Below are 248681 nucleotides of genomic sequence, written 5' to 3'. Positions count from 1 at the left end.
TGGTGGCTGTCCTTGCTGTAGTGCATCTACTACCATATTGTGAGGAATTTGTAGTGAGACTTGCGACCGTTGTGTTTAGCGCTTAGTGACGCACATATCCATCGCAAAGACCGAAGTGGGACAATTTTATTAGGGGTTGGATTTCAATTAGGCACAGTCTGCCAGTTTCTTTTTATTTTACGTTTATTTTTTTAATAACTCAGCGTCATCTCATCTGGCATAGCAGTGTGCTTTCATACTTGGCTAGAAAATAGCCATAGGAGAATCCAAACGGCTTACTTAGGCCTACAATAGCGTTATATATTTTATTTCTGGTTGATCTGCTGGTGGCTGTCCTTGCTGTAGTGCATCTACTACCATATTGTGAGGAATTTGTAGTGAGACTTGCGACCGTTGTGTTTAGCGCTTAGTGACGCACATATCCATCGCAAAGAGCGAAGTGGGACAATTTATTAGGGGTTGGATTTCAATTAGGCACAGTCTGCCATTTACTTTTTATTTTACGTTTATTTTTTCTTAACTCAGCGTCATCTCATCTGGCATAGCAGTGTGCTTTCATACTTGGCTAGAAAATAGCCATAGCAATAGGATAGCATTGTTTGGTTTTAAAAACTAAAAAACACAAAAAAAAAAAAACACAAAAAAACACAAAAAAAGGTAAAAAAAAAATTAAAGTTATAACTTTCATTTTCAAAATGTTTAACCCGAGGGCTAGGGGTAGAGGACGAGGGCGGGGACGTGGGCGTCCAACTACTGCAGGGGTCAGAGGCCGTGGTCCTGGGCAGGGTGAGACACCACCTGCTGATGAGGGAGCAGGGGAACGCCGCAGAGCTACACTCCCTAGGTTCATGTCTGAAGTTACTGGGACTCGTGGTAGAGCACTGTTGAGGCCAGAACAGTGCGAACAGGTGATGTCGTGGATTGCCGACAATGCTTCGAGCAATTTGTCCACCAGTCAGTCTTCCACGCAGTCCACCCATGTCACCGAAATCGGCACTCCTCCAGCTCCTGCACCTCAGCCTCCTCCCCCCCAGTCTGCCCCCTCCCAGGAAAATTTGGCATTTGAACCGGCATACTCTGAGGAACTGTTTTCTGGACCCTTCCCACAGTCACAAACCACTTGTCCGGTTGCTGCTGAGCAATTTTCCGATGCCCAGGTTTTCCACCAGTCGCAGTCTGTGGGTGATGATGACCTTCTTGACGTAGTGGAAGAAGTGTGTAAAGAGGTGTCTGACGATGAGGAGACACGGTTGTCAGACAGTGGTGAAGTTGTTGTCAGGGCAGGAAGTCCGAGGGGGGAGCAGACTGAGGGATCGGAGGATGATGAGGTGACAGACCCGAGCTGGGTTGAGAGGCCGGGTGAACACAGTGCTTCTGAGACGGAGGAGAGTCCTCGACCAGAACAGGTTGGAAGAGGCAGTGGTGGGGCCAGACGGAGAGGCACGGCCAGAGCAGGTGCATCAGCGCCAAATGTGTCACGTAGTGAAGCTCCCGTGGCGAGGGCTCCCGCGGCGAGGGCTAGATTTTCAGAAGTCTGGAGGTTCTTTAAGGAAACACCGGATGACCGACGGACTGTGGTGTGCAACCTTTGCCAAACCAGGATCAGCAGGGGTTCCACCACTACTAGCTTAACTACCACCAGTATGCGCAGGCATATGAATGCTAAACACCCCACTCAGTGGCAGCAAGCCCGTTCACCTCCGGCCGTGCACACCACTGCTCCTTCCCCTGTGTCAGCTGATAGTCAGCCCCCTGCCCAGGACCCTGGCACAAAAACCCCATCGTCGCCTCCACGATCCTCCACAGCATCCACCAGCGTTCAGCTCTCCATACCCCAGACGCTGGAGCGGAAAAGGAAATATAGTGCAACCCACCCGCACGCCCAAGCCCTTAATGTCCACATCTCCAGATTGCTTAGCCTGGAGATGCTGCCCTATAGGCTAGTAGAGACCAAGGCCTTTCGCAACCTCATGGCGGCGGCCGCCCCTCGGTATTCGGTCCCCAGCCGTCACTACTTTTCCCGATGTGCCGTCCCAGCCCTGCACCAGCACGTGTCAGACAACATCATCCGTGCCCTGACCAACGCTGTTTCTGACAAGGTCCACCTGACCACGGACACGTGGACGAGTGCTGCCGGGCAGGGCCACTATATATCGCTGACGGCACATTGGGTTAATTTGGTGGAGGCTGGGACCGAGTCTGACCCTGCGGATGGTCATATACTGCCGACGCCGAGGATTGCGGGGCCTACCTCGGTCCAGGTCTTTCAGGCCTACTATGCCTCCTCCTCCTCCCACCCTTCCTCCACCTCCTCCTCCGAACTACCATCCGTGGGCATGGCGCCATCAGTCGCTAGCTCTAGGAACAGCAGCAGTGCTGTCGCTAAGCGACAGCAGGCGGTGCTCAAACTGCTGAGCCTAGGCGATAAAAGGCACACCGCCCAAGAACTATTACAGGGCATCACGGCGCAGACTGATCTGTGGCTGGCACCGCTGAACCTGAAGCCAGGCATGGTTGTGTGTGACAACGGCCGTAACCTGGTGGCGGCTCTGCAACTCGGCAGACTGACACATGTGCCATGCCTGGCCCATGTGTTAAATCTGATAGTTCAGCGTTTCCTCAAGACATACCCCAATCTGTCTGATTTGCTCACGAAGGTGCGCCGCATCTGTGCGCATTTCAGGAAGTCCAGCACAGATGCTGCCACTCTCAGGGCAGCGCAGCGCCGCCTCCAACTGCCCGCTCACCGACTGCTGTGCGACGTGCCCACGAGGTGGAATTCAACATTAACCATGTTATCCAGAGTTTACCAGCAGCGCAGAGCGATTGTAGACTGCCAGATGTCAACTTCCACCAGAACTGGTAGTCAGGTCAGTCAGCTTCCTCAAGTCTACAATGAGGAGTGGATGTGGATGTCTGATATCTGTCAGGTGCTGAGTAACTTCGAGGAGTCAACACAGATGGTCAGTGGCGATGCCGCCATCATCAGCCTCACCATCCCGCTGCTTGGCCTGTTGAAAAACTCTCTGATCAGCATGAAGTCGGAAGCTTTGCGCTCGTCACAAGGGACAGGGGAAGAAGATTCCCTTGTTGATAGCCAAAGCACCCTCAGGTCTGTTTCTCAGCGCATATCGGAGGAGGATGAGGAGGAAGAGGAGGAGAATGTTGGCGAGACACAAGAGGGGACCATTGTTCAGTCCTTCACTGTTCAGCGTGTATGGGCAGAAGAAGAGGAGTTGAAGGAGGAGGAAATGGACAGTCAGGCCAGTGAGGGGAGTGAATTCTTGCGCGTTGGTACTCTGGCGCATATGGCAGATTTCATGCTAGGCTGCCTATCCCGTGACCCTCGCGTTCAAAGAATTTATTCCAGCACCGATTACTGGGTATTCACTCTCCTGGACCCACGGTACAAGCAAAATCTTTCCACTCTCATCCCTGGAGAGGATAGGAGTGTGAGAATGCATGAATACCAGCAGGCCCTGGTGCACAAGCTGAAACAGTATTTCCCTTCTGACAGTGCTAGCGGCAGAGTGCGTAGTTCTGCGGGACAAGTAGCGAGGGAGAGTAGGCGAGCAGGCAGCTTGTCCAGCAAGGGTACGCTTTACAAGGCTTTTGCCAGCTTTATGTCACCCCAGCAAGACACTGTCACCTGTCCCCAGTCTCGGCAGAGTAGGGCTGATCTTTACAGAAAGATGGTGAGGGAGTACGTAGCTGACCATACCATTGTCCTAAATGATCACACAGCTCCCTACAACTACTGGGTTTCAAAGCTGGACATGTGGCACGAACTGGCGCTGTACGCCTTGGAGGTTCTTGCCGGCCCTGCTGCTAGCGTGTTGTCCGAGCGGGTTTTCAGTGCAGCTGGTGGCATCATCACCGATAAGCGTACACGCCTGTTGACAGCGCTGACGCTTATTAAGATGAATAAAGCCTGGATTTCTCATAATTTCCAATCTCCACCAGGTGAAGGAAGCTCAACCTGAATAATTTATGCACTCCTCCTCCTCATTTTCCTCCTTCTCCTCCTCTTTGTACACTAAAGCAGAGGAAACTGGCTATTTTTTGACAGGGTCCACTGGCTCTAGCTATAGTACTTTATGCATTTAATTTTTCTGGAGGGCCACCTACCCGGTCCTCTGTTTTAAACAATTTTTGGGAGTGCCACATACAGGCACTCAATCTATTCAATTTTTCTGGAGGGCCACCTACCTCCTCCTCTGGTTTGAAAACTTTTTTGGACTGCCACATACAGGTACTCAATCTATTTCATTTTTCTGGAGGGCCACCTACCTGCTCCTCTGGTTTGAAAACTTTTTTGGACTGCCACATACAGGCACTCAATCTATTCATTTTTTCTGGAGGGCCACCTACCTGCTCCTCTGGTTTGAAAACTTTTTTGGACTGCCACATACAGGCACTCAATCTATTTCATTTTTCTGGAGGGCCACCTACCTGCTCCTCTGGTTTGAAAACTTTTTTGGACTGCCACATACAGGCACTCAATCTATTTCATTTTTCTGGAGGGCCACCTACCTGCTCCTCTGGTTTGAAAACTTTTTTGGACTGCCACATACAGGCACTATCCAAATTAAATTGTCTTCATAGCAGCCTCCACACGTTGTCTCCATTGCTACCTCCAAAAGTCGTCCATATAGCTGCCTCCATACATCGTCCCCTTATCAAACGAGGTGTGTCAGGCAGAAATTTGGGTTGTTTTCATGGATTCCACATCAAAGTTGTTAACTTTGCCGCCACCCTGCTGTCTTATCCACAAAATATACTGGCAAACTTTAATGATTAACCGATATTATTTCAGCGCTTTTTGCGCATCTGTTGATTACACTGCTGTGTAATCCACAAAATATACTGCGAAACTTTTACCATTTACGGATATTATTTCAGCGCTTCTTGCGCATCTGTTTACATTCCCCTCACCCGCCATATCCCAAACTTATAAGAACGCTACTTCACTTAACTTGGTGGCGGCTGGGACCGAGTCTGACCCTGGGGCCGGTCATATACTGCCGACGCCGAGGATTGCGGGGCCTACCTCGGTCCAGGTCTCAAAGGCCTACTATACCTCCTCCTCCACCTCCTCCTCCTCCGAATTACCATCCGTGGGCATGGCGCCATCAGTCGGTAGCTCTAGGCACAGCAGCAGTGCCGTCGCTAAGCGACAGCAGGCGGTGCTCAAACTGCTGAGCCTAGGCGATAAAAGGCACACCGCCCAAGAGCTATTACAGGGCATTCCACATCAAACTTGTTAACTTTGTCGCCACCCTGCTGTGTAATCCACAAAATATACTGGCAAACTTTTATCATTTACCAATATTATTTCAGCGCTTCTTGCGCATCTGTTTACATTCCCCTCACCCGCCATATCCCAAACTTATAAGAACGCTACTACACTTGATCTTATACAAAAGGTTCTTAGAAGTGCTGTTTGGGGAGTAGCCTAGAGACAGGGGCTTGGATTGGCGAAAGCTCGCCTGGAAGCGGAGCGCCAGCTCCATCCCAAGATCCAACTAACATAGTTTTAACTGCAGCACCTTTAATCTACTACTAGTTCACTGCCTCCATAATAATAATAATAATAATAATCTTTATTTATATAGCGCCATCATATTCCGTAGCGCTTTACAAATCATAGGAAACAAATACAAATGTAATGTAACAGAGCACAACATTGGTATGGAACAACAGGAGTGAGGTCCCTGCTCGCCAGAGCTTACGGTTTATGAAGATGATGGGGTAACACGAGGTAAAAGAATATTTAATGGTCAAGCCATTCTTCTTAAGGAATAGAACAAAATATAATAAATGGAATTGCTGTCGCTTGAACCACTCAGCCGTCACCAGGTCCAGGGTGAATGGGACTGCATAGAAGTCTGGTGCCTGTTGGTTGCTGGATAACAGATGGGAGGATGACACAGGACGGGTTAGTAGAAGAGTTAAAACTTCATGCAATTAATGAGTGTTATAGGCTTGCCTAAAGAAATGGGTTTTAAGAGCACGTTTGAAACTTTGGAGGTTAGGTAATAGTCTGATAGTCCGGGGCAGAGCATTCCATAGAATTGGTGCAGCTCTAGAGAAGTCTTGGAGACGCGAGTGGGAGGTCCGCACTAGGGTAGAGGTTAATCTAAGATCACTGGCGGATCTAAGAGCACGGGTTGGGCGATAGACTGAGATAAGAGAGGAGAGGTAGGGGGGTGCAGCATTATACAAAGCTTTATGGATGAGGGTTATTATTTTAAACTGTATTCGAAAGGAGACTGGCATGAACTGTAGGCATACATGGTCCCCTTATCAAACGAGCTGTGTCAGGCAGAATTTTGGGTTGTTTTCATGGCTTCCACAACAGACTTGTTAACTTTGTCGCCACCCTGCTGTGTAATCCACAAAATATACTGGCAAACTTTTATCATTTACCAATATTATTTCAGCGCTTCTTGCGCATCTGTTTACATTCCCCTCACCCGCCATATCCTAAACTTATAAGAAAGCTACTACACTTGATCTTATACAAAAGGTTCTTAGAAGTGCTGTTTGGGGAGTAGCCTAGAGACAGGGGCTTGGATTGGCGAAAGCTCGCCTGGCAGAGGAGCGCCAGCTCCATGCCAAGATCCAACTAACATAGTTTTAACTGCAGCACCTTTAATCTACTACTAGTTCACTGCCTCCATACATGGTCCCCTTATCAAACGAGCTGTGTCAGGCAGAATTTTGGGTTGTTTTCATGGCTTCCATGTTAACTTTGTCGCCACCCTGCTGTGTAATCCACAAAATATACTGGCAAACTTTTATCATGTACCGATATTATTTGAGCGCTTCTTGCTCACCTCCTTTGGTTCCTCTCTGCCACCCATTGGTTTTAAGCCTGAGTCCATTTGGGGTATGTTGCCAAGACAATCTCTAGCCTGCCGCTGCTGCCTCTGCCTCTGCATGCCGTCCCCTATAGTGTCAGGGTCAATTATTGGATGTTTTAGATGCTATCTAGCTTCATTCTGTCACTCAGTCATGGCTATGCTGTTGCCCATAATTTTGGCATAATGGTGCGATTAAGCAGCCTCAGAGGCATCCATGCATGCTGCCCCTGCTGTTTCCTGTCCATTTCCGTGGTGTTTCCATCCTTTTCTGAGGTTCCCAGGTGTTTGGCCAAGCTTCCCTGTGCAGAGCCTTGGTCCCCTTGAAAAATGCTCGAGTCTCCCATTGACTTCAATGGGGCTCGTTATTCGAGACGAGCACTCGAGCATCGGGAAAAGTTTGTCTCGAATAACGAGTACCTGAGCATTTTAGTGCTCGCTCATCTCTAATCTGGACCCTTTTTTCTGCAGTCTCTGTGTTGAGCAGCTCCTGCGGCTGGCTATTCCACAAATTTAAAGTTTTCTTCTCTTGGTAAAGTAAAAATGATAAAACATTTTTCCCCAGGTGGAGAGCATGACCCATTTTCTTCTGAGGTAATATTACTTCTTTTACACTAAAGGGCCATCTATAATTCTTTTAATCTTTCCTCTTAATTGAAATACTTTTTGTGGCTTTCCTGTCCACCCTTTCCCTTACCCTTTAGGGGCATATATTTTATTAAGAGGTACAAAGAAATGTACTGCATTTTCCAGATGTGGTTGAACTAATGTTTTGTATATGGTCAAGGTCCTGAACAGAAGCAGAGAAAATACCTTACTATGAGGAGGAGAAGTCCCAGGAAGTCGAGTGACTGGATAGTTCTATTGATGATGGGGAGACAGTATCAGTTTAATCTCTACACATCAGATACAGGAGCAGACTGTCGAATTGGAATGGGAATTGGCTAAGGAAAAAAATGCAGTGGAATAATTTGTGGCAGACAGTTCTGTTAACATAGAGGACCATTCTCCATTGTCCAAATCAAAAACTGGACATTTGTAACAAAAGTTCATTAGCAAATTCAGTCTATTTAGGCATTGACCAGCAGAAAAGGGAGACAGGGGCTTATCTAGACAAGTTACTGAAAACTGGGGTAGTAATACTTCCATGTACTTCCGTGCAACGGAAATTTGGGGACGTGTCGTCAGGCTGTCCGACTGAGCGCAGGATTGAACTTTCAAATTGTGTCGCAAGACAGAGCACTTACATGCACCAGGAAGATGCCGGACCTGAGCCAGAAGCGACACATGCAGGTTATCGGGCGCACGATCTTAGCGGCACAGTGCATTATCGTTGGACAGAGCACTTTCGGTTAACTCTGCGGACCAGGTAAGTAAATGTGCCCCGATGTGTCATTTGGAGCACACAGTGAAAGCTGTAAAAACTGAACTCACAAGAACATGGCGGAAATGCTTTTTTTTACTCCAATTTGGAATTTTTTTATCGCTTCTCTGTACACGGTATTGAATAGTAAATACCGTTATTAAGAAGTAAAATTTGCTACTCAGAAAGTAAGTCCCCACACAGCTCAGTAAAATGAAAAGTTATAGATTTTTTAAGGTGGGAAGCGAAACATGAACAACAAAAAAAGTGTCCTTAAGGGTTAAAGCTGAGACAGGAAGTTATCAGGAAAAGTCTGGGTTTCCCTTAGTTACAGACAGCAGCCGGGGGATCAGGTTCCAGGTCATTATAGATACTTGAGAATTTGTGATGTACACTGACTCCTTGCTGCTGCCCAGGGAATTGGCTCACAACTGTGGCTGTATAAGCTATTGCCATGTGGGTGAGCCCATAGAACAGTGATGGCAAACCTTTTAGCGGCCGAGTGCCCAAAATGCAACCCCTTATTTATTGCGAGGTGCCAACCAAAAATGAAAGCAGTAACTTATTGCTCCATGTTCTTCAACAACTTTCAATCATGTTGGCCTCCTGAGGACAAAAGCACAGTAGAAAGATGGAAAAATTGCATCATTTTAGCTTCTTTCCAGGGTCCCTCTGTACACAGAGAATCGTGGGGCCAGCAGGAGGTCCTCGGAAGATAATTCAGCCCTGTCTACTCATTCTCCCTCTTCCTACAGTCCCTAGTAACGAAGTCAGTATCTTTTAAGTTGCTTGGAACTGCAGAAAGATTCTTTGAGTCTGGTGTGCTGGGGCGATGGCCCGGGTGCCCACAGAAAGGGCTCTGAGTGCTGCCTCTGATACCCGTGCCATAGGTTGGCCACCACTGCCATAGAATGATATGCAGACTTGTACTTGCTATGGAAACAATGGGGCAGATTTATCAAGCAGTCTGAAAGTCAGAATATTTCCAATTGCCCATGGCAACCAATCACAGCTCCCCTTTAAAATATTCATGAGCACTGGTGAAATGAAAGCTGAGCTGTGATTGGTTGCCATGGGCAACTGGAAATATTCGGACTTTCAGACTGCTTGATAAATCTGCCCCAATGGCTTGCACGCATCCAAACTGCAATCGTTAATGCTAACCCTAAATTATGGTTCTAGCTGCCATTGTGCAGATAGGGTTGTCTGAACCCTCCCCCCCCTCCCCAACTCTCCACCGGTGATGCAGCGCCAACAGCGTGCAGCTGCTACAGCACCAGCTGCAGATGATAGCAGATGCACAGCTGTCTTCGTGACATCACCGATAAGTCTGTATATAGAAATATATACGATCAAAACAGTTACACCTGTAGTTTCTGAGGTATACACTAGAGGTCAGTACTATCCATATTACAGTTTACAAATCAACTCCTGATTAGAGAATAGCAGACCTGTTGTTTTAGTTCAGATTTGGCGCTCGGGCTCGAACACCGAACCCAAACTGAAACTACAAGTCTGCTCATCTCAACTCCTCATGCAATACATAAATTGCCAAGTATAATTTTAAAATGGCACTGCCTTAAATATTTTTCTACTTTTTTCAGAAAGGTGGTGTGTCAGATTGGGGTATTATGGGTCCACAAGAAGCGTTGATCTCGAGGGACCCTCTCCATCTGTTAAATCCCTATGCAGAATGTGGCATTGTAATGTCATAATCATTATTAGGATTTCAAAGCTGGGTACAAAGTGTCATAACGTCATCACACCAGCAGGTGTGATGATATAATATGAGGGGATCTACTGGGGGGCCACAATATGAGGGGGAGCTGAAGGGAGGGTACAGTATGAGACGGTTACAATATGAGGGGGAGAGTTGGCCACAATGTGACATGGAGCTGTGGAGGACATAATGTGAAGGGGAGATGGGAATGGCTGAGTAAGGGCCTTGGTCAAAGACCGGGCTTGGGTGGAGGAAATTGCCATGGCAGGCCCTCTTTGGCCTACACAAAAGTTGGGAGGTATGATTGCAATATAGTATGAGGTGTTATGAGGTCTTACCTGCCCGAGTCTGGGAAACCCAACGAAAATGCAGCTGCGGGACCCTTAGTAAATAAGCCCCACTGTGTCCCTCATTTTGAAACATTTGGTACTTTCTGCAGGGTCATGGACCACTTACACATATTATAATGGATTTAAACATCTTTCATCAAGGTCATTTTATATAGATTTTACATAGGAGGATGGGACTACCTATATACTGGGGACGTGTGTTGGGTCTACTCCTCTATGTACTGGGGACGTGTGCTGGGCCTGCCTATTTATATACTGGGGATGTTTTGGGGGTACCTATCTATATTTTGAGGATGTGTGCTGGGGCTACCTAGCTATATATTGAAGACTTGTGCTGGGGCTACCTATCTATATACTGAGGGTGTGTGCTGGGGCTACCTCTCTATAAACTGAAAACGTGTGCTGGGGCTACCTATTTATATACTGAAGATGTGTGCTGGGGCTTCCTATCTATATACTGAAGATGTGTGCTGGGGCTTCCTATCTATATACTGAAAACATGTGCTGGGACTACCTATCTATATACTGAGGATTTGTGCTGGGGCTACCTATCTATATACTGAGGGTGTGTGCTGGAGCTACCTATCTATATACTGAAGATGTGTGCTGGGGCTTCCTATCTATATACTGAAAACATGTGCTGGGGCTACCTATCTATATACTGAAGACATGTGCTGGGACTACCTATATATACTGAAGACATGTGCTGGAACTACCTATATATACACTGAGGGTGTGTGCTGGGGCTACCTATCTATATACTGAAGACGTGTGCTTGGGCTACCTATCTATATACTGAAGATGTTTGCTGGGGCTACCTATCTATATACTGAAGATTTGTGCTGGGGCTACCTATCTATATACTGAAGACGTGTGCTTGGGCTACCTATCTATATACTGAAGATGTTTGCTGGGGCTACCTATCTATATACTAAAGATGTATGCTGGGGCTACCTATCTATATACTGAGGATTTGTGCTGGGGCTACCTATCTATATACTGAGGATTTGTGCTGGGGATATCTATCTATATACTGAGGGTGTGTGCTGGGGCTTCCTATCTATATACTGAAGACGTGTGCTGGAGCTACCTATCTATATACTGAAGACGTGTGCTGGGGCTACCTATCTATATACTGAAGACATGTGCTGGGACTACCTATATATATACTGAAGACGTGTGCTGGGGCTACCTATCTATATACTGAGGGTGTGTGCTGGGGCTTCCTATCTATATACTGAAGACGTGTGCTGGGGCTTCCTATCTATATACTGAAAACGTGTGCTGGGACTACCTATCTATATACTGAAGACATGTGCTGGGACTACCTATATATACTGAAGACATGTGCTGGGACTACCTATATATATACTGAAGACATGTGCTGGGACTACCTATCTATATACTGAAGACATGTGCTGGGACTACCTATATATATACTGAAGACATGTGCTGGGACTACCTATATATACTGAAGACATGTGCTGGGACTACCTATATATATACTGAAGACATGTGCTGGGACTAACTATATACTGAAGACGTGTGCTGGAGCTACCTATCTATATACTGAGGGTGTGTGCTGGGGCTACCTATCTATATACTGAAGATGTTTGCTGGGGCTTCCTATCTTTATACTGAAGACGTGTGCTGGGACTACCTATATATACTGAATACATGTGCTGGGACTACCTATATATATACTGAAGACGTGTGCTGGGGCTACCTATCTATATACTGAGGGTGTTTGCTGGGACTACCTATATATATACTGAAGACATGTGCTGGGGCTACCTATCTATATACTGAGGGTGTGTGCTGGGGCTACCTATCTATATACTGAGGATTTGTGCTGGGGATATCTATCTATATACTGAAGACGTGTGCTGGGGATATCTATCTATATACTGAAGACGTGTGCTGGGGCTACCTATCTATATACTGAAGACATGTGCTGGGACTACCTATATATATACTGAAGACATATGCTCGGACTACCTATATATGTAATGGGGGTGTGTGCTTGGGCTACCTATCTATATACTGGGGATGTGTTTTGGGGCTACCTATCTATATACTGAAGACGTGTACTGGGGCTACCTATCTATATACTGAAGACGTGTACTGGGGCTACCTATCTATGTAATGGGGGCGTGTGCTGGGGCTACCTATCTATATACTGAGGGTGTGTGCTGGAGCTACCTATCTATATACTGAAGACGTGTGCTGGGGCTTCCTATCTATATACTGAAGACATGTGCTGGGACTACCTATCTATATACCGAAGACGTGTGCTGGGGCTACCTATCTATATACTGAAGACATGTGCTGGGACTACCTATATATACTGAAGACATGTGCTGGGGCTACCTATATATATACTGAAGACGTGTGCTGGGGCTACCTATCTATATACTGAGGGTGTGTGCTGGGGCTACCTATCTATATACTGAAGACGTGTGCTGGGGCTACCTATCTATATACTGAGGGTGTGTGCTGGGGCTACCTATCTATATACTGAAGACATGTGCTGGGGCTACCTATCTATATACTGAGGATTTGTGCTGGGGCTACCTATCTATATACTGAGGATTTGTGCTGGGGCTACCTATCTATATACTGAGGATTTGTGCTGGGGCTACCTATCTATATACTGAAGACATGTGCTGGGGCTACCTATCTATATACTGAAGACATGTGCTGGGGCTACCTATCTATATACTGAGGATGTGTGCTGGGGCTTCCTATCTATATACTGAAGACGTGTGCTGGGGCTACCTATCTATATACTGAAGACATGTGCTGGGGCTACCTATCTATATACTGAAGACATGTGCTGGGGCTACCTATCTATATACTGAGGATGTGTGCTGGGGCTTCCTATCTATATACTGAAGACGTGTGCTGGGGCTACCTATCTATATACTGAAGACGTGTGCTGGGGCTACCTATCTATATACTGAAGACATGTGCTGGGACTACCTATCTATATACTGAGGATGTGTGCTGGGGCTTCCTATCTATATACTGAAGACGTGTGCTGGGGCTACCTATCTATATACTGAAGACGTGTGCTGGGGCTACCTATCTATATACTGAAGACATGTGCTGGGACTACCTATCTATATACCGAAGACGTGTGCTGGGGCTACCTATATATACTGAAGACATGTGCTGGGGCTACCTATCTATATACTGAAGACGTGTGCTGGGGCTACCTATCTATATACTGAGGGTGTGTGCTGGGGCTACCTATCTATATACTGAAGACGTGTGCTGGGGCTACCTATCTATATACTGAGGGTGTGTGCTGGGGCTACCTATCTATATACTGAAGACATGTGCTGGGGCTACCTATCTATATACTGAGGATTTGTGCTGGGGCTACCTATCTATATACTGAGGATTTGTGCTGGGGCTACCTATCTATATACTGAGGATTTGTGCTGGGGCTACCTATCTATATACTGAAGACATGTGCTGGGGCTACCTATCTATATACTGAAGACATGTGCTGGGGCTACCTATCTATATACTGAGGATGTGTGCTGGGGCTTCCTATCTTTATACTGAAGCTGTGTGCTGGGGCTACCTATCTTTATACTGAGGATGTGTGCTGGGGCTTCCTATCTATATACTGAAGACATGTGCTGGGGCTACCTATCTATATACTGAGGATTTGTGCTGGGGCTACCTATCTATATACTGAGGATTTGTGCTGGGGCTACCTATCTATATACTGAGGATTTGTGCTGGGGCTACCTATCTATATACTGAAGACATGTGCTGGGGCTACCTATCTATATACTGAAGACATGTGCTGGGGCTACCTATCTATATACTGAGGATGTGTGCTGGGGCTTCCTATCTATATACTGAAGACGTGTGCTGGGGCTACCTATCTATATACTGAAGACATGTGCTGGGGCTACCTATCTATATACTGAGGATGTGTGCTGGGGCTTCCTATCTATATACTGAAGACGTGTGCTGGGGCTACCTATCTATATACTGAAGACGTGTGCTGGGGCTACCTATCTATATACTGAAGACATGTGCTGGGACTACCTATCTATATACCGAAGACGTGTGCTGGGGCTACCTATCTATATACTGAAGACATGTGCTGGGACTACCTATATATACTGAAGACATGTGCTGGGGCTACCTATATATATACTGAAGACGTGTGCTGGGGCTACCTATCTATATACTGAGGGTGTGTGCTGGGGCTACCTATCTATATACTGAAGACGTGTGCTGGGGCTACCTATCTATATACTGAGGGTGTGTGCTGGGGCTTCCTATCTATATACTGAAGACATGTGCTGGGGCTACCTATCTATATACTGAGGATGTGTGCTGGGGCTACCTATCTATATACTGAAGACATGTGCTGGGGCTACCTATCTATATACTGAAGACATGTGCTGGGGCTACCTATCTATATACTGAGGATGTGTGCTGGGGCTTCCTATCTATATACTGAAGACGTGTGCTGGGGCTACCTATCTATATACTGAAGACGTGTGCTGGGGCTACCTATCTATATACTGAAGACATGTGCTGGGACTACCTATCTATATACCGAAGACGTGTGCTGGGGCTACCTATCTATATACTGAAGACATGTGCTGGGACTACCTATAATACTGAAGACATGTGCTGGGGCTACCTATATATATACTGAAGACGTGTGCTGGGGCTACCTATCTATATACTGAGGGTGTGTGCTGGGGCTACCTATCTATATACTGAAGACGTGTGCTGGGGCTACCTATCTATATACTGAGGGTGTGTGCTGGGGCTACCTATCTATATACTGAAGACATGTGCTGGGGCTACCTATCTATATACTGAGGATTTGTGCTGGGGCTACCTATCTATATACTGAGGATTTGTGCTGGGGCTACCTATCTATATACTGAGGATTTGTGCTGGGGCTACCTATCTATATACTGAGGATTTGTGCTGGGGCTACCTATCTATATACTGAAGACATGTGCTGGGGCTACCTATCTATATACTGAGGATGTGTGCTGGGGCTTCCTATCTTTATACTGAAGCTGTGTGCTGGGGCTACCTATCTTTATACTGAGGATGTGTGCTGGGGCTACCTATCTATATACTGAAGCTGTGTGCTGGGGCTACCTATCTTTATACTGAGGGTGTGTGTTGGGGCTTCCTATCTATATACTGAAGTTATGTGCTGGGGCTTCCTATCTATATACTGAAGACGTGTGCTGGGACTACCTATATATACTGAAGACATGTGCTGGGACTACCTATATATACTGAAGACATGTGCTGGGACTACCTATATATACTGAAGACATATGCTTGGACTACCTATATATGTAATGGGGGTGTGTGCTGGGGCTACCTATCTATATACTGGGGATGTGTTTTGGGGCTACCTATCTATATACTGAAGACGTGTACTGGGGCTACCTATCTATATACTGAAGACATGTGCTGGGGCTACCTATCTATATACTGAAGACGTGTACTGGGGCTACCTATCTATATACTGAAGACGTGTACTGGGACTACCTATATATATACTGAAGACGTGTGCTGGGGCTACCTATCTATATACTGAGGATGTGTGCTGGGACTACCTATCTATATACTGAGGGTGTGTGTTGGGGCTTCCTATCTATATACTGAAGACGTGTACTGGGACTACCTATATATATACTGAAGACGTGTACTGGGACTACCTATATATATACTGAAGACGTGTACTGGGACTACCTATATATATACTGAAGATGTGTGCTGGGGCTACCTATCTATATACTGAGGATGTGTGCTGGGACTACCTATCTATATACTGAGGATGTGTGCTGGGACTACCTATCTATATACTGAGGTTATGTGCTGGGGCTACCTATCTATATACTGAAGATGTGTGCTGGGACTACCTATCTATATACTGAGGATGTGTGCTGGGACTAACTATCTATATACTGAGGATGTGTGCTGGGACTACCTATCTATATACTGAGGTTATGTGCAGGGGCTACCTATCTATATACTGAAGACGTGTACTGGGGCTACCTATCTATATACTGAAGACATGTACTGGGGCTACCTATCTATATACTGAGGATGTGTGCTGGGACTACCTATCTATATACTGAGGATGTGTATTGGGGGGGGGGGTTGGGGCTTTAGTGTGTGATCAATGATATGTATACAGATGCATCATCTATATTATATATATAATAGAGAGGGGCACAGTATATATATCTAATAAGAGGAGGATGTTATTTAATAGAGTGGGCACAGCATACAGGTATATTTATTACAGGGGACACAGTATCAACCCCTTAATGACCTGGCCCTTTTTTTGTTTTTTCATTTCCATTTTTCACTCCCCACCTTCAAAAATCTACAGGCGGTCCCCTACTTAAGAACACCTGACTTACATACGACCCCTAGTTACAAACGGACCTCTGGATGTTGCTAATTTACTGTACTTTAGTCCTAGACTACAATAATCAGCTATAACAGTTATCACAGGTGTCTGTAATGAAGCTTTATTGTTAATCCTGGATCTTATGACAACCCAACATTTTTAAAATCCAATTGTCATAGAGACCAAAAAAAATTTGGCTGGGGGTTACAATATTAAATTATACAGTTCTGACTTACATACAAATTCAACTTAAGAACAAACTTACAGACCCTATCTTGTATGAATCCCGAGGACTGCCTGTATAACTTTTTTATTTTTACACGTAAAGAGCTCTATGATGCCTTGTTTTGTGCATAATAAATTGCACTTCATTGTGATGGTATGTAATATTCAATGTTGTGTAATGGGAAGTGGGAAAAAAAAATTCCAAATGCAGTGAAAATGGGCTTGGATTTTACAGATTTTATTGTGCCGCCAAAATTACAAGTCTACTTTATTCTTGGGGTTGTTGTGATCACGGGGATAACAAATTTGTTTAGGTTTTATAATGTTTTCATAGATTTACAAAAATTAAAACCTCCTGTACAAATTTTTTTTTTATTTTGCTATCTTCTGGCGCAAATACATTTTTTATACTTTGGTGTACGGTTCTGTGGGTGATGTCATTTTTTGCGACTTTTGATGACATTTTCAATGCTACCATTTTTCGAACTGTACAACAGTTTGATCACTTTTTATTGATTTTTTTAATATTTTGATAGATCAAGCATTTTTTAATGTTTTTTTATTATAATTTTTTTTACTCTTTTTTATTTTTACTATTTTTCAGACCGCCTAGGGTACTTTAACCCTAGGTTGTCTGATTGATCCTACACATACTGCCATACTACAGTATGGCAGTATATTGGGATTTTCTTCATTTATTACAATGTGCAATTAGCACATTGTAATGAATGGGTTAAAATGAGACAGCCTAGGGTCTTTGGAAGACCTGAGGCTGTCATAGCAACAGATCACCCCTCCCCGATGATGTCACAGGGAGTGACGATCTTTGGCAACATGGCATTACATCCTACCCACCTGCTTCCCATCTCTTGAATGCGCTGCCATCTGCTACTGAAAAGCGAGCGGGGGAGGTAGTGGAGTGTTTAGAAGTGTGACCAAATAGGCTCTATTAATGCCCCAGCCAGAGCTCTTCAGTGACATTAGTATAAGGATAAAAGTCATTCACATGTACATGGACATGTACCACCAGGATTAAGAATTGGAAATCAGGTACACTGACATACTGGTGTGTGCCCCTCTGGCCCTCTTATGTCATTATGCCCTGCTTCTTATGCCCCTAAAAATAGTTTTAAAAAATCATATAAAAAAAAACTAAAAATTCAAACCACCCCCTAGAACTCATGTAAATATAAATAAACAGTAAAAGTGCTAAACATGTCGCTGCACCCCAAAATGTCCGATCTATCAAAAAAAATAATGCTTATTACCGGCGTTTAACCCCCTAATGGAAAATTGAAGTTGAAAAGTTGAAAATACCACTTTTTTGCCAATTTGAAAAATATACAAATTTAATAAAAAATGATCAAAAGGTAGTACAATCCTCAAAATGGTAGTATTGAAAACGTCATCAAAAATTGCAAAAAATGACACCACCCACAGCTTTGTACACCAAAATATGAAAAAGTTATTAGCACCAGAAGATGGCAAAATTAAGAATTTTTTTATACAGGAGGTTTTGATTTTTGTAAAATCCAAGCCCACAGCGCAATTGTGCTTTTTTCACCATTTTCACTGCGTTTGGAATTTTTTCCCGCTTCCCAATACATTATAGTATGGAATCCAGTCACACTGATAATGAATTTGAATTTTTTATTTTGCACACAGTTAAATTCAAGTGACGTTTCGGTCAATCACTGACCTTCTCCAGACACAGTATGCAAGTTTAGTAAAGGTTTAGAAGCTGCTATGCAGGCTGGGCGCTTAAGGGAAGAGCGGGAGTCCGCTTGTGTGGTAGAAGCGCTTCTACCACACAAGCGGACTCCCTCTCTTCCCTTAAGCGCCCAGCCTGCATAGCAGCTTCTAAACCTTTACTAAACTTGCATACTGTGTCTGAAGAAGGTCAGTGATTGACCGAAACGTCACTTGAATTTAACTGTGTGCAAAATAAAAAATTCAAATTCATTATCAGTGTGACTGGATTCCGTACTATAATGTTTGAATGGGATTGGGACCCTATCCAGAGCACCTGAACAACAAAACCTAAGGTGTGTGATACAACTCCTATACGAAAATCTGGCTTCCCAATACATGGCATGGAATATTAGATACTGTCACTATGAGGTGCAATTTGTTACATAGAAAACACGCCCTAATACAGCTCTTTACATGGAAAAAGAAAAAATATTTTTAAGGTGGGGCGTAAAAAATGGAAACGCAAAAACAAAAAAGGGCCTCGGCGGTAAGGGGTTAGTCAAAGTTCCAGAATCCTCTGACATTACATTGGAATTTAGCACTGAACCACCTGTCGTGGCTGATAAAAAAGAAATAGTGACCACAGACTTGTTTAGATAAAATCTATCTTTAATATATACAATGGATGGACCAAGAATATGACTTCATGCTGTACTTATGTGGTGGGTAGTATCGGAGCAAGTGTCTCAGTAACCTTTGCTTTAGATACAGTTCAGCCTCTCTTGAAGACTCTCTTCGCTTCGGTTCCCTCATAGAGGTATGTCTGAAAGAGAATTAAGAACGTGTGTCACTGGTAGACATCATAGAAGTGTATACAATCAGAAATCCAAGGTAAGGCATATGTCATGAAGCCAAAATGTCCAGAGAAGGTGAAGGGATTCATTCATCAGTCAAACACACACTAAATGATGCAGAAGCTAAAAATCCTCCTCATTTTACAGTGAGAAGGAACACAGAACCCTTGTTCACATCATTGTGGAGGTCCTACAGGCAGGTGATCAGCTATGGGTTTTTATTAGTTACTAATCCTACAATATATTGGTTAGTACTCTTATACATTTTATAGGATTAGTGGTGCACTCAGAATCGTTTGAATGTGTCTACATAAACATCATAATTAGGATTATTATTAATATAGCAATCATGTTCTATGAAAGTCTCACCCAACAACAGTCCCTATTGATTGAGGAATACTTAGAAGGTAAGACATACATCAGCTTGGCTTTTGGGAACAATAGGTGGACAAGTCTTTGGCCTGGTGTCAGTCAAACCCCCAAGCATTGTCATTAAGCCGGTGACACACGGCCTTACTGTGTTCTGCAAATCAGGGAGTGTATCAAAAGTCCAAACTCACCTGTACAAGTTCATCTCCAACTATCACTCTGTGTGTCTTCAGTTCTTTTCCATTGTCTTTCCTGACAAATGTTCCTACCAGTTTGTCTCCTTCTAATGCCCAGGAGCCCTAAAGGGTAAGAGAAGAAAGTAGAAATCAGTGATGCAGTCCCCAGTAATGGCGTAATCACATGTATCACATAATGAAATGATGCAGCACGTATGATAATATTACAGATCTGCATACTTATAATCTACATTATGTATGCTAACCGCTATCTAGATACATAGGAATGCAAAGTCAATCTCACCTCTGTAGGATATGCCGTTACTTTCATCAGATATGAGGGACTCAAAAGAAGATGCAGCAGTGCTCAACCTCTTAGTCTCGGTATATTTGGGAACCCTAAAGGTCAGTCCTCCAGCATTCATAAAGTCATAGCATAACTTTATGAAATTCATCATTTTATAAGATTGGGTTACCCTTTATTCATGTATAGTTATTATATGTTTTTCTATGTGTCTATACCCAGTTTTAAAAAGACCTTTAAGGAAACCTACCATCAGGAATCTACCTATTAAGGTAGATCTGTTTGTAGGTTACAATTAATATCCTAAACCTAAACTATCCTTCCCTATAACAATTTCTAACCTAATCTACAGTTTATCTATCTAATATGCTAATCGGGTAATGGAGGCTACTGGGGTATGGAGGCTACACGCCCCGGTAGCCTCTGCTATCCCTGTACCTGCACAAGTTGAATCTGGCACGTTGCCGGAGCTCTGCACATGTACAGTAGCTCTGGCTTCAGTGCCGGGCATGTGCATGTGTGAGCCTGGCACTCAAGCCCCAGCTACTGTGCGTGTGCAGAGCTCTGGCAGCCGGAGGCAGGTAAGGAGAGACAGCAGAGACTATCAGGCCCGAAGTAGCCTTTGCTCACAGAATACTCCACATCCCAGTAGGCTCTCTGGAAAATGTGCATATTAGATATATTAAATTATTATAGGGTTAGGTAAGGATAGTTTAGGGTTTAGAATATTAGTGGGAACCTACAATCAGATCTACCTTAAATGGTAGATTCCTGATGGTAGGTTTCCTTTAAAGAGAGGCTGTCACCTGTGCTGCAAAAACTAGGACAAGTGTCCTTTGAGTGGCTCCCTATTCTTTATGGCTGAGCTTGAATGACAGAAGATATTTAATCTAAAGTGCTGCAACATTTAAGGGTAAAATATAGCTGTATAGTCACAATGCAACCTATTATGCCCCCTTTACCGTACCACAGGTTGGCAGGTACTCTTTAATACATAACCTACGGGTAGAATTTCTTTTACAATATATGTTAGAATTATACTGTGAAATTTGGATTGTGACAGTGGAAATACACTTACAGAGAGTTCTGTTCCGTCAGCAAGAGAATACTCAAAGGTAACTCCAAGGGTGAAATTAATCTCAATGGTCCTAAATGTGCTGGATTCTTTCACGTTAAACTTGTCTCCATCTTGTGTGATTGTGATCTTCAGGTTGTCATGTGCAGCTAGTTTTCTTTTCATTACATTAACACCTGCAAGAGAACATGGAAGATGTTAGGACAAAACAGGAGACAGATATTCTTTCCTTCAGGACTTGCAAGCATTAACAAATGTACGTAATACTGCTTTTATTACTTACCCATAACTTCCATAAACTTCTCATAGTTTTCACTCCTATCAACTTTCCAGGTTCCGTTGAAGGTCATGGTGATGAGTGATAGTTACACTAGGATACACTGAGCTTATAACCTGAGATGCAGATCTGTGTTGCCTCCGTCCAATTTATATCTTCCAGTTATCTACAAATAGATCACCATGTGATGTGGCTGGCTAAAGTCTTATTCGAGGTCAGATGTTGGCTTATCCTCCACCTTCAAAAGGACTCACCTTATTAATGGAAGACTTTGCCCCTATTCTCTGTATCGATCGCTGTAGTGCATACTAAGTACTTCACAATAAGCCAAAGAGCCAGTGTAAAGTTTACGACTTCTAAAAGCAATTACTGCAGATATGTAGCTTTCTCACATTTCTCTAGTTTTCTGGTTACACTGTGTGTTTTGAAACGACACTGTAGGTGAAAAAAATTGTTCCACACTGTCTCCAAAGCTTTGATTAGATTTGCTAAAATACAGTGGGAAAGGAAAGTATTCAGACCCTTTAAAATTTTTCACTTTCTTTCATTAAAGTCAATTGGTAAGACAAAAAAACACAGAAATCCAGGAAGGTGTAGTGTGAGGTCCTGAGCACTCTGGAAGAGGTTTTCATCCAGGATATCTCTGTACTTGGCTGCATTCATCTCTCCTTCAATTGCAACCAGTCATCGTATCAATGTAGCTGAAAAACACCCCCATAGCATGATGATGACACCTAAATATTTAACTGTTGGGATTATATTTGGCAGGTGGGAGCAGTGCCTGGTTTTCTCCACACATACCGCTTAGAATTAAAACCAAAAAGTTCAATCTTCGTTTCATCACAGAATCTTATTTCTCATAGTCTGGGAGTCCTGTGTTTTGCAAACTGTATGTGGCTTTCATATGTCTTGCACTGAGAGACTTCCGTTGGCACACTCTGCCATAAAGCCCCCGTCTGGTGGAGGGCTGCATTGATAGTTGACTCAGCCACAGTGATCTTGGGGTTCTTCTTTACCTATCTCACCAACGCTCTTCTTCCATGATTGCTTAGTTTGGCTGGATGGCCAGGTCGAGCAAGAGCTGTGGTTATCCTAAATTTCTTCCATTTAAGGATTTTGGAGGCCACTGTGTTCTTATGAACCTTAAGTGTTGTATAAATTCTTTTGTAACTTTGGCCAGATCTGTGCCTTGCCACAATTCTGTCTCTGAGCTCATTGGGCAGTTTCTTAGACCTCATCATTCTCATGTGCTCTGACATGCACTGTGAGCTGTGAGGTCTTGTATAGACAGGTGTGTGCCTTTCCTAATCAAGTTCAATCAGGTGTGTGTGGTCCTCCGCTCTGTAGAAGATGTCTACAGGTCTGGGTAAATCTAGATAGCTAGGTCTCTGAACTACAGATCCCAGTATGGTAATCAGTTCTACCTGGTCCACTGCAGCAAGATTTCCAGACATATAATTTAGTAATGACCCCAGACTGAAACTTAAACAGTACCACAAGCCTGGCCACTTACATGCATACTTGCTTCAGAGGTCAGTATTGGGGACACTTCTTTTTAATATTTTTATTAATAACCTTGTAGTCAAGTTTCAATATTTGCAGATGTGTAAAGTAAAGTAATAAATACTGAGGTTGATAGTTTAGCATTACAGAGGGATTTTTGGAAGCTTGAGGAGTGGGCAGAGAAATGGTTGATGAGGTTTAATGTAGATAAATGTAAAGTTATACACTTGGGCCATGGAAACAAAAAGCATAATTATATGTTCTAAATAGTCAATTACTTAGTAAAACTGGAGCTGAAAAGGACTTGGTGGTATTGGTGCATGGTCAACTTAATTTTAGTGACCAGAGCCAGGCGGCTGCTGCAAAAGCAAATAAAATCATGGAATAGAGAGGAATAGATTCTCATGATAAAGACATAGTTTTGCCCTTACACAAATCCCTGGTCAGACCACACATGGAGTGTACAGTTTTGGGCACCAGTGTATAAAAAGGACATAGTAGAACTGGAACGGGTGCAGAAGAGAGCAACGAAGATTACTAGGGAATGGGGTAACTAGAATACAATGACAGATTACAAAATTTGGGATTATTCAGTTTAAAGGTTGTTAAAGGTTAGACTTGATGGACTTGGCGTCTTTTTCTGGCCTTATATACTATACTATACTACTATATAAGGCGCCTTATGTAATATATATACTGGTCTGGCATAATGTCATTAGGATTTCTGAAAGTCATGCTTGATTTTAAGGGAGCTGGCTTGCAAGGTAGCTAAGAGGCAATGTTTTCCTTATCCCATTTTGGGATATACATATCTATTGTATGCTGAAGATCACAATTAGAAAAAAATGTATGATCACTGTATTTTTTTCAGAAATAATGTAATCTGCATGGATTTTTTTGAAAGGGGTACAATATGCTGCTAGAGCAGTGTTTTATAAAATTACCAATGTGTATCAACATAAAACCTTTATTTTGAAAAAAAAATGATGATCATAATTAGAGAACTGCAATAACTGTAGCGCAGAGAAAGATTATAAGGCCACAACAGTTACCAATCAGTAGGGAGTGCACATGCCTTTGCTTTGAATGACTTAGGCACATATTCTGCCACAGGACATCACTAGTCTCTCACACTGCTCTGCGGGTATTTCGGTTCACTCTTCATTCAGTCTCTTCCACAGTTATGTGACTGTTGTGGTTTTTTTGGCCATAACTTTGTCACCAAGGAAGTTCCAAAGGTTTTCTATTGGGTTTAGATCAGGACTGTGGGCTGGCCATTTTATTCTTTCAATGTTTCAAAGAACTGTTTTACTTGATTTGCTGTTAAACAGGGGGCATTGCCCTGCATTAAAATTGCTGGCATGAAGAACAGAGGGAAGTAACCTCATGTTGGTATATCAGAACCTTTGTCAACAACTCCTGCTGCAGGCAAATTTCCCCAAACCATGACACTGACTCCACCACCTTTCACCGGTGGGTTCAGTCTTTCCTTGGTTTGTCTATGAATATAATGTTTTCCATCAGACCCAAATAAATTAAACTTGCTTTCATCACTAAAATGCACTATGGACCACTTCTCCTCTGTCCGCACATCATCCTCTTCAGCAGAGGTCTAGCCATTGAATTCTTTCTGCTGAGAGTTTTGGTCACTGCAGAGGTTTGGTCAAATGCTCTTAAGCGTTGAGACACTGTATAATGAGACAGATCCTTACCCTTTTCCGTGCTGACCTAGTGAACAATTCCAGCTGAAGTGTTGAAACACTTACCCCTGAAGATTCTCTGCATTATCCTGTCATCCCATGCATGGTCTTTCAAGGACGAGCAGTCTGCTTGGGGGACTTGAATGAGTTTGTGATGCTGAAAAGATGCAATATTCTAGAAATCACAGACTTGGAATAGCCAGCTTTGCTTGCTATGGTTGATAGGGTCACCCCTTTGGCCTTCCGCGGAACAACCTGCTGCCAGAGGGTTTCTGTCACTTTGGAAATGCACACCTTTTTTGCAAAGTTAGTGAAAACTGTAAAGTTAGACTGCCAGAGAAATATGGTTTGTGAAATAACTAAGGATATTAGCACCAGGTGCCAGATTAAAGGAGTTTTCCAACAAACGGGGCCGTGGAAAAGGGCCTAACTTCAGTTTGTGGGAAAACCCCTTTAACAGCAATAACCTGCAGGTATCTGAAAGTGTTCTCTAAATTTGATCAGTGTTCTTTTACCACTATATTACTCATGTTAGGTTATATTCACATAGGACTACACAATGACCTTGACATTTAGGAAATTGTGTGTTACCTAATTGTGATCTTCAGTGTATATGGCACATGTAGTCTGAGCTCAGTTGTCAGGGTGGTATAAACATCTTGTGGTTTTAGTGTAGACCAATGACATAGTTCACTTTAAGAAAACAGAGATTATAAGATTAGTGCTACAAGATAAGACAGTGCTAATAAAATAGTTGTATCATATGGAGCCAATTGTATTATCTATCCATTTGTTTCCAGCGTACCCATTGAACATTGATCTTTACGATAATTCATTTTCTTTATCAGAGTGAGACGGTCTCTAGTCGAAGGCAATAATGACACAACCTCTGGTTTTATCAGGTATTATAAATGTGGTGCAGCAAGATACTCTTCTACAAGGACAGTGAACTTTGAAATTTGATAAAACTGTCTAGAGTTCATGATTTGCAGGGAGGATCAAACTCCGGTTAGGTAACAGAGGTACAATCAACCCAAATGAAATCATCTTCACTGGAATATTCTTTTCAACCCTCGTTTATGTGTATATAAAATGAACTGCATTGTGATATAAATATAATTGTGTATACATGGAATAGTGCAGTCTTATTAGTTATTTTTAATGCATCCAAAAGAATTAGCTTTTTAGGTTTGCTGCTATCAAGAGGTTTTTCAACTAGTAGTTCTAATTGTCACTCAGGGTATGCAAATCTAAAAGCCCTCAAAGACAAGAGCTGTTTCTCTGGCTACTAAAATGGGCATCATAATAAAAGACTTAAAAATGAACTTAAAAACCTAAAAATTGTTGGCTAATCTTACCCCTACAGATAAGTACTACAGTGCCTACAAGTAGTATTCAACCCCCTGCAGAATAAGCAGGTTTGATAAGAAGCAAATAAGTTAGAGCCTTCAAACAAGAGCAGGATTTATTAACAGATGCATAAATCTTACAAACCAAAAAGTTATGTTACTTAGTTATATTGTAATAAATTTTAAACATAAAAGTGTGGGTCAATTATTATTCAAGCCCAAGGTTTAATATTTTGTGGAATGACCCTTGTTTGCAATTACAGCTAATAATCGTCTTTTATAAGACCTGATCCGGCCGGCACAGGTCTCTGGAATTATCTTGGCCCACTCATCCATGCAGATCTTCTCCAAGTTATCTAGGTTCTATGGGTGTCTCATGTGGACTTTAATCTTGAGCTCCTTCCACAAGTTTTCAATTGGGTTAAGGTCAGGAGACTGACTAGGCCACTGCAACACCTTGATTTTTTTCCCTCTTGAACCAGGCCTTGGTTTTCTTGGCTGTGTGCTTTGGGTCGTTGTCTGTTGGAAGATGAAATGACGACGCATCTTAAGATCCTTGATGGAGGAGTGGAGGTTCTTGGCCAAAATCTCCAAGTAGGCCCTGCTATCCATCTTCCCATGGATGCGGACCAGATGGCCAGGCCCCTTGGCTGAGAAGCAGCCCCACAGCATGAGGCTGCCACCACCATGCTTGACTGTAGGGATGGTATTCTTGGGGTCGTATGCAGCGCCATCCAGTCTCAAAACGTCATGTGTGTGGTTGGCACCAAAGATCTCGATCTTGGTCTCATCAGACCAGAGAATCTTGAACCAGTCTGTCTCAGAGTCCTCCAAGTGATCATGAGCAAACTGTAAACGAGCCTTGACATGACGCTTTGAAAGTAAAGGTACCTTACGTGCTCGTCTGGAACGGAGACCATTGCGGTGGAGTACGTTACTTATGGTATTGACTGAAACCAATGTCCCCACTGCCATGAGATCTTCCCGGAGCTCCTTCCTTGTTGTCCTTGCGTTAGCCTTGACTCTTCAGACAAGCCTGGCCTCGGCACAGGAGGAAACTTTCAAAGGCTGTCCAGGCCGTGGAAGGCTAACAGTAGTTCCATAAGCCTTCCACTTCTGGATGATGTTCCCAACAGTGGAGACAGGTAGGCCCAACTCCTTGGAAAGGGTTTTGTACCCCTTGCCAGCCTTATGACCCTCCACGATCTTGTCTCTAATGGCCTTGGAATGCTCCTTTGTCTTTCCCATGTTGACCATGTATGAGTGCTGTGCACAAGTTTGGGGAGGGTCTTAAATAGTCAGAAAAGGCTGGAAAAACAGAGAATTAATCCAAATATGTGAAGCTCATTGTTCTTTGTGCCTGAACTACTTCTTATACTTTTATGTTAAAAATGTATTAAAAATTAACTTTTTGGTTTGTAAGATTTATGCATCTGTTAATAAATCCTGCTCTTGTTAGAAGTTATTTGCTTCTTATCAAACCTGCTAAATCTGCAGGGGGTTGAATACTACTTGTAGGCACTGTATATTACATACATTAATTGCTTTAAACATGTTTACAATTTCACAAGAGCAGTCAGGACAGCTCGGGGTTGGTTTCACACAAAGCTTTTTTGGGGGTGGAAAAAAAATAGTTTTTAGGCAATGAGTGGATTTATAAGGAATTGGAAATACAAGATAAGGACTGATACTTTCCCTTCCTGCAGGATCCAAAATGAATTAGATGTTTAAAGGGAACCTACCACCACGAATCTACCTATAAAGGTGGATCCATAGGACATGAGGATAGCCCTTTTAAGGGCTAATCCTCACGTCCCCGCACTTTTTGATAACTTTTATTAGCTTTATATGCAAATCTTGTTATGCAGCTACTGGGGCTTGGGGTAGCCACAGCTGAGGCTACACGGTGCGGCTACTCCACGCCCCAGTAGCCTCATATCAAAATTTGCATATAAAGCTAATAAAAGTTATCAAAAAGTGCGGGGACGTGAAGATTAGCCCTTAAAAGGGCTATCCTCATGTCCTATGGATCCACCTACATCCCGATCTACCTTTATAGATTTGTGGTGGTAGGTTCCCTTTAAACACCAGTAGGGCTAAAACAGACAATCACAGAGATGGGGATGGACCTACAATAGTGCCTGGGAGGAGCTCCTTGCATCATAGTGATGCAAGGAGTCCCTTCTTTTCCACAAACAATAGCACCAAACTGTAATCATGGCCAGGTGTGGGTGGCTTTTAGAACAGATTTACAGTTTCAGAGTGGCATAAAAGAATTAGGTGCAAATATATACATAGAATGAAAGTAATGACAAAATTATGTGTGTACAACAACGTTGTTTATGAAGCCATCATAGGTCCTAGGTTTATATTTAAATCTACAACACTCTTTTGTGTAAACAAATTTTCCGCTACAAACTTGCTGCGAGTGCCTACAGAATTTACTGTGCACTGAATATCTGCTGCTCTGAAATCATGTTGGTAAATCTGGCCTTGGGCTGCACTGACACGATGCACGGACAAGTTTGCATTGGTAAAGACGCATCAGCAAAACTTTTTGTAAGTAACAACAGCCGTTTTGCCTTTTACCATTAATAATAATGATGAACAATACTTAACCCCTTGATTCAGCCTGAAAAGGCTCTAGTGACCAGGCATTTTTAGCAAATTTTCGTTAGTGTCGGTTTAAGGGCCATTACTATTTTTTTTTGCATGCTACCTTAAGAATCTTTTGCAGTGATTTTTGGGACACATAGAGTTAGTTCAATTGTATTAAAAGTTTAAACATTTTTGTTTCATTTTTATTTGGGGTTAAAAGTGAAATATATAGTACATTTTTTTATTTTTATAAATTAACTCAAAATTAACATTATTAATGAATTCCCTATTTTGTTTTGTTCGTTTTGCTCTATAATATGTATAGTCTCAGACAAATGGGGTCTATAGCAGTGTTTTTTTGTAGTGTAGTGGGGGAAAATGTGAATGTTTTTAAGAATATTTGTTAATATTTTTTTGTGTGTGTTTTTACTTTATATGTCCCCCATAAAAGACCCTTTTTTTTTTACTTTATTCTTTTTCATTTACAAGTTTTCCAGTTACAGGGGAAATGACCGGCTGTTAGTGGTGGTGCTGATAAGAGCTGTACTGGGTCTAATTAGACGCAGCAGCTCTTTCTAACTCTTTAGACCCCCCCCCCCCCAGTCATGTGACCGCCGAGTCTATGGAGCCAGCTCTGCTCCTCTGTACATTGCACTACTTCAGCGTGATGCTGTGAGGAGCGGAGAAGTGAGAAGTGGTAACAAACCACATCTCCCTTCTCCCTAGGGTCTTTGACACCTGGTTGCAGTATAAAACTCTGGACCTGAAAACTTAAAACGTCAGCGGGCAGTCCAGTTAGGATTCGAGTTAGGATACCACACTACTTACAAATACCAGCATTTTGGTCAAAACACGTATACATGTCGTGATGCATTTTGCTCAAGGATTTTCAATATGTAATTCAAACACAATGGGATAAATTTACTAAAGGTCCTGTGGCCGCACTTTTGTCAGATATTCAGCTGATTTCCATTTTGCGCCGCATTTAGAAGAGGATTTTGTTGCACGCGATGGGATTTTGTCGCATCCGCGCCAGCTTTCATGCGACACAAATTGGGGGAGCATGCTGTCGGACGATCCAACTGATTTGGACTAAGCGTGTGATATAACTTTGATATTGTGTCGCAAGCCATGCACTCACATGCATCGGTAAGAAGATGGTGAATTCCGGTGGACCTGAGCGGGGAATCGACACTTGCAGGATATTGGGCGCACGATCTACGCGAATCACAGCAAAGTTCATCTTTGTCGGACATTTTGGATCGGGGATCGCGCAGGGACTGGGTAAGTAAATGTGCCCAAATATGTAAACACAGCCTCATAGTCATGGGCACTGTTTTTTCCGCAGACCTTAAGACCCTGAGAAAAAACATTTTGTTCGTAATCCTTTTTCCTCACCTCCATCGTAGTTTCTCCCATGTAAGTCTATGAGGCTTCAAAAAAACTGATTGGAAGCGGATGTCTCCTGTGTGCACTAGGTTTTTCTAATTATTAATACTTGGAAACTAAAAGGCCAGCATCCCTCTTTTATGCAAGTGCAGATGACACAGCGAAGAGACACTGAACAAAATGCAGATATAACAGATGCCTGTTATCATCACTGAGGGAATTAAAAAAAACACAAAATCAAGGCATAAAATATTCATTTCTTTATTTACAGTCAGAAATAGTACAAATAAAATATACAGGACTCGCTATAAGTAGTCTGCTCTAATAACATTACAAAGTGTTTGCGTGAGTGAACAGATCTAGTCTCTACAATTCACCCTTCAACAAAATAAAAGTGACAAAAATAAGTGATTGTGCAAATGACTTCAGGAGTAACATATAGTACAAACTGACACAACAGAAGTGACCATCATTAGAACAAAGTATTAAATAAAACATCAACGGAAACTATGTACATGTGAAAAAACGGTGCACAAGTAGATCTGTAACCAATATCAACCTATAAGATTTTCATGTGCAATAGTTTATAAAATCCTCCAAGTGTGTTCTCAGAAGTGTGCATTTACGTTCATAGGTAAACTTATAGGAAGGGAATGTTTTATTATGTTTGACACAAAACAAGTAACATCAAACAGAATTCTCAGTCGTGATTGACAGAAAGCAAAAAAATGACATAAATAATGACACAGGGAAAACTGGCTTCTCCCAGGGCATGTAAATAATGTGTAGTGAACTGCTGACATGGGCTTGTATCACTGCGCAGTGGGGCACACCCCACTCAATCACCCTCCACGTCCACCAGGCAGGGGAAATAGTCTCAATTCCTGGCTGTTTGTCTTGATAAGTCTCCCCCCATTGTGTTTGTTTGGACTTACAGCAACTTCCATATCCACATTCCTCACTGACCCCATGGTCTGTCGCTGTAAATTTCCCCACTGTGGGACTAATAAAGGATTATCTTATTATGTGCCCTGTACAATAAACATTATCTACATTTTTTCAGAGAAACCATACTCTACAGTAATTTATAACAAAGACTTCCAATACGTAGCTTTTCAGCTGTTACCGACAATGCTGGGCAGCCACTAATGTAGAAGAATGATTTGTTTTCAGGTCTAGGTATTATTCAAATATTTATAGTTTTCTGATATTGATTAAATAATGGATCAATTAACACAAATAAATCAACACATTTAAAGAAATTCACCATATTGTGCAATTCTAGGAATATTGTGCAAATTTTGCATGATATTCTTCAAACTATATGTCCACTTTAAATAAACTCTTTATATGGCAGTACATGCTTATTAAGTAGAAAAGTCCTGGCTACATAGGATCAATAACAATAATCTCACAGAGCGAGTAGAATTTTAACCCTTCACTGCTGGAAAATTTTATTTAGACAAGAAAAAAATTCATGCATCAGGTTTCATACTGCAGCTTAAATTTGGAACCAAGGAAGCCTTCAGAGGCCCTGTGACACTTAAAATAGGAGTTCATGATGGGCAAAGTGACACTTATTCCTGTGTCTTTATAATGCAAGACAGTAGTTGGAATGGTGTATAGTTCACACACTGTTATTTATAACTTAAAGGACATCTACCGCCAGGATGAAGGATTGTAAACAAAGCACACTGACATACTGGTACGTGCCCCTTCTGGCATGATCTGCTCTTCTTTTAGCTTCTAATGTCCTGGTTTTTACAAAAAAAAGTTTTTAAAATTATTCAAATGAGCCAGAGGGGCTCCAGGCTCCATTGACATCTATTGCGCTTGGAGCCTTTTTTTTCTTAAAAACAACGGCATAGGAAGCTCTAAGAAGAGCAGATCCTGCCAGAGGGGGCACGCACCAGTCAGTATGTCAGTGTGCTTGGTTTACAATCCTTCATCCTGGAGCAAGAAGCTCCAGCTTTAGACATTTCAGGCTTGTCTGTGTCTCTATAAAGAAATACATTTCTGTGACCAGTGAGGTCAATCCCTCACAAGACACATACTTTATCTCATCGTAAACAAATCATTTAAAGTATAAGCAATGCAAAGTAAGGGTTTTGAAAACATTTTCAGATTTGCTGATGGATAAATAAGGACTTATTATATTATTACACTTATTACATTACTGTATATTCATACTTTATGTGCAAAGGTTGCTGCATCTTTTGGCAACTGGCACAAAATGTAGTCACAACATGTTAATGGTACATATTCAATGCTTAGGATAATGCAGCAGTAACACAAGCTTCTTTTGTTTCACCACTCAATTTGTAGCAGGTCCACCAAATGGAATGTTGCCAGTACTCCAATTTATAGTGAAATGTGGATCTTTATTTTCTAGAACTTGGTGAATCAAGGTCCACGTTTCTCTACAATCTTCATTTTTGTCTGTTTTCCTCATGATTATTAGTAACTTAAGATCCTGCTGCTGGTCTGTGAAATAACTACTGACTGATGGGACTAAAATGCAGATTTTTTTGGTCAGCGAGAGTTTCAAACAGATGCAAACAATTGCCATGAACAGAAATGCCATAGAATCCAGAAATGACTAGATAGCACTGTTAGATTTGTTTACATATGAAGCTTTGTCTGTCAAAACAAATTATAGATAAAATCACCTGTACAAGTTAACCCCTTTACAGCCCTTGACCACTGCAGTTAATAAAATAACATAACCACCAGAGGCATTGGGTTTAACAGCTTTGGGATATTAGTTGTGGGGCCAAAATGACCCTACAGCACCATGCATTATATAACTTTGTCAGATAAACAATTTAATAAGTATTAATGTATCAGGATAGTTAGAAACATTATTGAAACACTTCGGTTTGCATGAAATAAAGTTCTCAAATTATAACCCCCTAGTGATGTTTACACAATAAAGCTAATTTTTAACCCCTTTACTTTACAATTTTACTTGGTTTTATTGCCATTTCAGGGATGGTCATTGTAAAATTTCAGAGTGTGGGTGGGGACTCTCTAAGCAAACATTCATGATCTCTCTAGTGCTGTGAGATGCTGTGTGCTGACAATGTGCTTAGATTATCAGGGTACAGGGTTTATCTACACTATTATTTATCTTCTGAACATTCTACTAGTATCTGACACATAGAAAAAGAGAAATGTGACAGATCAGAGATGATGACATCCATGAGATGGATATAACATACAATGACACACTTCAGCTCTGCTACATCTCAGCTATAACACACACCGTCTGCTCAGCCACAACTCCCCTGGATAAAGACCTTATCTGTAGCTTGTAGAGTACAGTCTACTGCTGCCTGGAAGTGTCTGTGTGTGAGCTGGTCTTTCAATGGAGGAAGAAGGGGCTGGATGCAGAGAGCACTGCAGTGTGCAGACAGAAGAAGATATTCTTGGGAAGAATCTGCCCTGCCAACCATAGTCAGAAGATTTACAGTTGTATCCCGGGGCAACCAAAATTGTATACACCAGCACTGATAGAGAGAGGTTAGAATTATATCTGTGAAATGCTGTATCGTTGTTAATAACAGTGATTAGAATGTGTTATTTTGCTATCCTGAGTTTATTGAAGAATCTTGTCTTTGTGGGAATACTCCTTTAAGCCTAACAGTAAAGTTACTGACAAAAAATAGTGTTAGCACAGCTGGAGAGAGTCTTTAATAACGATTCCAAATATAACTGTATCATGCTGCTGGTTTCTTCCTAGCCTGAGATATATCTGGTATAAAATTTGTTTCAGATTCAGCTTATTCTGATGTGGGTGGGAACTTCCTGGTTGTGACATAGGCTTACCCCCACTGAAGCCAGAAGAGGACAGCATGTTTGCAATTGGCCGATCTTTAGCATGTGATGAGTCACATGCTTGTGACATTACTGAAGGACTTTCAATGATGCTGGACAGCTTGCATGTACTTAGCTGGCCTGAAGCAAGTCACTACAGGCCCTACAGACCATCCAACAAGCCTCTTGTCCTCCCTAGCTGTACTATACGGTTTTTATAGCAACCAGAAAGCATGGCAAATGGAGATTAGCCTGGGGGACAAGGTAAAACCTCTGCTAGCTGCTAAACAGCTGCAGATAGCTAATTATAGTAAATTAGAGAACTGCTTATTTTGCTTAGTGCAGAGTTAGGCAAAAGTTTTTATACTTTAGAGTTGTACTTTAAATCACCCGTTAGAAAAGTGAGTATGATGAGGGAATTTTGCTATTGACAGGAGCAGCTGACAAACACCAGACAATATTGCACTGTGACAAAACTACATGGTATTTACAGTCACAACTTCTGAGGATGGGATTACACATTAAATTATAATTGCAGTATTGTCATAATCCTACAACCCTCCAGCGTGCCAGGTCTACTAAGAGATGTCAATCTCTTAGTTGATCCAGACGGTATCTTCACAAGGTCAGACCTGGCGGACATTTCAGCACATGGACAAAAACAGTTGCCCTTGATGCCCCCATCTTTTTTGAGACTACAGCTTAGAAGTGCTGAGTATGGAGTAGTCTGCTTCTAGAATACTGTGCAGAGAACTTCAGAGATACAGCAGCACCTTACCCATAAACCCTCTAGACATAACACGCACCCAAACACTAAACATGCATGTTTGGCTTTAAGGGAGCAGCTATTATCCAACTAACTTTAGACAGTCAGCTTTCACATTTACATACTTTTCTGTGCCACTTTTATCAATTTCATTCAGTGGGTTCCTGATGTGTAGAAAAGTACAGTCTACTTTGCTGTTGTATTATTAACTACTGAAACCTGATCTCATAAAGTGAAAAGGATCCGTTGAAATCTGAAGGTAGAAGCATCAAAGCTACATGAACCATGTCTGCTCACCTCCGCACTCAGATTGAACTTATAACTGCATCTCAAGTCTCCTGTGCTGGCACTGTCTCTTTTGATACTGTTATCGTGTGGTTTTATAACAGGAGTATTGCACCATATTGATTACATTTATTGCTTTCTGACATCATTTCTTACAGATTTTGTAGTAGAAGAGGATTCGAAGAACAGAATTTATAAGCACAGTTACAACACAGCACATGCATGCCAAGTACATAATATGGACCTGTGGTTTTTTTCAACCGTATAAACTATGTAAGACTACAATCATACCTACATTTTTGACATTTGTTGTAAAAATATATAGGTATGAAGAATTCCAGACATATCCCAATGTCTGCTCATAAAATGGGATATGTCTGTCAGTATAAGTACATGGATACGTGCAGCATGTACATTAATAGCTTCTGTGGTATGTACACTGAACATGTGCAAAAAAAGGAGATCTGAATGTGCCATGATTCTTAAAACAAAGGAAATGTGTAGCAGTTTTTGGGGTAGTATGGTCAAGGTTCATATTCTTGATGTTATGCCATGTTCACACCACAGCAGGACATATTTTGCTGCTAGTGAGGGTTGATAGACAGAATATGTGCCTGTGAAATAACCCTTATAACTCAGGAGCAGGCTGCATCAGTCAACCCCGAGTGGTATGAGGGTATGATCACACAGTGTGGGCATGATGCATTTATGATGCACCTAAGAATCAATTACCACAATATTTTTTTTTTTAAGTTAGGAGTAGCTTAGTTTTGCAGGTTACAAAACATCTACTAACAATAAACATAAATCAATGGTCTACTGTAGTGCTTGGTCAACAACTGAATTTTGCCCACATGAAGACTACACACTGTAGTCATGCTCTTAGTAGAGCTCTTCTGCTTTAGGGCTCATATACATGGGTGTCTGCGGGGACATACATGCGGCCGCAAATTTGCGGCAGCATGTGCATCCCCATAGAAGGCAATGGCGGCCCAGCAGCGGTACGGTGCCACACATTTGTGGCACCAATCCGGGCCGCACACCGCAAAAAGATAGAGCATGCTCTATCTTTCTGTGAGTCTGCAGACTTGCACCGCTGTTTTCTCTCCAGCACACAGCGGTATGCCCGCACGGCATGTGTGTTCACATGTTCAGTTTTTCTGGTTGGTGAGAACATATCATTGAGAGGTGCTACTGCTCCACTCCAGGTTTGGACATTAAAAACTGCATATGAAAAACTGAATGTGTGAACGTACCCTTAGAGTCTCACTACTTAGTGCATACTAAACACACAAAGTGGACCTGGATAAAGCTGGGTTCACACTGAATTTGTTAATGTGCCAGTGCTTATAGCAATTTTTGCTTTGTGAACTGTTCTACAAAAGCTGCATGTACTTTACTGTTGGTATGCGAATAATTTGCCAAAGCATCTGAGATTTTAAGGCAAATTGGCCACAATGAATGGTACAAGAGTGTGTGGTTTTTGCGGAAAAGTTTTTGTGGAATCTGTAAAAAAAACTTCTACAGTACTTCATGCATGGACACCCTAAGACGGTGATGGCGAACCTTTTAGAGACTGAGTTCCCAAACTACAATCAAACCCACTTGTTTAAATGCAAAGTGCCAACATGGCAATTGAAGCCGTAACATGTTGCTATCTGTTTTGTCATGGCTTTTAATTGTATCGGAGTCCTGAGAACACCAATACAGTTGAAAGAAAGAGGAGAGATTCAGATGATCACTTTAGCTTCCTCCCAGGGTCCCATGCATAGGGAGAATTGTGGGGCCCAGAGCAGATGCACCAATAATAATAACGCAGCCTTGTCTGTACTTCCTTGCTAATCCTGTAGTCCCAGGCAGCTAAGGATGCGTAGCTTTAAAATAGCACTGATCACAGCACATCCTGTGTGGCCAAGGACTGCAGGAGGAGGTTTTGGGTTCTGTATGGGAATTCTGTGCTTGCATGATAGCCTAGGTGCCCACAGAGGGTACTCCGAGTGACACCTCTGCCACCCATGCCAAAGGTTTGCCACTACTGTCCTAAGAAATCTCTTCTCCTATTTTCTATAATTACCTTAGAAAAGGAATGAATCCCAGTAAAGGAAAAAGGTGTCAAATGTTGTTTGTGTTGGTGAAAACCTTGCCTTGCTGGAAATCAGAAAAGTTTTCAATGTCTTAGCAGTTATAGCAGCAAAGATCACATGTCCCTTTGGAAACCTACTGAAAACTTTGTTAATTTACCTGTTGGTGGCAACGAATTAACTGTGCTGTGGCTTCTACGTATCTCAAACGTTTTGCTGGTAATCAGATTAAACAACAGGTACATAACAATCATTGTCAGCCAACAATGGTTTCACACAGCCATTTTCTTGGTTAGTTTAAGCCGATCATGTGTAATGAAGATAACAGTTTTTCTACGGAAACCTATGCAGGACATTTCAAGGTAAGTATAGTTGTAGGTAACTCACATCGGCCTGTTTATGGTGGTTTTTTGTTGTATTGAAACTTTCTGTAGAAGGGACAGCATTTCTAATAAAATTATTACTTTTATTCAGCTTGCACTCAGAAGTGGATGTTTTTTCATCTGACCAGCACATACTGAGCATTTTTTGCTTGTGAACATTTACAGCCTCTGAAAGCATCTGCCATATATACAAAGTGCATCCTGGTGCATCTCTGTAACTGTTCTACAATGTCACACTATCCTGTTATTAACAAGACTACAGTCTCGGCGCTGCTGTTTAGTGGTCCATGGACTGATTACGTCAGTGTGCATCTGCCCTCATGGGCACATACAGATTGGTTTTCTCTTCATGGCTTTAGTGATTTTTCACTGATGCTTTACTGACCCTTTTTTTTCAATGTGATTTTTCACACTTCAGTTTTTTTCACTATGGTGAACACAAGAATGATTCTACCTTTTTCTCCCACTGATCACTGGAAAAAAACTGAAGTTGGAAAAAGCACTAGAGAAAATCACATCAGCCAGGAAAATCTGTATGTCCATAAGCCAACATGGCCTCGGTTAAAGTCACTGACGTGAAAAAAACTTGTGAAACCGTACTAACTCTGCACCTTCCATCAATTGGTTTAGTTTTAATGCTGGTTTTGTCATAACTAGCATACAGCTTTTATGTGCTTTACTTTAATCAAGTTTCATCTTTTGCATGTCTGTGTCTATATTTATTATTCTTATGTGTATTATGCCACCTTGAGGTTGACTGCAGTAACTACATGGTACACAACTGGTGACAAATATTTAATATACAGGCAGTCCCCGGGTTACATACAAGATAGGGTCTGTAGGTTTGTTCTTAAGATGAATTTGTATGTAAGCCGGATCTGTATATTTTATCATTGTAATCCCAGCCAGAACTTTTTTGGTCTCTGTGGCAATTGGATTTTAAAAATGTTGGGTTGTCATAAGAATCAATATTAACAGTAAAGCTTCATTACAGACACCTGTGATAACTGTTACAGCTGATCATTGTAGCCTAGGACTAAAGTACAATAAATTACTAATATCCAGAGGTCCGTTTGTAACTAGGGGTCGTACGTAAGTCGAGTGTTCTTAAGTAGGGGACCGCCTGTACTGCCAATTCCTTATGTGTCATGTACACAATTATGTTATCTTTTTGCATCTCCTGATCTCACCTAAGATTATAAACCAAACGGACTTAAACGTTCCATAAAGTAATTTTTTCTCTGCAGAACTTCAGGCAAACAGACAAGTGACCAGAAACACCTTGCAGATAACACTACAAACCAATGAGATTCTACAACTGATTGAATAGATGGGGGGTCCTGATAGATGGGGGGTCCCAGAAGTGGAACATACGACTAAAGGTGTAACTTGAAGCTCTTGGGCTCTAAGGTAAGATTTTACTGAACCTCCGACTATTAAAATTAATAATAATAATGTAACATTTGTAGTATTGGTCTCGCCATATGGGTAAGAGACACCTGACATCTGAGTATGTCCTTTATTATCACTGGTTATGCTATAAATGTTAACGGGGTTGTCCGGAGTAAAGTAGAGTAACTGCAAAAGATAATTAACTTTCACAATATGATCCCTGTGCAGTACATGAGGATCTTGTACTAAAATTACAGTTTTCTATTTTACAATAAATGTGTCTACCTAGAGAAATCCCTAAAAAGACAAAACCTACATGTGCGTTCTGAAACTTTTTACAATTAAAACATAAAAATATGTCAATGACACCAACATAAAACATTTTGTATAATTAATACATTCAGGTATAAAAATAAAAACAGGGAATTTCCCTTTACAAAAATGTATGGATGCAGGATGATGAATGTCTTACCTTACTTTTTGGGAGTTTTGGGTTATACCCAATTCTATATTTTGTTGTAGGTTATAAAATATATTTCTAGAAGTTAAAGGGGTTGTCCACTTTCAGCAAATAATTGATATTGTTTGTGTACAGAAATAATTTCTTGCTTGCTGTGCTTCTATAGAAAACTTCCAGTGAATAGCCCATGATCATGTGATGGACATTCAGGTGCAGGAACCATTATATCACAGGGAGTAATCAGAGCCGTTTGATAATAAAAGCTCATGCACCTGCATGTCCATCACATGACCATGGACAGGTTTCTATCCAATGGAAGTTTTCTATAGAAGCACAACAAGCAGAGATCTATAAAACAATGAGGAATTGATACAGAAAATATATAGGAAAATTTCCTTACACAAACAATACAAATTATTTGCTGGAAGTGGACAACCCCTTCAAAGACAAACCATTGGCGCCATTTAAACTGGTGGATTTCTATCTGGAACAAGTATTAGAAATATAATAATTAATCGCTGCTCATTTAAAGGGCCTATTATACCACTCATTGTTAAATGTCAGCATCAGCAGCACTTCTTATGTCACAACTTATGTCTGACAATTTCATTAGTTTTGTGTCAAATCAATTTAATTCTCTGGAATTATTAGCTGTGTGTTGATTTATTGTCCAGTAGTCACTTATGCCCATGGACGATGTATTCCACTGTATAAACATACAGTAGGTTATGTCTGTGCCATATGTTGTAAGAACATGTCGGAATCCAACAAACAAATCCTTACAATGTATGGAACAAAATGTGATGTGAACCCCGTCTTATGAAACAAGCAGATTCATTTTCTCATCTTCTCATTTGGGTGGCATCTGCTATTGTGGAGTATGATATGACAAATAACACCCACAAATGACTTTGTAAAATTATAACAATTACAATAAAGTTTGAGTTGAGACTTATAACACAGTGAGGGGCTGTTAAGTGGTATATAAAATTAGCGTCACTATTATTGCAACTAAAAGTATATTCTTTCAGGTCTATAACAAAATAAATATAAACATAAAACAGATACTATTCAAAAAGAAGGCTCCCAGAAATGAAAAGCATCTTTATGACTAAATGGTATGAATTCACTTCCTACCACTGTAACATTACAAGCAACAAACCACATAATGATGCAAAGATAACACAGCCAGTTTTCAGGTGACTGGTATGTAGTTAACCTCTACATGTCTGCACTCTCCTAGAACAGTGAAGTGTACCAGTAACTTCTGTTATAGTGGTGATAACCTATCAGCTATTTGCAGATGTTTCCAACCAACATTGGTTTGTAAAGCTGAGCTTATGTTTACGTAAACAGTTTTTTCGAGCTAAGAAAAGTACCTAGGTGCATCATAATGCTTACAAAGTGATTTCCCCATAACCCAGGCATAGTTTTCTCATAGTCCTGACATAGCCAGGGATCTATATAGGAAGATCTATATGTATAGTGATGTCTGGTACATCATGGAGGGGGGAGAAAACATGTGTTCATAGTACGTTCATGTCACAAAAGCCAAAGATTAGCACCAGCAACCTGGCCATAATACTGCATGTGAGAGTAACTTAAAGAGGCAGCTTCGCTACAGAAAGTATAGGAGTGATACAACTTGCATCTTAAACCCAAGATAACAGTAGTCACTGTCAGGAATATATACAAGTAAGATTACTGCCATTATCATGTATGTAATAGTTATAAATCATATCCAGAGTGCTCAACACATCCTTGCAAGCAGTGACACCAAAACCCATTCAGACAGTTGTGATGTATCATTTGATATTACAAAACTTAGGTTTGGGCCCACGCCGGTTTCTGACCAATCAGAGCAAATTTACAAATGTGGAATTGGGTCTTCGTAGTAGCTTTACAGTCACAGATAGGACAGAACCAACCGTTACCTTCCTAAGTTTTGTAATTCTTTAAAGGAAATCGGTCACCTCTGAGTTAGGGGAGTGATTTTATCTTAGGGATTAGTGGGAAAGATTAAAAGTCTTTTTTTTAGGAATGCTGCAATGTTTGCCTATTAAAAATACTATTTAGAAACATGGTAACTGCCGGATAAGGTACTGTTTGGGGCTTTCAGGGTGTAGCAGTGGTAACAGGTTCCCTTTAAAATAAACCTTTTTTTTCATAATAATAAAGTGCTAGTTCAGATATTTTTTATCTGTGCCTACCACATAATCATTGGGATAGATTTTATCAATGTGAATTTTCTGTACACACGAGTTTATCTTGAAATTAGATAAACCGTGTGTGTAAATGGAGCCTAAGCGTTAATTAAATGAGGTGTATAACTATAACAAAACATGCCTCATATATTAGAAAAAGATGTGAAGTCTTCTCTGTGGATGTATCACTATATTGAAGCTGCAGTCTTTCTCTTTATTTGGTATTTCAGCTCCTATCTGAATCCTAGAGTTATAATGAGCAATAGTGTTACACTATAAAGCAGTTAAGTAAAAAAGGAAGTTCTTTGAAAGTTTAGAATTATTGTGTGAGTTGGATAATGACTCTGTTCTTAGACAATATCTACATCAAATCACATCATTATCTTGTGCTACATGGTTTATAGTATTAGCCCAAGTTGATTCAGTATTCAGTATGTGTAACGATAATGCAGTAAAATGTTATATGTGTTCTGTGCTACATTAAACAGGCGCCCTTCTTAATTTAAAATGGCACCTACATATTAAGGCACTGGTCAATATAAAAAGGAATCAAACCCAAGAGCCTCCAATGGGTAAGTGCTGCGCACATGAGAAAATATATTGCTTCTCTACAAAATATTCCATTTACATGTTCTTATTTCCTTAAACGAAAATGTGAAATTAATAAATATAACAGTGGCAAAATATATTTTGGTTTCCAAACAGTGTAATACTATTCTGTACCACAAGACTCTACGACGTTGTTGTTATTCAATGTCACAGTTCGTTTTTGGCTGGTTGCCGCCTCCATTGAGCAGATTCTTCTCTTGCTGCTCTGCTAATAATTGCCACATCTGTCTGTTCCTCAAGCAGCCATCCAGTAGTGGGTAGCATGATTCAGACACCTCTGCTAAGGCCTAAGCAGAAATGTTAGTATATCAATAATGATGACCAAAAGCAAATATGAAGATTGTTAAAATAGCATTGTCAAAAACTTACTGCTGAAAGCCTCCTCTGTGGTTTCAGGGGTCAGTACCCCTACTTACTTCAGTTACCTTGTCTATGTAGTAAGCTCAGTACTGGTACTGTACATATGTTGTATGCAAAGTTATTGAACCATAGCTATGTCATAAGCTTGGTTCTGGTACCAAATCTGTGTATTTAGCGTGGTTCTGCTACTACACCTACATAGTAAACTTGGTTCTGGTATCATATCTATGCAGTAAGCTTGGTTCTAGTACTGTGTCCATGTAGTTAGCTTGGTTCAAGTCCTGCTTCTATGTAGTTAGCTTGATTCAGCTACTTTTTCTAAACAATAAGCTTGGTTCTGGTACACTACAAATCTAAAGAAATGATATGCGTCTTAAGTTTAAGAGAGAAATATGATTTGCATTAACCCACCTCATAGAGCTCCAAGCAAATTGCATCAATAAATCCAACCTGCATGCTGGGTATTTTATCCTTCTTGTCTCTGTTCATCAGATCCTATAAAATACAGAATAAAACATTAAAAATATGTTTCTGATTAAACATACTGTCCCATCTGTTACCTGATGCTGAGTAGCATGGGTTCGGCTTCTGGAGCTTCAATTAATCAGTTGTTATTACTAAAGGAGTGCATCACATTAAGGTGCCAACTAGAGATGAGCGAACATGCTCGTCCGAGCTTGATGCTCGGTCGAGCATTAGGGTACTCGAAACTGCTCGTTACTCGGACGAATACTTCGCCCGCTCGAGAAAATGGCAGCTCCCGCCGTTTTGCTTTTTGGCGGCCAGAAACAGAGCCAATCACAAGCCAGGAGACTCTGCACTCCACCCAGCATGACGTGGTACCCTTACACGTCGATAGCAGTGGTTGGCTGGCCAGATCAGGTGACCCTGGGATAGACTAGCCGCTGGCCGCGCTGCTCGGATCATTCTGTCTCTGGATGCCGCTAGGGAGAGAGCTGCTGCTGGTCAGGGAAAGCGTTAGGGTGTTCTATTAGCTTACTGTTAGGCAGGAGTGATTCTCAAAGAACCCAACAGCCCTTCTTAGGGCTACAATAACGTTCTACTTTTTTTATTTTAATTTGCATCTTTTACCATTTTGTGAGGAATTAGCAGGGGGACTTGCTACCGTTGTGTTTAGCTCTTAGTGGCACACATATCCATAGCAAAGACCGAAGTGGGAAAATTCAGTAGGGGTTGGATTTCTATTAGGCAATAACTCAGTGTCATCTCATCTGGCATAGTAGTGTGCTTCCTTTGATACTTGGCTAGAAAATAGCCATAGGAGAATACAAACAGCTTCTTGAAGCCTACAGTAGCGTTCTATATATTTGATTTCTGGTTGATCTGCTGGTGGCTGTAGTTTCTGCAGTGCATGTACTTGCCAATTCTGAGCAATTTGTAGTGAGACTTGCGACCGCTGTGTTCTGCGCTTAGTGGCGCACATATCCATAGCAAAGGCCGAAGTGGCAAAATTCAGTAGGGGTTGGATTTCTATTAGGCAATAACTCAGTGTCATCTCATCTGGCATAGTAGTGTGCTTCCTTTGATACTTGGCTAGAAAATAGCCATAGGAGAATACAAACAGCTTCTTGAAGCCTACAGTAGCGTTCTATATATTTGATTTCTGGTTGATCTGCTGGTGGCTGTAGTTTCTGCAGTGCATGTACTTGCCAATTCTGAGCAATTTGTAGTGAGACTTGCGACCGCTGTGTTCTGCGCTTAGTGGCGCACATATCCATAGCAAAGGCCGAAGTGGCAAAATTCAGTAGGGGTTGGATTTCTATTAGGCAATAACTCAGTGTCATCTCATCTGGCATAGTAGTGTGCTTCCTTTGATACTTGGCTAGAAAATAGCCAGAGGAGAATACAAACAGCTTCTTGAAGCCTACAGTAGCGTTCTATATATTTGATTTCTGGTTGATCTGCTGGTGGCTGTAGTTTCTGCAGTGCATGTACTTGCCAATTCTGAGCAATTTGTAGTGAGACTTGCGACCGCTGTGTTCTGCGCTTAGTGGCGCACATATCCATAGCAAAGGCCGAAGTGGGAAAATTCAGTAGGGGTTGGATTTCTATTAGGCAATAACTCAGTGTCATCTCATCTGGCATAGTAGTGTGCTTCCTTTGATACTTGGCTAGAAAATAGCCATAGGAGAATACAAACAGCTTCTTGAAGCCTACAGTAGCGTTCTATATATTTGATTTCTGGTTGATCTGCTGGTGGCTGTAGTTTCTGCAGTGCATGTACTTGCCAATTCTGAGCAATTTGTAGTGAGACTTGCGACCGCTGTGTTCTGCGCTTAGTGGCGCACATATCCATAGCAAAGGCCGAAGTGGCAAAATTCAGTAGGGGTTGGATTTCTATTAGGCAATAACTCAGTGTCATCTCATCTGGCATAGTAGTGTGCTTCCTTTGATACTTGGCTAGAAAATAGCCATAGCAATAGGATAGGATTGTTTGGTTTTAAAAACTCAAAAAAAAACAAAAAACACAAAAAAAAAAAAAAAACACAAAAAAACACCAAAAAAAACAAAAAGAAGTAAAAAAAAAAAAAAAGTTATAACTCTCATTTTAAAAATGTTTAACCCGAGGGCTAGGGGTAGAGGACGAGGGCGGGGACGTGGGCGTCCAACTACTGCAGGGGTCAGAGGCCGTGGTCCTGGGCGGGGTGAGACACCACCTGCTGATGAGGGAGCAGGGGAACGCCGCAGAGCTACACTCCCTAGGTTCATGTCTGAAGTTACTGGGACTCGTGGTAGAGCATTGTTGAGGCCAGAACAGTGCGAACAGGTGATGTCGTGGATTGCTGACAATGCTTCGAGCAATTTGTCCACCACCAGTCAGTCTTCCACGCAGTCCACCCATGTCACCGAAATCCCCACTCCTCCAGCTCCTGCACCTCAGCCTCCTCCCCCCCAGTCTGCCCCCTCCCAGGAAAATTTGGCATTTGAACCGGCATACTCTGAGGAACTGTTTTCTGGACCCTTCCCACAGTCACAAACCACTTGTCCGGTTGCTGCTGAGCAATTTTCCGATGCCCAGGTTTTCCACCAGTCACAGTCTGTGGGTGATGATGACCTTCTTGACGTAGTGGAAGTGTGTAAAGAGGTGTCCGACGATGAGGAGACACGGTTGTCAGACAGTGGGGAAGTTGTTGTCAGGGCAGGAAGTCCGAGGGGGGAGCAGACTGAGGGATCGGAGGATGATGAGGTGACAGACCCAAGCTGGGTTGAGAGGCCGGGTGAACACAGTGCTTCTGAGACGGAGGAGAGTCCTCGACCTGAACAGGTTGGAAGAGGCAGTGGTGGGGCCAGACGGAGAGGCAGGGCCAGAGCTGGTGCATCAGCGCCACTGTCAACTAGTGAAGCTCCCGTGGTGAGGGCTCTTGCGGCGAGGGCTAGATCTTCAGAAGTGTGGAGGTTCTTTAAGGAAACACCGGATGACCGACGGACTGTGGTGTGCAACATTTGCCAAACCAGGCTCAGCAGGGGTTCCACCACTACTAGCTTAACTACCACCAGTATGCGCAGGCATATGAATGCTAAGCACCCCACTCAGTGGCAACAAGCCCGTTCACCTCCGGCCGTGCACACCACTGCTCCTTCCCCTGTGTCAGCTGCTAGTCAGCCCCCTGCCCAGGACCCTGGCACAAAAACCCCATCGTCGCCTCCACGATCCTCCACAGCATCCACCAGCGTTCAGCTCTCCATACCCCAGACGCTGGAGCGGAAACGCAAATATAGTGCAACCCACCCGCACGCCCAAGCCCTTAATGTGCACATCTCCAGATTGCTTAGCCTGGAGATGCTGCCCTATAGGCTAGTAGAGACCGAGGCCTTTCGCAACCTCATGGCGGCGGCCGCCCCTCGGTATTCGGTCCCCAGCCGCCACTACTTTTCCCGATGTGCCGTCCCAGCCCTGCACCAGCACGTGTCAGACAACATCATCCGTGCCCTGACCAACGCCGTTTCTGACAAGGTCCACCTGACCACGGACACGTGGACGAGTGCTGCCGGGCAGGGCCACTATATATCGCTGACGGCACATTGGGTTAACTTGGTGGAGGCTGGGACCGAGTCTGACCCTGGGGCTGCTCATATACTGCCGACGCCGAGGATTGCGGGGCCTACCTCGGTCCAGGTGTTTCAGGCCTACTATGCCTCCTCCTCCTCCCACCCCTCCTCCACCTCCTCCTCCGAACTACCATCCGTGGGCACGGCGCCATCAGTCGGTAGCTCTAGGCACAGCAGCAGTGCCGTCGCTAAGCGACAGCAGGCGGTGCTCAAACTGCTGAGCCTAGGCGACAAAAGGCACACCGCCCAAGAGCTATTACAGGGCATCACGGCGCAGACTGATCTGTGGCTGGCACCGCTGAACCTCAAGCCGGGAATGGTTGTGTGTGACAACGGCCGTAACCTGGTGGCGGCTCTGCAACTCGGCAGACTGACACATGTGCCATGCCTGGCCCATGTGTTAAATCTGATAGTGCAGCGTTTCCTCAAGACATACCCCAATCTGTCTGATTTGCTCACGAAGGTGCGCCGCATCTGTGCGCATTTCAGGAAGTCCAGCCCAGATGCTGCCACTCTCAGGGCAGCGCAGCGCCGCCTCCAACTGCCCGCTCACCGACTGTTGTGCGACGTGCCCACGAGGTGGAATTCAACACTGACCATGTTATCCAGAGTTTACCAGCAGCGCAGAGCGATTGTAGACTGCCAGATGTCAACTTCCACCAGAACTGGTAGTCAGGTCAGTCAGCTTCCTCAAGTCTACAATGAGGAGTGGACGTGGATGTCTGATATCTGTCAGGTGCTGAGTAACTTTGAGGAGTCAACACAGATGGTCAGTGGCGATGCCGCCATCATCAGCCTCACCATCCCGCTGCTTGGCCTGTTGAAAAACTCTCTGGTCAGCATGAAGTCGGAAGCTTTGCGCTCGTCACAAGAGACGGGGGAAGAATATTCCCTTGTTGATAGCCAAAGCACCCTGAGGTCTGTTTCTCAGCGCATATCGGAGGAGGTGGAGGTGGAGGAGGATGAGGAGGAAGAGGAGGAGAATGTTGGCGAGACACAAGAGGGGACCATTGTTGAGTCCTTCACTGTTCAGCGTGTATGGGCAGAAGAAGAGGAGTTGGAGGAGTTGGAGGAGGAGGAAATGGACAGTCAGGCCAGTGAGGGGAGTGAATTCTTACGCGTTGGTACTCTGGCGCATATGGCAGATTTCATGCTAGGCTGCCTATCCCGTGACCCTCGCGTTCAAAGAATTTATTCCAGCACCGATTACTGGGTGTTCACTCTCCTGGACCCACGGTACAAGCAAAATCTTCCCACTCTCATCCCTGGAGAGGAAAGGAGTGTGAGAATGCATGAATACCAGCAGGCCCTGGTGCACAAGCTGAAACAGTATTTCCCTTCTGACAGCGCTAGCGGCAGAGTGCGTAGTTCTGCGGGACAAGTAGCGAGGGAGAGTAGGCGAGCAGGCAGCTTGTCCAGCACTGGCAAGGGTACGCTTTACAAGGCTTTTGCCAGCTTTATGTCACCCCAGCAAGACACTGTCACCTGTCCCCAGTCTCGGCAGAGTAGGGCTGATCTTTACAGAAAGATGGTGAGGGAGTACGTAGCTGACCATACCATCGTCCTAAATGATCACACAGCTCCCTACAACTACTGGGTTTCAAAGCTGGACATGTGGCACGAACTGGCGCTGTACGCCTTGGAGGTTCTTGCCTGCCCTGCCGCTAGCGTCTTGTCCGAGCGGGTTTTCAGTGCAGCTGGTGGCATCATCACCGATAAGCGTACACGCCTGTCGACTGACAGCGCTGACAGGCTGACGCTTATTAAAATGAATAAAGGCTGGATTTCTCAGAATTTCCAATCTCCACCAGGTGAAGGAAGCTCAACCTGAATAATTGATCCACTCCTCCTCCTCCTCCTCATTTTCCTCCTTCTCCTCCTCTTTGTACAGTAAAGCAGAGGAAAATGGCTATTTTTTGACAGGGCCCACTGGCTCTTGCTATAGTACTTCATGCATTTAATTTTTCTGGAGGGCCACCTACCCGGTCCTCTGTTTGAAACAATTTTTGTGAGTGCCACATACAGGCACTCAATCTATTCCATTTTTCTGGAGGGCCACCTACCCGGTCCTCTGTTTTAAAAAATTTTTGGGACTGCCACATACAGGCACTCAATCTATTCCATTTTACTGCAGGGCCACCTACCTGCTCCTCTGGTTTGAACAATTTTTGGGACTGCCACATACAGGCACTCAATCTATTCCATTTTACTGGAGGGCCACCTACCTGCTCCTCTGGTTTGAAACATTTTTGGGACTGCCACATACAGGCACTCAATCTATTCCATTTTACTGCAGGGCCACCTACCTGCTCCTCTGGTTTGAACAATTTTTGGGACTGCCACATACAGGCACTCAATCTATTCCATTTTACTGCAGGGCCACCTACCTGCTCCTCTGGTTTGAACAATTTTTGGGACTGCCACATACAGGCACTCAATCTATTCCATTTAACTGGAGGGCCACCTACCTGCTCCTCTGGTTTGAAACATTTTTGGGACTGCCACATACAGGCACTCAATCTATCCCATTTTACTGGAGGGCCACCTACCTGCTCCTCTGGTTTGAAAAATGTTTGGGACTGCCACATACAGGCACTATCCAAATTAAATTGTCTCCATAGCAGCCTCCACACGTTGTCTCCATTGCTACCTCCAAAAGTCGTCCATATAGCTGCCTCCATACATCGTCCCTTTATCAAACGAGGTGTGTCAGGCAGAAATTTGGGTTGTTTTCATGGATTCCACATCAAAGTTGTTAACTTTGTCGCCACCCTGCTGTGTTATCCACAAAATATACTGGCAAACTTTTACCATTTAGGGATATTATTTCAGCGCTTCTTGCGCATCTGTTTACATTCCCCTCACCCGGCATATCCTAAACTTATAAGAACGCTACTACACTTGATCTTATACAAAAGGTTCTTAGAAGTGCTGTTTGGGGAGTAGCCTAGAGACAGGGGCTTGGATTGGCGAAAGCTCGCCTGGCAGCGGAACGCCAGCTCCATGCGCATCATGCGCTTCTTGCGCATCTGTTTACATTCCCCTCACCCGCCATATCCCAAACTTATAAGAACGCTACTACACTTAACTTGGTGCAGGCTGGGACCGAGTCTGACCCTGGGGCTGGTCATATACTGCCGACACAGAGAATTGCGGGGCCTACCTCGGTCCAGGTCTCAAAGGCCTACTATACCTCCTCCCACCCCTCCTCCACCTCCTCCTCCTCCGAATTACCATCCGTGGGCATGGCGCCATCAGTCGGTAGCTCTAGGCACAGCAGCAGTGCCGTCGCTAAGCGACAGCAGGCGGTGCTGAAACTGCTGAGCCTAGGCGATAAAAGGCACACCGCCCAAGAGCTATTACAGGGCATTCCACATCAAAGTTGTTAACTTTGTCGCCACCCTGCTGTGTAATCCCCAAAATATACTTGCAAACTTTTACCATTTAGGGATATTATTTCAGCGCTTCTTGCGCATCTGTTTATATTCCCCTCACCCGCCATATCCTAAACTTATAAGAACGCTACTACACTTGATCTTATACAAAAGGTTCTTAGAAGTGCTGTTTGGGGAGTAGCCTATAGACAGGGGCTTGGATTGGCGAAAGCTCGCCTGGCAGCGGAGCGCCAGCTCCATGCCAAGATCCAACTAACATAGTTTTAACTGCAGCACCTTTAATCTACTACTAGTTCACTGCCTCCATACATGGTCCCCTTATCAAACGAGCTGTGTCAGGCAGAATTTTGGGTTGTTTTCATGGCTTCCATGTTAACTTTGTCGCCACCCTGCTGTGTAATCCACAAAATATACTGGCAAACTTTTATCATGTACCGATATTATTTGAGCGCTTCTTGCTCACCTCCTTTGGTTCCTCTCTGCCACCCATTGGTTTGAAGCCTGAGTCCATTTAGGGTATGTCGCCATGACACTCTCTAGCCTGCTGCCGCTGCCTCTGCATGCCGTCCCCTATAGTGTCAGGGTCAATTATTGGATGTTTTAGATGCTATCTAGCTTCATTCTGTCACTCTGTCATGGCCATGCTGTTGCCCATAATTTTGGCATAATGGTGCGATTATGCAGCCTCAGAGGCATCCATGCATGCTGCCCCTGCTGTTTCCTGTCCATTTCCGTGGTGTTTCCATCCTTTTCTGAGGTTCCCAGGTGTTTGGCCAAGCTTCCCTGTGCAGAGCCTTGGTCCCCTTGAAAAATGCTCGAGTCTCCCATTGACTTCAATGGGGTTCGTTATTCGAGACGAGCACTCGAGCATCGGGAAAAGTTCGTCTCGAATAACGAGTACCCGAGCATTTTAGTGTTCGCTCATCTCTAGTGCCAACTAAATTCAATCAAAGTTTACTATATGTAATGATCACATGGTTCTGCCATCTCTCAAATGCAAAAGCAACGATTCTCTGTGGCTCATAGATGGTCTAGTAAGAAACCTTTAACTAAATGACATCATATGGTATATGGGAACTGAAGCAACTTTTTACAACAGGCAGGTGACACACAAAGGGCAAATATTATAATGAGGACTCCACATAATCTGCAAAATAAACTTGTCAATGTGACCCGAATAATGGTAGAATTCATGCGATCATCTTCAACTTACAATTGGTTCAATTTTTAGTTCCTGTCTCTCTTTATCTCCTTGGTCGTAAAATTCTGTAGCGACAAGTTCCGCTATCTGAAAGAAAGGTATTTAGTTAAATAGAGTTCAAAAAGATTCCAATCTAAAAAAATAACAGATAAAAAGGTACACCTGTTAAAGGGAAATCTGTCACTAATGAGAGGTTACAGAAGCTCACTACAGCTGCACTGTAAATATGCCTTTTTGTTTTCTCTAAGCATTTGCTTTAGAATAAAATTGTGTGTTGTAACTTACCTTGCACCATGACAGAATCCTCTGTGTAGTCCTAGGGGTTGGGCTTTGGTTTGGATGCATTTCAAAAAACAACATGTCACTTGTCTGTACTGCAGACTCCTCAACTCTCAGCCCCCACTTTTGTGCTCCTGTACAGCTCCTCCCTCCTGCTTCTTCACACAGCTCCCAGTCTGGTGAGCTGACATTCGTTACAGCCAATTGGTAAGATCAAGTTTTTTTGATCATTAATGTACACTCTGCACCCCATCATGACAGAAAAAAAAACAGAAATGTAGATGTTTTTGCTAATGTATTAACCCCTTGTGACTGAAGGTCATTGATGCCTGAATATCCAGGTCAATCTTGCAGTTCTGTTCTGTGCTTGTTTAAATGATCATATGTTTGCAAAAGCTTTACAAATCGAAACTATTTTTACTTTGTTTGATATGTGAGACTTTAACTTGATAACATAGTTTTATTAATTACATATTTTTTTAATTGTAAAATTAGCTGATACATGACTATAACATTTTTTTTTATTAACCAGGTTTAGCTATAAATGCAGAGGGTGAATGTACTCCTGCAATTCTTCAAACTATAAGCTAAGTCTTTCCTGCTGCTCCTTATGCTTGCCTGCCTTCAGCTGAAGGCTCCTAGAAACAGGCTCCTGAACCCTGGCATCTAGAAACACAAATCTAATACCATATGGATTATGTATGTATAGTTCACATAACCGGAGATATCCACTCCTAGAGTTACAGTATGAAATCTTGGAAATAGAAAGCTGAATATAAAAATAAAAAATTTTTACTACAAATTTCAGAGTGTGTATCACTGGTTCTGTAAAGCATCCATACATAATCTATATATGTATATCACATATGTGTGTATATAATCAGGTGATTATATACAATTTGGCAAATGTTGGGGAGACCATGTTGGATTTTAAAGCAAGGTTCACCCAACATCAGTATACCATCAGAAAATTTTTTTACCTGTCTCTAGACATTTTGCAGAGATGGAACACACTAAGAGTCAAGTTTGTACTGATAGAGCACATACTGGCCCTTAGACAAGGGGGGAATTGAGAAAAATTATTCACTGATATGTAATCATTATGCATATGTGTCTATATATGAGAATATATAGGATATATATAAGTATATATCTCCTTATTAGGTTGTTGTCTTTTGTAATCATGAATTGCTCAAGAAATATATCACATAGTGTTTATGAAATGCTATTTATTATGTAAATTCTTATTTCCACAGGCTATATGCAAGTTTTGCACTTTAGTATATGCTCACTTTTACTCAAATTTTGTATGCCATATTTCCTATATAAACCCGGTTGGGTTCACTTGTGAAGCTGTTTGATAAAGATGATTAACACCGAAATGTTGCCACAGTTTCAATAAAGTTTACCTCATTTGAGTAAAAAAGACTTGTGTTTCTAGGTGCCAGGGTTCAGGAGATATAGCTGTTTGAACTTGGCCACTGTCACGACATTTATAAACATTCTTTCTGCATGTGCAAATAGGATGTAAATATCAGATGGTCATAAGTATTCAGACTCTTTGCTCAGTATTGAGAAGAAGCAACTTTTCAGATTGTACAGCCATGAGTCTTCCTGGGAATGATGCAAGTTTTTCTCACCTTGATTTGGGGATCCTCTGCACTTCTTCCTTGCAGATCCTCTCCAGTTCCCTCAGGTAGGATGGTGAACATTGGTAGACAGCCATTTCTAAGACTATCCAGAGATGCTCAATTGGGTTTAGGGCAGGTGTCTGGTTGGGCCAATCAAGAATGGTTAAAGCGTAGATCTGAAGTCACTGCTTTGTTATTTTAGCTCTGTGTTTAGGTCATTGTCTTGGTGGAATCTTCAGCCCAGAGCACTTTAGAAGAGGTTTTCATCCAGGATATCTCTGTATTTCGCCGCAATAATCTTTCCTTCAATTGCAACCAGTTGTCCTGTCCTTGCAACTAAAACAACAACCCCGAAGCATGATGCTGCCACTACCATATTTCACTGTTGGATTGTATTTGGCAGGTGATTAGCAGTGCCTAGTTTTCTCCACACGTACCTCTTAGAATTAACACCAAAAAGTACTTCATGTGTTTCTCTGCAAACTGTATGTATAGGTCTTCATATGTCTTCCCCTCTGGAGGAGGGGTTTCCGTCAGCACAATCTGCCATAAAGCTCCAACAGGTGGAGTGCTGCAGTGATAGTTGACTTGGTGGAACTTTCTCCTATCTCCGTACTGCATCTCTGGTGCATAGCCACAGGGCTCTTCTTTACTTATCTTACCAATGCTCTTCTCCCACAATAGTTTAGTTTGGCTGGAAGACCAGGTCAAGCAAGAGTTGTGGTTGTCCTAAACTTGTTCAATTTAAGGAATATGGTGGCCACTGTGCTCTTGGTAAACTTGAGTGCTGCAGAAATTCTTCTGTTACCTTGGCCACAATTCTGTCTCTGAACTCCTTGGGCAATTCCTTAGACATCATAATTTTCATGTGCTCTGACATGCACTGTGAGCTGTGAGGTCTTATATAGACAGGTGCGTGTTTTTCCTAAGACCAATCAGTTTAAATAAACACAGCTGGACTCCAATGAAGGAGTAGTACAATCTCAAGGAGGATCAGAAGGAAATGGATAGCATGTGAGTTAAATATAAGTGTCACAGCAAAGGGTCTGAATACTTATAGAAATGAGATATTTTAGTTTTTCTTGTTTAATAAATTAGCAAAAATATATACAAGATGGGGTGCATAGTGTACATTAATGAGCAAATAATAGAAATGTTTTGACCAATTTACCTATTGGCTGCAATGAAAAAATTATAGGGGTTTGAATACTTTCTGTACCCACTGTGCCTTTGTTTCCCTAATTTAAAATGCAGCCTCTTTCTTTTTTTCTGTTTTATATTTCCCCTGCTGTTTCATTCTCTTTTCTTGCTCTCACTCCCATGATGCTATAGTGCAGCATCAGATGGTCAGCCAAAGACAGTGTACACAATACAGCCAGATAAGGAATTACCCTTTGTTCTGCATTTTTCTTTACATAGAGTGAGGCTTAGCTTTCACCTTTTTCATTATACCAGTGATACAGGAACTGCCCATCTTTACTTGGGATAGATATTTCTACACCCTTCCCTTGAGACTCTATTGCAGTTGTCCATTATTTAGTAACTAATTAGTTACTACTAAGCAACTATCCCAATGTCAAGGTAAGTGCTACACAACCCTTTTAAAGGACTTCCCAATCGGGTCAAATGTATGGAAAGTACCAGAATTAATAAGATTAAGAAACTCCAAGGAAGATAAAGACCTTAATGCTTATAGCATAGAATAAGATATTAAGAGTGAACTCTCTAGTGTCACATGACAATAATTAAACCATTATCCTGTTACATGGAAAATTCCCCGTTGTCACATTAATCTCATTCAGTAACGAGTGTTTAATACTTTATCTCTCAGAAAACCAGATACACCAGCTCTAATGGGAATCAAATAATAAACTGTAAATAAATGATACAACCAGAAGCTGCCAAAAATGATGTTTATACTGTCCAGATAATAAGTCAGGGACCTAGGTACACAGTCTTTACAAGAGCACTGAGTAACCTAATGGGGGAGATTTACTCAGCAAGATAAACCAGATTTCTGCAATAATTTGCACTAAAAATAGTCTAAGATGTTTTGTCCTAAACTTAACAAGAGTTTTAGACACTTTTTAACTTGTAGTTAGAAAGGCTAAGGACAAGAGTTTCAAATTTCTATGCTAGGAAATACACCACAAGTTAGACTTGAGAGCCTAATTATGTGACAGATTTATCATCAGCATAAGATACTGTAATAAATCGGCCCCTATTTAATTCTAAAACAGCATTAGTACATATTTCCCTCATTCATCCTGAAAATAAAACCTGCTGGGAGCAGATCTACTTAAAATATCTAAATGTAAATCTAAACTTGGCAGATTTTTTTATCCAGCGTCAGCAACTATGATACATTTGGCGAGGTCTCTAGAACTTCCAAAGCTATTCAGAAGTAGAAAATGGAGTTGAGGAAAGTGGATCCTCAGTTCCAAAATTCCCCTGAATTATTTGAAGTGGAAGTACGCTTCGTGGCTGCAGCAACCAAATTAAATCTTATCTGCTATGTCTTGTACAGATCATAGCTCCACTGGGTCTTTTATATTGTGGTTCATATTTTTTAATTGTGACGGTAAAAGCTTTATATACCCTTTTAACCATTTGTACATCTACTTTACATCTACATCTTTGCTTAGTGTTTTTCAAAAAAATGTTTAGCACCCAAAAACGAGAGGGCCCTATAGCTAGCTAGGGCATATAAATATTTACTAGCAAAAACTGTTACAAACAGTTTGAAAAATGCCCATATTTTGGCTATACTAAAACATAACTTTTATTTGTAGTATTATATACTACAATTATATACTAGAAATAAAAGTTATGTTTTAGTATTGCAGAAGTAAGGGCATTCTCCGAACTGTTTGTAACAGTTTTTGCTAGTAAATATTTATATGCCCTAGCGAGCTATAGGGTCCGCTCATTTTTGTGTGATAAACATTTTTCTGAAAAACACTAAGCTAAGATACAGTATTTAATACTACAAATAAAAGTTATGTTTTAATATAGTTAAAATCTGGCCATTTTACAAACTGTTTAAGAAAAATGCACACAAATTTTGTTACAGTGTTGCATCTTAAATTCCACCTCTAATTACCCTTTCAGGAGCAGGTAATTTTTTATTTTTTGCATTTCTACATTTTTATTTTTCTGTGTACGGAGATGTATGACGACTTTTCTGCAGATAGTAATTCCTAGTGGCAGTAGTTTATATTCCATGTTGTGTACTGGGAAGCTGGAAAAAAAATTCAAATGTAATAAAATGTGGGCAAAGAAAACAAATTTACGCCATTTTCTTGTGGCTTGTTTTTATGGATCTCAATGTGCACCCCAATCGACTGCTCCCCTTAATTCTTTGGGTCAGTACGAGCACAAAGATACATTAGTTTTTAATATATTGTTCTGATAATAATTTTTTCATACTTATGTGTACAGACCTGAGTAAGGTGTCATTTTTTGCGAGATGAGCTGACGTTTTAATTGCTACTGTTTTGAGGGCATTATTACTGTCACTTTCTATTCAAAGTTTAAAGTGTTGTGAAATGGCAAAAAGTAGCTATTTGGATATTTGGATAATTAATTTTATTTTTTGATAGATTGGGGAATTTAATATTGGGGAAATAACATAAAAATAAACAAAAAAATCATTAACTTAGCAGTGCTAAGAAACTTTTAGGCTTATATTAAATTATTGTAATTTTTTACGTACTTTTAGACCCCCTGGGGTACTTGAATCCTGGGGGGTCTGACCAATCCTAATATATACAGCAACAGTGTGCCACTGTAACAGCAACAGATCGCTGCCCATCGGTGCACATGGTAGTTTTTCTATTTCATAGCTATTAGCAGCGTTCTCCAGCCAGCTAATTGCTATGCAATAAAAGAACCACACTGTTCACCACCATCTCAGCCAGTTTGAAGTGCTGATTTTTCTTGTATATATTAGAGGACCTGAAGCCCATCCGTTACTGGCATGCACCCATTTTTTTAATTTGTTTTTTTAGGCCAGCTGCCTAAAAAAGTTTCCAAAAGGAGAAAGATAGACTGATAAACAGATATTCAGTTACGTCCAGAAATACTGTATTTGGTCAGCGACACAATCTTCATGATATGAGCTCTGCATGTCACCACAATGGATTTGAAATGACAATGCAACACCTAGAGTTTCGAAAGGCAATAAGACACAATACAGACCAGTCTATTCACACTAGCAACCCTTCGACCTCAGTCTTCACCTGAAATCTGGAACATGCATGAGTCTGGGAGTAATAAACATACCATATAGTTTAAGGCAGTAAATATGAAAAGGATTCTGTCTTTTATTCCGTACACTCACAAAATATGTATAACAATGCAAATATCTTAAAATATCTAAAAGAGAACCTGTCACCAGGAATGTCATTTTTAGCTGATGACAGGTTCCAATAGCCTTTGCTATGCTGATTTTAAAACTTTGTCAACATTCGGGGAGGGGGGGGGGGCAGCTGCAGCCTTTGCCTGTATCTCCACACTTCCTTTTCTCCATATCATACCCCTCCCTCTCCTGCTGGCTCAATGCACATGACAGTATGTGGGGAGGGGTGAGGGACCTACACGAGTGTGGAGGAGATAAGAGTGACACTGCACACATACGCTGGCAGGGAGCCAGGTTATGTGAAAAAAACTATTATAAACTACTGAAATGACATGAAAAGACATTTTTAAAAACAGCATAACATAGACTATTGGAACCTATCACCAGCTAAAAATCACGTTCCTGGTGGCAGCTTCCTTTTAAAGTCCAAATGTGCAACATTCTAAATAGAGATGAGCGAACATACTCGTCCGAGCTTGATGCTCGATCGAGCATTAGCGTACTCGTAACTGCTCGTTGCTCGGACGAGTATTTCGCCCGCTCGAGAAAATGGCAGCTCCCGCCGTTTTGCTTTTTGGCGGCCAGAAACAGAGCCAATCACAAGCCAGGAGACTCTGCACTCCACCCAGCATGACGTGGTACCCTTACACGTAGATAGCAGTGGTTGGCTGGCCAGATCAGGTGACCCTGGGATAGACTAGCCGCTGCCCGCGCTGCTCGGATCATTCTCTGTCTGGATGCCGCTAGGGAGAGAGCTGCTGCTGCTCAGGGAAAGCGTTAGGGTGTTCTATTAGCTTACTGTTAGGCAGGAGTGATTCTAAAAGAACCCAACAGCCCTTCTTAGGGCTACAATAACGTTATAATTTTTTTTTTTTTTTATTTGCAGCTAGTACCATATTGTGAGGAATTAGCAGGGGGACTTGCTACCGTTGTGTTTAGCTCTTAGTGACACACATATCCACCTCAAACACCAAAGTGGGAAAATTTATTAGGGGTTTGAGTAGAATTAGGCACAGTCTGCCAGTTTCTTTTTATTTTACGTTTATTTTTTTCATAACTCAGCGTCATCTCATCTGGCATAGTAGTGTGCTGTAATACTTGGCTAGAAAATAGCCATAGGAGAATACAAACGTCTTAATTACGCCTACAGTAGCGTTATATATATTTGATTTCTGGTTGATCTGCTGGTGGCTGTACTTGCTGCAGTGCATCTACTATCAAATTGGGAGCAATTTGGAGTCAGACTTGCGACCACTGTGTTTTAGTGACGCACATATCCATCGCAAAGACCGAAGTGGGAAAATTTATTAGGGCCCGGGGTTGTATTTCAATTAGGCACAGTCTGCCAGTTTCTTTTTATTTTACGTTTATTTTTTTCATAACTCAGCGTCATCTCATCTGGCATAGTAGTGTGCTGTAATACTTGGCTAGAAAATAGCCATAGCAATAGGATAGCATCGTTTGGTTTTAAAAACTAAAAAACACAAAAAAAAAACAAAAAAAAAACAAAAAAGGTAAAAAAAAAATACAAGTTATAACTCTCATTTTCAAAATGTTTAACCCGAGGGCTAGGGGTAGAGGACGAGGGCGGGGACGTGGGCATCCAACTACTGCAGGGGTCAGAGGCCGTGGTCCTGGGCGGGGTGAGACACCACCTGCTTATGAGGGAGCAGGGGAACGCCGCAGAGCTACACTCCCTAGGTTCATGTCTGAAGTTACTGGGAATCGTGGTAGAGCACTGTTGAGGCCAGAACAGTGCGAACAGGTGATGTCGTGGATTGCCGACAATGCTTCGAGCAATTTGTCCACCAGTCAGTCTTCCACGCAGTCCACCCATGTCACCGAAATCGGCACTCCTCCAGCTCCTGCACCTCAGCCTCCTCCCCCCCAGTCTGCCCCCTCCCAGCAAAATTTGCCATTTGAACCGGCATACTCTGAGGAACTGTTTTCTGGACCCTTCCCACAGTCACAAACCACTTGTCCGGTTGCTGATGAGCAATTTTCCGATGCCCAGGTTTTCCACCAGTCGCAGTCTGTGGGTGATGATGACCTTGTTGACGTAGTGGAAGAAGTGTGTAAAGAGGTGTCCGACGATGAGGAGACACGGTTGTCAGACAGTGGGGAAGTTGTTGTCAGGGCAGGAAGTCCGAGGGGGGAGCAGACTGAGGGATCGGAGGATGATGAGGTGACAGACCCAAGCTGGGTTGAGAGGCCGGGTGAACACAGTGCTTCTGAGACGGAGGAGAGTCCTCGACCAGAACAGGTTGGAAGAGGCAGTGGTGGGGCCAGACGGAGAGGCAGGGCCAGAGCTGGTGCATCAGCGCCAAATGTGTCAACTAGTGAAGCTCCCGTGGCGAGGGCTCCTGCGGCGAGGGATTTTCAGAAGTCTGGAGGTTCTTTAAGGAAACACCGGATGACCGACGGACTGTGGTGTGCCACATTTGCCAAACCAGGATCAGCAGGGGTTCCACCACTACTAGCTTAACTACCACCAGTATGCGCAGGCATATGAATGCTAAACACCCCACTCAGTGGCAACAAGCGCGTTCACCTCTGGCCGTGCACACCACTGCTCCTTCCCCTGTGTCAGCTGATAGTCAGCCCCCTGCCCAGGACCCTGCCACAAAAACCCCATCGTCACCTCCACGATCCTCCACAGCATCCACCAGCGTTCAGCTCTCCATACCCCAGACGCTGGAGCGGAAACGCAAATATAGTGCAACCCACCCGCACGCCCAAGCCCTTAATGTGCACATCTCCAGATTGCTAAGCCTGGAGATGCTGCCCTATAGGCTAGTAGAGACCGAGGCCTTTCGCAGCCTCATGGCGGCGGCCGCCCCTCGGTATTCGGTCCCCAGCCGCCACTACTTTTCCCGATGTGCCGTCCCAGCCCTGCACCAGCACGTGTCAGACAACATAATCCGTGCCCTGACCAACGCCGTTTCTGACAAGGTCCACCTGACCACGGACACGTGGACGAGTGCTGCCGGGCAGGGCCACTATATATCTCTGACGGCACATTGGGTTAACTTGGTGGAGGCTGGGACCGAGTGTGATCCTGCGGCTGGTCATATACTGCCGACGCCGAGGATTGCGGGGCCTACCTCGGTCCAGGTGTTTGAGGCCTACTATGCCTCCTCCTCCTCCCACCCCTCCTCCACCTCCTCCTCCGAACGACCATCCGTGGGCATGGCGCCATCAGTCGGTAGCTCTAGGCACAGCAGCAGTGCCGTCGCTAAGCGACAGCAGGCGGTGCTCAAACTGCTGAGCCTAGGCGATAAAAGGCACACCGCCCAAGAACTATTACAGGGCATCACGGCGCAGACTGATCTGTGGCTGGCACCGCTGAACCTGAAGCCAGGCATGGTTGTGTGTGACAACGGCCGTAACCTGGTGGCGGCTCTGCAACTCGGCAGACTGACACATGTGCCATGCCTGGCCCATGTGTTAAATCTGATAGTTCAGCGTTTCCTCAAGACATACCCCAATCTGTCTGATTTGCTCACGAAGGTGCGCCGCATCTGTGCGCATTTCAGGAAGTCCAGCACAGATGCTGCCACTCTCAGGGCAGCGCAGCGCCGCCTCCAACTGCCCGCTCACCGACTGTTGTGCGACGTGCCCACGAGGTGGAATTCAACACTGACCATGTTATCCAGAGTTTACCAGCAGCGCCGAGCGATTGTAGACTGCCAGATGTCAACTTCCACCAGAACTGGTAGTCAGGTCAGTCAGCTTCCTCAAGTCTACAATGAGGAGTGGACGTGGATGTCTGATATCTGTCAGGTGCTGAGTAACTTTGAGGAGTCAACACAGATGGTCAGTGGCGATGCCGCCATCATCAGCCTCACCATCCCGCTGCTTGGCTTGTTGAAAAACTCTCTGGTCAGCATGAAGTCGGAAGCTTTGCGCTCCTCACAAGAGACAGGGGAAGAAGATTCCCTTGTTGATAGCCAAAGCACCCTTAGGTCTGTTTCTCAGCGCATATCGGAGGAGGTGGAGGTGGAGGAGGATGAGGAGGAAGAGGAGGAGAATGTTGGCGAGACACAAGAGGGGACCATTGTTGAGTCCTACACTGTTGAGCGTGTATGGGCAGAAGAAGAGGAGTTGGAGGAGTTGGAGGAGGAGGAAATGGACAGTCAGGCCAGTGAGGGGAGTGAATTCTTACGCGTTGGTACTCTGGCGCATATGGCAGATTTCATGCTAGGCTGCCTATCCCGTGACCCTCGCGTTCAAAGAATTTATTCCAGCACCGATTACTGGGTGTTCACTCTCCTGGACCCACGGTACAAGCAAAATCTTTCCACTCTCATCCCTGGAGAGGAAAGGAGTGTGAGAATGCATGAATACCAGCAGGCCCTGGTGCACAAGCTGAAACAGTATTTCCCTTCTGACAGCGCTAGCGGCAGAGTGCGTAGTTCTGCGGGACAAGTAGCGAGGGAGAGTAGGCGAGCAGGCAGCTTGTCCAGCACTGGCAAGGGTACGCTTTACAAGGCTTTTGCCAGCTTTATGTCACCCCAGCAAGACACTGTCACCTGTCCCCAGTCTCGGCAGAGTAGGGCTGATCTTTACAGAAAGATGGTGAGGGAGTACGTAGCTGACCATACCATCGTCCTAAATGATCACACAGCTCCCTACAACTACTGGGTTTCAAAGCTGGACATGTGGCACGAACTGGCGCTCTACGCCTTGGAGGTTCTTGCCTGCCCTGCCGCTAGCGTCTTGTCAGAGCGGGTTTTCAGTGCAGCTGGTGGCATCATCACCGATAAGCGTACACGCCTGTCGACTGACAGCGCTGACAGGCTGACGCTTATCAAGATGAATAAAGCATGGATTTCTCCTAATTTCAAATCTCCAGCAGGTGAAGGAAGCTCAACCTGAATAATTTATCCACTCCTCCTCCTCCTCATTTTCCTCCTTCTCCTCCTCTTTCTACAGTAAAGCAGAGGAAACTGGCTGTTTTTTGACAGGGCCCACTGGCTCTAGGTATAGTACTTTATGCATTTAATTTTTCTGGAGGGCCACCGACACGGTCCTCTGTTTTAAACAATTTTTGGGAGTGCCACATACAGGCACTCAATCTATTCAATTTTTCTGGAGGGCCACCTTTCCGGTCCTCTGTTTTAAACAATTTTTTGGGACTGCCACATACAGGCACTCAATCTATTCCATTTTTCTGGAGGGCCACCTACCTGCTCCTCTGGTTTAAAAACTTTTTTGGACTGCCACATACAGGCACTCAATCTATTCCATTTTTCTGGAGGGCCACCTACCTGCTCCTCTGGTTTAAAAACTTTTTTGGACTGCCACATACAGGCACTCAATCTATTCCATTTTTCTGGAGGGCCACCTACCTGCTCCTCTGGTTTGAAAACTTTTTTGGACTGCCACATACAGGCACTCAATCTATTCCATTTTTCTGGAGGGCCACCTACCTGCTCCTCTGGTTTGAAAAATTTTTTGGACTGCCACATACAGGCACTCAATCTATTCCATTTTTCTGGAGGGCCACCTACCTGCTCCTCTGGTTTGAAACATTTTTTGGACTGCCACATACAGGCACTATCCAAATTGAATTGTCTCCATAGCAGCCTCCACACGTTGTCTCCATTGCTACCTCCAAAAGTCGTCCATATAGCTGCCTCCATACATCGTCCCTTTATCAAACGAGGTTTGTCAGGCCGAAATTTGGGTTGTTTTCATGGATTCCACATCAAAGTTGTTAACTTTGTCGCCACCCTGCTGTGTTATCCACAAAATACACTGGCAAACTTTTACCATTTACGGATATTATTTCAGCGCTTCTTGCGCATCTGTTTACATTCCCCTCACCCGCCATATCCTAAACTTATAAGAACGCTACTACACTTGATCTTATACAAAAGGTTCTTAGAAGTGCTGTTTGGGGAGTAGCCTAGAGACAGGGGCTTGGATTGGCGAAAGCTCGCCTAGCAGCGGAGCGCCAGCTCCATGCGCATCATGCGCTTCTTGCGCATCTGTTTACATTCCCCTCACCCGCCATATCCCAAACTTATAAGAACGCTACTACACTTAACTTGGTGCAGGCTGGGACCGAGTCTGACCCTGGGGCTGGTCATATACTGCCGACGCAGAGGATTGCGGGGCCTACCTCGGTCCAGGTCTCAAAGGCCTACTATACCTCCAAATCCTCCCACCCCTCCTCCACCTCCTCCTCCTCCGAATTACCATCCGTGGGCATGGCGCCATCAGTCGGTAGCTCTAGGCACAGCAGCAGTGCCGTTGCTTAGCGACAGCAGGCGTTGCTCAAACTGCTGAGCCTAGGTGATAAAAGGCACACCGCCCAAGAGCTATTGCAGGGCATTCCACATCAAACTTGTTAACTTTGTCGCCACCCTGCTGTGTAAGCCACAAAATATACTGGCAAACTTTTTTCATTTACGGATATTATTTCAGCGCTTCTTGCGCAGATGTTTACATTCCCCTCACCCGCCATATCCCAAACTTATAAGAACGCTACTACACTTGATCTTATCCGAAAGGTTCTTAGAAGTGCTGTTTGGGGAGTAGCCTAGAGACAGGGGCTTGGATTGGCGAAAGCTCGCCTGGCAGCGGAGCGCCAGCTCCATGCCAAGAACCAACTAACATAGTTTTAACTGCAGCACCTTTAATCTACTACTAGTTCACTGCCTCCATACATCGTCCCCTTATCAAACGAGCTGTGTCAGGCAGAATTTTGGATTGTTTTCATGGCTTCCATGTTAACTTTGTCGCCACCCTGCTGTGTAATCCACAAAATATACTGGCAAACTTTTATCATGTACCAATATTATTTGAGCGCTTCTTGCTCACCTCCTTTGGTTCCTCTCTGCTACCCATTGGTTTGAAGCCTGAGTCCATTTAGGGTATGTCGCCATGCCACTCTCTAGCCTTCCGCTGCTGCCGCTGCCTCTGCATGCCGTCCCCTATAGTGTCAGGGTCAATTATTGGATGTTTTAGATGCTATCTAGCTTCATTCTGTCACTCTGTCATGGCCATGCTGTTGGCCATAATTTTGGCATAATGGTGCATTTAAGCAGCCTCAGAGGCATCCATGCATGCTGCCCCTGCTGTTTCCTGTCCATTTCCGTGGTGTTTCCATCCTTTTCTGAGGTTCCCAGGTGTTTGGCCAAGCTTCCCTGTGCAGAGCCTTGGTCCCCTTGAAAAATGCTCGAGTCTCCCATTGACTTCAATGGGGCTCGTTACTCGAAACGAGCACTCGAGCATCGGGAAAAGTTTGTCTCGAATAACGAGTACCCGAGCATTTTAGTGCTCGCTCATCTCTAATTCTAAACCATCAACTGCCTGACCGTGGGTTTCACTCATCCCGAAGAGAATGATAGTTGAACAAAAGTCATATAAAACCACTGCATATAAACTGTATATAATTTCAACATATAACATTGCAATTCAAAATATCTATAATTATATTGCATCCTAAAAAAAAGGAATTAGTTTAGATAACAATATATAAATAGAAACATCATAAATAGATGTTATTCATTGTACTTATTTTTGCATATCTTGTGGTACAGGCAGTCTCCACCTTAAAAAAAATGTACCATCAAAATTAAGCATGATAAGACACGGTAAGGGACACTTACTAATAGATCCAGATATTGGGACGTGGTAATATTCTTATATTTATTATCCATGGCCTCCTTTCTTCTACAATTAACTTTTATAATTATACTAATGACCCTGAGGTGCTCTGGTGGGTGTTTACAGAGCCCCTTAGTGCTGCAAATTGACAGGTTGTTACAATGAGCAGAACATGTCTCACCCTTCCGCTGCTCTCTCTCCTCCCTCTCCCTGTGTAATCTAGCAGCAGCAGGAAGTGCAGGAGGAGAGGAGACCTGCTCTACTTATTTTAACAGCCTGTGAAAATACAGCACTGAGGGATCCTGGGAACATCCACCAGAGGACCTCATTGGCTTAATTCCAAAAGTTCATTTTAGAAGGAAGGAGACAATAAATAACAAATATAAAAAGATTACCACAGTCACTGTGTCTGGATTTATTAGTAAGTGTCACTGGTTATCATGCTTCATGGTAGATTTACTTTAAGCAGAGAAGAAGTTAAATGATCCAGCTTGCTTGCTTCAACTAAAGTCCGTCTTTATTTAATCATCATCATGGACATTACACTTATGAGATTTCGGTAACACATTTCTGGTGCACGCAGGCGCCCTTGCTCATGGCCTAATACTCATCAAACATTATGCAACCTGACCTCAGGTGAAGTTCTCTGGATGCTTTACCTCAGTCCCAGGCTGCAGCGATCAGCTGTAAGGTGTCTGTAATGAAACTTTATTGATAATCCTTGTTCCAATGACCACAATCAAATTGTCACAGGGACAACACAAACATACAAATTCAACTTCCTGTATATGGAATAATAATAATAATAAGACATAATATTTTGCTAGCTATTGGTCTGTTTATTAATGCACTTATACACTTCCAGATTTTGGGTGAAGATTGAAGTTGGAAGGTCGATTAAAACATATATTGCATCTTATTCCCTTTGAAAAGAAATAATGAAAAGTTGAATAAAATACTTGTTTGCATCGATTTAACATTACATGGTTGTCATATACAGTTTATAGCAGATTTTAATGCTTGTCTACATTTTTTGAGATATGCTCCTTAAGTGAAACTAACCATTTTACAATACTGTAATTTTTAATGTTTCCATGCAGTTCCTTACTGTTTATAATAAAAGATAATGATTCTTTCTTGTGACCTTATAAACCTGAGCCATATAATTCACATAATTACAACCATCATTGTAACTTTCCTCCTCCATTATTATCTTTTTTCCCAAGAATTTTGTCTTATTGGCTAGAGGCCCAGCACTCCATCTGCTGCCATGTCATCATTACAAAAACGTATTTCAGTGTTTAAACAAGCAGTAAACATATCCTTTACTACAGTTAGAAGTGTCTTTATTTTCATTCATTTTATTCTTGTTTTTTTTTATTAGTAATCACCCTACACTTTGCTACACCCTTCTTGCTCCCATATAAACCCCAATAGCTTCACTCTATTACCATCCGCTCTTCTCACAACCGCATCCAGGACTTCTTCTGTGCATCCCCCATACTCGCTCCCAAAATGTGCACTGCTCTGCTCCCTCACCTCCTGTCTCCTCTTACCCTCCCATATAGATTGTGAGCCCTCACAGGCAGGTTCCTCTCTCCACTTGTTTCAGATCTCTGTAATATATGTGAACCTCTTATTGATTGTAAATAATGGTGCTCTGTAAATAAATAATAGGTACTTAATCTTCCAGCAGACTTAATGAATCAACAAAAGAATAGAAATGAGGGACTGGAAACCCTAAAACTCTGCACCTCCTGTGTCTCAAAGATTATAGGGGTAGATTTATCAGAAGTGTCTGAGGTAAAACGATTCTTGTTGCCCATAGCAACTAATCAGAGCTCAGCTTTCATTTTACAAACAGCTGTGGGAAAATGAACTGGGACTCTGGCTGTAAAAGACAACCGGAGACCCTAGGGAGAAGGTAAAGAGGTTTATTACTGCTTCTGCCTTCTACTTTCCTCACTGTGCAGCTCTGACATAGCAGTGAATATTCAGTGAATAAAGCAGCCAGCACCACCACCCGCTCTATAGACCCATCGGGGATGTGATCGTCCCAGTTCCAGTGAAAAACATGTCCTCCAGGTGTCTTTTAAGACTTTATTGGGGACATATTAAAATAGTAAAAAACACACACACACCACACAATGAAAAACATCAGCATTTTCATCCCATTTGCCCAGGACTATACATGTTATATACAACAAACTAGGGAATTCATTTTGAGTTAATCTCTAAATTTTCAATACATAACAAAAAAGGGCCTTTTTTCCTTATTTCCTTTAACATTTGTTTTAGAGTCACTAAAAAATACTGCAAAGATAGGTAAATGGATGAGATTTATCATAAAAGAGGAAATTCTAGAAAAGATATTTCATACACTACTTTTACTGGTGTAAAAGGTATTGACCGGTTCCCTTTTAGCAGTCTGGTGGCAGCAAGTGGATATTATACAGTTAGGGGGGCATTACACTGTGGAGGCCACAAGAATTTCACAGGGGATGTCTTTCACTAATGGCGGATTAAACTGTGTGGAACCACTTGACAGACACTACTCTCCATGGCTTACCATGAGGTATTGTAATACGTCGGGCACAAAATTTTGACTGCACTTTACACAAAATAGTTAACAATTACTGGATATGGCAGAAGGAAAGTGAAAAGAGAGTGGTACAATTAAAATTTGTAATACAGAAATAAAAATCTATTTTAATTTTTGATGTACAAAGTTAATTATGAATTTAACATTTTACAAAAGATAAACTATCCTAGAAATACTTCAGTTTCTAGTAGTAGAGCTATAACTACTAAAACGAACCATTCTAACAGAATTATGCTCATGCTAAGCAAGCACCAAAGAAACATTTTAAAGATACAAACCCTCTGTTGAACTGGCCAGGGCTTTGTTATGGCAGAGAGATCACATGCAGTCATCAACATAGCTCTGCAGAAAAGACATGAATATTCAGCTTAAATATAATGAAAGGTTAATATCTGATTCATGTAGTGTAATAAAATGTCAGACATGTGTCTGAGCTGGTCTTGTAAAGCAGAAAGGAGGAGCAGGAGGCAGAGAGCACTGCATCGTGCAGACAAGAGATGCTATTCATGAGAAGAATCCAACCATAGTGAGAAGATTTACAGTTGGATCCAGGGGCAACCAAAATTGTAAACAACAGAACGGATAGAGACATGCCCCTCCATCATACACACTCCATCATACACACATTAGTGGTTGGAGGGGATAACCTCGTCATTTTAAACATTTGTGTGCATGAGAGCTAAACCTGCTATCTTGAAAAGGTTTTTTCATGACAAATAGGGATAGTTAAAACTTAACAAAAGTTTACAGATTCTTTCATTTTTAGTTTTATTTGAGGTCAAATTTACCAAAAATTAATTTAAGTAAATTTAAAAAGTAAAATGAACTCAAAATGAATATTAGAAATTAATTCCCTATTATGTCTCAGTCGTTTTGATATACAATATGTTTATCAAGGGGTATTGTCAATGTTTTTTATAGTGTAGAGATTTTTTTAACTTTATTGGTAAATATTAAATGGGTTGGCCACTTTACCTCATGTCTTTTTGTAATGTGTGTGTAAGTGTGGGGGGCAGGATATTAGGTAATTTACAAATATACATCTAAATGTAAAGTGTAGCCTCCTGTCTTTTACCTCATCAGTCAGACATTCCTGACCATCAAATGGCTCCAGATGTAGGGTCATGTGATCTCTGACTGGCGGTTGTTCATGGACAGTTAGAGATCACATGACCCTCCATTTGCAGCCATTTTGTGGCCAGGATTGTTTGGCTGATGAGGTAAAAGACATTTCAAATAAGCAGAGCATAACTTTTAATAGTTAATAAAATTTTTAATATTGGTAAATTACCTAATATCCTGCCCTTCTCCCCACTTACACATACATTACAAAAAACATGAGGTAAAGTGGCCTTCTCCTTTAAAGGCAAACCTGTTACCAGGACCTCTTTTTCAGCCTTCCCCGTGTCCCCATAGGCAATTGTTAGCACATGCCCAAACTGCAAGAAAAACATGGAACAGCTGACAATTGCAGCCAGTTTGCTTAAAGTATAATTATCAAATAGTAAGACTGTGGTGTTCTCTACATACAGGTGCCTATTTTGTACTGTATATATGCAGGGAAAAGTATACAGAGATCCCTGGTGAAACAGCGCCATCACTGTAATCACAATAACATTACGGCACTACTGTTCTGCAAGAGAATCCACAGTATAAACTTTCCATGTAGCAAGCAGGCAAATCGTACGTATTTCAAAGTTAAAGGGAACCTACCACCACGAATCTACCTATAAAGGTAGATCGGGTGGTAGGTGGATGTATGGGACGTGAGGATAGCCCTTTTTAGAGCTAATCCTCACGTCCCCGCTAGCGTAGCATAAACTTTATTGCCCTAATATGTAAATTTTATTAAGCGGCTACTGGGGCGTGGAGTAGCCGGACACGAGGCTACACGGCGCGGCTACTCCACACCCCAGTAGCCGCTTTCCCCCGCCTACCCTGTGATATTTGGCGCGCAGCTCCTGGCAGCTGCGCGCCCTCGTCCGAGAAGCCAGAGTTCTGCGCATGCGCAGTAACTCCGGCCTCGTTCCCGAGATCGCGCATCCTCGGGCCTGCGCTCTGGTATAGGTATGCAGAGCGCAGGCCCAAGGATGCGCGATCTCGGGAACGAGGCCGGAGTTACTGCGCATGCTTCTCGGACGAGGGCGCGCAGCTGCCAGGAGCTGCGCGCCGAAGATCACAGGGTAGGCGGGGGAAAGCGGCTACTGGGGCGTGGAGTAGCCGCGCCGTGTAGCCTCGTGTCCGGCTACTCCACGCCCCAGTAGCCGCTTAATAAAATTTACATATTAGGGCAATAAAGTTTATGCTACGCTAGCGGGGACGTGAGGATTAGCTCTAAAAAGGGCTATCCTCACGTCCCATACATCCACCTACCACCCGATCTACCTTTATAGGTAGATTCGTGGTGGTAGGTGCCCTTTAAAGTGCTTGGCCACTATTTAACATAATTTGCACAAGTGTATTTACTGCCTTACTGCCTATATTCACCAATTGATTAATCATCCCTGATGATTCCCTTAGTGCTGTGTGCAGTCTACCTGTGCACTCTGTAGGATATTTGTTTACATGTCTCTCCACCCCTCCCCTTTCCCTGTGTCTGTCAGTGAGATGGACTGAGAGAAACACATTGAAGGCTGCTATTAGGACAGACTGAAGGAGAGAGAAGCAGGAAAGTATATATGTAGATTGCAGCAAAGGGAGAACAGGGGAAGGCTGGAGCTCTCACAGGGTGAAAAGACAGAGGTACACATACATGCAGAGACATGTCTAATGGATCAAATGTATTGAAAAGTGGTCAATCCCTTTAAGGTAATCCGCTGCATGTATGGAAAATGTATAGCTGCCTGAAAGGTGTGGTCCTAAAACTTCAAAGTACCCTACTCAATAAAGAGTGATAGATCCATGCTACAATGTTTACTCTTGAGCCAGATACTTACAAAAGCAGCTCTTTTTGTGCTGAATTGTCCCACCTGAAATTTCTCTTTTTAACCAGTTCAAAGAAATCTCCCTTTCTCCTGCGGACACAGTAAAGAGTATTATTTTCACACAGTTAACAAATAATTTAAGTGAAACTGTTATTGTTTAAGTAAGGCAAGCACCTTTGTGAATACCCGTATGAAACTTGAAGCTTGAGGCTGTAAGACAGATTGTTTCTGATGTACAAAAGTACTAGGCGCTGCCAAGGAAAAGAACTTAGCTATTCCTTTTTTGGTCAGTTCGCCTGTGCAATGGCTGAAAATGAATAAATCAAATATGGGCCGCAATACCAAGACAATCCTTTGATGATCATTTGGACTTACTTTATATAAAGAGCCAAATCTGTAGCAAGGATAGCCTGCTTTATCATCTTCAGGGCAGACTTATAGTCCTGAACGGAGAGGCCACTCAGTATCTGATTACCCTGAGAAAATAAAGAAGTCAGCATTTTATTCATTGAATCTTGGATCCTCAAAACAGACTGATAACTCCATAAAAACTATGGTCCAGATATATGAAAACTTGTGCAATCTGCCTTAATGTAATTTGCCACATTCGCAATTTGCCATTCGCAGTTTGTGCCACATTAATCAATAATTTTGCATGCTCTTAGTTAATCTGGTCTGTTTTCAGGATGTGCACACAATTCCACAATTGTGTTGGATTCTAGACATAAATGTGTCTCAAACTACAAATAGACACTACCATGCCCCTTTAGGTGCACAGTTTTCTAAAGTGTCATAACAAATGCATGTGCAAGACATTTTTTTTCAATTAAGACAAAAAACTGGCACAAACACAAAAATATATTTGGGCCAATAAGTTTAACAATGTTTTGTTGTTATTGGTTAGATGCAGATATTTTTTATTTTATTTACTTCTGACATTTTTCCCTTGCATCTAATAAAATAAGGATTCCCTGACTCAGAAAGTGAGCTTTATATGTGACATATATTACAAGACTCCCCTACAGTATAAAACTAATAATACTGGAGACCCCAGAGCAGACAAATAAATAAATCCTCTTCTTTCATGGCTCCACTTCTCCTCCCTGCATCACACTACAACTTCTTCTCTCCTCCATGTGCCGCTCTGCTCTGTGCCCACTGCCAGTTGTATGCGGCGGCATCAGGAGCAGATCTGTGCTAGGAGCAATAGAAGACCTGGGAGCAGTATAGTACAGCTGACCTTACCACTCCTTACCACTCCTGACTCCAGTCCTTACCACTCCTGGCTCCTCTCCTACAGGCACTCTGCTCAGGGTCCTGACCACAATGTATACACACAGTGTCAGGAGTCAGGACACAGAGCAGAGGGCCAGGAGAGGACCCAGGAGCAGTGAGGACACTGCTGATCCGCCTTTTAATTGAGCTGAATGTGTGCTGCACTTTATGTACACACACTCAGGAGTGAAGCGTCTCTGCTACAGATTAGAGGGATAAGGCACTGTGAAGAAATGTCAGTATTTATCACAGCTTTACTAGAGTGACCAGGAAAACAGGACTGTGAAATCAGAGTCATGGAGTCCGAGACAATTTTGGTGGATGTGAAGTTGGAGCCAAAATTCTGGAAATTGAGGAGTTGGATGTTTGGCTTTCCAATTCCACAGCCCTGCTGATGGCCCCCCACACCCCACCTCAGACTGGACTATGGCGGACGGCGCCCCCCCTTCCACCACCCCAGACTAGACTATTGCCGACGGCACTTACCTACATGAGTGAAGTTGCACCCCCCCCCCACCTTGTTCAAATCAAACAAAATTGGTGTCAAACGTTTGTGTTACGTTTGTGCTGGTTTGTGCAGCAAAAATTTCGTTTGTGCCGCTATCGTTTTTAAGATTTTAATGAAAGTTTCCTGAGGTCATAAGAGGTCAACCAGCCCCCCCCCCCACATTGCCCAAACCAAACAAAGCTGGTGCCAATCAATTCTGCTACGTTTGTGCTGGTTTGTGCTGCTCAAATTTTTGTTTGTGCTGCTTTTGTTTTGAATATGTGAACAAAAAATGAAAGGTCAAAAGTTCAAGCAGCCCCCCCAAATTAACCGAATCGAACAAAACTGGTGTCAAACGTTAGTGCTACATTTGTGCAGCAAAAATTTTCGTTTGTGCTGCTATCATTTTTAATATATTCATACTTTTTTCCAGGGGTCATCAGAGTTCATTTCTTACAAAGTACAATGTGTTTGCTAGCTCACCCTGGTGATCAAACTAGGGAAGTGTCACTAGGTTTTTTTTTACCAGTTCATCCTAAACACCTTTACCCTATGTAAACACCTGAACATACCTTAAAAATGATAGCGGCACAAATGAAAATTTTTGCTGCACAAACCAGCACAAACGTAGCACTAACGTTTGACACCAGTTTTGTTTGATTCAGTTAATGTGGGGGGGCTAGTTGAACTATTGACCTTTAATTTTTTGTTCATTTATTCAAAACAAAAGCAGCACAAACAAAAAATTGAGCAGCACAAACCAGCACAAACAGAATTGTTCGGCACCAGTTTGGTTTGGTCAATGTGGGGGGGGGGGGGGTGGATGACCTCTGATGACTTCTGTAAACTTTCATGAATATCTTAAAAACAATAGCGGCACAAACGAAAATTTCTGCTGCACAAACGTAGCACAAACGTTTGACACCAATTTTGTTTGATTTGGACAAGGTGGGGGGAGGGCCAACTTCACTCAGGTCACTTACCTTCCACAGCCAAGACCAAACTATGGCTGACGCTGCTGATGTCCTCATCCCAGACTATGGCTGACGCTGCTAATCCCCCTCTCCCGAGAATATGGATGATGCCACTAATGTCCCCCACCCAAAATATGGCTGACGCCCCCAGTCTCCCCCAGTCCAGACTATGGCTGACGCTGCCAATCTCCTCCACCACAGACTACTAAACTAAACGCTGTGCTGCGGTCACATGACTTTACATCGAGCCGTGAACTGCAGCCGTGAACGGACAGATTCCGTCTCGACAGGAGGAAACAGTAAGTAAAATTGCCTTTATCCACATCTATGATGTATATACATTATCGCAACCTCTGTCATGAGGACATAAATACAATTGAAAGAAGGAGGAAAAATTTGGATTATCATTGTAGCTTCCCTCCAGGTTCCCCTTGAACAGGAAGAGCTCCAATGATAATCCAGCCCTGTCCACACCTCCTTTGTCCTCCTGGTCCTCACAAGCACTGTTCCATGCGTCTCCGGGATCCTGTCCATGGTTGTATGTGGCTATTGAGGACGGGCAGCTGTACTCAAGTGATAAAAAACTAAAGGCCTATTTGCATCGTAGTCCAGGTGAGGTTTGGCACCTATACGCCTAGTGCACCACTTACCTAACAATATCACACGAGGTTTGCGCTTGTTTGTTCCTTTCTTCTGTGACTATTCTGTCTTTCGGGGTGCTCCCACCTTGCTTGGAGCCCCCGTTCCCAGGTTTATATTTGGATTATCATTGTAGTTTCCCTCCAGGTTCCCCTTGAACAGGAAGAGCTCCAATGATAATTCAGCCCTGTCCACACCTCCTTTGTCCTCCTGCAGCCCCAGGAAGTTTGTCTTTAAAATAGAACTGAATGCAGTAGATCCTGGGCTACACAGGACTGTAGAAGAATGCCTTGGGTCACTCAACCTGTCTGTGGTGGGGTGAGTGACAACAATGGCATCCATCCCATAGGTTAGCCCCCACTATTCTATAGGATGGGTGAGACAGAGCAGAATAATGGAAACAACTAAATACTGATGTGAACTTTTCAGGCAAAGGTATATACAAGAAATCACTCTTTATTTAACTGCATAGTCCAAAATCTACATAATTTGAGACACTAACCTGGCTGTTTAGAATCATGAGACACTGGTCAAAGTGGTGATTCTCCATTATGGAATGACCATACAGTTGGGCTAGTGGATGCTCACTCCTGGAAAAAAAAATTACTGCATGTATACTAAAATGTAAGTATTAATCTTATCAACCAGCAAAACATTAGAATAACTATATATAAAATAAAAATATTAAATATATGTCATACAGTAAATTTACAAGCTTTAGGATAGTCATAGCTCAACTCTCCTCTACAATTGGGGGGTTGTATGTCCTTTCCAGAATATCAATAGCAGGATGTACAGAAGGTGGCTGCTGCAAAGCATTCCACAGGATGACTGTTAGTCATGAATAGTGTGTCTTTTTTATCTTTAGCTATTCTTCCTCTAAGATTTATCATAGCGAGTTTGCCTTATTGATAAGTCTTAAATATGAGGTCCTAGGGGTTGCAATGATTTTGCGACTTTTCTACTAGTCCGGGATGTGACTGGAATTTTTGTACAATTGGTTGCAAGTGTCTTGGTACAATCCCATAGTAAATTAAATTTTAGCCAAAAAAATTGCAAAAACCCCACTGCACCAAAAGAGGCACAGCAATACAAAAAAACCACCAAGTGAAATACACAATATTGAGGCAGATGTATCAACTTTTTGGATGCTTTTTTGGGCACAGTGGTGAATTTGCTCCTTATTTTGCTCCTAATACAACTTGTGTGCAAAATTTCTTCAGTGCCCACCAGATGTAGGAAATTGATTAGAGCTAATTGCACCTTATTTTTTAAATAAAAGCTGCAAATTCACTAAATGAGCTCAACAAATGGCAGATGTATCAAACACTAAGATACATTTTACTAGCAGAAAAGCAGGAAAAAAAGGCAGATGCACAATTCCAGACTAATGATACAAGTGGCTGAACAAGTTCCAACATTCCAAAATTCTATGATGTAAAATTTCATAATTCTATTGGTTTTAACCAAAGCTAGTGGGAAGTGAAGTGTTAACTACTTAAGGTGTGGTTGTAATTGTGCTCAACAGAGGATAAATAAGTCAATGTTCTTACTGCACTCCCACAAGCCAACAACCAGAATTTCACTGCCATTTTTACACTTTTGACACTAAAATAAAACCGCTGTTATAAAAGGGTCACATATTGTCTTTCTGATTAGTAATGGTGGAATAACACTGGAGGCAGAGAGGAGAGACAACAGTAAAGCTTCGTCCAGATGTCACTTTCAGCTTCCACTGGTCATGATTAAGGCTCTGCTGGTATTACTAGCTACTTTGCGGCTGATGGGTTTTAATCCCCAATTAAGAAGAATTTTATCTCCATACCCAACTGGTTAGTGGATCCTGCAGGGCGATTTTCTACTTTCAAGTTCCAGCTTCCGCTGTTACAACCCAGCCCATATTTAGACAAATTCAATTATTAAATAGAAATATTTGATCTTTCTGTAACTACAGTGTAATGTTTAACAATAATAAAACTTTCCAATCACATGTAGTTAGGATTTTATTTAAAAAAATAAATTACATTTTTGCCAAATTCCTCACAGCTTTACTTTCCATCTGCCAATAACACATGTTATATAAAAAATTACAAAGGTTTGCCTGTAATACACTGTACAGTATCATGTACGTAACAGGTGTCTGGGGAAGCCCACAAGCTCAATTCCAAACCACAATAGCTATAACTTGACTCAAAGGCAATTTTATGGTTTGTAATTATTTTGCTTCATAGATTTTAATGTACACATTGTGGGGCAAAGTTATCAAAAGTGTGTTAAAGGGAACCTGTCACCATGAGACCCATTTTTAGCACTCCCTCAGTCCCCACAGAGCATAGTACATACACTGCCAAAGTGTTTTTTGTATAAAAAATTGGTTTTACAGAAAAAAAAGATGTTATATTGTACCATTAGCATCTGCTGTGTGACTAGGCAGTTGCCAAAAGGGAGGGTCTGGAAAGGAGGAGTCCCCCCCACCCTTGGGGAACAGCTCCTCCATGTGACCTTTTCAAATGTATGAAAACACCAATCACTGGGCTTACCGACGCCCCCTGCTCCTCTACAGCCAATCCAGAGTGTGGGGAGTTATTCATATATTTGAAAAGGTCACATGTTTCCCAAGGGTGGGGGGGAACTGCTCCTTTCCAGACCCTCCCTTTTGGCAACTGCCTAGTCACACAACCCATGCTAATGATAGGTACAATATAACATATCTTTTTTTCTGTAAAACCAATTTTTTATACAAAAACTCTATGGCAGTGTATGTACTATGCTCTGTGGGGACTGGGGGAGTGCTAAAAATGGATCTCCTGGTGACAGGTTCCCTTTAAAGTAAGGCTACATGCACACAAATGACTAGTACAGGCAGTCCCCGAGTTACATACAAGATAGGGTCTGTAGGTTTGTTCTTAAGTTGAATTTGTATGTAAGTCGGAACTGTATATTTTATCATTGTAAACCCAGCCAGAACCTTTTTTAATCTCTGTGACAATTGGATTTTAAAAATGTTGGGATGTAATAAGAATCAGGATTAACAATAAAGCTTCATTACAGACACCTGTGATAACTGTTACAGCTGATCATTGTAGCCTAGGACTAAAGTACAATAAATTACCAATATCCAGAGGTCCGTTTGTAACAAGGGGTCATATGTAAGTCGAGTGTTCTTAAGTAGGGGACCGCCTGTAATTGTCTATATATCTTTTAATACTCTTGTATAAAATTGTACAATCTGCTCTACTTTGACACCCAGAGACAATCTATATGATAGGGTAATGTAAAAAGAAGAGATTTAACTTGATAGTTATAACACCAAACTGATGCATTTTTTTAGTCAGCCCTGAGACGTAACTCCAATTTCCCCTGTAGTGGAGTCAGATTGCGCCAATTTTCGCAACTCATTTAAAATCGCCCACCCAGTACATATTAGGGGTGAGAAAATAAATACATCTTAAAAGTTTGTTTAATGTACTTTTGGTATTGCTTAATGGTTGTAATTTGATATTTTGCAATAGAGCAGTAATTAAAAAAAAAAAAAAAAATCGCCCTGCCAGAATGTTCATGGACAGATAGAGGTCACATGACCTTTCATCTGCAGCCATTTTATGGCCAGGAATGTCTGACTGATCAGGTAAAAGCCAGGGGAATTCCATTTACATATCTAGAAAGTGGTGCACAACATTTAATAGATGTATATTGGTAAATTGCCCCTGACACTTACACACCAAAAAGTGGCTAACCCCTTTAACAAAGCAAAATGGATAAAAACGTGTCTGATCCAGTCTTGTGACTGCAGTAGCTGAATTCCCAAAGGTAAATTGGCTTTAAAACAAACATAATAATGAACAATCTTATTATTTCTTACCTCTGTATGAAAGAGTTGTTAACCCCTCTGTGATCCAAATCATGGCTTAATGTAGCAATCATCAAGGATAAAATCTCTATATCACTGAGCTTATTCTATAGAAAGAAATACATATTAAATGGTGTATAAAGGCAATACTTTCCATTATAGCTACTGTTAAGATAGTTTAATGGAAACACACTGACAGCTACAATTATGGGACTCTAGAGAAAACAATAGAAAAACATCTCCTTTCAGTTACTAGTCTGCTCAGCTTCTGTTGTGGTTTAGGTTGTAAACTGAAATAATAATAAAAACATTTCATTTTCCAGGTTTGAAAATAAAGTATCCATTGATGATACATGTTAGGTAGGTGTTAAGATCTGCCATTCCTCATGCAAGGACGTCCGCAACACCATGGGAATCACACAAACAGTGCGCATGTTAAACTGTTTGCAGATCTACCACAGAACTATATGAAGCACCTGGGTGTATACTCAAATACAACTACTCAGAATTCCATCAACTAGTAGAAGAAGAAAATCTGTTAAAGCCAAGACCACATGGTGCCAATATGCTACAGATTTTCTGCATCTACAAACTGCTGAAAGATTTTCTGGGTCTTCCTGTGGCTTATTGCAAGAATTTCAGAAGGAATATATTTTCATCACATCATTATATTATTATATAGATACTATTATTGTTATGATGAGCTGTTTAAATGAAGGTGAATATTGAAGCATAAGCCTAAGAGATGGTCTACAGATAAGTGGCTCTTAACGCAAAGCTTTGATCATTGACCCAGACTGTTGAACAGAACTGAATGGAAGGTCACACAAATGTAAAATGTTTCCCATACCTGAATTTTGCCAGTTTTTAGGGCTGCAAACATGCATTGTGCTGTGTTGAAGGCATGTCTCCAGTTGTGATAGGCTACATTCTTCCTATAGTTTTTCTTTACACTTAAAATCCATCTGCATAAGGTCTGTAATTAAAGTCATTGTTATGAGTCTATGATTACAGCATTATAAAGAAACATAAGGGAAAATGTGATGCCTGAAACTCAAAGGGGAATTCCTTAGTCAGGTACTTATAAAATATCTACCACATATGTCATAAAATATGTGATAGAAGCGGGTTCCTCCTCTGGAAGAAGGGGTCTTCTGACCCCCTTCCCTCAGCCGGGTTGAACTGAGAGTGTAAAACTTTCCATTCTTCCTGGCTGGGGGAAGGTGGTCAGCCGGTTCAATTTCTGAGATAGGTAGAGGCTGGGGTTTTGTCATAAATACCTGAATTAGGAATACCTCTTTAAGTGACAACAAGGTTTACAATGTAATAATTCATTAGGGAATCTCTTAAAGGAAGTCTTCCAGCTAACAGTGACCACACAAAAAGCAACATTTCACTCTATAACATATACAGATGTCCTGTATATTACCTGTGTAGAGGAAATTCCTCTTTTTAACGTTCAGGGTTGTGGTCTTGAATAACGTTGAAGTTGTTTTTTCTTTCAATTATTTTGACAGGAATAGTAAATTAGCACTGCTAGGTGGATCAGAAAGAAGAAAGTGGGTGTACCAGCAGGCATGGCCTTGCCCTTGGCAGCTGCTTTGCAGAGAGATAAATCAAATTTACTCTCAAATGGGATAAAATGTATTTGTCAATTTTATTAGATGGTGTACTCAAAGCAATTTGTTGGGAAATCTTGGTAACAGTGGAGCACCTTTAAAAGGAACCTTTCACCAGCGTCCACTCCAAAAACCACACACAATAACTTTTAGAGTACTTTATACTGTATATGATCCAGTGTTGGTTCTATTAATGCTTCTGAAAATAGATGTCATGTGTTACTAAAGATCCAGTCATGGAGACAGGGAACTCCAGCATGCAGGCAAGCTACCAAGCCTCCTAACTGTCAGTGACACTGCTACCCTGCTCACCTCATGGATGAGGGAGTAGAGAGAGGCGCTGGCTGTGTTTTGTGTGACCTGTTGAAGAGAATTCCGCAAGGAGGGGTTGAATAAGGGTGCTGATTTCTCTTCAGCATCACACATAGCCAGTGTCACCCTCAACACCCTTATTCACACTGAAATACATGGGAGTCTCACACAGACAACTTCTCTTTCAACTTCCTCACTCCTGAGGGCGGCCAGGTTACCAGTGTCAGCATCAGTTAGGAAGTTTTATTTAGAAGATTGGTGGCTCTAATCCCATGGATAGAGCCATCAGTGAAACATATATAAGGACATTTAAAAGGACTTCTTAAAGTTACACACTGTATGAGGTTTCTGGGGGGTATTTGTTGATATGGATCATAGAAGAGCAATAATACAATTTTGTCCAGAATGTGGTAAAGGACAATACATACTCTATTTAAATATATAAAAAATTTAGAACACAGATAGCTTGTAATAAATCAATGCACCAGCTTTGGGTTTCTTAGCCTTGGCAAAGTCAAATGAAATACATTGTATGCACATGATACCACATACTGTCACAATACACATTTATCAAGTGTCTGACAGTCAGAATATTTCTAGTTGCCCATGGCAACCAATCACATCTCCCCTTTAACTGGTAACTGGTAATATGAAAGCTGAGCTATGATTGGTTGCCATGGGCAACTAGAAATACTCTGACTTTCTGACACTTGATAAATCAAGCTTCAGAGCCCATGAAGCTGGAGACCAGTAAATTGGCTCCAGATGTCCTGATGCTGGAATTCTCTTTGGTATCCCATTAAATACTGGGAGGATGGCATAAGACATTGGAACAAAATATTATTTAGTATGAACATTACCAAGTAAAGTGTCCAAAACAAACAGGCAGCTGCAATTAAGTATCAAATAGGTCTGGTGAGGATAGTTTTCATTAATGCCATACCTCATACTTCATTTGGAAGGTCTGCACAAGGTTGAGGTCTGTAAACATTCGACTTGTAGCTAGTGTGGTTTCCATGTCAGTAAGCTCAAAGTCGCTGAAGTAGAAGTCTGTCAATTTAAGCGATTGTGCAGATGGCACAACAGATCCCTAGGAAAGACAAGAAACATCAATTAGCTAGAGGTACATCACAAATCTCATAGGCGAGTACTATATTAGGGGTCATAGGTCCCCACTACACTACAATTAAACAATTACCATGATTTTATCCTTATTTTGCACCATGTATCATCGCTACTTTAATTTATTCTTATAGAATGAAAACTGCTAACTAATACCGGTATTAATAATTTCCACCCTAGACTACTATGTCAAAGGCAAAAATAAACAAGTTGGCCAGCAACATTAGTGTAACGGTGATGGTCATGGGCATCCACCATGCTTCTGTTGCCTCTTGGGTCCTAGCGGGTGTGCATGGGCTCCCTTCCACACTGAGACTCGACAGAAGGTAACGGCCTTATGATCTCTCCTTGTACAGGCAATCCCCAGGTTATGTACAAGATTCTTTTGTTTCTTTATGCTTGTTCTTAAAGGACACCAGTCATCAGGTCTTTGTCAATATTTCTGTCACCACTGCCTGTTAAAAGCAGCTCACAAGGATTCCATCCCAGCCTTTATCTAGTTGATCAATACATTAATCATCACAAAATCATCTATTCTTATTTATGCAAATGATGGAGTCTGGGCATATGGAGAGAGAAAGTGATGTTACCCCTTCCCTCTCCTTAGGTCTGTGGGTAATGTATCGTAAAGCAATGCTAGTGTTTGTGCTTTATTTGCTGCCTGTGAGAGACACAGACATCAGATATACCGTACTGCTGAATTTGAAAAGGTTCATTGGACTCATCTCATTTGAATACAGCTTTAGGACCTGATTGTTTTTGTTTACAGGCATGTAGAGGGTTAATTTGACTGATAGATACCCTTTATAAGGAATTTGTATGCAAGTCACAGCAGGTATATTTTGAAGGGGTAAATGCAGACAAAAAAAAAATTTTGTCCCTGTTACAGTTGGATTTTCAAAATTTTGGGCTGCCATAGGAACAAAGATTGACCATAAAGCTTCATTACAGACACCATACAGTTGATCATTGCAGTCTGGGGCTAAAGTTCAGCAAATTATCAGCATCCAGAGAGCTTCACCAGAGGTCACAGTGGGCAGAAAGGTCCGTCTGTAACTAGCAGCCGTCTGTAACTTGGGTGTCCTTTAGTTGGGGACTGCCTGTATAGAGTTAAAAGGATTAAAACCCAGGGGGTTCTGGGTTAAGGCCCTTGGTGGGTGTTCCAAAGCCAAACTAGTTGGATAGCACAGTGAGTCCACAAACCGGTGATCATTACAATTAGATGTTAGTAGCCAGATCCCATATCTATTGTAAACATCTACTGTCTATGGAGGCATCCTGACAGTGAACAAAAGGCTGTATTTCACATGGCAGACCATCTCCTTTCTCTAATAATAAGAAAGCTGAAAGAATGAACGGTTGGATTTGTTCCATTATTATTAGCAATGGACTTCTACACGATATCATGCAGTGAAGTCTGCTTTTAATCTTAACTTTCATATACAGATGAGTTTACTTTCCAATTTCTAACCCCTCCTGGTGCCCCATGTCGCTTTTTCATTTTCATTTTTTCCTAAGCTAAATAATTAAAGGAAAGGGAAAGTATTTGGAGTTTGTTTGGAATAAGATCTATTCTTGGTACTTTGACAGGGGTCTCAGCTAACTTGTAGCTCAGACAGACAGCACATATTTCCTTACGGCTGTCAAAGACTTGCTAGGAGTTAGCTGTGTAAATTCTTGTGCAATTCCAATTCAGGAACTGTCTACCAGAAACCACCATATAAAGTGTGTAATATGATTTTTTTCTTTAAATGTAGATCTATATGATGCAATATTACATTGACAGACATAATACAAGATTTACGTTTGCTTTATTTTTTTTTTTTAACATTTTTTAACATGAGAAAAAAAGAGATCAAAAATGTCAAAAATTGTTAGTTCTAATAAATCAATATAACCCTACTGTATGGTACTCACAACAACTGTTAAAGAGGATATGTTACCAATCATAACTCGAGCATCATGAATATACTGTCACTTGGGGTTAGGAACTGGAATCAAGTATTTGCACACACTCATCCTACAAACATGTGCAATGGACCTGTTGTTTGGGGCATGTGTGTAGTAGAAAATACTGCATGAACAGCAAACTCAGGCAGGAATAGGACCTGCTTATTTATGATTCGGACAGTCAGCTCATATAAAGGGCAATGGAAATCACTGGACTCGAACATAGCGGTTTACGCCTGCTCATACCTATTTATGATACTAAACTAGACATGTCAGGAGAAGTTACAGTTCCTATTTAATCTCTGCAGAAAGAGAAGTTATACAGTATGCTAAAAATGTGTGTTTTGACTGCTCCTTGTAGAGCAACATTTAGGGCAAGGGTTTTAGACAGTTTCAATACATTTAAAAATGAAAACAAAGTAGAGTGGAGATTTGAAGAAATATTTGTTCTGCTGTTTGCAATTATCATAAAACCATCATCATTACAACATATATAACCATTCAATGCTCAGACGAATGTTAAAAGCCTCACCCACTCGCACTGCACTTCTGAAATTGCCCATATTTCCTTACGTTTTTCCCATCAGCATGCAAGCACTGTACTTTGACATGAAAATACAAAAAATATTACTTTTCAGTGAGAGAAATAAAATTGTTTTTACCGCTGTTACCTGCAGCTCCATGGTTTCCTCTTCGGCAGCAGATGCATGATATGAGAGAATCTGCAATACAAATCAGTCAAGTAAAATTTCGGATGAAAGGAAGAGGCTATCACTGCATCTGAAAAGACCAATCACTTCTGAGAATCACTACCCTTGAATTTCTTAATGTACTGTCTTTATAAGGAAAAGGTCTGCTCATGCTCATTCTAACCTGACCACCTTAAAATGGAAAACATCTTAAGAAGTAAATGGGCCAATTGAAAGCTCTTGCAAACAGGATCCTCATTCCTAGTGTACCATCTTACCATATTATTGCAGGAAATTGTCTTATTTTTATATCTGTATATGTACCCATGATCTGTATAGCGCTGCATAATATGTTAGCGCTATACAAGAAAAGATGTATTATTATTATTGTTACTTGACACCCACGTTCAATAGAATGTATTGAGTAGCTTGAGTAATCCTTTTAAAACAACTCTGATCAAAGGAGATTTAACAGTGCAACATGTTGGAGTTTCTAACTCGTTAACCCTTTGTTTGCATTTATAGGTTTTTAATTTTGAAATACAGAAGGCGACCAGTCATCGCCAAAGCTAAGCCTGTAAACAGAGAATACAGGGCTTTATGGTAGGTACACACATGGACCCCACCATTGATCCAGTGCCTTTTTAAAGACTGTATTAGAAGGAATAGAAGTAGAGAGCGAGGGGGTGCCAGAAAAAAGAAGGCAGAGAGATAAATATATTTACAATACAATTTAACCGATTAAGGACCAGGTCCTTCATTGTTTTTTCACTCCCCCACCTTCAAAAATCTATAACATTTTTATTTTTACACGTAAAGGTCTGTGAGGGCTTGTTTTCTTCATAACAAATTGCACTTCATATTGATGATATTGAATATTCCATGCCATGTACCGGGAAGTGGGAAAAAAAATTTCAAATGCAGAGAAAATGGTGGAAAAATGCATTTGCGCTGTTTTCTTGAGGATTTTACGGCTTTCACTGTTTGCCCTAAATGACATGTCTGATTTATTCTTTGGGTCGATACGATTGTTGGGGTACCAAATTTGTATAGGTTTTATAATGTTTTCATACATTTACAAAAATTAAAACCTCCCGTACAAAATTTTTTTTTTTATTTTGCCGTCTTCTGGTGCTAATAACTTTTTCATACTTCATTGTACGCAGCTGTGGGTGGTGCCATTTTTTTTGCGACTTTTGATTATGTTCTCAATTATATCATTTTAGGACTGTACAACCTTTTGATCACTTTTTATAGATTATTTTAATATTTTTCAAAAAGGCAAATAAGTGCCTCGGCAAGATGGCGGTGCCCATGCGCTGCCATCTATTTGAAGCTGCCGGCAGCTTTGCCGGAGTCGATCGCCGGGATAACATCCGTGATCGGTGCAATATGCAGCAAAGACTTATCGGCTATGGAGCGGGCTCAGCCCGTGAGCCCTCTCCATGCACCGTGACCCAGCGCGCGCCGTGAATACAAAAATCTAAACTCTTTTATTTTTCCATTTCAAGAGCTGTGTAAGGGCTTGTTTTCTGTGTAATACATTGTACTTCATAGTGATGGTATTTATTATTCCATGCCGTGTATTGCTCCATTTTCTTGTGGGTTTGGGTTTTTTACAGTTTTCACTGTGCGCCTCAAATTACATGTCTACTTCATTCTTTGGATCAGTACGATCATGGAGATAACAAATTTGTATAGGTTTTAGGCTGCATTCACACACATGTATGGGGGACGTGTATATACGGCCGATATACGTCCCCCATACACTTCTATGGGCTAACGGCATGGTACGGTGCTGCACATGTGCTGCACTGTACTGCTCCGTAGCCCGGGAAAAGATAGGACATGTCCGATCTTTTCCTGTATTACAGCGCCGTGGCCCATATGTTCCTACAGTATGGCAGTATATGGGGATTTTGCACACCATCTATTACAATGTGCAAATCGCACATTGTAGTAGGTAGCCTAAAACATGATGGCGTCATGGTGAGCGAGGATCCGAGCCAAGATAACGGCGCCCACCTGCCACTGGCTAATTAATGTTCCCAGCAGCTTTGTCGGCAGTGATAAAAGGGTTAACACCCGCGATCGGTGCTAGCACCGGTCGTGGGTGTAGGCGACAGGTATTTGCTCCATTGTGAAGCAAACACTTGGTGAGTATGAAGAGGGCTCAGCCCGTGAGCCTGCTTCATACTTCTCCCTAAGCAACAAGATGTACAGTAACGTCTTTTTTCTTTATGGGGTTAAGATGGATTGGGAGGGTTCAGTTCCATAGGGCCACTTTGCAGGCTTTTACTGCATTTAAAATGTATTCAATTTTTTATTTCTATAGAGGGATGTTGTGATGCAAATGGAAGAGCCCAGTGTTGTTTGAAAGAAGAGGTCATCAATCAAATGTGAAGCAATTTCACGCAGTCCATGGTAAGCAGGTAGGTGGACCAAAATATTTGTAGGAGAGAGCCTTTTTAGCCACACCTCCAATGCACTATGGAGACATAGGAAAATACTTTATACACAGTCTTCGAAAACCCATACCAACACACATGCAACTTCTTTTTTGCTTTGTATCCGGATGCTTTGGAGGAATTCAGATGCATCTCACAGTAGTCTGGATATCCCGTTACTACTTTGCGATGAAAAGGGGTGAGCATCACTCTTGGGGTGTTACGAGCCAGATATTTAGTTCTTCATTAGGGATGAGCAGATCTTAACAGTGAAAAAGCAGCCAACAGCTTTCTCTCCCTCAGCAACCACAGCCATGCCCATGCAGCTTGGCTGTGATTGGCCGGGGGTACATGTGACCCTGCTGTAAAAGAGCAGGGTCACATTTACGAGCACCATTACAGCCAGGAGGCAGAGCTAGAAAGAAGCTGTAGCTGGAGGGACAGTGAAAGAGAGAGGGAAACAACAGAGCTTTAATAATTTCACAATTGTCCTTTTTAGAGCAGGTAGGGAGGGAAGGCTGTAACATAAACCAGATATGGATCTCACATGATGTGATGAGTTGTGCCGGGTCTGATTAAATGATTAGAGTCCAGTTCAGTCCAAGTTTCAAAATTGAAAAACATCAAATACTGCAGTAACTGGATTTTAACCACAGTAAGAGAACTTCACTGTTAGTACCCCCATTTTGCAGCCCTCTGACCCATAATACTTTTTTTCCTGAAGTCAGGATAATTCAACAAATGTGAATTCTAAAAAACCTGCACATCACTATTCTTCATCTTTGATCACTGATCTTTATGTGGTTAAAAATGTATACTGCACTTCTATTATGTAGATGTGTTATTTTATTTAGGTTGCAAAAATTGTTAAACTTTTTGGAAAACTGTTAATTTAGTTCTGAAGCTTCAAAATGTAATTTCTAAAATAAGACAACAAAATTAAGTTTAAAGAAAGAAAAACTTTTATACAGATATAGCAAGTCCTTTGGTATAAAAGTCAGAAATAGCTTTGTATGTCGAATGTAGCTGGTAAGTCCAGGAAAGAACACAGTAACTTTGAGAATGATTTATATGATTTCCCTTGTTGTATCACAGACACATAGCATGTGAACTTATATGTAAGCAGAGAAAACAGAATATTTTGCATAGTTTTGTTTATAGGACCTCTACTGTTTAATTAGATAAAGCTGCCCTACAAGTTTAATATCAGGCATCAGAGGATGTAGCTTCTGTCACAAACAACAGATGGGTGTCTGGAATATTTATTAAAGCCAACTTTCTATTGAGCGGAGCAAGAGAAGTGTAAATCCTTGAGGAGGGTGTTTGCAAGCTTGTGTTTGACAATAATTATTTAATGCTTGAACAAGATGTTGGAACAGCGGTGCGCTGCCAAGAAACAATCCTTTTATTGTGGACTCACCTCTAATGTCACCATCTGTTTGGCCATGGCTCTCTCCACAACTTCATACATCTGGGTGTTCTGGATCCCCAAGCCACAGAAAATTGCAAAGGCTTCCAGAAATTGCTCATCGTTTCTGTTGAAGGCCTTGATTTTGCCAGAGTTTTCGTCCACCTTGTTTACAAGTTGGCAGACTCCTATGATAAATACATCACTAGGGACATTAATACATACAAGAATGCTGCTTTGTAAAGAAATGAAACTATGGTTTGTCAGTTATCCACATAAATAAGAATTAATGTGGATTTGTTAATTTACATGGCACGGTTAGTTGTGCTGTGACATTTGCCAAATATCCAGAAGTCAGAGGTAAGCAAAAAAACTCATAGTCATGATTTAGGATGGGCTGAAGTATGAAGTGGGCTGGGATGCGTGAAGCATCCCAGGCATAAGGAAGCACAGCAGAAAAGTCAGCTGCGATCCAGACATCCAGACTTTTTCAGCATGAGATCATTTGCTGAGTTGGAGCTTGTAATGGTTGACCAGTTGTTGTACCAGTGTTATCCAAATAATGTACTAGAAAGCAAGACAGACTTTTTCTACCAATGAAAATGAGCAGCGTTGGTAAGATATGCCATAGAGAAACATATTGCACATGTTCCCTGTTCACAAGTGGAGCCATTGTTAACAACACAGAAAAACAGAAGGAACAGCATATGCTGGATCACTGCAGAAAGAATGATAAGACAAGGTATCAGCCGGTGACATCAGTTATGTGGAGGGAGGAGTGTGAGAATACAATTTACAGATTTTAAAGTGTACTTTACATTTCAACAATATTTGAATACAACAGTAGAACAGTGTATGTACTTGACATATAATGTATATTTTCTTGCAGTTCCCCTCTCTGCAGGATCTCCCTCTTTACTCTGCATAGAGCTTCTATACAATCTGAAACCACAGTGAGTGTTTGACTATCTTACAAGATGCCAAGGAAAAGAAGACACAGCACTTTTCTCTGATAAGATGCTATAAAGTTTTTATTGTATTCACTTTTGTTGATTAATTCTAAACTTGTTGAAAAGTTAGTGACCATTTCATACATTTTGCGATGTGATCCACTGAATCATCAATGTAATTATGGGAATACCCTGAGGTTTTCTTACTCTCAATATGGGGTTCACATTACTGCTCCTGTTTTTCTGTTTCATCTCCCAGCAATTTAAAGAAAATCAACCAGTTTGAAAAAGTAAAAAAATCACTGAAAAAACTAACCTACGCTCCTCTTCATCTTGATACGACACTTGTCTTCAATAGTCTCGACACCCCAGGATCACCTAGAAAAGACACTTATAAAAAGCAGCCCAGAGCGCAGGGAGAAAAAGGAGACGACACACGAGAGGCATTATTCATGCTTCCCGCTTGATAGATGCCTCCCTCTCCCATGGTGGTGAGGGAGATAAAGTCATGCTGGAGGCATCCATAATTAGCAGCCCAGAGCACCAAACCGTCCCGATCTCGTCCCGTGCTCTGGGCTGCATTTTATAATTCTCTTTTCTAAGTGTTCCCGACGTGTCAAGACTAGCGAAGACAAGCACCAGGATCAAGATGTAGAGCAGCCTAAGTAAGTATTATCAGTGTTTTTTTTTACTTTTTCATACTTCTTGATTTCCTTTAATGCCAGAGGTTTACATCACTCTCTGCTTTGTAGACTTAAAGGGATATTTCCAAGTTGGCGAAACATTGGTACTTTTTTGTCTATCAGCTTGGGAGTAGGGGGAGCAGTGGAAAGTTCCTGTCCAATACCTTTTCCGTTACTCCCATTACTGGAAGCGGAGTTCCAGAAAAGTGCAGCAAAACAAATTAGACTGTTTGTAATTTGGGAGGTACATAAGCAATGTAGTGCACCGTAATACATGGTTTCCGTAACTCACAATCACCTCTGTTACTTTTATTTCTTTTGAAGATATGTTTAGTAGAGCTATGTTATCTTTACCAAGATGGCACTGATGCAAAAGGCCACCAAAGACCACTACAATCACACCAACATAACCCAACTGAATTTTTTTGTAACTGAAAAAAATTCAATAAAAATATTTCAGATTAAACAAGAAGATTGAAAAGAATAAATAAGCACCTATCACTTTATTCTTCTTCCCGTTCTTAATAGGTGTACAGAGCAGACTTTGAATTTGTTTGGTGTTATTTTCTTCATTTTCATTCTGTAAAAAAAAATTCAGGCTATAACATTTAAAGACAACATTTGCCATTGCTCATATGAGTAAAAGATATATGATTGCTATATGTAAATATATAGAGGCATTGCCCAACTTAAGGGCACGCAACCAAACTGCCCACTGTGACCTCTAGAAGTTCTCTGTAGGCTGGCAAATTACTGTGTTTTAGCTGCAGTCCATTGACAACCCAAATTTTTTAAAATCCAATTGTCACAAGGAACATAAAATAATTTCCCTCATGTTACTCTTACATAATATACCAGTTCCAACTGACATACATATTCAACTTTGGAACAAAGCTACAGAACCTGTCTTGTACAAGTTCATACATGTTCCTGACGCATGGCCCAGAGGAAACTTGCCTGTATACAGTATATAAGGAATCAGGCAGTGCTATGCATGTGCAGGTCTCCTGTGGGCCCATGCTATTGGGGCGAGGGCAACATCCCAGTTGTACCATGGTGTTCATTAACATAAAGAATAGAGGTTCTTTTAGAGTATCCCTAAGATGCTACCAATGTACTTCAAAACAATATTAAGTCATTTGAATTTGTTCATAATTGTCTAGAACATACTATATACACAGTTCTAGAAGTAGTCAAATATTACATATACCTCTGACTCATTGTACTGTCACACTACTTCAGTTAATCTTCATTTGTAATTATACTTACTGTCCATGAAAATCTTTTGTCCTTACTCACATCTGGTATGTTGAGTGGTTCCATTGTATTTGCCACAAACTGGGCATACATGTAATTAATTTTGCTTCCATCATAATCCCTGCATATGATAAATTAGTTAATATCACCAAAATAAATATATATGGTAAATAAAACACTACTTGTATTGCACTGTAATGTAGACTTAACCTAATTCTTTATTTGTAGCAAACATAATGAGGCCCCATTTAAGAAACTCCATCTTACCAGCTGAACATGTAACCTTATAGGAAAATGTAGGTTATGTTATGGTAATTAAAAACAGGAACACGCGTTCTATGTTGTTTGGTTGTCAGGTATTGATTGCCTTTCCTTAGAAATGTAGAGGCCACATGTTTAGGTTTGATGGTGAAACGACACCTTGAAATGCAACAAATTGATGCAGCTGCCAGTTCTGCACTTTGTATAGGCCAAAATTAGACTGCCTCTATACGAGTAATTCTAGCAAAACTATATGTCATTCTGCTCATTTTCTCCTACTTTATAACATACAACATGCAGATAGGAAACTTTGTACTAGCTCTCTGGAGACGGTAACAATTTTGTCGCAGTTGTGATAAAAATGGAATGATTCCACAAACATATAATAAATTATAAAAATTATAAAACTTCCTTTACATGTCTGTTATATTACTGATCTTAGGATTTAGGCAAGGGTTAGCAGCATTTATTGGTCCAAGGGCCACATCATCATACTGATGAACTTTAAGGAGCCACATAAGGAACCAGTACCCTAGATGCACCAGCATCCACAGTACATCAATAAATACCACCTCAGCAACAAAATGCTGCATTCTGAGCAGACAATAATAGTGAAGAATCCAGAACACATAACTATTGTATTGGAGAACCCAGAGAAGACAAATACTGGAGAATCCATAGCACAGCGGTTCTCAACCTGGGGGTCCCAGGAGGGAGGGGGGGGGGGTCTAGAACTGGGGGCAGCAGGAGGGACCAAAAGTGGGGGCAGGAGAGGGGGACCAGAATTGGAGGCAGGAGGTGGGATGAAAACTAGGGTAGCTGCAGTAAAGCAGAAGTCTGGCAGCTCAGAAATCGGGACAAAGAGGTGGAGGAGTGTGATGATGTGTTTGCCTGTATGCATCTGTCTGTCAGTGTGTGTGTGTTTGCCTCCATGCTTGTATGTATGTATCTGCATGTAGCTATACTTGCTGCATGTGTGTACATGAGAAGGAGAGAGGGTTCTGTGTCAGCAGTGATGTGTATTCTGCAGCAGCTGAACTGCATATTATGAGGTTCCGCAGCAGCTGAGATGTGTATTATGAAGTTCCACAGCAGCTCAGGGGTGTATTATGAGATCCCGCTGCAGCTGAGGGGGTGTATTATGAGATTCCGCTACAGCTGAGGGGGTGTATTATGAGGTTCCGCAGCAGCTGAGGGGGTGTATTATGAGGTTCCGCAGCAGCTGAGGGGGTGTATTATGAGGTTCCGCAGCAGCTGAGGGGGTGTATTATGAGGTTCCGCAACAGCTGAGGGGGTGTATTATGAGGTTCCGCAGCAGCTGAGGGGGTGTATTATGAGGTTCCGCAGCAGCTGAGGGGGTGTATTATGAGGTTCCGCAGCAGCTGAGGGGGTGTATTATGAGGTTCCGCAGCAGCTCAGGGGTGTATTATGAGGTTCCGCAGCAGCTCAGGGGTGTATTATGAGTTGAAGCTTCAGTTTTATTACTTGGCAGAGGGGAGGGGCACAAATTTTTAGGCTCGTCCTGTTGGTTAAATTACCTCAAAACTGCCCTGACCATGATACGGCTGTTTGGGATGATAAACTAGGGAATATTTTGGGGAACAGGAGACTGTTTGAGATCTTGAATTTTAAATACTGTCACGTGAGTTCAAAGCAGCCCCCTGAGGCTCTGTCGCCCAGGGGCCTACTAAAATTTGGAGCCGGCCCTTGGTAGGAGGGAGGGGGAACTAGAACTTGAGGGCAGTATTATGGCAGTTATATTTTTGTACATAGTGGCCAGTATTATAGTAGTTATATTCTTGTACATAGGGGGCAGTATTACAGTAGTTACATTCCTGTACATATGGGGCAGTATTATAGTAGTTATATTCTTGAACATGGGGGCAGTATTATAGTAGTTAGATTCCTGTACATATGGGGCAGTATTATAGTAGTGATATTCTTGTACATAGGGGGCAGTATTATAGTAGTTATATCCTTGTACATAGGGGGCAGTATTATAGTAGTTATATTCTTGTACATAGGGGCAGAATTATAGTAGTTATATTCTTGTACAAAGGGGGCAGTATTATAGTAGTTATATTCTTGTACATATGGGGCAGTATTATAGTAGTTATATTCTTGTACATAGGGGGCAGTATTATAGTTGTTATATTCCTGTACATATGGGGCAGTATTATAGTAGTTATATTCTTGTACATAGGGGGCAGTATTATAGTAGTTAGATTCCTGTACATATGGGGCAGTATTATAGTAGTTATATTCTTGTACATGGGGGTGGTATTATAGTAGTTATATTCTTGTACATGGGGGGCAGTATTATAGTAGTTATATTCTTGTACATAGGGGGCAGTATTATAGTAGTTATATTCTTGTACAAAGGGGGCAGTATTATAGTAGTTATATTCTTGTACATATGGGGCAGTATTATAGTAGTTATATTCTTGTACATGGGGGCAGTATTATAGTAGTTATATTCTTGTACATATGGGGCAGTATTATAGTAGTTATATTCTTGTACATAGGGGCAGTATTATAGTAGTTATATTCTTGTACATATGGGGCAGTATTATAGTAGTTATATTCTTGTACATGGGGGCGGTATTATAGTAGTTATATTCTTGTACATGGGGGGCAGTATTATAGTAGTTATATTCTTGTACATGGGGGGCAGTATTATAGTAGTTATAGTCTTGTACATAGGGGGCAGTATTATAGTAGTTATATTCTTGTACATTGGGGGCAGAATTATAGTAGTTACACTCACCGGCCACTTTATTAGGTACACCATGCTAGTAACGGGTTGGACCCCCTTTTGCCTTCAGAACTGCCTCAATTCTTCATGGCATAGATTCAACAAGGTGCTGGAAGCATTCCTCAGAGATTTTGGTCCATATTGACATGATGGCATCACACAGTTGCCGCAGATTTGTCAGCTGCACATCCATGATGCGAATCTCCCATTCCACCACATCCCAAAGATGCTCTATTGGATTGAGATCTGGTGACTGTGGAGGCCATTTGAGTACAGTGAACTCATTGTCATGTTCAAGAAACCAGTCTGAGATGATTCCAGCTTTATGACATGGCGCATTATCCTGCTGAAAGTAGCCATCAGATGTTGGGTACATTGTGGTCATAAAGGGATGGACATGGTCAGCAACAATACTCAGGTAGGCTGTGGCGTTGCAACGATGCTCAATTGGTACCAAGGGGCCCCAAGAGTGCCAAGAAAATATTCCCCACACCATGACACCACCACCACCAGCCTGAACTGTTGATACAAGGCAGGATGGATCCATGCTTTCATGTTGTTGACGCCAAATTCTGACCCTACCATCCGAATGTCGCAGCAGAAATCGAGACTCATCAGACCAGGCAACGTTTTTCCAATCTTCTACTGTCCAATTTCGATGAGCTTGTGCAAATTGTAGCCTCAGTTTCCTGTTCTTAGCTGAAAGGAGTGGCACCCGGTGTGGTCTTCTGCTGCTGTAGCCCATCTGCCTCAAAGTTCGACGTACTGTGCGTTCAGAGATGCTCTTCTGCCTACTTTGGTTGTAACGGGTTGTGATTTCAGTCACTGTTGCCTTTCTATCAGCTCGAACCAGTCTGCCCATTCTCCTCTGGCCTCTGGCATCAACAAGGCATTTCCGCCCACAGAACTGCCGCTCACTGGATGTTTTTTCTTTTTCGGACCATTCTCTGTAAACCCTGGAGATGGTTTTGCATGAAAATCCCAGTAGATCAGCAGTTTCTGAAATACTCAGACCAGCCATTCTGGCACCAACAACCATGCCACGTTCAATAGCACTCAAATCACCATTCTTCCCCATACTGATGCTCGGTTTGAACTGCAGGAGATTGTCTTGACCATGTCTACATGCCTAAATGCACTGAGTTGCCGCCATGTGATTGGCTGATTAGAAATTAAGTGTTAACGAGCAGTTGGACAGGTGTACCTAATAAAGTGGCCGGTGAGTGTATATTCTTGTACATAAGGGGCAGTATTGTAGTAGTTATATTCTTGTACATATGGGGCAGTATTATAGTAGTTATATTCCTGTACATAGGGGGCAGTATTATAGTAGTTATATTCTTGTACATGGGGGTGGTATTATAGTAGTTATATTCTTGTACATGGGGGGCAGTATTATAGTAGTTATATTCTTGTACATGGGGGGCAGTATTATAGTAGTTATATTTTTGTACATGGGGGGCAGTATTATAGTAGTTATAGTCTTGTACATAGGGGGCAGTATTATAGTAGTTATATTCTTGTACATAGGGGGCAGAATTATAGTAGTTATATTCTTGTACATGGTTTGGGGTCACCGCAACATAAGGAACTGTGTTGCGGGCTCACAGCATTAGAAAAGTTGAAAAACACTGACCCAGGAGCAGTGAGGACAGAGTGGAGAAGCAGGAGAGGACACATAAGTAGTGAGGACAGAATGGAGAAGCAGGAGCAGCAGGAGCGGACCCAGGAGCAGCAAGGACAGAGTGGAGAAGCAGGAGAGGAGCCAGGAGCAGCAAGGACAGAGTGGAGCAGCAGGAGAGGAGCCAGGAGCAGCAAGGACAGAGTGGAGAAGCAGGAGAGGAGCCAGGAGCAGCAAGGACAGAGTGGAGCAGCAGGAGAGTAGCCAGGAGCAGTGAGGACAGAGAGTAGCAGGGGAGGAGCCAGGAGCAGTGAGGACAGGGTAGAGTGGCAGGAGAGGACCCAGAAGCAGTGGGGACAGAGTGGAGCAGCAGGAGAGGACCCGGGAGCAGCGAGGACAGAGTGGAGCAGGAGAGGAGCCAGGAGCATTGAGGACAGAGTGCAGCGGTAGGAGAGGACCCAGGAGCAGCAAGGACAGATTGGAGAAGCAGGAGGGACCCAGGAGCAGCGGGGACAGAGTGGAGCAGTAGGAGAGGAACCGGGAGCAGTGAGGACAGAGTAACGCGGTATGAGAGGATCCAGGAGCAGCAAGGAAAGAGTGGAGAAGCAGGAGAGGACCCAGGAGCAGTGAGGACAGAGTGGAGCAGCAGGAGGGACCCAGGAGCAGAAAGGACAGAGTGGAGAAGCAGGAGAGGACCCGGGAGCAGCGAGGACTGAGTGGAGTAGCAGGAGAGGACCCGGGAGCAGTGAGGACAGAGTGGAGAAGCTGAAGAGGATCCAGGAGCAGCAAGGACAGAGTGGAGTGGTAGGAGAGGACCCAGGAGCAGCGAGGACAGAGTGGAGAAACAGAAGAGGACCCAGGAGCAGCGAGGACAGAGTGTAGCAGGGGAGGAGCCAGGAGCAGTGAGGACAGAGTGTAGCAGGAGAGGAGCCAGGAGCAGTGAGGACAGAGTGGAGCGGTAGGAGAGGACCCAGGAGCAGTGAGGACAGAGTGGAGCGGTAAGAGAGGACCCAGGAGCAGCGAGGACCCAGGAGCAGTGAGGACAGAGAATAGCAGGAGAGGAGCCAGGAGCGGTGAGGACAGAGTGGAGTGCTAGTAGAGGACCCAGGAGCAGTGAGGACAGAGTTGAGCAGCAGGAGAGTACCCCAGGAGCAGTGAGGAGTCCTCAGGTGCACTCACGGCTAGACAGCCTTCAGCACCATTAGTAATAAAAGACTCATTGGACTCTGTCAGCAGGGTGCAGACAGAAATGTCATGGTTTGATAGGCTGCATGTGGCCTGTCAGGGTGGGTTGCGCACCCCTGATCAAGGCTTTTAGTTGAGGTGAATGTGTGTTGCAGTTTATGTACATGCTCAGCAATGAAGCTGTCCTCTGGTAGAGATGAGAGGAATAAGACACTGGGAATGAATGCCTGCATTTATGAAAGTTAGGGAAGTTAGGGATTACCCTGCTTTGTACAATCTAATAAGCGTCTCCAGCTCTAAAATATGCTGCAGAATGGACAGCATTCTTATTGTGAGAAGGTCCCTTTATAGCAGTCATATTTTTAAAGGAAATCTACCATTTTTTTTTCATGCATAGTGAACAATATACACCTTGAGAATGCTGTAGCTGCACAGATGCAGAAACATATCTTGTTTAATCCCTGAATTGAGAGGTTTTGCTGAAAAAACAATTATACAATTATGATAATGAAGCTCTGTCGATCCTATGGTTGCCCTGGCACTCTCCTCTTACCCTAATTGTGCACTGCTCCAGAGAATGATGTAATCACTGTGTTGTCCCTGACAGGAAGAAGTAATCAACCATCCCCCAGCTGCCTTATACAAGTCATCCAGCTCAGGTTGATTAGTCCTGTCTGTACAGTTCAGGAAGCTCGGTGTAATGGGTTTATGAAAGGTAGACTGAATGCAACCCAGCTTTCCCAAGGACCTAATTTTATAATTGTTTTTTGAGCAAAATCACTCGGATCAGTAATTAAACAAGATATGTTTCTGCCAAGATATGTTTCTGCATCAGTGTCACTACAGCATTCTTAAGGTATGTTTGGTTAACGATGCATGAAAACAAATGTTAGATTTCCTTTAAGAAAAATGTAAAAGTAACATATTCTACTAATAATCTAAAAAAAGCTATTCTCTCTGAGAGGACCTTCAGTAGGTTTCAAAGGCGTCATACAGTAATTGTGCCGCCCTAGATAACTTCCTTCAGCATCTGTATGTCTTCCCCTCTCTCCCCTTATCTTGCAGTTTTAATAAATCCCACACTGAATAGTCAGATGTTTCTGAATAGCTAATAATTGATACCAATTACATTGCATCAGCAGAAAATCTCCACATCCCCAATAAGAGGGTTTTGCCGGAGCTGGTGATGATATGTCACTACTTGAAAGAGCAAGATTTTTTTCTCTCTTACAAACAGATTTGAAAATACTGTCTTGCTGTTACAAGTATATAATGTTTTGAATTATCGGACACCAATTTAAACCAGGATTCAGCAACCCTATTAAAAAAATGTATCCTACTTCCCCTAGATATGGGATATCAGTACAAGGGATCCAGAAATCTATATATTTAACAACATTTACTATGTGAAGTTCACCAGCAGGTGTCACTATTGCATAGAAACTATGCAACCATCTACATTATAGCAACTAGAGTGCAAAGGTTGCTGAAATCACACAACACATGAGGCCCAGGGTCATTTCATCCAACCTTCCAATATTATATTTCTGTTCCTAATGGTAGTTATATTATATTTATAGACATATAGCAAATATAGTTAAATTGAAGAAAAACAATAAATCAGCCTCTGATCCTGTGAAACTTTAGTGACTTCTTCTATAACTAATGGTTAAATATCATAAAGTCTTCAATCTAAACATGACCAAATTAGAATACACCACATAGTAGCATCTGGGATCCATAGTCATTATCCCACCACTTAGCTCTAACAGGGACTCCGGGGAATTCTATTAAACATAAGGAATTCTGTAAAATTTCCAACAGGAAGTGATGCATTTAAAGGCGTTGACGGAGATCTCTGTGCTCATGTCCCCTATGCAATAAATGGAGTATACAATAAATGGAGTAAGCATGCTCTCCGTAAATCAGGTGAAATAATAAGTGGGGTTTCTAGCTGTTGATTCCCACACTGAAAACTGCACAGTTCTTAGAAACATTCTAGATATTTTAATACTAATGTTTTCCACTTTTTGTAACAAAAAGTGTTGAGCCTTTGAATACGATTTACTTATTATGGCTCGTCTCATACTTACCTTTTTATGGCATTGGCAGATTCTTGTAGCTCATCAGACTCCATATGAAAAACACTGGAAAAGCTATCCTGCCCAAAAAAAGAGGAAAATTACACGTCGCTTACAGCTACATGCTGCACAAGCAGATAAAACATGGGATGACAAGCCTTGCTGTCTTCTTGCCTCATCTCTTTATTTCAGGTACATGAGATATAAAACACTAACCACATCTACATCTACTTCCTATTTGGCTTTAGTAGTGGAAAATGTGTGTGTATTCAGAACAATGAGGTTTTGTGGCTTGGATACACAATATAACTACAAGACAGCTCTGTACAAAAGATGGTCACCAGGAATAATGCCAGGGAGAAATTTGAGGACATTTGAATACTTTAGTTAGATCACAGCTTCACTATTCCTAACATTTACCTCATAGCCTTCCTTCCAAGGAAATATTGTTTAAATGGTAATGGTAGCATGGTCTATGCATCTGTTTTGGCATCTCATGGCATTATCTCTGTCCCTTAGTTACAGTTTGTAACTGTATATGGTTCATATATTTGTGTATTGGTATATAAGCTGCTTAGGTTTATTGCCAAAGGAAGGCAATCACATTCTCTTTTACATGTGTGGACACATGCCAGTGACTTACCTGGGGATGATAGAGCAGCAGGATGTATTTTGGGAAAGTGCAAGCTGCTTGAGGCAACGTTCTGTTCAATGGTCAGCAGGTGATGGATGCCATACATCCCTTATAGGCCGTTATGGCATCTGCTGAACGTATACTTTAGGAACCAAGATGATATAACTCAGTCTACTACATTACAAGCAGAATGTATGCGGATAACTAGATGTGAATACAGCTGTGCACCCCAAGATGGTGCCATTAATCATAGCTCCCAACCACCCTGGATTGGCCAGTACAGTCCTGTTTTATACCTCTGCCCCACGGTCAAGGGCAGCTGGGAGATTGTCCTGGATATTCCCTCCAGGGCCCACACTGGCTGGGGTTGTCCCAGCTCTGTGTCCCACCTAGTATATGCTTTCAAAGCCTGAATTTGCGTTTCTGAATGGCTTCTACAGACATCAGGCAGGGAATCCTTTTGAGAGATGTGTCGGGTTAGCACAGAGCAGAGACCACGTCATCAGGTTCAGATCACCATATGTCCATATATGGTCTCCATATCTCCTAGGGTTCCCCCAGACACAAGGCTCTATTTAATTCAATTAAATAAATTTTTGCCCAGCCCAGGATTTGAACCCAGAGCCTCTGCAGTCCAACTGCCATAGAGACACAGAGCCTCTGTCCACTAAGCTATAAGCTCAGTGATTATCTATCTGAGGATTTTTGGTAACTAAGAGCTGTGAACTGCTACTGCTACACTGTGACACAGACTTAATGCACTGATATATAGAGAGGGATCTTCTCAGAGATTATTATTGCAATTATTGGGACAATTATTATCATTATAAATTTTATTATTTTTATTATTATGGTGACAATTATTAATAATAGTAACAATAATAATAATCATCTCCATAATAATAAAACTAATAATAATTGTCTCAATAATTAATAGTTAACAGCTCTTAGTTACCAAAAATCATCTAACTGCTAACTACTAAGCCTGTAGCCTAGTGGGTAGAGGCTCTATGTCTTTATGGCACATGGACTATGCAGGTTCTAGGTTCAATTCCCAAACTGGGTAAAATATTTTTTTAATATTATTATTGAGAAGAGGATTTTTATCATTATAATATGGTAAAAATTTGGGGTGCGGCCAGGGAGTGATTGCGTGTGTGGCTTAGGGGGATCGCTATTTTGTCCCTCTTTCCATTCCAGAAATGTAGGGAGGTATGCCATTAACTTGTCCTTACAGTAAAGCACTTAAAGCACTTATAGTTACAATGATGTAGGTACAAAGTAAGGGTTGTTGGTGTGTGGCAGTGGAAAAGCACAAAAAAATGGCTGGGTAATACAGAGCTAAAACATGCCAGTCATTCAGTGGTTTGGTGAGAATCCATGCAGTCTGCAGGCAGCGTGTCACAAAGCAGGAAAAGCTGAAAAAACTGATATATAGTTTTGTGGGGAAAGATTCAGTAGAACTGTTACTTATTTATATTTCTAATCTTTCTTTGCTGAGAATAGAAGGGGGTGGTCCTATCAGGGAATGACAGCTTTTCCTGTATACTTGTACATACAGAGATAGTTACTGGACACTTACAGGAACGCCAACTTGGCCTTTTTTGTAGCGTCTTTTAGCTCAGCCCCAAGCTCCAGTAAACAGAGATTATTTCCTCTGATGTTTCCCAGTTAACAGCATAAAATAGGACATTACCAAGTTACTAAGCAGTGTAGCGGTGAATCTAACTATGTCTTACTAGACATTGCAGCAGCAACAGCATCAGATCCCTCATACTATTCTCCCTCTTTTCTCCATGCAGTATGGAACCTGATCCTGCAGTGCATACAGGGCCGGTTCTAGACAAAGTGGGGCCCTGGGCAAAACTAAAAGTGGGGCCCCAAAATAAAACTATTTTATGACCAGTCACAGTCAGCAAGAGGCTCCCTTTAGTATGGTAAAACAAACTGTAATTTTGGAGAATTTTATAGGAGATGGATAGCTGATAGGGAGATTTATGGGCAGCATGGTGGCTCCGTGATTAGCCCTATAGCCTTGCAGCGCTGGTCAACATCTGCAAAGAGTTTGTATGTTCTCTCTGTGTCTGCGTGTGGGTTTCCTCCGGGTCCTCCGGTTTCCTCCCACACTCCAAAAAATTACTGGTAGGCTGATTAGACTGTGAGGCCCATTGGGAAGAGGGACCGATATTTTCTGAAAGCAGACACTTGCCCCATTTTCAAAATTGCATCAAAGAGTTTATAGACATAGGCGCCTTCATGCAACTTTGATTCGAAATGAAACATTTTACAAAAAAATACTTAAAATTTGACTTTGATGGCAAATAATGTGCTCCAAACAGAAAATATTTCCCTTCAAATCTCCTAAATGTAATAGATGGACATGTGTAGAGTTCACAAATGTGCCCTATTGATCTGTTCACATAAATAAATCCACATAATATCACTAAAACTGTAATAACTAGATATCTGCTTCTCAGCTAGAAAATTCACACACATCTATAATTGTATGTTCTTTACACAATGGTCACCCAAATAAATAACTATATATCCATAAACCAAGCTAATGAGATAATACAAGTCACTTATAGATGTGGTCATTGTATTATCCGCACAATAACAGAGCCCTCCGCGCTTCACAGGAATGAGAGGGAGAACCTTATAACATGGGTGTAAGTAATGGAGGATGGGGGGAAATAAAACCTTTATTCCAGAACATGTGAGTGTTTGGTGTTACATATAACTTTATGGACATGTTCTGGGTTCGTATCAGTCAATTTTCCCAACAACAAAAAACTATCACAAAATAAAAGTGAATAAGAGAGAAAGTGTGTTCTTAGATAGTTCTGCATAGAGAAGGGTTAAAAACATGAATATTAGTTGATATTATCCCTTCTCAAAATGTAGTAACATATAAAGTGAATATTTCCATTATCTGTGAGGTGCAGCAGCTCCTGTGTGCAGCAAATTCTCCCTGAAGCCTGAAGGCTGAGAATCTGGATGGGGGGGGGGGGTTAATTTCAGGGGGCTATATCTCTGGCTCTGTGACACATGGAACCTCCTATTTTCCTATGAAAGAAGAGAGTCTCCTCTTTTATATCAATCTAAATGTGTTTCTAAGTTTTAGGAAAATGGAGATAATAACTGCCGTTGGGAGTGATTTTTATATATAACAATGGCACCTGATATTCTCATTTTAAACCTGAATATCTCTGGATCCATAGCACCTAGAAACACAATTCAAGATTCATTTGAAAGAAGAGATTCCCCTCTTTCAGGGGGCCCCTGGCAATTGCCACCTTTGCCTACCCATAGCGCCGGCCCTGAGTGCATACACTTATCTGTGTCATGGTCGCACCAGGCGATCCTCGGTACGGCTCTCCAAGCCTTAAAGGACCAGTGTCCTCCTGATTGGCGCTGGCTATCAGGCTCAGCTGTCATAATCCGGCAACTGCCTTCATGCCTCCCGGCATCTTCAGCATTGTTTCCTGTAAGTGAAAGCCCTATCTTCTGTGGCCTAAGGAACTTCCATGGTTTCCGTACCAAGCTTTGCTAAGCTGTTCCAGAAGAGGCGTGAGATAGTCTCCAGCGTTCCAAGACGCTCCAGTGTCTCCAGCGTTTCCAGATGCTACTGTTTCCGGTGTCTCCAGCATTTCCAGACGCTCCTGTCTCCTGTGTGTCTCCAGCATTCCAGACGCTCCTGGTGACTCCTGTGTTCCCAGCGTTCCCAGATGCCTCCAAGCCACCAGCTCTCCTCCGTGGGCCAGTCCGTTCCTGTCTGCCTGTGTCGTGTTCCAGCTCCTGCTTCCAAGCCGGACTCCTGCTGTCACCCAGGCTCAGACTCAGAGAGTGGCTTCGTATCAGGCCATATATAGGGGTTTATAGTACTTGAGAAGATGAGAATCTCATTTTTCAAATATTATCAGGTTTATGATTCTGTGATCTACAGAACCTGAGATACAGGAAGTTACAGACATAGGGGGAGATTTATCAGGGCATGTACACCAGTTTTCTGGCGTAGAAGCCCCTAAATGATGACAATTCCTTGCAAACAGCCAGACAGTTCATTTACTATCTCCTTTACACTTCCCTTTGAACCAAAATGGAACCATGTGGTTGGAAACATGAATTTCTCTTCTTTTAATATGATATCAGAATCATGGTGCTTGCTGCTTCAGACACCAACATATTGACATTTAAAAGACACCATTGACATTTATAGGTAACCATTTAGATTTCACATAAAATATGCAATGCTAGAAAAAATATGTCACACCCAAATTGAGGGTGCTGCTAATTTGGGTAGGTACCTCAGGTAGGTATTTTCAGAATTCAACTCCTTGGGGAACTAAACAAATGCATCAGTACTGAACTACATTTAACAAATGTTTTTGATGTATGTTCATGCCAATGGGGGAACATATATACGTTTGCAAGCTTGTGCCCGAATATTCGTCCACCAACGATCGTGTGCATGTAGCCTAAGACACTAATAAATCAGGTGCAGTAAGACTGTCCAATCTAACCTTGCACTGTATAACTTGGACAGTGTCAGTAAACCTGACCCATTGTAAAATGCCTCTACAGTTACTGAAGGCCATTATAACAAGATTTTATGTTAACAGTTTCTAATTCAATACTGTCTACTCACGGGACAGTCCTGATCCACAATAAAGATGGTACATCTCAGAGACTGCATGAAGGATAGAATAGTTGCTGCAATCTTCTTTAAGATAACCTCCAGTGACTGTTGTTCTTCAAAAATTAATGTTGCAAGATCAAGCAGAACCTATAATATCAATAACAAAAAACAAATAACCTTAGATCAACTTTTTTCTGGTAAGTGTGTAGGTGAAAAAGTGATAAGGATAATCATCCCCTAGATAAGGCGTCTCAGGCTCCAGGGAAATAAGTAAGAAGAGTAGGATAGTACTACTCTACATACTAGGTTGTTGGTCCGTTAGCTGCTTCTGCATTATGTGAATATAAAAATGCAGACAAAGTGGGTTAGATTCAGGCTGTGGACACACATGGAATTTACATTATGCAGTTAAACAGATGTGGAGAGGAGATTGGCCTAATTGCAGAGTGTTAACATTGTGTTAACATAATGTAAATGCATTGAGTTACTATTGGGTTAACATTTTGGTTATATAAACATTGTAATTAGGGAAATCTCCTCTCCACAGCTGTTCAATTGTATTTCAAAATACAAAATTATTCACATGGTTGTCTGTGGGGTTGTACATGCGGCCCATATACGTACCCATAGACAGCAATGGTGGCACGGAGGCGGTACCATTCCGCGCCGCACACCGGAAAAATATAGAGCATGTTTTATCTTTTCCCTGGTGGGCGGCCATGCGCCGCTGTTTCCTATGGAGGGAGGAGGGCACGGCTGGCATACTGCATGTGAATGCACCCTTAGAATACTGCCTGACAATGAGTATATACATGTGTGTATACATGTGCTGTCTATCTGCTGTATGTGTGTGTGTATGTAGTATAAATATGGAAATGCATTATGGGGGAGATTTATCATAAGGCAGGATTTTGAGCAGTTGTCTATGTGTTAGTCTGGCAGGTTTCCACTAGTTGGATTTATAGTCCAGTGTATGTGCAGTGTAAAAAATTTCCCCCTGTAGTAGCAATGGACCCACATACACCAACTCCTATGTCAGTGATGAAGAACCTTTTAGAGACCGGGTGCCCAAACTACAACCAAAACACACTTATTTATTGCAAAGTGCCAGCACAGCAATTTAAAGGACACCTGTTATCAGGTCTGTGTCACTTGTACTGTCACCACTACCTGTTGGAGCAGCTCACAAGGATCCACCCCAGCCTTTATCTAGTCAATTCATACATTGATCTTTATAAAATCATCTTGTTTTATTATGTAAATGAGGTTGGTCACATGGTCAGAGGCAGTGATGTTACCCCTGTTACCCCTCCTCTCTCCTCCCTCTGCTCATGTCTGTGTGTAATGAATAGTAAAGCATTGCTAGTGTCTGTGCTTTATCTGCTGACATGCTGCATCCTCCCATACACATGTAAGAGACACAGACATCAGCTACACAAGTGCCTGACATGTTCTGCTATAACATGGCTGCCTGGAGCTATTGTATCTCTCATTAACACACACACAGGCTGCAGGGGGCGCCAGCACCAGGAAGCACATGGAGGAGCCATTACACCATTATACCTCACATCTACATCATTATACAGGCTGTCAGTCAAGTACTGGGGGTGTGGCTGTGCCTCCCACTCATGAATAAGCTGGACAGCTTGAATATGCTAATGGCTCATTGGACATTTGACAGGTCATTTGCATACAGCTTTAGGACCTCATTGCTTAAGTTTACAGGCTTGTAGAGGGACAATGAAGGGATAGAGGCAATGCTTTCTAATGGCAGTTTATGAAAATATATTTAGTTTAGGGGGATTATTTTGCCTGACGGGTTCTCTTTAAGTAGTAATTTATTGCTACCTGTTCTACCACAACTTTCAATTATATCGGCCTCTTGAGGACAATAAAACAGTTGAAAGAAGGGCAAATTTGGACTAATGTTGTAGCATCTCGCCATGGTCCCCCTGCACAGGAACAAATGTGGAGCCTAGAGGATCTCTAAAGATAATCCTCCCCTTTCCACATGTTCTTCCCCTTCCTGCAGTCCCAAGCAATCAAAGTGTTGCATGGGACTGCAGCATGATTCTTTGAGTTCTATGTCGAGTGCTATGTTGATGGTTGGGTGCCCAAAAATAGAGCTCCGTGTGCCACCTGTAGCAGCCTGCCATCTGCGCATGTGCAGTGGCTCCAGCTTCAGAGCAGTGAACGGGCAGCCGTGGGCCTATGAGGAGCTGCGCAACGAAGATTTCTGATAGGAGGACCAAAGAGGCTACTGGGGTGTGGAGTAGCCGTGCCGTGTAGCTTCAGCTCCGGCTACTCCACGCCCCAGCAGCTTCTTTAGAAAATTTACATATTAGATAAATAACAGTTATGAAAAGACTGCGCAAAATCCTGCCTAATGATAAATCTCCCCCTATGTGTATATGCTGTATGCAAGTATATAATTGTATACATGAGTACATGAATGTGTGCCTATGAGTGTATACATTTATGTATGTGTATAAATGTGTGTGCATATATGTAAGGAATATAGAACTTTATGAGTGTGTATATAAGTATATAAACGCGTATAACCCTGTGTGATTGTTTAAAAGCGTGTATACAAAGTTGTGTATTTTTTTTTTTATTAGAGGCTTCATGCTGAAGTCTGCAGCTTCTCTTAGGCCCCTTTTTACACTTGCGTTTTTCAGGCGCATGTTCTACGCATGCTTTTGACATGCAGAACTTGCATTGCACTTTGACCCATTGTAATCAACAGGCTTTTTCAGACTTGCATTTTTTTTCACAGTGGCTTTTAGGAAGTGGTCTCCAACCACTGGGCTGGGCGTGGTCAAACAACTTCTCTACTCAGCTTCCGGCAGTGCGAGCAGAGCCACGTCTATGCTCTCTGCCCACGTGTACCCAAAATGATGTAATAAGCCAGCGTCATAGCGGGTGCACACAGGCAGAAAGTGTGGGGACACAGAAAGTGTCTCTGCCCGAACTGCAGGGAATCTAAGATAAGAAGAATCTGGGACAACAGGAGAGTAGCGCCGGAGGTAAGAGTTGACATTATTATTTTTATGGGGCCTCTACTAAGGTCATTTAATTAACAGGGGGAAAATTGCGGGGGACGTTTCATTAATGGGAGGAGCATTGCTGGGGACATTTTATGCTGTTGGGCACTTCAATTAGTTCATTATTCATGAGGGGAGGCTGCTGGACATTTTATTGAAGAGTAGCAGCTGCATTTCCCACCCCATGCTTATACTCAAGGATAACTTTTCCTTACATAGAGTATGTATATTTTTTTTTCCTCAGCGAAAAGGCCAAAGACAAGGGGACATGGGGGTTGTAGGGGTTGCTATAGAAAAAGGGGTATGATAATGTTGACTTTTCATTATATGGGATGTGGTAAGATATAATTTATAATAATAATAATAATCTTTATTTGTATAGCGCCATCAAATTCTGTAGCGCTTTACAAATCCTAGAATTTTGTGGCCAGGGACCATGGTAAGAGGGCTACCCGGCCTGGTCCTTGGAAACAAATTTGGGTGCAGCTGCACCCCGCAGATAAAAAGGTTGGGAAACACTGCTTTAACCCTTTCACGACCCGTGACGTAATAGCACGTCACGGGTCGGCCGCGGGTGCATGGAGAGGGCTCACGCGCTGAGCCCTCTCCATAGCCGGTAAGTCTTTGCTGCATATTGCAGCAAAGGCTTACCGGTAACACCCGCGATCGGGGAGCAGCGATCCGTCGCCATGGTAACCTCGGGTCTCGCGAAGACCCGAGGCTACTTCGGGTTAACCTATGCATTACAATGTGCTATCAGCACATTGTAATGTATGAGTAGTAAAATCAACATATACTGCCATACTGTGGTATGGCAGTATATGATAGGATCGTGCAGACCCCCTAGGGTTAAAGTACCCTAGGGAGTCTGAAAAGTACTAAAAATAAAAATAAAAAAAAGGAAAAAAAAAAAAATTATAATAAAAAACCCTAAAAACTCAAATCACCCCCCTTTCCCTAGAACTGATATAAATATAAATAAACAGTAAAAATCATAAACACATTAGGTATCGCCGCGTCCGAAAATGCCCGATCTATCAAAATATGATAACGGTTTTTCACTGCGTTTAATCCCGTAACGGAAAATCGCGCCCAAAGTCGAAAATGGCACTTTTTTTGTCATTTAAAAAAATTTAAAAATTCTATAAAAAGTGATCACAAGGTCGAACAGTCCTAAAATTGATAATATTGTAAACGTCATCAAAATCCGCAAAAAACGACACCACCCACAGCTCAGTACACCAAAGTATAAAAAAGTTATTAGCGCCAGAAGATGGCAAAATCCCATAAAAAATTTTTGTACAGGAGGTTTTAATTTTTTTAAATCTATGAAAACATTATAAAACCTATACAAATTTGGTATCCCCGTAATCGTACCGACCCAAAGAATAAAGTAGACCTGTCATTTGGGGTGCACAGTGAAATCCGTAAGATCCAAGCCCACAAGAAGGTGGCACAAATGCGTTTTTTTACCAATTTCATTGCATTTGGAATTTTTTTCCCGCTTCCTAGTACACGGCATGGAATATTCAATACCATCTCTATGAAGTGCAATTTGTTACGCAGAAAATAAGCCGTCACACAGCTCTGTACATGGAAAAATAAAAAAGTTATGGATTTTTGATCATGGGGAGTAAAAAATGAAAATGAAAAAACAAAAAAGGGCCAGGTCCTGAAAGGGTTAAGGAACTTTTTAGACTGTTTTCCTATATGGCTTCACTTTAAAACAGTATTCAGAAACTACTGAATGCAGAGAAAGTGGGGTGAGATAAAATATTTATTACAGGGTTTGCTATTATTATCTGCACTATTAAAATAAAATAATATAAATAATAATAGATACAAAATTTTAGTTACATTTGAAATAAAGCAGGTGAGTCTGGTTTTTGTGCTTTTTATAATGTTACTTTCTCTGTTTTGAGCCTGCTTTGTCTGATGATTCTATCTTTTGTTTTCCTCTGTAGATAAGAATTAGAAATGTTATTAAACTATTTATATTAAACAGATAATACACCTGATCTTCATCAAGAAGCAGAGAAATTTTAAATTTAAAATAAGATTTTAATCATGTATGAATAATGGATCTTCCTGGACCTGAATCTTTTTCTTTAACCCTTTAAGGATGCAGCGTTTTTTTGTTCATTTTTCGTTCTCCACCTTCAAAAATCTATAACTTTTTCATTTTTCCATGTACAGAGCTGTGTGAGTGGTAAGTTTCTGGCAAAAAAAACGTGTTTGTCTTTCTTGTGGGTTCAGTTTTTACGACTTTCATCTACTCTATTTTTTGGTTCGGTACGATCACGGTGATATCAAATTTATATACCGTATTTACTTGTGTATTTACTTGTGTATATTCAGCACAAAAAATGTGCAGAAAAGCCTCACCTCGGCTTATACACGAGTCAATTAAAAAAAAAAAAGAACTTAAATACCCTCCGACAGCCCCGATGCTCAGCGCAGCTCCCCGATGTCGGTGGAGCTCCTCTTTTATTATCGGTCTTCTGTAACAGCGAGTATAGACGCGGCCATGTTATCTGCCGGCTGGCGCATACTTTGACGTCAGCAGCGGCCGCGTCACAGAGAGCTTGGCCGCGTTTCTGCCGGCTGTTACAGAAGACTGAAGAGGAGCCGTGGGGAAGACAGAAGAGAAGGAGTGTGAGTATAAATGTTTTTTTTTTTTAAAGTGCTGGCTGGCAGTATACTACAGGGGGCTGGCTGTATACTATAGGGGGCTGGCTGGGCTGGCTGTATACTACAGGGGGCAGGCTGGCTGTATACTACATGGGGCTGGCTGTATACTACATGGGGCTGGCTGTGTTCTACAGAGGGCTGGCTGGCTGTATACTACAGGAGGCAGGCTGGCTATATACTACTGAGAGCTGGCTGGCTATATACTGGGAGGCTGTGCCCAATGCATTTCCTACCCTCAGCTTATACTCAAGTCAATAGGTTTTCCCAGTTTTTGGTGGTAAAATTAGGCGTCTGGGCTTATACTCTGGTCGGCTTATACTCGAGTATATACGGTAGGTACTTTAACCCTAAATGGTCTGATCGTTTCTACCATATACTGCAATACTACTGTAATGCAATATATGGCATTTTTACCCAGTATCCATTACAATAAGCCACAGGCCTGAGGCTGTCGTGGCAACCGCTCCCTGATGACATCACGGGGAGTGACGATTGTAACACGCGGAAGGGTTAATAGTAGCACAGATCACGGGTATTAGCAGTGGTAGTTTGCTGCAATATGCACCAAACCCCACCTTTGTGAGCCCCCTTCATACAGCCTCAGCATAGTACATGTACGGAGTGGGAATGGGTTAATAACTTAAAAATAGACAAAATTTCAAAGAAAAAAACAGACAGTACTTGTTGCCATCTCCCCATGTGCTCAAGTGACGGCTGCAGCCAATCACTGCCCTTTTATGAGATGTGTACACGGCTTGACCACTGAGGCCAGTCATTTACATGCCATTTGTATGCATCAGAAAATATCACGGACCATTAGCAGCGCTGTGGCTACATGTGTTGACACAGCTACAAAAGCACCAAGAGCTACCAGAGATAAATCTAGTGACTTAAAAGGAACCTGTCACCAGATTTCACTAACAAGACAATGATTCTAGCTACAAAAATGCATAGTTCCTACCCCTATAAAATGAACTTTGTTAACCTACTTGGCACCCTGCTTGAAGGAGCACAGAGTCCCAAGGGTGTGTGCTATTCATGCAAGTCACTGTATCTCAGACCTCATGACTTCCAGGAAATCCGTTTTCTCCCTCCCTTGGGCTGATGAGTTTTCCCCTGCTCTGAACTGCTGAAAGACACACTAACTCCCATGAATAACACAAGCCCTTTAGAATTGCTGCTCCTTCAGGCAGGGAGACAGGTAGGCTTAGAAAAATTCATTTTCTAGGGATATGAAGTATGCATTTTTTAGCTACAAAAGAGTTATGGGAACTTGTCATTAGGCTTATTTTTGAAAATCTGATGACAGGTTATTGAAGAGTAAGTGAACTACAAAAATATAGGTATAGATCTGACTTTACCAAGTTTAGGGTCACAAAACTGCAGAGCATGTTTGTAATTTTTGGGCCCCAAATTAAATGACTGGTTTTATGAAGGATCTATGGAACCAAAGCTATAAGTATTGCCATGGGGACAGGAGTATAGAAGCTAAAGTCTTCAGGCCAGAAACTTAATTTTCCTTGTTTATCATCATCATCGTTGTGTAAATAAAGGCCAAAACTGCACAGGCTAAACGAGGAAGACAAAATAACTGCAGAAATGCAAATTCCTCGTACCAATGAAAAGTTATCCAGAAATTCTAATGCACAGGCCATAGTCTAGATCATGAAAAACAAATTGATTCAGTTATGAGGCAGATTTATCAGCAATGATAAAGTAGGCAGCACTGTTCTTCCAACATGGCATATGTCCTTTGAGAAATGCCCTGCATGTCACCAAACAGCACTAGGATCTTCCCTGCTGCCTTTCACATATAATTTATTTTGTGTTTAAACAGATGAAAATTTGGCGTAACTGTATTGCTAAATCCCTATTGTCTCATAAAGTAGAAGTGTTTGGCACAATTCACCAGTTCTCACTTCTCCTGCAGGCCAGCTCTTTAATTAGCACACATTAATAAGTCTAACCCTATGTAGCTGGGTTTCAAAATAAATATCAGACAATAAATGCAGGACATGTCGTCATGGCTTTCACAAGGTCTCAGTCTCTTATAAGTTCACGGTGCTCCCACGACTCTGATTGTGCAGATCATTACCAACAGTATGTTTCTTAATATCAATGTACTGGCCTCCAAATCAATAGCAAGTTGTCATTTTAGGCATTTTGTCTACCAAAAATAACTTACTAAATTTCTCTTATTATTTAACAAAAGACTGCTGTGAAAGTAGTGATAATTACATAAGAAGGGATTTTCGCCAAGTGTGAAAATGAGGATGTTTGTTCAATTCTATGGAAGTCATCTGAGACTGAATAACAAGCAACAACTCCCATCCCTCAAAATGAAATTTTTTAAAAATCACCCTACATCTTTCCCATGGATAGGCTGCTAGTGGCATTTATGGATCTTTGTTTTCATTCTATTCTCAAGCAAATCAAGCAGTCTGAAAATAGAAGGCGATTTTCAAAGAAAGTTAAAAAAGCAAAGGTTGATTATTTTATCCCAGAGATGCCCAGTTGTGTTGAGTTTAGAAAGGAAAAGTTAACAGATCTTATCTTTGTTGAAGCAGACCTAAAAACAATCAGGGTATACTTTTGGTTTGCTTAGATACTCTACAACAAAAGAGTTTATAATTTTGTTTATAAAGACTCCAAAGAGCTAGTGGTGCCTCTAGTATTCACTACCCCCTGAGGTTAAAGAGAAACTGGGGAAATTCTGAGTAGGTGCCAGCTGTCTCATGAGACTTTTTATGGTGGACCACAGCAATTTCGGGATCTATCACTCTGATAAACAATGAATATACTAAGATGCATATTGCGCTATATTGCTGGCTCAGATTATAATTAATGTGTGAAGCTGAGGCTTTGTCACCCACCTGCCGCGTAGGTGCCATTCTCTAGGAATAGCTATTTTTTAATGGCTTATGTGGTATGAACTGGTGTACATGCTATGATAAATGCTCCCCAGTATCTAGATGACTGCCCAGTAATGTACTTCACAGGAAGAACAAAGCATATGCAGGATCATAAAAAAAATATCACAGGGCATAACTGTAGTTTCAGGCTCTGTGTTTATTGGTATGGGGGGCCATAGACACCACCCCACCCCCATGGTCAGATATAAATGATTGGACATCCCCTTTAAGCTCTCCACTGTCTGGCAGTAACATGATAATTGAATAATTGCCGCAAAGAGCAATAGAGCCACATATGTTAGGGATGAAAGATCAAGTAATTTTCATTTTACATGTCCCGCAGCTACATTATGGCATCAAACTAGCAAACTAGCAAGATATAATTAATTTGGTTACAGTATCTCCAGTGAATGTTACCTGATTCCGCCTGTTCTCAAGGAGCGATGTCTCATACAACTGTGCATTATGTAGTACAATCCCACAAAATGCTAGGTAAGCAGCAAAGTCCTGAAAAATACAAAATAAAACCATATAAAAAGATTTATGGCAAATAAAACAAATGATACTGCTATTTCGTTGTTTCCTAATCTAAATTTTATCAATGGTCATTGTCTTTAACATTATTTATTAAATGAATGCCCTCAAACCTTAAAGAGGACCTTTCACCACCCCAAACTTTACAAAGTTAAGATACCATTAGCATCCTTATTTAGGCACACATGAAATTGTCTTCCTAGCCCCCTCTGTTCCAGAGATATGAGCCCCAGGATATCTGACTATTCCCCGGGTTCTATGGTCAGAAAGGAGGAGCTGCAACACGGGTGAGGGGTGTGCATACATGTGCACACCCCTAAAGTGTGCCTAAATCAGGATGCTAGAGTCGACATAATGGTATGTTAACTTTGTAAAGTTTGGGGTGGTGAAAGGTCCTCTTTAAGGTTTGAGGGCATTCATTTAATAAATAATGTTAAAGACATCTACCAGGATGAAGGATTGTAAACCAAGCCCACTAACATGCTGATGTGTGCCCCCTCTGGCAGGATCTGTTCTTCTTTTGGCTTCTTATGCACCAGACTTTTCAAATTTTGCTAATTAGTCTGAGGGGCTCTGGGCTCAATAGGTGTTAATGGAGCCTGGAGCCCCTCAGACTCATTTAAATAATGTTTAAAGCTGTTTAAAACAAGGGCATAGGAAGCTTAAAGGAGATACTGACAGAGGGGGCACACACCAGTATGTCAGTGTCCTTAGTTTACAATCTTTCATCCAGGTGGTAGATGTCATTTAATTGTTTTACTCTTCTGCATGGATGGAAGAGTTGCCTGCAATACCATGTTCAGGCAAACACAATAGAAACATGATGGACCTAATAAAAGTTAACAGATTTGTGAGTGTCTGTGCCACAAAGATTTAATAATAATGTAAGGATGCATAATGTCCACTGGTGAGGAGAGTCTGCATCCGATATGCATCGAAATAAAGAAAAAAAACAATGCTGATTCCACATGCAATACAAATAGAAAATGTTACATTATGGGGATTGGAAAATCTGCAGCTCATGTAAATATACATGCTGAAGTATTACACACCATGGTAATGCAAATTCGCTGTATATTCAAATCGTGTGCATCTTACCTTTCACACTCTCAGACAGTCAGCATTGTGCATTGCAAGTATTTTGAAAGCCATTGCCAGGAGTGGATCCAAAATATGGAAGAGATGCAAAACCTTCCATGATGTATGGTCTCTGTGTAGGTTCCACTTCTGGTTTTGGCTTTCAAATATTAAACAAAAGGAACAAGAAATGTATGGCCTTCTGCACAGGAACATTGTTTTGGGCCATGTGCTATATATCACACTGTCATATGTATTTCAATGGGTTCAGACAAATGCCCTTGGTTTCCACAGCTTGTGTGTTAGCCGACTGCCTGAGCCGCAAATTTTAGAGCGTCTTGATCAGTCTTTTCTACTGTCATCGTTGCCACAGGCCTCAGAATACACATGTCCATTTGCAATCAGCAAGTATTTTCTTGCAATTACCTATCCTCCTCTAGTACCTAAATTAATTCATAACTTACATTTCAACATGTGTGTTTTGTGTTGGCAAGGTTTTTTAAGATTCCATATATTTTACGAGAATGTCTAGAATTTGGGTGCCATTTTTCAATTTTTTTGGAAATTTTCAAATGACCTAAATAATAGCAAGACACGCAAATAACCCCATTACGGAAGCTACAGACCTTAACTTATGCGGAGAACTTTTAAGAAGTTTGTTAACCCTTTAGGTGTTTCATAGGGGTTATACCCAATTTCTCCCGTGGGTACCGACAACCCATGTGTGGTGGTAATCTGCTGTATGGGCACATAGACGGGCATAGAATAGATGGAGCACCGTTCAGAGTAGAGTGTCAGAGCGCGGTGTCAGCTGTTAAATACAGCAAACACCTGCTGCTTCTGGGGCCGGCTCCTTTCATGAGCTGGTGGCAGAAGCAGGACCTATTAGAATGTCCCGATGCGGGAATAATCTAGGATGTACTATTACGTTCTAGTGTGTGAAGGGTTAAAATAAAACAAAACCCCACATGTAAACGCAGTCTTCTGGATGTATACAGGATGCAGGCAGAGGCTGGAGCTGGTGCTCGCTGTGGGCGAGACACTGTGCCTCTGTATACATTTAGAGGGCTTGAGTGATGGGAAGCACCTTTTTGGTCCAGAGAGAGTTACATTAAGTACAGTGCCTTACGAAAGTATTCGGCCCCCTTGAACTTTTCTACCTTTTGCCACATTTCAGGCTTCAAACATAAAGATATAAAACTTTAATTTTTTTGGTGAAGAATCAAGTGGGACACAATTGTGAAATTAAACAAAAATTTATAGATATTTTAAACTTATGTAAAAAATAATAAGCTGGAAACTGGGGAGAGCAATATTATTCCGCCCCTTTACTTTCAGTGCAGCAAACTCACTCCAGAAGTTCAGTGAGGATTTCTCAATGATCCAATGTTGTCCTAAATGACTGATGATGATAAATATAATCCACCTGTGTGTAATCAAGTCTCCGTATAAATACATCTGTGATAATCTCAGGGTCCTGTCTAAAGTGCAGAGAGCATCATAAAGACCAAGGACCACACCAGGCAGGTCTGTGATACTGTTTTGGAGAAGATTAAAGCTGGATTAGCATATAAAAAGATTTTACAAACGTTAACCATCCCAAGGATCACTGTGCAAACGATCATATTGAAATGGAAGAAGTATCAGACCACTACAAATATATCAAGACCCGGCCGTCCCTCTAAACTTTTATCTCAAACAAGAAGAAAACTGATCAGAAATGCAGCCAAGAAGACCATGATCCCTCTGGATGAACTGCAGAGGCCTACAGCTGAGGTGGGAGAGTCTGTCCATAGGACAACAATCAGTCATACACTGCACAAATCTGCCCTTTATGGAAGAGTGGCAAGAAGAAAGCCATTTCTCACAGATATTCCACATAGTTTAAAGGGAACCTTTCATCAGCAATTGGCCTAATAAACCACTACCAGTATATTGGCAGTGACACCTTCTAGCTTTTGTTTCTTTCATGGTTTCTTTCATGGTCCTGGATGATGGCTTCATCCAGAAAATCAACTGACCGGTTCCTTTTAAAAGGATAAGAATCTTCACACATGTTACAACATATGGGTGGGAATAAAAAAAGAAATAAGGAGAGGGGAAACAGGAATTTGGAACATATTGATAAAATGGCACATAAATTGTGGACTGAAAAAGGAATATTTCTAATTTCACACTTATTTCATTAAGGTAGCTGCAGCTAAAACAATATTTTTGTAAAACAGATTTGATGTTTTTGTCCTACCTCTGATTTAAACATATGCTCACTGAAAAAGGACTAAAGAAATTAGGATTTGTTGATATATTGGATAAGGTAGATGTTATAACAAAAATCATATCCTATTAAGTATAATTGGTCATAGAAATGGGACAAAGAAATTTAGACAGTTTTGAAAAAAAACAGTTGTACAAAATATAAAACTCGTTACAAGAACATCTCGCTCAGAGTTATTGTCACAGGTGCTCCCGCAACCCATGTCTCGGGTCGCATGCTCACCTATTCCTCTCCTTGTGCCCCCGTGACCCGCTACCGCTACTCACCCATCGTCGCTCCTACTTCCGAGTCCTCGGCCGTGCACGCGCATCCCCGTCTCCTTCCTTCAGAAGATTTAACCGGTTAAGGACCCTTTCCTGTTTTTTCATTTCCATTTTTCCCTCCCCACCTTCAAAAATCTATAACTTTTTTATTTTTACACGTAAAGAGCTGTGTGACGGCTTGTTTTCTGCGTAACAGAATTGCACTTCATAGTGATAGTATTGAATATTCCATGCCATGTACTGGGAAAAAAATTCCAAATGCAGTGAAAATGGTGAAAAAATGCATTTGTGCCATTTTGTTGTGGGCTTGGATATTACTGCTTTCCCTGAGCGCCCCAAATGACAAGTCTACTTTATTCTTTGGGTTGGTACGATTACTGGGATACCAAATTTGTATAGGTTTTATAATGTTTTCATACATTTACAAAAATTAAAACCTCCTGTACAAATTTTTTTTTTTTATTTTCTGGCGCTAATAACTTTTTTTATACTTTGTTGTACGGAGCTGTGGGTGGTATCATTTTTTTGTGACATTTGATAATATTTTCAATTATATCATTTTTAGGGCTGTACAACCTTTTGATTTTCAAAATGGCAAAAAAGGGCATTTTTGGACGCGTCGATGCCTAATGTGTTTATGATTTTTACTGTTTATTTATATTTATGTCAGTTACTTTAACCCTAGGATGTCTTTAACCCTAGGGTACTTTAACCCTAGGATGTCTGATCGATCCTATCATATACTGCCATACTACAGTACGGCAGTATATGGGGATTTTCCTCCTCATTCATTACAATGTGCTATCAGCACAAGGAAGACCCAAGGCTACCATAGAGACAGAGCGCCTCTCCCCGATGACATCCCGGGGAGCGACGATCCTAGGCAAGATGGCGGCCCATGCGCCGCCATCTTTTTGAGGCTGCCGGCAGCTTTGCCGGCAGTGATCGCTGTGATAACACCCACGATCGGTGATAGCACCGATCGCGGGTGTTACCGGTAAGTCTTTGCTTCAATATGCAGCAAAGACTTACCGGCTATGGAGAGGGCTCATCACGTAAACCCTCTCCATGCAGCGGGACCCGACCCCTGCCATGAATACATGGCGGGAGGTCGTGAACCAGTTAAAGTGCCAGTGTGCCTTACCCAGAATACTATTTAACCCAGCCTCTCCCCACACTCCTTGGTTGATCTTAGTGCCATTGAAAAGCTTGTTCCCTGATGCCCTGGGTTCTTTGTGTGATTTCCTGTTGTGACCCCGGTTCCGTATTTGACTGTGATCCTGTTCCACCTGTTCCACCTGTTGCTCCGTTGCTGACTCTGATTCCGTGCTGCCCGTCCTGACCTCCTTCTTGTCCCCGACTACGATCCTGCCTAAAGTCTGTGTACCTCGTCTTGGCTGCCACTGCGGACAATGTTGCACCTGTGGAACGACTTGGTGGTACCTCGCCTCAGCAAGTCCTACCCACTTTGCGGCGGGCTCTGGTGAAAACCGGGTGCCATATAGATTCCGGTCCCAGGTGTCGGCTTATGTCATCATCCGCGGAGGTCCTGCATCTTTTTATTATTAACAGATTGTATTATACACCTAAAATCTGGTAAAATTATTATTCTGGCGTTCTGGAAGAAATTCGCCGGGTACAGAATACAAAATAGGAAATAATAAAAAACTAAATTGTATTATCGTGGACTTGGGAAACTGGAAAGTCTGTTTTTAATTTGAGGAAAAAAAATAAATTTAAAATTAATCTAACTGTGGAAACAAGAGTTTTTATTTATAATATAATATAATATTTTCCCACAAACGTTTATCTCAATCAGCTCAGCTTTTTCAAGCTGCCCCCAAATAGCACTGCATGTGAAACTGGACTGGTTCCCTTATATAATCTACATGTAATACTTACAATATAATCCTAGTTACTAATTCACTTGTAAGTATGTTTATTGTCAATGTCCCTATGGAAAGAAGTTACATCATAAATAACAGGCAGATACTGTAGCCTAAAAACATAACACAGCTGTGGATTACTGAGTAATTATGTAACATCTACAGGATGTTGGACACTGTGGATAGCCTATGCAATACACATTTGAAATCTTGGTTTGTAAAGCTCTCAGCTATTCACTTAGCAAATGTCTCTGTCAAAGCTGCCATTGTTTCAAGAATACAGGTGCTCATTATGCAGTGTTATGCATTTATGAAGGATACAATGTACTATGTGACAGTACAGTACAGGTGCATTATTCACTCAGTTTATCTAGTCTCTGGCATTCTGAAATAATGATAAAAAAATGTTATAATCTTACACAGCCCAACAAAAAGGCCCTTTGGGGGTCCTGTGTATTGTTGGTCATGTACCCAGCAACCCCAAAGATCAGCTATTCTCATTAGCAGATACATAAATAATGAGGCAGGAGGCAGACAGCTTGGTTCTTTGAATAAATGGGAACTGATGTGTTGTTACGTGCACTGACCACTACCCTGAGAATAGATTTGTCTGCTTACGGTTCTATCAACTGCTCAAAAAAAGTAGATATGTGGTGGTGGTAAGGTGATGGGTGCTACAGTACCAATGATTTCATATTAGGAATCTAATCTATAAATATGATTTGAACATACCAGGCAGTTTCCTGGTTGCCTACAGGATACATTCTTTAGTTTTGTACTTAAGTTGAATTTGTACATAAGTCGGTACTGGTATATTTTATAATTGTAATGCCAGACAATTTTTTTTTATCCCTACAACAATTGGGTATTCACAATTTTGCGCTTTCATGGGAACAAGGATTATTAATAAAACTTCATTATATTACAGCTGATCATTGCAGTTCTTCATCTACTCCATGGTCTACAACACCAGTGTTATAAAGATTAAAATAAATAAATAGTTTTGGTGTTGTGGGAAAAGGTCTAGTTGATGTGGCCTAGTTTTAATAAAGCAACAGGAAATGATGGAAAATGGAATAAATGAATAAATTCAGCGTTGAATTACCTATTATATCCAGCAGCACTGCTCCGATTTTGGATCTAGATGTTAAATTATGATGTTTTTATTACTGTATTTCCCACCATTGGCCTGCATAACATTTGCATAACCTTTAGATTCTGAACACTTAATGTGAAATGTGACAGGTCACATATGGTTTGAACGTGCATAAGATAAATGTTATTGCCAACCTAATTAAATCAGAACCATAACAGGAAAAAGGTATATAATCACATATATACTTCACCTTCTCATCTTGCTCAGTGAATGTCCCATTGCTGTCAGATTTCTTATTGATGGCCTGTGCCACTCCAACAACCTGATAAAAACAAATACAGAATTAGCAGATTTGTAATAAGAAGAGTAAAAACAACAAGCCATAAATAATTAATAAAACATAAAAGCTACCGGATTTACGGTACATAACACATGTATACAAACTGCTCAGTGCTGAATATAACGATGTCATCTGTATGGACATGAAAGGGAAGGAAACAGCAGTATGGTTCTATTGCATGCTGGGAAAAGGTCAGTCAAGGACTCTGCCCTTCATATGAATGTATATGAAACAGGCCAAAATCCAGCCTTACTACAGATTCAATAGCAAAAAGCAATCTCCAGTCAGTGATTTATGGCAGGTTTCATATCTACAGGAAGCTCTGGGAAAATCTGCCAGGATAAAACCCCTTTGTGTCTAAGCCATTTTAGGGTTTTTAAAATTTGCCCTGTGTCATTATAGGAGGTTATAACTTTGTGGCGCTTTAACATATCCAGGGGATTTTGAAATTGTTTTCTCGTCACACATTGTACTTCAAAGTAATAGAAAAATGTTGATGATATCTTTTGTGTTTAGTTAAGAAAAAAATAGAAATTTGGCAAAAATTTCTACAAATTATTCAGGTTCAAATTTTTTTGCTTTTTAGGCAGATAGTCATAGCACTCAAGTAACTTTATAACTAACATTTCCCGAATGTCTGCTTTATATTGCCGTGGCTTTTTATGCTTCCTCTCTCTTTTTCTAGGTTGTTAGGAGGTTCAGAATTTTGGGTGCAATTTTTCTCACTTTTAGTCGCCAGAACCCTTATTTAGAAGCACCTCCTCAGCTTTAAGTGAAATAGCAGTAAAACTGTGTAAATTATGCCATTTTAGAAACTGTACCCTTCAATGTGTGAAAAATCAACTTTAAGAAGCGTGTTGACCCTTTAGATGTTTCCCAGGGGTTAAAACAAAATGGAGGTGTAATTTACAAGCTATAATTTTTTTTGACAATGTATTAATTTTGGCCAAAAATTAAACCATCACAAAGTATTAAATGATGAAAAACTCCACAAAGTTTGATACCCAATTTCTCCCGAGTTTGAGGATGCCTCATATATGGTGGTAAACTGCTGTATGGGCACACAACCGGGCATAGAATGGAAGGAGGCACCATTCAGAGCAGATCTGTAATTTATGGGGGATTATTTTTTTTTGTGGAAGAGATCCACTTTTCAGGTACATCACTTACAGGGGGTTTTATTAACTCTTTCTTGATGGTTAAAAAAATCATTCACTCTTGTTTATGGTTTTTAGCATTTTTTTTCCCGTTCACCGTACCATAAAAATAATGTGTTCTCTTTATTCTATGGGTCATCACGATTACGGCGATACCCCATTTATATGGCTTTTCTATGGTTAACTTGTTTTGCAGAACAGAGAACTCATTTTGTAAGAAATTTGCTCGTTTTTGCATCGCAATGTAACAATGGGCAGAAAGTTTATATTTTTAGTTTTGTTTAAGAGCTTACTTTTTGCGGAACAAGCTGTACTTTTTCTTGGTATCATGTTGGGGTAAATGTTATTTTTTTATCACTTTTTCTGCGCCTTTTATGAGGTCAGATGTGAAAATTTCATAATTTTCTGGTTCAGTGACAATTTTACTGGATCCTGCAGTTATCGCACGGGCTCAGCTTCTAAGCCCAGGCGCTCGCCATGACATGATTCTACGTCAAGGTGCGGGAAGACCCGCATTCTATAGTGTAGAATCACATCAAGGTGAGGAAAGGGGTTAATGACACTGTTCCCCATTGAAACCATGTGATACATGGTGTGTTGGTGTGGTGCACATGGAAAGATGAATATATGCCAAGTATTCATGAAAAGGAAATATCCCGGCACTCACTTTTTCTTCTTATGCTGAAGTGTTTTAATCAATTTTCACATAACATGTATAAAAAACAGAACGCGTTTCGGCTTATACCTAAGCCTTTATCAACTATCAACTATAAGCCGAAACGCGTTCTGTATCTGTACGTGTTATGTGATAATTGATTAAAACTCTTCAGCAAAAGAAGAAAAAGTGAGTGCCGGGATATTTCCTCCACATTTGAAACCAGCCAAGAAAGGTTTTAATGGATCAAAACGCCTGCCTTTATATCTGCATATAAAGATGAGAATTTCACTGCACAGATTTTCCCAAGAAAAGAAGTTTATGATGCCAGAAATACAAGGCCATATTTTACTCTACCCAGGAGTGGATAGCTAACAGTTGAAAAACCAAAGCAGCATTGTTTTGTGAACAGATTATTCGATGCATAAGGAGGTCTTGGCTGAGTATGCAGGAACTTCAGAGTTATATCTTGTAAGACACTCAAAATCAACAGCCCTTTTCTTAGACACCTGAAGGTGCTAACTAGATGACACCTGCCCAAGAAGTGGAGCGCTGCAACAACCCTGGATGTAATAAGCACTTCTTTATCTTGTTCTTTTTCTCTCATTAGTTCTGAATTTGCTGCTACAAGTGTAATATCTCATATTCACACATTTAATGAACCTAATCTTTGCAACAATTTTCTCAGCAGTCTTTAGGAGAACTTAAAAAAAAGCATTATGTCAATAAATGATACATCTGCTTTAAGTGGGCAGGGACTGGCTCGGGTTCAAAGGGAACCTGTCACCACTAACTCAATAAACTACAAATAGTACCTTATACAAGACTGTAAAGTTGTCCATATGGTTTTCTAGCGGCCCCTCTTTGATTTTTGGTCAACTAAAGACTTTTCTTCCATATATCCAGTCAGGGAAGCGGGAGAGCTCTTGCATGCAGTCAAGCTCCACCACCTCCTCACGGCTGCTCAGCTTCGTAAATGCGCCCCTCTACACTGCCCTAGCAGTGACTATAATCCTGTTTGAAATTACCATGCATGTGCTGTCCGCCTCTCAGTTTGGCGACAGGCTGCATGTACTTGGCCGGCTCCACAGGTGCAAGGCGCATGCACCAGTAAGAGCTTTCCGGTCCAAAGCACATGCACCTTGGGGCACAGCAGCTAACTCTTACTAACACGGTACACATTACTGGTGCATGTGCCTTACTAACACCGGTACACATTACTGGTGCATGTGCAGTGCACATCTCAGTTCAGCAATGGGCTGCGCATCAGCGGCCATCTCCACAGGTGCATTGTGCATATAGCAATAACAGTAAGTCGATGCCATGTATATGCAAGTCAAAGCACAGCTAGCTAACTCTTAGTGGCATTAAAGGCACATTACTGGCAAATGTACGGTGCACCAGTCAATTTGGCAATGGGCTGTGCGTCCCCAACAAGCTCCACATGCACCACTAATGTGCACCAGTGCTAATAACAGATTAGCACTGTTAATTTCAATCAAGATTACGGTGACATGGAACTGGCGCATTCCGGAGGGGCAGGTTTAGACCTCATGCACACGACCTTATAAAGACAGCCATATATACAGCCGAAATTCATCCCCGTGTATCCTAATGGACAATACGGCCATCCACGTACATGGCTGTATTGTCCACCGTAGCGTACCGTACCGCAAGAGAGCTGTATAAAAATATAGAGCATGTCCTATTTTCCACCGTATTTCCCTTCCGTACGACCCATAGAACTCAAGGGAACGTATAAAATACGGGCTAAATACGTGCTGCATATGGCTGTGCACCGTATGCTGCCGTATATAAGTGCAGTATCCAGAACCAATGGGAGGTCAATTCTGTCATCCAGCCAATAGTCAGCCATCCACCATCTGCCAGTCCACTAAATTTTATACGGATATGGTGCAATACGTTGCCATACTGTTGCAAAACATAAAGTATTTACGGCTAGAATACAGCCGTATATTCAGAACAATAAAGACCATACAGTTGTGTGAATGAGGCCTTACAAAGCTGAGCGACTGAGCGACTGAGCTGAGCGAACTACTGGGACAACTTTACAGTCTTGTATAAGGCACTATTTGCAGTTTATTGATTTAGTTTGTGGTGACAGGTTCCCTGTAAAGGCACCACATGCAGGACTGTTCCCATCACTGTGTAGAAGGAGGAAACACAAGTTTATCTATTTCTGGGATTCTCTCATCAGAAAGTGCAGCACCTGAAACTCTGCTCCCCAGGAAGCTGTCAGCAGCTGTTCTGATAGGACAACATGTGAGAAAAGAAGCTGTTCCTGATTTCCATATAACGTCTACAGCACACAGATCCCTCACAGTACAAGCTGCAGACAGTGTCCTGAATAGAGTACAAAAACATGGGAGCAATGGAGCAGTGAAGAATGGTGACTTGTGTGCCATTGAGAAAGCTCTGCACTATAGCAGGCTGATACATCCTGAGGCCTTAAAGGAAATTTACCATCAAAATAATTTATGATAAACCAGGGACACTTAATCATAGATCCAGGCACTGTGACTGTGGCAATGTGCCGTATACACTCGCGGCTTATACGCGGGTCAATAGCCAGCCCAGCACTTAAAAAAAAAAATTTACTTATATACTCACCCTCCGCCGGCCCCGATGCGCAGCGCCTTTTCCCCCGATGTCCGCACTGCTCCCCCGATGGCAGCGCGGGTCCTCTTCTGTCTTCTATCTTCTTCTGTATTCTTTCTTTGGTAACATCCTGCAGGGCGCCGCCATGTTCTTCTCCCGGCCGTCGCATAGTATGACGTCAGCAGCGGCCGCGTCATACTATGCACCTGCAGGCCGGGAAGAACATGGCGGCACCCTGCGTAAGTCAAAAGATAGAAGACAGAAGAGGACCCGCGCTGACATCGGGGGAGCAGCGCTGCGCATCGGGGCCACCCGAGGGTGAGTATATAAGTTAATTTTTTTTTCTAGTGCTGGGCTCGCTGTATACTAGTGGGGACAGGCTGTATACTACACGGGGCAGGCTGGGCTGGCTGTATACTAGTGGGGGCAGGCTGTATATTACACGGGGCAGGCTGGGCTGGCTGTATACTAGTGGGGGCAGGCTGTATACTACACGGGGCAGGCTGGGCTGGCTGTATACTAGTGGGGACAGGCTGTATACTACACGGGGCTGGCTTGGCTGGTTGTATACTAAAATGAACTCTTAAAAACATGCTAATGAGCCAGAAGGGCTCCGTGCAGGGAGGGGGGTGGGGGAGGGGGTACTAGAGCCCCTCCATGCTATAGTTTCACAGAGAAGAACAAAATACAAACTTGCACACACACACAAAAAAAAAAAAAAAAAAGAAAATACAGTTTAGAAGAATATTAAGTAGTATAAAATCTTTCGGGTTCCTGGAAACTATCACCCCTAGGACTGAACAGTCTTAATATGTCTCCTCCATCCTCAGCGTGTCCAGGAGCGGATCAACAGGCAGCAATTGTCAGGATTTGGACCGGCGTCCTTTGGCCTTACTAGTAGGTTCTCTACCTCTGTGCTATGTAGCTTGATTGTTTTATACCTGTCTTCTTGTTGCTGTGTTTCTGCATTCTCTGCAGCTGTTTATAGTTCTCAGCTGTGATAATTTGTATTATCCTAACAGGAGTAGCCAGGCTCCAGATATAGTAGCTGTATGCTACTAGGGGCTGGCTAGCTGTATACTACAGGGGGCTGGTGGCTGTATACTACTAGGGCAGTGGTGGCAAACCTATGGCAAGGGACCAATGCATTTCCCACCCTCGGCTTATACTTGAGTCAATAGTTTTTCCCAGTTTTTAGTGGTAAAATTAGTGGTCTCGGCTTATACTCGGGTCGGCTTATACTCGAGTATATACGGTAATTGTAATTAACGCTTACATATATTACCTATTAGGCAGCTCATAAGTGATATTTTGTTCAACCTTTAGGCTATCTGCACACAAATGTGCTTGGGCTATGGAAACGGGCCTGTGTGTTGGACAGATCCTATGGACTGTGCACAGTGAAGTGTATGAGAATCCTTTTGATCATATTGATATATGATGCAAGGAGTCCCTGGCTGCTATTTTTTGAAATTTGCTTCAAGTGGACAACCTCTTTAAAAGTTAATATGGCTGACGATAGCGGCCATGAAATAGTTGATATCTGCCTATGCAACTAAAGCCAAGAGAACAGTCAAGCCTGCAAAGAAAAATTTTACAAACTGTTACTAAAGGAGTTACTTAAAGAGCACAGTCAAACATTTCTGGCTAAAGGTGTTTCAACATTTGTCCTGTCTACAAATTTACCAAAAATATTGATATGTAATTTGGCTTTATACAACTTATACAAGGTGCTAGATGGATGAAAAGAGAAGACGTGTTTAATATCTAATAACTAGTTTTATCTCCTGTCTTAACATTTCATTATAAACAATTACAGATATTTTGGGCTGTTATGAGCCTTGCAGTGTCACTGTTTTCCTTGCTCATTATGGCTCTTGAGGTTAGTTTAGTTCAACCCCTGTTTTTGTAAGGCTTTTTTCTTTCCCTTTTTGAGGCTAAGCAGTTGACAGCAGCAGAAGGCAAATGATAATTTAGTGACCGAAGTACAGAATAGAGAAATATGTCAGATGAACGCTGCAGTGAAGTTGATGAAAACCTTATGGTCAAATTAGAATTTAGATGTTGTACTCTCTTCTTCCAAAATACATTGGGACTTGCTTTTCTTATTTTCCTGCACATAAAATCACATGGATTTCCTGTGAAATTATAGATTTTGGTTGTTACATTCTTTCTTTACTTCCTGTAGCTTGTAATGTTTGTTTTAGTGGAGCTAATGTCTTGTATCTGTCAGCCCTATTTGTAGATGAGGGTTGATAACACACCATAGAATTACAAGAAGAGACACTAGAGGGGCCTGAACAGGATGTTTTACAAATGAGCATAGTGCTCTGCTCCAGTTCAGAAACTATTTAGACAGCAAGGTTCATGTTCATTAATCTTGGCTCATGTTCTATAGAATATTTTGACTATCCCAGTGTTTGAAAAACATAAGCTTGGATCTCTTCTAAAATGGAAATCACTGGGGATAAATGTGTTGATTGGACACAGTAGGTTCCCAAATGACATCATTTCAGTAATATTAAAAATAAGAGCTAAAAAAACAGCTCCACTTCTATTCTACTCATTTTAATGCCTTTGCTTTTTTCACTGTAGAGACAGAAAAGCTTGCAGCAAAACAAGATTTTGTGCCTTGAACCTCTCATCCTACTGTCTGTATCTTGCTCAGCTCCTGATCGGATACCATCCGGAATGGGTTTTTTACAGGAGCCCTCTGAATGGGTATTTGGGCCATTCCCACACAGGTTCAGACGTCCTCCTGCTTTCTTACACAGCACATGGCAAGATGTGCTTAGTGGCATTTTAAACCACCACATCCTGAGATGCATGGGATTACACGAAGAGTGTAAAAAAAACAGAATCAGAATTGCTCCTCCTTTCAACGGTATCAGGATGCAGGATGCCATTGGAAGTTGTGACACAGCAGACAGTTTTAAGTTGCCAGTGAGTTAGAGTTTTAATTGCCATGTTGGCACTTTGCAATTAGTGGGTTTTGGATTGCACTTCTGGCACTTGGTCTCTGAAAGGTTATCCATCACTGATCTAGGCTTTTAGATTTGGCTATGCTCTTCTATCAATCCCATTATGCATTGACTATCTTTCTAGTGAGGGATGGATTAAATATCCTTTCTTCTATGTTCCTCTAAATCAGGGGTGTCAAACTCATTTTGTACTGGGGGCACATTGGCCTCGTGGGTTGCCATAAAAGGGCTGAATGTAATTTTATTACTGTATAATACTCCAACTGTTTAGTAGTTACATTTATACAGTATTACATTTACATTCAGCTATTTGAGGGCAACCACAAAGCTAAACATATTGTTTAAAGAACCTGAGACACCGCCATGGTCAATATGTGCCCCCACACCAGCCAATAGTCAAAGTACCCCTCACAGTGTCCAAAGGCCAGAGTGTCCCAACACCTGACATAGTGCCCCACAGTGTCCCAAGGCCAACCAGAGTGCCCCCACAATACTACAAGGCAGCCAAAGTACCCTCACATTGCCCAAAGCCAAAAAGAGTGCCCCAAGGCCAGCCAGAGTACCCCAAAGTCAACCTGATCGCCATACAGTGCCCCAAGGCCAGCCAGAGTGCCCCCACAATGCTCCAAGGCAGCCAGAGTGCCCTCACATTGCCCCAAGGGCAAAAAGAGTGCCCCCACAGTGCCCCAAGGCCAGCCACAGTGCCCCAAAGGCCAACCTGATCAACCCACAGTGCCCCAAAAGATGTGTGACTAGGAGGTGTGGCTAGCCAGTGGACCAGAAAATTCAGTCAACGCACCAGAAAATTCAATTAGGAAGTACAAAATATGACTTCCCAGTCTTATACTGCGCCAGGTTAATCACCCAGCATCAGATGCAGTAGTTAATCTGGTGCAGAAGAAAACTGTCTTAACCCACATTTCCCTGCCTGCTCAATGCACATGACAGGAAGTAAAATGTGCATATTAGTTTGGGTAGTAGATGATAATATCAGCCCAGTCTGTGATAACAAGGTTCCAGATAATTTCTTTTCTTATGTGGTAGGTATGAAGGAGAGTTCACTTTATCTCAGCATTTATCTGATCTACATTATATCCCTCATGCAGCACCTTTTACAAATGCTCACTGCAGTCACTTTTGGTAGCCATGGGTATCCCTGTTCCTTTAAATCAAATCGCTATAGGTAATTTCAATGATCAGATGTACACAAACTGCAGGAAGAGACTGCATTCAGAGAAATGACTGCTACTGAAGAGAAATGAGCCATAAGGTTTATCAGAAAAGTATGAAGCAAAGCACAGTCTACATAAAGTCTTATAATTTATTGTCCTCATTACCAGCCTCTAACCTCTGCCCAGTGCAGTCACTGGTCTCCATGCGGTACACACCTCCTCCCCCATACAGCCTTGTCTTTCATCCTATGGAGCTGGCTGGCAGACTGCCATGATTGTTAGAGCCAGCATCGTGCAACCTTCACTCCCAGACAGAAGCCGCACTGAGACAGTGAGCAGAAGCTAGAAGCCTGCACATCACTGCAACAATAGCAAGGGTTATAGTCCCTTACAGTCGGACCGTGTGCCAAATTTAACATGCAAAATTCAACAGAAGTATGTTGCACGGCCCATGTTTAAGGTGCACTAAATGAAAGTGGTGCACTCTGTCGGGGCAGTGCAGAGGGCACCAGATTCATGCAGAACGTGTGCAAGAAATCCTGAACCTGGCACACCTTGCACACTACACAGGCAAACTGTACATAGTGCAGTTTGCACTGTTATTAGCAAATGTGCCCCAATATATTTTTCAATAAAAAAGCTGCAGTTTGTGCCAGAGCCAGAAAGTTATCCAGTCAGATGGAGAACAAAAAGGTTCTTTCTTTATATTGTTCATTTCACATAAAACTACTTTTGGTTTTGGTAATAAAAAATACACTACACGTGAAAACAAGTAAGGTTTGGTGTTGTGAAGTCTTCAGGGGGAAGGGTGTATTTGTATTTGTATGTTTGATGTTCTTCTCATTTCATAAAATCTTTTTATGACTAAAATAAATTTTTTCAGAGAAGCAGTACTTCTCTACTGGAGACCAGTGTCCTCCCTATTTGAGAGAATTTAGGAGAGTTGTATAAGACGCTAGCATTTTGTGTTATCCAAAAGCAAACTGTGATGCAAATATACAACTTAGTCCAAGAAATGAGAATTATGTTTGATGAGACTATGAAGTTCTCTTTGCCCTAAGTGTTTGGCACCGACTCCCCTGTTAACGTCCCAGATTTTGCCTATTGATTTATATTCAGTAACTGATAACTGTGCTGAACAACTCCTTCATCACTAGCTCTTATAGCTCTAAGGGTACTTGTATAAAAAGCAATGCTAGACTTTCACAAGTGTGTTAATGCAAACATCTGCTACTTTGAGAACAAGTCAACATAACTGTGGCAGATTTTCTTTGCATGTAAGGAGTCATCAGGGGAACATTCAGATATTGAATAAATATTAATATGTCCAGATGATCAGCGGAAACAACCGCATTTACATTTATATCTTCTTGTAAATTAAGGAGTGACCACCATGAGAGAAGAATAATTTCCTCCACTGAGAGCCATAGAGACACATATGTTATTGGTGCTTACATAAATATGTATTCAAACACTGTCCTTATCTTTTATTCATACACAGCTATCACTTTCCATAGTGTACACAAATATGGGTAAGAGAGCAAACATACTGATAACAATACAGGAACAAAGAATATCATAAGGGGAAGAGGCTCTTTACTTGCCTGAGCTTTTAATTTCAGATGAAAAATACATGTATACAAAAGACTTTTCTCAAGGTCCAACACAATGGACACTCTATGGGTGCGTCACACAATTGCCCTTGGTCTCCTTTTTGAAACAGAATAAAAATGGACAGGGGCGCACCGTGGCTGATATGCATTTCTATGATAGCGCGTGCGATTGGTAACTTGCCCCCGATGTCTTGCATTTAGACAATACAAGACACCGGGTGCTGGTTGCCGATCGCATGTGTTTGCATAGACATGTATATGCGATTGGCCGTGGCCTGCCCCTGTGCTTTGAAAACTGAGTCAAAGCGCAATTGTGTGACGGCACCCTAAGGATAAATACATAGATCAGGTTCACTTGATGTTTGGTGTTCCTAGAGCCCCAATCATGGGTTCCCCAGTACACAGCAGATCTGTTTTTACAACAGGTAGGGCAAACTGATTTCGGCCCCATTAAAAATGTTGTGCATATAATGCAACAAATGCTAGTGAAAATTTCTGGCCTGGCGTAGAAATAAACACACCGCCAGATACATCAAGAAGATTGGGCCTCTTGATCTATCCCCCTTTATCTTCATTGATGCCTCTTCTTTCTTCTTGTCCTGTCCTGCTGATTTCCATGGCAGGCTGCCCTCTTTCCCTTCTCCGACTACAGTACAGGTCTCTAGCAGTCTTTCACAGGAGGAAGGGGAAGTCTTTGTCACACTGCAGTGCTGTGGGCGGGTCTGTTAGTTTGCAGTGCAGCCTCAGTAAGGCCCTGGTGGAAGCAGATTCCCCAAAGCTATGCAGCAAGCAATAATTGTGTATAACTGGCTAGCGACATAGAGGGGCTATGATAAACCCCAGTGCTGTGCAGTGCCTGTAGCCAGCCAGCTATTCATACTTATCATCTGATACACAGGGCAGATTCTACGCTTTTTGCAACCTGAGGCAAAAATTGAAACGCCTCCCTCCCCCTCCTAATCAGTACGAATATACCAGTTTAGTGTAAAGGGATACCAGATGGAATCTTCACGCTACTTATTTGAGTAGTAGAACAATATAATATTCACACACATATTCATCAGAATTATTTAAACATTTATTGTTAAATACATAGTGACTTAAAGGACAACGCATTTCGGGGAAAAATTATCCCCTTCTTCAGGTCCATTAGATGGTTCTCGTTCTTTTATTAGGGTGTAATACAAAGAAATACAATACAAATTGAAATCATGTACAGTATATACATAGTACATTTACAACAGTATGGGGAAGACAAAATGTAACAATGGGGCTAGTAGTGAAATCAATGTAATAAAATACATTACGGTAATCAAATAAATTTACGGAATAGTATCACATAGTACTTGTCTGTTAAAAACAAAGAAATAAATGAATCAAAGTTCACATAAAAATACATTTGTATCTTGTATAGAAAATTAACCCCTTAATAATCCGCGACGTACTAATACTCGGACGTGACGTGGTGACATCGTGATGGGACGCGCATGATGGAGGCAGGAGAACCTCCTGCTGACGTCACCCGACCAATCGGATCGGTCCCTCCCGTGGTTTTTTCTTTGGTGCCTGGTATTATTTTTTTCTAGAGCGCGTAGGTGCGCGTAGGTGTTCCCATACACCTATTTTTTGTGTGTGCCATCTGTGTGTCCGTGTAGTTTGCTGCGCATTATCAATTTGTTTTTGTGTGCCATCTGTGCAGCTTGTCTGTGTGGTTTGGTGCACATTATTTAATTTTTTTTTGGTGTGCCATCTGTGTGGCTTGTCCGTGTGGTTTGCTGCGCATTATTTCATATTTTTATTTATCTGTGTAGTTGGGTGCACATGATCTAATTTTTGTGTACGTTCTCTAGTTTTTTTCTGGTGCACATTCTTATTTTTTGTGTGCAATGTCGCTGTGTTGGAGGCATACAACATGCTTGCCTCTGACCCTGAGTCAGCAAGTGGGGATGATGTCCCCTTTTACCTATAATCATCCTCCTGCTCATCTTCCAGTTAAGTGGAAGGACCCCCGAGAAGGTGCTCTTAGGTTCCTGTGCCTGGGACTTCTGCGATTGAAGTGCCTTAGCCTTCTGCTATTGAAGTGTCCGGGGCTTCCACTGACCCCACATGGGTAGCCCCAGATAATTATACCCTTTAGGTCCCCAACTTTTTGGGCCAAACTAAATTTGACATGGCAGGGCTCAGAGCTGTGGACTTTTAAAGTTTTTTTTTTTTTTATGAGGAGCTGTGGAATTTAATTTTAGTCCAGACCAATCTTTACGCTGCACAGCATATTGCACAAAATCCCTCTTCATTTTATGCACAACCCCAAAGGTGGACCCCGGTCAGTGGAGCAGAGATGGAGAAGTATTGTGGCATAATACTTCTAATGGGGATTGTAAAGAAGCCATAAATCAGGGACTACTGGAGCACAGACATACTGTACCACACCCGATGTTCTACATGGCAATGAGCAGGCTGCACTTTGAAGCCATCCATAAGTTTATGCACTACACCGACAACACACTCGGGCAGATTTATCAAGCTGTCTGAAAGTCAGAATATTTCTAGCTGCCCATGGCAACCAATCACAGCTCCCCCTTAAACTATTCATGCACTGGTAAAATGAAAGGTGAGCTGTAATTGGTTGCCATGGGCAACTAGAAACATTCTGACTTTCAGACAGTTTGATAAATCTGCCCCACTTTGCCCACCCAGAGATGACCCCAGATTTGATTGTTTATTTAAGGTCAGGTCAATATTAGATCATTTGAGTGCCAAGTTTGCCCAAGCATAAACCCCCGACAAACCCCCGACCACCAGCACTACCCTGTTCAAAAGCCTCACTTCGAGAAATACTGCGGCATGCAGAAGTGTACGCCGAAATCAGAGATGTCTCTGCTGCCTGGGCAAAAACTTAAAAGGCACAATTTTTTTTTTACTGTTCCTCCCAACACAGACAGCAAGCTCCCTAAATCTTGACTCCCTCCTCAATCAGGTAGCACCCCCTTCCTCATGTCTGATACCCCCTTCCCTGTCACATAGCAAGCCCACCAGGTATCACTAAGCAATCTCACCATCCCATCCCATTATGAGATGTGGCAGGATTGCTACCTAATTACTAAAATATTTCAGCTGGTTTCATGGCTTTCCATAGCTTTTGCACCTTTCTTTCTTCATGTGTTTATTATTACAAAAAAATTAACCTCTTCATATACAGCTATCCCCCCTTTAATATGGATGCTTCACAGAACCAGAGATATACACTTAAAATTGTTGTAAAAATGTTTGATTTTTATGTACAGCATTCTATTTTGGAGATTTCCAACAGTAACTTTAGGGGGGATACCTTCGGTTCTGTGCAGCATCCTTCAAGTTTTATTGCAAGTTTTAGTTTTGCTGCATAATCGTAAACATGACGCAAATGGCCCATGTGCATAAATGTGACACAAACGGCGCATAAGCGAAAACGTGACACAAACGCTACATAAGCGTAAATGTGACACAAACTCTGCAGAAGCATAAACGTAACACAAACTCCACATAATCTCACTGCAAATGCCATGCAATGCTCAAACACTACATAAGCGTAAATGCAAACTACACGGATACGTAAAACGCAATGCAAACACCAAGTAAGTGGAAATGCCACATAAGCGTCAACATGACGCAAATGGGACAAAAGCAAACACTGCATAACCGTAAATTAAATTCAAACAGCATATTAACACCATGTAAAACGCAAATGCGATATAAATGTGATGCCATCACTATCCAAACACAAAGTAAATGCCAACAGCATGAAAACCTAAGTGTAAATTCAATGCAAACGCAACCTCTAGCAAAACGCCACCCAATTGCCATGTCAACGAAAATGCCACGTACCCACAAATGTAAGGAAAACATAAATGTGATGTTAGCACTAACACCATGTAAATGTCATGTTTCCATAAATGTCATTTAGACTTTTACATTACGTTTTATATTTGTATTGCGTTTGTGGTAACATCACATTTGCTTTCACAACTCATTTGTGACAGCGGCACCTGTGCCTTTGCTATAACCTGTGAATTTTCATGACTGAAAGTTTGCATATTACCAAGCAATTCCACACCTGCCTGATTTTAGCCAATCTATTACAATGTGCTATCTGCAAATAGTAATAGATGATGTGGAAAATTCCCATATACTGCCATATTGTAGTATGGCAGTATATGGTAGGATCAATCAGACAACCTAGGGTTAAAGTACCCTAGAGGGGCTGAAAAATTGTAAAAAAATAAATAAAAATAAATAAAAATTCAAATCGCCCCCCTTTTCCTAGAACTGATACAAATATAAATAAACAGTAAAAATCATAAACACGTTAGGTATCGCCACATACCAAAATACCTGATGCATTAAAATATAATAACGGTTATTCCCAAAGTAACGGAAAATATCGCCCAAAGTCAAAAAATGACACTTTTTCGCCATTTTGCTAATAATAAAAGATGTAATAAAAAGTGATGAAAAGTGATAATCTTAGCGTTATATATGCCTCAATATCAATGGTGTCCTGTTAGGGGTGGCTCAGCAAAGCAGTACTCTATTATGGAAGCACAAGCTTGAGCCTAGTGGGGTCAGGAGAATAGTTCTGTAAGATTTCTGTAAGAATTGCAGTCTTTGGCTGCAGTTACAATTACACATACAGACAGAAGACTCAATTACAGGCGATTTATTTCTTCTAGTGAGAGATGCTGGTACTGTAAGAGTTACTATAAATTTACAATAAATCTATCCATTGGTGAAAGACACTATTTATGTATTAAATAACAGCAGGCCGTGTTAGTCTGCCTTGTTAGCCTAAATGCTCAGGAAATAGAAACATTTGGGGTAAATTTGCCTGGCTTACCTCTTCTCTGTGGTTCTTAATTGGCATACAAAGAATACTTTGTGTTTTGTACCCAGTAATTTGGTCGACTTCCGCGTTGAATCTGGAATCCTGAAAAAGAGAAAACAACACAGTCTAATTAGATAAATGATTAGACATGATTTATCATTAGGGAAATCTGATGAGACGACAGACATTCCAGCTTAAACACTCTTCAGCAGCCAGCTAAGGACTTCATAATAGAAGCTACATAAGCCTTTCTCTGGTATACAAACCTATGTCAATCCATCCAAAAGGTGGACAAAGGAGGAAAAAATTAATCAAAAACATTTTAAAACTTTAATGAACATATAAAATACAGGGAATCCTTGAAGTTCTGGCTACTAAGACCTCGTATGGAGTGTGTTTTTATAGGATATTATTGTGTATGTATTGCTCGCTTCCATAATTTTTAATGTGTTTGCCCACTATAAATTATGAATCATTTGTGAGAGAAAATGAATGAGAAAAATTGATTATTATCTATGAACTGTACACCTTATTAAACATTGTGCATGCATTGGATTAGGATTTTTTTTTTTAATTTATTTTATTTTTTCCTTCAATATACAAAAGATAAAAACATACATATCTAGAGTTCACATATAATACAACTCTTTTACAAAGCTTAACAACATAGTTTTTTTTCACCCAACCCCTCCCTCCCCCCAACCCATACCCACCTTTGCCCACCCGTTAGAGAGCAGAAAGTAAGGGGGAAGAAGAAGAAGAAAAAAAAGGGGGACCACAAGACTATCCTTTGTATCTCTTATAGTTCTTGAAACTTTTCCCTCCTACCAACCAGATTTATTTCCACGTATAGAGACATCCCCTTCTCAAATAGCTGATTCTTTCCCACGCTTTAACTTTTCTAATCATTTCAATCCATTCCATAAAAGTGGGGGGTTGCGTACTACCCCATTTTCTGGCTATTCCCAGTCTTGCCAACAGCAGGATCTTACTGATCACCCGTTTTTACCTGTTTCCTGACAATTTAATGCATAGACACCTAAAATAGCAACTTGGGGTGAACAGGGGAGAGATGTCAGCAGTTCTTTTTCCACAAAATGAAAAACTTGTCCCCAAAAGTCCCCTAGCTCAGGGCAGGACCAGGCTACATGTACAAAATCCGCTTCCTCTGCCAAACAACGTTGACAAGTAGAGTTTTCCCTCAAATTCATATCATGTAATGCTTTAGGGGTATAATATAATTGATGTACAAAGTTAAACTGGGTCATTCTATGATTCCAAGAAATAGATGAAGATATAATTCCTTTATAAATTTTTTTTCCAAAATTCCTTAGACATATTACCAATTACCTTTTCCCATTTTTTACTCGAGGGTATTATTTCCCTTTCAGCCCATCCATGCAGTATCATTTTATATAGTTGTGATGTGATTTTCTTAGTGACTAAAGAGTTTCTCAGAAACTCGATACACTTATTTTTCTCTATTTTAAATCTACTCCTATCACCCGATCTTATATAAGCATAATATAATTGAGAATATTTAAAGAAAAAACCATTATCCCTATTACCAAAATTGTATTTGCATTTCTTCTAAACTTAACATACGTGTTTCTGAGCATATTGTGCCAATGAGTTCAATCCCCTCTGTCTCCAGACATCCGTCTCCGCGATTGATCTGAATTTTTCAAAATTAAAATTGTCCCAATTTGGGCTCTTTCAGTGCCATCCAAACTTTATTCAACAACCTTGCAATATACATACCTCTATTTCGTCCCTGTATAAGTTGCCCACTCTCTAATAATGTGAAAATTGAGTCCCTAGTTCCTACACTAAAACTAACTAACCTATGATACGCATCACAATTAAAAAAATTTTTTTAATTGGGCTCCTATATAGTAACCAAAGATCCATGGGATTCCCATTCCCCCTTGTTCTACTGTCTTACAGGTATTGGTAAATTTCATCCTAGCCCTTTTTTTTTCCCCAAATCAGTTCACTCAAAAAATAGTCTATTACTTTGAACTATTTTTTAGGGATCCAGACTGGGCAGACCGTTAATGGATATAATAGTTGTGGGAGTAAAAACATCTTTATCAATCTGACCCTATCTGCTCTTGAGAAGGGCATTCTAAGCCAGTTGGTGATGTTATGCCAGATTTTTTCCACTATTGGTGTAATATTCAGGTCCACATATTTGCTCATATCAGATGTAACCATAACTCCTAAATATTTAATAGCATCCTCTTTATGCAATACCTCTACTTGCATTCCAAGGTCAGTTATTTCTCCATCCAGTGGGAGTAGTACTGTTTATTCCCAATTGATTTTTAATCCTGAGAACTGTCCAAATTTTGAGACGAGGCAAAAGACCTCTTTTAGTATTTTTTCTGGGGTTTGGATGGTCATTAGGATATCATAGGCATACAATGATATCTTGTCCTTCTTGCCCCCACTTCCCCACCCCTTAATCCATTCCGCCTGTCATATAAGGTGCGGACCCACTTAATAAATTTTGCTCCCAGGCCAAACCTGTCCAAAACTTACCAGAGAAATCGCCACTCCACCCTGTCAAAGGCTTTAACAGCGTCTAGCGACAGGATGGAGCGGCCCTCCCCTTTTCCCTGCTGTATATCCGAAAAGAGCCTGCGTAAATTATAATCTGTGCCCCTGTCCGGGATAAACCCGTTTTGATCTGGATGCACAATATCCTCAATCACTTCTTTTAGTCTCGTGGCCAAAACTTTGGCCAAGATTTTTATATCACAGTTAATTAGGGAAATGGGTCTATACGACCCCATATCTAATGAGTCCTTTGCCTTTTTTCAGAAATACAACTATAGATGCCTCAGTCATTGAGTCTGTAACATGGGAATTCTCAAATATTGCAGAAAACACCTGCACTAAGATGGGAATCAATACCTTATTTAATTTTTTATAGAATGGAAAAGGTCTCCTCTGGGAGACTAGGGAGGGGGATGGAGTCGAGGAAGTCATCCAGCTCCATCTCGGTATAATTGGCATCTGATTGATATAGGGAGGAGTAAAATTTGCGAAATAATTCCAGAATCTCACCTTGTTCCTGAGTGGTCCTACCCTCCTGATTTCGGATGAGAAAAATTCCCTCTCTTTGTCTGACCTTAAATGCTTTGGCTGCTAGGAGTTTCCCAGATCTTCCCCCTTCTGAGAAGTTCCTTTGGCCAGAAAAAAAATGTTTATGTTGGGCTTTTTTTTGAGCAAATAAATTCAGGGTTGACATCTTTTCCGCACTGTCCAGGATTGTTAACCAGTGAGGGTTCAGCCGATAAGGTCGAAACCCCTCTCCAGTTGCCCTTTCTGCCATGTTCACCAGTAAATTAATTAGCGTGTGATCGGAAATCACTATTGATTCATATTTCATCTTCTTGATGTATAATAAGAATTTATCAATCGCTAAACAGAGGTCAATCCTGGAGAGTGTAGAATACGTACGGCTTAAGCAGGAGTAAGCTTTCTTCTCCTGATATTTTACCCGCCAAACGTCTCTAAAATTCCATTCATCACAGAAATCCTTCAATCCTGTTTTCCCTGACACTGCATTAAGTCCTTTCATGTTCAATCTATCCAGCGCATTATCCATACACACATTAAAATCTCCTAGGACCAAAATCGGACAATCCTGTTTATCCAAACTGAATTGAATTAACAGGTGTAGAACTTCGTATGAAAATGGAGGGGGGATATAAATGAATGTAAGGATACATCTGATTTTATAAAGATCACAAAAAATAAAAATAAATCTACCCCTTTTGTCTATTTTTGTAGAGATAATCTTAATATTCACCTTATTATGCACCAGAACCGAAACCCCCCCTTGAATATCCGGAGCCGTATGCATGTAGCCTGATCGCTGCCCATCTTTTATTTAGCCATCCCGATGACTCAAAGTGGGTTTCTGTTAAGCAAATTATTCCCGGCAAATGCCGAGTAACTACATCCTCCACCATGCATCTTTTCAACCGGTCATTCAGGCCCTTATAGGTGATTTCTTGGTTGTCGCAGGAAAATCTAATAATTGCCTCTCTGTCCTGAAAACAGAGTAGTTTAGCAAGAATGGCTCGGGGAAGGGCACCAGGTGGGGGTTTTTTACTGGGTATACGGTGGGCTCTCTCTATTGCAAATATTTTAGAAAGCGAAACTTGGCCCATTAGCTCAACCAACTCCAGCCCCTCTGTACCAATTTCCTCAGGTATCCCTAGTATACGAACATTGGAGTGTCAGGACCTGTCTTCCAGATCCGTTAATCTTTCTTTCAAGACTTTGTTCTCCCTGAGAATACCTGAGAATTATTTTTTTATCCCTTTAGTTTTCATCTCTAAAGCTTTTACTTGAGCGACCGTGCTTGATATTTTTTTCTCGGATCTTGGTCATCTCTTCCTTTATTGAGCCTGTTTCTAATGTAAGAGTCCCAACTTGAGCCACTAATTCTTCTACTGTCGCCCCTGTTTTTTGGACAGTATTTAGAATTTCTGATAATATGGGGTTAACATCCCCTCCCGCTATTGGGATTTCTGAGCTACCCCCAGCATGGGCCTCTATTATTTCTGCCACCATTTGCGGGTCCCCTTGAGCTGACTTTGTAGTTTGTCTAGTTTTGGTAGCTGGAGAGCTCCACAACTTATCTATTTTAGCAGATGTCTCTGACTTAGACCCCACCCTATCTTTTGCTTCCTTTGGAGAGACCCCTCCTGCCGATTTACAGTTTTTAGGAGGCATTTTATTCTATAGCTGTATTTAAACCGTTATACTGATTACTGTCAATGTTAACCCTTTAAGAGTTGGGCCGATCCAGTGGCCCCGACAATCAAAGATCTAAGTAAATAGTAGCTATATTTGACCACTGAGCTCAGACATAAAATACATTTTTAAACAAAGTTAGTAAACCAAACAACAATTACTTCAGTCACATTTAGCTGGAGATATTAACACTCTGCAAAATAAGCAAATATAATAAACAAGCCGGTCTCGGGTCAGCAGAAATATTGAATCCAAGAAACAGTAAAATAAATTGAGCAATTATCTAGCAGAAATAGCCCAAATTGGGTTGATTGGGCCCTAGCTCCTAGGAGCGACTGTTGATCTTGAGTGGTATAGCAAATAACTGTATATAACCCCTGCGTCGGGCCAAGATATAATAGCGAATACCTAAGTTGAGGGTCCCAAAATGCTTCAATTCCACATCAATAGATGCTTCTATCAATTTTTTGGCTGACAATATTGACTCTAAGCAGGGTGAACAGTTATGACAGGCAAACCAATCCAAGATCAGCAGGGATGTTAAGTTTGGGAAACAATGAGGTTCGCTAGAAATATTGACACTATGCAAAATGAACAATTATGACAAGGAGACCAATCCCGATTCAACAGAAATGATACGTCCAAAAAACGATAAAGCAAGTCCAGTGGTTATATATCAGAAAAAGCCCTGTTTGGGTTAATTAAGCGTTAACTCCAGAAAGCGTTTACGGCTGTTAGTATTGGGCAGTGTAACAAATAGCCACTAGCCAAGATCCAATAACAGACAACGGGATTGAGGGACTCAGCGTACATCAATTCTACATCAATAAGTCCTTTGATCAGATTTTAGCTAGAAATATTAATAAACAGTTATAGCAGCCGAACCAGTCCAAGTTTGGCCAAGATATAAGGTCCAGGGAGCGACCAAGCACTTCTAGCGATTCTATAGTGAATGTAGCTTTTGCCTGATTAGTTAAGCTCTGACACCAGGTCGCTTTTACCGTGGTTAGTCTAGATGATGTATCACATAGATATATATAGCCCTCTGATAAAGTTAGTTCAAGGTATTAGTTTGAGAAGTCCTTCCCAGCTGTTAGCCTCTATAAAGATAGACAGGCGTATAATACAATATTGCGCACAGCAACACACAACATTCAGAGTCAGTTGGAATAAGCAGGCATGTTCAATCCGAGAATTAGTGAAGCATATGGTAATCAAGTTTCTCCAATAAGATTAACTGGCAATGATGGTCATTGAGATAGAGAAGAGGTTCCTCAAGATCATAAGAGGATGCCATATGCCTAGACTCTATTGAACCCCCCCTAACAATATATCCCCAAATGGGGGCAAATATCAGGTTGGTAAAACAATGCTGGGATCCTCACCCAGTAAGCCTAAACAGGATTTTTACATAAGTATTGTTTTATATGTAATAAACAAGATAAATAAAGGCTTCTTTAAATCTTAGGTTTAACAAACTTTAATTCATACTGATTAAACTATTTTTCATTTTTGGGGAGGTATAATCCTTTGTACTCCATTACTTTTGTGTTATTTAGTAAAAGGGATTATGTGCAAAAGTAGAAAAGAATACTAGTGGCAAAGTGCATAAGCCTCTTGTTAGGCGATTGCACTATGGCAGTGTTTCAGAACCTGCAGAGGTTCCAGAGGTTGTGCTTATAGCCTTCTGTCCCTGCATCCAGGCTGTTTTTCCACCATGGAGTTCACCAGACAGGTCTCATTGCCTCCTCCTGCTGTCTCAACCAGCCCAGGAAGTGCTGTAATCAGTATTACAGTATTTTAAAGGAAACCTACCACTTGTAGTGGCAGGTTTCCGATGGAAATACCGGGCACCAGCTCAGGGTGAGCTGGTGCCGGAGCTTATTTTAGTTAGTGTTTTAAACCGCAGTATCGCGGTTTAAAACACTTTTTAAACGTTATAGCCGGCGCAGGCAGGTACGCGCTCGGCGCTTACCGTGCACGCGGTTCTCATTCACTTCCTATGTAGCCGCGTGCAAGGTAAGCGCCGAGCGCGTACCTGCCTGCGCCGGCTATAAAGTTTAAAAAGTGCTTTAAACCGCGATACCGCGGTTTAAAACACTAACTAAAATAAGCTCCGGCACCAGCTCACCCTGAGCTGGTGCCCGGTATTGCCATCGGAAACCTGCCACTACAAGTGGTAGGTTTCCTTTAAAGTGATACATCCTTGGCTGCCTGGGACTGCAGAAGGAGTGAGGATGTGTAGACATAGCTAGATTATCATCAGAGCCCTCTCTCCAGACCCTTTCATTCTTCCTGCTCAAGAGACCCGGGAGGAAAGCTACAGTGATAATCCAAATTTCTCCTATTTCTTTCAATGCTCTTGGTGTCCTAAGGATGTTGATACAGTTGAAAGCTGTGTCAGGGCAGGGAGCAACAAGTTACTGCTTAAATTGCTGTGTTGGCATTTTGTGATTAAGAAGTGGGTTTGGGTTGCAATTTGGGCATGCATTCTGATAAATCGTCACCACTGATCTACGACCTTCTTTTATAAATAATAATGTCCCACTAATTATTGACATGTTTATGTTGTTATGGACTATGACTCCAGATATGTCTCTAGGTGGCTCATTCTGCAGAGACGATTCATACCTGCAGTTAGACCCAGCTAACTGCAAGTATGAATCATCTCTGCAGAATGAGCCACCTAGAGACATATCTGGAGTCATTGTGATGTGTTGTGGGGCTGGAGAACCAGCAGTGCAAGCATACATACTGTTTACTGGTTCATATTCTATTTGCTAGTTGATACAGCAATAGTAGTCAAGAGGGATGTGAGTGATCCATAGATGTTCTCAGAGCCAATTCAGGACTTACACCACTGAAATCTGTACCTTTATCACTGTAGTCATACTGAGACCCACACCACTGGAACAGTCCCTCCACATACTGGCCTGTTGAGGCACCTGTTGCGCTTTATCAGGCTGAGATTATATGGAAACATGGCCACTCATATGCAAAGCTCAATCCATGTACTTTAATGGTCACCATTCTCAAGATTTCAGAGGTGCAAGTTGGCAAACAACCTGAGAAAAACTATGATCTAGGGGATCTATCGACCTTTAAAACTAGAGTTATTTGCACCTGTAATGCGGTGTACCACATTTACTGAAGGTTCTAGATCATTTTTAGGCTGTTTTCTAACTTCTTAAAAAAAGGGACGTGTCCTTGGTAACTTGACTAGACAGAAATAGCCCATGCGCCAGAATATTTAACACTGTACTACAGCAAGCTATGAATTGCTATTTTTATTAAAATTTTTAATAATACACTTTATTGACAAAAGAGGCAGACAACAAGTAGGAAAGCAGTCCTCATCACTTAACATTCAGTTAGGAAAAAAAACAATCAATGGTTAACTTCTATCACTATTTATAATAACAATGAGTAGCATAAGATTAAAAAAACATACTTCCATACACCTTTTGCCCTCCCGTCATTTTATGAATGCAAAAGAAAAACACAAAGCAAGCCCGATGTCCCCACCTTCTGTTCAGGTGCCAAGGCAATGGTCAGGTCACATTCCCAGTGGGTGAGATATAAAGGATTTGGATCGTCTGGGATAGTTTGCAAGCAATAGTAAGGTAGAGATAGATTGTGACAAAGGTTCACAGAAGCAAAGCACAAGCTTTCAAAGGCTTATTCCTAGAGAATTGTAAACCAGGGGGCAAAGATGTCAATTAATGCCCCAGTTGATTGGTTCTCTTCTCACCTATATAATCCCCAGCAGCGAATGTAGTGAGCCAAATCAAATTCTCCAGGAAATCCTAAGCTCTGTACTTTCCAGCCCTCACAAGATCCTGACATCCTGGGGTGATGTCTGGGTGCCCAAGAATAGGTAAAAAAGTGATTTTAAGGGCAGGAGACATCTCCATTTGACAACAACTAAGCCCTGAGCAATCAATGAGGTATCCCTTCAGTGTTTTGTGCGAGTCAAGGCTGAGACACAAGGCAGAGGGGTAAAGGACAAGGCAGAGGGGTAAAGGACTGCTCCAGACAGGGCCACAACTTTAGTGTAGTGTAACCACAACAGTCAAGGATCCTAGCCACATGGGCAGCTATGTGGTAACTCCGAAGTGGTGCAGCAAAGAAGAAGAACTAGTTCTACTCTGCACCGGCCTAAAGAATGACTCATTGATACATCTCCCCTGATGTCTGCAGTCATTCACCACAAGATCCTAAAATAGGCAACAGCCAGACAGCTTTTCAGCCAATGGCAGGCTGCAGCGTGCAGGAAGAGATGGAAAGGGAGAGGTAAGTATAGGTTCTTGTGTGGTTTTAGAAGACCTGCTGCGATAAACCAACATTTTGTTTAACTTTATGAAACAGACTCCTCTCCAAAAAATAAAATAGTTCTGTACCTTTAACAAATTAATGTTCAAAAAACATGAACCAACATAAAATGATGATACAGTTTAATTTTATTATATTGCTAGTGTAGGAGTACTGTTCCTCATTCACAAAGAATATTTCCCAATGAAGAAATCAATATGTAATAAGCATATGAACCTTATGTGACCCTACTCTGCCGCAATTATGTCCTATATCACTGTTGCCCCTTCCAGTTATTGGACCGTTCTCTACTATGCAAGGACATTACCTAATAATAAATAAGGATATAGCATTATTATTACTATAAGTAACACTACAACACACATGCAGCTTCTCCCCAGTCTCTTGGTGATTATTGAATGATTATTTCTCCTATACACAAACAATGTATTGCAAGAAAGAGCCCACTTAAATTAAAAAAATAAAACCTTTAAGTATTATTAAAGTCCAATATTCGCTGATTGTGAATGCATACACGAGTCCTAGTCTTGAGGACAAAAAGTGCAATTTACCGTTACACAGCACCTCCATACAAAAACCTCTACATGAGCCCCAGCTAGAGGTCTATCATAATTTAAGGTTACATACAGGGGCACAGCACCCCACAATTGCCAACACCTCTTTGAAATAAATATAAAAACATAACCACACCAACATACTAGCTCGCCTTACTACTATATCAGTTTACTTAAAATCCCTGTGTACCTCTACACCCACCACTGGTTTTAAAAAGAGTCTTTTCACTTAAGAGCTTACACAAATGTCATAGATCTCACTTGATCTATTTTATATAGTAATGAAGTAAAAGTTAATTTTTATAGGTCAAAAGGACCCTTATTTGTTGCTTCACTGCAACATTTGGAAATAAAATTATAGAAACTATAGGTCCGACCGACAAGTGGTCCTAGGATTATCTAACCATTATAGTTTGTTTCAACTTCTAATCTGGTGCCTGATCTGGTGTATTTTTGGTGAAAATCAGCATGGAAACTGCATTAATATAACATTTGTTAGCAAGCAGATTTCTTGCAGATAATCAGAAGCCCTTAGATCAATGCAGAAAACCACACACATAAAAGTGTCATGGGAGAAAAGTGGCATCATTCATTAATTAATGCAGAAGAATTTTCATGAGAGTACATTACGTTTTGCAAATCACTTTCACTTTTAATACTACTGTAATATGCAAATCTGTGCAGAAAAATCATGCATAATACATGTCTGGTAACCTTAGTGTTAATAAGGGACAAGCCACTTCAAAGCAACCATGCGATTTATGTCCCAAGACCACACAGAGTAAACAAAGGATAAGAGATGCAAAAGTATAACATTTATATAACTCAGCAAATTCTTGGGTAAAAAATCCATCTGATCTGGTAACACCCCTCAGAGCACTTCTAGCTCATTTGAATAATTTTAGAAGTTAAATTTAGAAGGAAGGAGGCCATGGATATAAGAAGATATAAGATATACCGTATTTTCCGGACTATAAGGCGCACATAAAAGCCTTGGATTTCCTTGGAAATCCAAAGTGCGTCTTATAGTCCGGTGCGCCCTATAGGAGGGCAGCGGACCCTACTTACATAGGTCCCCGCTACCGGAGACAGCAGATCTCCAGCGGGAACTGCAGACCACGCGGCACGAACAACTTCTGCCACGTCGGTCTGCAGTTCCCGCTGTAGTTCTGCTGTCTCCGGTAGCGGGGACCTATGTAAGTATGCCATTCTCCACCTCCCCCTCACCTTCCCCGCTCACCTTCCCCGCATTCCGCGTCTCGGCGTCGCGTCGCGTCTCGTCCCGTCGGGTCTCCGCTCCGCCCCCGGACCTCCGCCACGCCCCCAGACCCTGCGCCTTATAGTCCGATGCGCCTTATATATGGAATTATTACATATATAAGGCGCATCGGACTGATGCGCCTTATATTCCGGTGCGCCTAATGGCCCGGAAAATACGGTATATAAATATAAGAAGATTACTGCAGTCAGTGTGCCTGGATCTATGAGTAAATGCCCCTGGTTTATCATGCTTGATTTTGATGGCACATTTCCTTTAACATATCAAATTAATGATTACGATTATAAAACATCTTTTACAATACAACAGTTTTTATTATTATATAACATTCTTTTAATAGTTTTTACAATTTCACATTACTTCAAGTATATGCTCATATCAAAAGACAAGAACTAATGTAAAAAACACTAAAACAACAAAACTATTAAATATTGTAGCTCATATTATATAACATAAATAACATGTATTTATTAATACATACATACATACATACATACATACATACTTAACTTATGGTTTAAGTATTTTGTTACTATTTCCAAAGACAATTAGTTTACAGAAAAAAGGCGGGAGCATAGTAAGCAGAAAATAATCACATCTGAAAGCAAATGAGTAATACAGAGAGAGAAAAGCAGATGTGTAGACATATCAAATTAATTCTATTGGTTCACAGAAAATGAATAAAAACATTTAAAAACCTCAAAAAGGAGGTGGAAAGAACACAAAAGGTCTCCCCACAATAAAGTGATAATGAAAATACAGATGATCAAGGTCTTAGTCTAGTATAAGATGGAACTACAAAAAAATACCTACAAAAAAGATGCACAATCGACAATAAAAATGTAAACGTATTTCATGTCACATAAAATGGAGGAACTATAGTCCAAAAAGGTAACAAAGTCCAATGGGGGAGACCAGACTTGCCCCACGCGTATCGCCCGCCTAGAGGGCTTCCTCAGTCTTCCCCAAGACAAAGAACAGTAATCATTTAGTGCAAATTAATCTATACTGAGGGAATACATTTCGAAAAGTGTCAGTGCAGCAAATTGTGCCATTTCAAATATGGATAATGAAAGTGGAATTATAGGCAGACATACTCTACTGCAGTTACTGAAAATGGGAGAGAAAGCAAGAAGCTGCGAAACTTTCATAGTTTACATAGCTTAAGCTCAGGACGTGCATGATTTCCAATTCTTTAGAAAAAAAACTTGACAAGACATTGAGACAGCATCATATTTCCCCATCACTATGGGAAAAATGCTAGTGGAAGTACTGTATAAACTCGAGTATAAGCCGAGACCCCTATTTTTACCACCAAAAACTGGGAAAAACTATTGACTCGAGTATAAGCCGAGGGTGGGAAATGCATTGGTCACAGACCCCCCCCCAGTATATAGCCAACCAGCCCCCTATAGTATACAGCCAGCCAAGCCTGCCCCCAGTAGTATACAGCCTGCCCCCAGTAGTATACAGCCTGCCCCCAGTAGTATACAGCCTGCCCCCGGTAGTATACAGCCTGCCCCCAGTAGTATACAGCCTGCCCCCGGTAGTATACAGCCTGCCCCCGGTAGTATACAGCTTGCCCCCAGTAGTATACAGCCTGCCTCCAGTAGTATACAGTTTTCCCCCAGTAGTATACTGTTTGCCCCCAGTGGTATACAACCTGCCCCCAGTGGTATACAGCTTGCCCCCAGTGGTATAAAGCTTGCTCCCAGCATTAAAAAAAATAAACTTTTGTGCTGAAAAACTCGACGGTACACGGAATTGTATAAAAAGACTAGAAAAATTGTAATGTTGTTACAATAATTAAGGGTAACTTAAGACCTACTGACTTAACCCCTTGTGTTTCCATTTTTTACTCCCCATCTTAAAAAATCTATAGCTTTTTTATTTTTCTATGTAAAGAGCTGTATGGGGGCTTATTTTCTGCGTAACAACTGCACTTCATAGTGACAGTATCTAATATTCCATCCTGGGAAAAAAAGCGGGGAAAAAATTCTAAATGCTGTGAAAATGGTGAAAAAACGCATTTGCACCATTTTCTTGTGGGCTTGGATTTTATGGTGTTCACTGTGCCCCAAATAACATATCTCCTTTATGCTTTGAGTGGATGAAATAACGGGGATAATAAATTTGTTTAGGTTTTTATAATGTTTTTATACATTTCCAAAAATGAAAACCTCCTGTAAAAAATAAAAATCAGTGTACAGAGCTGAGGGTGGTGTGATTTTTGCTTATGATTTTTACTGTTTATTTACACTCACCGGCCACTTCATTAGGTACACCATGCTAGTAACGGGTTGGACCCCCTTTTGCCTTCAGAACTGCCTCAATTCTTCGTGGCATAGATTCAACAAGGTGCTGGAAGCATTCCTCAGAGATTTTGGTCCATATTGACATGATGGCATCACACAGTTGCCGCAGATTTGTGGGCTGCACATCCATGATGCAAATCTCCCGTTCCACCACATCCCAAAGATGCTCTATTGGATTGAGATCTGGTGACTGTGGAGGCCATTTGTGCACAGTGAACTCATTGTCATGTTCAAGAAACCAGCTGATTCCAGCTTTATGACATGGCGCATTATCCTGCTGAAAGTAGCCATCAGATGTTGGGTACATTGTGGTCATAAAGGGATGGACATGGTCAGCAACAATACTCAGGTAGGCTGTGGCGTTGCAACGATGCTCAATTGGTACCAAGGGGCCCAAAGAGTGCCAAGAAAATATTCCCCACACCATGACACCACCACCACCAGCCTGAACCGTTGATACAAGGCAGGATGGATCCATGCTTTCATGTTGTTGACGCCAAATTCTGACCCTACCATCCGAATGTTGCAGCAGAAATCGAGACCCATCAGACCAGGCAACATTTTTCCAATCTTCTACTGTCCAATTTTCGATGAGCTTGTGCAAATTGTAGCCTCAGTTTCCTATTCTTAGCTGAAAGGAGTGGCACCCGGTGTGGTCTTCTGCTGCTGTAGCCCATCTGCCTCAAAGTTCGACATACTGTGCGTTCAGAGATGCTCTTCTGCCTACCTTGGTTGTAACAGGTGGCGCTTTGAGTCACTGTTGCCTTTCTATCAGCTCGAACCAGTCTGCCCATTCTCCTCTGACCTCTGGCATCAACAAGGCATTTCCGCCCACAGAACTGCCGTTCACTGGATGTTTTTTCTTTTTCGGACCATTCTCTGTAAACCCTAGAGATGGTTGTGCGTGAAAATCCCAGTAGATCAGCAGTTTCTGAAATACTCAGACCAGCCCTTCTGGCACCAACATCCATGCCACGTTCAAAGGCACTCAAATCACCTTTCTTCCTCATGCTGATGCTCGGTTAGAACTGCAGGAGATTGTCTTGACCATGTCTACATGCATGGAGTTGCCGCCATGTGATTGGCTGATTAGAAATTAAGTGTTAACGAGCAGTTGAACAGGTGTACCTAATAAAGGTATATATATATTTATTTATAGCAGTTCTAGGGGATTTAAATTTATTTATTTTTTAACAATTTTTCAAACCCCCTAGGGTACTTTAAACCTAGAATGTCTGATTGATCCTAGCATGTACTGTATACATACTACTGTATGGGCAGTATATGGGAAACTACCATATAATTTATCACAATGTACAAATCGCACATTGTAATAAATGAATAAAATCAAGGCTTGAGCCTCCACACCATTAACATGACATGAAAACATAAAAGAACAAACCAGTGTGTATAGGCTGGGAATATATACATAACATTTTATTATACACAAAAAAAAAAAGAGGACAATCATATACATCAAACATATAAAACCAATTAAAGCATGCCAAAAGCACATCCAAAATATCCCATGGACCAGTGGAAATAACAAAGGTCCATAGACCACCACGGGTAGGAAAGCAAGTAACTGTCCCCCTACACGCACTAAGGTTCCCTAGTGGAAATGTTAATATGATGCAATAAGTAACAGGTTGCATGAACCACCGGCAACCACAATGGTATATTACCTATAAGGGATAACTATGGATAAAATTGAAAAATAATGCCTGGGTCTATCTAGGGAAGTACCAAGTGAAAAAGTGCAAAAATAGCAAAATACACAATATCTTGTGCACATGCCCGCTGAACCAGAACCTCAGTTCAATGAAGATATGCCAGTAACCAGGTATTTGGAGGGGTAGACAGTGTTCCACACTTGTGGTCGAAGGCACCCCACGCGTTATGTCGCAGCCACCAATGGCAGGTATTATTGTTGGGTGTTTGGTGCCATATTTGCAGCAAACGCCCACCTTGTATAGAGAGGGCTGAGCCAGTGACTATTACGTCAGTACTATTACTTCACATAAACCAGCAGATAAAATAAAGAATAGGAATCGGGAACAAGATTCTTTCATATATTAGGGTTTTGAAACTCAATGTTCAGGTGGGTGTCATTATCATAACAATTAATCCAATATACATTATATAATGTTTTCAAATGTACAGAAAGGTTCATAAATATTTGGACACTTCCACTACTTTTGTTTTGTTTTTTTACCCGTTTACTATTATTATTATTATTGAGAAGATGATTATTTATTATTATGGAGATTAACATTACATGCTTAAAATATTATAATGTTAGAGCTAAATTAAATAATAAGGGGTTATTCAGACTGGGTGTCCACTGCTCACCTGCAAAAAATGTGGATGTGATGTCTGTGTTCAGACCATATTGTATCCATTTTTTTTACATGTTCGTACACCATCTGTTTTTGCACAGCAAAAAAATCTGATGGGTTTCTAATCTACTTCTTGCCCTGCCCAGTTGGTTGCCTAGCAACATTTGACAAAAAAAAACACTGCATAGGGATATCATGCATGTGCCGTCCATTTTTTTGAAGATCCACTGACTTTTATGGATGTATGTGTTCTGCATGCTGCACATCCATGAAAAAAATGGACATGTGAACAGACCCATAGGAAACAGTGGGTCCGTTTGCTATCTGCAAAAAAAGATAGCACAGGGACAACAAAACGCCTCTCACTATTTAGTATGATATTTTATATTTACATTACCAGGACAACCTCTACAATACTGTACATATACTACACTGTCATAAAGCACTAAAGCTTCTCCTGGAAAATCACTGGTCACTCGTTACTGGTCACTCGTTACGTGCGTTTTTATTAGACTGAGCCCCGGCTACAGACTTTTGCACTGCATTTCTAAACACAATGGGGGTCATTTATTAAGGGCCCGATTCGCGTTTTCCCGACGTGTTACCCGAATATTTCCGTTTTGCGCCGCTTGTACTTAAATTGCCCCGGGATTTTGGCGCACGCGATCGGATTGTGGCGCATCGGCGCTGGCATGCGCGCGACGGAAATCGGGGGGCGTGGCCGAACGAAAACCCGACGTATTCGGAAAAACCGCCGCATTTAAAAACCGAAAATGTGTCGCATAAGGACCGCTTACCTTCACCTGGTCCAGCTCGGTGCATTCCGGCGCGATGAGTTTACTTTCAGCGCAGCAGCGCCACCTGGTGGACGGCGGAAGAACTACCTTATTAAATCCCGGCCGGACCCGAATCCAGAGCGGAGAAGCCGCCGCTGGAACGCGAATGGACCGGGTAAGTAAATTTGCCCCAATGTGACCGCACTTTCTTGAAAGTATCGTATCAGTATAGGGTGTCACAATATTTTTCTGGGTATCGTATCACACTAAAAATTCTGGTATCGGTAGAACTCTACTGCAAATATGTCTTTCTCCTTTCTCTAAGCATTTGCATTACAATATAATTGTGTGTTTAAACTTACTTTGCCCCCTGACAGAAACCTATACCCAGCTAATACCCTGTAATACATCAGTATTGTTCATGTCCCATGGTGGAACTAGTAAAAAAACATTTTATTTAATAAAAAATAAATTTATAGAAATTCCCATAGGCCCCATAACATACATAGCATATATAGGCCCATAACATATATAGGCCCTATCAGCATTTCCTCTGCTGCCTCCATTATATTTGGAGACTTATAACAAACCCCTAGTAATATTTTATAGCTACTGTCCAGCCACGTCTCAGCTACTGTCCAGTCACGTCTCGCTGATACCAACTATATCACCATTTTGTTTGTGAGGCTCCTGGCATTTGTGTACATACACTTTATATGGTTTACCCTATCCCTTTTGTTCTTATTCCCCAATCTTATTCCAGCCCCCCTTCCTCCTCCATAGACTATGACTCTTCCCAGCTCTCTATCTACACTGTCTTTTTGCCCTGCACAAGTGTAGTTGCCCTCCCCCCAGGTCTCTAGTTTAAGCCTTCTAGCCATTTTTTGCCTCAAAACAGCTGCACCCTCCCCATTGAGGTGCAGTCCATCCCTACTGTAGAGCCTGTAGCCGACAGAAAAGTCAGCCCAGTTCTCCATGAACCCAAAACCCTCCTTCCTACACCAACTTTTGAGCCACTTATTTACCTCCCTTATCTTCCGCTGCCTTTCTGGTGTGTCACGTGGTACAGGTAGTATTTAGGAGAAAACTACCTTTGAGGTCCTTCCCGAGCTTATAGCCTAAATCTCTGAAATCATTTTTAAGGACCTTCCACCTACCTCTTACTTTGTCATTAGTGCCAATGTGGACCATGACCGCTGGTTCCTCACCAGCCCCTCCCAGTAATCTGTTAACCCGATCCGCAACATGCCGAACCCAAGCACCCGGCAAACAACACACTGTTCGGTTTGCACGGTCTTTGTGATAGATGGCCCTGTGTGTTCCCCTAATAATGGAATCTCCCACTACCAGCCTGTCTGACCTTGCCTGTGCTCCCATTACCCTTCTTACTGGAGCAGACAGTCCCCTGGTTGCTAGAGACCATGTCTTGCTGCAGCATTGCTACCCCAGAGCTGATATCCCCTTCATCTGCCAGCCTGGCAAACTTATTGGGGTGCACCAGATCAGGACTAGACTCCCTACAGCTCTTCCCTCTACCCAGCCTTCTACATGTTACCCAACTCCCTCAACTCCCAACCCCCTCATTCTGCACCTCCATACTTCCCTCCCCACACCCATCTTCCACGGAGAGTTTGTGCTCCAGGAGCAGCAAACTTCGCTCCATATTGTCAATTGCCCGCAGCCTTGAAACTTGCTCATTTAGATCCAGAATCTGGGCTTCCAGATGAGCAATTTTCACACATCCCTCACAGCAATATTCCCCCTTGAATGGCTGTTCAAGGAAAGCATACATGGTACAGGATGTACACTGTGTGGCAATGCCACTTATGGAGTCCATTGGGAATACAAGAGAAATACAGAAGAAAGAAGAATTCACAGTAAAGTAACACAAAAATACAGCAGTTACCTGCTAAAGTCACTCAAACTTAAGTCCCTTAATCCTAAATCCCACTTTGAACACTGCACACACTTCGGATCAATGCACATTCGCCACAAAGCTTGTACACTTGCTTTTCTGAATGCTCTTAAAAAGGTTATTTGCCACAATAGTCCGCTGTTTTCACTGCAACAAGATCTGGCTGCAAAAAAATTATATTGTTGCAAAGTGCAACATGCCCCACAATAAGCAAGCTATCAACCAGCTCCATAGCAAAAAAATAAAAATTTTAATGTTGGAAAAAGCATCCCATCGCGCAAAAAAATGCTGTCACATGGCCAAATAACGAAAAAGCTAATATTTCATAGCCTACAAAAGGGGCCAATGAGAAAACTAAAATCCTGGCAGCTGCAGGTCGCTTCTTTACTTCTGCGCCTCGCTGTGCCCCCATAAAACAAGCTGTTTCTGATAGTTTGAGGGGTACAGATTTGAAAATGGTTTGAGTATATAGGGGGGTTTTAATGTTAAATATTTTAAATTTCCTTCAAAACCGTAATTATCCCCAAAATAGTCAATTCTGAAAATGCGGAAAACCGACATTCGATTTGTGATACACGTGACATCAAAATAAATTTCCCAGACATTTTAAAAATTATAAAAATGTAAAGGAGACATATGGGAAATGTTATTCAGCAACTTATTAAGGTGATAAAACTGGATAGGGCCTAACTTTAGTTTGTGGGAAAACCCCTTTAATGACTTTTCGAGAAAGTCATCCTGTGAAAGTTGACAACTGGATTATATGTCATGAGAATAACTTAACATTATTTTCTTTTTAAGTGGACAATGATTCAGCTTCTGCAGCCCAGGTGTGGAATATTACTCACTTTCTGCACCCTAGGGGTTGGTGCCACTTAGAAGTGTGTACCTGACAAAATCACTCTGAATCACCAGCTTAATGGAAATCCTGATAGACCAATTAGATATGGTTCATCTCATCTGATTCATAAAAACTTAAGAGTTAATGAGCTGATCCATGACTTGCACACCTGCAGTACAGAACCATAACACGACCTGAGCTAACAAGCTCTAGTTTTACACATCAACAGGGAAGCTACTAATGCATCTACTGTGCAGCTACTACTGTGACCTTTCTGTATATTCATATACACTGTTTACAGATGTATTCAATATAAATCTACCGTATATACTTCTGTATAAACTGAATTTTTCAGCACAAAAATGTGCTGAAAAACCTTACCACAGCTTATACTCGAGTCAATAAAAAAAATAAACTTACATGCTCACCCCTGATGCTCGACGTGGCTCCCCGATGCTCAGCGCAGCTCCTCTTCTTTCTACTCCGCGAAGCGCCGGTCCCTGCGGCTCCTCTCTTGTCTTTTGTAACAGCCAGTAGAGACAGGGTCATGCACTCTGCCGGCCGGCGCATACGATGACGTCATCAGCGGCCACATCATAGTGTGTGCCAGGCTGCGGCTCTTCCGGCTGTTACAGCAGACATAAGAGGGGCTGCAGGGACTAGAGCATCTCAAGGAAGACAGCGCTTGTGACCAATGCATTTCCTACCCTCGGCTTATACTCGAGTCAATGGGTTTCCCAGTTTTTGTGGCAATATTAGGGGCGTCGGCTTATACTCGGGTCAGCTTATACTCAAGTACATACAGTATTCACTTAAAGGAAATCTACCACTGTATCCTGTCCAAAATGACCTCCTCACAACACCCTCTGGCCTCTGTATCACTGCCCCCTGGACATATTTAGTTTAGGGACAAAAGCCAACAGTTTAGGCAAATGTGGCTTTGCGTTCCGACCGAGAGCCCATTGCAGCGGAGTGAGATTCACTGACTGCATTAAGTGTATCGTAAGTGTATGCCGCCCAGTAGGTGTTTAGCCCATGTGCCCTAGATCGTGCGGAATGCCATAACGATAAGTAAAACTTGCTATTCTAAATTCATTTATGGACATTGCGGATCACACAAAGGCTTATGCTTTGTCCGACCATGTTTTGTACATGAAAAGAATGATGATATAAAGAATACTTTTGCAAAAGAACTATACCTTGTTGTGGTGTCGGTAGTTTGGCTTGGTTGTAAGAGGGGCCTACGGTGCACATGGTTTTTTGCACTCAGCTTTTCTTGATTGCATTCAAAAATCATAATTTCCTAATAGCATCTTCTTATACATTCATAGTTTTTATTTGTGTTCTAGAGAAACAGAGTGATTTTAACTTTTCTGTTTTTTTTCTTATCTTTTTAGGCCCCTGGGAGTGAGAGGATTCTGCAACATTGCAACCTATTATTATAGATATCATTGTTTAATGGTTTATGTTCTGTATAACATGCTGAGATACCATAAAAAAATTGTAGACTGTAATGAAAATAAATTATGGAATTTTTATTCTTTGGGTTTAGGTTTCATTGAACTGTCTATAACATTAAAAATAGTTTTCACTTAAATGTGCGTTAAAAATTAAATGCAAACTTAACTGAAAGTCAAAATGAATATAGCTATATCATTTATACATAAATTTACTATAAAAAAATGATTTACTATATAAATTCTGAAACAAAAATTGCCATATTCAGAAACTGATTTACTTAAATTAAAAGTAAGGCTGCCTACAGTGAGAAAGGTGGGGCCTGGGCTAGAGCAGACAGCCTGGCACCATCTACCTGTCTTATTACCATATAAGGTGCCAATACTAACAGCAATTATTACATGGAAATGGTGGGGGCTAGAGAAAATATTCAGTCTGCACTTAAGTCAGTTAAGGGTCACTTATTATGGGACGCAGTTCACGTAATGGTAAAGGACCCCTCTAAGGCTACTGCCAGTAGCTTCTTATGAAACTGATATAAAGGGGTAAACAGGAGAGCTTGTAGGAAATATCGAGGAAATAAATAAAATCACACACACATACAGTCCCCAAAATGGTAATGGCAATGAAAATGCCAACTCATCTGGCATAAAATGTAAACCTTACATAAGTCTGTATATCGTAGTATGAAAAAGTTATTAGTGTTAGAACATTACAAGGTCTGTTATTAGCATCATAAGATGTCAAAATAAAGAAAAACATTTTCACCCAGAAGGTTTTCATTTTTGAAATGCATTAAAACCTGTATATCCCTGTGATCTTACTGACCCAAAGAATAACAGAGAGGTGTCATTTGGAGCACAGAGTGAAAGCTGTAACACCATATTCGTTTTTCACCGATCTGACTGCATTTGGAATTTTTTTGTATTCCCAGTACATGGCAAGGAATAATAAATTCTTTCACAAGTAAGTACAATGTGTTACGCAGAAGACAACCTCTCACATGGAAAATTAAAAAAGTTAAGGATTTTCAAGCAGCATTTGATAATATATATTTTGAAGGTGGGGAGTGAAAAAGTAAAATGCAAGTTGTTAAGGCGCAAAATTAAATGCTGCTTAACCCCTTAAAGACGTATAGCTGCAGGTGTTTGGAGAGGGCTCACGGGCTGAACCCTCTCCATAGCTGGTGAGCGTTTGCTGCATATAGACCCTGTGATCACCGCCAACAAACCTGCCAGGAGCATTAAAAAGCCTGCGGCGTCCGAGCCCCGCCATGATGGCTTGGATCATCGCTCCACATGATGTCATTAGGGAGTGGCGATCTCTTGCTATGATAGCCTCATGTCACACAAAGAACTGAGGCTGTATCGTTTCACAACATTTATTATAATGTGCGATTTGCAGTATATGGTATGAAATCAGACAACCTATGATTAAAGTACCCTAGGGGGTCAGAAAATTGGAAAAAAAAAAAAAGTAAAAGAAAAATTAAATACAAAAAAACATAAAAATTCAAATTCCTCCTAGAACTCGTATAAATATAAATAAATAGTAAAAATCATAAACATGTTAGATATCGCTGCATCCCAAAATGTCCAATCTATAAAAATATAATAACGGTTAATCCCAGGGTTCAACCCCATAAAGGAAAACAGCGTCCAAAGTCGAAAATGCCACTTTTTTGTCAAATTAATCAAAAGGCCGTACAGCCCTCAAAATGGTAGCATTGAAAATGTCATCAAAAGCCACAAACAGCTCCATACACTAAATCATGAAAAAGTTATTAGTGACAGAAGATGGCAAAAAAAATTTGTACAGGAGGTTTTACTATATGAAAACATTATAAAACCTATATAAATTTGGTATCCCCATGATTGTACTGACCCAAAATATAAAGTACACATGTCATTTGGGGCGCACAGTAAAAGCCGTAAAATCCAAGCCCACAAAAAAATGGCGCACATGCATTTTTTTTTTACCAATTTCCGTGCATTTGGAATTTTTTGTCACTTTCCGGTACAAAATATAGAATATTAAAGGAAACCTACCACTTGAAGTGGCAGGTTTCAGAAGAAAATACCGAGCACCAGCTCAGGGTGAGCTGGTGCCGGAGCTTATTTTTGTTAGTGTTTTAAACCGCTGTATTGCGGTTTAAAACACTTTTTAAACTTTATAGCCGGCGCAGGGAGGTAGGCGCTCGGCGCTTACCATGCGCGTGACCATGCGCGCGGCTACATAGGAAGTGAAGGAGAGCCGCGCGCATGGTAAGCGCCGAGCGCGTGCCTCCCTGCGCCGGCTATAAAGTTTAAAAAGTGTTTTAAACCGCAATACATCGGTTTAAAACACTAACAAAAATAAGCTCCGGCACCAGCTCACCCTGAGCTGGTGCTCGGTATTTTCTTCTGAAACCTTCCACTTCAAGTGGTAGGTTTCCTTTAAATACCAGCACATTGAAGTGTAATTTTTTGTGCAGAAAATAAGCCACCATACAGCTCTTTACATGGAAAAATAAAAAAGTTATGGGTTTTTGAAGGTGGGAAGTAAAAAATAAAAAAGGTCTGGTCATTAAGGGATTAAAAACAATGAAAAGTGGATCCATCAAAAGTATGATAAGACAGGATCTTCATCATGTGTTCCTACGGTATGAGCCCTTATTCACACATCTGTGTGCTCGCCCGGACCTGAATCCCAGACGTAGCATTCAGCCAAGTGGAGGAGGAGTAAGTGGTCCTCACCTCTCCCCTCTCTATTGTAAAGCCAAGCGGTTTGTATCATAGTATCATAGTATATAAGGCTGGAAGGAGACGCAAGTCCATCAAGTCCAACCTTTAAGAATTAAATAAATGTTTTATCCCCATAACCCGTGATATTTTTTCTCTCCAGAAAGTCATCCAGGCCTCTCTTGAACATGTACATAGAGTCCGCCATAACAACCTCCTGCAGCAGAGAGTTCCATAGTCTCACTGCTCGTACAGTAAAGAACCTTTGTCTATGTTGATGGTAGAATCGCCTCTCCTCTAGGCGTAGAGGATGCCCCCTTGTCCTGGTCACAGGCCGAGGTATAAAAAGATCTTTGGAGAGGTCCTTGTACTGTCCGTTCAGGTATTTGTACATTGTAATGAGGTCTCCCCTCAGTCGTCTTTTTTCTAAACTGAATAATCCCAAATTTTTTAATCTGTCAGTGTATTCTAGTTCCCCCATTCCCCTAATAATCCTGGTTGCTCTCCTCTGCACCCGTTCCAGCTCTACTATATCCTTTTTATACACTGGTGCCCAAAACTGTACACAATATTCCATGTGTGGTCTGACCAGGGATTTGTATAAGGGCAAAACTATGTCTTTATCATGAGAATCTATTCCTCTCTTGATACATCCCATTATTTTATTTGCTTTAGCAGCAGCCTCCTGGCTCTGGTCACTAAAATTAAGTTTACCATCCACCAATACCCCCAAGTCCTTTTCAGCTTCAGTTTTACTAAGTAATTGACCGTTTAGAACATAATTATACTTTTTGTTTCCATGGCCCAAGTGCATAACTTTACATTTATCTACATTAAACCTCATCAACCATTTCTCTGCCCACTCCTCAAGCTTCCACAAATCCCTCTGTAATGCTAGACTATCGACCTCAGTATTTATTACTTTACACAGTTTAGTATCATCTGCAAATATTGAAACTTGACTGTGTAAACCCACTACAAGGTCATTAATAAAAAATATTAAAAAGAAGTGGCCCCAATACTGACCCCTGTGGCACTCCACTGGTAACATCAACCCAATCTGCGAATGTGCCATTAATGACGACCCTCTGTTTTCTATCACTAAGCCAATTACTTACCCAAATACACAGATCTTCTCCTATTCCCAGCAGTCTCATTTTATATACCAACCTTTTATGTGGCACGGTGTCAAATGCCTTTGAGAAGTCCAGATATACAACATCCACAGCGTCCCCCAGATCCAGTCTTGAACTTACCTCCTCGTAGAAACCAATCAGATTAGTCTGACAGGAGCGATCTCTCATAAATCCATGCTGACGCTGGGTTATAAGGTTGTGCACAGTGAGATACTCCAGGATAGCATCTCTGATAAACCCCTCAAATATTTTCCCCACCACAGCAGTTAGACTCACGGGTCTGTAGTTTCCAGGATCACTATTTGATCCTTTTTTGTATATTGGTACCACATTTGCTATGCGCCATTCCTGTGGAACATAACCAGTCCTAAGTGAATCTTCAAATATTAAAAATAACGGTCTGTCTATCACCATACATAATTCATGCAGAACCCGGGGGTGTATGCCATCTGGCCCAGGTGATTTATCTATCTTAGTGGTTGCGAGGCGGCGCCGTACCTCTTCCTTGTCATAGTATGGAGAGACTCTATGTGCCATAGACATCTATAAGGGCCATGATCTGTCCAAATATCGGCTGTTTCACAGGCCCCGAATACTGGAATGTATTTATAAAGTCAGATTCTCTTCCTTTTTCCAGTACAAAATCCAAGCTCCACACCAAGATGTAAGCACATAGTAATACCACTGTGAGTAAGGACTAATACCTGCCATTTACTATTTTTCTCATCATTTTTAACCATATTTTGTATTCTAGAAGCATTTTATATTTTGTTGAATGCTGGAGGATATTTTTCTTTGCTTTATTTTATTTACCTGGTACAACTCCCAGCCTTTATCTGTGTAGTCTACCCTTTCTCCCATCTAAATTGTATACAGTTCTTTGAAACCATGAGTAGATATTTAAATTATTTTCCTTGCCATACACCCTGTAGTTATAGGACATTCTCTAATGTACCTACAACATAATACAATATTCAAATACAGAAAATGTACTATTTAAGGACAATCTCTTACTATTTCTAAATAGGTTGAAAAGTAATGGTCCCAGTACAGACCCCCTAAAATGTTCCACATAATGAGTTTTGTGTGAGTATGACTAGAGATGAGCGAGCACTAAAATGCTCGGGTACTCGTTATTCGAGACGAACTTTTCCCGATGCTCGAGTGCTCGTTTCGAGTAACGAGCCCCATTTAAGTCAATGGGAGACTCGAGCATTTTTCAAGGGGACCAAGGCTCTGCACAGGGAAGCTTGGCCAAACACCTGGGAACCTCAGAAAAGGATGGAAACACCACGGAAATGGACAGGAAACAGCAGGGGCAGCATGCATGGATGCCTCTGAGGCTGCTTAATCGCACCATTATGCCAAAATTATGGGCAACAGCATGGCCATGACAGAGTGACAGAATGAAGCTAGATAGCATCTAAAACATCCAATAATTGACCCTGACACTATAGGGGACGGCATGCAGAGGCAGCGGCAGCAGCGGAAGGCTAGAGAGTGGCATGGCGACATACCCTAAATGGACTCAGGCTTCAAACCAATGGGTAGCAGAGAGGAACCAAAGAAAGTGAGCAAGAAGCGCTCAAATAATATTGGTACATGATAAAAGTTTGCCAGTATATTTTGTGGATTACACAGCAGGGTGGCGACAAAGTTAACATGGAAGCCATGAAAACAATCCAAAATTCTGCCTGACACAGCTCGTTTGATAAGGGGACGATGTATGGAGGCAGTGAACTAGTAGTAGATTAAAGGTACTGCAGTTAAAACTATGTTAGTTGGTTCTTGGCATGGAGCTGGCGCTCCGCTGCCAGGCGAGCTTTCGCCAATCCAAGCCCCTGTCTCTAGGCTACTCCCCAAACAGCACTTCTAAGAACCTTTCGGATAAGATCAAGTGTAGTAGCGTTCTTATAAGTTTGGGATATGGCGGGTGAGGGGAATGTAAACATCTGCGCAAGAAGCGCTGAAATAATATCCGTAAATGAAAAAAGTTTTCCAGTATATTTTGTGGCTTACACAGCAGGGTGGCGACAAAGTTAACAAGTTTGATGTGGAATGCCCTGCAATAGCTCTTGGGCGGTGTGCCTTTTATCACCTAGGCTCAGCAGTTTGAGCACCGCCTGCTGTCGCTTAGCAACGGCACTGCTGCTGTGCCTAGAGCTACCGACTGATGGCGCCATGCCCACGGATGGTAATTCGGAGGAGGAGGAGGTGGAGGAGGGGTGGGAGGATTTGGAGGTATAGTAGGCCTTTGAGACCTGGACCGAGGTAGGCCCCGCAACCCTCTGCGTCGGCAGTATATGACCAGCCCCAGGGTCAGACTCGGTCCCAGCCTGCACCAAGTTAAGTGTAGTAGCGTTCTTATAAGTTTGGGATATGGCGGGTGAGGGGAATGTAAACAGATGCGCAAGAAGCGCATGATGCGCATGGAGCTGGCGCTCCGCTGCTAGGCGAGCTTTCGCCAATCCAAGCCCCTGTCTCTAGGCTACTCCCCAAACAGCACTTCTAAGAACCTTTTGTATAAGATCAAGTGTAGTAGCGTTCTTATAAGTTTAGGATATGGCGGGTGAGGGGAATGTAAACAGATGCGCAAGAAGCGCATGATGCGCATGGAGCTGGCGCTCCGCTGCTAGGCGAGCTTTCGCCAATCCAAGCCCCTGTCTCTAGGCTACTCCCCAAACAGCACTTCTAAGAACCTTTTGTATAAGATCAAGTGTAGTAGCGTTCTTATAAGTTTAGGATATGGCGGGTGAGGGGAATGTAAACAGATGCGCAAGAAGCGCTGAAATAATATCCGTAAATGGTAAAAGTTTGCCAGTGTATTTTGTGGATAACACAGCAGAGTGGCGACAAAGTTAACAACTTTGATGTGGAATCCATGAAAACAACCCAAATTTCGGCCTGACAAACCTCGTTTGATAAAGGGACGATGTATGGAGGCAGCTATATGGACGACTTTTGGAGGTAGCAATGGAGACAACGTGTGGAGGCTGCTATGGAGACAATTCAATTTGGATAGTGCCTGTATGTGGCAGTCCAAAAAAATTTTCAAACCAGAGGAGCAGGTAGGTGGCCCTCCAGAAAAATGGAATAGATTGAGTGCCTGTATGTGGCAGTCCAAAAAATTTTTCAAACCAGAGGAGCAGGTAGGTGGCCCTCCAGAAAAATGGAATAGATTGAGTGCCTGTATGTGGCAGTCCAAAAAAGTTTTTAAACCAGAGGAGCAGGTAGGTGGCCCTCCAGAAAAATGGAATAGATTGAGTGCCTGTATGTGGCAGTCCAAAAAATTTTTCAAACCAGAGGAGCAGGTAGGTGGCCCTCCAGAAAAATGGAATAGATTGAGTGCCTGTATGTGGCAGTCCCAAAAAATTGTTTAAAACAGAGGACCGGAAAGGTGGCCCTCCAGAAAAATTGAATAGATTGAGTGCCTGTATGTGGCACTCCCAAAAATTGTTTAAAACAGAGGACCGTGTCGGTGGCCCTCCAGAAAAATTAAATGCATAAAGTACTATACCTAGAGCCAGTGGGCCCTGTCAAAAAACAGCCAGTTTCCTCTGCTTTACTGTAGAAAGAGGAGGAGAAGGAGGAAAATGAGGAGGAGGAGGAGTGGATAAATTATTCAGGTTGAGCTTCCTTCACCTGCTGGAGATTTGAAATTAGGAGAAATCCATGCTTTATTCATCTTGATAAGCGTCAGCCTGTCAGCGCTGTCAGTCGACAGGCGTGTACGCTTATCGGTGATGATGCCACCAGCTGCACTGAAAACCCGCTCTGACAAGACGCTAGCGGCAGGGCAGGCAAGAACCTCCAAGGCGTAGAGCGCCAGTTCGTGCCACATGTCCAGCTTTGAAACCCAGTAGTTGTAGGGAGCTGTGTGATCATTTAGGACGATGGTATGGTCAGCTACGTACTCCCTCACCATCTTTCTGTAAAGATCAGCCCTACTCTGCCGAGACTGGGGACAGGTGACAGTGTCTTGCTGGGGTGACATAAAGCTGGCAAAAGCCTTGTAAAGCGTACCCTTGCCAGTGCTGGACAAGCTGCCTGCTCGCCTACTCTCCCTCGCTACTTGTCCCGCAGAACTACGCACTCTGCCGCTAGCGCTGTCAGAAGGGAAATACTGTTTCAGCTTGTGCACCAGGGCCTGCTGGTATTCATGCATTCTCACACTCCTTTCCTCTCCAGGGATGAGAGTGGAAAGATTTTGCTTGTACCGTGGGTCCAGGAGAGTGAACACCCAGTAATCGGTGCTGGAATAAATTCTTTGAACGCGAGGGTCACGGGATAGGCAGCCTAGCATGAAATCTGCCATATGCGCCAGAGTACCAACGCGTAAGAATTCACTCCCCTCACTGGCCTGACTGTCCATTTCCTCCTCCTCCAACTCCTCTTCTTCTGCCCATACACGCTCAACAGTGTAGGACTCAACAATGGTCCCCTCTTGTGTCTCGCCAACATTCTCCTCCTCTTCCTCCTCATCCTCCTCCACCTCCACCTCCTCCGATATGCGCTGAGAAACAGACCTAAGGGTGCTTTGGCTATCAACAAGGGAATCTTCTTCCCCTGTCTCTTGTGAGGAGCGCAAAGCTTCCGACTTCATGCTGACCAGAGAGTTTTTCAACAGGCCAAGCAGCGGGATGGTGAGGCTGATGATGGCGGCATCGCCACTGACCATCTGTGTTGACTCCTCAAAGTTACTCAGCACCTGACAGATATCAGACATCCACGTCCACTCCTCATTGTAGACTTGAGGAAGCTGACTGACCTGACTACCAGTTCTGGTGGAAGTTGACATCTGGCAGTCTACAATCGCTCGGCGCTGCTGGTAAACTCTGGATAACATGGTCAGTGTTGAATTCCACCTCGTGGGCACGTCGCACAACAGTCGGTGAGCGGGCAGTTGGAGGCGGCGCTGCGCTGCCCTGAGAGTGGCAGCATCTGTGCTGGACTTCCTGAAATGCGCACAGATGCGGCGCACCTTCGTGAGCAAATCAGACAGATTGGGGTATGTCTTGAGGAAACGCTGAACTATCAGATTTAACACATGGGCCAGGCATGGCACATGTGTCAGTCTGCCGAGTTGCAGAGCCGCCACCAGGTTACGGCCGTTGTCACACACAACCATGCCTGGCTTCAGGTTCAGCGGTGCCAGCCACAGATCAGTCTGCGCCGTGATGCCCTGTAATAGTTCTTGGGCGGTGTGCCTTTTATCGCCTAGGCTCAGCAGTTTGAGCACCGCCTGCTGTCGCTTAGCGACGGCACTGCTGCTGTGCCTAGAGCTACCGACTGATGGCGCCATGCCCACGGATGGTCGTTCGGAGGAGGAGGTGGAGGAGGGGTGGGAGGAGGAGGAGGCATAGTAGGCCTCAAACACCTGGACCGAGGTAGGCCCCGCAATCCTCGGCGTCGGCAGTATATGACCAGCCGCAGGGTCACACTCGGTCCCAGCCTCCACCAAGTTAACCCAATGTGCCGTCAGAGATATATAGTGGCCCTGCCCGGCAGCACTCGTCCACGTGTCCGTGGTCAGGTGGACCTTGTCAGAAACGGCGTTGGTCAGGGCACGGATTATGTTGTCTGACACGTGCTGGTGCAGGGCTGGGACGGCACATCGGGAAAAGTAGTGGCGGCTGGGGACCGAATACCGAGGGGCGGCCGCCGCCATGAGGCTGCGAAAGGCCTCGGTCTCTACTAGCCTATAGGGCAGCATCTCCAGGCTTAGCAATCTGGAGATGTGCACATTAAGGGCTTGGGCGTGCGGGTGGGTTGCACTATATTTGCGTTTCGGCTCCAGCGTCTGGGGTATGGAGAGCTGAACGCTGGTGGATGCTGTGGAGGATCGTGGAGGTGACGATGGGGTTTTTGTGGCAGGGTCCTGGGCAGGGGGCTGACTATCAGCTGACACAGAGGAAGGAGCAGTGGTGTGCACGGCCGGAGGTGAACGCGCTTGTTGCCACTGAGTGGGGTGTTTAGCATTCATATGCCTGCGCATACTGGTGGTAGTTAAGCTAGTAGTGGTGGAACCCCTGCTGATCCTGGTTTGGCAAATGTGGCACACCACAGTCCGTCGGTCATCCGATGTTTCCTTAAAGAACCTCCAGACTTCTGAAAATCTAGCCCTCGCCGCAGGAGCCCTCGCCACGGGAGCTTCACTAGTTGACACATTTGGCGCTGATGCACCAGCTCTGGCCCTGCCTCTCCGTCTGGCCCCACCACTGCCTCTTCCAACCTGTTCTGGTCGAGGACTCTCCTCCGTCTCAGAAGCACTGTGTTCACCCGGCCTCTCAACCCAGCTTGGGTCTGTCACCTCATCATCCTCCGATCCCTCAGTCTGCTCCCCCCTCGGACTTCCTGCCCTGACAATAAACTTCACCACTGTCTGACAACCGTGTCTCCTCATCGTCGGACACCTCTTTACACACTTCTTCCACTACGTCAAGAAGGTCATCATCACCCACAGACTGCGACTGGTGGAAAACCTGGCCATCGGAAAATTGCTCAGCAGCAACCGGACAAGTGGTTTGTGACTGTGGGAAGGGTCCAGAAAACAGTTCCTCAGAGTATGCCGGTTCAAATGGCAAATTTTGCTGGGAGGGGGCAGACTGGGGGGGAGGAGGCTGAGGTGCAGGAGCTGGAGGAGTGCCGATTTCGGTGACATGGGTGGACTGCGTGGAAGACTGACTGGTGGACAAATTGCTCGAAGCATTGTCGGCAATCCACGACATCACCTGTTCGCACTGTTCTGGCCTCAACAGTGCTCTACCACGATTCCCAGTAACTTCAGACATGAACCTAGGGAGTGTAGCTCTGCGGCGTTCCCCTGCTCCCTCATAAGCAGGTGGTGTCTCACCCCGCCCAGGACCACGGCCTCTGACCCCTGCAGTAGTTGGACGCCCACGTCCCCGCCCTCGTCCTCTACCCCTAGCCCTCGGGTTAAACATTTTGAAAATGAGAGTTATAACTTGCATTTTTTTTTTAACTTTTTTTTTTTTTTTTGTTTTTTTTTGTGTTTTTTAGTTTTTAAAACCAAACGATGCTATCCTATTGCTATGGCTATTTTCTAGCCAAGTATTACAGCACACTACTATGCCAGATGAGATGACGCTGAGTTATGAAAAAAATAAACGTAAAATAAAAAAGGAAATGGCAGACTGTGCCTAATTGAAATACAACCCCGGGCCCTAATAAATTTTCCCACTTCGGTCTTTGCGATGGATATGTGCGTCACTAAAACACAGTGGTCGCAAGTCTGACTTCAAATTGCTCCCAATTTGATAGTAGATGCACTGCAGCAAGTACAGCCACCAGCAGATCAACCAGAAATCAAATATATATAACGCTACTGTAGGCGTAAGTAAGCCGTTTGTATTCTCCTATGGCTATTTTCTAGCCAAGTATTACAGCACACTACTATGCCAGATGAGATGACGCTGAGTTATGAAAAAAATAAACGTAAAATAAAAAGAAACTGGCAGACTGTGCCTAATTGAAATACAACCCCGGGCCCTAATAAATTTTCCCACTTCGGTCTTTGCGATGGATATGTGCGTCACTAAAACACAGTGGTCGCAAGTCTGACTCCAAATTGCTCCCAATTTGATAGTAGATGCACTGCAGCAAGTACAGCCACCAGCAGATCAACCAGAAATCAAATATATATAACGCTACTGTAGGCGTAATTAAGACGTTTGTATTCTCCTATGGCTATTTTCTAGCCAAGTATTACAGCACACTACTATGCCAGATGAGATGACGCTGAGTTATGAAAAAAATAAACGTAAAATAAAAAGAAACTGGCAGACTGTGCCTAATTGAAATACAACCCCGGGCCCTAATAAATTTTCCCACTTCGGTCTTTGCGATGGATATGTGCGTCACTAAAACACAGTGGTCGCAAGTCTGACTCCAAATTGCTCCCAATTTGATAGTAGATGCACTGCAGCAAGTACAGCCACCAGCAGATCAACCAGAAATCAAATATATATAACGCTACTGTAGGCGTAATTAAGACGTTTGTATTCTCCTATGGCTATTTTCTAGCCAAGTATTACAGCACACTACTATGCCAGATGAGATGACGCTGAGTTATGAAAAAAATAAACGTAAAATAAAAAGAAACTGGCAGACTGTGCCTAATTGAAATACAACCCCGGGCCCTAATAAATTTTCCCACTTCGGTCTTTGCGATGGATATGTGCGTCACTAAAACACAATGGTCGCAAGTCTGACTCCAAATTGCTCCCAATTTGATAGTAGATGCACTGCAGCAAGTACAGCCACCAGCAGATCAACCAGAAATCAAATATATATAACGCTACTGTAGGCGTAAGTAAGCCGTTTGTATTCTCCTATGGCTATTTTCTAGCCAAGTATTACAGCACTCTACTATGCCAGATGAGATGACGCTGAGTTATGAAAAAAATAAACGTAAAATAAAAAGAAACTGGCAGACTGTGCCTAATTCTACTCAAACCCCTAATACATTTTCCCACTTTGGTGTTTGAGGTGGATATGTGTGTCACTAAGAGCTAAACACAACGGTAGCAAGTCCCCCTGCTAATTCCTCACAATATGGTACTAGCTGCAAATAAAAAAAAAATATATATATAACGTTATTGTAGCCCTAAGAAGGGCTGTTGGGTTCTTTTAGAATCACTCCTGCCTAACAGTAAGCTAATAGAACACCCTAACGCTTTCCCTGAGCAGCAGCAGCTCTCTCCCTAGCGGCATCCAGACAGAGAATGATCCGAGCAGCGCGGGCAGCGGCTAGTCTATCCCAGGGTCACCTGATCTGGCCAGCCAACCACTGCTATCTACGTGTAAGGGTACCACGTCATGCTGGATGGAGTGCAGAGTCTCCTGGCTTGTGATTGGCTCTGTTTCTGGCCGCCAAAAAGCAAAACGGCGGGAGCTGCCATTTTCTCGAGCGGGCGAAATACTCGTCCGAGCAACGAGCAGTTACGAGTACGCTAATGCTCGATCGAGCATCAAGCTCGGACGAGTATGTTCGCTCATCTCTAAGTATGACCTATTTATGACTACCTTTTTGATCATATGACCTTTTAACCAACTTACGGTAATTATATGTGTCAAAGTACAATAATGATGCACATATATTGGATCTTTATGACTTCATCAATCTAATAAATGTGGGTACAAAACCATTCTTTCTTTCTCTGAATATATGTGAAGCAATATTCCCACTAGTGCTTCACTTCTATTGCTTTTTAATGGTTATTATAGCACAGCATAGAAAAAGTTAGTAAACTCATTGGTGGAGATTTATCTCTTGGTTTTATCTCTTTGTTATTGAGCAAGTTAAACACATTTTGGATTTTTAAGGGGTCTTTTTGAATATTGTTCTCATGCTACACATACACCTGCTCTAACTTTTATTCATGTATGTTTTGATTGGTGTAATGTTGTGTAACAATAGTTTTTTCGGATGTGATTATACATTTTTGAGCAAATTGCTCCAGCTAGCAGATAGCGTAGGAATAGGTTACACATTTTGTGGCTTGTGAGACAACCCAAGCACAACCCAAACAAATTTACCACAGAGAAAAGATACCAACAGTGAATTAAGTGAGGACAGACCAAGAAAAAATGTCAACTTGAAACATAGAACAACACACTGTCATGATACATGACCTCCATTCATGTCTATAGATTTATTTTATAGCCTTATTTCAAAACATGCATTTTCAGCTACACATTTTGTTTTAGTAACAATTACTGTGAAAAAACCCTGTCTACAACATGGTGAAGTTATTTTCTAGACAGTGTAGTGTCTTGCTTTTTGAAAGCTTATAAAAGCTACATTACCTTATAAGCATCCTTGATGTTCAAGGGTTGTCCATATTCTGCCACATATCCCACAATGCCTTTATTCCATTCCAAACGGATGCAGTTATTTGATGCCTCCTCCAATGTAGTGCCTTCTGCTACATCAAAAAGCCTACTAACCAGAAACTTCTCATTGGAACTGTCTTCACAGACTAGAAAAAGTGAGTAGCGGTCCGCTGATATCAGTTCATGAATATGAAGGAAGATTTTATGACACAGAGCAGTGACGTCTAGATGGCTTGAAATATCTTTCACTAGTTCCAGAAGCCGCGAACACTGATCACTTGCGCTATTCAAACTGGGAGCTTGTAGAGGCATCTGTTCCTTCTTTTCAGAATCTGCAAGAAACGTCAATGTTCCCACAGAGTCCTTAACTACAATGGGCCTGAGAGGCCTATCAAATTCGGAGGCAGAAATCTTCCTCACTGGTGGTCCCTGGTTGGTGTTCTCAGAAGAGAGGGTCTGCTGGTTATTGTCTGTATTGACTTTTCCTCCGTCCTTTGTTGCTGGTATTGTGTGCACTCTTTCAGCAAACCATGCATTGACCATTTCTCTAAAAAGTGGACATAAAGGTATAAATATTTTAGCAGGGACAGCACACGAATGATGACAAATGAACTCTGAAACGTGTCAGCAGTAGAAGCAGCATTAAATATTTACAATGATCACTGGCCATGTCACTCTGTTATACAGTATAATCAACCATTTTACAATGAACGGTGGAATTCACCATTTTTGTGCAATAGGTCAAAAATAATTTCAGGCACTTGTCATTAGCAATTGCTTAACATATTGGTGAATGATTCCTTTCAATTTGTTTCCTATCTGGTGAGAACCCTGTGCTCGGTTACATGTTATATAACGTGGTTATTTTCTTCATGTATGATAGTGCAAGCTAAAACGCAAGTTAATCTGGATGTATTTCTGACATTGGAAAAAATCTATGCATCATATATACAAAAAATAAATCAATAAAGACAGAGATTTTGTGTTTTGTTTCTTTTGTATTGATGTAATAAAAAAGTATTCCCTACATGGAGATAATTAAATTATTCAAGATTCCTTTTGGGTTTTTTTGTAAAATTTGATTTACGTATGAATTTATTTTCTCCAAACTGATTTTCATCATTCATTAAAATAATAATATATGAAGCCCAACAGATGTGGTGCAAACAGACAATAATGGAAACATGTAAAAGTCTATTGAAATAAATTGACGTCTAAAGAGATCCATTAGACTTCCGTATGAACAACATTTTCAGATTCTGAATTGATTCAATTAGGTGCCTGAAAATCTAAAAATATTTGTACCAAATCGATCAGTTGATAGCCTTTATGCTGAATTGCCACTTCTTTCAAACTGGGTCTCAAGTTCCCTCCGATCTCCGTTATTTAGCAAAAATGGGATTACTTTTTGTTGATGAAATTCCATAACTCTTTACTTTTGAGAGCTTCTATGTGCCATAACTAAGGGGTCTTTAACTGTACTATACATAGCTGCCTTTTATCCAAAAAAGTAGTACATTTGACAACTACAAAATCTATAAATATTATACAGGGATAAACTAAATTATATCAATATTCAATATAAACTCATTTACCTTGTTTAAAGGACATCTACCATCAGAATACCTGATGGTAGATGCTTATACTCACGACCCCTTCACGTGCCGATGTACAGTAATCTTATGTCTTAGAAGTGCAGCATTTCTGAGAAATAAAGCTTTTAAAAATATGTAAAGGGGCCTGAGGCCCTCTGCCGAGCGCCTCTTGGCTCCTCCGATTACTATATATTAATGGCTCCCAACCAGGCTGGCTCCACCCACACAGCGGTCAGACAGTGTGAAGTCACCGGCTCTCCCTCTGCAATTCCATACTATGCTCAATCATAACATAGTATATATATGCAATGCTATGATCGCGCAAAATGCTATAACTGCAGAACTCTCTGATCACTGTGTAGGCGGAGACAGCCAGACAGGGAGCCATGGATAATTACTAATTGGAAAAGCCAAGATGTGCTTAGCAGGGCTCCTCAAAGTTAATTTACATATTTTTAAAAGCCTTATTTCTCGGGAAGACGCTACACTTCTTAGGACTGGGAGGTGAGTATAAGCATCTACCATTTGCTATTCTGAGGCTTACAAAAGGCCCTTCACAATGTCACAATTCTGGTTTTACTTACAAGCAGTTTCAGCACTGGTAGATTCCCTTAAATACAAGTCATTTATCTACCAAAGTAGAGCAGCTCTTCAAAGTTTATTTGGTTTTCCTCTACTTTTTGAGCCACCCTATAAGGCAAACCTGAGACCTGCATTTGTTTCCAAGGGCATAGCGTCCAAACTAGATTACATAATAGATTACATAAAGCCTTATTTTCAGTTGTCAACTTCTCATGGGAATATGAAAAACAAATGAACTAATCATAAAAAAGATGACTTCACTTGTACAGTTTGTTTCTGTGGGAAGAAGGTTAAGCACAGATATAATGTATCATAATTGAATTTGCTGAATACCGGTATGCGACCATGATTTCTTTATCCTTCAAGTAAAGCATTCCGCTTATTTAAATTTGATAAAGATAAACTAGAAATAAAAATGCAGACTTTCCTTTTTTTACCCTTTGATGGTTTAATAATGCTGATTTTGTAAAATCTTTTACTAAATGCATATGTATTCATATCTAGTATTAATTATTAAAAAATTATTCTGTTTTGATCAAGGAAAGCATAAAATACCAACATAATCTCTCGGAATAAAATTAATAAAGGAAACGTTTACCTGAAATTCAATCCAGTACCCCCAAAAATATGCTAAAAGTGCCTCAAAGCTACATTGCATGAACCATTTTCGGCTGCTTTATTTGTTCAAGCAATTTATGTAACAGCTGTTCAGTCACTGTCATTTTATCTGTCCAAATACCCAAATAAAAAGTCACATTTGTCTGAGACAGGAAATAAATGATCATTTGCTAAAGCTGCGATAATATGTTGTTTGTGCTTGTCAGCTTTTTTTAGAATACGTTCCCTGTGGTTACACATTGAAGAAGGTTATTTAAAGTTATTTACACATAGAAAAAATGTGAACACAGCAATAAACGTTTAGTCCTCAAACAAGGGAGCATTATTCATGCACATTAGACATAAAAAGGATTTAAGTCTAGGCAAATCATATGCAATACAATTTCATAACATACCATACCGTGGGAAGATGGATTTAGGCTGCAATGACTTTGTAATATTATAATTTGAAAAATGGAGTAATCTAGGTCAGAAGACATACAAATAAGTACTCATAGCTTTGTAATGCACATGTTGTACTGTATTCACGTGTCGTGTTGTACAGTGGGAAAAATAAATATTGGATATGAAAGTTTTCCCACCTACAAAGAAGGGAGAGGTATGTCATTTTTATTGTGGGTACACTTCAACTCTGAGAGATTGAATCTAAAAAAAATCCTACAGTATGCTTTTAAAATAATTACTTTGCATGAAATAAGTATTTGATCACCTACCAACCAGCAAAACTTTTTTCTCTCAGTGCTTTTAGTTTTTCTTTAAGAAGCTCCTTCTACTCATTACATGTATTCATTGAACCAGTTTAAACCTGTTACCTGTATAAAGACACCTGTCCACACACTTATTCAATCACACTCCAATCTCTCCACCATGGGCAAGACCAAAGAGCTGTCAAAGGACATCAGGGAGAAAATTGTACTTGCACAAGGCTGAGATGGGCTACAGGATAATGACAGGCAGCTTGTTGAGTTGGCCCAATTATTAGAAAATGGAAGTGACACAAGATGACTGTCAGTCTTTCTTGGCCTAGCAGCCCATCAGTACACAGAAGTGATGACTCCCTCATGGATGGGCAAAACCCTCATGGATGGGACCTATTCTCTACACCAAAAGGCCTGTTTTCCTGGAGGCAAGGGAACTGGGGTTCTTTTCAGCAGAAGGTGATGTATTAGGGGAGCAGGTTCAGGACTTACCCTGTATCCCATGCAGAACTTCTCTGGCCTCCCCACTCCAGACATATTCCACCCTCTAGGTAAAGCTCTCCCATGCACAGCACAGCCACATAACCGATTTTCCACATGGGAACTGAAATCTCTCAAGACACATTGTTGCCATTCCCAGTATGCAAAGTTCTTATGTTTCAAGGGTGGAGGATGCATGCATGCAATGGAGGAACAGGTGTCAGTGGTAGAAAACTATACTTTAAATGCTGTCTCCAAGCTGGACCGCCACAAGGAGATTTTGGCTTTACAAAATCTGTAACTACAGTACTTGAGTACAGTACAGTACAACAATTAAACTCCATTCTCCATCAGCTCGTATCATCACCTTGATACGTCATTGGAATTAGACCGAACACACAGGTCTCTGGGCCCCAAACCACTTGATGCTGACAAACATAGAGATGCTATATGAAGGATACATAGATACCAACTGAAAGATAATATCACGCGAGGGAGAAGGGTCCAGCAGAGTTCCAGTGTCATCCTATTTAGCCCCCGCCAAATCTGCCTCTCCTCACTCTTCAGGACTGAAGCCTTTTCCGCCCTCTATTAGAAGTTCTGCGGGAATGCGGGATAGAGTACTCATGGGTCTTCACATATCACCTCCAAATTCAACAGGCTGTAAAGATGCACATCCATCACCTAGGTGACCTCCCTGAACTAGCAAGGGACCTTGAGTTATCCCCTATTGAGGTCATAGACTAGTTAAACCTTCTTACACTCCATCAGAAGGGCCCATGTTGGCTTCCTCAATGCCCACAGAAAGGACCATGCATTTGCAACTGAAATGAAAGGTGCCTTAGAGGCTAAAACACTACCCCCCAATTTGACTAATTGCAGTGCCCTTTATAGTAATGTGACATTACCCCCCCCCCCCCCAATAGAGTATCCCTCACCCATAGACAATCCAATATCCTTCTGAAAGATCTGGTTATATTGTTTTAGGAAACAGGACAGTAAAGGATGGGTGGCCGTGGCTGGACATCTAGCCTCTCTGATTTGGGGGACTTACTTTCAATGTCATCTGGACCCTTTATTTTGGAAGGGGGACACATTTAATGTTTTTCACGCCTGTCTTTTTTACTCAGTTATATGTATTTCCAATTACAGATTGCTCATCTTGCCTATATTCCAATGGCTCTAGATAAATTACCTCTTGAGGCTTCTGATCAGTTCTTTGTGCAACTTTGCAATTGGTTTATCTGTGGCACATCCTTAACTCTGAATGGCCATGACTACTCATACTATTCCCCTTCCCACTTTTCATGTAGCCACATTTATATGTTCTGGCTGAGCCATCATGCCCTGTATTGGTCCATGTCCACAGTCAATCCTTCACTTTGGTCTGATCATGTCCCAATCTCCTTAACTCTGAATATACCCAACCCATACTCGACTCCCTGGGCATGGTGCTTCAACAATAACCTGTTAAAAGACTCACTCTGCATGGCTGGCGTCAGACAGTGGATTTCCAGTTTTCTGGAGTCTCGTGCTTCTGACCAGTCCTCCCTTCCTATTCAATGGGAGACCCTAAAGGGTATGATCAGAGGAGAGTTCATTGAACATGTCGTATGTCTGAATTGTGCAAAGGTTGCCAAAGTCCAGGACCTTCTTGATAAGATTAAAACGCTAGAGAAATCACATAAGACAGGGGGTTTCCAGGTGGTCCTGAATGAGTTACTCAATACTAGGGAGGAGCTGAGGAGCCACCTAAATCAGAAATACCTCTGGTATAGAGACAGAAGCAAACAATTCTATTCCGAGCATGTTATAGATGTAATCAGATTAGGTGTTCAACTGCCAGAATAAGTTTCATGAATTATCCTTTATGTGGCATAATGTAATTATCTTCTTAAACAGTAACCGTTAGAATACAAGTGAAACATGCCAAACCCCCACCCCCAATCTACAATGGAAGGTGTCTGAGTTTTTTCCTGCAATGATTTCTGTGTTACACACAGTGCAGTCATTATTGACAGCTTACATTACATGAAAACAGGATCAATATATCCTTGGCTGGCATTTTCTGCTCTGCAAAAAGCTTATATCATGATAATGCTCATCAAAGTTGAACCCAGGCTTTGCTGATTATTGGCTTATAAACTTATCATTTTCACTGTAATAATTGTGCAGGAAAAGATAAGTATATTATCAGGTGTTTTATGTTTTCACTTTGAGAAAGTTATAGAGGATTCTCTATTTGCTGCAAAAATGCCTTCAGTGGACCCACACAAAAGCTACAGGGTGACCAAAGTGCACATGTGCAACAACCACAAAATTTCCAGTTTTCACCCCAAAACTCTGTGATTTACTTTAAGAACTGCATATGTGGTTACTATATCGGAAGAATATTCTTTCAAATTTTTTCAAATGGAAAAGTATACTGTGAATCCGAGTCCAATGCCTACCGCAGTTCTGCTTGCAATGTAGGGCAGTTTCAAGTGACAGTATTCAAGTACCTATCTCAAAATCAGGAGTTAATTGCATAGAGACAAAGTATATTGGAAAGATTCTTATATATTCTGTATTTCTCCATTATTGGTTTTGGCTTCCAAATACTGATGCAAAATACTGACAAAAATACTTCCATGTTAAACCGGCCTCCCAGTTCATTTACAACCATTTTTTAAGCTTGGCACATGGCACATAGTTGCATGGGCCCTCTCAAAACACAGGTTCATAAAAAGAACCTCTTAATAATTTTCTAGTTACTCTAATCGAAGTCGAAGACCTTTTTCCACACTTTCCTCTTACCTAAACCTTCCACCCTCCCCTCAATGAGAATTTATAGCACTAATTTGTCTTGAGAGCAGCAAATTGCAGCTCATAAAAGTCTGAGAGCAGAATGGGAAACTCCTAACAACTTTAAAAAATAGGTTATTTGTTAAAGGGGGCATTCACATTCAATTTTATCAATCTGCCATGTATATAAATTTCTTCAATTTAATGTTATTAAAAAAAATGTTCCTGTGTGAAGAAAATTTCTCATAAATGTAGTTATATGGTCCCTTAGAAACAAGACTGTGTCCTTGGATACGACCACCTCGGTTGGAGTGATTGCACAAAGAAACTAAGTTTTTGTATATGAAATAACCGTGAGTTACTGCATGTGGTAATGAATGCCGAATCTCGGTGGTCAGGCAGGGCACAGTAGTGCATGTCTGACCACTGCTGCCGAGTGTGGAGTGGTTGTATCTGAGGAAGCTATCTCAAAACTGTATATTTTATAATTGTAACCCCAGACACATTTTTTTTGTGCTCTTTGTCAATTGGATTCTTAAAGGAAACCTACCAGTTAGAATGGCAGGGGTAAGCGACCGTGCGCGCGCAACATCTCCGCTATTTCCTATGTAGGCGCGTGCACGATCGTGCGCACGCAGCGCCGAAGCCTCTTCTGCTCTAAAGTTTAAAGAGTGTTAAAACCACGATACCGCGGTTTATAACACTAACGAAAGTAAGTACCGGCACCAGCTCACCCTGAGCTGGTGCTCGGTACTTACAGCTTACCCCTGCCATTCTAACTGGTAGGTTTCCTTTAAAAACTTTGGATTGTCATAGGAACCAGGATTAACCATAAAGCTTCATTGCAGACACACTGATAACTGTTATAGCTGTCTATTGTAGTCTAAGGCTAAAGTACAGTAAATTACCAACATCCAGAGGTCTTTTTGTAACTAAGGGTCCTCTGCAAGTTGGGTGTTCTTAAATAGGGGACCGCCTGTATTGGTACATAAAATGAGACTACTGGGACTAGGAGAAAATCTGTGTATTTGGGTAAGTAATTGGGTGATAGAAAACAGAGGGTGGTCATCAATGGCACATTCTCAGATCGGGTTGACATTACCAGTGGAGTGCCACAGGGGTCAGCATTGGGGCCACTCCTTTTTAATAATGACCTTGTAGTGGGTTTACACAGTCAAGTTTCAATATTTGCAGATGATTCGTGGAGAGATTTGTGGAAGCTTGAGGAGTGGGCAGAGAAATGGTTAATGAGGTTTAATGTAGATAAATGTAAAGTCATGCACTTGGGTCATGGAAACAAAAAGTACAATTATGCTCTAAACAGTCAATTACTTGGTCAAACTGGAGCTGAAAAAGACTTGGGTGTATTGGTCTATGGTAAACTTAGTGTTAGTGACCAGAGCCAAGCAGCTGCTGCTAAAACAAATAAAATTATGGGATGTATCAAGAGATGAATAGATTCTCACCATAAGGACACAGTTTTGCCCTTCTATAAAAAGGACATAATAGAACTGAAACGGGTGCAGAGGAGAGCAACCAAGATTATTAGGGAATGGGGGGACTAGAATACAATGACAAATTACAAAATTTGGGATTATTCAGTTTAGCAAAAAGACGGCTGAGGGGAGACCTCATTGCAATGTACAAATACCTGAACGGGCAGTACAAGGATTTCTCCAAAGATCTTTTTATATCTGGACCTGTGACCAGGACTAGGGGGCATCCTCTACGCCTAGAGGAGAGGCAGTTCTATCATCGCCTTAGAAAAAAGTTTTTTACAGAAAGAGCAGTGAGACTATACAATTTTCTGCCGCTGGAGTTTGTTATGGCGGACTCTATGTACATGTTCAAGAGAGGCTTGGCTGATTTTCTGGAGAGCAAAAGTAGCACGGGTAAAAACATTTGTATAATTCTCAAAGGTTGGACTTGATGGACTTAAGTCTTTTTCTAGCCTTATATACTACGTTTTCATAAAATAGAAGCAGTTCTGAAGAGCAGTTCCCCACCATGTAGTACATTCATTTAATCTTTAATCAGTTATTAATGTATACATATGTTCCACAAAAATGAAACATGGATGACCTTGCTAATTTAGCATAGCAAACCCCAACAATTCAAAAAGTTTACATATATCAAGTGGATAGGCAAGTTCTGACAATTTTTACAGGAATCTGTCACACTCAGCCAACCATCTGTAATCCCTACTCTTTTACTTATTTGCACATGTACCTCTGCATTTAGGTAGCATATCTTTTCTACATTGTGTGTGAAGCAATATAAATTATTGATCTGGGCATTTTCAGATTAGATAACAAATGGTTAGTTCTTAGATGCCAAGTAGGCCATGCCTCCATTCTCCCATGCTGCATAATACTACCAACATAGAAAGTAGATGGTATAAAATTGGCAGCTCATTAAATAAATTTGACTCTGTGCCTTGATGAAATGACTAGCTGACTTAAACCCCCACCAATTTGATATTATTGACTTGTCCTCGAAACCTCCTTAAATTTTATGAACAAGCAATTCATCATGTACCAAAATTACCTGATTAAAGGGAACCTTTCGCCAGGCACCCTTTTTGATCCTCCTCCATATATCCACAGACAATAAATGGCATATCCTGAAACTTATAAAAGTTTTATAAAAACTTCTGGCATTAGTGGTTAAAATAGTAACGTATATTAAAGATTATATGGCTCCCTGCCAGCTTGTGCCCTGTGTCCCTGGAGAGTGTTCAGCACGCTGCTCCCTCCTTTGCAAAATGCTCATGCCAGCTCGTCTCCACTGTATCTACAAGAGAAGAAAGCAGAAGTGGGGGGCTCAATTCACAGATGAGCATTTTGAAAATGAGGAAGGGAGGAAGGGGAATTCTGCTCTGTGCTGAACACTCCCCTTGGTCACAGGACCCAAGCTGGCAGAGAGCCATTTAAACTTTAATATAAGTTATTGTTTTAAACACTAATGCCAGAAGTTTTATAAAAACTGTTTGGCATTGTGCTATTAATTATCTGTGGGGACATGGAGGAGGCTCAACAAGGGTGTATGGTGACAGGTTCCCTTTAGAGATAAATAACATACAGCAAAAAATTATAAAAACACTCACTAAAACAAAAATGTATATAATGAATATTAACTCTCATGTTTGCATGTCTCTGTAGACAGCTGGTATAATGGTGCTATACTTCACTCTTCTATTAAATGCATGTAAATACATTTCCCAATTAGAGGTTGCAGTAAATACTCCTCCCGCCTTTTTGAGGAGTATTTTTAGTGGCTGAGGAGTACTGGTTTCGACTGATTTTGTACCTACCATTGATGTGATGAAGAATGGATGTAACATTATCGCATCCATCCCCAGCTTGTCCTAGGCTTATACTGTGGATGTTTCCCCAGATATATGATATATGCTTCACAAAACCAGAGTTCCACCCTTAAAGTTGTGCTAAAAATGTAGTTTTTTTATGTACAGCTTTCTATTTCTGATTGTAACTTTAACACTGTCACGATCAGAAGTAGTGGATCCTCTGTACCACCGCGAGCGATGACGTAAGCCAACACCTGGGACTGGAGTCTAAGTGGTACCCAGTTTTCACCAGAGCCCGCTGCAAAGCAGGTTAAACTTGTTGCGGCGTGGTACCACCAGGTCGTTCCACAGGCGCGACCTTGCCTGCGGTGGCGACCAAGGTGTAGTGCAGAATCGAGAGGCAAACTTGTGGTCAGGGACAGGCAGGAGGTCAAGACAGGCAGCACATGTTCGGAGTCAGGGACGTAGCAATAGGTCAGGACAGGCAGCACGGAATCAGAGTCAGGAACAGAATCGAAGGTCACAACGGGAAATCTGAATAAACGCAGAGGGCTTGGAATACAGCTCTCTCTCAGGCATGAAAGCACAAAGATCCGACAGGAAACATAGATAGGGGCTGGAATTTTTTAGGACAGGCAGCTGTCCAGCCCCAATTAGCGGTGCGGCTGGCCCTTTAAATTTCACAGAGCCGACGCGCGCCCTAGGACATGGGAGCACAAGCGCGCCGGAGCGTGGTGATTACAGGGATCGCCGCTGGAACTGGGACAGGGGAGTCATACGCTGAGGCACACGGAGGTACACGGGTGCCCCTGCGACACCGGATATGGGTCGCAGGGGCACCCGTGACAAACACCTTAAGCACGCAGGGTTTTTTCACTCATTTCTCACTCGCCACCTTCAAAAATCCATAGCTTTTTCATTTTTCCATGTACAGAGCTGTGTGTGGGCTTATTTTGTGCAAAACAAATTTTACTTTTCCATGATGTTAATTATTATTCCATGCCATGTACTGAGAAGCTGGAAAAAAAATTCCAATTGTGGAATTTTTTTTTTAAAAATGCATGTGCGTCACATTCTTGTGGGGAAAGTTTACAACTTTCACTGTGCGCTCCAAATAACAACTCTGCTTTATTCTTTGGTTCTGTACGATCGTGGTGATACCAAATTTATATAGAATGTGTACGAAAAAACAAAAAAAAAAAATTACCATCTTCTGATGCTAATAACTTTTTCATACCTTGGTGTACGGAGCCTTGTGAGGTGTCATTTTTTGCAAAAGGAGCCGACATTTTCATTGCTATCATTTTGAGAACTGTGCAACATTTTGATCACTTTTTATTACAATTTTTATGTCATGTAAAATGGTGTAAAAATCGCGTTTCTGACATTTGGACGCCATTTTCCGTTATGGAGGTCATCGCCACAATAACCGTTTTTATATTTTGATAGATCAGATATTTTGGGACGCGGTGATACTTAATGTGTTTGTGATTTTTACTGTTTATTATGTTTTATATCAGTTCACCATGGTGATTTAAATATTTAAATATTTTATTAATTTTTTACATTTTTAAAGTTTTTTTTTTTTTTTTTTTTACTATTTCTAAGACCATCTAGGCTACTTATATCCGTCACAGAGCTTGAAGGGGTTAAAGAACAACTGATCAACAAATTAATGTAGAAAAACTTTTTACTATTATCTTTGTTACCTACATCCAGCAGTTTCTTTGCTATACCCCTCAGATTATCTCAGTTCTGAAGTAGCTCCGTCCACTGCCTGTGCTGACCAACCTTGTGAATCAAACAGATAAAAAATTCCACGACTCTTGAGAGAGGAGAGGCAGCTGCTCTCTGCTAACAGAGGAGGAGGACATGTGACATACACTCTCTCTGTGTATGTAGTATAGCTAGATGTGTTCAGGACTGTGGATACAGATGTGTCCTAAACAGTATATTTAGGTACAAGATCTCCCCTGTTCCCTATGAGTTCTTCCAACCCAGTCTGTGATTCTACAGAACGTTCTCGGTCTTTCTCTTCGTCCCACCTTGTACTCGGCACTATGAGCTCTGTGCAGAGAAGCTATTAACCCTTAGTGGTCACAGACTATACATTTCATGTAACTATTGTACTTATGATTTTTTTCCCATTATTACTTGTTCAATGCTCCTCCATGTGATGGAAGCTGCCAGGCTAGTGACCATATACATCCTGTATGTGCACTGAGCAGTGTTCAGAGGATTTACCATTGGGAATCTAAATTAATTTAATACTAAATTACTTTGAGAGAGAACACAAGGTATGATGGGATCTGTGGGCAAATTGAAATGGACTCAACTTCAGGGCATAGACAGGCAGACGTCAGTCTCTGTCCACTTCACCTCTGTGGAGAAGCACTTTCTGATTGTTTTTAAAGGGGAAATCATATATGAGAATTTGGTAAAAATAATTATAACTTTATAGTTAAGCCTTAAGACTGGATATCTCTGTGTAAGCATCCATACACATTCATATCATTTTAATGGGGAGACTCTCCTGTTTAACCCCTTAAGGACGCAGGGTTTTTCGGCTCATTTCTCGCTCTCCAACTTCAAAAATCCATAACTTTTTCATTTTTCCGTGTACAGACCTGAGTGAGGGCTTATTTTGTGCGTAACAAATTTTACTTTCCCGTAATGTTATTTATTTTAACATGCCGTGTACCGCGAAGCTGAAAAAAAATTCCAAATGTGGAAAAATTGAAAAAAAAAACGCACGTCACGTTCTTGTGGGCTCAGTTTTTACGACTTTCACTCTTCGCTCCAAATAACACGCCTACTTTATTCTTTGGTTCGGTGCGATCGCGGTGATACCAAATTTATATAGGTTTTATTGTGTTTTAATACTTTTTCAAAAATTAAACGAATGTGTACAAAAAAGAAAAAAAATGTTTTGCCATCTTCTGATGCTAATAACTTTTTCATACTTTGGCGCACAGAGCTGTGTGAGGGGTCATTTTTTGAAAAATGAGGCGACGTTTTCATTGCTACCATTTTGAGGTCTGTGCGACATTTTGATCATTTTTTATTTCATTTTTTATGTTATGTAAAAAGGTGTAAAAGTCGCATTTCGGGCGTTTGGGCGCCATTTCCCGTCTCGGAGGTCACCGCCGCCCGTAACCGTTTTTATATTTTGATAGATCGGGAATTTTGGGACGCGGCGATACCTAATATGTTTGTGATTTTTACTGTTTATTATGTTTTATATCCGTTCTAGGGAAAGGGGGGTGATTTGAACTTTTAATATTTTATTAATTTTTTTTATTTTTTAAACTTTTTTTTTTCTTTTTTTTTTCACTATCTTTTAGACCATCTAGGGTACATTAACCCTAGATGGTCAGATCGCTGCTACCATATACTGCAATACTTCTGTATTGCAATATATGGCATTTTTGCAGCACATTCATTACAATGAGCCACTGGCTCATTGTAACGAATCTGCAGCTGCCAGATAGCCTCGTGTCAAAAGAAGACACGAGGCTACCATGGCAACCGATCGCCGCCCCCCGATGACGTTCGGGGCGTGGCGATCGAAAAAAAGATGGCGGCGCCGGCGACTTTGCCGGCGGCAACGGGGGGGTTAATAGCCGCGATCGGTGCAAGCAAACCTTTGTATGAAGAGGACTCAGCCCGTGAGCCCTCTTCATACATCCCTTATACCTCTGCGCCGTAGAGCTACGGCGCAGAGCGTTAAGGGGTTAATATATTGCCAGAATTGTGTTTGTGTAGGTGCAAACGTTCAGTAGATATAGGCATTTGAAGTGTTCCCCCCTCTAGCCTGTCAGCTGAAGGCAGAAGGTAGAAGAAGCTGCAGAAAAAGCTTTCCCTTTGCAGAAGTAAATGCACCTTCTGCATCTGTAGCTGAACCTGTAAAAGGGTGATGGAATAAAGTTGTAAATATTTATAACATATTTTGGTAAAAGTTACTACTTATTAAAAAAAACTTAAAATCAGCAAAATTATAAAAAAGCTTATTTTTTCACATTTGTAGTCAATTATTGGAAAATGTTATAAAGAAAAAATATGTAATTAATAAAACTATCCTATCAAGTTTAAGTTTTACATCTCATGAATTTAACAAAGTAAAAATTGTTATGATATGTAAAGCTTTTCCAGAGATATCATCATTTAAAGAATAACAGAACAGAACATCAAAAACGGTTGTGTTCTTGAGGCCTTACTCTGAACATTTGTATATTTCTGTTAAATAACGTCCAATACTAGAAATGTAGGTATAGCAGATAAATTAAATTTAATATGAAATTAACTGTGTGCCCGGATGAGAATATCCCTATAAAGCTTTTTGACTAATTATTGAAACCAAGTTAAAAAAAAAAAAATCATAGTGGCAGTTAATAAATCAATCATTAAAAAAAACCTGTCTTAAAGTTAAAGAGTGCAAAATCTGCAAGACTGTAGAGTGTCAGACCATTTAAGCCACTGGAAAGATTTGTAAATCAACTGTCTAGAAGAAGTGAAGGTTCAGCAAATGCAGTACTATGACATTCCTCCATAACTTTTACCCGGTATTGTGAAGGTACAAATAATTTGTCAGCAGGTATGTTATGTTGTAAGGAGCCAAGTGTTGATTGTTAACAATCATGACAGTATACAACTATCATCATTCAGAGTAAACAAATTTAGATCACTAGCAGACACAACAACTTTAGAAAGCAAACTAGTCACATCTCAACTGAGGTTCTAGAAATACCTGGGCAGCAAAGCGACCTCCTCAATCAGCACTGATGCTTCTTCAGACAAGAAGAAAAGTAAATAGTAATTTACAACATGCATTCGATCAATTCTCCAAACAGAAACATAGATTTAACCAGTTGCATACCACCCCACAAATATATACACTGGTCAGTGTGCTCAATGCAAACAAGTATTGCTTTTGGACATGTGCGAGCTATGAAAATAAAGCTTGACATGCCCAGTGGTAAACTGTAAAAGGTCAAGCAGTCAGCCCTGCCAGAACACCTAAGATAAGAGAAACTCTGATACTGGGGAGTTTAAGGCAGAATTTAAAGTGGGGTCCCAGTTTCATTACATGGCAATCGAAAACATATAGTAGATAACAAGCTCTGCTAAAAATGAACATAAAAAAGTAATTTCCCATTACTAAAAAACATGTTAAAATAAAAAAATTAAAATTGGGTATCTCTGTGTCTGTCATAACCTAAGCTTAACAATCATCAAATAATACAAATTCTATGATACAAAAAACATGTGAAACACTTTTTTAAAGTGCTGCTTCTTCATTGCCAGCCTTGAAAAGCTTACATCCAATTAGCTGTTGAATGTGCAGCTCCAAAAGATTTTATAGTTCCATTCCATTAAAAAAAAGGAATTATTAAAAATAATGCTGTTTTCTATCTGTTTTGGGACTTAAAAAACCTCATAAAAAGACTTTTCTATACAAAAAAGTGGAGTGTAAAGTGTACAATCAATTTAGAATTGCCCCGCAAAATAGAATTTGTACTGCAAAATAGTTTGCAACTTGTCACACAAAAGACAAGCCCTCATACAGCCACATGTACAAAAAAATAAAAAAGATCTCTTTAATATGTGACATAGTAATATAGGGCTAAAATAGGGCAGTAGCGAAATGGTTAAAGACACTAACATGATGTTACAGTGTGAATGCAGCCCAGGGTTTTCTAAAAATCTTTCAGAACTAGATATAAGTGAGTAATAGAGTAGCACAGGTGTTGTTTTCTGCCTGTCCAATATGAAACTCCAAATTACAGAAATATCATGAACAATCAGAACATTCTGGTCATCTCTTCAGACATGCGTTCTCTTGGAAATTAAATAGTAGTAAAATATCCTACTGTAAACTGATGAACATGCTCAAGATAAACTGCATAACTTTTAGAATCAGTGATAGTACTGCATAAGGGTCATTGTAACATTCTTAAGAAATGCAGCAACCCTTAAAGAAAAACAACTTTTTCAAAATTAAATTAAAGTTCCTGTCAGAAGTTATTTAAATCACCAATTAGAAAACTGTGACTCTGAAGCGATTTACATATTTTTGTGTAGGCCGCTATATAACAGGGTTGTGCTCTTTTATGAAATAAAATAAGAGACCATAAATGTAACATTTCTGTGTCTTGGTATATCAGGAGATTTTGCACAGACCAACCGTACAGCTCAGTTTGGAGCTACACTGCCTCTGTGCACTGTCAAAGAGACTTCCTTTGGCACTATATGTACGCATATTTTAACCCTTATGTTCAATCATTTCTAGGGAAAATACTTCTATTCATGGAGTCTGATGGAACAATATTTGCCACTATATTTTACAGAATTCAACAGAAAATTCCTATCTCACTGCATGACATTGTAGATAGAGGTACAGTAAAGCAGCAGTCCGCAACCAACAGGCCAAAGACAATGACTAGGTTAAGGCACTGTCAGTCCGGTGAGTGATCTACGAACTATGTGGGGTAGAAAAATCATAATCAGAGACTCAACTTTCCACATTATCCCACAGCACTCCTCTACTAATCTCTGCCGTTGCTTCGAAACCAGAAGACGCAATGATGTCACAAAAAAGGGAATAATTATAGATGGGGTGCTACAGGAAAGGGGGAATGAATCCTACCTTGAGCACTACATATAGCTTGCACCTGTTCTTGCACAGGTTATAACTAGAGATGAGCGAACACTAAAATGCTCGGGTACTCGTTATTCGAGACGAACTTTTCCCGATGCTCGAGTGCTCGTCTCGAATAACGAACCCCATTGAAGTCAATGGGAGACTCGAGCATTTTTCAAGGGGACCAAGGCTCTGCACAGGGAAGCTTGGCCAAACACCTGGGAACCTCAGAAAAGGATGGAAACACCACGGAAATGGACAGGAAACAGCAGGGGCAGCATGCATGGATGCCTCTGAGGCTGCATAATCGCACCATTATGCCAAAATTATGGGCAACAGCATGGCCATGACAGAGTGACAGAATGAAGCTAGATAGCATCTAAAACATCCAATAATTGACCCTGACACTATAGGGGACGGCATGCAGAGGCAGCGGCAGCAGGCTAGAGAGTGTCATGGCGACATACCCTAAATGGACTCAGGCTTCAAACCAATGGGTGGCAGAGAGGAACCAAAGGAGGTGAGCAAGAAGCGCTCAAATAATATCGGTACATGATAAAAGTTTGCCAGTATATTTTGTGGATTACACAGCAGGGTGGCGACAAAGTTAACATGGAAGCCATGAAAACAACCCAAAATTCTGCCTGACACAGCTCGTTTGATAAGGGGACGATGTATGGAGGCAGTGAACTAGTAGTAGATTAAAGGTGCTGCAGTTAAAACTATGTTAGTTGGATCTTGGCATGGAGCTGGCGCTCCGCTGCCAGGCGAGCTTTCGCCAATCCAAGCCCCTGTCTATAGGCTACTCCCCAAACAGCACTTCTAAGAACCTTTTGTATAAGATCAAGTGTAGTAGCGTTCTTATAAGTTTAGGATATGGCGGGTGAGGGGAATGTAAACAGATGCGCAAGAAGCGCTGAAATAATATCCCTAAATGGTAAAAGTTTGCAAGTATATTTTGGGGATTACACAGCAGGGTGGCGACAAAGTTAACAACTTTGATGTGGAATGCCCTGTAATAGCTCTTGGGCGGTGTGCCTTTTATCGCCTAGGCTCAGCAGTTTCAGCACCGCCTGCTGTCGCTTAGCGACGGCACTGCTGCTGTGCCTAGAGCTACCGACTGATGGCGCCATGCCCACGGATGGTAATTCGGAGGAGGAGGAGGTGGAGGAGGGGTGGGAGGAGGTATAGTAGGCCTTTGAGACCTGGACCGAGGTAGGCCCCGCAATTCTCTGCGTCGGCAGTATATGACCAGCCCCAGGGTCAGACTCGGTCCCAGCCTGCACCAAGTTAAGTGTAGTAGCGTTCTCATAAGTTTGGGATATGGCGGGTGAGGGGAATGTAAACAGATGCGCAAGAAGCGCATGATGCGCATGGAGCTGGCGTTCCGCTGCCAGGCGAGCTTTCGCCAATCCAAGCCCCTGTCTCTAGGCTACTCCCCAAACAGCACTTCTAAGAACCTTTTGTATAAGATCAAGTGTAGTAGCGTTCTTATAAGTTTAGGATATGCCGGGTGAGGGGAATGTAAACAGATGCGCAAGAAGCGCTGAAATAATATCCCTAAATGGTAAAAGTTTGCCAGTATATTTTGTGGATAACACAGCAGGGTGGCGACAAAGTTAACAACTTTGATGTGGAATCCATGAAAACAACCCAAATTTCTGCCTGACACACCTCGTTTGATAAAGGGACGATGTATGGAGGCAGCTATATGGACGACTTTTGGAGGTAGCAATGGAGACAACGTGTGGAGGCTGCTATGGAGACAATTTAATTTGGATAGTGCCTGTATGTGGCAGTCCCAAACATTTTTCAAACCAGAGGAGCAGGTAGGTGGCCCTCCAGTAAAATGGGATAGATTGAGTGCCTGTATGTGGCAGTCCCAAAAATGTTTCAAACCAGAGGAGCAGGTAGGTGGCCCTCCAGTAAAATGGAATAGATTGAGTGCCTGTATGTGGCAGTCCCAAAAATTGTTCAAACCAGAGGAGCAGGTAGGTGGCCCTGCAGTAAAATGGAATAGATTGAGTGCCTGTATGTGGCAGTCCCAAAAATGTTTCAAACCAGAGGAGCAGGTAGGTGGCCCTCCAGTAAAATGGAATAGATTGAGTGCCTGTATGTGGCAGTCCCAAAAATTGTTCAAACCAGAGGAGCAGGTAGGTGGCCCTGCAGTAAAATGGAATAGATTGAGTGCCTGTATGTGGCAGTCCCAAAAATTGTTCAAACCAGAGGAGCAGGTAGGTGGCCCTGCAGTAAAATGGAATAGATTGAGTGCCTGTATGTGGCAGTCCCAAAAATTGTTCAAACCAGAGGAGCAGGTAGGTGGCCCTGCAGTAAAATGGAATAGATTGAGTGCCTGTATGTGGCAGTCCCAAAAATTGTTCAAACCAGAGGAGCAGGTAGGTGGCCCTGCAGTAAAATGGAATAGATTGAGTGCCTGTATGTGGCAGTCCCAAAAATTGTTCAAACCAGAGGAGCAGGTAGGTGGCCCTGCAGTAAAATGGAATAGATTGAGTGCCTGTATGTGGCAGTCCCAAAAATGTTTCAAACCAGAGGAGCAGGTAGGTGGCCCTGCAGTAAAATGGAATAGATTGAGTGCCTGTATGTGGCACTCACAAAAATTGTTTCAAACAGAGGACCGGGTAGGTGGCCCTCCAGAAAAATTAAATGCATGAAGTACTATAGCAAGAGCCAGTGGGCCCTGTCAAAAAATAGCCAGTTTCCTCTGCTTTACTGTACAAAGAGGAGGAGAAGGAGGAAAATGAGGAGGAGGAGGAGGAGTGGATCAATTATTCAGGTTGAGCTTCCTTCACCTGGTGGAGATTGGAAATTCTGAGAAATCCAGCCTTTATTCATTTTAATAAGCGTCAGCCTGTCAGCGCTGTCAGTCGACAGGCGTGTACGCTTATCGGTGATGATGCCACCAGCTGCACTGAAAACCCGCTCGGACAAGACGCTAGCGGCAGGGCAGGCAAGAACCTCCAAGGCGTAGAGCGCCAGTTCGTGCCACATGTCCAGCTTTGAAACCCAGTAGTTGTAGGGAGCTGTGTGATCATTTAGGACGATGGTATGGTCAGCTACGTACTCCCTCACCATCTTTCTGTAAAGATCAGCCCTACTCTGCCGAGACTGGGGACAGGTGACAGTGTCTTGCTGGGGTGACATAAAGCTGGCAAAAGCCTTGTAAAGCGTACCCTTGCCAGTGCTGGACAAGCTGCCTGCTCGCCTACTCTCCCTCGCTACTTGTCCCGCAGAACTACGCACTCTGCCGCTAGCGCTGTCAGAAGGGAAATACTGTTTCAGCTTGTGCACCAGGGCCTGCTGGTATTCATGCATTCTCACACTCCTTTCCTCTCCAGGGATGAGAGTGGGAAGATTTTGCTTGTACCGTGGGTCCAGGAGAGTGAACACCCAGTAATCGGTGCTGGGATAAATTCTTTGAACGCGAGGGTCACGGGATAGGCAGCCTAGCATGAAATCTGCCATATGCGCCAGAGTACCAACGCGTAAGAATTCACTCCCCTCACTGGCCTGACTGTCCATTTCCTCCTCCTCCAACTCCTCCAACTCCTCTTCTTCTGCCCATACACGCTGAACAGTGAAGGACTCAACAATGGTCCCCTCTTGTGTCTCGCCAACATTCTCCTCCTCTTCCTCCTCATCCTCCTCCACCTCCACCTCCTCCGATATGCGCTGAGAAACAGACCTCAGGGTGCTTTGGCTATCAACAAGGGAATATTCTTCCCCCGTCTCTTGTGACGAGCGCAAAGCTTCCGACTTCATGCTGACCAGAGAGTTTTTCAACAGGCCAAGCAGCGGGATGGTGAGGCTGATGATGGCGGCATCGCCACTGACCATCTGTGTTGACTCCTCAAAGTTACTCAGCACCTGACAGATATCAGACATCCACGTCCACTCCTCATTGTAGACTTGAGGAAGCTGACTGACCTGACTACCAGTTCTGGTGGAAGTTGACATCTGGCAGTCTACAATCGCTCTGCGCTGCTGGTAAACTCTGGATAACATGGTCAGTGTTGAATTCCACCTCGTGGGCACGTCGCACAACAGTCGGTGAGCGGGCAGTTGGAGGCGGCGCTGCGCTGCCCTGAGAGTGGCAGCATCTGGGCTGGACTTCCTGAAATGCGCACAGATGCGGCGCACCTTCGTGAGCAAATCAGACAGATTGGGGTATGTCTTGAGGAAACACTGCACTATCAGATTTAACACATGGGCCAGGCATGGCACATGTGTCAGTCTGCCGAGTTGCAGAGCCGCCACCAGGTTACGGCCGTTGTCACACACAACCATTCCCGGCTTGAGGTTCAGCGGTGCCAGCCACAGATCAGTCTGCGCCGTGATGCCCTGTAATAGCTCTTGGGCGGTGTGCCTTTTGTCGCCTAGGCTCAGCAGTTTGAGCACCGCCTGCTGTCGCTTAGCGACGGCACTGCTGCTGTGCCTAGAGCTACCGACTGATGGCGCCGTGCCCACGGATGGTAGTTCGGAGGAGGAGGTGGAGGAGGGGTGGGAGGAGGAGGAGGCATAGTAGGCCTGAAACACCTGGACCGAGGTAGGCCCCGCAATCCTCGGCGTCGGCAGTATATGAGCAGCCCCAGGGTCAGACTCGGTCCCAGCCTCCACCAAGTTAACCCAATGTGCCGTCAGCGATATATAGTGGCCCTGCCCGGCAGCACTCGTCCACGTGTCCGTGGTCAGGTGGACCTTGTCAGAAACGGCGTTGGTCAGGGCACGGATGATGTTGTCTGACACGTGCTGGTGCAGGGCTGGGACGGCACATCGGGAAAAGTAGTGGCGGCTGGGGACCGAATACCGAGGGGCGGCCGCCGCCATGAGGTTGCGAAAGGCCTCGGTCTCTACTAGCCTATAGGGCAGCATCTCCAGGCTAAGCAATCTGGAGATGTGCACATTAAGGGCTTGGGCGTGCGGGTGGGTTGCACTATATTTGCGTTTCCGCTCCAGCGTCTGGGGTATGGAGAGCTGAACGCTGGTGGATGCTGTGGAGGATCGTGGAGGCGACGATGGGGTTTTTGTGCCAGGGTCCTGGGCAGGGGGCTGACTAGCAGCTGACACAGGGGAAGGAGCAGTGGTGTGCACGGCCGGAGGTGAACGGGCTTGTTGCCACTGAGTGGGGTGCTTAGCATTCATATGCCTGCGCATACTGGTGGTAGTTAAGCTAGTAGTGGTGGAACCCCTGCTGAGCCTGGTTTGGCAAATGTTGCACACCACAGTCCGTCGGTCATCCGGTGTTTCCTTAAAGAACCTCCACACTTCTGAAGATCTAGCCCTCGCCGCAAGAGCCCTCACCACGGGAGCTTCACTAGTTGACAGTGGCGCTGATGCACCAGCTCTGGCCCTGCCTCTCCGTCTGGCCCCACCACTGCCTCTTCCAACCTGTTCAGGTCGAGGACTCTCCTCCGTCTCAGAAGCACTGTGTTCACCCGGCCTCTCAACCCAGCTTGGGTCTGTCACCTCATCATCCTCCGATCCCTCAGTCTGCTCCCCCCTCGGACTTCCTGCCCTGACAACAACTTCCCCACTGTCTGACAACCGTGTCTCCTCATCGTCGGACACCTCTTTACACACTTCCACTACGTCAAGAAGGTCATCATCACCCACAGACTGTGACTGGTGGAAAACCTGGGCATCGGAAAATTGCTCAGCAGCAACCGGACAAGTGGTTTGTGACTGTGGGAAGGGTCCAGAAAACAGTTCCTCAGAGTATGCCGGTTCAAATGCCAAATTTTCCTGGGAGGGGGCAGACTGGGGGGGAGGAGGCTGAGGTGCAGGAGCTGGAGGAGTGGCGATTTCGGTGACATGGGTGGACTGCGTGGAAGACTGACTGGTGGTGGACAAATTGCTCGAAGCATTGTCAGCAATCCACGACATCACCTGTTCGCACTGTTCTGGCCTCAACAGTGCTCTACCACGAGTCCCAGTAACTTCAGACATGAACCTAGGGAGTGTAGCTCTGCGGCGTTCCCCTGCTCCCTCATCAGCAGGTGGTGTCTCACCCCGCCCAGGACCACGGCCTCTGACCCCTGCAGTAGTTGGACGCCCACGTCCCCGCCCTCGTCCTCTACCCCTAGCCCTCGGGTTAAACATTTTTAAAATGAGAGTTATAACTTTATTTTTTTTTTTTTACTTTTTTTTGTTTTTTTTTGTGTTTTTTTTTTTTTTTGTGTTTTTTGTTTTTTTTTGAGTTTTTAAAACCAAACAATGCTATCCTATTGCTATGGCTATTTTCTAGCCAAGTATCAAAGCACACTACTATGCCAGATGAGATGACACTGAGTTATTGGCTAATAGAAATCCAACCCCTACTGAATTTTGCCACTTCGGCCTTTGCTATGGATATGTGCGCCACTAAGCGCAGAACACAGCGGTCGCAAGTCTCACTACAAATTGCTCAGAATTGGCAAGTACATGCACTGCAGAAACTACAGCCACCAGCAGATCAACCAGAAATCAAATATATAGAACGCTACTGTAGGCTTCAAGAAGCTGTTTGTATTCTCCTATGGCTATTTTCTAGCCAAGTATCAAAGGAAGCACAGTACTATGCCAGATGAGATGACACTGAGTTATTGCCTAATAGAAATCCAACCCCTACTGAATTTTGCCACTTCGGCCTTTGCTATGGATATGTGCGCCACTAAGCGCAGAACACAGCGGTCGCAAGTCTCACTACAAATTGCTCAGAATTGGCAAGTACATGCACTGCAGAAACTACAGCCACCAGCAGATCAACCAGAAATCAAATATATAGAACGCTACTGTAGGCTTCAAGAAGCTGTTTGTATTCTCCTATGGCTATTTTCTAGCCAAGTATCAAAGGAAGCACAGTACTATGCCAGATGAGATGACACTGAGTTATTGCCTAATAGAAATCCAACCCCTACTGAATTTTGCCACTTTGGCCTTTGCTATGGATATGTGCGCCACTAAGCGCAGAACACAGCGGTCGCAAGTCTGACTACAAATTGCTCAGAATTGGCAAGTACATGCACTGCAGAAACTACAGCCACCAGCAGATCAACCAGAAATCAAATATATAGAACGCTACTGTAGGCTTCAAGAAGCTGTTTGTATTCTCCTATGGCTATTTTCTAGCCAAGTATCAAAGGAAGCACAGTACTATGCCAGATGAGATGACACTGAGTTATTGGCTAATAGAAATCCAACCCCTACTGAATTTTGCCACTTCGGCCTTTGCTATGGATATGTGCGCCACTAAGCGCAGAACACAGCGGTCGCAAGTCTCACTACAAATTGCTCAGAATTGGCAAGTACATGCACTGCAGAAACTACAGCCACCAGCAGATCAACCAGAAATCAAATATATAGAACGCTACTGTAGGCTTCAAGAAGCTGTTTGTATTCTCCTATGGCTATTTTCTAGCCAAGTATCAAAGGAAGCACAGTACTATGCCAGATGAGATGACACTGAGTTATTGGCTAATAGAAATCCAACCCCTACTGAATTTTGCCACTTCGGCCTTTGCTATGGATATGTGCGCCACTAAGCGCAGAACACAGCGGTCGCAAGTCTCACTACAAATTGCTCAGAATTGGCAAGTACATGCACTGCAGAAACTACAGCCACCAGCAGATCAACCAGAAATCAAATATATAGAACGCTACTGTAGGCTTCAAGAAGCTGTTTGTATTCTCCTATGGCTATTTTCTAGCCAAGTATCAAAGGAAGCACAGTACTATGCCAGATGAGATGACACTGAGTTATTGGCTAATAGAAATCCAACCCCTACTGAATTTTGCCACTTCGGCCTTTGCTATGGATATGTGCGCCACTAAGCGCAGAACACAGCGGTCGCAAGTCTCACTACAAATTGCTCAGAATTGGCAAGTACATGCACTGCAGAAACTACAGCCACCAGCAGATCAACCAGAAATCAAATATATAGAACGCTACTGTAGGCTTCAAGAAGCTGTTTGTATTCTCCTATGGCTATTTTCTAGCCAAGTATCAAAGGAAGCACAGTACTATGCCAGATGAGATGACACTGAGTTATTGCCTAATAGAAATCCAACCCCTACTGAATTTTGCCACTTCGGCCTTTGCTATGGATATGTGCGCCACTAAGCGCAGAACACAGCGGTCGCAAGTCTCACTACAAATTGCTCAGAATTGGCAAGTACATGCACTGCAGAAACTACAGCCACCAGCAGATCAACCAGAAATCAAATATATAGAACGCTACTGTAGGCTTCAAGAAGCTGTTTGTATTCTCCTATGGCTATTTTCTAGCCAAGTATCAAAGGAAGCACACTACTATGCCAGATGAGATGACACTGAGTTATTGCCTAATAGAAATCCAACCCCTACTGAATTTTGCCACTTTGGCCTTTGCTATGGATATGTGCGCCACTAAGCGCAGAACACAGCGGTCGCAAGTCTCACTACAAATTGCTCAGAATTGGCAAGTACATGCACTGCAGAAACTACAGCCACCAGCAGATCAACCAGAAATCAAATATATAGAACGCTACTGTAGGCTTCAAGAAGCTGTTTGTATTCTCCTATGGCTATTTTCTAGCCAAGTATCAAAGGAAGCACAGTACTATGCCAGATGAGATGACACTGAGTTATTGCCTAATAGAAATCCAACCCCTACTGAATTTTGCCACTTCGGCCTTTGCTATGGATATGTGCGCCACTAAGCGCAGAACACAGCGGTCGCAAGTCTCACTACAAATTGCTCAGAATTGGCAAGTACATGCACTGCAGAAACTACAGCCACCAGCAGATCAACCAGAAATCAAATATATAGAACGCTACTGTAGGCTTCAAGAAGCTGTTTGTATTCTCCTATGGCTATTTTCTAGCCAAGTATCAAAGGAAGCACAGTACTATGCCAGATGAGATGACACTGAGTTATTGCCTAATAGAAATCCAACCCCTACTGAATTTTGCCACTTCGGCCTTTGCTATGGATATGTGCGCCACTAAGCGCAGAACACAGCGGTCGCAAGTCTCACTACAAATTGCTCAGAATTGGCAAGTACATGCACTGCAGAAACTACAGCCACCAGCAGATCAACCAGAAATCAAATATATAGAACGCTACTGTAGGCTTCAAGAAGCTGTTTGTATTCTCCTATGGCTATTTTCTAGCCAAGTATCAAAGGAAGCACAGTACTATGCCAGATGAGATGACACTGAGTTATTGGCTAATAGAAATCCAACCCCTACTGAATTTTGCCACTTCGGCCTTTGCTATGGATATGTGCGCCACTAAGCGCAGAACACAGCGGTCGCAAGTCTCACTACAAATTGCTCAGAATTGGCAAGTACATGCACTGCAGAAACTACAGCCACCAGCAGATCAACCAGAAATCAAATATATAGAACGCTACTGTAGGCTTCAAGAAGCTGTTTGTATTCTCCTATGGCTATTTTCTAGCCAAGTATCAAAGGAAGCACAGTACTATGCCAGATGAGATGACACTGAGTTATTGCCTAATAGAAATCCAACCCCTACTGAATTTTGCCACTTCGGCCTTTGCTATGGATATGTGCGCCACTAAGCGCAGAACACAGCGGTCGCAAGTCTCACTACAAATTGCTCAGAATTGGCAAGTACATGCACTGCAGAAACTACAGCCACCAGCAGATCAACCAGAAATCAAATATATAGAACGCTACTGTAGGCTTCAAGAAGCTGTTTGTATTCTCCTATGGCTATTTTCTAGCCAAGTATCAAAGGAAGCACAGTACTATGCCAGATGAGATGACACTGAGTTATTGCCTAATAGAAATCCAACCCCTACTGAATTTTGCCACTTCGGCCTTTGCTATGGATATGTGCGCCACTAAGCGCAGAACACAGCGGTCGCAAGTCTCACTACAAATTGCTCAGAATTGGCAAGTACATGCACTGCAGAAACTACAGCCACCAGCAGATCAACCAGAAATCAAATATATAGAACGCTACTGTAGGCTTCAAGAAGCTGTTTGTATTCTCCTATGGCTATTTTCTAGCCAAGTATCAAAGGAAGCACACTACTATGCCAGATGAGATGACACTGAGTTATTGCCTAATAGAAATCCAACCCCTACTGAATTTTCCCACTTCGGTCTTTGCTATGGATATGTGTGCCACTAAGAGCTAAACACAACGGTAGCAAGTCCCCCTGCTAATTCCTCACAAAATGGTAAAAGATGCAAATTAAAATAAAAAAAGTAGAACGTTATTGTAGCCCTAAGAAGGGCTGTTGGGTTCTTTGAGAATCACTCCTGCCTAACAGTAAGCTAATAGAACACCCTAACGCTTTCCCTGACCAGCAGCAGCTCTCTCCCTAGCGGCATCCAGAGACAGAATGATCCGAGCAGCGCGGCCAGCGGCTAGTCTATCCCAGGGTCACCTGATCTGGCCAGCCAACCACTGCTATCGACGTGTAAGGGTACCACGTCATGCTGGGTGGAGTGCAGAGTCTCCTGGCTTGTGATTGGCTCTGTTTCTGGCCGCCAAAAAGCAAAACGGCGGGAGCTGCCATTTTCTCGAGCGGGCGAAGTATTCGTCCGAGTAACGAGCAGTTTCGAGTACCCTAATGCTCGACCGAGCATCAAGCTCGGACGAGCATGTTCGCTCATCTCTAGTTATAACGCAATTCTACGCCAGGCCATGCAACACAGCCACATGATGAATTTATCACAGGAGACTGGTGCCCCACACAATGGGAGGGGACGGGGAACATAACCCCTTTAATAAAGTAAAGGTTGTCCCCAACTTAAAGAGAACCTTTTACCGCCTCATACATGTGGAGATCATACCATTCTTTAGGCGTTGCCATACAAATTCAGGGGCACTTTTCTTTCTAGCCCTCACAGTTGCAGAGATATCAGTCCCGGTATTTAACCATTCTAAAGTGTGTTCTGTCATTCAATCAGCAGCAGGCAATGTCAGAGAAGCTACTATGAAGACTAGTGAGCTTTGATTTCTCTATGCTTATCTAAATGCTGTGTTCACACACATTCCGCTAATATTCTGTTAACATTGGGACCCCATCCACTTCTGGGCAGCCCCAAGGTCTGCCAAATGCCCCGGGGCTGCCTGATGCTTTCTGCAGTTAGAACTCTTCCGGGTTTGACTGTAAACTGTCTGCACATGCGTCTATTAGACGTAGAGCGTACAGTCCACTAGACTAAATAAATAAAAATATAAGCCCCTAAAATGTCACTTTCCCATACAAACACTTAATAAAGTATACAAAAACACAAATGCACAAAAAAAAACACATATTTGGTATTGCCGCGTCAAAATCTGTACAATAAAACAGAATCCTTACTGGACCCACAGGGTAACTAATTAATTTTTTTTTAATTTTTAATTAATACCTTTTAAAAAATGATCTAAAAAGTGCTAAAAAATATGTAACGCGCTCTAAAATAAGACCACTAACAACAACTCTTCTCGCAAAAAATAAGCCCTTGACCTATGGCGACCCATAGAATAAAAACTATAATATAGAATAATATTTTTTTTATGGTAAGGTCAACGGCCGAAAAAATCCCCAAAAAATTTTCCTAAAAATTGAGGATTTTCATTTCCTCCACCAACAAAGAGTTAATAAAATTTCACCAATTAGCTATAGATACACCAAAATATTACAATTTGTAGAAAAAATGTGTTTTAACCCCTATAAAACACCTAAAGGGTTAACAAACTTCTCAAAAGTGCTTTTTCATACATTGAGGAGTGTAGATTCCATATTGGGTTAATTTACTATTTATTTAGGCCTCTCACAGTCAATTTAAATAAAATATGTGAAAAATGGCACCCAAATTCTAAGCCTCATACCATTCTAGTAAAATATGTGGAATCTTTAAAAAAATATGCCAACATAAAGCAGACATTTGGGAAATGTAAGATATCTATTTATTTGGGTGCTATGACTGCCTGCTTTAAAAGTAGAGAATTTAGAACTTTGGAAATTTATAATTTTTCCAATTTTTTTTGCCTAATTTCAGTTTTTTGCATTGCTAAACACAAAAGATATTATCCAATTTTTAAACTAAAGTACAATGTGTCACGAGAAAACAATCTCAAAATCCCCTGTGTATATTTTATAGAGTTCCAAAGCTATAAGCACTTATACAGATTTAAAAAATGGGGCCTCGTACTAGAGGTCAAAATAGGCTGAGTCCCGAAAGGGTTAAGCTTATGTGGCACTTGCGTAGCTTTAACACTTACATTTACAGGGTGTTTGTGTTGATATTGTTTTTTTTATGTGGCATTTGCATTATTTTTACATTTATGTACCTTTTGTGTCACATTTGCATTTATACTTACATGGCATTTACAAGGTGTTTGTAAATGTGGTGTCATGTTTATGTGGCGTTTGCGCCGTGATAACACTTCCATTTACATGCCGTTGGCATGTGCATTGTGCTTGCGTTTTATGTGGCGTTTGTTTTGTGGGGTTTCTGTTGCGTTTGCATTTATGCAGCATTTGCATTGTATTTATGTTGCACTTGCATTTATGTTGCATTTGCGCTCATGTGGTGTTTGCGGTGCATTTGCGTTTATGTGGCATTTGTGTATACCATTTGCATCAGAAATTGTGTTTTTGTAAACATGGTTTAAATGTAATCTTAACTGAGTTACATTCAGCAGAATGTTAACACAATGTATAAACAGAGCATCTAGATGAGCATAGAGAGAGATCACGCACATTTGTCACTGACTGGACAGTATGAGAGAAAATTAGCATGACATATGCCTCCAGCTCCAGCCCCAGCTCCTCCTCTCTGACAGAACTTAGATTATTAAAGTCACGTACTGGGAAAGATACCTCCGCAACCATGGGGGCTAGAAAGAAGATTCCAAGTGCCCTATTAACTAGAGAATGGTGTGCGAAGTACGGTGGTGAAAGGTCCTCTTTAAGGACCCCTAGTTACAGACAGACCTCTCTGACCACTGTGACCTCTGGTGAAGCTCCCTGGATGCTTTCCTTTAGTCCCAGGTCTGTAGGTTTAGTCTGTAATGAAGTTTTATTAATAATCCTTCCCATAACAGCACAACATTTTTAAAATCCAATTGTCACAAGGACAAAAAAAACCTTTATCTGGAGCTACAATTATTAAATATACCTGTTCCGACTTACATACAAATTCAGCTTAAGAACACACATAAAGAACCTTTCTGTACATGTATGTTCTTTTCTACTAATAAAATATATGTTTGTACATAATATGTCATTATGTTTTCCCCTCTATTCCTAATAGTTGGTTAGGTTGTACTTAGCCTAAGGCCCCTTTTATTGACCATCGGCCTATGGGCATTTAGGGGGTTAATAGGTTTTTAGGATTTTGCCTGTATTAAGCAGAATTCATGCCCCTTTTTATGCAAGTCACAATAGTATCTGAAAAATGCCTGAAACCCTTGATAAAATATGCACTAACTATTGGACCGTTGGTACAAATTCTTGTGCATTTTGATCACCCCTGATGAATACTTTGCCTCCTCCTTTTCTATAAAAGGCATCATTCAGCTCAGACTCAAAATCTGCAAAGTGGAAACAAAAATAACTGGGATATCAAGTCTTCAGGGTAATTTACAACTGAAAATTTGGTAGACATGACACGGATTAAGGCCTCATTCATTTCGCGGCCCGGTTTTGGCAAGGTGTCACCCATTTGTAACCCATATGTCACTGTTAACTGGCTGTATCTGCAAAAACTATGGTGGGCTGACACCCAGGTTACCTGAACTCCAAGGCAACTCACTGCAAAAAAGAGCCATATTTGGTGGACAACATTGCATGCTGCCCATTTTTTTTTAACCCCCATACACTAACATGGAGAGAACCTACCGCAAAAACGGAAAATAAATAGGCCATGTTCTATGAAATGCGTTCTGATGGCCAGTGTGGTCTCATGGTGCGGTGAGAAATATGCTCAGATACATAGCCTTATTTCCCATTAAAGTCAGTGTGTCCGTTTTACATAAAAAAAACAAACAAACTTGAAGTGGTGTTTTTTACGTCTAAAAAAAACGGTCTTGTGCATTGGGCATAAGTCCAGTGCACAATTCCTGTGAAATCTGCTTCAGTTTCACAGTAGATGTCCAAGGATCGCTCTTAATAATCAGCTTTCCCAACATGCCATTGCAAACAAGTCATCATCATAACACTACTATGCAGATGCTTTTTATATGTGTACTCCTATCTGTGGTTTATGTTTTTATATAATCCTGTTTCTCATTTGTTGTGCTCAAAGATAAAAGTCTCATATATTATTGTTTTCTCTATCACTCTACAATTCCACGACGGCCAAACTCAATCAACATTTTAGAACAGAAGGATTCGTTCTATGAAACCCAAGAACAGTTTCTCCATATGTTCTTGAGGTAACACAGCCGCCTGGCACAGATGGTTTTAGGGAAGCAGGTGGTTAAGAGCACTGCTTTACTAATGTTAGTCAATAATTAATCTGATCTACCAATCTCTCTGGATCATCTAAGCTTTCAGCCCCCATACTACACAAGCATGCAAACCGATCCATGCATTCTCAGAGGCTGCAGATGTGCAAGTGAACAGAAGCTTTTTGTGCAACAATTTAAAACCATTACATCCAAAATCTGTCACTGCCTTCTAGTACCTTATCGATTCCTCGGAAATGTGAGTACAAGAGGAAATAGCAAAGAATCCACTAACAGTACTGTCCCTGTGTCCAGAATGTCATTATGTGGAGTAATAAGTGAGAATCCTTTCAAAAGTTTGAATAAAATTTAAAAATGTTTCAATAGTAACATTATTATACAGTAACAGTTGACCCTAGTTGTGTACAATGAAAATGAGGATTATCCTTATCGGATAAAGACCATTAATCTCAATTGGATTCTCTCATGTGGTGTAACTTTTACTGCGATATCTGTATAGCATGTAGACAAATCCTGGGCAACCACGGCACGCGGTATCCATACACCATTATGCATTCTGAAATATTCAGCAATTTAGCATTGTACATGAGGCACTTGGCTACGCTGACAGGATTGTCCCCTGCTGAAGAGATTTATTGTCACATTAATAGTCTGCAGCTCCCGGTGGGACGTTCTACATATTTCCACAATGGGAATAATGGCAAAATCTTTGCTTTCCACACATTATATGAAGAAATAATTGCCTCGCCACCTCCGATGTGTAATAGCAATCGATTGCTGCCCAAGCTTCAGTCTCCACACAGAGGATAGTCAGAGACAACTGGATGCAGTCATGTAAATACATCTGAATATGGTTGCAATTTTCTGAGAAAACAATGTGACCCCCAGATGCCAGGCTCTTACTTTCACTGCATGTGGTGGGAACCCCTGGACAGGAAGGAGTTAACCTCCTGCATAGTTGTTGCGTAGACTGAAGCGAAAACTTGGCAGCCAAAAAGTTTTATTGTGAAGCGACATAAAAGAGGGAGAGTTTATGTTGTAGTATATGTTGTAGCATATGTACTCTCCTAGTCTCCTCATACATGCTGGCTAATGGAGCGCTCCTCGGGAGAGCACAGCCAGACTCTCTTTCCTCTCCTTATTAGGACACAATCATGAGTGTCACCACAACAAGTAAGTGAACTTCTCCCATGAACTCTCCTCACACAAAACTCTCCATTTTCCAAGCAGACATGTATGCGCATTGCATTGTGTGAGGGAAGGATAAGACATGAGCAGGGATGAGCTGAAAGGGACCACACTTCAGCCAGTCATTGTTTTCCCACCTGAGCCCCCAGTACCCACAGTCCCGGAGCACTTACTGTAGGGTGCAGTGCACATGCGTGGAGCCGTCGCTGGAGTCACCGCACGGGGCAGAAGCTGAGCCCAGTTTCTTAGCCCGAGCTCCCGGTTCCGGGGCAGGAGAGGCTGGACATGCAGCTGGAGCTTCGTGTGCATGTTTCCCCCGCCGCCACATGACGCAGGAGCCTCCTGTCCAGCGCTGTGTTATCACTATCTATAGGGGAGGACAGCTCTCGGCTGAAGCTTCCCACAACTTCCTAAAGGCATCCACCCCAGTGGACGGAAGTAACTGCCCTGACATGTCCCCCAGTGCACGGCGTCATTCAGCAGCCGTCATATCTGTCTCCTGCCTCTCACCTGTAGCGTCAGGTAAAGCTGCTGTGCCCACCTGGCATCACCTCCCCACGTCCTGTGCGCGGACGCCTTTCTTTAGCTCAGCACCAGAACTGTACACACTGATGCTGCTGTCCAATGTGCACACAGCTGGGAGTATTGCCCCCTGTGGATGGACCATGCCCATGTGGTTCCACTTCAGCACTGCCCAAATGATGCCCCCAGTGCCCCTCCTTACCTGGTAGCTTTCCGAACAAAGTACGAATGAGTAAAGTCCCCGTGATCGTCCAGCCAGGACTCTATGCCCTCATGATCCTGAGGTTGCGGGCTGCAGCTGCCTTCCATAGTGTGTGGCTGATCCATGAAGAGGAGGAGGTGGTGGGAGGAGGAGGATACACAGCAAACAGGGCACACAACTCACTCCAAGCCACTGTCTTTACTGAGGAGGACAAGCACTCATGTCATGGGGAGCCATGGAAGGGGCTTCATTTATCTTCATACAGTGACAGGCAGGAGAAGCCTGCTGGGAATGTGACAGCTGTCTCCCTCCTCCTCTACTCTCCCTCTACCTACCCCATTTCTGCTGCTAGGGGGCTCCAGGTGAGAACACTGGGATTACTGCCACCTCATTGCTGCCCACTACTGGTACACTGCCAGGCACACATCCACCTACTACACATATGGATGGTCACATCCAGACAAGATACTGGCCACAAATTATTACAAAGATTACATAGGATTTTACACATAAAATTAACTATTGATAAATTGTGTTGTTCAACAAGGCTGACAGCAGATCAATGCTGGTGTAGGGATAGGGCCCCACAAAAATGAATGGGCTATATGAAGGCTAAACACCTTTATGTGCCAATACTATTACAGTATTAAAAAGTTAATACACAGATAGCAGATTGTGATCTGACCATGATTGCTTATACCCTGCTTTGGGGAAGGGTGATGTATGAGATATGGAGCAGATAATATGAGCTAGTGTAGTGTGTATTAGGGCTCTTTCACATTGACATTGATGTTCATGTTGCACTTTATCTCCGTGATGCATCCATTTTGTTTCTGTGTCCGCAAAAGAAACTGAAGGTTTCACGTTGCTTTGAAAACATCACACCTGGTTTATCAGCCTCATCAGAGAAGAAAACTGATTTTTGTATCAGTTTTTTTGCAGACCCATAGACTTCTAATGCCTTCCGTGATCCGCATTAGTGAAAAAAATAGGACATTTCATAATTTTTTCCACGAACAACGGATCAGTGAAAATAGAAGCTATAGAAATCAATGAATTTGTATTGCATCCCAGGAAATCACTGAACCATAGACATGAAAAACAACGCCAGTGTGAAACAGCACTAAAAAGCCAGCATTTTCCTAAAACTGAATCAATGGGGCATATTTACTTACCTGTCCGTGGAGTTCACCCACAGTACACTAAGATCTTGCGCCCCATACAATTTAAAAGTTAAATCCTGCACTCAGCCCGAATCAGTCGGATCGCTCGCCAGCATGCCCCCTAATTTCTGTCACATGGAAGCCAGTGCAGTGGTGCCAAAATCGCGTGCGACACAATCCCAACACAGACACCTGTTAAATACCTATCTGAGCCGTGAAATCCCTGAAAAAGACGAACAGTTTGCTAAAACTGCGATCCATAACCCTTAGTAAATGAGCCCCAATATGTAAAAGGAGGAATTTCCGAGGTCCATATATGTATATTAATACTTCAGTAAGTTATTGATCAACTACAGTGAGCTGATGCAGTCTGTATAACAAGCCTCAAACAAAATCAATTTGTAAAATGTGATGTTCTCTAGGAATTACTGAGGGATATATAGATAGATATAGATATAAGTTGGCTAGATTAAGCCAGTGCAGTCTGGTTGAGAAGTGTGTGTTTTCTCAAGTCAATACGCGCGCGACCGTGTGTGCACCTGAATAGGAAGCGCATGGTAGGTTTCCTTTAACCCCTTTCTTTACAATTTTACTGAATTTTATTGATGTTATTGATGTTTTAACTCCTATCACTTGCTAGGCTGGTCAGTGTAAAATCCGAAAGTGTGTTCTGACAATGTGGTTAGATTATCACGGTGAAGGTTTATATACACTTTCATTTACCTTTTGAACATTGTACTAGTATCTGACACATAGAAAGGGAGATGAGACAGATCAGAGTTGAGAGATGATGATATCCATAACATGCATATTATCCATGACATTCTCCCCTCTATCACATCCATTACATACTGTCAGCTCTACTATATACCTCCCTCTCTCTCCCCTGGATAAAGAGCTTATCTGCCTGTAGCTTGTAGCTTTACTCTCCTCACCCTGCGCCATTGTTTGCGGCCGGAAATCAGTGTGCTTGTCCTGGAATGCAAGGGTTGGGACTAGAGGGAGAGCGCAGAGAGGAGCTCAGCTCAGTGCAGTGTCAGGCAGAAGAACAATGCCTGCCGACCCTAAAGTCAGAAGATTAATGGTCACATCCAGGGGCAACTGAAATTGTGTACTCCAGGACTGATTGATACAGGTTGGAATTATATCTGTAAAATGCAGGATTTTTTGTTAATAACATTGAATTGTGTTATTTTGTTATCCTGTGACCGGAGTCTAAGTGGCACCCGGTTTCCACCAGAGCCCGCCGTAAAGCGGGTTGGACTTGCTGCACCATGTTACCACCAGATCATTCCCACTGGCGCAGCCAAGGGGAAGTACGGAATCGTAAGGCAAGATCATAGCCTGGGACAGACAGGAGGTCGAGACGGGCAGCTCAGGATCAGAGTTGGGGATGTAGCGGAAGGCAAGGACGGGCAGCACAGGAGCGAGGTCAGGAATGGAATCGAGGTCACAATGAGAAAAAAGGATAATTGCACAGGGCATCAGGAACAAGCTTTCTCTAAGGCTACGAGGCACAAAGATCCAGTAGGGGACACAGGAAGGGGCTGGAATTTATCAGGGCAGGCGGTGCGTGGGCATCGCAGAGCCTGCCACTGGAGCTGGGACAGTTGAGTTCCTCGCTGGAGCACACGGAGGTACACTGGTGCTCCTGCGACCCAGGATATGGGTCACAGGGGCACCCGTGACAGTAACCCCCCCCTTCGGCCTCCCACTCTTCTTGGACTGGAGGAACCTTTTGTAGAAGAGCACAATCCTGGATGTTGTCCTCGGGCTCCCAAGACCTCTCCTCCGGCCCAAACCCCTTCCAGTCAACAGGAAAGAACCGCTTCCTTCTGACAGACTTCATACCCAGGACCTTTTTCACCTCATTGACATCAGTGGAATGCAACTCAGGAGCTGGAAGTGGTACTTGCCAGGAAAAGCGGTTCAGAATGACTGTTTTCAGAAGAGAGATGTGGAAGGAATTCAGGATGCGCATGGTGGGAGGAGGGCGGAGCCTATAGGCCACGGGATTGATTCGCTTCAGCACCTCAAATGGACCCAGATAGCGGGGACCAAGCTTGTAGTTGGGAACCTTCAGCCGGACGTATCAAGAAGACAGCCACATCTATCACCTGGAGAGAAGACTTGAGGAGGCCTGCGTCTCTTGTCGGCCTGGGTCTTGGTGCGGGTGGAGGCCCGAAGTAGTGACTGCTGTGTATGCTGCCAGATGGACTTGACATCTTGAACTATTTCATGGCAGTAACATCAGAAGGCTCAGACAGAGGAAGAGGTGAGCGTGGATGTCGTCCAAATACAACAAAAAGAAGCCGATTCTTCCCCAACAACATCAGAGGCACACCGTTCTTCTTGGCTGGACGGAAGTGAATCAGGAAGTTGAATTGAGAGAAGAAGAGGGACCAGCGAGCCTGAAGAGTATTGAGACGCAGAGCAGTCTGGAGATATAGGAGATTCTTGCGGTCAGTGTAGATATAGACCGGATGGCAAGCTCCTTCCACAAGATAGGGCCATTCCTCCAAAGCTAGCTTTATGGCCAGAAGTTCCAGATCACCAATGGAATAATTCCTCTCTGCGGCTGAGAAGGTTTTAGAGAAGAAGCCGGTTGAGACGTCAACCTCCAACTGGAATGACTTCTCTGTATCAGGCTGTGTGAGAACTGGGGCAGAGGCAAAGGCAGACTTCAGCTTAGCGAAAGATTCTTCAGCCACCGGAGGCCAGAATCCAGGATTGGCATTTTTCTTGGTCAGCCAACAGAGGGGAATTGTGGAATAAATTGCCGGTAATAATTGGCAAAGCCCAGAAATCTCTGAATGGCACGTAGTCCCACTGGGCGAGCCCACTGAAGTACGGCAGACAACTTGGCCAGATCCATCTGTAGTCCTTTGTCAGAAGCTTGGCATTTCTCGAGCTTGGCATATAAGCGATTTGCCCTTAAGCGCCTGAGAACTTGCCAGACGTAGATCAGATGAGACTGTAAGTCAGGAGAAAACACCAGAATATCATCCAAGTAGACAACAACACAAATGTAGAGCAAGTCTTTGAAGATATTGTTGACAAATTCTTGGAACACCGCTGGGACATTGCAGTCCAAAGGGCATTACCAGATACTGAAAATGCGAGTATTGAAGTCTGTCTTCCACTCATCGCCTTCACGGATGCTGATGAGGTTACATGCCTCCCCATAGATCCAGCTTGGTGAAAACCTTGCCACCCCGTAGGCGATAAAAAAGTTCAGTGATGAGAGGCCAAGGGTAGCGGTTTTTCAGCATGACTCGGTTGTGGTAATCGATGCACGGATGGAAAGAACCATCCTTCTTGGCCACAAAGAAGAATCCTGCAACCATGGGAGGCCCAAAAGCACTGAGGATTTAGACTGGGGGAGCACATAAAATGGCAATCTGTCCTTATGCAACGCCCCAGGGGCTCAGTACGATACTGGACTGGGTCATGGAGAATTTGTCCACTGATGGAAGAGATAACCAGTGGCTTCTCTAGGCAAACCACAGGAAAGTGATCCTGGGAGACCAAGGCAGCATCCACGAAATTCCCTGCAGAGCGTGAGTCCAGGAGGGCTGAGACTTGAACCGGGTTGCCTGTTCCAAAACTGAGAAGAACAGGGACATTCAGACAAGGTGAAGCTTTGCTCTAACCTAGGGACACTTCTCCCAAGAACCCTGGGTCCAGTCGTTTCCCGGAGGCTGTGGATGGACTGGACAAGACATAAGAAAGTGCTCTGGGCTGGCACAATAGTCAGAGATTCTTCTGTCTTTGTTTGGAACATTCTTGGGAAGACAAACGAGCTTTATCCATGAGCTCCTCTGCAACAGGCACGGAAGACGGCTGAGGTGGTCTTTGGAAGACTGGAGCCAGGCAACAGGTCCTGACTTGCAGTTGTTCCAGACGTTGCTCTGACTGCCATCGGAAACAAATGTCTGTGTGCAGGTAGCCTAAAGGATGTTATATTAGTGTCAGACATGTGCAGAAGAGTTTACTGTTCAGGCTATCCCAGCAAAGTGATAAGCGTTGTTTGCTGGTCTCTTGCTACTCTCTAATACTACTCTCTAATATAGTATAATCCACAAGAAAATGGAATCCAGCGGATATATTAGAAATCCTTCAATGTAAATGTAAGCTGTCTTTTGGAGCCATTGAACTATTGAAGGATTTCTAATATATGTGCTGGATTCCCTTTTCTTGCGGATTAGACTACATCAGGAATGCTGGTCACGTGGGGGACCCTGATGCTGATCCAGAGGTCCTTCGGTGAAACGCTGCATCGGGTGAGCGCTGTGTGCTTCCAAAAACTTTTTTCCTTCTCTCATGTCACTCTCTAATATTCCCAGTTATAGGAAGCTGAGAGAACTGTCCTGACAGAATGCATAATAATAATAGATATCCCTGTTACCTCACAGTTTGAGATAAATAGTATACCGTATATGCTCGAGTATAAGCCGAGGCAATTAATTTTAACTCAAAAATCTATTGACTCAAGTATAAGCCGAAGAAATGCATTGGTCACATGCCCCCCACAGTATATAGCCAACCCCTGTCCCTTAGTAAATAGCCAGTGCATGCCCACTTGTATATAGCCAGCAACACTCTTGTATAAAGCCAGTGCCTGCCCCTCAGTATATAGCCAGTGCCTGCCCTACAGTATATAGCCAGTGGCTGCCCCCTGGTATATAGCCAGTGCCTGCACCCCCCATATATAGCCACTGATTGCTCCCCCCACTGTATATATAGCTAGCAGCTCCCTGCCGATGGCAGCGCACACACTATGATGTTGGCAAGCTGCTGACGTCACGGTTTGTGCTACGCAGCCACGGGGAGCCATGGACGGAGCTGGAGCTGAGGACAAAAGAGGACCTGCGAAGGGGGAAGTGGGGGGTGTCAGAAAGGTGAGTACAGAGTTCATTGACTTGAGTATATACTCAGAAATATATGGTATCATGACAAAGTATCAGAATTACATGTTAAGGGTCACCTAAGTAACATTGACCACAATATCATGCACTTTGAATTATTCTTCAATGTGACTTTCAGAAGTGGTGCAATAGGAACTCTGAACTTTAAATGGGCAAATTTTCAACAGCTAAGAATATAAACTAGGACAATGGCTCACATTTACTAAAGTCCTTGCACCAGTTTTCTGTCAGACTTTGCACATTCTTTTTAGTGCAATCTGTTTGCACAGGTATTTAAGAAGTGTCTGAGATACATTTCTGGCGCACGCGGCACAATTGTGGCACACGGGACACTTTGTGTCTGCACTATTCTTCATGCAACACAAATTTCTGCACTAAAATGGCCGTTCCGGTGCTCAGTCGGACCATGCACCACACTTAACATGCAAAGTCTGACAGAATTGTGTTGCATGCCTTATGTTAAAGGTGCACCAAAAAAAGAGTGCCCTCGGTGGGGGCTGTGTAGTGGGCGCCAGATTTACTAAGAATGTGCGCCATAAATCATTAATCTAGCACCTTGCACACTACAGTTTGCATTGTTCTTAGTAAATGTGCCCCAGTGTTCTCAAAAATAAAAGGGATGTTTTAAAAAAAAATTCTAAAAAGTTCCTGTGAAAGACATAATCCATATGTGAATAAGCACAATGTAAACAGGAAAAAACCAATGTTGTTTACTAGAACTGTAAAGCAAGCAATATACAAGAAGGATAAGGCATTTAAGTTACTAAAACACAAAGGTAGCAATTAGGTGTTAAAGGATTATAAAGAGACAGATAGATGCAGCAAAAATAGAAACTGAAAGAAAATTTCCATGGAAAGTAAAAATAATCCCAAATTATTTTACAAATATATAAATAGTAAAAAACAGAGAGTGTGGTTCCTTTGAGGAATTACTTGGGGGTCATAGTGAAGTGGGATTAGGAAAGGGCCAATCTATTGAATGTCTCAACTGTCGTTACCCGGGAAAGACCTCCATTAAATGTCAGCTCCTTAATGCAGGAAGAGGTACAGCGACGCCTAAAAACCACTAAAATCCCTCGGGCTCAGATGGCATACACCCCTGGGTACTGCATGAATTATGTACTGTGATAGACAGACCATATTTTAAAAAAGGGTCATAAAGTGATTCTGGAAACTATAGACCTGTGAGTCTAACATATAAAAATATTTCAGGAGTTTATTATAGATGCTATCCTGGATTATCTTACTGTGCATAACCTTATGACCCAGCATGAGCATGGGTTTATGAGGGATGGGTCCTGTCAGACTTATCGTATCATCTTCTACAAGGAGGTAAGTTTAGGATTGACCCTGGGGGTGGCTGTGGATGTTGTATATCTTTTCTGAACTTTTCTAAGGCATTTGATACAGTGCCGCAATAAAAGGTAGGTATATAAAATGAGACTGCTGGGACTAGGGGAAAATCTGTGTATTTGGGTAAGCAAAGGGTCGTCATTAATGGCACATTGGCAGATTGGGTTGACGTTGCCAGTGGAATGCCACAGGGGTCAGTATTGGATATTTTTTTTTAATATTTTTATTAATGATCTCTTAGAGGGTTTACAAAGTAGAGTTTCAATATCTGCAGATGATACTTTTCTCTGTAAAGAAATTAATACAGAGGAGGATAGTAGAACATTACAAAGGGATTTGTGGAAACTGGAGGCCGGGGATGACAAATGGCAAATGAGGTTTAATGTAAATAAATCTAAGGTTATGCACTTGGGTATAGGAAATGAAAATTATAATTATATCTTAAACTATAAATTTGGTAAAACTTATGAAGAAAAAGACTTGGGATATTGGTGGATGGTAAACTCAATTTTAGTGATCAGAGCAAGGCGTCTGCTTCTAAAGCTCATAAAATTATGGGATGTATCAAGAAAGGAATCAATTCTCAACATAAGGACATAGTTTTACCCTTATACAAATCACTGGTCAGACCACATATGGAATATTGTGTACAGTTTGGGGCACCAGTGTATAAAATGGACATAGTAGAACTGGAATGGGTGCAGAGGAGAGCAACCAAGATTACTAGGGAATGGGGGAACTAGAATTCAATGAAAGGAAAGCTACCATCAAAATCCATCATGATAAACAAGGACCACTTACTCATAGATCCAGGTACAGATACAGCCCCATAATGTAGTCATGAGAAATGGCGAATAACGCAAATGCAGGCACTCAAGGCACCTTTTTGCAGGAATAAGTGATAAGAACAAACTGGGGAAAAGGGGGTTAAAGGGGAGGATGGAGGGGGGGGGAGGGGAAAGTAGGGGGCGGGGGGAGAGAGAGGCCCCCCTGGCTCTGCGGGATCTTTGAAAAAGGTATAGGTGTATCACAATTTATTTTATACACGACCTCCCTGACCTACAGCAACCTGCTAATTTATATACATATCTGAATTTTAAACAGCCCCCATATACATACTCCCAAATTAAATGGTATACATTTTCCGTATAAGGCCACACAGTTTAATTAAAATCCAGGCTGCTTCCCCCCCCCAGAATACACAGCCTGTTGCCAGTATTACACAGCTTTCCCCCCTCAATAGTATACACTGCCTCCCACCCTAAGTATACACAGTCTCCCCCCAGTACTAGTATATACAGCCTCCCCCCGGTACTAATATATACTGCCTGCCCCCCTCAGTATACTCAGGAACCCCCCTTTACTTTTAGCCTTTCCCCCCACCCCCTCAGTATACAGAGCCTCCTCTCGGTACTAGTATGTACAGCCCCGGTGTTCCCCTGTACCTCCTCGTCATCTTCTCCCGATTTTTCAGGTAGTACGGACTTGCCAGCGTATAACGAGTCCATACTACTAACCGGCAGTGAAATGCTGCCTCTTAACAGAAGCGGTCCTCCTAGTGACACTTTAAACCTTTCACAACCGGTCAATGTAAAATCACATAAGAGTGTCCTCTCCATACAGAGCAGGTGTCTACAGTATTCCACAGTGACCAGATTGTAATAGCAAGTATATTCACAACAAACTCCAACACTGTTTTATTGCATTATTTGTATAAGAAATGCATAATAAGTCAGACATAGTAAAAAGCTTGAGCTTTAAATACTATTAACCCCTTAGCGCTCTGTGCCGTAGCTGTACTGCGCTGAGCGCTATTCGCGGGACTCAGAGCAGCTACTGCGCAGAGACTATGCCAGTTCAGCGCTGCACAGCAGCCGAACCGGCATCATTAGCCGCAGGATTTCAACGGTAATCAACGCGACCGCGGCATTTAACATGCCTTCCGGGGGTCTTTACCCGATCGGGACCCCAGAGAAGCCTGAAGGCAGTGCCTTTAAGATGGCGTCTGTGACGTCATCTTAAAGGCAAAGTGTCAGCCTATGCATCTGCATAGGCTGGCACTGCTAATACCCTGCAATACATCAGTATTTTTCAGATGATTGCTTGTTCATATCCCATGGTGGATCAAGTAAAAAATGTAAAAAAACATTTTTTCAATAAAAAATAACTTTATAAATCACTAAAAATGCCCATAAGCCCCAAAACATATAAAGAGACATATAACGCTCAAAAAAGTCTAAATCATAACACAAACCCCACATATATAGTATCACCGCGTCCGTAACAATCCATAGAATAAAACTAAATAACTATTGAACCCATATGATGAACGCCGTAAAAAAAAAAAACTTTAAAAACCCACCAAAAATTATGATTTTTACCTATTATATCCCACTAAAAATGCAATAAAAAGTGATAAACAAAACATATGTACTCCAGAATGATATTGTTGCAAAGAACAACATGTCTCGCAAAAAAAACAAGCCATCAACCAGCTCTGTAGCCAAAAACATAACAATGTTATGCTACTTGGAAGACGGCGATGCAAAAATGATAGATTTTTCCCCACATTAGGGTTTTATTTGGCAAATTTAGTAAAACATAAGAAAAAATATTCATGTCTGTTATCCCCGTAATCATATCGACCCATAGAATAAAGATAACAGGATTATTAGGATATACGGTGAACACACAAAAAAAAAAGTAAAAAATCCAGTACAGAATTGATGCTTTTCTACTCATGACCTCAAAAAAAGTTCCTAAATTTTCAACAATAGGTGATACCAACCCCAAAATGGTAACACTGGAAAAAGCATCTCATCGCGCAAAAAAAATGCCGTCACATGGCCCAAATAACGGGAAAGCGAAAATTTTATAGCCTTCAAAAGGGGGCAACGAGAAAACTAAAATCCTGGCAGCTGCAGGGTGCTCCTTCCCTTCTGCGCCTCGCTGTGCCCCCATAACACAAGTAATGTCCACATGTGGGGGGTCGCTGCACTCAGGAGAAATTGTAGAATAAATTTTATGGTGGGTTTTCTCTTTTTATCTTTTAGAAATGTATTAATTTTAGGGCTAAATGAACGTATAACCGACAAAAGTTGACCATTCTAAATTTCACCGCCATTTTGATTCAATTACTATGAAGATCTCAAGGGGTTAACAATCTTCGTAAATGCTGTTTCTGATAGTTTGAGGGGTGCAGATTTGAAAATGGGTTGGTTATATAGGGGTTTTTGATGCTAAATATGTAAAATTTAATTTCAAACAGTATTTATCCCCAAAATAGTCAATTCTGAAAATATGGAAAATCGCTATTCGATTTGTAGGCCGTGTGACGTCAAAATAAATTATCCAAACATTTCAAAAATTATGAAAATGTAAAGTAGACAAATGGAAAATGTTACTCGGTAAGTTATTTAGGTGGTAAATCTATCTGCCTGAAAACGCGGTGATTTTGAATTTCGAAAATGGCAAATTTTTCTAAAAATTCATCATTTTTTTCTTTTTTTTGTAAATAAACGCAAAACTTATTAGCCAAAATTTACCACTAAAATGAAATACAACATGTGGGGAAAAAACAATCTCAGAATCGCTTTGATAAGTAACAGTGTTCAAAAGTTATAACCATATAAAGAGACGCAGGTCAGAATCCAAAAAATGGGACTGAGCCTTAAGCTGTAAAATGGCTGCGTCCTTAAGGGGTTAAAAAATGTAAAAAAAAAAAAAGTTAGAATCACCCCCCTTTCCCTAAAGAGCAGATATGAAAAACAGATAAATTTGTTGTACAGTATCTAAAATGGCATCAATGAAAACATTTCTTCTTGGAAAAAATTATACCCTAGTATGAGAATGTACAGATCCAAAGAATGAAGGAGATGTTTCATCTGAATTTAACAGTGAAAACCTTAAAAAAAAAAGCCCATTAGAAACAGGTTGTCCATGAATATGATTTCATATATATAGGATTGGGGGAAAGGGGGCTTTAAAAATTTTTTTTTAAAAAACTCATACTTACTTTTGTCCGTGCCCCCATTCCTCCATGAGACTGGAGGTTTCGAGCATCAACAGCCATGTTCCTACTGCTGTATTGAAACTGGTGCAGGAGCGTGGCCCTGAATACAAACAGAATCTGTAGGTGCATGTGACTGCCGGCCCTCATATACAAACAGAAATTTCAGTGACTGGTGGCACCACGAGATGGAAAACAGGAGCAGGGAGAGGTGTGGGCATAAATTATTTTTTATTTTTAAAGTACCCACAGCCATATATAAAATCATCTATATTCCCGGACAACCCCTTTAAATAGTCCCACTAGGAACAATAGTTCCTGCAAATAATAAGTACTCAAATGGCTCTGTAGACAGAAAAATCTATATGGATTTAGAGATGGGGGGGGGGGGGTTCTTAATGTGTTGCACACTCCAACAGTGCAGAGCACAACATTACTAGTCTTTTGCTCCTAGAGATTCATCATTGTGTCACAGTATAAGACTGTAAAGTTCTACTTTTAGACCTGCTTTTAGCTGTGTAGTACCCGACTAAATTTTTTGGCACGCAGAATATTTCCCACCTCATCACACCCCCTTTCACAGAGACTACAAATTATGCCAGAAGTCTGGCCAAAGTGACTTAGTGAATCCCCCCAATATGTTGCACTTAAAGCCCTGATCTGGCATAATGGCATACGCTGTTTTCAAAGTATAAGTGCTATTCTTCCTTGTTTTGCTTGAGATCTATGAATTAGGACAAATAAATAACAGGGCTGCTGTTCTGTTACTTGGTGATGAAGACACAGAGCTCTTATAAGTGTGATTGATTGGTGGTGGATCATGCAAGTGAAAAACGCATAATTGATTCCATTGTAGTCAATGACACTGTAAGTGAGGTGTTTAAAATTTCTTGATAGAAAAAAAAGTTGTCTTTTATCCTTTTTTCACTTTTAAAAAACGTTTATTCTGCCAGTTTGTGGCACAAAAAAATAACTTTAACAAAACAATTTTCCACTCCAACGTAAAAGCCAGACTTCTACTGTCACTAAAAATTTAACAACGAAGTTGTAAAGCTTTAAATGGTATGTACAGTTATACAACAATTATTGTACAAACATGTTTTATTTCTATTTGCAAAGGCAATAAATTCTATAACAACAAAATAAAATTGGTTAAAAGGCTGTAAGAAAAAGCCAAAAATGCCAAAACAAACAGTGGAGTACCTATCATGGTAGAGCTTAGCAGCTACTGGGCTGCTTTCTTATCTGTGGCATACTGTCTCCTGCAATGAGAAAGTGACAGCATGAGTTGAAGATGAGAAGACTGCTGGACTGTAAGTGTATATATGTGTGTGGATATTTATCAGGGCTTCTGCGCCCTGCGTTCCTGTGCAATTGGGAAAGATTGGGGAGGAGACTGGCTAACAAAGCCTCTTGGTGTATCAGGCACGACAAGGAGGGGCACAATCTCCCCCTGGTGTCTATAAACTGTATGTGCTTGTACTTGATGTATGTATACAGTACAGTATTGTATGCATGTTAATATTTGATGTCTATAAACTGTATGTGCTTGTACATGATGTGTATATATACAATATGTATGTGTATATATGATGTTTAAATATTTTATGTATATGATGCTTATAGGGTTTCTTTAATGTATGTACATGATGTGTATATACTGTATATGAGTGTACAATATGTGTATATACTGCATGTGTGTGGTACATGATGTGTATATACTGTATATATATATATATATATATATATATATATATATATATATATGTGTGTATTTGAGGTTTACATACTATATGTGCATGTATTTGATGTATATAAACATGTGTGAGATAATAAATATATATTTTTTATTTTTAAGAGGAAAGGGGAGCCCATGCACAAGTCTGCTATGGGGCCCAGCCTCTCGTATTTGCCCGCTCTCCCCCCAGAAAACTAATATACCGTATATACTCGAGTATAAGCCGACCCGAGTATAAGCCGAGACCCCTAATTTTACCACCAAAAACTGGGAAAAACGACTGACTCGAGTATAAGCCGAGGGTGGGAAATGCATTGGTCAAACCCCCCCAGTAGTATACAGCCTGCCAGCCCCCAGAAGAATACAGCAGCCCCTAGTAGTATACAGCAGCCCCCTGTAGTATACAGCAAGCCCCTAGTAGTATACAGCAGCCCCCATGTAGTATACAGCAAGCCCCTAGTAGTATACAGCAAGCCCCTAGTAGTATACAGCAAGCCCCTAGTAGTATACAGCAGCCCCCCTGTAGTATACAGCAAGCTCCTTGTAGTATACAGCAAGCCCCTTGTAGTATACAGCAGCACCCCAGTAGTATACAGCAGCACCCCAGTAGTATACAGCAGCACCCCAGTAGTATACAGAAGCCCCCCAGTAGTATACAGCAGCCCCCCAGTAGTATACAGCAGCCCCCCAGTAGTATACAGCAGCCCCCCAGTAGTATACAGCAGCCCCCCAGTAGTATACAGCAGCCCCCCAGTAGTATACAGCAGCCCCCATGTAGTATACAGCCTGCCCTTAGTAGTATACAGCCTGCCCTCAGTATGCCTAGCGAATAATAAAAAAAATAAACTTAATACTCACCCTCCGACGATACTCACCTTTGATGCTTAGTGGCGGCTCCCGGTCCTCGGCGGCGGCTCCCGGTCCTCGGCGGCGGCTTCTCTCTTCTATCTTCTATCTTCACGTGCCGGCAGTCGCGTCCATGCGACTTGCCGGCGGGCGCACAGTGCGATGCGGCGGTGTCGCCGCTGATGACGTCATCAGCGGCGACACCGCTACATCATATTGTGCGCCCGCTGGCAAGTCGCATAGACGCGACTGCCGGCACATGAAGAGAGAAGCCGCCGCAGAGGATCGGGAGCTGCCGCCGAGGACTAGGAGCCGCCGCCGAGGACCGGGAGCCGGATGGTGAGTATTAATTTTTTTTTTTTTTTATTAACTCGTGTATTTTTTTTTATTAACTCGTGTATAAGCCGAGATTAGGTTTTTCAGCACATTTTTTGTGCTGAAAAACTCGGCTTATACACGAGTATATACGGTACTGTTTAATGCCCAAAAAACCAATCACCTCTTCTAACATGTCTGTTTGAGAAATGCTTACATTCCCAATAAAAGAGCAATTCTCAAGAATTTTATTATAACTCTACATAGTTCTGTTCCTCTTTTACTATAAAACTGTCAATCAATACTTTGGTGTCATTGGTTCAGGGTGGGTCCCTACACAGTCTGATACTTTCCAACCTTATTCAGTTCTACCAGTGCTTGATGAAGGAAATATTTGGTTTATATTTGAGTCCTGTCATTTCTTTTTTTGAATACGCCAGAGAGTCACTTAGTACTAACTATAAAAAGTTAACACGTGTATGTTACAGGCACATACAGTATACCTCTAATCTTACTATAACTGCAAGTAACTTTTTTTTAATGAAATCTGTGAAACTATTATTTTATACCAACAGGCTAAATGTTAACTTGTATATAATTCCTTTCTATAAATTATAAATGATTGTGTTTATATAGTATATACAAACATACAAGACCACCAGGAAGACCAATGTGTAGCATTTTACAGAGGGCGTAGAATGGCTGTAAAATTTTTTATGATGTTATTTTGCTGCAGCAGGGGGAAGAGCACAACCATTGCATTGCCAAGCTTGAATTCCACTCTGGAATGAGGAACAGTTACTGGTAAAGGGTTAGAAGTCCTCCACATATCACCTGAAATGATCTGCCACTGAGGCACTGTCCCTTAATTACAGCCATTTTTCCATAGGTTCCAAACAGTCACAGAGTTGGCAGGACAGTCCTGGTTTCTCAGCACTGTCCCACTGTCCCGGGTGGTTAGGAGAATGTCTCTGCATGTTCAGGTTCGTCCCAGCCCCAACACTTTACAGCTGAGTCAAGACTAGGAGGCGGGATAAACTCCTACTGTCCCTACACACAGTTTATTTTGCTCTTTAGCAGATGTGTGTGTAGGTAGCTCTTTCCCTTGGCTGGCCCACCACCTCCTTCTTGTCAGTTTAGAGTCTAGGCATCAGGAGAAGAAGCAGGACTGCTGCGGGAGAATGATAGAAAGGTAAGTAATACTTTTTTTTGTTTAATACACAGAATGGGAGAGAGGCCACAATATAAGTGAGGATGGAGGACAGGAGGCCACAATATAAGGGAGGATGGAGGCCTCCTCCCTTATATTGTGGCCTCCTGTCCTCCATCCTCACTTATATTGTGGCCTGTCTCCCCTTCTGTGTATTAAACAAAAAAAACGTATTGCTTACCTTTCCCCCCGCAGCAGTCCTGTTTCTTCTCTTGATGCCTAGACTCTAAACTGACAAGAAGGAGGTGGTGGAACTGGAGGCCACAATATGATGGAGGACAAGAGGTCACAATATGATGTAGCACAGGAGGCCACAATATGAAGGAGATGGAGGACAGGAGGCCACAATATGAGGGAGATGGAGGACAAGGGGCCACAATATGAGGGAGATCGAGGACAGGAGGCCACAATATGAGGGGGGTGGAGGATAGGAGGCCACAATATGAGAGAGATGGAGGACAGGAGGCCACAATATGAGGGGGTGGAGGACAGGAGGCCACAATATGAGCGAGATGGAGAGCAGGAGGCCACAATATGAAGGGGTGGCGGACAGGAAGCCACAATATGAGGAGGATGAAGGAGAGAAGACACAATATGAGGAAGATAGAGGACAAGAGGCCACAAAATGAGGGGAATGGGGGACAGGAGGCCACAATATGAGGGAGATGTAGGAGAGAGACTAAAATGTGAGGAGGATGGAGGACAGGAGGCCATAATCACACAAGCAACATGCAAGAATACATTCAATCTCTATGTCCCTTTCAACACAAAAGATAATTACATTTGACATGTACCTGCATTTGACTTGCTGCATTAACTCATTCTAACTGTCAATAAAAGCTTTTGTTAATCATAATATGATTGCACTTGTATTTCAGTATGTGATAAAAACATCTGACAAACAAGTAGTATAAAAAAATACTAAAAACCAGAGGGCAACAGATCATGTAAAAATAAAATATTTTTGTCATTCTCAAAACTTTTGGCCTTGACTGTAGGCACAATGGCATGTTTTAAGGGGAAGGTGACCCACTCCAGATATGTAGTATAGGCCCAGCCTCTCCTAGTTACACCCATGGTACTGGAGTTCCTCTGCACAAAAATTAGCAACTATTTTTACAAACACTTGGATTCCAAATATATATCAGAATTATCTTGGTGGGTGAAAAGTCCAATTTATTTCCCCAAATCTGCAAATTAGAGGATCCTCTATCTGGCTAGATTCTGACACATTTATTAGGCAAAAATGAAAAGTGAAAATGTATGCATGCCTAGCAACTCCACATGGCCATCAGAAGAATATGGTAGCGGAGTGAGGTGGATAACAGTGCTTATTTAGGTTTTCCTCTCTGAAAAAATGTTGCACTTTTACAACTTGCACACTTAGCTTTCTTTGAGAAATTAACCCCGTAACACCAAAACACTTTTCACCTTCCTGACACATCCCATTTTTAAAATTCTGACATGTGTCACTATAAGTGGTTATAACTTTGGAACGCTTTAACGTATCCAAGTGATTTTGAAAAAGTTTTCTCATGAAACTTTGTACTCAGATATTTTTATTGAACATTTTTTTTTTATATAACAACACACCCAACAAGTACAACCTGGAGGGGAGTACTTACATATCTTTACAATAAGCTCTGGCTTTATACAATAATACAAACTCAAATTATACTCATAAAAGCATTACAAGAGAATTACAGTTGTATCCATTTTCTCTTACAGGATGTACGTTTTATCATATACGCTTATTATTAGCAGCATACTCCCTCCCTCCCTTCCCAACTCCCCCCACCCACCTTTGCGAGGCAGCTCTTCTAAGACCCTTCAGGTCTCCTATAATTATTCACATATTAAAGAAGACCTAAACCTATCCTTATTTTGCCAATGATAATTGATATTCTAAGCTAGTTCTTAGTCTTATAAGGGAGCTTGATGGTAAACCAGGCGTATCTAGCCACTTGCCCCAAATCTTTTCAAATTTGGAGACCCCATTCCTCTTTACATACGTGATATATTCCAATAGTATTATTGCATTAAAACGGTCTATAAACTCTTTCTTGTCCGGTGGCCTGTACTTCATGTTAGTTGAAAAATTTAGGTGGTATGTTTTGAATGTTAGGTCTGATTTTTCACATTTCATAAAAAACGCAAAATCCTGCTATTGAGGGACCTGCTCAGGTTTCAAGTCACTTTGCGAGGCCTAAATAAAAGTAAAACCCCATAAATTACCATATTATATAAACTATATTCCTCAACGCATGTAAAACAACTTTTATGAAGTTTGGTAACCCTTTAATTGATTTACAGGGGTTAAAACAAATTTGGATGCAATTCAGAAATTAAATTTTTTTTGGCTAAATGAACGTGTTGTCAGTTGTCAGTGGATAAAATACCGAAACGTTCCACAAAGTTGATTACCCAATCCCTCCCGCGTATAACAATACCCCATATGTGGTGGTAACCTGTTGTATGGGCACACGCCAGGGCATTGATGGGAAGATGTGCCATTCACAGGCTATAAAATATTTATTTTTTTGGCAATTTGGACATAAGGGCTTATTTTTTTGCAACATGAGATGCAATTTACAAATACTTCATTTTAGTGGGTCATTAGCTTTTTGATGAGATTTTATTAACTCTTGAATGTATGAAGGAAAATTTTTTTTTTTTTTTTTTTTGGGGGGGGGGGGGGGTCATACACCCTACACTAAAAATACTATATTATCTTTATTCTATAGATCACTACCATTAAAGTGATACCTCACAAATATATTTTTTTCTATATGCAACACCCTCGCCGATGCAATGGCGAGGTAGTGCTTGCGAATACGTCCCACCTGTAGGTAACACCACATTGCACTACATGGTCCTTATAGGATCAAAGGGGAAATTGCAGTGGTTAATCCTGCCTGGCAAGGCAGATGTTAATTTGTGATGTAATTTCTATTATCCAATGATATGTGTTGCATCCTGTCTCTGTGCACTGAGAGGTAATTGGAGGAGCAGCCACCACCTGACCAAAGGGAGGTAATAAAACCCCCTAGCCAAGAATGTTCTGGAGGATTCCAGTATGAGGTCTTAGAGAGAAGCCTCTCTCAGGAGAGAGAGGAGAGCAGTCTCTCCCAGAAGGGAGAAGAGACCGGTCCTAGTCAGGCCCTCTGGGTCTGCAGGACACAAGCAGAGAGTAGTTAGCTGAGCAACAGCTCAGAGTCTCTAGCACACCAGACCAGTGCAGGAAGAGCCTAGCCCCTGCCTGAAGTGGAAGATAAGACTAGAGTTAGTGTAGTGAGGAAAGGGGTATCATCCTACCTTCAAGGGTGATACCTGAAGAGATCCAGGACCGAGCTGAAGCCTCCTCTAAGGACCCAGCTGCCTCCCAGCCTGCCCTATACATCCAGGCTGGTGAAATACATCCTGTGGCTCCCTCCAAATACCTCTCCAGTACTCCACCATCTTGTTAAAGGCACGTTGCTGATGTTCCTGCGGTTCCAATAAAGAACTGTAAGTTGTTTTCTTCAACTTCTGCCTCCGTCTGGTCCCTGCTACTACCCCTGCCTTCATCACCGGCACCCTGTCCATCACCCAGAGACTCACACTCGGGACATTAAGGGGTTGCCCCAGGGAGATCCGCTATAGCAGCCTCTCCCTCATCATTTCTTGCCAACACCACCCTGCTGGAGACCTGCCAGGCTGTAGGACAGCCCTCCGGTTCCCCCCGTACCAAGCACCGTGACAATAGCGTGCTTAGGCCGCAACCGCCAGCCACTCCGGTACTGCGGGCCCCGGCTGTCTCCAGGCCTCACCTCAAGGGCTAGGCCCCGGTGGGGGATGTTGCAAGTGGCGTCACGAACAACATCCCCCACCGGGGCCTAGCCTTAAAGGGGAGGCCTGGAGACAGCCGGGGCCCGCGGTACCGGAGTTTACAAAAATATTTGCACCCTGTCAATATATGAACACCTCTTCCTCCTCGGCTGCAAGTCCCCGGGCGGTGACCCACGTGAATGCCCCATCCACAGTAATTGTGAGTACGGGTCCCATTGCCATCCATGGGCCGGGCATGATACAGGGCGCCACCCCCACCGGTTCCCCTGCCGGGAGCATTGCCAGGTCCCGCGGCTCTTCTGTGGGAGAAGACATCCCGGCTAGCGAATCTTGTCCGGAGGTTCCATCTAGGCCCGCATCTCCCCTTGCCGGTTACCAATGGGGTGATGACCCGGCCCCGGAAGAACCGGAGCTGGAAGGAGCCGCGGCTCGGCCGCCGGGCTCTGTTTATTTTCTCCTGGACCCCTCTGTGGTCCCTGGCTCAGTTGAGCCCCCGGCTGGAACAGCCGACACCCCGGGTGACAGCGCTCCTCCCCCTGCAGGTCCGGAGGATGTTGCTGCACCTGCAGTACCCGCTACTGCCACCGGGTGTCCCCAGCCGGCACCTACTCCCGCTGAGGATGCACAGGATTCCCTGCAGGAGCTGGATCCTGTCTTTGCTGAACCCAGCGATACTGACTAATCCCTGAAGGGCTGTCGCCCTCTCCAGGTACTATGTCCACTGTACATTGTGTGTATTTATCCCCATATCCCTATAGAGCCAGAAACTGTCCTGAGACTCTTACCCTTATTTATCTCAGTCAAGAGATCATGTGCTATGATAGCACCTTTCCTCTGCCACAGCAGAGATGTCATCAAAGGACTCTGTCCCTCTCCAAATAGAGGAGACCCTTTGTTTCTTCAGTGCACTTTTCCCCACATCAAGGGCTGTACCCAGAAGATGGACTTTGTCAGTAGAGACCTTCTGAGAGACTTTTGCCAACCTCCAGGAAAAGTTGCAATGTAATTTATTATCATTTTGCACTTAATGCCTTCCTTTTTAGGTATGGACATTCTGCTTGCACTTTTTATGCCTTTTCTTTGCAGGAAAAGAGACATTTGCTACCGTGCTACTCTGAGTAGCCTATCTATCTGTAACGTTATGTTATAAGATGTGTACCCATTGGGCTGCTAAGCCAATGTGATTTTGCTAACTTGTTGCACACTGTCATATATGCCAGTAGTCTGCATTAACCCTTTCATAGGCTTTACAGGTTGTAGTGTGGCTGTGTCGGACCGTCTTTTGTGTAAAACACTGACCGCTACCTGATCCCTCAAACTGAGGTTTGCACATGGGGGTAGTCCGTAAACTGCGGGTCTTTAGGGGACCGGGGGTGTTACACAGCTAGCACCTGGATGCCACTCATACATGGGTAAGGTTGCCAGTCAGGAGGTACTTGTGTCGCATATGCTAACGCAATGCAGATAGACACCATATAATTGCCGCCAGGGAAGAAGCGTTGATCAAACAAATATACAGGCCTTGGTGCAAGGAGTGGATTACAGGACATGACACCACACCTTTCCTACTGTACAGTTCGGTTTAATGGCGTCAGCGACCAACTGTCATACAGCTATATTTTTGTCTTAGTCCGACACCAACCCAGGTGCCTGTCTCCAGGACCATGGGCGGTTTGTCCCTACACCTCACACAGCCTGCACTTCCCAGAAGTGCCCTTAGCCCCCTCTGTGCCCCAAAACAACTGTAGTCGAGCCGAGGGCGGCTCTTTCAATTGCCCCCGGGGTATGCAACACCCTCGCCGATGCAATGGCGAGGTAGTGCTTGCGAATACGTCCCACCTGTAGGTAACACCACATTGCACTACATGGTCCTTATAGGATCAAAGGGGAAATTGCAGTGGTTAATCCTGCCTGGCAAGGCAGATGTTAATTTGTGATGTAATTTCTATTATCCAATGATATGTGTTGCATCCTGTCTCTGTGCACTGAGAGGTAATTGGAGGAGCAGCCACCACCTGACCAAAGGGAGGTAATAAAACCCCCTAGCCAAGAATGTTCTGGAGGATTCCAGTATGAGGTCTTAGAGAGAAGCCTCTCTCAGGAGAGAGAGGAGAGCAGTCTCTCCCAGAAGGGAGAAGAGACCGGTCCTAGTCAGGCCCTCTGGGTCTGCAGGACACAAGCAGAGAGTAGTTAGCTGAGCAACAGCTCAGAGTCTCTAGCACACCAGACCAGTGCAGGAAGAGCCTAGCCCCTGCCTGAAGTGGAAGATAAGACTAGAGTTAGTGTAGTGAGGAAAGGGGTATCATCCTACCTTCAAGGGTGATACCTGAAGAGATCCAGGACCGAGCTGAAGCCTCCTCTAAGGACCCAGCTGCCTCCCAGCCTGCCCTATACATCCAGGCTGGTGAAATACATCCTGTGGCTCCCTCCAAATACCTCTCCAGTACTCCACCATCTTGTTAAAGGCACGTTGCTGATGTTCCTGCGGTTCCAATAAAGAACTGTAAGTTGTTTTCTTCAACTTCTGCCTCCGTCTGGTCCCTGCTACTACCCCTGCCTTCATCACCGGCACCCTGTCCATCACCCAGAGACTCACACTCGGGACATTAAGGGGTTGCCCCAGGGAGATCCGCTATAGCAGCCTCTCCCTCATCATTTCTTGCCAACACCACCCTGCTGGAGACCTGCCAGGCTGTAGGACAGCCCTCCGGTTCCCCCCGTACCAAGCACCGTGACAATAGCGTGCTTAGGCCGCAACCGCCAGCCACTCCGGTACTGCGGGCCCCGGCTGTCTCCAGGCCTCACCTCAAGGGCTAGGCCCCGGTGGGGGATGTTGCATATATTTTTACAATTTTACTGGAAAAAAACTAATATAGAAAATCTCATTTGTTTTGAATCGCCATCTTTCCAAACATGATGTAATAGTACTGCAAAATGCGGGAACGCACCCCTCGCCACGCAGTACTATTACGTCAAATGTCGGGAAGGGGTTAATAAAGATGTTACACTTTTCTTTGGAAATGGGATACAGGATATACTATTTTGAAAAAACTTGCTTCAAGTGCCTGAGGAATTTACTGGTCCCAAAGTATAAATACAGGGGCACATTTACCAAGACTAGAGCAAACTGTGTAGTGTGCAGAGGACACCCGATTAAGGATTTCTGGGCTCCTGTCCTCCATGAATTTGGTGCCCCCTGCACTGCTCCGAGTGTAGCACTTTTTTTTTGTGCACCTATAACAACCTCTGTTGAACTTTCCATGTTAAATCTGGACATGGTGCCACTGAGCACCGGAATGCCCCCTTCAGTGCAGAAATTTGTGTTGCATGAAGACTAGTACAGCTGCGCCACAAAAGGGTTGCGTGGAACAAATTTGGTGCAGATACTTCTTAAATACCTGTGCAAGCACATTCTTCATGAGAATGTGCAAAGACCGACAGAAGACTGACGCACGGCCCTTAGTAAATGTGCCCCACTGACTTGAACTGCTGAGTTCAGTTCAGAATATCTATATCTGGACTATAAATCCTGGTAATCCTCCTCTCAGGTAAATAACAAAGTGCAACCATTGACTGAAGTCTATCAGTCTGAACATCCCCGTCAATGAAATATTAATCTTGAATGTGTAAGATCTGTTTAACTAGCTTTGTTGAACTATATGACAATTGGCATCTATTGAAGCGTCCAGGTAGCTTTTACAACATCCTGGAGTCTTTATAGCCTGATAAACTCTGACCTGAAGAATGTTCTGTGATGACTTCTAAAGACATTTGTCACCTCTTCTCTACACCTACCCCCATTCCTGCATCAGGACTTGGAAACAAAGAAACTTTGAATATTCCTGGACTCTCCCCCTCATTAACATTTAATCCAATCCTGAATGACCCTATGGACTAATTAATCAATGGGAGGTTCTGAAACCTGAACTAAACAGAGATCTTATAAAACAATATGAGATACAGGAAATAGTGTTTACTTTATGGAGGCTGCCTGACAAGCTGGGTGTTCCATATTTCTCCCACCTCCAGGAAATCGGGAATTTCTTTAATTTGTAAGTTTGTTATTTTCTCCCTTTTTATTTCATAAGTGTTTGCCATGTTGTGTGTCATTTCATTTTGTAATTCTTTTGTTTTTTAACATGTAAAGTGTTTACATTAATTTTGGTCCCTGTATGCTCTACTAACGCATAGCATTGTAAAGTGTGATTAGCTGTGTGACTGTTAGAGAGCTGAGTGTGCATGTCTAGTGGTGTAACAAGGTGACTGCTTGAAAAGCAAGAGTGGATGTAGAGTTCGATACTTATTGGTCCCAGTTCAAATGCAATAAGTGTTGGGAGCTGATAATATCTGGAGTGCTGTAGCTGAATGAGGTGTGATTTGTATCCTGAGTCAAAGGTGAGCGCAAGTTTGAGTAGGCTAAATTAACCTGTACAGTTGCACCCCAAGTCATGTGATTAGGCAGCGACACCCTCGCCATGACAATCCCCTTAAAGGAAATGAACTATTTTGTAACGTATTATCTTAATCAAACCAATATCAAGCAATATGCAGCAAAGACTCACCGGCTATGGAGAGGGCTCAGCCAGTGAGCCCTCTCCATGTACCCGTACCAGACGTGCGCCGTACTAGGGGTTAAAATTTTTGGAGAAATTATATCAGAAAATTCTAACACAAAGTATTCAAACACAATTCTGTACATGCTGATTTTGCACTTTTTCTCAAATACAAAGAATGCAGATATCTAAAGTATACTTCAACTGTGAGCATCAAAATCTAAAAGAAAATCCAGAACATCACATTTACTAAGGGCCCGATTCGCGTTTTCCCGACGTGTTACCCGAATATTTCCGATTTGCGCCGATTTTCCCTGAATTGCCCCAGGATTTTGGCGCACATGATCGGATTGTGGCGCATCGGCGCTGGCATGCACGCAACGGAAATCGGGGGCGTGGCCTAACGGAAACCCGTAGGATTCGGAAAAACCGCCGCATTAAAAAAAAAAGTGTTGTGGGACTCACGCTTACCTTCACTCGGTCCTGCTTGGTGAAGATCAGTGCATTCCAGGGAACTTCAGCGCAGCAGCGCCACCTGGTGGACGTCGGAGGAACTACCTTAGTGAATCCCGTCCGGACCCGAATCCACCGCAGAGAACGTGCCACTTGATCGCGAATGGACCGGGTAAGTAAATCTGCCCCATTGTATGATTTTTAATTATTAATAAGTCAAGTATCTAAAAAGTCAAGGACCCAAGGCAGGTGCAGCTCTTCACTGGACAATTCAAATGACTGCTTGTTGAAGTCCCATAGTGGGACAAGTAAAAAAAACAAACATGTTTTTAAATAAAAAAAAATAAATTCATGAATTAAAAAAACAAAGCCCTGTTATATATAACACTTACATATAAAAATTGTAAAAAGGAAAAAATCGCCATACAAGCCCCACATATTATGTATCACCATGTCTATAATCACCCATACAATAAAACAAAAGGATTGAACCTGCAGGATGAGCAGCGTAAATATTTTTTAAAAACCCACCAAAAATTATGCTTTTTACCTACAGTATATACTAGGGTATATTCGACCCGAATATAAGCCAAGGTACTTAATTTTCCCACAAAAACTGTGAAAACCTATTGACTCAAATCTAAGCTTAAATGCATTGGTGCCAGCCCATGCCCACCAGTATCTAGCAGCTCATGCCCCCAGTATATAGGCAGGACATTCCATCACCAGCCAGCCCTTAGTATATAGTCAGCCAGCCCCTGCCCACAGTATATACCCAGCTAACCCCTTAGTATACAACCTGCCTCTAGGCCCCTAGTATACAGCCTGCTTCCAGCCCCCTCGTATAAAACCTTCCTCCAGTCCCCTTGTATGCAGCCTGCCAGTGGCCCCCTAGTATAAAGCCTGCCTCCAGCCCCCTAGCATACAGCCTGCCTCCAGCCCCCTAGTATACAGTCTTCCTATGGCCTCTAGTATACAGCCTGCCTCTGATAGCCAGCACCTGCCCCTGGTAGGACTTCAAAAAAAAAGTCAAAGCTTACCTTTCCGGCGCCCCCCGCAGGTCTTTTTTTCTTCCGCACCAGCCAGTGCAGACAGACCTGCCACTGCTAACGGAAGAAGAGAAGACCTGCGGGGGGCACCCGAAAGGTGAGTTTTGACCTTATTTTCTCTTGACTGGAGTATAAGCTGTTTCAGTTTTTTAGCACATTTTTTTGTGCTCAAAAACTCAGCTTATACTCAAGTATATACAGAATGGAAGGGGTTAATCCTCCCATCTTAGAGCTGTTTAACCACACACAGGCATGTTAAGTCATGCAGCCACCATAGGCAGACAGTATACAGGCCGGAATACACTTCCCTATTGTAGATACTGAGTCTTTTGTTTTAAAACTAAGCAGAATGAAGTATATTAGAAAAAAATTTCTTCACATCCCAACACACACAATATTAAAATGATCTCATATGATGGTAAACCTTAAAGCTATAAATTGGCCAGGTCCTAAAGGGGTTCACACTGAAATAACTGGCTGTTATGTTGTTGTTTGATAAGATTAGTTGATTTGCTTACTTATTTTACTTTGGCAAACCCTGAAAAAACACTATATTATTTTAGGTTGTTTAGGTGCTAACATATCAAATTAATTTAATCTATTGATGACTTGGTCTGGTGCGCCATGGTGCTACTTACATAATGTTCATCATAATGGTCTTATGTGAGAACATGCTGGACTTTTGACTTCACCCCTGGCAACTGTATAAATATTTCCTGTGTTATTTTGGTTTTGAATAAATATGTGAGAGACTTTTCTTTTTCCCTTGAAATATTATTAGACCTATTATGACTCTATCATTACTCACACTTAAAGAACAAAACAGTTTTACAGCTTGGATTAGGCAATTGCCAATGTGCCTACAATTAGTCCTTATCCAGGTATTATGCCCTTTCTGGAAGGACAGCATAGTGTGCACCTATTTGATGTTATTTTTAGTTTGAAAAAGGTTTGTATTTCTATTAATAAAAATTACTAACACTAATCAAAAATGTAATTTTTTTTTTAAAAAAGTGGATGAAAGTCTTACGTTAATTGATATATTGCACATGAATTCAAAAGTATGGCTAAACTTGGATTGGTTACCATAACAGCTTAAACCCTTTTAAAGGCTCCATTAGCTATAATTCAGCACCCTGTATTACAGTCTATCAGAGACCTAGTACAGTCATGGCCATAAGTTTTGAGAATGACAAAAATATTATATTTTCACATGATCTGTTGCCCTCTGGTTTTTATGTGTGTTTGTCAGATGTTTTTTATCACATATAGAAATACAATTGCGATCATATTATGAGTAACAAAAGCTTTTATTGACAGTTAGAATGAGTTAATGCAGCACGTCAATACAGTGTTGACCCTTCTTCTTCAGGACCTCTGCAATTCTCCCTGGCATGCTCTCAATCAACTTCTGGACCAAATCCTGACTGATAGCAGTCCTTTCTTGCACAATCAATGCTTGCATTTTGTCACAATCTCTTGATGATTGACCACAAGTTCTCAATGAGATTAAGATCTGGGGAGTTTGCAGGCCATGGACCCAAAATCTCTATGTTTTGTTCCCAGAGCCATTTAGTTATCACCTTTGCTTTATGGAAGGTCCTCCATCATGCTGGAAAAGGCATTGTTGATCACCAAACTGCTCTTGGATGGTTGGGAGAAGTTCCTCTTGGAGTACATTCTGGTACCATTCTTTATTCATGGATGTGTTTTTAGGCAAGACTGTGAGAGAGCCGATTGCCTTGGCTGAGAAGCAACCCCACACATGAATGGTTGCAGGATGCTTTACAGTTGACATAAGACAAGACTGGTGGTATCGCTCACCTTGTCTTCTCCGATCTGTTTTCCAGATGTTCCAAACAATCGGAAAGGGGATTCAACAGAGAAAATGACTTTACCCCAGTCCTCAGCAGTCCACTCCCTGTACCTTTTGCAGAATATAAGTCTGTCCCTAATGTTTTTTCTGGAGAGAAATGGCTTCTTTGCTGCCCTCCTTGACACCAGGCTTTGCTCTAAGAGTCTCCGCCTCACAGTGTGGGCAGATGCACTCACACCTGTCTACTGCCATTCTTGAGGAAGCTCAGCACTGCTGGTAGCCCGATCCCAAAGCTGAAACACTTTTAAGAGACAGTCCTGGCGCTTGCTGGTCCTTCTTGGGCGCCCTGGAGCCTTTTTGGCAACAATAGAACCTCTCTCCTTGAATTCATTGATGATGTGATAGATTGTTGACTGAGGTGCAATCTTTCTAGCTGCGATACTCTTCCCTGTTAGGCCAGTTTTGTGCAGTGTAAAGATGACTGAACGTGTTTCTTTAGAGATAACCATGGTTAACAGAAGAGAAACAATGATTCCAAGCACCAGTCTCCTTTTAAAGTGTCCAGTGGTGTGATTCTTACTTAATCATGACAGATTGATCTCCAGCCCTGTCCTCATCAACACCCATACCTGTGTTACTGGAGCAATCACTGAAACCATGTTAGCTGCTCCTTTTAATGCAGTACTGCAATGAAATGTGTTTTGGGGGAAAAGTTCATTTTCTAGGCAAACATTGACTTTGCAATGAATTGCTGTTAAGCTGATCACTCTTTATAACATTCTGGAGTACATGCAAATTGCCATTATAAAACGTGATGCAGTAGACTTTGTAAAAATTAACATTTGTATCATTCTCAGAACTTTTGGCCATGACTTGGCACACAATACTAAATTATGCCATTTAGAAAGGCTCATTCATCTTTATGTCTACCAGTAAGTCTTGGTTCAATGTAAGGGTCTCTGTGTTCCAGTTCCAGTGGTTGCAAACTGGTTGCAGGACTAGACTCCACTTTAAGGGTTTATACCAAACATTTAAGTTGTAGTCTACCCAAAGGCCGATTTTAACCCCCATGGATCACGAAAACGCCCCCCTGGCAAACTGGAGAACGATTGTCTTTTATCCAGCTTCTCATTTTATATATGTGGCTCAGGTGAAATCCAAACAGACTTGAGGGGGTTGTATTGGAAGATAACATGTAAATAGAGATGGATGATGTGGAACCTTGCATTTGAGCATGAAGGATATGCAAAAGAAATAAAGAATTGAGGTACAACATATAATACATTACCATACAAGATGTACAATACAAGCCATCCCAATGGAACCACAGATTATTGATAAGAGGAGCAGAACCCTAGATGAGAATATAAATGTCTGATGGAGCTTAAGGAGGTATTCCAGGAATCAGCATAATTCATATGAAAATGGGTCCTTTAACCGGTTAAGGACCGGGCCCTTTCCCGTTTTTTCATTTCCATTTTTCACTCCCCACCTTCAAAAATCTATAACTTTTTTATTTTTACACGTAAAAAGCTATGTGACGGCTCGTTTTTTGCGTAACAAATTGCACTTCATAGTGACCACATTGAATATTCCATGCCATGTACTGGGAAGTGGGAAAAAAATTCCAAATGCAGTGAAAATGGTGAAAAAACGCATTTGTGTCGTATTCTTGTGGGCTTGGATATTGCGGCTTTCACTTGCATCTAATTTATTCTTTGGGTCAGTACGATTACAGGGATACCAAATTTGTATAGGTTTTATAATGTTTTCATACATTTACAAAAATTAAAACCTCATGAACAAAAATTTTTTTTTATTTTGCCGTCTTCTTGTGCTTATAACTTTTCCATACTTCATTGTATGGAGTTGAGGGTGGTGTCATCTTTTGCGACTTTTGATGATGTTTTCAATAATATTATTTTTAGGACTGCACGACCTTATGATCACTTTTTATAGAATTTTTTATTTTTTTTTAAATGGCAAAAAAGTGCCAGTTTTGACTTTGGACGCGATTTTCCGTTACGGGGTTAAACGCAGTGAAAAACCGTTATTATATTTTAATAGATCGGGCATTTTCGGACGCGGCGATACCTAATGTGTTTATGATTTTCACTGTTTATTTATATTTATATCAGTTCTAGGGAAAGGGGGGTGATTTGAATTTTTAGGGTTTTTTATTATAATTTTTTTTTTAACTTTGTTTTAATTTTTATTTTTACTATTTTTCAGACTCCCTAGGGTACTTTAACCCTAGGTTGTCTGATCGATCCTACCATATACTTCCATACTACAGTATGGCAGTATATGTGGATTTTACTCCTCATACATTACAATGTGCTGATAGCACATTGATAAAAAGAGAAATCCCATTTTAAAATTTGTTATGCAATTTCTCCTGAGTACAGAGACAGCGAGGCGCCTAAGGGAAGGAACTACATGCATCTCCAAGTTTTGTCTTTTAGAACTGGATTTTAGTTTCCTCATTGGTGTCCTTTTGTAGGCTATAATTTTTTTGTTTTTACGTTAGTGGGCCATGTGATTTATTTTTTTCCGGGATGAGAAGCATTTTCCAGTAATACCATTTCGGGTAAGCCTTATTTTTGAAAAATTTTTACTTTTTTAGGGGGGTGGAGGAGTAGAAAAGCATCAATTCTGTAATGGATTTTTTTTTACTTTTTTTGGTGTTCACCCTATATCCTAATAAACATGTTATCTTTAGTTTATGTGTCAATATGATTACGGGGATACCTTACCATATTTTTTCTTAAGTTTTACTAAATTTGCAAAAAAATCCTAATTTTTGCATCGCATCATGGCATAACATTTACATTTTTTTGGCTACAGAGCTTGTTGATGGATAGTTTTTTGCAGGCCATGTACTTTGCACAAGTATCATTCTGAAGTAGATATGTTTTTGATCACTTTTAATTGGATTTTTTGTGGGATGAAAAAATGTACAATTTTGGTGGGTTTTTAACGTGGTGATGCAATATATGTGGGGTTTGTGTTATGATTGACTTTTTTCACATTATATGTTGGTTTATATGTTAATGGATTTATGGGCATTTTTATTAATTTATTTTTAATTAAGAAAATTTTTATTTCTTCTTTTAAAATTTTTTAGTAGATCCACCATGGGACATGACCAAGCAATCACCTGATTGCTAAGATTGAGTCTAAGAGGATTACATTGTTGAAAACTATTGCAACCGGTGGTCTTCATTAGAAATTTACCTTCATTACTATAATTATTATATATGGAAGTATTTGCGCTGAGACCTTATATTCCCCAGTTCCTGTTCCTTTGTTCCTGTGTCCTGTGTTCCTGTTTTCCTGTTCCCATCTGCATGGACCTTGCGTTGCTGACCCCGGATTGGACTTGACATTGCATTTCTGCCGCCTGCCCTGACACTGTGCCTGAACCTGACCACGAGACTGTCTCCTGCTAAGGTACCTCGCCTCGGCTGCCACCTGTGGAACGACCTGATGGTACCTCGCCGCAGCAAGACCATCCTGCTTTGCGGAGGGCTATGGTGAAGACCAGGTGCCACTTAGATTCCTGTCATGGGTGTCGGCTAGTATCACCTCCCATGGTGGTCCAGAGGATCCACTGATCCGAATCCTGACATTTATGCCTTTGTATTTTTTTTGTTTTTAAAATTGTTGTACGGGGGTAGGATTGGAAATATGAGGTACCTAAAAATATTTGGGGAAATTGTCACAACATGGTGAAGAAGTGAGCCCTCAATAGCTCACAACTTCTGTCCCTGTTTTCTGCCAGCCCTGTACAAAATTTCAGATAGCAACTAGGTAGCGATACTTACAAAAGTGTAATTAAGTGTGCCAGAACCAAGATGGTAGCAATGTAGAAATTAGAAGCAAGTAAATAGTCAAGAAAGTCTAGGTAACCATTAGCAGTAAGCAAAGTAAGGCTACAAGTAAGGCCATGGTTTCATGGACCACTTTTTGCAGCCCGTGTGTCATTAGCAGGTGAGTGCCACTCAAGTGCCAATGAAAATAATAAAAGACTGCAAGGCCAGTCAGCTAATGATATGGGTTGTGGAATTCACAACCTTGTTTATAAGCCCAATAGGGTTGATAAGAACATATTCTAGCAGTAGAAAATAGGATGTATATCCAGAATTCCTGTGCAAATAAGATGACCAGTTATAAATAAGATGTCTGTTTATATATCATTCTGTTATTTTAAAGTATTTTTGAGATTCTTTGATGATCACTGCATAGTGTGTATAAAATGCTCTAAATTTTCTGTTTCAGGAATATGTCTGACAAACAGAACTAGTATTCTTGAAAGCTCATCATCAAATATACTCAGTTAGCCTCGAAAGGGTATTGGCTAATTTCTTCACTCTGTTTTCTAGTCATGTGCAAGTAACCTAGCACTGAGGCAGAAGACTACAACTAAGCAAAAAGAACCAGGACCTGAATGAAAACACAGATGAGTACACATGGAGTGCCTGGATGCCACCCCTACTGCTGATTGGACACATTGGAGTAAACAAGAGAGATTTGCTGACAAATTGATCATCTGGTGAATGATTGTTTTGTTTATATTGTCATGCATATTCCAATTCATATTAGCTATGACATTTTTTAAGCTAGCTTTATCTACAGCTTTCAAAAAATAAAAAAATTTTGGGGGGAATTTATGAAGCCAGTTTGGCCAGTATAATTTTCTCCACAAAACACCTTGTGACATATTTATAAAGGCTTTTCCAACTTGTGCAACAGGTGGAGGGATTGGCTTGACCTTTTAAAAAGGGGTTGTATTCTTTGGGAGAAGGGGTGTCGCCGGGTGGAAAATAGTCAGTGCGCCAAAAAACTAGCTGGGGCACTGCAACACACAGTTTAAACAGGCTAAAAGATCAAAAACAGAACCCTATAGTCATAAACTTCACCAGAATTGTGTAAATTTAACCGCACTATTAGACCATGTGACACATAAATAAATTCCAGCCAATGTAATGTTGAGTGGATCCAAACCACAAAGTTCTGGTCTGTGATGAACTTTGGTGGATCGGGTCCCCCAGACCAAATGCCGAACTTCATCAGAAGTTTGGGACCAGGTTCAGATCTGGCTCTACACACCACCGGTAATGCCTGCATTTGGTGCTCACAAAGTTACTGGCAGCATATAATTTCATTCGGTCCAAACCCAGATTTCTTTGGGTCCACTTATCTTTGCTCAACCAAAACGTTGTCCATTGTTAAGTATCACTCAATGTTCAACCATCAACTTTTTAATGTTTATAAGTACCTTAAAGTTGTTTTCCCAAGATACAATGTTCTCCCCCATTTATGGATTAGTCATCACTTCTTGTCACATTAAGTGCTTAAACCACTTGTTAGGCATGTACAAATGCTAGTTTTTAGTGCACATTTTGATTAATGAATGTGGCTATATTTAACTGATGCTGCTCAATGATGATCTTCATTTTGATGGGTGATTCTGCAGCAAAAATGCTGTGAATTATTTGCTATACTTCCTTATATTGCAGATGAATGTTATGCTCATGCTATGATTTACAATATCATGTCTAATTTTAGAGAGACAATGATTCTTTGGCTTGTGACATGAATTGGCTTCCTTTTATCACGGTTTTCACTTTATTTGTTGTAAATTACAGATGTGTCAAATGATTTACACTGTGGTAAAAATTTAACAGCATGAAAGAAGAAACCTTTGGTCACTTGTTTTTACGAGCCTTGTGTGTAGTAGTATACAAATTGCATAGCACAAAATGAAGAAGTTATTATACTGCAATAACCTTAAAGGAGATGTTTAGCTGTTGGTCCACCAATTACTAATACCAATTACAGGAGTTCCCCTACTTAAGAACACCCTAGTTACAAACAGACCTCTGGGTGTTAGTAATTTACTGTACTTTAGACTTAGGCTACAATAAACAGTTATAATAGTTTTCAAAGGTGTCTGCAATTAAGCTTTATTGTTAATCCTGCTTCTTAGAACAATCCAACAATTTTAAAATCCAATTGTCACAGAGACCAAAAATATTCTATCTGGGGTTACAATGATAAAACATACAGTTCCGAGTTACATAAAAATTCAACTTAAGAGCAAACCTACGGAACCTATCTTGTACGTAACCCGGAGACTGTCCCCAGGTTACGTACAAGATAGGTTCCATAGGTTTGTTCTTATGTTGAATTTTTATGCAAGTCGAAACTGTATATTTTATAATTGTAGTGCCAGACAAATTTTTTTTTTGCTGTAATGGGACCGAGGATCATTAATAAAGCTTCATTACAGACACCTTATAGCTCAGTGATGGCGAACCTTTGAGAGACCGAGTGCCCAAACTACAACCAAGGCCCACTTATTTATCGCAAAGTGTCAACACAGAAATTTAATTTGTGATTTGTACTCCATTCTCTGTCACAGATTTCATTGATATCAGCACCCTGAGGACACTAATAAAGCAGAAAATAGAAGAAATTTGGATTATCATTGTAGCTTCCCTCCAGGGTTCCCTGAACAGCAAGAAGCAGGAGCTACAATGATAATCCAGATCTGTCCACACCTTCCCATTCCTCCAGTAGTCCCAAGTAGCACTGTCACTTTAAAATAGCTCTGTGCACAGCAAGTCCTGGGCTGTCTGGGACTGTAGGAAGATACCTGGTGTCATCTCTGGTGAGTGCCCACAGAAAGGGCTCTGAGTGCCACCTCTGGCACCCGTGCCATAGGTTAGCCACCACTGTTATAGCTGATCATTGCAGCCTGGGAGGTCACAGTGGGCAGAGGGTTCGTCTCTAACTGGGGGTCATCTGTAAGTTGGTTGTCCTTAAGTAGAGGACCGTCTGTACATCAAAATGTATTTGTGTTTGAAGAACCAGCATGGCTTAGAGTTCTTAAATGCACAAAATTGACTAAAGATGAATCTGTAAGATGAAGATGAAGACTTTAAGCTCTTGTGAGTAGGGCTCTTATTCCTATTCTTATTTTTACACTGTAATATATTAACTTATTTAGTTTGTATACGTACACCATGATCTGTACGGCGCTGCAGAATATGATAAAGCTATATAAAGATTTATTACTATTAGATTATTATGAATGACAAGGTGCATAATTTGGGTGTAAATGTCAATGATGATGTAGCATAAATAAATGTTTTTTGATCAACTTGACTCAATTTGTGTCATTTACTACCTCAATTTTCTAAATCTGAAGATGTTTGATTTAGATAAAACATGAGGGAAAATCTAGGAGACTAGCTTTTAAGACACTTTCCAGCCAAGAATAGTCTGTGTCAATTATTTCTGGCTGACCTAGATAGAATGTTAAAAACAGGTTAATTCCTTTGAAAACTAATTTCTGATCGCTGAGCGTTATGTCTTATAAGTTGCAAGCTATGCGTTCTTAATTTTTTAGACTGAATTACATGTCAGATACTGATCATAAAGAAAAATGTATTATGTGATGTGGGGTTAATATAATTAAAAACCTGATTAAGAATTAATTATGGCTCTATTTAGGAACAATAATAGTATCTAATTCAGTAAATTATATCTAATACAATTATTAGAATTCATTTAAGAGTATTTATCATGTTATATAAATACATACCGTATATATATATATATATATATATATATATATATACACACACACATATAAATATATGAATATATACATATATGTATAGTTCACAAGAAATCCAAAGCAGCACCGTAAATAACCATATCAGGATAAAACTGTAGTCTGCAAAGCCATAGAAAAATCTGGGCAAGAGGGATCTTCTAAATAATTTGAAATAAAGGCAGCAAAAAAAATAAAGTTGAAAATATGGTGGTTTTTTAAGGTGGCAATGTTTAGGCTGTTACATAAACTGAGAAATAAAGCTAGTTCCAGCACAGTCTTCAGTGGGTAAAAACATTAATTCTTCTTTAGTAAAAACTTCATTAAAAACAGCATACAGCATAGATTCCCCTGTCACACACTAGCAATCAACGCGTTTCAGCCAGTACCGCTTTAGTCAAAGATCATGACTAAAGCCGGACAGGCTGAAACGTGTTGATCGCTAGTGTGACAGGGGAATCTATGCTGTATGCTGTTTGTTATGGTTTTAATGAAGTATTTAATAAAGAAGAATTCATGTTTTTAGCAACTGAAGATGGTGCTGGAATTTGCTTTTTTTCTCAGTGAAGTCTGGAATCTTGGGATTGTCCATGCACTACAGGAGGAGAGTGCAACGGAGTGGTGACCTGAAACCTTTGTTTTTTCTTTCTGGCTACATTTACATAAACTGAGCCTTTTTTTGTAAAGATCGCCACCTATGGATTAAAAGCCACCGTATTTTCAACTTTATTTTTTTGTGCTGCCTTTTCTTCTCCTAAAATTATATATATGTATATATACACATATATATATATATATATATATATATATATATATATATATATACATATATATATCATATAGGATACATAAAATAATCAATAGGAGGGTAACTGCATGGACAGTTCTGTTGTGAAGAATATAGACATAGCTATAAAACACATCTGGGAGAAGTCACCATGCAGTTCTGTACACAAAGGAGCAGATCATTACCTGTAAGTTGCTTGATACCACCTCTGCCTGCAGTCACTGACTAACATTCTAGTGTGATAAATGAGACACATGGTTATTCTGTAATGTGGGGAGAAATGGGGGGGATCAGGACTGACTAAGGAGCATATAACATGTAAGTATGTCTGGCTTTGGCACTGTGCACTTGCTTCCTCCTCAGTCTCCTGAACCTATTAGACTAAATAAACTTCATCACTTCTTATATTGGTTATTCCCCTCCACTTCTGGTAAATGGAAGCCCATATAATGGAAAAAAAATTATACAGACTGCAGCATTATTTTAATAGTTACAAAAAACAGAAGCATGAAGACAGGTAACCTTTCATGCATGCAAGTCTGTGGTAAGTGGGGGAGGGGGCATTATTAACATTGCCCTGGGTCCTGGAGAATTGCCTCAGATGTGTGAATATGAACTTTACAAAGGCTCAGAATGTATACTTATTAGAATGTATACTTATTTTTAAATTTGGGTGAAACTTTACTAAATTGCTCCAAAAACAATTACATGATGACAGAAATAATAACTGTCTATTGCCTTGTATATATTTTGAAGATAAATATATAATCTCATTTTATTGGTAAAAAAAATAGATTTGATTTGATTCTAGCAACCTAAGCTTTCCTGTGGGGTCAAAATGCTCTTCTGATGTAACCATGACAAATGCACTGTATGCTAAAATGACACTATTTTGGCTCAATATGGAAGACTATGATTGTACAAATGGAATCATGTGACTGCGGCTGGGTACAGAGGGCATACAATATTGTGTGATCCTGAAAGCTATTGTGAGCTAGTCAATCTCTTTAATCAGAGATAGACCTAAAATGCAAAGCTTCTTTCAGCTATCTGTACCAATGAGCTATCACAAAAGTAAGGATAGGAATATAGGAATTCTAACTGAGATGCAAAGGAGTGTATACCCTATTGTGACCCCCACCTTTATCTTTTTACTTTGGTCCCAGAAAACCTCTACTGATTTTCTGTGACCAAAATGAATAAATGTTGGGGGCAGTATTATTGCCAAGTAGGATGGGATCCCTGTTCCGTTTTGTTATGGGGAAAAGTAAAGTTAGTAATGGAATTATAGTTCTGCTGGTTACACGTTTTATTTTAAAAGTTATTTGTCAGTATCAAAGAAATGGTGCGTAATGATTTAGTAATATTATCATAAGATAAGCAGTAATGTAATGCATTTTAATGGTTACATTTAATAAATGCAGTCATAGCATTAATATAGGATAATCAAACTCACCTTTTTGATGATATACTGGCATCCTTTGTTTCCTAAATGATGACAGAGAAATCCTGGAAGATTGTGATGAGCCACACCAAAACAATATATATAAATAGCAAATCCAATCATGTGCTGCAGCCGATGTGAACGCACACATTAGCGAACTTACTGAAGAAGCAGCTAATTAATCTGGATATTTTTTACAGGTCAGCGAACACAGTGCTTTGCCAGTTCATTTTCACATATATATATATACTTCCATTGCCCGTTAGCAGTGTCAATACTATCGATATTGAATTTGTTTGTGTGTGTTTTTTACAGTGTTGTTTCTCTTTTTCAGTATTTTTCTCTAGTAATATGAGGTAAAAAAATTAGTTGTAATGTTTTTTTAATGCATTTTCAATCAAATTTTCTAATCCATTATGTATTATAGTCCTTGTTAACTGGCTCAGGAGTGGGTCACTTTCTCTAGTTCGTAAGTAGACCTTTTTTAATTTACTGACACAAATGGTGTTGAAAGTGGTGAGATTCTATTTTCACAGCCTTAATTCCTACAAGTAGGATTTTTCTCAATTTGCTGTCATGACTGTGGAGGTAGGACAGGGTGGAATGTTGATAAAGACTATAGAGCAACAGGCTGGAACATGGTTTTAGGAGAACTTTCGCAGGTTTTCACGCAAAACTACGCCAGGTTGGACCTGGCGTAGTTTTGTTCGGCAGTTGTGTCCTGCCCTCCTAATAAGCCTCTTGATGTATCCGGCAGGACTTTTATATGTTATTTGGAGACCTAATTCCTGGCACAAGATCTATAACTCTGTGGTTTGTATTTGAGATGTACACACAGACAAAACAGGTAGTGTTCATCAGAGCAATAGTGTGCTGTTATACATTTTGCTTAACCCCTTCAGGACATAGCCAATTTGTACGTTAAGGGTCAGCCCTTTTAAAAAAAAAATCTGACCAGTGTCTCTTCCTGTGGTAATAACTTTTCAACACTTTAAGATATCCCTGTGATTTTGAGAAATTCAATAATTACAATTTTCAAAGTTTCAAATATTCTACTTTTTAGATAAGAAGTCATACCACAATTTTTTTGTAGAAAACTTTTACCATTTGTTTTCTTTGTGTTTCCATAATTGGTTTTACGTTTTCTTTTTTTATGTTTATAGAATGTTAGAAGGTTTATAGTTTTAGTAGCAAGTTCTCAGATTTTCAAGAGATTTGAAATGCAAAATTTTTGGTGACCAATTTATTTTGAAAGTGCCCTATGAAGGTGATAAGGATTTTTATGCAGGGCCCCAACAGCCCTCTTGACTTTTGTAAGGTGAGTCCTAATTAACCCTTTCATGATTGAACATAAAAACTAAGACACGTCAGTCTCTTAGTATATGTCAAGATCTTCTCCCGTTTAATATCTCAAAATGCATAATATCACAGACAGAAGAGTCATCAAAGGGGCGTGAATAGTATACTAAAAAATTATTGGTAATCAGCACATTCTGGGAAAAAAAATGTAATTAATTGTGCTCAGTTCTCAGAGACCTTGTACACAGATATTGTTTATACTAATGCTGAGAAGAATAAGATCAGTGGGCTCCAGAATCATAATATAATCGAGGACAGACTGGCTTCTCATTAAATGTCAAAGGGTATTAGCTGACAGTCGAGCAAACAGGTTACATTAAATGAAGTTTGAATCATGACATTAACTTGACAATGGTCAGGGAACATGGCCGCTGTATCTAAGATGGCGGACAGTATTCAAGATGGCGTCCGAAACCAGTGCGATCTCCTTAACAAAGGCTTATGTATTATAAACCCCCACAGGGAACATCATTTTATGAACTTAGCATCTCAAACTATTCAAATCAACATTTGGGAAGTCTGTTAACCCTTTAATTCTATCTCAGGAATCAAACAAAAATGGATTGGAAATTTTTACATTTATATTCTCATTTAGCTGTAAAATGTACACATTCAGAAGTTATTGGACGTAAATATAACATTTTTGGCCTGTTTCTTCTGAGTATGGCAATACCTGACATGTGGATATCAGGTCGATTTGGCTACAAATGTTTTGTGGTGCCACAACGTACTTAAAGAGCCCCTAAATTACCAGTAATTTAGGAAACTACACCCCTCATTGGATTTATCCATGGTTGTAGTGAGAATTTTAACCACCAACATGCTGGCCAAAATCTTAAACAAAGTAAATGGTGTAGTGTAAAAATTGCATTTTTTCTCAAATATGCCATTTAAGTGGCAAATATATTTTGCCAAACTTAAACCACTTTAGGCAAACACCCCAGAAATCATTCTGTTGGTTGTCCCGAGTTCTGCAATATCCAATATGTAGCAGTAATCTACAGGCTGGGCACACAGCAGATCTGAGAAGGGAAGGAGAGAATTTTAACTTTTGGAGCTCCTTTTTCACTAGTTTGGATTTGGAGACTAATGTCTTGTTAGCAGAGCCACAGAGGTATCACTTCAATAGAAACCTCCAAAAAGTGACACCATTTTGGAAACTACACCCTTCAAAGCAATTATCTGGGGTAGTGGGAAGAATTTTAACCCCCAACATGCTGGACAAAATGTAATACAACGTAAATAGTGCAATTTTTTTTTTCAAATATGCCATTTTAGTTCCACATATGTTGTGCCCAACTCCTGCCACTTTGGACAAACACCCAAAAATCATTCTGTTGGTTGTCTCGAGTAAGGCAATACCCCAAATGTGACAATAATCTACAGGTTAGGCACACAGCAGGGCTGAGAATGGAATGAGCAAAACTTTGCTTTTTGAGCTTAGTTTTCACGAGCTTGTATTTAGAGTGCTATGTCATGTTAGAAGGTACCAGTACAGTAGAAACCCATAAGAAGTTAAACCATTTTGGAAACTATACCCCTCAAAGAATTTATCTGGGGTTGTGGTGAGCATTTTAACCCACAAAATGCTGGCCAAAATTTAATACGAAGTAAATAGTGCAGAGTAAAAATTGCAATTTTTTTCTATTTTAGTACTAAATGTATTTTTCTCAACTCATGCCACTACAAACAAACATCCCAAATATCATTCTGGGGGTTATCCTGGGTTCGGCAATACCCCATAAGTGGCAATATCCTAAAGGTTGGATAAACAGCAGGGCTCAAAGGGGAACAAGCTAAATTTAGCTTTTGTAGCTCTATTTTCGCGGGTTTGGTTTTGGAGTGCCATGCCGTGTTAGCAGAGTCGTGTTAGCAGAGGTACCAGTACAATAGAAACCGCTGAGAAGTGACAGCATTTTGGAAACTTCATCCCTCCAAGAATTTATCTAGGGTTGTAGTGGCCATTTTAACCACCGTGATGCTGGCAAAAATTTAATACAAAGTGAATGTTGCAGAGTAAAAAATGTAATATTTACTAATTTAATATATGCCATGTTAGTGCCAATGTATTTATGCCAAACTCATGCCACATGGGACAAAAACATCAAAATTCATTCTGCGTGTTATCCCGGTTAAGGCAATACTCCATATGTGGCAATACTCTACAGGATGGGCTCACGGCAGGGCTCAGTAGGGAAGGAACAAAATTTTAGCTTTTGCAGCTCCGTTTTCATTAAACACCTGGTTTTGGGTTGTATGAGCTTTTTTGAGTTGCTGACTCAAATGTAATACAAATTGAATGGTGCAGAATAAAAATTGCATTGCAATTGATCAGATATGGCGTTGTAGTGTCAAATATATTTTGCCCAACTCATGTCACTGGGGATAAACACATTATGTGGGTTATCCCAATTAGGGCAGTACCTCATATGTGGCAATAATCTACAGAAAGTGTACACGACAGGGCTCAGTAGGGAACAAGCAAAATTTTAGCTTTTACAGCTACGTTTTCACTAGACTGGTGTTGGGGTACCCCTGAGGTACCCATATAATAGAAACCCCTGAGAAGTGAACCCGTTTTAGGAAAAGGCATCCCTCAATGAAATAATCTAGGGGTGTACAAGCATTTTAACCCCTAAGATGCTTGCTCAAATGTAATACAAAGTGAACGGTGCAGAGTAAAAATTGACAATTTATCAACTATGCCATTGTAGTGTCAAATGTATTTTGCCCAACTCATGTCACTGGAGACAAACACCCCATGTAGCTATAATCTACAGGATGGGCACACCACAGGCTCAGAAAAAAGAACTGGCATTTGGAGCACAGACATTTTATATTTTTTTTGGCATCATGAAGAATTTGTAAATGCCCTTATGAACCAGTACAGTAGAAAAATTTGAAAACTGACCCTATTTGAAAACAACACCCCTACATGAATTAATTTAGGGTTGTAGTGAGCTTGACTACCAATGCTTGACTTCCACCTCTTGAAACTACAGGAAAGTTGTAATGATGAGGAAAATCTCCATTTACTGCCATACTGTAGTATGCCAGCATATGGTAGGATTAATCAGACAACCTAGGGTTAATGTATCCTAGGGAGTCTTTAAAATATATTTTTTAAAATAAATAAATTAAAAAACACCTAAAAATTTTAATCACCCCCCCCTTTTCCTAGAACTGATATAAATATAGATATACCGTAAAAGTCATAAACATGTTAGCTAATGCTGCGTCCCAAAATGTCTGATCTATCAAATTATAATAACATTTTTCGCTGCGTTTAAGCCCATAATGAAGATAGCACCCAAAGTCGAAACTGGAACTTTTTGCCATTTTAAAAAATATAAAAAATCTATAAAAAGTGATCAAAAGGCTCTACAGTCCTTAAAATGGTAGAAATGAAAACATCATCAAAAGTCGCAAAAGTCAGGTGTAGCCACAGCTCCGTTCACCAAGTTTGAAAAATTTATTAGCGCCAAAATCTTCAAAATGATTCTTTTTTGGAACATGAGGTTTTAATTTTTGTAAATGTATGAAAACATTATAAAACCTACATTCACCGGCCTCTTTATTAGGTACACCATGCTAGTAACGGGTTGGACCCCCTTTTGCCTTCAGAACTGCCTCAATTCTTCGTGGCATAGATTCAACAAGGTGCTCGAAGCAATCCTCAGAGATTTTGGTCCATATTGACATGATGGCATCACACAGTTGCCGCAGATTTGTCGGCTGCACATCCATGATGCGAATCTACCGTTCCACCACATCCCAAAGATGCTCTATTGGATTGAGATCTGGTGACTGTGGAGGCCATTTGAGTACAGTGAACTCATTGTCATGTTCAAGAAACCAGTCTGAGATGATTTCAGCTTTATGACATGACGCATTATCCTGCTGAAAGTAGCCATCAGATGTTGTGTACATTGTGGTCATAAAGAGAGGGACATGGTCAGCAACAATACTCAGGTAGGCTGTGGCATTGCAACGATGCTCAATTGGTACCAAGGGGCCCAAAGAGTGCTAAGAAAATATTCCCCACACCATGACACCACCACCAGCAGCCTGAACCATTGATACAAGGCAGGATGGATCCATGCATTCATGTTGTTGACGCAAAATTCTGACCCTACCATCCGAATGTCGCAGTCGAGATTCATCAGACCAGGCAACGTTTTTCCAATCTTCTACTGTCCAATTTCGATGAGCTTGTGCAAATTGTAACCTCAGTTTCCTGTTCTTAGCTGAAAGGAGTGGCACCCGGTGTGGTCTTCTGCTGCTGTAGCCCATCTGCCTCAAAGTTCGACATACTGTGCATTCAGAGATGCTCTTCTGCCTACCTTGGTTGTAACGGGTGGCGATTTGAGTCACTGTTGCCTTTCTATCAGCTCAAACCAGTCTGCCCATTGTCCTTTGACCTCTGGCACCAACAAGGCATTTCCGCCCACAGAACTGCCGCTCACTGGATGTTTTTTCTTTTTCGGACCATTCTCTGTAAACCCTAGAGATGGTTATACGTGAAAATCCCAGTAGATCAGCAGTTTCTGAAAACTCAGACCAGCCCTTCTGGCACCAACAACCATGCCACGTTCAAAGGCACTCAAATCACCTTTCTTCCCCATACTGATGCTCGGTTTGAACTGCAGGAGATTGTCTTGACCATGTCTACATGCCTAAATGCACTGAGTTGCCGCCATGTGATTGGCTGATTAGAAATTAAGTGTTGACGAGCAGTTGGACAGGTGTACCTAATAAAGTGGCCGGTGAGTGTATACAAAGTTGTTACCCTGTGATTGCACCGACCAAAAGAATAAAGTAGACATGTCATTTGGGGCTCACAGTTAAAACTGTAAACTCCAAACTCACAAAAAAATGGCGCAAATCCCCACTGTTGTATATCTTAGTCATGAAATCGCTGGCCAATGCCATCAGAGACAACAGCCAAGATGTGAGTCTTTGCGGACGACCTATTGCTGTATGTTACGAACGCTGAAACTAGACTACCGTCAATACTATAAGAGTGTTTTGTGCAAATGTATGCAAATCAGAGCTGCTTAATGTGAATCTCCTAGAGCGGGTGGTAGCCTCACTATCGAGTTCCATGCCGTTCAAGTGGTGTCGGGGGGTGATGAAATACTTGTTTTTTTTTTATCCCATCTGAGGCGTTTACTCTTAACTACACTCTGCTGTTGAGCTCTGTTAAAAGAATATGATGGGGTCGGCTAAGCTACCTCTTTCATGGTTGGGTAGGATGAACGCCTTTAAAATGGATATCCTCCCTAAAATTTTGTTTGTGTTTCAAACAGTTCCGTGGGCAGTTCCCAGCCCCTTTCTGCGTAACCTCTGTTGTCTTTCTCTACCTTTTGTAGGCCAAGGAGGTTCTGGATTTTTCCCTGTACCATTCTGCCACAGTGCAGAATGTTCAGCACAGTGTTCTTCTCCGATTTTAGCCACTTTTATGGATTCCTCCTGGTCCACACTCAGGGCAACTGGGTCTATCTCATCTATTTAATGTCGTTTTGCAAGTATGGGATGGGGTGATTCATAGGGGATTGGCTTCTTCTCGTCCTGGTCTGCTTTCGCCTTTGCCAGGTTCGTTAAGTGGTGTCCTCCGAGAGCCTACAGTCAGATGGCTCTGTCTGCATCAGATTAATAGTTTCTCAAGTCCCTGACACCTCAAGGGGACCTTACTAGGGATCTCACTACCTTTGAAGAGTAGTGCGTCTTGTCTGCTCCTCCTGAACATTTAATTTCAATGGTACACATTGCTGCTGGGGAAATGCCATGAAGGCGACAAAACTAGATTTCAGGAAGCATGGGAAAGAGAATGTCAGCAGGAATTTTCGGTGGGGGAGTGGTCCAGATCTATGGCGTTTATTCATAAAGGTTCGATTACTTGTATGCTACAGGAGACAAGCTATAAGATATTAGGGCTCATTTACTAAGGGTTGTGCTGCTCACTTTTGGTAGAATGCAGACAAACGGGTGTGCGCTGCTCTGCTGCGCTGTAGCACTTGCCTCCGTGTCACAAACATGTAGGATAGTGACAATTGTCTGGCAGTATGGACTGCCAGCAGCCAGACTGTACTGCTAGTGGTTGATTCAGCAAGTGCCTGTCACCCACAGCTGTTTCGTGCCTCCTTCAAGCCTTCGCATCTGCCACCAGAGGCAGAATTTTCATCCCACGTCATTGCAGATGTGGCCCTGGCACAGCATACTCTAAGCAGGGCATTTTCTCAAAATTTTAGAACTTAAAAAAAGACAGACAAACGTGTCAAATCTGTTATTTCAAAAAATGCATGGAAAACACCATTAAATATACTTTAAAAACATTTGTGTGAACGTGCTGTACAGAAGACCCACAAAATATTGTGTTATGTCCAAAAATATCTGTGGTAAGAAAGACATCCAAACTTCTTCAAAGTAAAAGAAAAACAAAGAAAGTAAAAAGAAAATAAAAGATAAATTCTCCAAAATCAACATGGTGTAGATACTTCTGTAGTAATGAAAACCCTCTATTCTTCTCCTCTGAGGAATTTTTCTGTGTGATGAGTCTGTTGATAAGAGCAGCCAGCTGTGTGTCTTCTTTCTGTGAAAGCGGTGTCCACTTGACAAATCAATGAAGCAAATGTGTGCAGTGTGTTAATGAAATGAGCATTTAGCCATTGTTCTATATAGGTCAGCACATGACCTAATAAGAAAAGGTGTTTATAGGCACCCTGGGGCAAAATGTAATGTTTAGCATGAGGAAACAATCTTTGCCCAGTGTAAGCCTTAGAACTATTGCTACCTAAAGATGGTTTGACCATAAATGTCATGCTAAAAAGAAGCTTTAGACACTTGCCGACACCAGTGCCGTTTTTTTTGGCATTTTCTATAGAATTTTGTAGGAGCAATCAGACTCTTTGGGTACAAAGACCCTAGGTACCAGAAGTATAAGGGAAAAAATAAAGCTGAAACAATGAAGAAGGAAAATTTCACATGCCTCTTCCCAGAATTTGCCAATATATTAAAATAAAATAAAAATAATTGTTCCATACCAAGAACGCCATAACAGAAAAAAAACTTATTCTAAACGCCACTTCTTATCATTTTGCCACCCCTAAACATTGGAATATGTGATGAAAACTCTGTTCTAATCTGTTCTCAAAATATTATCTCATCAATGAAAATGTCATCTCCAAACATAAAACGTGTTACACAGATTCCAAGTGCTGAAGTATGAAAAAGTTATGAGAGCAATTTAATGATTTTTTTTTCAAATCATTTTTTATTTTTGAAAGGTGTCAAGACAATACAATTAAACTTTGATATCTCCAACATCATAATGACCAAAAGATAAAGAGGATGTGCCATTTGTAATGCATGGTGTGAGCCATAGAAACAGTAGAAAGTGGCAAACCGACATTGATATTTTCAATTTCACCATATACCATATATACTCGAGTATAAGCCGACCCGAGTATAAGCCGAGACCCCTAATTTTACCACCAAAACTGGGGAAAACTATTTACTCGAGTATAAGCCGAGGGTGGGAAATCCATTGGTCAAAGCCCCCCCAGTATATAGCCAGCAAGCCCCCAGTAGTATATAGTCAGCCAGCTCCCAGTAGTATACAGCCTGCCAGCCCCCAGTAGTATACAGCCAGCCAGCCCCTAGTAATATACAGCCTGCCAGCCCCTAGAAGAATACAGCCACCGGCCCCCTGTAGTATACAGCCAGCCTGCCCCCAGTAGTATACAGCCAGCCTGCCCCCATGTAGTATACAGCCAGCCTGCCCCCAGTAGTATACAGCCAGCCTGCCCCCAGTAGTATACAGCCAGCCCCCAGCAGTATACAGCCTGCCAGCTCCCATGTAGTATACAGCCTGCCAGCCCCCATGTAGTGTACATCCTGACAGCCCCCATGTAGTATACAGTCTACCAGCCCCCATGTAGTATACAGCCAGCCCCTGGTAGTATACAGCCAGCCTGCCCCCATGTAGTATACAGTCTGCCAGCCCCCAGTAGTATACAGTCTGCCAGCCCCCAGTAGTTTACAGCCTGCCAGCCCCCAAGTAGTATACAGCAAAGATTCTCAGTATTGTGTTAACAATCTGTTAAAATTCAGTTAACATTGTGTTCACAATGTGTTTTAAAAAATCCTATGTTGTAAAATGCAATGTGAAGGGGATGCAAATGAGATGCAAACCCAACT

At 41.9% G+C, this 248681-nt stretch overlaps 2 protein-coding genes across 8 annotated transcripts; both read right to left on the bottom strand.

The window, feature by feature from the left end:
- Window positions 1-19285: 19285 nt before the first annotated feature.
- Window positions 19286-21854, bottom strand: FABP2 (fatty acid binding protein 2). The gene is made up of 4 exons (XM_072126994.1): window positions 21699-21854; window positions 21419-21591; window positions 20052-20159; window positions 19286-19460 (listed from the first exon to the last, which is right to left on the bottom strand). Exons 1-4 carry the CDS (start codon window positions 21763-21765, stop codon window positions 19410-19412), a joined length of 399 nt encoding a protein of 132 aa, XP_071983095.1. The 5' UTR covers window positions 21766-21854; the 3' UTR covers window positions 19286-19409.
- An 8614-nt stretch (window positions 21855-30468) lies between these two features.
- On the bottom strand, window positions 30469-239247 carry PDE5A (phosphodiesterase 5A). 7 transcript variants are annotated; one of them, XM_072119190.1, is made up of 21 exons: window positions 239136-239247; window positions 168948-169521; window positions 134694-134783; window positions 119534-119605; window positions 112570-112659; window positions 103515-103652; window positions 98245-98312; window positions 90342-90450; window positions 89568-89652; window positions 87452-87627; window positions 83558-83617; window positions 80767-80913; window positions 78743-78868; window positions 77905-77999; window positions 74545-74632; window positions 71043-71143; window positions 70680-70757; window positions 68022-68085; window positions 51267-51341; window positions 42999-43082; window positions 30469-42514 (listed from the first exon to the last, which is right to left on the bottom strand). In XM_072119190.1, the coding sequence occupies exons 2-21, from the start codon at window positions 169515-169517 to the stop codon at window positions 42365-42367; spliced, it is 2466 nt and encodes an 821-aa protein (XP_071975291.1). In that variant the 5' UTR covers window positions 169518-169521; window positions 239136-239247; the 3' UTR covers window positions 30469-42364. The 7 variants fall into 7 exon arrangements, with proteins under 7 accessions (XP_071975291.1, XP_071975285.1, XP_071975289.1 ...); XM_072119184.1 differs by lacking the exon at window positions 239136-239247 and adding an exon at window positions 202008-202325; XM_072119188.1 differs by lacking the exon at window positions 239136-239247 and adding an exon at window positions 202008-202325 and having other exon boundaries at window positions 83567-83617.
- Window positions 239248-248681: the final 9434 nt, after the last annotated feature.

This window comes from Engystomops pustulosus, chromosome 1 (genome assembly GCF_040894005.1).
Source record: "Engystomops pustulosus chromosome 1, aEngPut4.maternal, whole genome shotgun sequence".
Taxonomy (NCBI): Eukaryota; Metazoa; Chordata; class Amphibia; order Anura; family Leptodactylidae; genus Engystomops; species Engystomops pustulosus.
The sequence above is the reverse complement of the archived record's forward strand: the minus strand, read 5'-3'. Positions and strand labels throughout refer to the sequence as shown.

Coding starts and splice junctions, on each gene's coding strand:
- FABP2 (XM_072126994.1), bottom strand. CDS start 21,765: ATGACCTTCAACGGAACCTGGAAAGTTGATAGGAGTGAAAACTATGAG. Junction 21,592..21,698: donor GAAGTTTATGGAAGTTATGG/GTAAGTAATAAA, acceptor GTTCTCTTGCAG/GTGTTAATGTAATGAAAAGA. Junction 19,461..20,051: donor TTGGAGATGAACTTGTACAG/GTGAGTTTGGAC, acceptor ATTCTCTTTCAG/ACATACCTCTATGAGGGAAC.
- PDE5A (XM_072119165.1), bottom strand. CDS start 201,611: ATGTGGCGGCGGGGGAAACATGCACACGAAGCTCCAGCTGCATGTCCA. Junction 78,869..80,766: donor CCTTCCAAATGAAGTATGAG/GTATGGCATTAA, acceptor CTTTAATTACAG/ACCTTATGCAGATGGATTTT. Junction 68,086..70,679: donor GCACAAAAAGAGCTGCTTTT/GTAAGTATCTGG, acceptor TCTTTTCTGCAG/AGCTATGTTGATGACTGCAT.